The sequence below is a fragment of the Rhipicephalus sanguineus genome, chromosome 5 (genome assembly GCF_013339695.2).
Source record: "Rhipicephalus sanguineus isolate Rsan-2018 chromosome 5, BIME_Rsan_1.4, whole genome shotgun sequence".
Classification (NCBI taxonomy): Eukaryota; Metazoa; Arthropoda; class Arachnida; order Ixodida; family Ixodidae; genus Rhipicephalus; species Rhipicephalus sanguineus.
This window is the reverse complement of record NC_051180.1, coordinates 90396996-90685353: the sequence shown is the minus strand read 5'-3', so window position 1 is coordinate 90685353 and position 288358 is coordinate 90396996.

Sequence of the window (288358 nt, the reverse complement as noted above, 5' to 3'; positions counted from 1 at the left end):
GACGGCAAAATCCGGCCGAGACTGTCCATATAATGCTATCGCAATAAAACGGTTGTTAGTCAGCGCGTGTGTCGTACGTTCCTTTTCTTCGTGGGTGTCTTGCGCGTTCGCGCAGTAATTTTAGCCTCAGGATTCTAATCACGTTTTGACATATATACTGTGATTCTCGTTCAGCCGTCCCGTTTCTTCTCACCTGTGGCATAAGTCTACAAGAACCAAAGCGTTCCCACTAGCTCGCGCCCCCACGATTCACGGGATGCTCTTCTTTTTCCCTGGCGGACTGGCTACGAGTGGCGTGGTGCTACATCCCCAAAATGGAAAACTAGCGTGGGTTGCCAGCAATACGACGCAAACGCAGCGCGGGCAACGATGCAGCATGGCCGGCGTCTCGCATAACTTTAATGGGGCCGTAGGGGCCGCAGGTTCGATACCCCGGTCGAGAGCTTCGGATTTTTTTTTCTCCTGAATTATTTTTATTTGTGGCTTTTATGCATATATACATACATATACGTATTCGGGACATGACGGCGACGGTAAAATCCGCCGAGAGTGTCCATATAATCGCTATCGCAATAATATTCAAGTAGGAGGTATGCCAACGTCTTGCACACTACTATCCGTTCTTCGCAAAACATCTGGTGCATAGACCCGTTCAGAAATCGTCATTTTTTCGTAGGCTGTCTAGCAGAGTTTTGTAGATGTAGGCGCCGGCAATTCCAGGAGCTTTATTTCGCACCCATTGCATACTACTGATGTAAGAATAAGCAAAACCTAATGCACTGTCTTGGTTTGCATTAAAAGCGTTCTTATATCAACAGCAGTTCCCCTGGCGCAGCATCTGCTTCATAGCAAACCTTCCTTGTGAGTTCCATTACGAAATAAAAAAATAAAAAGGAAAAAGTGGCCGCACTTTCATTTCTACAATTAATGTAGTCTAGAAACACGAGAAAAGAAGGATAAACATCGCTACGTCTACGTAATATTACATACTTCATATTAGTTCTTATTTTACAAGCTTTGTTGACGCAGCGAGCCCTCACGACGTTTGCTGGGGTAAATCTCTACTTCTTTTAGAAGGCACTTCAATGCTTCATTCGCAATAAACCGTATCAACATCCGCGCATGCATTGTCAGAATATTCCGAATCAAAGCGAACGGTTGTGAAAGCTTAAAGGTAGTGTAAGCGTCTGCATTTATCTTCTACTGCTTTCCCTAGTTTCGAAGGTTATTCTGACGGTTAAAATCTCGAACATCTAGTATGACTATCGTTTTTTTATTCGAAAAATTTCCCAACGGCATACACCATTAGATAGATAAACGGAGGCAGGTTTCAGCGATGTACATCAAACGTACTGTACGGTAGGGCCCATAGAGCCATGGATCATAGTCCGATGATCTCGTTGGATGAAAGCCCTCATCCTCATTACGCTATTTTGAGATGTTGTTAGGTGCCTTTAAAAAGCTTCTACAAGCATTTCATTCGTATGTACAAGAGGCCTTTTGTGTGCATAATAAAAATTTCTTATTGAAGCAGACACCTTACACTTCATTACATAAACGCACTGCCTGAATTTACGGGTGTTATCAGTGATCAGTAGCCTAGTATCGACGTAAAAGCAGTTGCTGCTTAATATACAAGGCACAGATTGAGTTAGCAAGTCAAAACACAGCAAAAGACCACTACCATTGTCGTTTACATTGCTGTCTTGCTGCGTTACAACTTTGAAGGAACAAGCATGTCTTTCCACGCACATTTATATTGCGTTCACGCTCTGTACAGACTTGTTCTTATGTGATCTGTCTACGTCGCTCAGAAGGTTGCATGCTCACTATAGAATAAGGAAAGCAAGCACGCTATATTCGTACGTCTTGCTTTGTACCTGCTTCCTTGGCCACGTCAAACATTCGGCAAGGAAGTTGACCCTGTTTTTAGCTCAGATTGTTTTCGAAGAACATGAATAAAAAAGAACTGCTACTCACGGTAAGCAGCCTAAAGCGAGCAAAACTGAAAATGCGCAGCTCCTCGCCAAACTTATTTCCCATTGAAACGAAAACGAAAACAGCCAAGACATAATAGACCATATTAAATACTATACCATTTGATAAAGCCACTCAATTCTTGGCCAATCCCCCACAGTGGGTGTGAGCCACAGTTGAAGGGGAACAAGAACAATAATAAAAAAAGGGACGCGATAGCTCAGGGAAAACGAAGACCTAACTCAACCAAATTCATCAAAGAAGCTTCGCGAAACTTTCGCTCTCCATAAAACCGAGGCTTCCCAAGCATCCCAGCGTATGGTGAACAGTCACGGCGAAGACTTCCTTAAGCGGGATCCTGATTTAATGAAAAGAAAACGCGCCTTTTGTCTGGCTTTTCCTTTACCTCGCGTCTCCCGATACCACTCTCTATGTGTAGGTGCGTAACAGGTGACTGAAGGAAGGCCGAGAGGATGGCGCCTTCTGGTGGCGAAGCGATAAGGAGTCATTCGAGTATAGGCGTGAGGCGACAAAAAAGAAAAGCACTTTAAACCCCCCCCACACACACAAAGAAAATGGAAATAAAAATAATATAATTATTGGCCGAGCTGTTAGCGGGCTGACGATAGTGTGAAAGCGCCCGGAGCCACGCGGAAAAACAACAGAATCGACGCGAAGCGCCGAGTGGCTTGCACGTATAGCGAGGAATTTGCATCTCAGCCTGGTCTCGTCTTTGACCCCCTCCGCTCTCCCTCCTATAGGCATATCCCTCCACTATACCGGGCCCGATACCTTAGTCCCCCAGTTTTTTGCTCTTTTGCAGATGTTCCTTTCAGCTTGGTCCTTGTCTTCTTTTTAGGGTTCTTTGTTTACTTTCAATTTCGCTTCTCACCTGTCACGTGCCTGTGTGCGTGCCTAATCTTCGCGAGAGCATGTATCATTCATCACAAAAGCACAGGAGGCTTTTGCGATCGCATCTCAGGCACCAACCAAAAGACGCACGTGCTAATGATGCACCAATCGCTTAGGCGTTAGACGTATAGTGCGCCCAGACATACCTCAAACGTGTTCTTTTTCCTCCGTGCAGTAGTGCCTCCTTCATCTATATTTCATATGCACTATAACACTCTATTTTATTTGTTTCAGTAATCTTACCGATAATCATAGTTGCAATACATGGCCGGCTCACCACTTTTAAGTATGAAGGAGAATTACTCGAGACAATCTATGATAAACTATTTGCGAGGGGATCGATTCAGAATAAAATTGGAGACGTGTAATTATTCTTTCTTTACCGAACAAGGAAAGCAGAGGTAACGAAGCAGAAGTAACGAAGTCGCAGGCTTCTAGTGGTAACGGAAATTGCTATACTTTGAAGAGACATAAATATGAACAGGTGTAGCGGGGCATGGAGCACAACTAATGCTAATTCAGTTGATTCCGTCTTATTCACGGTGATTCGGGTGGTAGTCATCAGCAGCAAAGACGAAAAAAATGAACGCTTAGAAGGATCCCGAGTTGTAATTGGACTAGCTCTATAATTTATTCCTCTAACATCTGTCGAAATCAAAATGCATTTCACCCGTTGGACACACGCATTCATTGCTAGTCATAGTAATTTATCCTATAGCCACTCGCCCCCTTCGTGCTCCGGATCTATTATATATAGTTTGTACTTTGGCATAGCTGGCAGTTAAGGAAGTTCAAGGACGATTTAAGTTGTCGCCGCACTTGCATGGACATGCTTGAATTCGACCAGTGTTATAATTTCAGCTCATTTGTCTGTCACCACGAAGGGTTTCAGTGAGGCGCAGCTGGCCGTGTCTGTCGTAATCGTCGTCTGAGATTACGTTCTTGCTGCGCAAGATGCGCAAGCCTGAACGCCTTCGTGGTGGTAAGCTTTGAATATATAAAAATATACAAAACTTTTTGCTCTGCTTCAAGCCTACTCCCTACGACTCAAATCTGTCGCAATGCAAATCGTATGTCCAAGTCATTTACGGAGAGCCATAACCATGTTTATGTGCCGGGACGAAATGCCGGCACTTGTTAGGCAGCATGTTTTCCGACCATTCTCGTTGAGAGACGCAGAGTTTCAAAGCAGTCCGAGCCTCCACTTTTGAGATAAGCAGATTCTCCCGGCAATGGCGGCAAGTTAGACGGGTTGGTAAAGTTGTGAAACATGCTACATTTAGCGCCGTCACACTGTTGCGGTAGAGACGGTTTCGCAGCAGTTATGCACGTGTAATAGTGGAAAAAAGTAATACGCGGCGACTTCTAGTACTTGTGTCTCAATGCCAAAGCGCCAAAGCATACGATCGATCGCGGGGGGGGTCTTGCACGGTTCAGCTGCTGAAAACTACAACTTCTGGGCCTACTTCAGAATTATTTTAATGGCGGGTCTTCATGACACATTTTCGTCTATTAGACAATCTGTTCCATGAATACCTGATTAACACCCGAGTTTTATTATGGTCAAATAAATATCCCTTTTACGTAGTATGTAGCAAGAAATTAGGCAAAAATAAAATACCTACTTCAGTAATTATGAGTATATACACAAGCATGAGCATACACTAATAACAATGGCCATCGATACCACGGTTGTCAGTGGAACAATAAACACCCCAAACGAAAAGCCATGCAAATCCAGCTTGTATATCAATAAAACTTTTCTTTTTTATCAGTAATAAACACACATCATTTGCTGTTCTTTTCGTTCTATTTTTGCTATTATTAGCCTTTTCTTCCCGTATCGAAAAGTTTTTTGTTCCCAGCAATATTATTGAGAAGTGATAACCTGATGGTGGTGATGATGTTGGCGCAGGCGGGGTTAGCTTCATAGGCACGAATTTGTTCGGCAATTAATGCTCATTCTGAAATATCTACATATAGTCCACGTTATCGTATTAATATTACCTCAGAGCATGTAGCGAGGGACTTGTAACTTTTATTAGGGGCGAACCTCCTTAAAGCGGCACCCGTTCGTCCCCGTCGTAGTGCGTAACCAGTCTTAACGCTAGTACCAGATCTTGACCTCCAAGGTGGTGCCGGTGGGAGATTTCTCCTGTGCGTTGTTGAACAATAAAAAATTCGCAGCGTGCGCGTTAACTAAAAGCCGAATTCTTCTGTCTCATTCCCCATTAGCAGCCATTAGCATGTTCCAGTAGGAAAGCGTTAGTAGAAGTAGAAGTGTAAGTGTTAGCTAAAAGCCGACTTCTTGTGTCTCTCATTCCCATTAGCAGCCATTGTTTACCTCCAAGGTAGTGCCTGGTGAGATTTCTCCTGTGCGTGATTAAACAATAAAAATATTGTCCAAAACGCCGTTCATTGATGAAATAAACCAACGAAAGACGCCAGATGTTTTCTAAAAGCAAAACGAAAAGACGCCAGATGTTTCTAAAGCAAAACGAAAAGACGCCATCTGATTAACGAAATACGCCAGATGTTTTCTAAAGCAATGGTTTTCTAAACAATGAAAATTCACAGCGTACATGTAAAATTAAAGTGAGCTGCAAGTCGTCATAACTCTCATCGAACCTTTAGTATAAACTCGCCCGATCTCACGTCGGTGATGATGTACTGGGCAGAATTCACGGAACATTCACGGTTTACCGATGAACCTCAGCAGCCTTCGCCCACTCATCATTATACACTCCGTGGATATGCTGTGATTTTTTTTAAATATGCTGCTTATAATTCACAAGGTTCCAGCAATGTATGAGCTCCGTAATAATTGCGCTGATTCTTCGTATAAATTTTCTGCTATTTCATGCTGCAGTCAAGAAATCCATATATGAGATGCTTTGCAGTGAATAAACACGTCTGACCTAACTTCGAACTGTAGATACACTGTACCATGTTTAGTGCATGTGACTGAAACAGAATCATAGAATTTGTTGTTCTGTCTCTTAATGCTTCTTTCGTTCACCCATGCCCCTCTCCGTGTCTAGGGTAGCGAGTTATATGCCAAGTATGCTGTCCTCACCGCCTTTCTTTCCCTACCGAATGTCTGTATCTCCCTTGGTATGAAAATGTAATCGCTTGCAGTGTACAAGTGTGCGTTTAAATCTGCAAGCCTGCATACTGTACTGATACTCCAAGCATCGTAAAGCTCAGCATCGATCGAGAAATGTCACAGGAAAGCGCACAGAGACGCCGCAGCTGCCGTCACTATGTATCCCTTGATACACCCATCAAATGTGAATCCACAACCCATCAAAGATTCGTGTCCTAACTTAATGAAGTGGGTCTTTCGTGTCAGGGTCGTTGCACGCTGCAGAAACTGCTAGACAAACAGCCATCGTGGACTGCTCTTCATGAACACACACGCATTATTAATTCTTGCGGTACTCCGGACTGTGTTAACAACGTCTGGCCAATGGCTTGCACAGGTTACGATGGGAATGCACGCGTGCACTAATGCAGGAAGGTTAAACACGAGCACCAGACACCGCGCACCGCTCGCTACATAAACGTGTCAAGCGTAATCCAAGATCCTAATCGACAACCTGTCTGCTCGCCGTGTGCATGGAGAATCGCATAATGCAGACTATCCTTTTTTTTGGATTCAACGCCCCATTCGTTGCTCGTGAAGTATTATTTGCCTGTGGCGCCATCAATAAATGACTCGTCAAGAATGGTCATCGATGTAGTTACAACATTAGGGTGTATTCAAAGAGGGTAGTACATTACTTTCAGTCCATCTATAAGGTTACTGAAATGTCACGACATCAATGTTCTCGAAGTCTGGTCTAAGTTCAGTTTGAGCAATAGCAACGGTCTGACATCTTTTCCGCTATTCAATGAGGCCTGATAAAATATATGAAACAGGGTGCGTCGCATAGGTCACCTCTTTGCAGTGGTTCACTACAAAGCTTTACAAAGTGTCTAGGCTTAGCTCTGCGTGGCGTAAAAGTTCGATACACATAAGGCAAAGCAAAAAAGAAAAACCTTCCTGTCAACTTTAGGAATTTCCCCAATTGATTTCCCCTCAATGTATTAGGTGATGAGTGGCGGCTCGTGCTCCTTCCAAAAACACATTTGCCTTCGTTGTAAAACAAGGCGAAAGAACTCAGCTTGTGAGTTTTGCTCGCCAAAGCAGAACTCAATTTTGCGAGATCAGCTCAATTGTTTTGCTTCACCTAACACTTAATGACGATCTCTTCTAATGTGATAAATGTGAGTGTTTGTTATGTGATGTCTTAAATCACTAGTTACACTCTGCAAATTAGTGCATTCAATCTTGACATATGCTTTTTCTCAACTCACCGAAATGGCTTAAAGATCGAAGCGCTGGTTTACGGCAACTCAGTAGGCACCACACAACGACCAGCCATATAGCTACCCCTAATATGGAATTGTTTTACTTCTACTGGCGTGGTTTCTGTACTGTGCCAAGAAAATTTGATTACACTTGTTTTCTATCATTGCGCAATGTTAGATTTGCTTTGCAACCGACAATAAAATAGCAACTGATAACCCGTTTATTCCAGTTTCAAAAACTGGATTTAATATTAAATTCTACATTCATCGAGGGCTTATAGCAATACACCGCAATTCATAAAACAAAACTAAGGCCATTTTGCTTACCAGATTCATGGAAGCTAACAAGAAAATAAAGTGGCCTGAGATTTTCGATGGCGCTAGCATGGTTCGAAAGCCGTTAAAGCCATAAAATCAACGTTGTAGCCGTCGAAAGCTTTACAGCCGGCAGTAAAATACACTCGTCAGCACAGGGCGTACAGCCCGGCATGCTATATCACGGACGCCAGACAGCGCTTTACAATGGCTTTACGCGTGGAGACATTAAAAAAAATACAGAGAAAACACACACTGCAAGACAAAATAAACACGAGATGAAGAACTCGTTTACAGCTTTATGCTTGTGTTAAAGTACAAGGATATAAAAGCCGTTACAGTAGGTATACATGAACACCAAACACGCTTTGTCTCAGTTCCATGAACAGCTGTGGCGATTCGAGCGCTCGTTGTGCGATGTGTTCCTGTCTGTTATCACCAACATTTTTTCTTGTGATCTTGTGGTACCGTCTAACGTATTGGAAGGCATCCTTTTCTACAACCACCTCTTCCACGCTATCCCGTGCTCAAAAGGAGACGGAGAAATGGACACTGGATTTATGTCGAATCAGCGCCAACTGAACGGAGCTGCACTTTGTGTCTTCATACAGAAGTCACCAATGAGGTTTACCAACCCCGTCCCGCAGCCTGTAAATAACATCTGCACATCTCGGTCGTATTGTGTAATGATAGACTTGGCTAAAAAGCAAATGTTTCGGAGTACAGGCAGTGTGCTGCCATTAGACTGGGCGCACAGAATGTAACATTTTACAAGTGCAATGAAAGAAAATGTTCTCTGCGTGTTTTCATTCCTGGTTATTCGCTGCTTATTTATGGCCAACAGTTCCTCCTAATAGGCGGTGAGAAACCAATAATTCTCTACCTAATTATTTCTGAAAAACCGCAGTGCGTCTCATATACTGCTGCATGCATGATATAAAATATAGCTATTCAGATGCGTTAATATTTCAAGAATAACGCCTTTACCACGTATCCGCGGAATGCGAGAAAGGGTCATTATTTCGCACATTAAAACAAATTATTTTAGCTGGATAGCCATGTATTTGTCTTTTTTTTTCACAGCCACTATAAAGAAAAGCCTGTAACATGTAGTGTCGTATGCACAATAAACTGAGTTATAGATTTTAACATTCAATTTAATCCCAGATTTAGCCTGGAGTACAGTTCTTGGTGTATTCAAAGAACAGTGTTCAATTCTTGATAGAAAAAAAAGTCATTTACATGTGAAATATTTAGTAAACTGAACAGTTTTCTGTTCTAATGTAATGCTTTTAAGAGGTAATAGGTTTTCATTTTTGAATGAGCTTGCTTTTCATGGAATCAAATGAAAAGAAAGGGCATTTGTAATTTTCTGAAATTTTGACTCTATTTTGCCCATTGCAGGGTAATAAGGACTACTACATACATTGAGTGCACGATCAAAACAGTGTTCGGTGCAATATGATTGCGTAATTACGATGAACTTACGGGCTAAAAGAAAGGGGATATAATCTACCTGTCAGAACTTTGGTATAGTTAGTGTGATTCTTCAAGAAAATTTAGCCTCAGACATAATTATTGACTGGTATTTGTTCTGTTCTGTTCTAACTGGCTTGCTGTAGGAGCTGTTGAGGTTCACATCACCTCTACTACTCCATTTCGATAAGTTCTGCAACGCAATAAAAAAGGCTTGTGGCTGATTAGTTCTGCTCCCATATTCATTTCTGTCGGTTACATTCTACAAAGCAACCGCTCGGGATTCATATTGACCTAGTTGGTCTTCAAAGTGTCACTGCAAAAGAGCTTACTTCCTCACGTTAAAATATTGCGGCTGAAGCAAGTACAAGATGGAGAAAAGTCACTTTGTAACATTTTGCGTTCCAAACAAACACCAACACGACAAAGAAGAGCGTCTTCGTGGTGTGTAGCCCAATGCTAACAGGTACACAAGAAGAAATAAACAACGACACAAGGCAGTATGTATGTTCCTGTTTTCCTTGCACAACTCGCTCCGAAGCTCATGTGCCGACAAGTTAAAATTGAAAGATCTTTTAAACAAAATCAATTATATCTTTAATTTACACAGTCTGACCCACTTTCATCAAACAAACATTTAAAACAAATAACAATTCGTGAACGCACTATCGTATTAAGGAAATGAAACAAACCTGCTTACAGACCTGTATTCGAACGGAGGAGCTAAGTAATTCGGAGAAATAATTCTGGGACAGGCATAAATAAGGGTATCAAGTTCACTGAAAAAACGCTGCAAAGTGTCCGAAAGGCTTTGGTGGCCACAGGAGGTTCTGCATGTTGAAACCTGCAGGAGATCGGTACTTCTGTCTTAAAGACTGGTACATTGAAATGTACATTGCACTACTTATTTAGTGCGGCAACATGTTTAAATACTCTCTTCTTATACGAATGAACACTTACCTAACGGGATGAAGCCCATAACATTTAGCAGTACTATGGTTTCAAAAAATTAGCTGAGGCTTAACAATTGTAAAACTGGTTTTCACGAGCGAAAGGTATGCTTGGTTTGGTTATGGAAATACTAGGCACACCATGTTTTATTAAATTTAAGCTCGATTGCAAATCTCATGGTGTATCACTTTGTGTTACTTGAATGCTGGCGAAGACAGTCTTATGGTCCGTGAAGTAGTTACTCATGGTGGTAACTTCTTTATAAAGTGCTGATCTGGCTCCCTTTGCTCCAGTGTTTCAGTACGAAACTTTCTATTTGCTCTATATTATGCAGCCTGAAGTGGAGCTATATCTACTGGATGATTGTATTCAGCCAGTCGCCTGCGCAGAAGGGCAGGCGCAGACGGCGCAGCCGACGCGACATTTAAGGCGAGACTAAGCGACCAAGCGCCGGCGAAGCAGCCATTAAACCTTCGCCTAGTGACATTGTATCGCAGTGGGGAGGCCCCGAGCTAGCGTAGCTTCGACGCCTCTCCGCAGTGGATCACTTGGCGTGAAGTAACTTGAGCTCCGGCAGCTCAAGGTCATTGTGACGCGATAAGTGACCTTGCGAGACATGGGGTAGTAGGACATTCCCAATAATAATACAACAATACTAGTGGTAGATGAGGCAAGAGGTAAAGAAAAGTAGATTAGGAGAGCATTAGAAGAGTACAGTTGATGAAGTAAAACAATATGACTAGAACGGAAGTAAGATTATGTTTTTGTGATTAGGCAATTTTTCAATAGCGAACGCAAAGATAGAGTTCGTTACAGTCGCCCGCTATTTTCGTCACTTAATGGGGTCCCGCAAGAGGATGGTGTACGAGGCATGCACACTGGTGACAAACGCTAACAGAAAGCTTTGCCTACACTATTCTAAAACTGACTCGTGTTCATGAGTTATTCATCCAAAAGCCATTCCTGCAGACCCAAATCTCATTCTGAAACACAAAACCAGCCACCATTAGTGAAACAACCGCGGCTTCTTGAGGCAAACACTTCGAGCCGTCTTTTCTTGCAAAGGAAATACGACATCCTCTGGGGTAGCTTCTTCGCTTTGGTAGCGAGAGTCCTTTCTTTAACCATTTGTTTATTTCTCTTTTTTTTTTTTGCTCATAAACATCTTGTGGGTAAGATGGCGCTTCTGTTATTAACCATTTTCTCCTCGGCCGGCTAAACACTGGATACATGGAAGTAGAAAAAAAAAGAAAAAAAGACTCGTGAATCACCGAGGATGTAAAACGATGTGCGCTAGGATTGCAATAAATTGAACCATCAATAACTGGACCATCAATAAGCGAAATATTTGCTTGGAGTGATAGGGAAAAGAAACTAAAAGTTGTCGCTCCTCGGACCTCCGGCTGGTCGCTGGGTGGGCTTTGCGGCTTCGCCATGTTTTGTTATATTGTAACGGATGACCATTTCTTGACATCACCCACTACGTTTAGTTGGCTCTTAGAGGTTATATACAGTTTGTATCGGCCTTTTGTACCACCACTAATACAACCACTGTTCCTGAGTGCCCTCTACAAAGCAAGTTCTGAAGAAATAACGAAAAGGTGCATTTGTGCAGTGAATTCTGGCTAGATCACGTTTGGAATGTCAGAAATTTATTTATGTCAGAAATTTATGTCAGAAATTATTCGTATTTAAGCTTCACTACTGTCTTTGTTTTTATGCCGGCTCACAGTAGAAAAATTTATGGGTTTTTTCCATCACTTGAGATTACAAACAAATAGCAGGCGGACGATAAATTTGAATTGTGTAGCCTCGAGCGGAGGAATGGTCCAAATGACAGGTTAATTACAAAAACAACGACGAGTCTGTGGCAATCATTTTTTGTAGCTAGGAAACCCCTTGCAGGAATGCAACGTAAAATTTAAGTAATATTTAGATACGCGCTGTAACACCCGACGTGGCAGAACAGGTGGCGGTTGCGCTGGCGATACAGAATTCAAAAAGACCGCATATCTACACTGAGCCGTCACGGATGTCGCCTCAGAAATGTTTGCGCGAGACCCGGCGACGCTTCTGAAAAGCTAGTCGAAAACTACCCTGTGCATCACATTACGTGGTTCCCCGCTCACATGGGTGACGATGTCCTGCCGGTCCGTGCCAACCCCATTGAGGTTGCTCACCGCCGCGCGCGAGATTTCACGCCCCACTACGGCGGTGGGGCTTCATTGGATTCGGAAATCGGGCACAGCGACCCCTTATTAACCTTCCATGAGATCGTCTCTCACTGCAGAGACGAACGCCGGCGCTTCCCGCCTCCGCGCCCAGAACTGTGTAGATCTCAAGCGATCACGGTTAGGAAGCTTAAGACGAGTTTTTATTCCTCGCGAGGTCTCCATAGCAGGATTAACGCAGAAATTGATCCACAGTGTCCGAATTGTGTGGAGGAGTTTAACACTTTTTAAAATATGCACTGGCACTGTCCAGCTTTACGAGATACGTCACTCACCAGCGAACAGGACTGGTGGGTAACTATTCAAGATTACTAAATTTTGAGGTGCTCATCAGGATACACAAATCTTGATCTACGCGATTTCGTGCACATTTGCGTCCTGTTCCCATGAAGGTATACGCTGAAAGGTGTAAGACAGTCTCTGCGGCTCCACAAAACGCATCAGCCTTTTATTCCGAAATTGTCGAAGCAGTAATCTGGAAATGTTTGAAGATGAAGCCGTTGGTAAAAGCTGATAACGGGTAATGGTGCCTGGGGCACTTCATAGCGAAGACAGCTGGCGAATGCGAGCTGACGCTTACGAATTACATGTTTTCGCGAATGCAGCCGCTGATCTTTATTGGTTGTGGATACCCCATGCGGTTTCGAAAAAAGAAAAAAAAAGAAAAAGATGCTTCGTCATCGGCTCATGGCTTATTTGATTTTCTTTTTTGGACCCTTCCCTTAACGCCTGTAAAAAAAGCAAAGCAGTTTTCCAGAAGGTCTCAAAGTGAATAAAGGTTAAAGAAAAAAATGTCATAATTATACTGTGTCAAACAGAGCTCTAGAAAGCCCATAAGAGTTTCTCAGAATGAATATTGCCCCCGAGCGTTCTTTGGAGCTGCGTGCTGTACTCCTAATCAGGTCCTGATTAAATTCTGCCTATATCCAGGAAACCAGACAAAAAATGTCAGGTTTCCTGGCTATATCTAGCACTTTAAGCGGGACCTGGTTAAGAGTGTCGTGTCGGGTGAGTTAACAATTTACCATTTTAGACATGCTACGATAAACAAACTGCGCTGAGTTATTGCATTGGTGAAGCTTACAGGATGTCGAGCACTTCACCTAACCTTTCTTGCCCAAAAGGCCTCAGTCTGACATGATGGCATCATGTCCGACACGAGGCCTTTTAGGGGCGAAGCTCCTTAGGGCGTGGGTCCTTCCCTTCTCTGTAGTAGTAGTAGTAGTAGTAGTATGTAGCCACCTCGCCCGATCGGCAACGGCGCGAGGACCCTGCCGTACGAGAGTTAAATCACACTAAAAAAAGACATACTTCGCGGGCGATATACTCTAGTGAGCTTTAAACTTTTCGTCTTAATGTACATGATAAAGAAATTAGTTCTATGAAAAACGCAAAGCACACCTTGAGCAAGATGTTTGGTTTTGGGACGCTAAATGGGACCATGAGGCGATGCGAAGCCGGAGCACTTGCACGATCGCGTTCTATTGGCTTTCGTTGGGCAGGCTACCGACTTCGCGTCGTGGAACGCGAAGAGGACTGCTACGCGCGTCATGTCTTCCCTCTAGCCTTGCCGTTAATTCTCACAGGGCGAGCGGGGAACGCGGTCGCTCTTGGCGCACTTTCTCTTTCGCTTGGAGTCGCGCTCGCTTTCGGTGCGCTTTCTCTTAGGCTCGGGAGCGGACGCTTTCCTTGCATTTCACCGATCAAAAAGCGGTGATAATGAAGGGGCCACGTAAACCAACAGTACAATAAAACTTTGATGTTCAATATATACACAGTGTTTCACACTCTTTATATGATGTACTGGGCGAATTTCACGGAAGAGTTTCACGGTTTACCGACGATTCCCTCCGGAGTTTCGCCCCACTCATCATCATTCACCCCGTGGATATGGTGTGATTTTTTTTCTATGAGTTATAAAACATTGATGCATACAGCCAAGCGTAGACAATGAAAACTAGAATTTGGTGGTGTTTCTAGAAAAGCTCTTAAAAGCATAAATACGTCAAGGTTTCATCACATGGAACGACGTTTCATTGCCCCAAGAAAGCGCGATACGGGAAGAAAATAGTATACAAAAAGTTTGAAGAAATGTAACCATTTACTTGGCACATGTCATGCCCCATATAGAGCCGTGGAAATAAAATCTCGTCACGATTCCTTCATCTCCGCGGCGGACAGCTGTCTGTAAAAGTGGTGAAATCGACTGGACTTTGAGTGGGCAAGACGGCAGCAGAACCGACGGGATGCTAAACCGCGTCTTGCTTTTCATGCAGTTTCTTTGCTGTTCGCCCTTGACTTTCATCGATGGAATATCGCCTCAAGGATTCCTACCGAACCAAAGCGCTGACCATGTGCTGTACTCAACGCCTCTACCTATGTCCGCGCGTGATGGCCTGCGCCTGGACTGCCCTGTCGCGCCTGCGTGCGACAGCTTTGGCATGTACGTTTGCAGCCCCGTCATCGCGCCACATGCTTCCTGGTCATACGCGACGTCATCGGCTGCACCATTCAGCGGCCGGCGCTGTACTGTGACGTGCTCTGCAAAAAGCGTAAATACTCGTCAGTGGGCAAGACGGCAGCAGAACCGACGGGATGCTAAACCGCGTCTTGCTTTTCATGCAGTTTCTTTGCTGTTCGCCCTTGACTTTCATCGATGGAATATCGCCTCAAGGATTCCTACCGAACCAAAGCGCTGACCATGTGCTGTACTCAACGCCTCTACCTATGTCCGCGCGTGATGGCCTGCGCCTGGACTGCCCTGTCGCGCCTGCGTGCGACAGCTTTGGCATGTACGTTTGCAGCCCCGTCATCGCGCCACATGCTTCTTGGTCATACGCGACGTCATCGGCTGCACCATTCAGCGGCCGGCGCTGTACTGTGACGTGCTCTGCAAAAAGCGTAAATACCGTGGATCCGGCTTCTCTCGTCAGTGGGCAAGACGGCAGCAGAACCGACGGGATGCTAAACCGCGTCTTGCTTTTCATGCAGGTATCGTACTGCGATTATGCCCATTGCTTTAGATCAGATGATCGCTGTTTGCTGCTGCTCTCTTGCCCACAGAGCTTTCTATCTTCTATTGCAAGTGCATTTTATTGCGTAAGCAGGCTTTTACTTAGCGGTGACATAGAGGCAAATCCTGGTCCCCCTAAATTAACGAAAAATGTGACTCGTAGCAGTGCATTGTGTAATACGTCAGCCGAGTCCGATAACAGCCCAAGCAATATTTCTGAAATGCTGAGCGAACTGTTGGCTGGACAGAGACAAATTGTTCGAGATATTGCCGATATCAAGTCCTTTCAGCAAACTGTCAATAAGCGTTTCGATGCCTTGGAATCACGTGTAAGCGCTCTTGAAAAAACCGCCGCCGATCCTGTTGTTTCATCCGGTCAATTCTGCTCTGACATAAGCTCCTTATCTAGGGCTGTTTCGGACTTGGCAAAAAAGAATGATGACCTTGAAAACCGTTCCAGGCGTAACAACATAATTATACATGGAATTGATGAATCAGACAGTGATAACACTGACACACTTTTGGCAAAGGTCAACCAAATTTTCACAGAAAAACTTGAAGTTCCTTGCCCGCCTGTTGAGCGCTGTCACAGAATTGGCACCAGACGAGAAGGTCGATTACGCCCAGTTATATTGCGAATACTGAACTTCAGCAACAAAAATGAAATAATGAAAACTGTTTCAAAACTAAAGGGAACACAGTTTTACATCACTGAAGACTTTTCAGTTAAAGTGCGTGCCACTCGTAAAAAACTTTGGGCAGCGACCTCTTCGTTTCGTGACCGAGGTTCTAAGGTAAAATTGCGTTACGACCATGCTTTCATAGACGGTGTTCGCTTCAGCTGGGATGACGCATCAAGCTCCCTCGTGAACGAATCGGGTCTGTCTATAAACACTTCGGTGAACCATTCCAACGTCCTTCCAAGATTGTCAGACACCCTCCCAGCTACATCGACTTCAGCATGACAAGTGCATGACTCGTGTAATACCACTTTCCTACTCCTCAATGCAAGAAGTTTAATCAACAAATTCCCGCAGTTCCTTTCTCTTGTAACAACTTACACACCTCATTTTATTGGTGTCACTGAGACTTGGCTTCACGATGAAATATTTGACTCTGAATTCACACCACCCGGTTATGTAGCTGTACGAACAGACCGTAAAACTGGCAAGGGTGGTGGAGTCGCCCTTTTTCTAAAATCAGATCTAAAGTTTTCTCTTATCTCTCCCCCAGCCGAGCTCGAATCCGTTTGGTGTAAACTGTACATAGGCAATAAACCTATTATCCTCTCGGTTTTTTATCATCCACCTGGCTCATCACCTGATAACTTTTCTCTTCTTGCTGATTACATCAACATGCACAACTTCCATGCATGTAGTCTAGTTCTAATGGGCGACTTTAACACGCCTGGTATTCACTGGCCCTCCCTTTCATATCATGGTTCTTCAGGTAACGATCTGGTTAATTTTTCGCTGTTTTTCGGGCTTACGCAAGTAGTTGATGGGGCTACAAGACAGAATGCATGCCTAGACCTGGTTTTCTTTAGTGCAGACCTTGTTGATGAGCTGAAAGAATGCGAAATAGTTGATGGGATTTCCGATCACAAGGCAGTGTTCATATCTTTCAAACGCCCAGTCTTCAAGCCACACAATACCATTCAAACTTTCTTCGACTTCAATCGCTCTGACGATTCATCCATTCTTGAAGCTTTATCTGAAAGCTATGAACCATTCGTTATGCTTAGTAGGGACAGTGATGTGAATGCATTAGTTCGAGAGTTTGAGAACATTGTACATCTATGCATTCATCGCTTTGTTCCCATTAAAAACAAAAAAAGAAATCGCGCCATTCCTTGGATGACCAGAGAGATATTGCAGCTATCTCGCCGTGTTAGGCGCCTCAGGCGCTCTAAATGCAATGACGACCCCATTGCCAATGCCAGATTCACATCCGCCAAGGAGGAACTTCAGCAGAAAACAATGCTCGCCAGGGACTTCTTCTATGGTGTCGAGGTATCGGCGCTGCTCAGAAATAACCCACGAAAGTTTTGGCGTTCGGTCATGCCTATTACTGAGTCTGCATCTTCATTTACTATCAAAGGTGAAAGTATAAATGATCCCATGCGCATATCTAACGCATTCAACGAATACTTTCATTCTGTCTACGCGTCTGATTGTCAAGCGCATCCGGTTTTTGATAATGATTCAGATCATTCCATTCAAGACATTACAATTAGTGCTAGCGGTGTTCTTAATTTGATTTTAAAACTAGACACCAAAAAAGCTAGTGGCTCAGATGATGTTCCGAACTCTTTTTTACTGCGTTATTCTCAATGGACCTCTCGTTACCTTGTTATTATATTTAAGAAATCTTTAGAAACTAGTACCGTTCCTTCATCTTGGAAGCTTGCAAGAGTAATACCTTTGTATAAATCAGGTAGCAAGTCCGACATAACTAATTATAGACCCATTTCTTTAACTCCCTATTCATGCAAAATGCTAGAGCATATAATCTACAAGCACATAATGGATTTTCTCGAGTCAAACCATATATTAACTAATGCACAGCATGGCTTCAGAAGTGGTTTCAGCACCGTCACGCAATTGACCGAATTCACCCACGACATTGCGTATCATTTAGACCAGGGCAATCAAATCGATGCACTTTTTATCGACTTCTCCAAAGCCTTTGATACGGTACTACATCCTCATCTTCTGCATAAATTGCACATCATCCTAAAAAATTCACGTTTAGTCGATTGGATTGCTAGCTTCCTTCATAATCGCTCTCAGTACGTCGACTTCAGTTCCACAAGGTCATCAGTTCTAGAGGTAGCTTCTGGGGTTCCACAAGGGTCCGTCCTGGGCCCTTTATTATTTTTAATTTATATAAATGACCTTCCAGAACATGTATCCTCGAACATTCGCCTTTACGCCGATGATTGTGCTTTATATGACGTGATTGTTTCCACAGCTGACCAAAGGCGTCTGAGCGATTCCTTTAACTCGTTTTGTGTTTGGTGTGAGAAATGGAAAATGAACATTAATTTCAAAAAGACCGTTGTTTTGTCCTTCACAAAAAAAGTAATGCCGGTTATTGCAACATACTCTTTCAATGGTTCCCCTTTAATCAGAGTTATGCAGTACAAGTATCTTGGTGTCACATTTACTCATGATCTCTCATGGTCTACTCACATTGCCCTAACATGTTCTAAAGCCCTAAAAAATTAGGATATTTACGTCGAACAATGCAGAATGCCCCAAAAGATATTAAACTTTTAATGTATAAATCTCTTGTTCGCCCTATCATCGATTATGCCTCCACGGTCTGGTCACCTTATCGACAATGCGACATAATCAGACTGGAAGCGGTTCAAAAGAAAGCTGCGCGTTTCATTTTTCGCAGGTACGACCGCTATTTCTCACCCTCATCAGCCCTACATGAGCTAAAGCTAGAACCTCTTTCGGTACGTCGTGATGTGGAATCATTAAAATTTTTGCGCAACATAATCAATAATTCATATCGCATTTCAAACACAGCTTTTTTGTCCTTTGCCAAGCCTTCCTCTACGCGTAACTTCCATAAACTTAATCTTTCTACCTTATTTGCGCGCACTGACACATTTAAGTATAGTTTCTTTCCCCGCACTATAGAATTATGGAATTCCATACCTGGCCACATTCGCTCACTCCCCCTGAATGATTATGTTTCTATTCTTGTTGAAAGTCATTATGTATAACAAAAGTGTAATTCCTTAATTGTTGCAAATTGTTCTTGTTGTTACTTTTCGTGTATCTTTTGTTTGCTGCGACCTTTTCTGCACTGTATAATCCCACTCCTGCAATAGCCCTTTCACAGGGCTGCAGTATGTAAAAATAAAAAATAAAAAAATAAATAAAAAGAGAGTCTCTTTGGCGATGCCCTGCCCAACTGCATTTCTACGTGGACGCCTGAGACGACTTTAGGTACTTGTTTGCACAATAAAATAATTGGTCGAGGTTATCACTCATTCACAGAAAAAATTCATCATGTAAAAATTGATCGTTCATATCGCCACTTGTGTTATTTCGGTGTATTCCAATTTCACCCGGAAAAACTATTTGCAACGCTCGGCACAGACCGCGCCGCAATGTTGAAGATGTTTCGCGATTGTTTAAGATCATTCCGTGAAGATTGTGCGCAGGCCGGGAATAGTCTAATGTATTCGAGAGCTTACGCCGCCACCAGCGATAATGATGGTATATTCGATAGCACAGGCATGAAACCCGACGCGATTCACCGCTTGTGAGATTACTGACGGCCGACGCTCTGTTCGCCGCTAACATTGTAAGCGTGTATCGCGTGTAGTTTGACTTTACGTTTACTAGGCACAGGTTCGCCCAAATAAAGCGCTTAGTCTTGGACAAGCCGACTGCTACCTTCGTCCACGTCACGACCCCGTGACAATACACAAGTTCATAGGCAGTCATTATATACAAGTTGAACGTCCTGGGAAATCAAAAGGTCACACTTGCCTGAAAGCCAAGATAACTTTAGTGATCGAAAGATTTAAAAAAGGGGGAGCGAGGTCCTCCAGATCATTTTAACTTAACAAGCGTGTGATTTATCTGCAATGGCCAGACGTACCCTTGCAGCCCACTCACCTGAAAAAGGTAAAAAAACAACAGGTTGGTGATGAACAACAAGAAACATAAAATAGGAGGTGAGGGAAATAACAAGTTATTGCGTAGATTGTAGAAACCTTGCAGCAAGCTTTACACTGCAGCATAAAAGCGTAAGTGAGGTCGCTATAAATGTTGCTGTTTAGAGAAGGTGATCTGTACCGCATTGAAATTTTTTCAGGTGAATTGATATAGTACTACTTCATATATTATCAAACATCGTAGCAGAACACTTTATTTTGCCAAACCTCAGTCCTCATGCTACGGTTCTATTCAGTAAATACAAAACTTCGCAACGTAGTTCATGAACCCTCACTTCAAATCTTTTGAAAAGTCCAAGCAATTCAAAAAATTTTCAAAGCTGTACACACTTCTTCGCAAGTTCAAATATTCATAGTTAACAAACTGGTTGCATAGAGGAAGCGCCAAGATTCGGAATAAATACTATTTATTCCCTTTGGGCATGCAGTAAAAAAAAAAAAAAGACGTTAGCATTCGTCCGCAGGCTGCCACCTTATATTATCTGAAGTGAACTATTTTTGGCAAAAAATGATTGACTAGACACAGAAAGAAAGAAAGAAAGAAAGAAAGAAAGAAAGAAAGAAAGAAAGAAAGAAAGAAAGAAAGAAAGAAAGAAAGAAAGAAAGAAAGAAAGAAAGAAAGAAAGAAAGAGAGAGAGAGACGGCTTTCTGACCATCTGTTTCCGCTATGAATTTCGTTTTCGTAGAATCTGAACGAAGTTTTTCTTGTGAATGAAAGTACGTGTTCGGTAAAGCGATCACGTCTGACAGGCCGCTGAAGCTTTGAAGGCCCCGATATGAAATATTCAGGCCACACCACACCCGCCGCTCTCTCGCTGTCCTTGTGAGAATATGGTCATACGCGACGCAGTGTTGCTGTTTGTGAGGCCGGTAGCAGACGTGGTTTTTGTACGATCTGATTTTTTTAAGTATGCGCATGTGCTTAAAGTTGACGGAATTGGGTTATACGTATTACCTAGCTGGACGCCTTTATACAGACGTCGTAATAAAATAGCCCTTTTGACGTCGCTCTGCAGGGCTCAGCCAGTCCGCCAACACATTCGCTTCACATGAGGAAAGCGGCAATTTCCTTTCTCGGTGGCCTAACGTTGTGAAATGCTGCAGACGATCTTTTTTTAAGACAAAAGTAGGGTTGGACACTCTGTAAATATGTGCTCTCAAAACGTCCCTGCAGTCCATGTGACTGCAACCAGCTCTGATGATTTTATTTTAAATCTGGCCAGCTCAATGTTCTTGGTATTTCGCATGCTTTTCAAGCCTTTGAAGTTATCGTGATCTCCACTATAAGAGAAAATACGTTTTCTTTGCGTCAATAAGCCTTCAGGCACTTCCGGCACGGCCAAGGCATGCCGGAGGCCATCGATGCTGCTGCGTAAAAAGGAGCGCATAATAGATAAAAAATTGCACCATTTCCCGCTAACGGGGACCATGAGGCAATGCGAAGCCGGAGCACTTGCACGATCGCGTTCCGTTGGCGTTCGTTGGGCATGCTACCGACCTCGCGTCGTGGAACGCGAAGAGGGACGCTACGCGCGTCTTGTCTTCTCTCTAGCCTGGCCGTTAATTCTCACAGGGCGAGCGGGGAACGCGGTCGACAGGCGCGCGAGACAGCGGCAGCGTAGGAGAGGAGAGAGAGGGGGAGGGGACGCGCATGCCCTGGTGCTCATCCAATGCCACCTAGAAAAAAAATTCAGGCCTGCTCACTGCCGCCGTGACGTCACGCGTCTTGACCGAGCGAGCGAACGCGCGGGAGACGTGAAGCCATTGCCACTATCGTCTCCTATGAAATCATAAAGCGTTCGCGGCTACTTTTACATGCGTAACAGCTTTATTTTGCCTTTTGCGTCGGGATTGGCGCTGGCTTAAGGAATGTGTTACGCTTTAGAGTCCTTGGTGATTGGTCTGTAAGCGACTTATTATTCCATTTAAAAATAAGAAAATATTGTGCGCTTTCGAAAATGTGACCGATTTATTAATGCGAAGGTTGATGGCCCCGAAAAGTGACGAAATAAATAAGGCAAGTTTGATTCATACTTCATTCTACACACACACACACGCACACACGTCACACTGTCCATAAGATGCGCAGGAACTGTTCCTATTTATTTGGTAAACTGAGAAAAATTGTCCGCACCGCGTCCAGAGGTCCAGAGTCAGCCGAGTAGCCCCCATGGGAGCTACTACTGTCCTGCCGGTTCTTGGATCGGTGAACTTGGTAGTCGTCCTTAAGTGCTCTGGCTTGAAATCGAGCTCACACACCTGAAAACCATTTAAGAAAGCGGTTTATCACAGGGTTTCCGCTCCACTGTGATCCTTATTTGCTCAGTTACAAAACAACAAAATCTATCAGGCGTCTACAGGCATCCCAATTCGGCTGACTTGCAACAGTACACATTTCAAAGAAACCAATTAGGCGAAGGTGCTGGCGAGACTGGCGCATAATTATAATGCCGCAAAAAGTGGTCGGAGCACCGGTCAGAAATACTATGTATACAAAACAGATGCACGACGCCACGCACCGCCACTGCTTAGCGTTTCTCAGTCAAAAGAAGCCCGCGGTGTTACGCGCAAATAGCGAAATGTTTACCGACCCAGAAAAAAAACGCCTGTTCCACGCGCGTTTATTGCTCAGACTTTATGAGTTCGGGGTGCGAGCAGCGGAACGCAAAACGCATCTCTCGCACCGCTTGTGAAGTCGCTTGATTGGAGCATGAAGGTGCGTCTACTTCGTTTCGCCCTCGTTTAGCAGCCAAACTCACCGCGTCTCGGCAAGACGCTCTCGTCAAAAACGGGAAATTTATGCACTCTGTAGAGACGCTAAATCATCGCAGGGGTTTGCGTCTGCGACGCTCAGCTAAATGTGCCTTATGTAAAGGCTTACGCTAACAAGTCAGAAGTGCACACGGCATTATTTTATCGAAAAAACTGAACGTGTTAGAAGTGGTGCCTTTAAAACACCTGAAAAGCAAGTAGCATAGACTACACATACCTTTGAATCACGGAGAGAGTGCATATCGATGTAATCCCGATGAACGGCACGCTCTCATTTCTCTTTTTGGTCGCCTTGGGAGAATGAAACCACTGGAACCTTCGGTACATCGCCACTTGGGCCCACAGCACTGCTCCATTGGGAGAGCTTGCAGGTGTACAACATTCCGTGAACAAAGCACATCACATCACCACGCAGCACTTCACAAACGCAGACCACGATCTTCAAGCAGACGCCAAAAGAAACACCAGTATACCAAGGCAGGCTTCGTCAGGCTTAGCAATCCTGCTCTCTCGAACGGCGTGAGCATGCATGCGCACGTCTACTCAGCAGGAGACGAGGGTCAAAAATGACTGACGTCAGAGGCCATGCCCGGAGTAGTGAGCAGGCCTGAAAATATTCTAGAGGGCGCTGGCTCATCGCGGCGTTGCGCAGGAGAGAATTTCGGCATGTCTAGCCTGCGTTTCAGAGTAAGATCGGAGAGGGGAGAGGGAAAGGGGAAATGAGGTGGGAGAGGAGGAGTGGAGAGGGGAAGTGGATAGGTGTAGTGGAGATCGGGAACGGGGAGATGGGAAGTGGAGAGGAGTGGAGAGGAGGTGTAAGGGTGGTCACGCCGCACACCACCACCACCACCACCGGATTGAACTCCGCTATAAGATGCTTCACATCTAAAAACACTGGGCAGTAAGAATCAAGAGCGGAAACAGTAATCACCAGGCTCCTCATGATTGTGAGTGCACACAAGCTCCGGTGATCAGTAAAAAGAATACCGAAAGAATGCTTATAGTAACACAGAACAAAAATATCACAATATTCGCAATCTACTGAATGCAGAAACACAACTTTACTTCTTCAACACATATTTTCACATTTCAAAAAAAATTGGCAGAGGATTAGATACTGCCTAATGCGAATTCTGAGCGTAGCTTCGTGCTGGGGCAACGCCAACTGTCTTCGATGGCTTTCCGCAGTCGTATCAACGTAACATTCATTACGTATTGCCACAGAAACGGTCAGCGCTTGAGTGCTACGCGTTCGCTCTATCGGTTACGCCGACGCCAACGGCGACGCCGCTGAACGCAGGAACGAGTGCCTAAGAGCTGCGCTCTAAAACGCCACGCCTGCGCTCAACGCGCAGCACACTCCCTCAAAAAGCTCTTTCTAAACTTTCTTGGGGCGGCTAATACAAGTACACATTCAAGGTATCGACTACGCCATAAAGCATAATTTTTGTGAAGTAGGACAGCAATCATTACGCCATTATTCGTCTTCATGCGGATAACCGATGTACCCGCTACACATCTGTAAGGTATTATGTGAACTTTGTTGATGTCGCATGTGGCTGATGATGATGAAGAATTATGACTGAGCACTTTGCAGTGGGTGCGAAGCATTAAACCACACACTGGTTGCGCAGTTAGGATTGTGTGATGCCTGCTTGTTATTTTACTCTTCTTCCATGTCATATTACATAGGTTAACGTGATTCCTTGACCGACATGGTGCCTGTATAGGGTCTCTTTGTAAATTAGTTTCAAGCACCAGAGTGACTCTGTGGTACAATGCTCGACTGCCACGCAGAGGGCCCGGTTCGAATCCCATTCGATTCTGGGTATTTTTTTCTCAGTTTGTCTTTTCATCTCTACCGGTTAGGCCGCCAACGGCGACGGCGACGCCGCTCAAAGCAGGAACGTGTGCTTAACAGCTGCGCTCTAATATTTCTTCGGACGTCATTGTCATCACATCACAGGGAAGTCGATTCCATCGCTTAATAGGACCCCGAAATAATTTACCCAGATAGGTGTAACATTTACTTCCAGTCCAGTGCTGATGGGTGGCGTAACCCCGCCTATTTCAAGAAATGCATATTTCATCTATACAAGGCGTAAGCAAATAGCCAAAGAAGTATTGTAAATCGCCCAAAAACATTATTGTTTTCATCCTTCCAAAAGAGATGCGTTGATTTCGTTCCCAAGGAGATTTTTATTAAAAATTACTGCGTAAAAGTGCACTCAAATATTGTGAGAACACTAATATAACTGTCTGCTGGGCGAAGCAGCGCTACCACTGAGACTTCTGCCAATGCAGAAAACATCAACAAAAAAAACACAACTCCCGCTAAAGGGGACAATGAGGCGATGCGAAGCAGCGTTTCGGCATGTCGAGCCCGCGTTTCAGAGCGGAGAGAGGGAAAGTGGAGAGGAGGAGTGGCGAGGAATATTGGAGAGGCAGGGGAGAGTTGGAAAGGGGAAAAGAAGAGTGGAGGGAGGCAAAGAGTGAGGAGGCGTGGAGAGGGGAAATGTGGAGAGGAGGTGTGGGGAGAGGCTAGCGCATGCGCAGTAAAGGTGGTCACGCCGCACACCACCACCACCACCACCGGATTGAACTCCGCCAAAAGATGCTTCGCATCTAAAAAACATAGTAATGTAGCCAACCAGCAGATAGGTGTGAAAAAGGTTGGGCTACCGGCAGTCAAGTCTACGCCAGAACAGCGTCCCTTGGGGTACAGAATACGAACGCAGTACAATAAGTGAATCGAGTTTAAACGCAGCAGGCCAGAGCAATTAAGAGGAACCAGGTCCGTGTTCCTACACGGATCGTCTTTTTAATGGACGAAAGCTATCGTCGCAACCACCAACACGTCTTTTAGGACTATTTTTAGTCCGTCCGGAGCAGGCTCAAGGAAAATTAGTTATGGGAAATTAGGCAGACGTTCCATTCTGTTGCAGTGTTTGAGCATATGAGTCCTAATTTGTCTCCCAAAACGTGTCAAAATATTTGAAGTGCAACGTTTGAACCTACCCAAAGTTACATGTCGAACTGCACCAAACGTGACCAGTCCATGCATACCAGGCATATGTGTCAAGCTGTTAATAATCGTGCAAAAGAAAATCATTTTCAAGCGTAAAAACAGGTGAAAAGGCAATCCACAATCTCAGTGAATTAAATTAGAATTCTCGGTGAGTTTTAAAAGGTCCCTATACAATTTACAGACTAAAAAGTCTAAGTCAAGAAAGCGGCACGAAAGACGTCAAAGGTTGAAGAATAAAAAAGTGCATATGTAGCACCGCAATTAAATACGTCCGCATTCGTGGCAACAATATCAACAGTTTAGGCAAGAAATTTTCAGGGACCGGCATTCTCGAAGTGCTGCTCTTTCAATGGCGCACTAAGAACAGGCGTGTTTCCACATCGTGTCAGTTCATAACACCGCCCACTTTTCCTTTTGCTCTGCCAACACTGCTGTGCATACCATTTCTTTTAGGCCCATTCTTGGTAGCCTTTCGGTGTCTCGAAGTGTTGCGATACGTGCTAAGGTATATATCGCCCAAAGTTCAAGCTCACCCTGTCCCTGTAAGCTCAATAGGTCAATCTGCCTTAGTACATTTCCGTGTATTTCCTGTGGGCGGACCTTAAATCAACACGCATGTTCTGCCACAGGAAGCACGAGCGCTCAGTGCCGACACTGAGCCCTTGAAAGGTCGCACACTTGGCGCTTGAAAACCCAGACGTCCGGTGTGGGGATAGAAAGAAGCTATGAGTTTCACGAAACCCAGGTGTATCGTTTGCGCTAACAAACACTGGTGCGCAATTCGAAGTAGCAGCTCGAAAGATATTCTTTGTATCACAGACAGCAACTCATGATGAGTTGCCGTCTCCGATACAGTGGTGGCGGTCGCGGCCGTGGCAGAGGTTGCAGTGGTGGAAGTTGTTGCTACCATAAGGAAACATCTTCTTCAGCTTCGTTATGATGAAGCCACAGTTTTTATTGATTTGCTTAAGGGAGCTAGTTTCTTTTTTTAACGCGATCGCGTTAAAGAGCTCGCTTCGCAGAAATTCCGGCGTCGGTGTCGGCGTCAGTGGCGTAGCCAGAACTTATTCCAAGGGATGGGGTCCGACTCTCGTTTACGTATGTGTGTGGGTGTGCATGTATATACTGCACATGCAACATGTAAATATTTCGTGTGGGGCTGGGGGTAGGTTCAATCCCCCCCCCTTTCTGGCGATGCCAATGAACCTCACATTTGCAGATGCTTGAAAGCTCATTTTGAGAAGGAAATATTTTCGCAATTATTTCTGGAATAATCCTTTGAATTCCAATATTCCATGTAAGGTAAGAGCCCTAGGCTCTTTGCTTAGCACCAGTAATAAATAAGATAACTGTAGTCGATGCAGTCTTTATTTGTGCAGGTCGTACTCCGAGATTAGGAGACGGAAACCAATACATCAACCTCGTTCTATCTTAGGGGAAATACATAAGGTGAGAGGAGGCTGAAAATTAACCTGAAAGGCAGCCACTCGCTCTCGTTTAGAGGTATTTGCTATGGGTGAATCATTACTCTGGTAACGAAAATTTTTCAAACGTGCAACGCATGCAGGCGTAGCTATCGAATATCTCTCAGTCATGCTGCAGGTTACGCAGTGGTGTATTGGGGTCTTTTTTTTGCATACTGTACGGGCACGTTATTAAAGCATATTAGAAAACGTTCAGCACTTGAGACTTTCGCATCCTAAGCACTTCGTTATCGCTTGTGAGTGATTTGTGGACTGCAGGCTGGGAAAGTAAATGTCACGTTGAAAATCAGTAGCGAGAGCTTACGCTTGTGGGAATCCTGTCTTCGAGACATACCATCCCGATATATGACCATCGAAACTACTGACGAAACTTCACTAAATAGGATGTCAGTATAAGCTGCTTGTTACCTGCGGAGGAAAATGAAGGTGTTTCATGGTAATAATAGCATCTTTACTCTGCAGTATGTTGCAGGCTTTACAATTATCGTGTGCAAAAACAGTGCGAGGATGACAAAGCCAAAGAATGGGTAGCAGTGCATGTCAGTCTCAACACGATATCCAGGTCTTCTTCTGTGCCCGTATGTGCGCTACTACAATAAAGATTATATGTTTTAGGGGCGAAGCTCCTTAAGCTGTGGGTCTGTCCTTCCTCCGTGACCGGTTTGTAACCACTCGTCAACGTCATCTTCTTCTACTGCATACCAGAACGCGCGCTTCTCACGAGCTAGCATGCAGTTCTGGTATGCAGTAGCAGAAGAAGACGACGCTGACGAGTGATTCTTGTGCGTCTTCGCCTGTGTGGCATTCTTTCTTCTTTACTGCGCTCGTTCTGGTATGCAGTCGAAGAAGAAGACGACGTTGACGAGTGACACTCTCGTGCGTGTTCGCCTGTGTGGTGTTCTTTCATCTTTACTACGTCGTGGGTCTGTCCTTCCTCTGTGACCGGTTCGTAACCACCTAGTTGTATGACTCACTCAGCAGGTGGCGCTAGTGTAAGTGACGTCATAATGACATCACTCGCACGTGACTGACGCAATAAAAGGAAATCGCTCTTGACGCGCTTCCTCTTTCGCAGCGAGTCACCGGATGGAGCAGGTAGCTGTAGACAGTAGACGAACAAAATAAAAGAACAAAATAAAAGTTGATTTGTATATACGCACACAGTCTCACGTCTTTCTTAATGATGTAATAGGCGAACTTTCATGGGAGGGTTACGGTTTTACCAATGATCTCCCCCTCTCGAGCTTCGCCCACTTATCATCATTCATTCCGTGGATATTGCGTGATTTTTTGATCGACAATGTACACAAGTATGAACCTGGTCAGCCGTTCAAGATAGCTGGCCCTTGGGCAAGTGGTTCAACTTTGGCCGAGTGGCTGAATTGAGTGACGTGCCGACAAACAGAAAGACAGAGCAAAATTTCTCCATTTAAGTATCCCAAGAAAGACTATCGTCTTTAAAATAGCTCTGCAACACGCGCCTGCGTCACCTGGCTGTAACACCGCGCTCCCCGCTCACGAGCTCGCCCCGAGAAAAATCGCGGCCGGGCTACCGAGGCGGCACGACGCGCTTTGCGTTTCCCTCTAGTCTGGCCCACCTACTTGGTCCGGCCGTTCAATCACATTTTAACATGCCGCGGGATGGCGACCAAGTTCTGCGTTTAATATGCGACGCTCTTCTGGCTATCACACCTCGTTCTCTGATTACGCTTTCACCGTCAACTGCTACAGCTGCCACAAGGGTTTGTTTAATCATTTAACGTGGACGTTAGTCGTCGGGATGGAGATGTACCACCAATCATCTAAGTGGGTGCATCCACGTTAAACGGTGCTATAGCTGCCAGACATCAATATACATTGTACAAACTATCTTATATCAATGTACAGTAAACATTCAGTTACTTCTGTAATGGCACGCTTTACGTTCGTGTTATGTCGATTCCTATGACGGATGGATCAAAAATCTTTTTTTCAACTGCCCTCTGTTACAACGCTTCATTTTTAATAAATAAATAAATAAATAAATAAATATATATATATATATATATATATATATATATATATTATATATATATATATATATATATATATATATATATATATATATATATATATATATATATATATATAATATCAACAACCGGAAAGGCCCAGTTTGCTCGGCTGCCATGGTGGCACCACCGGTTGGAGACATTGGGTATACATGCATATACTGGTATATACGTATTTATGCTGAAAGCGAGGTGAAAAGATATGCGGTTTAACGTTAGGACTCCAACACGAGAGCCTTGTTCGCAATGAAGCGACATTGTGAACAAGGCTGCCGTGTTTTGTCCTTCTTTTCTCCACGAGAGGAGATTTCGCCAGACCCTCAAGGATAACTCCTTTTTATGGAGTGACGCCGTGAATATCATGGCTGATTATATTAGTGTTAACGTTATGAATGAAGCCAATTTTAATACTTTCGTCGGGAAAATGGGGCTTTTATTCTGTAATTAGCTGAGCATTTACGAGAAAAAATCACAGCATATCGCGTGGTGAATGATGATGGGTGGGGCAAAGGGAACTCGCGCTGTAGCGCGGCGATGGCATTGGCGCGAGCATGGTCCCTCTTGATGAAAGATATTGTGACTACATTGTTTGAGAACCACAATCTGTTGCACACACCGTAACTATGGCCGAAACTGTTATCAAGGAAGTCCCGCTGGAAGCGCGCGTCGGCGCCTTTGGGCAGAGCCCGCCTGGTGCGTTTTGCAGCCACTTCACGTGCTCGCACAGCCTCGGGCTCTGCCTGCCGGCGCGCGCTTTCTCGCCACTTCACGGTCGTTCACATTTTGAAGATCCGATTCGCGCCGCAGCCGTGCAGCTTCGTCCTCGCGGGCTCGAACGGCGGAATCTTCGCGCCGCAGCCGTGCAGCTTGTCGAGTAGCTTCGGCCTCGCCAGCTCGAACTGCGGGGTCTTCGCGCCGCAGCCGCGCAGCTTGTCGAGCAGCTTCGGCCTCGAGGGCTCGAACGGCAGGGTCTTCTCGCCGCAGCCCTGCAGCTTGTCGAGCAGCTTCGGTCTCGCGGGCTCGAACGGCGAGGTCTTCTCGGCGCAGCCGTGCAGCTTGTCGAGCAGCTTCGGCTTCGCGGGCTCGAACGGCGGAATCTGCTTCGCGGCGTCGACGTGCCGCTTCGGCCTCGCGGGCTCTCACCTCAGGATTCTGTCTGCGAGCGCGCGCCGCCGCCGCCACCTTCCGTGCCCTCCGTTCCGCAGCCTTGTCTTCCATCTGGCGACTCCGAGCTAAAGAGAAAGCGTGACAAGACGGAGCCTCATGGCGCGTTACTTCTGAAATGTTGTCTTCGGGTGTCGTTGAAAACACGAGACGTAGTAAAGAAGAAAGAACGCCACACAGGCGAACACGCACGAGTGTGTCACTCGTCAACGTCGTCTTCTTCTTCTACTGCATACCAGAACGCGCGCAGTAAAGAAGAAAGAATGCCACACAGGCGAACACGCACGAGAGTCTCACTCGTCAACGTCGTCTTCTTCTTCTACTGCATACCAGAACGCGCGCTTCTCACGAGCTAGAGGTGGCTACTACAACGCTACAAACAAACGGAGGATGGACAGACCCACGGCATAAGGAGCTTCGCCCCTAAAAAGCAAAACAACTTCGTCTACGAGCGAACTACCACACCGTGCTTCTCAGCCTATGAACGCAAGGAAACGCGAACAGTGATCGTTGTTGCGAGCGTCAATGCTAACTACGCTGTGCAAAAAAGACACACTCAGGAGTGTTTCTAAGACTCATTGGGCGAAAACCTTAGATAGTTCATAAAACGTAGGAAATGACCGTCGGGGTCGGCGGTGTTATACGAGTGATGAAAAATATCATCGTTATGGGATGACGTTATCCTGCAACGTCATCATGACGTCGCAGGTCTCCAAAATTACACTATTTTATGAAAAAAATTCATAGTGTCAGTATCGTAATGGCATTAATACTATTCTCCATTATGACACACAGGAATCAACAGCTACGTGGTCGCTAGGCTTCAGAGCCTGAGTGCATCGCTCACTGGTGAAGTAATTCGCGTGTTGTTATAAATATATTGAGCAAAGGTCACACTATTTAGTTTAGTCTAATGGAATCAGTTGGCTTGGCTTATCGCTATCTTCCGTGTCGCCTTAAGCCTTCCTGCCCATGACAGGTCAGAAAAACAGCATATGTAGGTTGTTATAATGTAACCGTAAAATCTACGAAACATTGACAAAACTCTTGAAGACAGCACGTGGAGGAATGTCTTCTCTGTAGCAGTACCACGTGGCCGTTTTTGAAGGTAATCTCTTTATTTATTTTTATCTGTTTACTTACAAAACTGCAGCCGCATAATCATGAATGTTCTTTGCGTGAAGTAATCAAACAACGGACTTTGAAATCTCTTTCAATCGAAAGTGAATAACCTTAAAAAAAATCAGGAAGGATTTGGATATTTTGATGGCAATGTTCAGCTATCAGAAAGTGCTCACACTGGAACGACCTTTATCTCAACGGCGCTTGTCGATGTCCTCAGGGCACTCTCGAATAACAGCCACGCGGAGTACCGGAAGTAAGAAGGCCTGCAGGAAAAGGAAAAAAAAACACGGGCACACGTCCGAACGCCAAACTGCCGCTGGGCCTTCATCAAAGTTGGAAAAGTAACACACCTTCCTCAGACACTATGATTGCATCTTCTTTCGGCACTGCTTTCGAGATCTTTGTTTTTCCTTTCCGACGCGACGTTTCGTTGAAATGGTTTTATTTCCGTTCGCGTTTGAGGTACGTTTCCTATCTTGCGCCAGAAAAACCGCAATTACTAACGAGGGTCGAAGAAGCTAGCGACACTCAGACGGCAAAATGAAAAGAGCATGCATTAAAATGTTTTAAATATAGCCAGACATTTACGGCAAATTGACCTGATACTAAAAAGAGGTATTCTTCAAGTATTCAGAAACATGCTAGCTTTGCCGTTAAAAGTAATTGCGAAAGTACCTCCGGCCTCGATGGAGGTAACGATGAAGCTGTCCTTGGTAATTCTAAAGTGAACTTCTTTTCTTACTTCGACTTATTCGTATCAATCGAAAATCACTGTAAAATTGCATTCGCTAAATTCCTGAAACACACAGCGAAGGCGTTGGTCTCAGAACTTACGTATATATAGCTGACTGTCTTCTATCTTAAATTTTGCAAAAGCAACTTTCGTGTTTTCCTATGTTCTCTTACAAGGCAGCTGTGCCTGCTCAGAGTAGTTTCAAACAATGTTTCCTTTCTTTTTTTTTGTACTATTAGCAGAGAAAATTAAAAATGGCGCGATTTCCAGACGCGCATGGCGCTCTAATGAGGCCGGAAAACACCGTGTGAAAAGCTCCAGAAATATTCTTGATGTTTTTTGGACAAAACCCGCGCTCGAATTTAATTCAGACTGACTGCATGGGTCGCCGCGATCTTCGAATTTCTTAAGGATTTCGCGTGCCTCGATCGCCAGCCTAAGCCAAAACCAAATTGCGGCTTCTTGTACGTCAATATTTAATTAATCCTTCAGTTCTTAACTATGGAGCTTAACTCCCAAGTGTTATATTTAAACACAACTTACGCTGATTGTTCTCTCTGATTGTACATCGAAGCCCAAGCAATCGCATTCGCCGCTGAATGATTCGGCTCGTCAGAACTACTAAGAGTGCGCTGAGAAAGAGCGCCAAGTGCCCAGAGACGTATGCCTCTTGCTCTCGTGAAAATTCTCTCAATGCAAGTGGAATAATTATAAACATCGAAACAAATTAGATGAACGCTTTCCTTTCACGTGTAGGATGACTTTAATTTGAAATATTCAAATTCCCATCTTCCATCATTATTTCTAAGGGAACTCCGGAGTGCTTCAAAGGGAGGAGAACGTACGATGCAGCGACAATGACCACAGAAAAATAACGGGTTCGTTACGCAGGAGGCAACGCAAGGTACACGTGAAATAATAGAAACAGTGTCCAGCTCCTCTGAATAATAAGGTGTAATGTGAGAGCTGCGTTTTGCCAAATTCGCATTTACTGTGTGTCAGAAGATAAGGACGATCAAGCTACGGTGCCTTTGTCGCTGATATCCGGGTCCAATTCAACATGCCGTAAAGTTTACCATCGCATCCTGAAACAAACGAAAAAGAAGAATTGTAAAGCTTCCGGAGACCTATCGTGAAAACCCTCTCGGTGCTCTCGCCCATTAAGCTCACCCCTGGCTACCAATGAAGCACAAATTAAGCAAAATCTTGTAAAGCCCAGCATTCCCGCACTGTTTTCGGTTCGCCGTCAAATAGGGCACGCAATTTCTAAGGACGAGATTCGCAGTGTGTCTATTTCACATTACTGTCTTCTCTTCGATCATACCATCCACACAGAACACCTCGTTCTCCATGCGCACACATAATGGATGGTTCTTGCTCGTATAACGTTTCGTTTGTTTGTTACCTTAGCCCACCTAATACTCATGTTTCTGAACACGTTCATCAAGTCATCTATAATCCTCTTTGTTTTTTAGTATTTCCCTATCACAGAAAAAAATCACAGCATATCCACGGAGTGAATGATGTTGAGTGGGCGAAGCTGCGGAGGTTCATCGGTAAACCGTGGATCTTCCGTGAATTCTGCCCAGTACATCATCACCGACGTGAGATCGGGCGCGTTTATACTGAAGGTTCGATGAGAGTTATGACTACTTGCAGCTCACTTTAATTTTACATGTACGCTGTGAATTTTCATTGTTTAGAAAACCACTGCTTTAGAAAACATCTGGCGTCTTTCGTTAAGCAGCTGGCGTCTTTTCGTTTTGCTTTAGAAACATCTGGCGTCTTTTCGTTTTGCTTTTAGAAAACATCTGGCGTCTTTCGTTGGTTTATTTCATCAATCAACGGCATTTCGAACAAAATTTTTATTGTTTAATCACGCACAGGAGAAATCTCACCAGGCACTACCTTGGAGGTAAACAATGGCTGCTAATGGGAATGAGAGACAGAAGAAGTCGGTTTTTAGCTAACACTTACACTTCTACTTCTACTAACGTTTCTTACTGGAACATGCCAATGGCTGCTAATGGGGAATGAGAGACAGAAGAATTCGGCTTTTAGTTAACGCGCACGCTGCGATTTTTTTATTGTTCAACAACGCACTGGAAAAATCTCCCACCGGCACCACCTTGGAGTTCAAGATCTGGTACTAGCGTTAAGACTGGTTACGCACTACGACGGGGACGAACGGGTGCCGTTTTAAGGAGCTTCGCCCCTAAATTCCTCGAACGGAAGGTGTTGCTGGCGACAAGATCACTTGTCGAAACATTGGCTCCAGTGCCGCTCCTTGTTCAAAGATTTTCCATCTCTTCAAGCGTCCGTCTTCTCCTGCACTTCTCAATTCCCTGTCATGGATAAATGGAGAGAGCCAAAATTTATGGCCAAATTATGACACATCAAGGCTTAGTTTGCCACGTAGTGAACCATATTACTGCATGAGCTCACTTTGCTAGGGCTGTGGACTGGTCGGCTGTGCAATCACAGATTGTGTAAATCGTTTCAGTGCAAGTACATCTTCATTGGTTTAATATTATATCGGTACTTCCACATTGACAAACTTCGCCGGGATTGATTGATTGATTGATTGATTGATTGATTGATTGATTGATTGATTGATTGATTGATTGATTGATTGATTGATTGATTGATTGATTGATTGATTGGTCGATCTAATATTTTAAATGGCCCCGTATAGAATGACGTACGGAAGTGACATCTATCATTATACAGTTACATGGCGCTTTGGAAAAGAAGAATCGCAACGTTTTCAACTTTCGATCTGTGTCAAAGCGCTATGCGAATTTCAACGAAAATCGATGCGAAAGCATTTTCTTCGGTTTTGTTTTTCGTACAGCGCCGCGCCATCATTAGGTAACATCATTCCTCTATAGATGAAAAGAAAGAAAAAGGCAATTGGCATAATTATTTTTTTCTTTAAGAGTGCCGTCAGCTGGCCGGTTTCTCAGGTCAAAACAGAGAAGCATGCGGAAGATCCACTGCACTCAGAAGTGTTCTAATATTCTAGAAAACACACACGACCGAAATTGCTGCGTTTTAAAGGCTGTTCTATTGCCTTATATCTTTTTCTGGCTGTATTCAGAATTTCCCAAGATTTGGCTGGAAGTTGTAGGAGAGTGTTCTGAACTTTCTAAGTGGCATGCTCGTGTCGCCGATTGAATCTCGCATTTGTATGCGTGATTTCTTTCTAAGTTCTCACTGGGTTGCCCTGTCAGCAAGAGTAAAATTTGTTTCCTCATGATGATATCGTGGTTTTGGGACGTTAAACCCCAGATATTATTATTATTATTATTATTATTATTATTATTATTATTATTATTATTATTATTATTATTATTATTATTATTATTATTATTATTATTATTGGCGATCACCTTAAACTCCTACTGAGCGATGGCCATTAACAAAAGGGAACCAGAGAAAGGCAGGGAAGTACAAAAAGAAAGCTTTGCATGAGATATGACACAAAACAATTAGGCGCAGGAAGAAAGACATAAACCGAGAACAAACGGTGACAACATGGAATACGAAGTGTGTAATGAACCGTCACTAGGATCTTTTATATTTATTTATATTTCCCTAAAAGCTCATACTATTGAGCGAGCAGGGAGGATGGTGACCCTCACTCAGTGGCACGCGCGCCTTCTACTAGTTTTCTGCTGTTCTTGTTGTTTCTGCAATGACCTTGAGAATCCTTGATGGTATAGTTCTTTAGTAGATTAGGTTGAGGAGACGCAGGAGGAGATATGACGGTAAGAGAGACAAGAGCAAATATTTGTGGAGAGAAGTGAAAGGTCCTGTCAAGCCCACGCGCCATGAGCTCCATGTCTCTCTTTCTCATCCTTTTCGGTTTGTTCTTTTTTTATAAAGTTCTTCAGAGATATCCTAAAGAAGATAATTCTTCATGGCCCTTCCCAACTACTTTTTTTTGTCTGCTGTCGTGCCACTTTGCGCTTCTTTCACTTTTATTTATTGACCTTGTGCGCACGTGTGCACGCCTGACCATTGTGTCCAGAGACCGGGGGAAAACGTACCATCGGCTTGGACAATAAAGGGGGAAGCCAGATAAAACCCACGTCTCTTGTTCCAAACAAACTTTCTCGGGCATTCCCGAAATACGAGCAGGAAATTATCTGCTTTGTCTGAGAGAATGTGCGGGAAAAACACTCCATAAGGAAGGGAACAGAGAGTTGATAACTAGAACATAAACAGATACCAGCGAGATGAACAATGGAATCTGAACAGTGCTTTGCCGTTCTGCAATAACGCAAATTCCTGCTCAAACTACGAAAGTGTTTGTGAAACTTTTCTGGCATGGGGTCCCCTTGCTTATCGACGCCCACTTTCGCTTTTTTAACCTGCTGAACCTCTGCGCAAGACCTTTCATGAAATTGAGGGATGTCTTAAAATGTATGGGCAGTGCTTAAAACTTTGTAAGAATGTGAAGGCGAAATCATAGTTAAACCTTATGTTGATGTTGTGTTGAACTCTCTGCTGTTTCGGCAGCAGGCTCTCTCTCCAAAAATTCTGTATTCGCAGAACGCCTGCGACACAATAGGGTCTCACGCTGCTCTCGCCGGGTGGCTACCGCAGCTTGATCCACAGCCACTTCCTCCCGACGGCAGTTACGACGAGCGACGTTTCGAGCTGCTGTAGCCCCTTCTGCCTACACGTACTTTCTAGGGCTTCCCTGCTCGCGACAAAGGCCTATCACATGACATCTTCGCTTTATTTATTTATTTTTAGGTGAATTCTGCAAAGGTGAAATGGACTCATGTGATAATTTCTGTACCTCACAATACTTGAAACATAGAGATCTAAGCCTTCTGACGTAATGAATAAATGTGGCCACTACTTAACTGTGCGGTGTTTTACGAATGTGGGATGATATTTTTCTTAAACAAAAAATAAATTAAAGAATTTCTTAAGGAATAAGTAAAGAAAACATTCCATAGTTCCACCTTTGCGTGTTTCATTGATACAGACATTACTTACTGATATTTAAATCCTCAGAACCGGCAGTCAAGATATGCTTGAAGGTTTTCTTCCGAAAGATTCGGGAGGCGGGAAAAAAGGAGAGGCTGCGGCTTGGCAAAAAGTCCTGCCCCTTATGATCACAAGATGTGGCAGTGCAAAGTTCCCGCGTGGTTTTGAGAACAATACCGGAATACATAAAACAAAAACAGGATTACATGCTTCGCAAGACAGGGCCATCATAAAGACCAGAAATAAGGTGGCCTGCGTTGAAGCAAGTTTAATAGCGAGGTTTTCTTCATCCGCACACCCCCACTTCCTTTTTTTTTTAATTTCAGCTGCGGCGCTTTCTAGAGAATACCTAGAAAAACGTTTTTTTTTTACAGCGGTATTTTCTTATTGACAGAGGTGAGTAGACTTCAAGTTATATATTTGATTTCGCATTAGTGCAAAAGAGCACTATAAAATATGAGCACCACAGCTCAGCAATATGGCATCCATTTCGAGGACAGTGCGACTGAAACTTCACAAGTACGCTCTCAAAGAGAAGCGCCTGGCTAAGCGTTATCTTTGTTTGCGCGCTACTGACACATCTACCATAGCGCTTTCATCGTCCATTGCCCTTTAGTTCTCTATGCTTACTTCTTCCTCGATACGACTCACAAGAACCACACATGTTTTACCTAAGACTGGATGCTCCTGTTTGTTTTGTGTCCGCTCCACTTCGTGTCTGCCCGGGCAATTGGTGAATGTCACACCGAGGAAGGAGTCGCGTGTATAGAACCAGCTGGAAGAGTTGTGAGGAGCACGCCCGGGAACAGCTGGCCTACGAAAAGGAAGTGAATGAAAGGAGTGTCGACCCATCCTCAGTCAAAGACTTTACGGGAAAGGTGTCGCTACTCTGGAGGACGACACCTTTCCTATAGCGTGCCACTCTTGAGGCGAGCGGCAGTCATACGTGCCGTTGTGTCTGCGATGACGACAGGCTTAAGGACGACAAGCGGGCTAATCGTAGAAACAGAGAAAGGAAATTCCCATTCAGGAAGCGACCTGGCCTTCAGCCAGGTCCATTCAGAGAGCGAGCGGCAATGTTCTCGTTGGTCGTATCTGCTCCAGAGGGTAGAATGCGGATGGACGCGAAGGATAGTTTTCGCAGGCTGAATGTAGCGCATCCAATGAAGGTGATCCATGGCGTAAAATAATCAGTATCTTTAACGTTGTATTTAGCAACAGCTAACAATGCAACATAGTAGATGCTAAGCAATTACATAGCAACGTTTCAAATTAAATCACCATTATCTGAAGATATTTCCCTTTGAAAGAATCAGACGAAACAGTAGGTATAGATTAAACGCACTAAAACAAAAAAGTTTACGCTACTTTGGTAGTTTCTAACAAATTCACAGACTTCTGGGTGTGACATACCTTAAAATTTACCTTTGACGTTCTTCGCTTACTTTCCAGCACTAAATGGCGGGTGGCACGTTATCGCAAGCAAGTGTTGGACCGGCATAGGTCACTTCAGTGATGTTCGAAGCTTCAAGGCAAACACATGACAGAAATGAGCAATGAAACAAGCGCTGTCCGCAAGCTCAATGTTATTTTCGTAAGTAAGCGTTATATTCGCATGCAGCTTGATTCGTTCTCCCTTTCATTTTTTAAAGTATTTTGCTGGTAGAACGATGCCACCGTTATTTGACTTCCCGTGTAAAGCTTGTATAAAAGGAAGAAGTTGGTGACGCAGGTGGTCTCATGACAGCAATCTCCACACTTAAACTGTCCTGGACTGAAGAATTCCAAGATTTATTAAGAGAATCTGCTAAACTTAAGTGAGAAATACTGCGTTGGAGAGGTTTTACATGTGCATTTAAACCTGGAAGTGTTAATAAGTGCCGCTCGTAGCAATGACGCTGAGTGGGGCACACTCTTATTAGTCTTCATTCTTGTTTTAAACCTGGGAGAGTTAGTCAGAGGCGCTGACAGCACAGCACGCCGTTCCCTCTGTACGGGGTAGCATACCGGTTATGCCAAACTGGTTAACATCCCTGTCTTTCCTCTCTCCCATTTTCCTTTCCTTCCTGACAGCACTCCAAGGTTTAAATGTGCATAGATATCCGATAAAGTGTCCGGGAGGGCAACCGCCGCCGTAGCCTAATTGGCAGAGCATCGGACGCGTTATTCGAAGGTTGCAGGGTCGGTCTCTGTCGGCGACAAGTTGTCTCTACGTACACTTTAATTTCTTCACATTTATAACAAAATTACTAGAAATGACGTCCCCTATACTTTCCTTGGCTTCCTCTGTTGGTTGTCATTGACGTTGAGCCTAACGAAGGAAACGAACCCTTAAATTGTGCTTTCTTTGTTTTTCATAGCTCAGAGTAAGTTGCGGACCGTGATATACTTTTCCTGTCAAGCACTACAATGCTACGCTCTATTTTTGTCTCCATAGGTCGAGGACCATCAGTCCCTCCACTTCCGTGTTGTGCAAGGTTAAAAAAAATCCCTTGTGCATTCGCGCTTCATCATCAAGTTATCCTTTTTGCTTCCATCAAAAAGCACCATGGGTGTCTCGCAACAGCCACAGCGCGCTCGAGACAGCAGGCCCATTATGGTGCATCTAATGACTAGTCGACGTAATGGAATGGGCGCCGATGTCTGCGAGAAGCAACCACTATTCCAAGCACTGATGTTATTGGACTATTATTTGCTAATTTGGCCACTCACCCGGTTCCCTCGTATTAGTTGACTAATGACACAGCGAGTATCAGTGACATGTGTACACTATAGAAAACTAGTTAAAACCAGATCGCGGTACCTATGCTCATATTTTATTGTGTGGCTTCTCTACACTGCAAGTACGTCGTAAAATGACATGATAAGCCAGAAAACCAGTTGAACCAAAATTGGACACAGCACATTCTAGAGGACACACATTCAAGACGCAGATCAAGATATACTTTCAAGGTACAAGTACGAATCTTGAAGTTAACAGGAATTTTTATGTTCCGAAGTGCCCAGTGCATGCAAGGCACACAAGTATAGGCCGGCAAACTCACTCATGCGTCGACTCACTTAAACTCCATCAGACTCAGATCGGGCCGTGAGTCTGAGTCTGAGTGAGTCCAGGTGAGTTTTATTTTGGTGAGTCTGAGTCCGAGTGAGTCCGGTTGATGAAAATTTTAATGAGTCTCAGTCCGAGTGAGGAAAATATTGGTGAGTCTGAGCCCGTGTGAGCCCGAAGTGCAAAACGTATTTCTTGAGTGAGTCTGAGTGAGGTCCACCTTCTTCAGCATTACTGTCAGCCTTATTATCCACTCATCTTCAGCATTACTGTCAGCCTTATATCGGCTTACGTTTATATTCAAGTCTATTCACATATATCTCAACGCACTAGCGTTCATGCGCTACCTCATTATTCATTGATCAGGGGCGTGAGCTGGGGGAAGCGGGGAAGGAGTGCGATGACCTCCCCCCGACAACACTTTCATGGTAACTTCTTGATAAAAATATAACGTGTGAGCCGCGTATTTCATGACGATGTCCTTACTGGATTAAAACCACTGATAACTCGTATTTGAAATTAGAAGATCAAAAGGCGTATCGTATGGCACCGATTATGAGCGATATTGGCGCCATAGAGCATGGACACCATCATCGAAAAAGGTAATTTGACTCTAATGGACTCATGAATCGACTCAATGAGGCTCACTCAGACTCCGGTTAAGCCGTCAGTCTGAGTCTGAGCGAGTCCGGCTGAGTAATATGTTGGTGAGTTGTGTCCGAGTGAGTTCGATTGAGGAAATTTTTTATGAGTCTGAGTCCGAGTGAGCCCAGAGCAAAATATACTTCTTGAGTGAGTCTGAGTGAGCTCCAACTTTTTTGCCGACCTATGTACACAAGAATCATAATCGTTCTTAGTCGTTAGAAGAAAGATAAAATCTTTGTTTCTTAATTCTGTACAAGTTTCCATCAACCATCTTATGTTTTCGAAGTTGTTTCTAGCGCTCCTTGTTTTCCGAAATATTTGCCCTAACGCGGCTGCAGACACAACTATAAACCAAACTTTCTCTTTCATTACATGAACTATGTATTACTTCGTATTTCTTCGAACAAAAAGTCAAAGTGACTTACTATAAGATAAGCTTTAAAAAAAGCTTAATACCAGCATTATTAAAAAAAATTATCTAATCTTCCTGCTTAGTGATTACCACTGTGCATCTTTTTTTTATGTTAATCATTGAGCAACGCTCTACGCCGTTCAAAAGCTTGATTTGCCGGGCTTATTCTCGGCAATGTTCCGGCATAGAATAAAAAATTTCAGTGCGATGCAAATCCCTGATTCCGCATTAATTCCTTATTCACCGTGTCGTGAGCGCGTACATTTTATCGACTGTCGTTTTTGGTGCACGCGTACATTACCTGGAGCGATTTTTATATAGCTACACGTCGGCATAAGCTGATATTCCGTTCGCGTAAGAATGTGGAAATGTCTCTATAATGAATAAATAATTCCTAACACGACGTAGCGCTCGTATTGCTTGCGGCAAACAAATTTTACAGGCTGCAGTAGCTGTTTTGTTTTTAATCGACGAGGCACGGCTTATGAAGTCACTAATTCCCAAATGAGGGATGAAAATTAATAATATTCGCTCTTAGCGTGCTTACGATGCTTGAATTAAATTTATATCGAACGTGTAATCAACTGGGCCATTTGGTATGAATCCATGCATCGTCTTGTTTTTCGTGCTGCTTGCTTCCATGAAATTTATGTCGTTGACACAGTGTCGCCGAAAGCATAGGTATAGTCAGCCTTTCAGTATTCATTTCATCTGTTTGACACTCGACGGCAAGCATTTCGTATTCTTTCACTATGTTCTCACGGTTCCTAAAAAATTAAATGTGGAAAAATATGCAGCTGTGAAGGTTAGAGTTCTCTCAGCAGTATTTATTTATTCGTGTTTTCTTTCTTTAGAACAGGCCTTGCATTCTGCTGTCCGCGCGCAATAATGCAAGCCAGAATTGTGCAATGGAAACAAACGCACGTGTGAAAACGGGTACATCGAAAGCCTCTCGCATTATCAAACACATTATGAAACACTTCTGATTTGAGAACCTCTGTTTAAAGCTTCAACGTATATAGCGTTTGAAAGTAGATTGTGGAGTTTTTCCCCACGCTGTGAGTAAGTCGTCATATAGCATTTTTTTTATTTTCCGCACGTTTTCCACAATATTTTCATTTTTCAGGTGCATGGAATTTAGGTTCTGTAGCATTGAAAAGACCTACGGAATAATTGAAAATCTACTTATTTTTAATGAAGTTATACGCTTTTATATGATTCTGTAACGGAACGTGTCTGTCTGGTGAAGATATATTGTCACTCGAAAGAACAGTTTCTGTTAAGTGACGAACGAGAAAGGTGGAATCACGTCGTGGTAGGTTTGATGGAATACGTAATTGAAGATCAGGTTCCAAAGTATGAAGGCGCGAACTGGTAAACGTCATTGAATTCCACAGTTCCGACGTCACATGACGTGCTAACACACGAAGTCGTGTTGCTGCGTCAGATCTTGATAGAGGGATGGCGACAGTGCTGATGCCATCGTGGGCGCATCGGGCAGCTACGTCCGCTTGATCCTTGCCCTGAATGCGACTTGTTAAGCACTGGAATATCACATTGTGTCTTTTTCCTATGCCTTCGCGGTAAACGTGCCTGATTTCTGCAACAAGCTGCTCATGTGAGCAGTGACGTAAAGCGAAAAGTAAACATTGCATGGCGGCTTTGAAATCAGAGACGATACCCAAGAATTAGGTGGATCTTTTGTGACAGACTGAACCATAAGCACACCAAACTATAAGGAGGAGGAGGAGGAGGAAATTCATCTTTTCAGAAGCATTTTAATATGGTAATGAAATGCCATTTGGTTGCGTGTCCACTTGCGGTGAGGTGCCCAAAAGTTATTCTATTCTGGGGGCTGCCAGGGTCCTTTGCATGTCCCAAATATGCACATCGGGCTTCCAACTGAGCAGCCAGGCTCCAACATTTAACGGATAGCGATTTGCAAGCCCTGAGGATTTCTACTGTGGTGCGCGTGAGGGCAACCCCATAACACGTGGCAAAGGTCTGCCCATGCCGCTCGGTAGACTTAACAATAGCTTGAGCATATGTCCGAGTATACGCTGGGAAACTCGCTGCATACAGAAAAAAGGATCAGTGTCTACCAGGCATTTTATAACGATGACATTATGAGCACTCCCAGTGGCATTTCAGCGGGCTCACTTTGGTGGTACACGGCATGAAACCGGAAGGAAACCAGTGACATTAGTTAAAGTCCAGTGAAACATCAGGTTAAGCTGACTTGACAACGTTGAGGATTGAGTGAGCTGGTACGCGTACTGATAAAAAGCGCAATAATTCAAAGAAAAGTGTTCCACTCGCATGCTCCTTGAAGGTCCGGCCTAGAGAAGAGGTGACACGACAAAGTATCTTAGAGAAACAGCGCCTTGACCAAAGATCTATGACACTGCCTCAAGAAAAGCTAAATAAGCAACAAGCGTGGGATTGGCGTCGTGTACAGACTAACACATATCTTCATATATACAAACTACATATAACATATCCAGAGAGATACATGGACGTATTTCCTTGGTGCGAAGACACTCTAGCGCGAGAGCATACGACATACATCTGACTGGAGATGCCAGTCTCAGTCGACACTGGCATAGGTCGGCACAAACAATGGAGCTCACTCAGACTCACTCAAGAAATATATTTTGCTCTGAGGGCCCACTCGGACACAGACTCGCTAAATTTTCTCCTCAACCGGACTCACTCGGATTCAAATTCGCCAACGTATTATTCAGCCGGGCTCACTCAGACTCATGGCTGGCTTGACCTGAGTCTGACTGAGTAGACTCATGAGTTTTGTGAGCGCAAATTTAGCTCATGGCGTCAATGCTCTCTGACACAAAATATCTCACATAATCGGTGCTTTATGATACGCCTTTTCATATTGTACCTACAAAATATGAGTTATCTGTAGTTGCAATTCAGTAAACGAATTTTGCAATCTTTTATCAAGAACTCCCCGTGAGAGAGTTTGTGGGAGGGGGCAAACGCACTCCCCGCCCCCCCCCCCATCATCTCACGCCTCTGATCAATAAGTGTTCACGCGGCGCACGTACGCTAGTGCGTTGAGTAATGTGAGAGCAGACTTGAGTATGAACATGAGCCGATCTAATATTGAAGATGAGTAGATAGGACCATATGTCGGCAATAAAATGGAGAGTCCACTCAGGCTCACTCAAGAAATATATTTTTAACTTGGGGCCCACTCGCACTCAGACTCATCGATATTTTCCTGATATGGACTCACTGGGATTCAGACTCACTAAAATTTTCCTAAACCGGACTCACTCGGACTCAGTCACCAAATTAGTACTCACCCTGACTCACTCAGACTTAGATTCACAACCCGATTTGAGTCTGAGTGAGTCGAAAATTGAGTGAGTATGCCGGCCTGTCTTGGCAATATGCAACAAATACGAACGTGGTCGTTGGAGGCGCGACTGGCCGATCTGTACCTGGGAAGCCAGCTGGCGAACCTGGTAAGGCCCGGCGAGCAGCTGTGTCTGTGTCAGTACACCCGCCCGTGGCAATACACCTACTGCTTTGTTTCCTAAAGTTTTATTCTGTCTTTCTTTCTCTCCATTTGTGCGCGTGTGCAAATGAGGGCCTTCCACGCTAACTCCATGGATGTCGCAGACCAGCGGACAGTCCATCAAGACGTTGATTCGAGCTTCATATTTGCTATCTCGCTTCTATGTTTTTTAATTCCCTCCTCCCTTCTCTGTGGAACAAAGCAGTGTTCGTTTATGGGCTGCGGAGAATAGAACCTCTTTTCTTTTTCCAATAATAAACAGTAACCACTCCTCCCACCCCCGCACAAGCACACGCAATTGCATGTGAACGCGCGTGTGCGTGCGCGCATGTGTCTGTGCGTGTGCGCGTCTTCTCTTGAGTTGAGTAAATCATTTGAATTAGCCATCAGCAAGTCAGCTTCACGTTTACTGCTAAGGACAGTACATAGACACAGTGGGCTTACAGTAGGCATACGCATAATTCTTACGCTCGTAGAAGGTAGAACGCTGCCCTTGTTACGAAACCCACATTGTTATCTCCAGCCGTTAACGTGGCGTGCACTGCAGCTTGTGTTTCTTGTAGCCAGAATAACACCACCTTTCTTGTGGCAGTACGTTTTTTGATGGTCTTGAGGCCCACGCGCGGGCAGCGCAGCGCCGACAGTGAGACAATGGTGGCGGTGGTGAGAATCAGACAACCTCTTTGTCCGCCCTAGTCCACTTCGCCGTTTTAGTGCTCCACCCTCCTTAATAAAGCTACGCGAACAAGCCCAAACTACCATCAGCTATGCGAATCGCTTGTCATTACATGCATATTTGAATGAATCCTGACTAAATTACAGAGGCGAAATCATAAAATTAGTAGAGTGAACAATTAGGCTTTCGCATACCGGTCCACCACATCACCAAAGTGGCATTTGTTTCCTAATTTCCTAAACAAAGCGTAAACAGGGAGTTCTGCCCTAGTGACAACGCACATCGTCCATTTTACATTGTACGCCCAATAGGAAGTTACGGGAGCGCAGTATAACATTTTACGTTGTTACGGATAACTTCACCCTTGCTTCCTAAATAAAACCAGTAATAGTCACGTGTATATGTAATCCAACTTGGATGGAAAATATTTGAACGGGGCAAATCGAATCGTTCTTCTTTTCAGTATTATTACTACCGAATTTTGTCCATTCAAAATTTTTTACAACCGCTACTAGGTGGGCGCTCAAGATGGCTAGATGCAGTGATACGCTAGTGAGGTCGTCCACAAACATTCAACAACCGTATGAGCATCTGTTACGACACATTAGGACAACAGACTGGAAATGGCGAACCATGTCTACGGTATCAACTTTCTCGGGCATTTGAAAGGTGTCGAAATGAACTCAGTTTTTTAATTTTTGTTGCAATGTAACAAACCGCCAGATTCGTGCTCTAATATCGCCAACTCGCGCACGTGGACTAGTAGGCATGAAGCCATGCCCGTAACTTCAACGCGACGTCATTGCGCCGATGAGCGTAGGAATCAGCGCACGTCCTGTCAACACTGGCGACGGTGCAGCTATTGACGCACGGAGAGGATTTGCTGGTTTTCGTCGGTTTTCTTGAAAGACACGCTCCTAAGCCGGCGGGTACTCAATCATGGAGCCTTATCCCTCGCGGCTTTCAGACGTCCTTCCTACATTTCTTTCATTACTGCTCCTTCCTATCCTCCCCATACCTTCACCCCTCGAATCCCTCGTCTACCTCCGTGATTGCATTAGCCTATACATGGAAGCAGCGACGTACTGCCAACAAAACTGAGTGGTTGGAGACAGCCGGGGAGAGTGAGTTGTAGTGGGGCTGAAAATGGCATTTCGGTATCCCGCCTCAATCATCATCCACGTGGTTATTCTAGCCTACCACCGTGGTCGTCACAGGCTTGTTTGATCTCCATCGAAACTCTGCAGCTTAAGCACTCCTTCAAGGACATAGCATAGAAGGTATCTACTTCTGCTGCCTCGCCGTTCTCTTGTGTCTCTGGTTCGCACTGAAAAGCACAAAGACGTCTCGATATTACCACTCGAGAAGTCGAGGCTGAAACAACACAGGCCGCAGTGCAGGAAGAATATCCTGTCAGAAGCAGTACCCGCATAATAGTCTGTTCATTACGATGACGTGATGACAGCTACCTTGGGTGAGCACGTTTGCTAAGAGAGAGCGAAAAGCAAGGAAACGCTGGGAGCTTCACCAGACGCACGCCCAGTTTCCCATTAGGAGTATTCATTAGGGCAGTCATCGATATCTGTACATTAGGGAAGTCATCGATATCTGTACTTAGGGAAATGCGCTGCACTGATAGCGATTGATCTTGCCGATGGTAGAGATTGCCGATATTCCCTTCGTTTACAAAACTGCCATATTAATTGATATAACTACAGCTCGACGGATTCGCATTTGGCGAGGAAATAACATGGGGAAAAACTTGCAGGGTCCCTCATGCAATCGCCCGAGACGACTGGAAGGCGAAAGCCATCTTCTTTTTCCTCTCAATTCATGTATTCGTCCTGCCCCGCCACCCTCCGAAAGCTTCCTGTACTTAACGTGGTTTTCCACTGCCTCCAGGACCGGAGGCACCTCACCTGGTTTTGCACTGCATCCGTGTTTAGCCCACCGTTCAACAAGATCTCATGTAAAGACGTCATGATGATGTCACAATGACGTCACAAATTTTGACGACCTGTGATGTCGTGATGACATCATAAGGTGAAGCTTCACGCGATGATAATTTTTTGCATCACTCGTGTTGATGCCGCCGACGCGGGACGCCGGTCAGTTTTCGCGTTTGATGAGGCGTCTAAGGATTTCCCTTTAAAAAATGAACACTCGCCAAGAAGCATCAATGAAATCACCTAAAAACGACACTTCGAAACCCTTACACGTTCATTTTTAACACGAAAGTGTTTTATGCCGAGGTCCACCAAGATTTTCATGACGTGCTTCCGTCACGGAAATACGTCAGCAAAATGAACGCCATGAAATGGCAAAAAAAAGTTCCATTAGGAGGAGTCGAACCCATGACCTCTCGGTCGGTGGGCGTTTAGCCCGCTGAGCTACCGCCAAACTATTTCTTTCTTTATTGAGAGCTACCGCCAAACACATAACGGAGGCTGCATGAACGCGCATTTTACCTTTCACACTTTCCTCTCACAGAGCTCTGGCGTGGATGGATGCTGTGAGCGTCCCCTTTAAAACGGGGTGGTTCCATGTCTGCCACCAGGCTCGAAAAACAAAACAAAAAACGCGCCGTTGCTGCGACCGTCCCATTCGGCGCGTGTCGAATAGAAATGTAATTTCGTTTATCACACCGCGAGGTTATATGACTTTAGCCCACGCCTCGCTCATAGCATCCATCCATATAAAAAAAATTGGCCGCGTATCTGCCTGCTTCGCTGCAAATGTCGTCTAAAGACGATAGAAGAGGCGCTGCGTGAGATATGGACGCCATCTGGCAATACGTCGGGAAACATGAGTGTTGTGTTGCGGGCTGGTAGTCCCGGCGCAGCAGCAGGCGAAGACCGACGGTGACCAACGCGACCAGCGGGGACGCCAGCCACCCGAACACGCGGTTTGGCGCGAAGCGCTGAAGCAGAAGAAACGTTCGCACTCAACGAGTACTCTCCACACACTCTTTTATTTACACGTCGCCTGGGTAAAACAGGAATACCAGAGCGGCGCCCCATGGCATTCGTACAGTGCAATACAGAACCGAAACCGAAACACAACAATGAGCTCGTGCAGAGGGCATGGAGGAAGGCAAGTTTCAGCGCAGTCGCATTTTCAGCGCAGCTTAAGAAACTAGGGTCTTTATAATCACGTATGTTTGCATTTTCTATTAAAGGAACATGCCACCTAATACTGACCTAGTGATGTTGCGCCTCAGATATGTGTATTGTTTGCTTTCTGATCGACAATGTACACAAGTATGAACCTACACACCAGTTCAAGATGGCTGGCCCTTGGGCAAGTGGTTCAACTTTGGCCGAGTGGCTGAATCGAGTGACGTGCCGACAAACAGAAAGACAGCCAGAAAGACAGACCAAGATTTCTCCGTTTAAGTATCCCAAGAAAGACTATCGTGTTTAAAAATAGCTCTCCGACGCTCACCTGGCTGTCGCATCGCGTTCCCCGCTCGCCCTGTGAGAATTAACTGCCAGGCTAGAGGGAAGACACAACGCGTGCAGCATTTCTCTTCGCGTTTCACGACGCTTTGGAGGAGTGCATATCGAGTATCAGTGGTTATTATGTGCTTGTTGATGCCATATTTGCGCGGGATTCACCATATGCGTTGTCCACGTATATGTTAAAAACTTCCGCAACCGCAAGGGTTAAATCATGATCATGCGCGTTAGTCGTCGGTACGGAGATGTGCCACTAGGCGTCAACGTGAGTGCGCCCACAGGAGGCGGTGCTACATCTGCCAAACAACAATAAACATTATACAAGCTCTGATATACCAATGCTCAAAAGCAATCAGCTACTTCTGGGACGACACGTTTCATTTTCGTGTTTCTTTTTGTATTAAAAAGCAAACTCTGCTGCTCTGGTTAAATACCAGTAGTATAACAGAGCGCGCGTGCTTAAATTTCTGGCATATTGCCACGTGTTCTGTTTATCGCATGTTGCATCTTCTGGATATTGTTGTGCCAGAGCGCCTGACGGAACGGGGAAGCGAATAAACACGTGCACTTCGTTGGAAGTCGCTGGCGTCGCGGTGAGCGTCTGCCCTGCGACCTAGAAAAGAGCATTAACACTTGGGACCAAGGATAGCAATGCACCAGAGCATCAACACTTGGGACCAAGGATAGCAATGCACCAGAGCATCAACACCTGGGACCAAGGATAGCAATGCACCAGAGCATCAACACTTGGGACCAAGGATAGCAATGCACCAGAGCATCAACACTTGGGACCAAGGATAGCAATGCACCAGAGCATAAACACCTGCACGGCAGACCGGATAGCAATGCATCGGGAGAGGACACGTCACAATGGACTGGGATCTTATTTAAGACCGGCCTGGTCCGTTGTTAAAGAGACGCCCCAGCCGACTTGGTCGAGCTGGCAGGCTCTGTACTGCGATATCTTGCTATGACCTGCTATACCTGCTATAAACGTTGTTAAGTTTTGTAAACGTTTTGCCTCCTTGATCTGCTCATAAGTGATAGTCCGATCTCCGGCATCATCGGCTCGCCAGCCTCCCGGCTTTCCTCGACACGAAAACCCCCATTCTTAACAGTGGTGGCAGCGGTGGTATACAAAGACGCCGTATCTCGAGCTGCGCACCCGAGGGCCTATATCCTACTTCATAACAATATGCAGATATTCTAAAAATACTTATGCAGGTAGCAAGTTTTCCACGCACACATGTCCTGGGAATGACGTTTAAATTATCACTAACTATCAGGAAAAACACACATCACAATTGGGCCGGCCCTTCGCTAGATAATAGTTTCGCGGCTCGCGTTCACGAAACTCACGCCCTTATTTTAAAAGAAAGCTTAGAAATTGTCACTAAATAAATTTATCTGCAATAAATATTTTAATCTCATCGCAATATTAATTTGGGCATATACAATGCATTCGTGTGGTACCAAATTACAATGAAAAAATACGTAAACAGAGGGTGGGTGCTCGAGCCGACGTTTCGACAAGTGGACTTGTCTTCTTCAAGGCTGGAACTGATTTCCTTAGCTATCGTCTGTATATGCTTCGTGCCCTCTGCGCCAGAAGGGAGAAGGCACGAAGCATATACAGACGAACGAGGGCTAGCAGCTAACTCTTTTTGCTCCGATCTCACTTAACTCTACAAAACGCTGGTGTATGGCAATACGGCCGCTCCCAGGAGAGAAGCGGTTTGTGGTCAGTTTGTCGTATCAGTGGTCCGAGTGTGAAGCAGTGAGATCACAGCGCTCACAGCGCGTAGAAGGTATACGAGCCGTTCGCTGGGGGATGTCTGCCGAAATATCGCGCGTGCCAGCGCTCTCGACCGCGCCCTTATAGTCGAAGTTCACAGTTGCTTCTCGCGTTACTCAGTCCGTCTCCCCAAACATCCCTTCCTGCTCCTTCGCCCAGCAAATGACGGGCGGGGCGTTTCCTTCTGCTTGAGGCGCAATCGACGGCAGGCCTCGCACGCAGGTTGATGTTATTCCATGTGACGGAGATGGCCAGCTTGTTTCATCTCTGCTTTAGCCACGTTCCTTGCCAACGCTCGCGAGCTTTTACTCGCGGGTAGAAGATACAATGCGCGGAGCGATGTTATCGATTTTTAGTTTATACGGAACATGACGGCGACGGTGAAAACCTGTCCTGAGTGTCCATACAATTGCTAACGCAATAAAAAATATACAAAAACCGTCGAAGCGGGCTCGCCTTTTTTCTGGGAAGCTGCATCGTCTCCGCTGTAAAGAGTGCGTCCGTTGGAAGAATCATATAATCCGGCGCGTTTTCCATTGGTTTCGTTCTCGCCTTCAATACCCTTGTTACAGGGGACATCTCCTCGCCACTTATTTCTTCATAAAGCACGCGTACAATGTCAGTACTAAGCGTTGAACCTACCATGATTTCGCGCTTGTCAGCTGCAGTCTGTTATCTCTGCATGCGCGGTCGCAAATGCACAAAATGTAGCGAAATAAGGTAATCGCGCACGATAGTCGTGCGAGAGAAGCAAGAGCGAGTGGGCGGCTGTATAACAAAGCAGTATGAGAGACAATTCATAACTTTTATTTCTCGCATATGGACCAGTCGAGAGTATGTACCCTGATGATGTCACGTGAATCACTGTTCTGGCATCACGAAGTGCACCAAAAGACAAGAAACGCCAAGAGAGAATAACGCGCTCGTTGTTTTTGTTTTGTGTTGTATTTTCAGAGGCTGTTAGGGGCACTTTATAAAAGCAGGGCGTGCAAACACGGACAAAGGAGAGTAGCCAAGACACGAGAAACCCCGCTAACAACTGCAAAACCACACAGTGGCGGAACCGAAGGTAGACACAAATATTTATCTGCGCATTCCCACGTAAGAGGCCATACCTATCAATCAAGTTGGAGTAGTGGTCTACGTGAGAGATAGCTGTTCACTCTATCGCCTTTTCTCTTATGTCCGTGTTTCCACGTCATGTCTTCTTAATATGAATACCTACCAACTAGCTCAGCTATATTCTAAGTTTGCCATTCTCTACTTCTGTATTTATTTATCGATTTACTCGAGTATACGAATGAAAGGAAAAAGTGTACTAACGCACCGAGATATATATATTACTTATCTATTTCATTTATTTATGCACAGTGTACTAGGTCCCATACTCCAAGAATATGCTATCCAGCGAGTTGGGTCGCCGCCCTTTAAGGCTGGAGGACGCGGCAGCGTTAAGGTTAGGCATTACTCGTGATATATTGTAGCAAAACAGCCATTTGGGCTAGTTGGTAACGGTTCATATCTTAAAGCAAAACGCCAGGCCTGCGCTGAAACCGCAGCACAGTCACAGCGAAAGCTGGAAGAGCGGCGTTTCAAGAGCCCGTTGTAAGCTCTCTTGGGGCTACAATACAAGTACACTAGAAAGGTACCCACTACGCCATAAATCAAATTTTCGTGAAGTTGGGAAGCGCCTACTAAGCCATTATTCGTCATTCTGCGGAGAAGCGAGGCACCAGCTACACGTCTGTAAGGGATTATGTGCACTTTTGTTGACGCGACGACTGATGACGATGAAGAATTACGGCTCAGCCCTTTGTAATGGGTTGGAAGCTTTAAACGGCCCACCAGTTATGTAATTTGCACTGGGTGACGCCCGGTCGCTATTTCCCTCTGCCGTCATGCTGTATAACATACGCTGACGTGGGAGAGAGACGGGGGAGGGGTGCGAAGAACTTTACTGAGACCCCGAGGAAATGGATCATGCGCTTATGGGCTTCCTTGGCAACCAATACAAGTGCACTTGCGAGGAACCCACTACGCTATAAGTCATTGTAATTTTTGAGAAGTAGGGCAGCAGGCACTGTGCCATTTTTCGTCATTCTACGGAGAGCCGTGCTATCTGCTAAACGCATGCAAGGCATTATGCGCACTTTGTTGATGCTGTGCCTGATGACGACGAAGAATTATGGCAGAGACCTTTGTAATGGGTTGGAAGCAATCAACAACCTACTCGTTGCGCAATTCGCATTGTGTGACGCCTGGTTATAGAATTCGCGTTGCGCGACGCTTGGTGCTTATTCTACTCTTCTACCACGCTATATTGCATATGCTAATGTGGTTCGTTCCCGACACGAAGCCTGTATAGGACCTTTTTGCAAAGCAGTTTCAACCACCGGCATGGCTCAGAGGTTGAATACTGGGCTCACACGCAGAGGGCCCAGGTTCGAACCTCGTTCCATCCTGGAATTTTTTCTTATTTCGTTTTTTTTCTTATTTCGAGCGATACTGGTTACGGACACCGGCGGCGGCGGCGGCGGCGGCGGCGGCGGCAGCGGCAGCGGCAGCGGCGGCGGCGGCGGCGGCGGCGGCGGCGGACAACTACGGCGCCAAAAACGGCCGGTGAAATGATCTCATAACAGCTTTCGCTGTAAAATGCGCACTGCGGGAACAAGGACATAGGAAGGGAGGAACCGACGTCGGTTCCTCCGTTCTTATGTCCTTGTTCCCGCAGTGCGCCTTTTTGCTTTAAGATATTACTAGTGATATTTCTGGAGAAGAAAAAGATACAACTTCTAGGGAGCTATTCTCGATGCGTTCATCCAAAGGAGATGTCCACAGTCCATTTCGGCAGAGCGCATTCAGTGATTCGAAAAAGCGGCGAGCCGTGATGTCACCTCGCTCCTGACCCGTCGCCGCACCGAACCCGCCAGCACATTCCTAGCGTAAGAAGCGAGTGGGCGAAATGCACAGAAACAGGAACTTTTCACATCTGAATTTGCCTATGAATGTGTCCCAGATGTTTGAGAACGATGCAGGGAATGCATACCGACCTTACAGCTGCGTTAGACGAGCGGTCGCATTAAAACTAAATCAGTGGCTAACACGATTAAAAGACATGTGCACCGAAAATCGGATCTCTGAGGACTGCGTTCGTTGCATTGAAACGCATTCTGTCCCTATCATTTGTGTCGAGAGTGTTTGAAAGCTTCGTGATGTCATGATGGCGCTGCAGAACAATAACCGGAAACAGGGGGCGCGCTTCTCGCCGAGCTTCCACTATTCAGCGGCCACTGAAGTGGACATTTCATTACATGGACACATCGAGAAGAGCTTCTCCGGCGAAGTGCTGTATCTTATTTACAGATTCCCCATTCGAATTAAAGGAAAAGACTAGCGGCGGCGCGCCGCAATTATTGCGCGGCGGCGGCGGCGGCGGCGGCGGCGGCGGCGGCGGCGGCGGCGTGATCTTTTTTGGGACTTCGGCGGCGGCGCGAGCGGCGTGACCAAAAAATTGGGGGACCCTTAAGCTTCACCTTTAAGAGTTGAACGCAATAGCGAAATCCGGCCCCTGGTGCGCACTTCAACCACCAAGTGCATACTTATTAATGTGTATTGTTACACTCACACGCACACAGACACACACGCGCGCGCGCGAGAATGATACATACAGGTTTTTCATCGAAAGCAAGAGTCGCGTGGCCTCCAAGATAGACGCCGCGCGCTTGCCATCTCGGAGGCCATGAAGAGTCTCACAATGCCTCGCAGATGGCAGCACATTATCTAGCGTTTGCTGTTTGCTTGATCAACGCCTCCTCTGGAAAGGTGGCATTGGCTTGATATGTTTTCCGCTAGATGGACATAGTTGTCCATTTCCTTTCTCGATTTTTCGCTCACAACCAACGGTCCCGACACCGACGTCGGAATTTCTGCGACACGAGCTCTCTAACGCTATCGCGTTAAAACAGGCGGCGGCGGCGGCGCGGCGCGGCGGCGCACACCTCTACTTTCGCGGCTATTTAATCGAGACGCTCGCGCGTCGTCTGCTAGCCCGATAAAAGAGAACGCATGCCAGTGATGCGCGGAAAATTGTTTTGTCACCGTTACGTTCACTTGACTGAGAGTCGGTTTTTGACTGTCGGAAAGTCGATCTTCGAAAGCAGCATTTGCCAAGAGCTAATAGTGAATGCCTGGGCGCTTAAAGTTCCCCGATGCGTGCTACCGTCTACTGGTGTAGTACATTACATGGAAGCCTGGAGTTCATGCGCTAAATAGCATGCAATGTCACTAGACTGCTTGCAGGGATATACGTGACTGCCCGTTCCCTTCGTAAAGCTTTTGAGAATTACGTTTGTTGCCACCGGGAGAAAGCAACAGCTGGTGCCAGAAAAAGAAGAAATATGCCAAGTGATTCTACCATTTCAGAGCTTAAACCAGTTAAATCGTGGTGATGCGAGAAACAAACACAAACAGCTACATATGCCGCGCGCCTCCTGCAACACTGACCGATGTGTGTGAACAGACGCTGTCGTTCAAGGATAAAGTCGCAGTGCCGACTCTCAACTTGAGCCAATGTGAAAGGCGTGAAAAATGGCGCGGCCTGTTGTCAGTTGCTTGAGCTCGTCTTTGCCTTTCTCGACGGATTGTTGTAGCCTCACTATCTGGCTCTTCAGCTCTCTTTCTTTTCTCTTCCATTTCGCCCTTTCGGTAGTGAGCAAAGTAGAGGCCGAATGGCTGTCGACCTGGACGCTTTTGTCGCATGGAGCAGCATGCTCAGCCTCGTGCACTCATTTATTGTGACACTGTACATAATGATTGTCGGTTGTTTCGCCGGTAGCGCACGTGGTGTCCATGGGCTCCGATTCTTCATCTTCGGGACCTAATGTCAGCGCTGCATGCACATGGCGGCGATCGCGAGGCAGCGTTGCTGCTGGTACTACATGCATTCGTTGACTGTTCGGACACAGCACGGTCACGTTTAGGGATACTTGCGATGCTTGGTTCAGTTGTTGCCTTGGGCTGCAAACGTGAATGGCAGTCTGCAAAGAGTGACGCTATTGCATCCTTCTTAAGCCGCCGCTTCTTATATTCTATGGAATCTTCGGGTCGTAAACGACGGGTGCATATTCTAGTGTAATTTGAAGGTGTATTAGGAGACCAATTATCCCACCTAATTACCTCAAGCCACCTCTCCTGAACACCAGCGACAGCCGGAATTTGATGGAACGACAGCCGCATAGAGCATTAAGGCAAGAGCCTTATAGATGCCTCATCAAACGCGAAAATTGACCGTCGGCGGCGTCAACGCGAGTAATGCAAAAAATAATTACGTGATGACATCATATGACGTCACAGATCATAAAATTTTGTGGCATCATCGTGACGTCACACAAGGTGACGTCGTCATATTAAACCTTCGCTTGGTCAAAATAGGCCGATCACGGAGGCAGTGCATTCCTCCGCTGATGTGCAGAAAGCTTGCACTGCCTCCGAGCCTTGACGCTGTAAGAAAACCACGTTAGACGCAGAAATATCGCGTAGGGAGGCAGGGAATGTTCAATACATTGACTGGAAGAAAAAGAAGATGGCTTTCGCCTTTCAGTCGTCTTGGACGAATGCATAAGGGGCCCTGTGAGATCTTTTTCTTTATGAATAAAGGGAAATAAAAAGACAATCGTAATTTCTTTCAGTTCAGTTTGCAGAGTGGAACACAACAGCATGACATACTAAGACATTGGGGTGTTTGCAATAGCCTGAAATAGAAAATAAAACGCGAATACTATCAAACTCGAGTGCAAGTATCGAACCGGCAGCACGGCCTGACAGATTGCCTGCTGAATACGTACAGCGAGGATGGAAAGACACGCGAACATGCGGCATCTGTATTCTTTGCTGTATCGCATATATTTTCAAGTGGTTATAGCCTGGATGATTGATGAAAAGAGACGTCATCCATGACACAATAAAAGACCATCTAGCATCTTTTTATTGCCACCACGGTTAGAGCGTGATGAAAACAGCGCGCCGCATATGTTCGCGTTTCTTTCCATCCCCCTGTACCTATGAAAGCCTGCAAGAAGCACAAATGCAGTTAAACTGGGATTCAAACACGAATTCGTGAACTTCGTGATACGCGCGGCCGTTCAGTGCCAGCTTCCCGTAGTGTACTTGCACAGCGCCACCACGGGGCAGCGGCGAGCGGACGCGGAGCGCGCGCATGACGACCCGAGGAGAGCGTTCGCCCAGGCACTGAAAAATGGAGGAGGCGCTGGCCTTTGTTAATTACTGGTATTTGAACAACATCTGTGGCAAACACATGGGCGTGGACGACTTCATTTTTAGTGGACCAGTGGTAGTGGGGCTTGCCGAATCTCTGTGGCACGTGCGCGCCAGGAATTTTCGCACACACGGGACGGACGAATTTTCCATTCAGAGCTTCGATGTAAAACTTACAAGGAGAGATAACGTGTCCTTTTTCCACCACATTTCTCACTTGCCGGAGTTGCTGTTGATTGGTTTCCCCTTCCTTCCTCTATCTTGCAAGATGCAATAACAATCCGCTTCATGTATATTCATATATAGCCTCGAACGCATTTCTCGTCACATAAACTAACCTACGAGACGGAATCCGCCATATTTACGAAATAGCAGAGCATATTTCAATTCTACGGGGAGCCATATTATATTGCGAGCGGCACATTACTCGCATTAGCAGCGAGATCAAGTTTCTCAACCGCAACAAATTATGCATATCACGAGCAAACGCACCTAGAACTTACATTCACTCCTAAGTTGAACGGCGTTGTGCTAGACGCGAGCATTTGTAATTGCGTGTTCTTTGCTTGTTCTTTTGTAAAGGGCGATGGTCCGCGAAGGTTCTAGGTGCAGTCTCCATTGGCGCCAACTGCACATTATACTTTCATTCATAGTCGGGGCAGCGCTTTCAGTTACCAACCAAATACGCCCAAAAGAGGGCACGGTATCCGCCTAGTGCCATGAGAATGCCTCAGAGCTGAAATTTAGGCAAAATAACTTGCTTCATCGGTAGAGTGACACTACGAAATTAAAGAACTGCCAATATTTGTGAATGTATATGTGCGTGTGTAATATGTTGAATAGATTGTCTTTTGTTTGTTTTTTCTCAGGTCCTCTTTGTCCGGCACAAAAAGGTTACATCAATAATTTCCGGTGTACAGTACCTAAAGCCCGTAGCCATTATCTGTACGTCTTAGAACTTAGTGTCTAGAACGATCGGTGAGAAGAAAGCTGATCTTGAATATTCATTCGCACACTTTTAAGAGATCTTCTCGAAGCAACGCGTCGAGATTTTGCTACACTTGATGGAAAGTGAACGCCCAGTAGATTGCACAAGAGGACTAATAAGTTATTAGGATAGGTTTGAGTCAGCCTGGGGCACACCAAATGGATAGTTCTAGAAAACTAAGGAAAGCAGTTGAGATGTCGCCGAGAAGCTGATACATTTCCCAATGTCAATGTCTAGGTATTCGTCGTAGTAGTCGTATAACCCCAGAATAAATCGGCTAGAGACCTTCATCCGAAAAATCATAAATGAAGTTGAGACTCAAGGAACGTTCCAAGGCGCAAATTACTTTGCCTTGTTACGGACTGTGTTGTACAGATCATGTTGACTTGCAACGCTCGCTACGACACGAGGACCAAGTAGGACCCGTGCCAACGTGTCTTTTTGGAACAAAAGCAATACTTCAACAGATTAAAACAGCGATCGCGGAAGTTTAGTCGTCCAGTGTGCTTGATAGATCTGTGTCAACATTTCACATTTCGTAAGCCTTATATTACGTATATGGCGTGCTTAGGCAGCCTATAGCCCTGGCAAACATTATAATGGCACATTGTTTCCCTGCCTCTGAAGAAAATTTCTGAGCACTGAAATCGAAGTAGTTTATCAGAGCTACCGCGCTAGATAGGAAATGGGACATCTGATACCCGTGTTAGATGGTCACTATTGATCGCTACCTGGCCTTATAAGGATTGAATTTCTTTATTGTGATTGCTTAATTTACGCACGCTGCAGAAGGCAACCAACCACCGTTGAGAAATTTGGTCCCGATCGAGCTTAATCGTGATTAGCAGTACACCGTGTGGCACTGATGTAATTGAATATGGTCCGGCAAAACAAACAGACAACCGTCATCTCCAACCTAGGACGCCGGAAGCAAACGCATGTACTATAAACAAGAAGCAAAAGGCAAAGGAGTTTTTGATGCATCATCGTATATAGTATACACCGTCAGAGTGCACTTGTGAGCGTCCTTTGCCAGCGCAAATGCGTCATGCGTCGGCATGTAGAGTCCTGTAAGTGAACATGCTTTTATGGAACCGCAGAATGCGAATGCCAGTCCATATGTTTGCGAACGGCGGCTTTCAGAGATGCTTAGCTTTCTTGCTGCACCTCTACATGCACGCGTCGCGCGATTCTTTCGACATACGGGCTGTCAGTACTTCATCTATGTATACATAGCCGAATATACGATCAGACAACCTAGATGTCAGAAAATTGAATCCATTCGCGCTTGCATATATTTGTAGTGCTCTCTCAAGGTAATTCACTCATTGAGCTACAGAGACATGGATGTCGTCCGCCATTTATTCTCCCTGTGCCAAACACGCCTTCCTCATCCTTTTATCCCTGGTCTTGCTCTCTTCTTCACTTTTTGCACCTCCTGGTGTAATATTTAAAAATGTTGCAGATTGAGGCGCATTCTGTCTGTCTGGAGAGCCCCTGGTACCAAATGGTCTTGAAGATGCCACGTCACGAAGCGGTTTTGATAACTTGAAAGGACCCGTGAACTTATCATTGGGTCGCCCTATTCTTTTCTTAGTACGTAGTCTCCGCGTTGTATATCTGGTATGTTGCTGCTGCGTCTGCTGTCGAAGTTCCTCTTCATTCTCTTTTTGTAGGCCTCTTGCTGTTTCGCAGTTTTCTTTCTTTCGGAAAGGACTACACTTTCAAGAAGGCCAAGTTCGCGGTCTGCTGGAAGCACTGGTAAAGTCCCTGAAGCGGCAAAAAGAGTACGGCATCCCAGGCCACTTGTGCACGACAGTTTGTGGTGTCTTACAGCGGCTTCGAGGCAGCACTTCCAACCACCTGCAAAGTTCGGATACATGTACTGCTTTACGTCTCGTTTAGCACGCTCAGCAAGGCCACTCGCAGCTGGATGGTAAAAGGAGCAAAACTTCATTGTCATACCGTGACCGTTCGCCGATTCTGAAAGATTGTGCTTCGAAAGGCAGGGCCATTGTCACACATCAATGTCTTCGTATTTCGGAAACATTCTGCTTTTAGTAGACTGATGACGTTGTTGGCGTCTTCCTTTCCAGCTCTGGCTGTAAACATCCTCGTGCATTCATCGATAGCGAGCAGGAAAGCTTGCGTCTTACTCACCCCTTCGCCTTTCTTTTTGAGCTCTGCGAAGTCCAATTGAATAACGTCGAATGGGACATTGGAGTGCTTTGTTGTTATCATTATGTCCGTGGGCTGGTTGAACTTGACTTTGTTCGTTTGGCAATCGCGACATGTGCCAATGTATTCTTTGATGCCATTTTTCATACTTGGCCACGTAAATCTTTACAGCAGTTTGCCGTGAGCACCAAAAACCGTCATACCCGCCTGATTGTAGGCTGTTGTGGTAAACCTGCAGGATTTTGGCAATCATTGTTGATGGGATATGATATTTTTATTGATGAATTTCATTTCTTCGGTACCTTCCCAGAGCTTTGCATGATTAATTTATTGAGGGCTGTCAACTGCGGTTGGTATCAGAAGCCTGGACACTGCATCCGCATGAGTGAGTAGAGAACCTGGACGATGTGACACGACAAAATCAAACTGTTGCAGATAATTTACCCACCTAGCTATGCGGCCTCTTGGCTGTGTCATACCGAGAAGGCTGTGTGGTGAGGCTCGGTGGTATCGCTCCAACTTTAACACTATCACATACAAGAAGCATCACACTGTCCCACGAAGCGAGCCTCCTCTCTCCCCCCTTCCCCGCCCTTTATGCCAAAGAAAGTCTCTCCGAAAGCTCGCGTTCGCACCGGTGAAACGACCTGCAGCGTTGTCGACGTCGTCTCAGCGTCTCGGGCGCTTTCTTTCTCGCTGCTGTCAACGTCTCTCCTCGTAAGTTCGTTATTCCTCGCCACAAACACGTAGCCAGTTGCGTGCTCACCCCTCCCTCGCTCCTTGCACTCAGATTTAATTTTGTCGACGCGACTTGTCTTTACACACCATGTCGACGCACCCAGTTTTGGTCACAAACTAGAGCATAACATTTTCGCTGTGAGACAAACCGGCGCCTCTTCTAAATAACGGAGTCGTTCAACAAACTAATTACATCGGTAGTGTTAAATGTGTCACTTTCAATGTCTTGCTGATCATATGTATTTAGAGTTGCTGGTGATGTGTGGCTAAGCGTATGTGTCGCGTTAATAGTGCGTTATAGTGGAGTTTTCTACGGGGGTCTAACGATGGAAGTAAATGAATTGACTATGTGCAAGATTTATGTGGTCTGAAATAACTGGAACACATTTCGCTGAGAATGGTTTACTTTATTTTTCAACTGCTATTTATATTGATTCAGACCCTATGATACATCGTGCCTATCCTGTATTTCTCGCGCCAAGGCAGTCGCTCCAAGAGCGACAGGAGAACAATAGCATTCTAACTGCCTAACAAAGCTCATGGAACTCTGCGAGCAGCAAGGCGCTTCTTTCGTGCACCGCACTCATACTCCGTGGGCGCAGAAACAGATCCATGATTACCAACGCACTGTTTTATGTTTTTTTTATAATCTCTCGTCTTTTCCGGCTCCATTGTAGTTCTGCCCATAATTTTGGCCTGTGCTTCTAGGAAAGAAGAGCACGAAATGCGCGTCTCTATTAGGACTTAAGTGCTTCCCCCACAAGCACCACCACTGACTTCCAAGATCTTAAAAGAAAGGCCGGCTGCCTTCGAGTTCATTTATGGTTTCTGCAGTGCTGGATATGTACTTGACGCATGCGCGGACAGTTCACACGTTGCAGCAGTATCCTGTTGTTTATTGCGTCCCCCGATATTGCCGGCTTCACTGTGCTTCGTTCCATTACCCGGCATCGTGAGTGCAGCAGTAGTGTAGGAAAGTTACCGAATGGAATTAGTTTGCACTCTCCCTGCGCGATAGCACCATAAGCAGGGCACCGCTGGCGCAACTTCGCCACGTTGCAATGATCTCCCGCAGCTTCCATGAAGGCGCACCACTGACTTTCCCATATAATGCGGGAGCTGCATTCTCGGATGTGGAGGATATATCATGGGAACTGTTGCCGAGACTAAGCAGTTTTCCTATTTACTTCTCAGAAGTTCAGTGTCATTCAGTCTTGCCGTATGTTACTGACATTCATATTGACTAATATCTGGGAAGAATAACTGGTACCGCGTTCTTTCAACGAAATACAGCCCACTAAACAAAGACGCTCTGTTTAGTATTGCACGAAAACGAACTTAAACTGGTCAGCTCAGCGGAAGTCCACAAGATGGAGGAATGCTTACGAAATATAAAACTTCACATCCGCGCGATCGTGTAAAGCAAGAAATTTCCTTTGGGTCTGTTACAAATCACAGATGAAGGAGCTGTCGCCATCGTTTTATGTGTACTTTCACCAAACCTGAATATTATTAAGTATGCAATAAGTTCTCGTTTTATAAAGGACACATACGGTACGTGTAACTGGGCACAGACCCTTCAAATCTCCGAGATATAAAAAAGAGCTTGCTCTACTCGGTCGCTGAAAGCTCTTTCCTTCAACGTTGGGAACAGAGTTCTCAGTAGCGGAGAGCTGAGTACGTGCAGAAGGCCCCAACATGAATCGGTAACATAATTCCTTTGTTGTTGTTTTTTTTTTGCATTTTCATTCTTCTTTAATTGGAGGTAATCTCACTGCGTTTGTTACTTGCCTCTTTCTCATAGGTTTGGCGTACGCCCCCTTTTTTTCGACACAATGATTCCTTCGCTTTTATATCTTCGTTAAATGTTCAGCGAAGCCGACAAAAATATGTCCAGTGAGAGACGTCAAAATGTCTGGCGCTCATGTGGCAATGTCAACGGCTGATGTCCATCATCTCTAACAACATTTCTTGGTAGAGCACTGAGGTATCCAAGAACCCAATGAAGCATCATGAACAACAAAAATAAGAAAGAAAGAAAGAAAGAAAGAAAGAAAGAAAGAAAGAAAGAAAGAAAGAAAGAAAGAAAGAAAGAAAGAAAGAAAGAAAGAAAGAAAGAAAGAAGGAAAGAAAGAAAGAAAGAAAGAAAGAAAGAAAGAAAGAAAGAAAGAAAGAAAGAAGGAAAGAAAGAAGAAAAGCGAAACGTTATTTTGTCTAGGTTTTCGCGTAAACGAAAACACTCGATTCCTTGTTAGCTCCGTCTCAACAAATGGTGTCACCGACAGCCGCCCGTACGCCCTCTTAGTGTCGACTAGGCTTCAAGGTGTGTTTTTCGCTCGTGCTGAAGTGCGCCGCAGACATTTAAACCTTAAGGACCACTAGCGTAAAGTCCTCGATAGCAGAACTCGCACTTGTAGAACACATATGCCGCCTCTGTCTCCACGCCATCATTCGGGCTCACTTCGCTGTACCATTAATGCACGTGCCGCTTGAGTAAAAAACTACAGTGGCCAGGTTGTTACTTACACCAGCATCGTTATTGCGTTGTTGTGCAGCGCCTGAGGGACGACTGCGTGCTTAAAGCAACTCATCTATTTTCTCCCTGAAGAACCATCCGTATTACTGTCAGGCTGAAATAAACGCACACCCAAGATCGCAGAGTAAGTTCCAGAGTTGTAGCGAGGAGAACGTACAGAAAGAAAAGATAGAAGAAAAAGGATCTTACACGGTCCCTGCTGTGAGGAGAGTGTCTCATATATACAGTTTGAAAATTGTTTTGAAAGGTTTTACATGCCATGTGGCTTATTTTTTTCTCGTGAACAATAATCGTCACAAGTGTAGTGCGCGCTGCCGTCTTTGAAAAATCTGAGCTCATAGCACAACCATCCTAAAGGCAGCGCCACTTTCTTAAGCGTATGACACACGAAGCGTCAGGCTTGCTGAGCTAGATAGTATATTTAACGCAAATAATTAACGTGAATGAAAAAATATTATCTCGTGAAAGAATGACTTCTAAGTGACCTTGTTTGTTTTTATTTTTTAACGAAGTTTTGCTCCCAATATTACTAGCCCTATCAGTATACGACGTCAAAAATGTGGCAAGGTATTTATAGGCACTGCTTTCCATAGTGAAAAAGAAAACATCATAAAATGAATTGAACATGTTTAAAAGCGCACGTACTGAAAACAAAAGCGATGCACTACGACTACGGTACCGCATTGCAACCGGCGGAAACATATTGAGTTGCATGCATGAAATAAATCGCTCTAATGATCAGCTTTTCCCGTTATAGTTTAATGACTCTAATTATCTAAAGGGCCATCAATTCCTTTGGATACGTCAAAATCACGGTAGGTGAGATCGTCACAGTAGTTAACTCTATGCCGCGCAAGCCCTTAAATGTATGTGGTGAGGCATCTTTGTTTAAACAAATCAATAGTCATAGATATTTTGTGGCAACACTATTAAATCGTGCCTTTAACAGGCAAGTCATACCTGTCTGTATGACCTGCTTTGCAAGCTAACATGCTTCCGCTTCGCCCCGTTAAGCCTTCATTATCTGGTGAGAATGCAGCTTCAGTAATTGGCTTGTGCTGCAAAAACGTATATAATAGTACTATTCGCATTCCGGCATGGAAAAAGCATCCAAGTAAACAAGATCAACAATGTGAGTGCTGGCGGAAAATTCCGGAACAATGCTGCCGATTGTGCACAAGGGCTACACTACACTGGCTAAGACTCCAATAAATTGGTTGTGCAAGTAGTTGTTTGAATTACAAATGCTATAAGCAAGCATGCACACTTTGGCAAAGGCATTCGGCGCCCAGTGTTGATGCGCGGCTCAAATTTTTGCCATCATTGAGCCACCGAACCTTCCATGATGAATAGCTTCTAAGCAGCGGCGACCTCCATACAATATTAATATCGAGGGCAGAAGGTCTCTCGGCGTCGTTTCATGCAATAATTAACCGTATAAGCATGCCCACGACAATTTATCCTGACATGCCCGTTTTCTTTTGCTGCTCTTAGCAATAATTTCGAGTAACGGCTTCCTTCATTCAGGAGCGTTCGTTTGTTGGACAGCATGCCCTCTTTTTGTTTTCCTTTGCCAGATTAACGATAACGCAGTGTGCCTAATGGATTGCGCTGTCCCCGATTGAACTCCTAATGATCTACCGCTGATCACGCCGCAGTATTCATTCCAACCGTCGAGTAAAACTGAACATTGCACAAATTGCCAGGGTTGGTCGTGACATTATGAGCAGAATGATTAAAACTCTGGCGAACGGCGACAGCAACGTCCGATCGCTTCCACGTGGGTGATTATCACGCACTCAAGTGTCCCTTGAATTGTTGAATGAGCACGACTGTACCGAGATAGAGGTCAGAGTAAAAAAAAAGCAGTTAGCAAACACACACGAGCATGCTCCCCAGAGTACGCTGAGACATACTTCAAAACTTGACTCACTGTTGCTACATATGAAGTTGTCAATATTAACTCTGAGGAGACTGAAGAGAGGCAAAACTTTGAAGTACAACACATTGCATTTAAAGAGAGATACAGGTTGCTAGTCATAATTCTAACATTGAATAGTCTAGGGTGCAATAAGAACGACGTGTACTTGAAATACGTGAATATGCATTAGTTCAAAGGAACCCACGGTGGAGAATAACCCGAAAATGTGTTGACTGCTATCGTATTGTCAGAAACAAGTTTTGCAGAATACAACCATATTCAAATATATATAAATTCGCAATCGCTGCATTTTCTACTTGAAATACGTGAATATGCATTAGTTCAAAGGAACCCACGGTGGAGAATAACCCGAAAATGTGTTGACTGCTATCGTATTGTCAGAAACAAGTTTTGCAGAATACAACCATATTCAAATATATATAAATTCGCAATCGCTGCATTTTCTACTTGAAATACGTGAATATGCATTAGTTCAAAGGAACCCACGGTGGAGAATAACCCGAAAATGTGTTGACTGCTATCGTATTGTCAGAAACAAGTTTTGCAGAATACAACCATATTCAAATATATATAAATTCGCAATCGCTGCATTTTCTACTTGAAATACGTGAATATGCACTAGTTCAAAGGAACCCACGGTGGAGAATAACCCGAAAATGTGTTGACTGCTATCGTATTGTCAGAAACAAGTTTTGCAGAATACAACCATATTCAAATATATATAAATTCGCAATCGCTGCATTTTCTACTTGAAATACGTGAATATGCATTAGTTCAAAGGAACCCACGGTGGAGAATAACCCGAAAATGTGTTGACTGCTATCGTATTGTCAGAAACAAGTTTTGCAGAATACAACCATATTCAAATATATATAAATTCGCAATCGCTGCATTTTCTACTTGAAATACGTGAATATGCATTAGTTCAAAGGAACGCACGGTGGAGAATAACCCGAAAATATGTTGACTGCTATCGTATTGTCAGAAACAAGTTTTGCAGAATACAACCATATTCAAATATATATAAATTCGCAATCGCTGCATTTTCTACTTGAAATACGTGAATATGCATTAGTTCAAAGGAACCCACGGTGGAGAATAACCCGAAAATGTGTTGACTGCTATCGTATTGTCAGAAACAAGTTTTGCAGAATACAACCATATTCAAATATATATAAATTCGCAATCGCTGCATTTTCTACTTGAAATACGTGAATATGCATTAGTTCAAAGGAACCCACGGTGGAGAATAACCCGAAAATGTGTTGACTGCTATCGTATTCTCAGAAACAAGCTTTGCAGAATACAACCACATTCAAATATATATAAATTCGCAATCACTGCATTTTCTAGCCCGCTTGAAAAAATGAATAAAGAAACGTGAGCGGAAATGCAGGAACTGTGAAACAGCCTCTGCCTACCAAGGTTAGGGTGGAAGTCGAAACAGACACGGCCTAGTGTGAAGGAATTCAATAACACTTCTTAGTCACTCGCAGCTGCTACGACAGTCGACCGCAATACTGGACTTTCTCTGGCGCCTATTCATAGGGCGTCGTAAAATGAGAACGTACTTAGCCTAGGCGAGCCGTAAGGCGGCCGACTGTTCTCCGAAACCCCTGAGCTCGCTGCTCGGCTCAGTCGCAGAGCAGTGTTATGCCAGCGCTCCCAACCCAAATTTCATTGCTTCGGCGATGTATTCAAGCTGGTAGAACGCCTGACGCCAGTGGCAACAACATTGATAGACGGCCTGATGCAACCAGCGTCAACACCAGTCCAAGGAAGTGCCTGATGCAACAGGCGCCAACCAAGGCGGGAGTCTCATGCAACCCACGGCAACTCCCGCGGTGCGCCTGACGTAACCGACGGCAATTCCTCACGCAACGTGCGGCAAGCCCTCTCATCCTCGGATCCGATTAAGGCAGCGATCAACGGCGGTTCCTGGTTGGAGTCTTCGATCTACTGGCTGATGCAAGGAATCCCAGGCCTATAAAAGTACCAAGCTGCGCTAAGAGACGGTGAGAGCGAACGAAGAAATCCCGGGTCGTCGTCGAACCTCACTGCTAGCCCAATAAACTGTCGGCCCCAGTGGCGATTATGTAACGCCTCTGTTTATGTGTATATAAATTTTGCCTTACCTCACCGTCGCCTTGTCCGCTTCGTCTATTAGCTCTGCGCAGATGCAGCCGCAAGCTGAGACACCCGATACCCAACAGCAGCCTCAGCTAAATTCGACTCCATGGTGCCGCGGTGATTCGCGGTGTTCGCAGCCGTATAACGTCGCAGTGCTAACAAATAAGCCCGTTTACGACCGCGATATGTTCACCCGAGCGCTTAGGACTGGCTGGTACACTCCACTGATACCAGTATTATTATTATCGTTGTCTTAGTGCTGATTGTTCTATACCTGGTCCTGTTCGGTGATAGATGACTCGTTTTAATATTCTTCACTCTAAAGAAACAAACCAGATTACCCATTGGGGTTAAGATCCCTGTTTTTGTTCCTTCTGTTGTTTACCTCTATGCCCCTCTATCTTTTCGCTTTCGACACTGGGCGATTCGCTAATAACGGGAACAGTGCACACATACGTAACTACTACGTCAGTAAGAAAACAAGCACCCTGTGTTATGCGTATTCATAGTGTAGGCATATAGAGAGCTGGAGCAGTGGCAAAAAAGCAACCGGTGTAAAATCATGGGCACCTAATAATTATAAATATCGTTACAGTATTAAGAACGATAACAATAATAAAGATGTGCTGCTACATGGGTGAAAAGGCTAAATAGAAAAAGTGTTAGCTTACGCATCGTGGCTAGCATTTCATGGTATACAATAACGCCATATAAAAGGAGCAACAACCAAAGTTGCTTTATGAAACCGGCGTAAAATATATGTTTGGAACGTCGTACGTGCGCTGGTTCAAAGATCTTATATAGAGCTTTTATATATAGACCTTAAAAACCTTATATAGGGCTCTTGTACCTGCAATAATTGTGGACTATGCTGCAAATGTAAGCTTTATTTCTTCATTAGGTTTCGTTGCTATGCTACTGAACTAGAAGACTAAAACTTCTCGCAGACCCGATAATATCCCCAACATATTTCTTCGTCGCTTTGCAGAGTATATTGGAAAATGCTTAGTCATTATTTTTCGCGTCTCTGTTAACAGCTGAATTGCCAGAGGACTGGAAGTCAGCCCAAGTTGTCAATATATTGAAGAAAGCCGACCGACTATTATTACAAAATTATCGGCCGATCTCCTTGACATCATCATGCTCTAAACTTACCGAACACATAATAGCTCACAAATTAGATCAATTCTTAGAAGAACAGTCAGTTTTAACATATGATCAACATGAATTTCGAAAAGGATTTTCTACTAAAACACAACTGGTTGCTATCGTTCACACCTTAGCAGCCTGTTTTGATGCTAACAGCCAAACTGATGTAATATCCTTTGACTGCAATAAAGCATTTGATACATTTCCACACGATAAACTAATTATAAAGCTCCGGTTAAGTGGCCTACCATAATTATTTATCTTATAGATTTCAGCTTTACACAGCCGCAACCAATAAGTTCAGGTGGAAGACCTACACTCTGGCTGCCCCCCAGTGACTTTTGGCGTTCCGCAGCGGAGCGTACTCGGCCCCCTACTGTTTTTGGTCTACATAAATGACATTGTCCATGTGGTTAGCACCCCGTTACAAATTCGTCTATTTGCTGACGATTGTGTTTTGTTTAGATAAGTAACCTGCATTAGTGACCAATGTGACCTTAATAATAACTTAGGCAATGTGTTAAAATGGTGTGAACAATGGGGAATGCTTCTTAAAAATAAATGTGTGTATGTCCCCATAACGTGCAAAAAAGTCCCCCAAGACTACACATACAATTTAGCTGAAGCACCTTTACCGAAAGTATCCTCCTACAAATATTTAGGTCTAACATCAACGAGTGACTTATCCTGAAATTTGCCCATAAATAACATCTGCTCTGCCGCTTTCCGGAAATTATGCCTTATCTCCCTAAAACCCAAGACTGCCCCGCCTAGTGGTAACCTGGTCTATTTTTCTTAATCAGGCCAAAACGTGAGTATGCTTTCATAGTTTGGGATCCCCACAAAAATTAACATTAAAAACCTGGAAAGAATGAAATAAAAAGCAGTACGATCTATTTCTAGTAAATTTAGGTCTAGTGACTCCCCCCATTGCATTACTAAGTGCAAACGGTATTGAATTACTTCAAATTCGAAAGAAAAAAAGTCGACTAGAGTTTCTTTCAGATATAGTCAACCAAGCCAGCATTAGACACTGTAGCATGCGTAACCCCCCCCCCCCCTTGTGAAGCAGAGCTACACGGCACCACTACCCTCATTCTCTAACGCCAATTTTCGCAAGGACTGACACTTTTCGGTACTCTTCTTTTTTTTTCTACAAACAAAAGCTGCTTGGAATAATCTAACTGAAGCACTTCCCCAACGCCCATGACCTGTATACCATTTTATTTATGTAAATACTGTGGTTCCTTTACGACTTCGATAGAGTTGTATGATGACCACGTTGTTAAATTGTTCTTTTTTATCGTAACCCTCCCCCTTATGACCAAAGAAATGGTTCGAAAAACATGTTTCAACCTCGTTTCATGCTGTTATTTTGTGTGTATATAGAAAGAAAAGTGGACGAAAAGATAGCTTGCCGCGGGCAGGGACCGAACCTGCGACCTTCGAATAACGCGTCCGATGCTCTACCAACTGAGCTACCGCGGCGGCCATCCCCCCGCTTTTCTCCTTCACAATTACCTTACATTTATTACTAAAAACATCCCCTATACTTTCCTTGTCATTATTGTCTGTTAGTTCTCATTAATATTGTGTATAACAAAGAAAACAAGCCCTTGAAATTAACACTTCTTTCCTTCATTCATAGCGAGGGTCTCGTTCTGGCAGACTTGATGCTTTCAGGTAGTATGCGAGGGATTATTGGTCAGCTGCCAGCTCGTAATAAGTTCACGTGCTACGTGACGCCAACAGGCAGAAAAAGAGTGTTCCACACTCGCCGTCATGGCTACTGGCGGCGCTGACTGACGCTCTCACGTTTAAATGCACACATATACCCTATAAAGTGGACGGGGGGATGGCCGCCGCGGTAGCTCAGTTGGTAGAGCATCGGACGCGTTATTCGAAGGTCGCAGGTTCGGTCCCTGCCCGCGGCAAGCTATCTTTCCGTCCACTTTTCTTTCTTCACAATTACCTTACATTTATTACTAAAAACATCCCCTATACTTTCCTTGGCATTATTGTCTGTTAGTTCTCATTAATATTGTGTATAACAAAGAAAACGAGCCCTTGAAATTAAAACTTCTTTCCTTCGATTTCTTCATGAACTATACGTTCTGTGGTCTGCCGAGGCGTATCCGCAAGTAAAATGAAACAATCGCTTACCAATGCGGCGTAGAAGAAACTAAAAGAGTCGTAGAGTCGTGTCGCAACAATCCTTTGCATAAAGAGCCGTACAAAAATCATACTCAAACCGCATATATCACGTGCGAAAGATACTTCAAAAACGGGTGAAAGAGAAGACCGCAAGTCTAAATGATTGCTGCGTCTCGCAACTAGTTAACTGCTCAAACAGCATTTTTCAAACGTTAAGGCCATCATCGAATTTTTCCTCGCCATTTCTTTTTTCTCTATTGTTTGCGATGCGCAGCTCGGCGTGACCAGGCACATCGAGCCCTGCTAACTTTCATGAAAAAGAGATAAAAAAAAGATTTGGCCTCGCGCTTGTAGACAGTTTTTCATCTGACCACTTATTTGTGGCCCCGTCTGCGTTATTTGTTTTTCCTCTCCTCTTTTCGTTCCCTTTTATTTCCTCCTATCTTCCTTTCATGGATGTTTCCACGTTCCCGAAGGAGCAGGCAGGCGTTGTGCTCCTTTAGGTGGCTGTTGTCAGCGTGTTCCCTGCCTATCACCTCTCAGTCTTCGTGTTTTTTTGTGTATCCAAATCAAATAATATTATTATTAATAATAGTTCAGAAGGAATCGTAAGCTTGAGGGCTCGGTTTCTACTCCAGGCCTCGGTGGCCGCAATTCGATAATTGCGAAATGCAAAAGAACACCCGTGCGCCTTGATTTAGGTGCACGTTAAGGAACCTCAGGAGTAGTTCAAGTAGGTTAAACGTTTTGCACGACCGCTGGCTTTCTCTCCAGTAGATCGTTGTGAACTGATTCACTGCTGATGTATTAGGTGCCATAGAGAGAGAAGCAAGGAAAGACATGCAGGTTTACCAGACACGCGTCAGGTTTGCTACCCTGTTTTGGGAGAAACCGGTAATTGGGCGAAATGAACGCTAAAATAAAAGAGTAATAATAATAATAACAATAATAAAATCTGGGTTTAATGTCCCAAAACCACGGTATGATTATGAGAGACGCCGAGGTGCACGCCTCCGGGAATTTTGACCACCTGGGTTTCTTTAACCTGCACATATATCCAAGTACATGGGTCTCAAACATTTTCGCCTCCATCGAAAATGCTGCCACAGCGGTCAGGATCTAAAATAAAAGCGATCGATAGACAGAATCACAACCACACTTTGGGGAGCCCAGTCAGCCTACAGGCGGTCAGCGAGATCTGTTGATTTTAGGTATTTCAGTAGCGCTTTAGTTACCTTCTGTGCCCTCACAGCCTTGTTTTGGCCTAGAATCTTGTTTACAGAAAATGGTCTCGCCTCCAGTTGGTCCAAAAGCATCCGGAGCGGGCATCGCTGGGCGTGCTAGCGAAGCTGCACAGGACGTGTTGAATTGTCTCTTCGGCTCCGCAGGAGTCGCCTGTAGAGGTGCCCGCCACACCGACGCGAAACGAGTACGCCTTTGGGAATACAACACCCAAGAAAAGGCGGCGTAAGCGCGTCGCATCGGAGCGGGAAATTCGCGATGGTAGCTGTAGCTTGAGCGAAGGATCAAGTTTATGCAGATGACACCTTTGGAAGCTAGTAAACGACTAAAACGGGCGTGTAAGGTTCCGAGCCAGCAAATAAAGGTGTCTTGGCGGAGCAGTCCTCGACAGAGGGATCGGAACCACTCCAGTTCCTTCATGGAATGAGCGGGCTGTATCGTCAGCTGACTCCCAGTAATGCCGGTATGTCTTGGTAGCCACTGATATATAATGTCATGTCCTATTGCTCGAGCTTGATGGTGACAGTTTCTTATTTCATGCTCCAATTGCTCGTGAGTGCTCTTACGCACGGCAAACTGCAAACGCTGAAGTGCTGCCTTCGAGTCGCAGAATATCGCCCAATTGCGCTCTCGTACGATGTACTGTAGAGCGGCTCTCATAGCAGCAAACTCTGCTGCCGTAGATGTCACTTCAGGTGACAATTTAAATTTCATTGTCACTGCTGCAGCCGGAATTACAGCTGCACCTGATAAGCTGGTGGACGAGACCGACCCATCAGTACAGAAACCACGATATGATTATGAGGCACGCCAAAGTGGAGGACTCCGGATTAATTTCGACCACCTTGGGTGTTATTCTGTGTAATCTAAATGGACTGTCTGTTTCATCGTGCAGTGTTTGAATAGAGATCTAAGTCGGGGGTTCACTATTGGTGCCGGCCCGCTCGTAGCCCTTTAGAGCGCGCTGAAATGGACAGCACCCTTTCCACTTTGTTTCCGACAACGGGCGCTTGGAATTGCCCCGCCTCGAGTTTGAGGCTATTTGCCACTCGCTGTCTTATTCCCGCTCATATTGCACGAGATAGTAGGCTGTTGCTTTTTGGCTCATCGTGAATGGCAATTTCTTGCGTATTCCTTTCATCATTCCATCTCTTTTTCTGCGCTCCAGTTCTGCAGGACATCTGTAGTTCTATCACTGCGGGTGATAATATTATGTGTCACCACCAACCACGCCACGCCTCTGACGTAGCTCACATCCCGTTAATTTAGCCAAGTGGAGAACGCTTTACATTTCGACCGACCCAGACGCCGTGGCAGCCACCTCGAATAATGTACAGGGACGATGGTACGGCTGTTGGCCGCCTTCATGTCTTGCTACATACCAACTTGGATGTACTGAGAACTTCGTCTACTTACTTGTGACCAACACCCTTTCTCGAAGTATAATCATACTCGTTGCTTGGTCTGTAGAGCTTAATGGCACTCGGAACATTACGTGCGGCCTGATGAGCTGCTCAGCCTAATATGTCGTCCCAATATCGTTTACGTATGTTATAAATAGTAGAGGGCGCAGTACAGGGCCTTGGGGCACACCTTATTTGATTATAGTTTTTTGTCAGATTGAGCATCCTGGAGAGAAATGTACTGTAGTCGATTGTGCAAATAACTACGGATCAGACTTTGTGCTTTACCTCTAAAGCCGTATGCTTCAAGTTTACGGAATAAAATTTCGTGTTTGATGGAGTCGAATGCTTTTTGGAAATCTAAATTTATACCAACTGTAAATAACCTGTTTTGAATATTTTGGATGATTTTATCTTTTATTCGTACAAGTGCCTTTTCTGTAGACTTTCCCTTTTGAAATGCGAACTGTTGCTCTACAATAACATTTTTCGCTGATAAAAACTTATGAAATCGCGTGCACAGCACTTTCTCTGCAACTTTAGAAAATATTGATAGTACAGATATTGGTCTATAATTACCCAACTCATTACAGGTAGCCGAGAGAAAACAACAATAGATGAGTACGCCAAAAGTTGGTTAAGAAGTAATAATCGGTGGGCAAGCGCCGTTATAAAGGAAGAAGATACAGAAACAGAGAGACCATCGAAAGCGTGCTTAACGCTGCTGAGGCAAGAAGCTGGGGTGACTACGACTTTCGATAACCACGACCGTGGACTTTCGATTGGCTCCCCTCAAGCTTCATCTTAAGTGAGCTGAGGCTACCTCTGCAGGTCGTGTTACGAAGGGAGGGGTGAGGTACTCTGTCCAAATATGGCTCGGCACCACTGGGAAGGGAATAGCGGAATGAAAGAATAGAGGAAATGGAGTGCGGTCATCCGCACTTCTGCGAACTGCACCGTCCCAGCGACGAAGGCCACGTCGGCCTCGTATGTTGCTAAGGGTCCGCCGAGGACGGGCCACGAGAGGGGATTCAGAAGGGGCGCAACCGGCGGTATGGTCATACATCAGCGGGATACCCGGCCCCGGGACTGATCGCTGAAGCGTCTCTTTCACCTCACGTGCGGTGCGCGGTCAGAAAATGAAAGGAAAAACGGCAAGTCGTCAGAAATATATATAAAATGAGTAAAGGAAAAATGAAAAAAAAAAGACATTGCCAAGGAAATTGCCTGCTCGGGTTATTTCGACAGGGCTTACACTTCCTGCGTACGACTCGCGCGCCCTTCGTTTTCGGCAGGTGCCCTGCTGTTCATCGCCTGACAATATCCACTGCCTCGAAACGAAGCGTGAATGCGGAGGAAGGATGATAAGGAAAAGAAAAAAATAGCAAAGAATAAGCAACTTCCCAGTGAAATGAGAGAAAAGGAAAGAAAAAAATGCATATCTCTTTTCTCCGCAAGCGCTGACCGGCTCCGGGTTCAGCCGAAGAGTGATTTGTCGCTGTGACGGCGATGTGTATGCAAGAGGATTTCCCAGGTTGCATTACGTGAGAGGTGATAACGGTTCCAGTATATGGCTACACCGGCGGCCGTGACGAAAGGCAGTATACACTATTACCGCCCGTCGGATAGCTATGCTTGAGTAATCGAAGAATACCAGTTGAAAGGAAAAAGGCTGCTCTGTAAACGTAGTGCCCTAGAGATAAATTGCCACTCATTTCCTTTAGAACGAGGTGAAATGAGGTCCCGAATTGAGCAGCTCGCCTGGCGTTCCTGACACTAGCCCATCATTCTTCACGAACCATGTATTTGTACAGTGCGTAATGAAAGAGGACAGATGATAGGACACAACACAGGCGCTGCCTTCACGCTGCCGCGCCTGTGTTGTCTCCTCTCATCTGTCCTTGTTCGTTTCGCGCTGTACGAATATGTCAACGCTAAATCGTTAACTAGCCCAAGCTACCGTTCTATCAATTTACCAACCCTTTTCTCCGAATGCACCTGAAGTATCCGTCTATTTGCTGTCTCAATAAAAGTCATTGAAACGCTAGAAGCATCGGATACTGCAACAGGCGCGTAGTGCAATCTTTGCGTGAAGGTTCGATACGACAATCACGTCCAATGCACATATGCCGCGATGATCCCAGAAACCCTATAGAGCATTCGAGAAACGCGGGTAACGAGTACGCGAAAAGGTGTCATCCCCTTGCTCATCACTCGTAGAATGTCTCTTAACGGTTAACCAGGATGGCTTCGTCGTCCTCAATGTTTCGAGAGAGCGCACGGAGCGTGGAATCTTTTTTTCAAGAGCACGTGCACCACAGGACCCCGAATGTCGTATGGATGATATTGCCGCGAGTCTTATATTTCATGAGTTGAAGCTTCAACTCATGAAATATAAGACTCGCGGCAATATAGTCATGAAGCGACCGAACCGACATAGCTGATATCCAGAAGGATATCAGCCGCTCGACAACCGAGCTGAGCTTGGGCTAGTGGCGTGGCTGGAAATTACGGGTTTAAATTCTTGGTGGAACCTGACAAAACACTGTTGAAATTAGGAGGGGCCCCGTTCGCATCGGGCCCCGTTCGCATTGCCTTCGCATTCGCTTGCCATATTTCACTGCTCGGCGGTCACCTCAGCCGTGCCGCGAGAAAAATTGGCCGCGTATCTGCGTGCTTCGTTGCAAATGTCGTCTAAAGACGATAGAAGAGGCGCTGCGTGAGATATGGACGCCATCTGGCAATACGTCGGGAAACACGAGTGCTGTGTTGCGGGCTGGTACTCCCGGCGCAGCGGCAGGCGAAGACCGGCGGTGACCAACGCGACCGGTGGGGACGCCGGCCAGCCCGAACACGCTGTTTGGCGCGATGCGCCGAAGTAGAAGAAACGTCCGCACTCAACGAGTACTCTCCACACACTCTTTTATTTACACGTCGCCTGGGTAAAACAGCAATGCCAGAGCGGCGCCCCCTGTCATTCGTACAATGCAATACTGAACCGAAACCGAAACACAACATGAGCTTGTGCAGAGGGCACGGAGGAAGACAAGTTTCAGCGCAGTCGCATTTTCAGCGCAGCTTAAGAAACTAGGGTTGTAACATTGTAGGGCGAGTAGGGCCAGAAGGACCGTCACGACGAAAACCTGCCTCCTCAGTCGTATTCGCCTGGAACGTTGGTGTGGCTTCGCGTTCCCTCCTCCACTCCTGGCCTTTCCACAAAGCTACTGCCTAAGTACGAAGGCCCCTACCGCGTCCTACGTCAAGCATCCCCAGTTAACTATATGATTGAGCCTGTTCAATCATCTACGGGCCGCCGTCGTCGCGGCCGCGAGACTGTTCACGTCGATCGACTGAAGCCGCATTATGACCCACCAGCTGTACCTGTTCCTTAGGTCGCCAGGATGGCTCCTTTTCCGCGGGGGAGTGATTTGTAACATGGTACGGCGCAGACAAGAGCGCCTGCGAAAGAAGACGAAGACGGTGGCTGTTGGCGCTCGCGCTTGCTCGGCTTGGAGCGCTGATCGCTTCAGCTGTGGCAATCTTTTAATAAACGCGTTACTGTCTCAACGTTAAACGCATACCATCAAGGTCTTTAAAATTGCGTATATATGTATTTTCTGTTAAAGGAACACACCGCCTAATGCTTACCTAGTGATGTTGCGCCTCAGATATGCGTAATGTTTGCTTTTTGATCAACAATGTACACAAGTATGAACCTAGTCAGCCGTTCACGATGGCTGGCCCTTGGGCAAGTGGTTCAACTTCGGCCGAGTGGTTGAATCGAGGGACGTGCCGACAAACAGAAAGACAGACATAAGTGTGCGCATGCTAGTTCTTAGTAGCATGCATTAGGGACACACTGCGAACTTCAACATTTCTGTTTAAACGTTTTATGTGTATTGTGTTTCGTCATTTGTGTATGTTAATATTCTTGTTGTACGGACACTGTTTCTAAATGTTCGTAACGTCCTACGATAAAATAAACTTTTTCTAAACAGAAAGACAGACAGAAGGACAGACAGAAAGACAGACCAAAATTTCTGCGTTTAAGTTCCCCAAGAAAGACTATCGTCTTTAAAAGAGCACATGTGTGCATTGTAAATTCTCCTAGGGTGCCCACTGCATGTAAGTTTCGAAGTGCCCACTAAGCCATAATTCACCGCCTTGCAAAGTAGCGAAGCAACCACTACACGTCTGGGAGGCAATAAACGCACCTACATCGCTGCACACTCTGTTCACATTGTTGCTGACGATGAATATGAATTATGGCGGAGCCCCTTTGTACTCGGGGAAGGGAGGGGGACCTTTCAACCACCCATTCGTCTCACAGTTATGATGCTGTGACGCCTGATGTGGTTGTGCTCTGCTGTCACGCAATATTACATATGATAACGTGACTCCTCGTCCGACATGGCGCCTCTACAAGCTTTTTTTCGCGATATCGTTCCAAGTAATGGCGTGGCTCTGTGGTAGAATGCTTGATTGCCAAGCAGAATGGCTGGGATTGGTTGCAAGATCCGGTAGCTCAGCAAAGGTTTTTTCTAACAGCGCAGCTATTTCACTCGGCCGTAATAGCTTTGGTGTGTACAAAAAACTACCATCATCATGAACGGCTATGTGCCGCAAAAATCGAGCCACTCCCACTACTCACCGCTGGAACACTAAAAGTGAAGAAGGCAACAGGAGGGCAGAAAAATCCAATTAAGATTTCTGGGCAGACGTAAGCAGTAATTGAGAAAAGCTTTAATAAACCGTTGGCATTGACCCAGTGATAAACACCGTCGCCGCACCTTTCAGCTTCGCGGAAGCGTCTGTACGAAGCGCTACAGCGGTAGGTACACTGCGAGACTACTAGACAACGTGAAAGGCAACGGCGGCTGCAAGAACACCCCGAAACGATGGAAGCCCTACGCCAATGACGACGTGCCCGTAGAACTATGGGAGGTGTGAACACTCTGTTTCAGCGCGAGTTTCTTTCTCTGGAGTTTGGACATCTGTGTCGTGCCTGTGACTGTCTCTGGATTAACTGGAACCTCTCTGCCCTGAGAAACAACCTAAAACAACCTAGCATCGCCTAGCTAAAGCCTAGCAACAACCTACAAAAAACCACATTAGGCATCAGAATTGTCTAACTTCGCTGTTTCAAGCCTTGTGCGAATTAGGGCAAGCTTCGCCATTTTTTATTACGGTGGGACTTTGCGTGGACACATCGCACGACACCAATTTCAGAGGTGTGACACATACGCTGTCGCGTAAAAATAAGCATATGACGCGAGGGCTGCGACAATTTCAGCAATATGTGTGCATTTTGAGACCGCTACGCTTAGTTAGTCCCAGAGGTTGCGTCCTGCTGATTGTCTGGTGTTACGCAGTGATGGATGAGACCACTTATGCGAAGATGCCGTGGATGCGCACGGCACAATCGGATACCGCACTTTCCAGTGTCGTGTAGTACAATGATCTGTATTTTTATTTTTTGATGGAGCACAGCAAACGCTTTCTTCGAATAATGAAATATGGCGGCCTGTCTGTACACAGACAGCCATTATGTTTCTTTTTCTTGTCTACGTGACCAATATGCTTGTGGCCAGGCCCGTAGCCAGAGGGGGGCGGGGGGCCTGCCCCCCTTCCCGAATTTTTGATGACACATGGTGTTTTATTGAAATTAAATAATGAAAATAGGCGTTTTTCTCAAATAGTCAAGGCTTTCACCAAGTGGTCCCGCCTCGAAAAAATTCCTGGCTAAAGGCCTGATCGTGGCTCCTTATGCAAAAAAAGAACAGAACTTCGTTGTTGCTCCTTCTATCGCTGCCTGAACGAGCTGGAAAAGATTGATGGTTTTACCAGAAAAGTGTTGTATGAGCCTGCGTTTTACAAGAAACTAAAGGACATTGCGTCCTTGCTGGGAACACTTCGGTGCCAGATCGTCGTCGTTGCTAGGCGTCGGAATATTACGATCTGCGTCTACGTCGAATTTAATAACGCGCCATTTATTCCGTTCGAGCACTGCATTGGAGAGAAGCCGTTGGCACGAAATCTATGTCATAACTCGTCTGCGAAAAGACGGGGCAATGTTCTCCCCGTCGAATACTATACGCGTCTTGGTCGACGACCCTCTCACTTTCCGAGCGATTTACTATTCTGCCGGGCGACAAGATATAACTGGGTCACCATTATTTGTGTTGTTCACGAGCCCCGCTGGTGGTTTACGATACCCGCTATGAGGATGTGCTCGCTTTGTCTAGGCTGCATATGCGTCGCGCACATGCAGCAGATATTCGCAGCTCCTCGTTGTCGTCGTTAAGGCGCTGTACGAGAGCTTTGACAGCGATGAAAAAAACGAACAATTGGTTTCAAGAGGAAAATTTCAAAACGTCGTGTAGAGAAAACGCGTTAAGGAAATAACTGCGAACCCTTTTTGCCCAGTAAGGAGTAGCCTATCATGCACATTCCATAATAATAACTTAATATAACTAGTGTACCTGCCAGAATTAAACAGCCAGATTCGCCGGTTTATTGAAAATATGCTTTTGTTCCCTTTACGTAGCCGTAATAACGAGGCGTCATTACCACAGAGTTCACTCAAAGTGAATAGAAATTCCATAGTAAGCGTTCGGAAGTAGTAGGATTCTGTTAGAGAAATGTCACAATTTTACATGACTGCTGGAGAATAGAAACACAGGCATACGTTTCAGTCGTTGTGAGTTGTTGTGCTGCCTAACAACTGATGTTAAGTGTGAGTGTACGGCAAGGAGTCGGTTAAGGAGGAAGGAAACACTGCTCCATTTTCACAGACTCGACCCCTCCCCCCCCCCCCGCTGTCAAGAGAGAGAGAGCTCGAAATGCCTCTCGCGGCCTTCTTCACCCCCTCGTCATCACCCCTTACCACCTCATCAAAGAATGGTCATCCATAAAAAGAAGAAAAGCTTGAAGCACTCATCAGGTGTTTTATCGCTATGGCTTAAAGGGGTCATGAACCACCCCTCGGGATTCGCCTTGAAGAAACGTATGCTGCATAACAGACACCGCTGCAGAAGCTGCTGTCCATAGCAGACACTGTATGAGCAGCTCGGAGAACTCTTGCAGTCGTGCGTGGCGAGGAGAGTTTAGAAGCTGAGCGTGAAGTTGCTATTTTCTCTGGGCGCCCTCTTTTCATACAAATGCCTGCGTTCACTCTCTTGGGAGCCACAGGCGCCTGTTTTTTGGCGTCACGAAGCATATGGCATGCTTTGGCCGACAACTGATACAAATCAAGAGCGGCGTTTGGATTAGATGCGCTTCTCACCACGGGGTGCCGCGCCACGTGCCAGTGCCGCGCTCCATAGTCGACTAACGTTACACAGTAGCCCCATAGCGCGCACAGGAATCACAACGGGAGCGAAGCGATCATGCTTGATCACGCGTGCTCAAGGTCATGGCATACGCTGACTTGACTTCTTTCTCTCGTCTCATTCCTTCCTGTGTAGCTTCCAGAGTGCTCGTCGGGATGAAAAAACAAAGATAGCGCTTAGAGCCTGCGACAAATCCCTGTATCTTCAATATCTCTTGACGCATTCGAGAAATATTTGCAGCCATCAACTCCTGAGGTAGTAGCTACGATAATAAGTCATCTGATGATAACTTGGAAACGCGGTTCACCAGCCCTTCAAGTCCTGCCTCAGTGAGCCTAGCGCGGCAGTTCTAAGAAACTACCGCCATAAAAGCCATCTGCTTCTGTGTTTTTCTTTTCTTCAACTAGCAAACCAATATTGCGGTTGTTTATGATCTTCTGGGACCACAGGCGGCAGTTTCTGACTTACTGACATTTGCCGCGTCCAATAACGTCGCCTAAGCTCCCCGCCCTCGATAGATCTCCAAAAAAGTCGCCATACCGTCGAGGGTGACGATCGAACTCCCTCAGCGCTACAAGGGCCACTCATCGAAGTCACTCTTTTTCGAACACTTATTGAACCTCTACTAGCCACGACTTCTAATCCACCAGGGAGTACGCGTAGCCGGGTGAAAATTGGACGAAAAGTGGAACAAAATTATGGTCGCGACGGAGGGAAGATTCGGAAAACCGGGCGTTGTTTACTTTGCTGCATTGACGGCCGCTATATTGATCGAGTTGGATGCGAGCTGACGGCATCCTCGGCAGGCGGGTTTACCTTTGTGTTAGCTCCGGTTCCGTACGTTAAGCCAGCGAGCAGTGCCTAGTGCTAGTGCGTGGTCGTACTACGCTGAGCCGCACTTGCCTGAGGCCCACGCGTGCGGAGATTTCCCCTGGCATTCGCGACCAGGCCCAGTGGTCATCGCCAGAGTGCCCAGCTTAGCCGCGAGGGACCTTTTCCCGAGCGGTGTGTCAAAGCTCGCTATTTGCAGCTGCACCGCACTTGCGGTTCCCCTTTTGGTGTACCTTCCGCGCGCGGAAGCCCTTTGTTCCCCGTGTCCCAGGAGCGGATGCTGTGCTTTGTGTTGGGGTGCCGCCAAAGGCAAATAAAATATTTGTTGTTAAATCGGACACTGTATTTTGCCGCGCGGCGCTCCACGCCTTTGAAAGCTGAGCGCGCGCGGAGCGGTACGCTACACTTGAGCGGGCGACCGCGGACCCCACCCTGTGGCTCGTTAAACCTGAACCCGCGGGGGTCTTCGACTCCTGAACCCGCGATGGTCTTCGACTCCGAAGCCTGTGGTAGCCTATAATAGAGAATAGCAGTGATTACAAGCGCGACCACACCGAGAAAAGTCAGAGTTTACACCTTACCTCGAATCCATTGGACGATGGGTCTTTCCCAGAAGAAAAGGTTACAGAGCAAAGGTTTCACAGAAACAAAGGGAGTCTGGCTTCAAAAGTGATCATCCCAGCGAGCCATAGAAGCCACGTTACCTAACATGACAGTGACATATTTGAGTACTTGACTGAAGTTGGGCTGCACATTCAATAGAACTCGTGTTCTCTCTCTCTCTCTCTCTCTCTCTCTCTCTCTCTCTCTCTCTCTCTCTCTCTCCGCATTCCTTTATTCTCTTCCCAGCGGCAGGGTGACGTAGAGTACTTCGCAGGCGTGGAACAATAACTGATTGTATCGGCCTCTCTAATAAGCGATCATGTTCCATTAGATTCGTATATGGCCATGACTTGAGGCTTATGCATTTTTTTCGATAAGGTTAGTGTACTTTAGTTTTGGCCCCTTATCGAAATGCCCGATCAGGCATATCTTGTTTGTTCTGTAACAAAGCATTATGACGAACTTGCGATTGCTAACACTGCTTCAATAACACTTCGAGGAAGGCGTACTCGCGTCGCTCTTCGAGCCATGACAAATACTGTCGCAGATGCTCTCACAGAACGTATGCAGCCGTGGACAAATAAATGTAACCCAAGAAAATAAGCACAGCAGCCGCTTTTCAATAAGGATTGTCATTGGTGCCTGTATGTTATTGCGCCTCTCTCCACGTTTACTGCAGCCTCACAATAATACGTCGCAGGCCAATAATTGGCCGCGTATCTGCGTGCTTCGCTGCAAATGTCGTCTATAGACGATAGAAGAGGCGCTGCGTGAGATATGGACGCCATCTGGCAATACGTCGGGAAACACGAGTGCTGTGTTGCGGGCTGATACTCCCGGCGCAGCGGCAGGCGAAGACCGGCGGTGACCAACGCGACCGGTGGGGACGCCGGCCAGCCCGAACACGCTGTTTGGCGCGATGCGCCGAAGGAGAAGAAACGTCCGCACTCAACGAGTACTCTCCACACACTCTTTTATTTACACGTCGCCTGGGTAAAACAGCAATGCCAGAGCGGCGCCCCCTGTCATTCGTACAATGCAATACTGAACCGAAACCGAAACACAACATGAGCTTGTGCAGAGGGCACGGAGGAAGACGTTTCAGCGCAGTCGCATTTTCAGAGCAGCTTAAGAAACTAGGGTTGTAACATTGTAGGGCGAGTAGGGCCAGAAGGACCGTCACGACGAAAACCTGCCTCCTCAGTCGTATTCGCCTGGAACGTTGGTGTGGCTTCGCGTTCCCTCCTCCACTCCTGGCCTTTCCACAAAGCTACTGCCTAAGTACGAAGGCCCCTACCGCGTCCTACGTCAAGCATCCCCAGTTAACTATATGATTAAGCCTGTTCAATCATCTACGGGCCGCCGTCGTCGCGGCCGCGAGACTGTTCACGTCGATCGACTGAAGCCGCATTATGACCCACCAGCTGTACCTGTTCCTTAGGTCGCCAGGATGGCTCCTTTTCCGCGGGGGAGTGATTTGTAACATGGTACGGCGCATACAAGAACGCCTGCGAAAGAAGAAGACGAAGACGGTGGCTGTTGGCGCTCGCGCTTGCTCGGCTTGGAGCGCTGATCGCTTCAGCTGTGGCAATCTTTTAATAAACGCGTTACTGTCTCAACGTTAAACGCATACCATCAAGGTCTTTAAAATTGCGTATCTATGTATTTTCTGTTAAAGGAACACACCGCCTAATGCTTACCTAGTGATGTTGCGCCTCAGATATGCGTAATGTTTGCTTTTTGATCAACAATGTACACAAGTATGAACCTAGTCAGCCGTTCACGATGGCTGGCCCTTGGGCAAGTGGTTCAACTTTGGCCGAGTGGTTGAATCGAGGGACGTGCCGACAAACAGAAAGACAGACCAAAATTTCTGCGTTTAAGTTCCCCAAGAAAGACTATCGTCTTTAAAATGCGCAAGTAAAAACGTTGAGCCAGTTCCCGCCTCGTGAGAATGGTGAGAAATGGTGCGGCCGAAAGCCACGGGGGACGATAGGCGTCGTGGCTGTGGCGAACGGGACGATGGGCGACGTGTTTGCGGCGAACGAGATTGGTGTCCACGTGGCGAAGGCGAGCGGCTGTTCCAAGTGTTCCTAGCGGCATTGTCAGCGGTGTTGGACTCGGGAGCGGGTGAAAAATAGTGGGCATTACTGTCAAAACGGGTCATATTGGTCGTTGCACGAGGTGCCGAGGACCATGTGCTGCGGCAGTAGCGGGCAATATGTCCAGCGCGGTGGCAGGTGAAACATATTGGGCGGTCATCTGCAGTTCGCCACTCAGCCGGGTTGCGAGAGCGTGGAGAGAATCGTCGGTTTGAGGTGGACGTGGGGCAAAGGCGTTCGCTGACTCTGGGCGTGGCGACAGAACACACAGAATGCACTCCGATATTTTCCAGCTCCTGACGAACGATGGCTTGAACGAGAGGAACGGTAACAGGGGTGGCATCGGTGCTGCGCGAATAGAATGCTGAGGGCGCCATCGCTTCCAGTTCACGACGAACAATTCGTGTCAGGTCTTCCGGCGGCGAAGGATGTTGCGGTGTTGACTGCTCTTCACACGTCGACGTGGCAGCGGTGTTTGGAAGTCTGGCGAACGGTTGCAGAATGCGGCGGCTTTTTGCTTGCTCGAACTGACGACACTCTTTGATGATTGCATCCACGGTGGAACAGCCCTTGCACATCAGGAGGTTGAATGCATCGTCGGCGATCCCCTTCAGCACATGCCCGACCTTTTCACTTTCCGTCATGTCACTGTCGGCCTTTCGGCAGAGAGCGAACACGTCCTGAATATAGGAGAGGTACGATTCCGTGGAAGATTGGGCACGGCAGGCCAGTTCCTTTTTGGCGGCGATCTTACGGCCGGCGGGTTTGCCAAATACCTCTCGCAACTTTTCTTTGCATTGGTCCCAGCTAGTGAGTTCTTCTTCGTTGTTTTCGTACCACACCTTCGCAGTGCCCCTCAAGTAAAATAACACATTGGCCAGCTGAAGTGTGGGATCCCATCTGTTCGGTACACTCACGCGTTCAAACATGGCCAACCAGTCTTCAACGTCGACGCCATCGGTCCCACAGAACGTACCGGGATCCTTAGGTGGTACAAAAACAAGTGGTGGTGATGGCGACGTTGATGGAGACAGCGACGTTGATGCAGGAGGCTCAACGTTAGCCATGGTTGGGAGGGCGATGCGACGTCCGCTGCGGAGCTCCGTTGCCTGCTGCCGTACCCAGCACCTCCACCAATATGATACGGGGTTGTATGAGTATATAAAATATGTATTTACAGAGAGGAATTAGTAAAAGAGTCAAGATGGCTGACCGCCACACTCGCGCGCCAGTCAGGCTCTTCAGCCCCTCGTCTTCCTTCACTTCCTCTCCGTAACAATATCATTAGCTAAGACGGCTGACCAACGTTAAAATGCACTTACAAAAGATACGTTTTGGGAATGCGGTCCCCGGTACGTTTGTTTTTCTATTTCTTTTCGTTGTCAGAAGATGTGTATATTATGTAAGCTTGCGTTTAGTGATGCTAATTTATCAAATGTTCGATGGTGATCACGTTGGTTGACAGTCATAATAAGTTTGATGCAGCGCGGCTGAACTCGGACCGAGAACAAGCTAATATAGACGTTCTTCTCGGCTGAAAAAAAAGAAAAAGAAAGGCCGGCAGGTTATGCGTCTTTATTTCTTGTTAATCAAAATGAACCGACAGCCAAAATACCCTAGGGTTGATGCTATGCACTAGCGCTTGCCCTGCCCTCTGTTAGTTTTCTTCGCGCCATGGTTTCTGCAGAGTGATCAACTGCCAACACGCCCAAACTTCCTTCCTTTCGATGCTGGAAGGGCAAGCAACTAGAAAACCATCGGGCTGGCCATTTATTTCTAGCTGTCAAAATTACAATTTATTTTCTCATTCACGCCTCCTCTCCGCTGCTTAGTTCTTTTAAGGCCTGCCTCCTATTCCAATGTTTACTCCGATTTCAATTGTGTGAGCTCTTCAACGGCTCACGAAACTGGCCATCTCGTTTCAGGCAGCTGTTCACTCTCATTATCACCGGCCGGCCAGACATATACACACACGTTCCTTCTTTCGTATTGGTGGGAAACTGCGCGAAAGACGAAGGACCAGGCAGAGAAGGACACAAACAACAGCGCTGACTTACAACAAAATTTTATTCGTCAAACCACGCATTATATACCTGCGCAGTTGAAAACGAAAAGAAGAAACAAAACATGACCTCAAGAGAAGAAAAAATTGGCCGCGTATCTGCGTGCTTCGCTGCAAATGTCGTCTAAAGACGATAGAAGAGGCGCTGCGTTAGAGTCACTGGAAAATCAGAGTACCGCAAAGGTAGGCTGCACGCCGGCAACATTGGGTGGCGGCGGCCATGTCCCTTCCAGACCGTCCGGCGCGTTGCTAGCGTGTGTTGAGAAGTGACCGACCTTTTAGCCTCAGTGCCGTGTTACGCTCGGCAGAACGGCATTATGTGTGTGTGTTTCTTCAAGAGGATATTAGAAGTGATTTCGAGTCATCGACAGGTATGGATCGACTGCGCAGTTAGCAGTGCAACTAATGAAACGTACGGCGAATGTTGCCATGTGCTCGCGAACTCTCTTCATGGCTTCATCGGTCTCTCTTCGTGTCACGCCCGGGCGTGTTCGCTAGGTCCGGATCTGTAAACATAGTTGCATTAGCGCAGTGACATCGTGCAAGATGCCATTTACTTCGACATTTGGTGAATCTTGACTGTTTGCGCTAGCTTAGCAGTCGGTGTTCAGGTTCACTGCACTCGAGAACGTTATCGAACGACATCGAGAACATTCAACATTGCGTCCTTCGACTGATCGCTGATGCATAGCTTGCTTGCGCACCGTGCTTGTTGTTCAACTGTTGATATGTGTAATAGAAATTGTGTGTGTACGGTAATTGGATGTTCGCGATGTCTTGATTCGGAACGCCAGCAGCCGAACGCACGGGCAAATCGGCGTGCGGTAGGTAACGTGCATCTTATCTTGCGGAATGTAGAAAAGAGGCCATCAAAAATTATTGACATCACTACTTAATCGTTTCATTTCCTATTTCCTGTCTCCCTAATATTCCCCAATGAATTTGCAAATATTTTTCTCTGTTCCGACAAACAGTTCTTTTTTTGGCGTTGTCAGCGCGTAAACAGCTGGGGTTCGGTTTCTGCACTGCTGCAACTTTTTTTTCATAATGCACTCTTATTAAAACTTGCTCGGCACGGTGCTTTATGTTCTTTTGATCAGAGATAGCACATCCCGTAATTTTTAAAGCGCATGCTACTGCAACACAGTATGTATATAGACCTAGGGCTCGCATAAAATCGACTTCCTCAATGCGTGAGATCTGCATTGTTTTTTTGCTGTGACCAGGGGCGTAGCCAGAAATTTTTTTCCGGGGGGGGGTTCAGCCATACTTTATGTATGTTCGTGCGTGCGTTTGAATGTGCGCGTGTATATATACGCAAGCAAAACTGAAAAATTTCGGGGGGAGGGGGTTTGAACCCCCCCAACCCCCCCCCCCTGGCTACGCCCCTGGCTGTGACCATTTCTCACCAACTATACAGCATTTTAAGGGTACGCTCGGTGCAATGCACCATTAGCAGCATTTTTTTTTGCAACAAATGTAAAAATGCGCTTGATAACATTGCCTTATACCAAGTTTATCAACAGAGTTCCACGCTTCTGTTTTGTGCAATGCCAAAGATCATGCCACAATTGCCTTCAAGGTATACCAGTAAACAGTTATTATTTTAATAAATATTCGATATCGCTCTCGTGCATGGCACGCTTATAACTCGGATAGCATGCGTAATCTGTTCAACAGATCGAGATATAAACAGCCGAGCAAATAGAAAGGTATATAGTTTTCAATATCGCTGACCATAGCAAACCGAAAAGGTGAAGTATCCTGTCGCATAAGATCTTTTCCAGCAAAGTTAGTGTAGTTCACTGCATTAAGGAGTGTTATTCGAGGGGGGCGAATTCGTTCAGGCCAACGATGCAGCCACGTAGAACGGCGCTCTTTGACATTATTTTTTTCCCACACGGCAAACGAGATTCCCGGAGTAGCTCACCAGTAACGTTCGATTGATGGTGAGCTACTCTCTTCTCGCATCTGCATGCAGTGGCGTAGCCAGGGGGTGACACACTGGGCCCGTGCCCCCCCCCCCCTTGAAAAAAAATGTCTGTCTGCATGACGCGTTTAAAAAAGCGACGAAGTACTTCTGGGACCGCGGTACTGCTAAATGTCCGGCCACGCTCTGCATTGAACGCGCCTGCACCCAAAGCGCTCGGAAGGGATATGGCGGCGAGAGGTCACGTGATGCGAGTAAGCCAATCGCGTCGGCGGCGGCGCGCGGAAAACAGATGCGATACTCTGAAATTTTTCCAGTGACTCTACGCTGCGTGAGATATGGACGCCATCTGGCAATACGTCGGGAAACACGAGTGCTGTGTTGCGGGCTGGTACTCCCGGCGCAGCGGCAGGCGAAGACTGGCGGTGACCAACGCGACCGGTGGGGAAGCCGGCCAGCCCGAACACGCTGTTTGGCGCGATACGCCGAAGGAGAAGAAACGCCCGCACTCAACGAGTACTCTCCACACACTCTTTTAAAAATTTACACGTCGCCTGGGTAAAACAGCAATGCCAGAGCGGCGCCCCCTGTCATTCGTACAATGCAATACTGAACCGAAACCGAAACACAACATGAGCTTGTGCAGAGGGCACGGAGGAAGACGTTTCAGCGCAGTCGCATTTTCAGAGCAGCTTAAGAAACTAGGGTTGTAACATTGTAGGGCGAGTAGGGCCAGAAGGACCGTCACGACGAAAACCTGCCTCCTCAGTCGTATTCGCCTGGAACGTTGGTGTGGCTTCGCGTTCCCTCCTCCACTCCTGGCCTTTCCACAAAGCTACTGCCTAAGTACGAAGGCCCCTACCGCGTCCTACGTCAAGCATCCCCAGTTAACTATATGATTAAGCCTGTTCAATCATCTACGGGCCGCCGTCGTCGCGGCCGCGAGACTGTTCACGTCGATCGACTGAAGCCGCATTATGACCCACCAGCTGTACCTGTTCCTTAGGTCGCCAGGATGGCTCCTTTTCCGCGGGGGAGTGATTTGTAACATGGTACGGCGCATACAAGAACGCCTGCGAAAGAAGAAGACGAAGACGGTGGCTGTTGGCGCTCGCGCTTGCTCGGCTTGGAGCGCTGATCGCTTCAGCTGTGGCAATATTTTAATAAACGCGTTACTGTCTCAACGTTAAACGCATACCATCAAGGTCTTTAAAATTGCGTATCTATGTATTTTCTGTTAAAGGAACACACCGCCTAATGCTTACCTAGTGATGTTGCGCCTCAGATATGCGTAATGTTTGCTTTTTGATCAACAATGTACACAAGTATGAACCTAGTCAGCCGTTCACGATGGCTGGCCCTTGGGCAAGTGGTTCAACTTTGGCCGAGTGGTTGAATCGAGGGACGTGCCGACAAACAGAAAGACAGACCAAAATTTCTGCGTTTAAGTTCCCCAAGAAAGACTATCGTCTTTAAAATGCGCAAGTAAAAACGTTGAGCCAGTTTCCGCCTCGTGAGAATGGTGAGAAATGGTGCGGCCGAAAGCCACGGGGGACGATAGGCGTCGTGGCTGTGGCGAACGGGACGATGGGCGACGTGTTTGCGGCGAACGAGATTGGTGTCCACGTGGCGAAGGCGAGCGGCTGTTCCAAGTGTTCCTAGCGGCATTGTCAGCGGTGTTGGACTCGGGAGCGGGTGAAAAATAGTGGGCATTACTGTCAAAACGGGTCATATTGGTCGTTGCACGAGGTGCCGAGGACCATGTGCTGCGGCAGTAGCGGGCAATATGTCCAGCGCGGTGGCAGGTGAAACATATTGGGCGGTCATCTGCAGTTCGCCACTCAGCCGGGTTGCGAGAGCGTGGAGAGAATCGTCGGTTTGAGGAGGACGTGGGGCAAAGGCGTTCGCTGACTCTGGGCGTGGCGACAGAACACACAGAATGCACTCCGATATTTTCCAGCTCCTGACGAACGATGGCTTGAACGAGAGGAACGGTAACAGGGGTGGCATCGGTGCTGCGCGAATAGAATGCTGAGGGCGCCATCGCTTCCAGTTCACGACGAACAATTCGTGTCAGGTCTTCCGGCGGCGAAGGATGTTGCGGTGTTGACTGCTCTTCACACGTCGACGTGGCAGCGGTGTTTGGAAGTCTGGCGAACGGTTGCAGAATGCGGCGGCTTTTTGCTTGCTCGAACTGACGACACTCTTTGATGATTGCATCCACGGTGGAACAGCCCTTGCACATCAGGAGGTTGAATGCATCGTCGGCGATCCCCTTCAGCACATGCCCGACCTTTTCACTTTCCGTCATGTCACTGTCGGCCTTTCGGCAGAGAGCGAACACGTCCTGAATATAGGAGAGGTACGATTCCGTGGAAGATTGGGCACGGCAGGCCAGTTCCTTTTTGGCGGCGATCTTACGGCCGGCGGGTTTGCCAAATACCTCTCGCAACTTTTCTTTGCATTGGTCCCAGCTAGTGAGTTCTTCTTCGTTGTTTTCGTACCACACCTTCGCAGTGCCCCTCAAGTAAAATAACACATTGGCCAGCTGAAGTGTGGGATCCCATCTGTTCGGTACACTCACGCGTTCAAACATGGCCAACCAGTCTTCAACGTCGACGCCATCGGTCCCACAGAACGTACCGGGATCCTTAGGTGGTACAAAAACAAGTGGTGGTGATGGCGACGTTGATGGAGACAGCGACGTTGATGCAGGAGGCTCAACGTTAGCCATGGTTGGGAGGGCGATGCGACGTCCGCTGCGGAGCTCCGTTGCCTGCTGCCGTACCCAGCACCTCCACCAATATGATACGGGGTTGTATGAGTATATAAAATATGTATTTACAGAGAGGAATTAGTAAAAGAGTCAAGATGGCTGACCGCCACACTCGCGCGCCAGTCAGGCTCTTCAGCCCCTCGTCTTCCTTCACTTCCTCTCCGTAACAATATCATTAGCTAAGACGGCTGACCAACGTTAAAATGCACTTACAAAAGATACGTTTTGGGAATGCGGTCCCCGGTACGTTTGTTTTTCTATTTCTTTTCGTTGTCAGAAGATGTGTATATTATGTAAGCTTGCGTTTAGTGATGCTAATTTATCAAATGTTCGATGGTGATCACGTTGGTTGACAGTCATAATAAGTTTGATGCAGCGCGGCTGAACTCGGACCGAGAACAAGCTAATATAGACGTTCTTCTCGGCTGAAAAAAAAGAAAAAGAAAGGCCGGCAGGTTATGCGTCTTTATTTCTTGTTAATCAAAATGAACCGACAGCCAAAATACCCTAGGGTTGATGCTATGCACTAGCGCTTGCCCTGCCCTCTGTTAGTTTTCTTCGCGCCATGGTTTCTGCAGAGTGATCAACTGCCAACACGCCCAAACTTCCTTCCTTTCGATGCTGGAAGGGCAAGCAACTAGAAAACCATCGGGCTGGCCATTTATTTCTAGCTGTCAAAATTACAATTTATTTTCTCATTCACGCCTCCTCTCCGCTGCTTAGTTCTTTTAAGGCCTGCCTCCTATTCCAATGTTTACTCCGATTTCAATTGTGTGAGCTCTTCAACGGCTCACGAAACTGGCCATCTCGTTTCAGGCAGCTGTTCACTCTCATTATCACCGGCCGGCCAGACATATACACACACGTTCCTTCTTTCGTATTGGTGGGAAACTGCGCGAAAGACGAAGGACCAGGCAGAGAAGGACACAAACAACAGCGCTGACTTACAACAAAATTTTATTCGTCAAACCACGCATTATATACCTGCGCAGTTGAAAACGAAAAGAAGAAACAAAACATGACCTCAAGAGAAGAAAAAATTGGCCGCGTATCTGCGTGCTTCGCTGCAAATGTCGTCTAAAGACGATAGAAGAGGCGCTGCGTTAGAGTCACTGGAAAATCAGAGTACCGCAAAGGTAGGCTGCACGCCGGCAACATTGGGTGGCGGCGGCCATGTCCCTTCCAGACCGTCCGGCGCGTTGCTAGCGTGTGTTGAGAAGTGACCGACCTTTTAGCCTCAGTGCCGTGTTACGCTCGGCAGAACGGCATTATGTGTGTGTGTTTCTTCAAGAGGATATTAGAAGTGATTTCGAGTCATCGACAGGTATGGATCGACTGCGCAGTTAGCAGTGCAACTAATGAAACGTACGGCGAATGTTGCCATGTGCTCGCGAACTCTCTTCATGGCTTCATCGGTCTCTCTTCGTGTCACGCCCGGGCGTGTTCGCTAGGTCCGGATCTGTAAACATAGTTGCATTAGCGCAGTGACATCGTGCAAGATGCCATTTACTTCGACATTTGGTGAATCTTGACTGTTTGCGCTAGCTTAGCAGTCGGTGTTCAGGTTCACTGCACTCGAGAACGTTATCGAACGACATCGAGAACATTCAACATTGCGTCCTTCGACTGATCGCTGATGCATAGCTTGCTTGCGCACCGTGCTTGTTGTTCAACTGTTGATATGTGTAATAGAAATTGTGTGTGTACGGTAATTGGATGTTCGCGATGTCTTGATTCGGAACGCCAGCAGCCGAACGCACGGGCAAATCGGCGTGCGGTAGGTAACGTGCATCTTATCTTGCGGAATGTAGAAAAGAGGCCATCAAAAATTATTGACATCACTACTTAATCGTTTCATTTCCTATTTCCTGTCTCCCTAATATTCCCCAATGAATTTGCAAATATTTTTCTCTGTTCCGACAAACAGTTCTTTTTTGGCGTTGTCAGCGCGTAAACAGCTGGGGTTCGGTTTCTGCACTGCTGCAACTTTTTTTTCATAATGCACTCTTATTAAAACTTGCTCGGCACGGTGCTTTATGTTCTTTTGATCAGAGATAGCACATCCCGTAATTTTTAAAGCGCATGCTACTGCAACACAGTATGTATATAGACCTAGGGCTCGCATAAAATCGACTTCCTCAATGCGTGAGATCTGCATTGTTTTTTTGCTGTGACCAGGGGCGTAGCCAGAAATTTTTTTCCGGGGGGGGGGTTCAGCCATACTTTATGTATGTTCGTGCGTGCGTTTGAATGTGCGCGTGTATATATACGCAAGCAAAACTGAAAAATTTCGGGGGGAGGGGGTTTGAACCCCCCAACCCCCCCCCCCCCTGGCTACGCCCCTGGCTGTGACCATTTCTCACCAACTATACAGTATTTTAAGGGTACGCTCGGTGCAATGCACCATTAGCAGCATTTTTTTTTTTGCAACAAATGTAAAAATGCGCTTGATAACATTGCCTTATACCAAGTTTATCAACAGAGTTCCACGCTTCTGTTTTGTGCAATGCCAAAGATCATGCCACAATTGCCTTCAAGGTATACCAGTAAACAGTTATTATTTTAATAAATATTCGATATCGCTCTCGTGCATGGCACGCTTATAACTCGGATAGCATGCGTAATCTGTTCAACAGATCGAGATATAAACAGCCGAGCAAATAGAAAGGTATATAGTTTTCAATATCGCTGACCATAGCAAACCGAAAAGGTGAAGTATCCTGTCGCATAAGATCTTTTCCAGCAAAGTTAGTGTAGTTCACTGCATTAAGGAGTGTTATTCGAGGGGGGCGAATTCGTTCAGGCCAACGATGCAGCCACGTAGAACGGCGCTCTTTGACATTATTTTTTTCCCACACGGCAAACGAGATTCCCGGAGTAGCTCACCAGTAACGTTCGATTGATGGTGAGCTACTCTCTTCTCGCATCTGCATGCAGTGGCGTAGCCAGGGGGTGACACACTGGGCCCGTGCCCCCCCCCCTTGAAAAAAAATGTCTGTCTGCATGACGCGTTTAAAAAAGCGACGAAGTACTTCTGGGACCGCGGTACTGCTAAATGTCCGGCCACGCTCTGCATTGAACGCGCCTGCACCCAAAGCGCTCGGAAGGGATATGGCGGCGAGAGGTCACGTGATGCGAGTAAGCCAATCGCGTCGGCGACTCTGAAATTTTTCCAGTGACTCTACGCTGCGTGAGATATGGACGCCATCTGGCAATACGTCGGGAAACACGAGTGCTGTGTTGCGGGCTGGTACTCCCGGCGCAGCGGCAGGCGAAGACTGGCGGTGACCAACGCGACCGGTGGGGAAGCCGGCCAGCCCGAACACGCTGTTTGGCGCGATACGCCGAAGGAGAAGAAACGCCCGCACTCAACGAGTACTCTCCACACACTCTTTTAAAAATTTACACGTCGCCTGGGTAAAACAGCAATGCCAGAGCGGCGCCCCCTGTCATTCGTACAATGCAATACTGAACCGAAACCGAAACACAACATGAGCTTGTGCAGAGGGCACGGAGGAAGACAAGTTTCAGCGCAGTCGCATTTTCAGCGCAGCTTAAGAAACTAGGGTTGTAACATTGTAGGGCGAGTAGGGCCAGAAGGACCGTCACGACGAAAACCTGCCTCCTCAGTCGTATTCGCCTGGAACGTTGGTGTGGCTTCGCGTTCCCTCCTCCACTCCTGGCCTTTCCACAAAGCTACTGCCTAAGTACGAAGGCCCCTACCGCGTCCTACGTCAAGCATCCCCAGTTAACTATATGATTGAGCCTGTTCAATCATCTACGGGCCGCCGTCGTCGCGGCCGCGAGACTGTTCACGTCGATCGACTGAAGCCGCATTATGACCCACCAGCTGTACCTGTTCCTTAGGTCGCCAGGATGGCTCCTTTTCCGCGGGGGAGTGATTTGTAACATGGTACAGCGCAGACAAGAGCGCCTGCGAAAGAAGAAGACGAAGACGGTGGCTGTTGGCGCTCGCGCTTGCTCGGCTTGGAGCGCTGATCGCTTCAGCTGTGGCAATATTTTAATAAACGCGTTACTGTCTCAACGTTAAACGCATACCATCAAGGTCTTTAAAATTGCGTATCTATGTATTTTCTGTTAAAGGAACACACCGCCTAATGCTTACCTAGTGATGTTGCGCCTCAGATATGCGTAATGTTTGCTTTTTGATCAACAATGTACACAAGTATGAACCTAGTCAGCCGTTCACGATGGCTGGCCCTTGGGCAAGTGGTTCAACTTTGGCCGAGTGGTTGAATCGAGGGACGTGCCGACAAACAGAAAGACAGACCCTTCTCCCCTATTCCCTATTGTGTCAATTGTGAGCTATGTTCGTTTGTTGTTATGTTGATCAGACTTCTGCTGTTCGCCCTATGTGAAAGTGTTAGTTTTTGTGATGTACAATTGTGAAAATGTGAATGTGTCCCTTCAACACTGATATGTCACGCAGGATGTATACTCTGTACATAGTGTAAATAAATTTTTTCTAAACAGAAAGACAGACAGAAAGGCAGACCAAATTTTCTGCGTTTAAGTTCCCCAAGAAAGACTATCGTCTTTAAAAATTTACACCATCTCCCGCTAAAGGGGACCATGAGGCGATGCGAAGCCGGAGCACTTGCACGATCGCGTTCCGTTGGCGTTCGTTCGGCATGCTACCGACCTCGTGTCGTGGAACGCGAAGAGGGACGCTACGCGCGTCGTGTCTTCCATCTAGCCTGGCCGTTAATTCTCACAGGGTGAGCGGGGAACGCGGTCGACAGGCGGGCGAGAGGGGGGCAGCGTAGGAGAGGAGAGAGAAAGGGAGGGGACGCGCGTGCGCTCGAGCTCATCGCGGCGTTGTGCAGGAGAGAATTTCGGCATGTCTAACCCGCGTTTCAGAGGAAGAATGGAAAGGGGGTGGGAGAGGCCATGAGTGGCGCGGCGCTACTACCGCAAATAGGGTGCCTTGATGCGCGTTCTGTTGCGCGTTTTGTCACACATCGAGGCACCCTAACCGCAAAATGGAAAACTAGCGTGGGGCGATACGACGCAAACGCAGCACGGGTAACGGTGTAGCATGGCCCGCGTTTCGCATCGTTTTAATTTCGCCACATGTGGCGTCCCGTGCTTTTGTATTCTGCCGTTAGTACCTTGGGGAACGAATCAGTTATCGCGTAATTGTTCAAGGCAGCGTGCTGCGTAGTCAGGGGTCGCACGTTCGAATCCCCGGTCGCGCGCTTCGGAATTTTTTTCTTCTGACTTATTTATATTTGTGGGTTTTATTTATATCTACATACATAGACATATACGGGACATGACAGCGACGGCAAAAATCCGCCGAGAGTGTCCGTCTAATTGTTATCGCAATAAAAACGTCCATCACAGAGGCAAAAAAAAAAAGGAACGATCTTCCAGAGCAGAAATATTGCGCGAAATAAATTTGTGGAGAATGTTTTGCCGATAGTTTGTTACCAAGCAACTTTTATCAATCTGCGAAAATGTCACATGACAGACAACATATTCTTCCCAGTGTAGTGCAGTAGCTTTCGTTAATGAGGTTTAGTTGTGAAGTCGTATTGTGAAGTCTTGTGGGAATTACTGCAACGTCTGTCGTCAACGCGCGTCCAGCTGATGGGGCCCTACCTATCCCACTATCTAACGAAGAACGACCGATCGATCGAACTAACGAAAGAACGAACGTTTTACAGCGAAAGCTGTTATGAGATCATTTCACCGGCCGTTTTTGGTGCCGTAGTTGTCCGCCGCCGCCGCCGCCGGTGTCCGTAACCAGTATCGCTCGAAATAAAAAAATCACAGCATATCCACGGGGTGAATGATGATGAGTGGGGCGAAGCTACGGAGGGAATCTGTAAACCGTGAAACTCTTCCGTGAAATGCGCCCAGTACATAATATAAAGAGTGTGAAACATCGTGTATATATTAAACATCAAACTTCTATTGTACTGTTGGTTTACGTGGTCCCTTCATTATCACTTGTGATCGGTGAAATGCAAGGAAGAAGTCCGCTCCCGAGCGAAAGAGCGCCAAGAGCGACCGCATTCCCCGCTCGCCCTGTGCGAATTAAAGGCAAGGCTAGAGGGAAGACAGGACGCGCGTTCCACGACGCGAGGTCGGTAGCATGCCCAACGAAAGCCAACGGAACGCGATCCTGCAAGTGCTCCGGCTTCGCATCGCCTCATGGTCCCATTTAGCGTCCCAAAACCAAACATATTGCTCAAGGTGTGCCTTGCGTTTTTCGTAGAAATAATTTCTTCATCATGTACATTAAGACGAAAAGTTGAAAGCTCACTAGAGTGTATCGCCCGCAAAGTATGTCTTTTAGTGTGATTTAACTCTCGTACGGCAGGGTCCTCGCGCCGTTGCCGGTCCACCTCGCCCGTTGACGATCGGGCGAGGTGGACTACTACTACTACTACACTTTAAGAAAAACATCTGGCGTTCTTTCGTTCTGCTTTTACAAAACATCTGGCGTCTTTCGTTGGTTTATTTCATCAATCAACGGCGTTTTGAACAAAATTTTTATTGTTTAATCACGCACAGGAGAAATCTCACCAGGCACTACCTTGGAGGTAAACAATGGCTGCTAATGGCAATGAGAGACAGAAGAAGTCGGCTTTTAGCTAACACTTACACTTCTACTAACGTTTCCTACTGGAACATGCCAATGGCTGCTAATGGGGAATGAGAGACAGAAGAATTCGGCTTTTAGTTAACGCGCACGCTGCGAATTTTTTTTTGTTCAACAACGCACAGGAGAAATCTCCCACCGGCACCACCTTGGAGGTCAAAGCGTAAGACTTGTTACTCACTACTACGAGCACGACGACTACGAGGGACGAACGGGTGCCGCCTTAAGGAGCTTCGCCCCTAAAAAAATCACAGCATATCCACGGAGTGAATGGTGATGAGTGGGCGAAGCTGCGGAGGTTCATCGGTAAACCGTGAATCTTCCGTGAATTCTGCCCAGTACATCATCACCGACGTGAGATCGGGCGCGTTTATACTAAAGGTTCGATGAGTTATGACGACTTGCAGCGCACTTTAATTTTACATGTACGCTGTGAATTTTCATTGTTTAGAAAACCATTGCTTAGAAAACATCTCGCGTCTTTCGTTAAGCAGCTGGCGTCTTTTCGTTTTGCTTTAGAAACATCTGGCGTTCTTTCGTTTTGCTTTTACAAAACACCTGGCGTCTTTTGTTGGTTTATTTCATCAATCAACGGCGTCTTGAACAAAATTTTTATTGTTTAATCAAGCACAGGAGAAATCTCACCAGGCACTACCTTGGAGGTATAAGCAATGGCTGCTAATGGGAATGAGAGACAGAAGTCGGCTTTTAGCTAACGCTGCGAATTTTTCATTGTTCAACAACGCACAGGAAAAATCTCCCACCGGCACCACCTTGCAGGTCAAAGCGTAAGACTGGTTACATACTATACGCTACGAGGGACGAACGGGTGCCGCTATAAAGAGCTTCGCCCCTAAAACGAAATAAGAAAAAAATTACACCATCTCCCGCTAAAGGGGACCATGAGGCGATGCGAAGCCGGAGCACTTGCACGATCGCGTTCCGTTGGCGTTCGTTGGGCATGCTACCGACCTCGCGTCGTGGAACGCGAAGAGAGACGCTACGCGCGTTATATCTTCAATCTAGCCTGGCCGTTCATTCTCACAGGGCGAGCGGGGAACGCGGTCGACAGGCGGGCGAGATAGAAGGGGAGGGGACGCGCATGCGCTCGAGCTCATCGCGGCGTTGCGCAGGAGAGAATTTCGGCATGTCTAGCCCGCGTTTCAGAGGAAGGGTGGAAAAGGGGAGGGGAGAGGGAAAGTGGAGAGGGTAGTGGAGAGGAGGTGTGTGGAGAGGGTATGCGCATGCGCAGTAAGGGTGGTCACGCCGCACACTACCAATGCCACCTAGAAAAAAATTTCAGGCCTGCTCACTGCCGCCGTGACGTCACACGTCTTGACCGAGCGAGCGAACGCGCGGGAGATAGTGAAGCCATTGCCACTATCGTCTCCTATGAAATGATAAAGGATCGCGGCTAGTTGTACATGCGTAACAGCTTTATTTTGCCTTTTGCGTCGGGATCGGCGCTGCCTTAAGGAATGTTAGTTAGTTAGTTATATTGGGTTTAATGGCGCAAGAGCAACTCAGGCCAAGCTGCGCCAAACACAAGGTGTTCTATTATAACCAGTATCTCTAAAGTTTATCTAAAAAGCCGCTTGCTTTCAATGTGTTACGCTTTAGAGTCTTTGGGGATTGGTCTGTAAGCGACTTATTATTCCACTTAAAAATAAGAAAAGATTGTGCGCTATCGAAAATGTGACCGATTTATAAATGCGAAGGCTGATGGCCCCGAAAAGTGACGAAATAAATAAGGCAAGTTTGATTCATACTTCATTCTTTATTTACACACACACACGCACACACGTCACACTGTCCATAAGATGCGCAGAAACTGTTTCTGTTTATTTGGTAAACGAGAAAAATAGTCGGCACTGCGTCCAGAGGTCCAGAGTCAGCCGAGTAGCCCCCATAGGAGCTACTACTGTCCTGCCGGTTCTTGGATCGGTGTACTGTGGGAATCGAGCGCGCCCTCCCCTTTGGCGCCTCGTTCCCCGGCTGGCGCGTGTGTTGGCCTCGCGCGGCTCGAGCGCCGGGGACCGCCGTTAATCGGCGGTATGGCGAGACCACTGCGGCAGCGCCAGGCCTCTTTGTCTGGTGCGAGCCGTGCGTCGGCTTCCCGGCGCACGGGCGCGCGTCCGGCCGTGCCTGGACATGCTCACATGCCCACGCCACCAAGCTAGCTTACGTCACTGCGCAACGCCGTTCCTCATTGGCCGCCGGTGACAACCCCTTTCCCCCTTGAGCTCGCTTCTGTCTGGCGCGGGCTTGCCGGCGGGAGATGCTCCGAGGCTAGCATGAGAGGTTGACGCGCTGCTCTAGCAGGCGGCTTCTCGTTCGTGTGCTCGACTGCTGCCCTTTGTGTGATAGTCGTAGCACCGCTGGCAAGCGTACTCGATCGGTCTTGCGGAGTTCCCTTTACGGCCTGCAAGCCCGTGACTGTCGTACTGTGCTGCATCTTGGGTTAATAAACCCGTGTTGTTTGTTGACCTCCTGCCTCGAGTGCCTTTTCTGCGCCGTGCCGGAGAATCGACGAACCCGGCCGTAACGTCTTTGTTCGCTGCGGCAGTGGAGAACGTCGCGTCCCTTCACGGTCGCCTCGTAGGGTAAGCTTTGCGCTAAACCTATCTCCACAGTACTTGGTAGTCGTCCTTAAGTGTTCTGGCTTGAAATCGAGCTCACACACCTGAAAACCATTTAAGAAAGTGGTTTATCACAGGCTTTCCGCTCCACTGTGATACTTATTTGCTCAGTTACAAAACAACAAAATCTATGAGGTGTCTACAGGCATCCCAATTCAGCTGACTTGCAGCAGTACACATTTCAAGGAAACAAATTAGGCGAAGGTGCTTGCGAGACTGGCGCATAATTCTAATACCGCAAAAAGTAGTCGGAGCACCGGTCAGAAATACTATGTATACAAAACAGATCTCCACATAACTGGCGCCCAACTTGGTTTCGGCATGGCATCAGAGCAGTCCCCCTCGAGGCGCTCGTTCCTGCTCGATCCCGTGGCGACGGACTTATCTCGTTCGATGCGGACGACGCCGGCAGCACGAGGTAAGCTCGCCTTAGCGGCCCTCGGCTCTCGGCCACCGGGAGAGATCCCGTCTTTGGGGCCTCCTTTGGTGATGGCCGCTCGAATGTGGACTACAGTCCTAGCCTAGCCAGTTTTGGGTTTTCTCAGCTGGTCGAGACACACGCGGAGCACGTGCTTTCGGGCCCCTCCAATGCGTCGTCTCTGCTCGCTGGCCTTCCTTTGTTAGCAGCGCAGCTGAGTGACCAAACCGCCGCACCGGAGCGTCCCTTCCTAGACCACATGGTGCTGGCGTTCACACGCTCGCTGGCTAATCGTTGTCACGAGCGTAAAGGGTTGACAGTGTCGTCCACGAGCCTGCTCGCATAGGCAACACCGTCGCCGCGTTTTCCGACGATCATGTTCCTCATGCGCGCCTGGGCGACGTTTTCGGCAAATGTGAGTAACCGCGCTCCGTCGTCGATTCGTTTGCCCGTCGTGTGAGGTATCGTGCATCCGTCGGTGCGAAAACCCTTCTCTGTGCCGTTTATGGGCCCCTTTGGGTCTGGCGTGCATGGCGGAGAACAGGCGTGCGACCCTCGAACGGCGGCGCCTGCCTCGGAGCCGCTGTACACAACTGCGGCACGGCTCCAGGCAAAACATTGCCTTCCATCTCGCGAGCAGAACCGCTGTTTCGTGCGGCGCTTCGCGGTTGGTTGTGCGCTGGGAGAATCGCGCGCGCCGACAGCGCTTTGTGCATCTCCCTGGTCTTTCGCTGCCCGTGATTCTCGGTCGCGTCTTTCTCGCGCGCACGGGTATCGTGAATGACTTCCCAAGCGGTGGCTACAGGGTCGTCCCTTTCGGCGCCCTACAACCATTTGCAACCCTCGTAGTGGCTACCGCTGCCTTTAAGCACGGCACGTCACACGAGATTTCGCTCGCCGGAAGCTTGTCTGCTATGTCAATGGAGTGCCATTGGTGGAGGAAACGAACCCCATGGCGCTCGTCTGGCTTAAGCGCTTGCGCGAGCCCTCGGGCCGCCTCGCGCGCTGGGCGTTGACTTTGCAGCGGTACTACTTCGTTGTGCGCTACCGGAAAGGGAGTTTAAACGTCGTGGCTCACGCCTTGTCGCGTGCCCCCGTTTCGGTGTGACACTTGTGTCCGCCTCTCCCGAGAGCAATCGCACCGAGTAGACTCCGGGCCTCTGGCTTCAATGGGTCGAAAGGAGCGAACCCCGACGGCGAATTGACTCTTGAGTCGATCGCCTCGGGTGAGCACGTCACTTAACCCGGTATCCTATTAAGCAGAGAAGAGATACCAAAGGCACAGCAGTGTGATCCGTTTTGGGCTCCAAGAGCCGTGCTCCCAAAAAGCGGGCGCGTATTGACAGTCTGGTATTGCTGTCGGCGCCGTGTGCCGTTTACGCAGTCTGGTATTGCTGCGGGCACGTTGGATTTGCATCTGTCTGTCGCCGGCGGAGTTCTCCTGCGCTCCACATCCCACCGGAAGAAGCTCCCAAGGAGTATTTCAAGGTGGGGGTACCCCGCAGTCTTAGGAAAGCCACCCTCGGCTATTTCCACGACTCGCGGTTGGCCGGACATGCGAGTGGCCGTAAGACTTTCTAAAAGTTGTGCCGCTCTGCTACCCGGCCAGGCATTAAACGTGACGCTCTTCACTCCACGTGTGGCAATGCGTGAAGTCTCGTGCGGTCAAGCCCCCTGGGCTCATGCAGCCGCCCCTCAAAATTTTTACGTTGCCCGCAGCAGCGACTTGGGAGAGGGGGAGGCGGTCACACAACCGCAGCAAAACCGTGAGAAGGCTGGCCCCAAGTCACGCCACCGGTACAACCTGCGGAAACGCACTTGAGCAACCTTTCTCCCACTGACAGGTAGCTGGACTTTATTCCATACCTTGACAGCGAATGGAGAATAAGCGCTAAGGTGCGGTGGCACACGTCTGGAAGTGGTAGAAGGCCCTCTTGGCCGAAAATACCCTCTGACGTGTTGTGCAAGCCTTTACCTGGCAAGCGCCCCCTTTGTTGGGCAGCACTGTCAGGCAGGCACCCTTTTTGGCAAGCCGGCTATGCCGGGGACATTTCTGTCCACTCCTGCATCGCCCTGTCGTCTCCCTGCAGCCACCACCACCCTGCCTTACCCACCTGGCAGCCTCGGCAGCCGCCTTCGGCGGCTGGTCCGCCCACTCAAGCTTTGGCCCAGGCCCGAGCGTGGTCGCTCCGGCTTCCGTTCCTGGCTGCCTGCTGTTCCTGCCTGCCATTCCTGTGAGGCCCCCGTCCCAGCGACTTTCGGCGGTTGGCTGCCGCACGCAACTGGCAGCCACGCCTCGTACGTTCCCGGCTGCCAACTTCTCCAGTCCGGTGAGCTTCAAGCGGGCTGGCTGCCCGCCCTTGTGCAGTCTTGCCCCCGTTCCTCCTGGGCTGTGGACCTTCTATCCGGCGGTGGGCTCTCCCCGGTGGTGGAACTTGTGGTGAAACTTTCGGTGGAACTTTTGCGTGGCCATGGCCGACCTATGGACTTGTGCCTTTGGGAAGACGACACCCCCCTGTTGGACTTCGCCCAGTTTGCCAGCCCCCTTGCGGCTGAGCTGACCTTGCCACTTGGCCTCGGACAGCCTCTTTCACAGGCTGGCCTCGGTCTTTAGGAGGGGGGAATGTGGGAATCGAGCGCGCCCTCCCCTTTGGCGCCTCGTTCCCCGGCTGGCGCGTGTGTTGGCCTCGCGCGGCTCGAGCGCCGGGGACCGCCGTTAATCGGCGGTATGGCGAGACCACTGCGGCAGCGCCAGGCCTCTTTGTCTGGTGCGAGCCGTGCGTCGGCTTCCCGGCGCGCGGGCGCGCGTCCGGCCGTGCCTGGACATGCTCACATGCCCACGCCACCAAGCTAGCTTACGTCACTGCGCAACGCCGTTCCTCATTAGCCGCCGGTGACAACCCCCTTCCCCCTTGAGCTCGCTTCTGTCTGGCGCGGGCTTGCCGGCGGGAGATGCTCCGAGGCTAGCATGAGAGGTTGACGCGCTGCTCTAGCAGGCGGCTTCTCGTTCGTGTGCTCGACTGCTGCCCTTTGTGTGATAGTCGTAGCACCGCTGGCAAGCGTACTCGATCGGTCTTGCGGAGTTCCCTTTACGGCCTGCAAGCCCGTGACTGTCGTACTGTGCTGCATCTTGGGTTAATAAACCCGTGTTGTTTGTTGACCTCCTGCCTCGAGTGCCTTTTCTGCGCCGTGCCGGAGAATCGACGAACCCGGCCGTAGCGTCTTTGTTCGCTGCGGCAGTGGAGAACGTCGCGTCCCTTCACGGTCGCCTCGTAGGGTAAGCTTTGCGCTAAACCTATCTCCACAGTACTTGGTAGTCGTCCTTAAGTGTTCTGGCTTGAAATCGAGCTCACACACCTGAAAACCATTTAAGAAAGTGGTTTATCACAGGCTTTCCGCTCCACTGTGATACTTATTTGCTCAGTTACAAAACAACAAAATCTATGAGGTGTCTACAGGCATCCCAATTCAGCTGACTTGCAGCAGTACACATTTCAAGGAAACAAATTAGGCGAAAGTGCTTGCGAGACTGGCGCATAATTCTAATACCGCAAAAAGTAGTCGGAGCACCGGTCAGAAATACTATGTATACAAAACAGATGCACGAAGCCACGCACCGCCACTGCTTAGCGTTTCTCAGTCAAAAGAAGCCCGCGGTGCTACCCGCAAATAGCGAAATGTTTACCGGCCCTGAAGGAAAAAAACCCCTGTTCTGAGAATATACTGCCGCGCGCGTTTATCGCTCAATTTTTATGAGTTCGGGGTGCGAGCAGCGGAACGCAAAACGCATCTCTCGCACCGCTTGTGAAGTCGCTTGATTGGAGCATGAAGGTGCGTCTACTTTGTTTCGCCGTCGTTTAGCAGCCAAGCTCACCGCGTCTCGGCAAGACGCGCTCGTCAAAAACAGGAATCTATGCACTCTCAAGAGATGCTACATCGTCGCGGGGGTGAGCGTCTGCGACGCTCAGCTAAATGTGCCTTATGTAAAGGCTTACGCTAACAAGTCAGAAGTGCCACGGCCGCTGAAGTGCACACGGCATAATTTTATCGAAATAACTGAACGTGTTAGAGGTGATGCCTTTAAAACATCTGAAAAGCAAGTAGCGTAGACTACACATACCTTTGAATCACGGAGAGAATGCATATCGATGTCATCCCGATGAACGGCACGCTCTCATTTCTCTTTTTGGTCGCCTTGGGAGAATGAAACCACTGGAACCTTCGGTACATCGCCAATATCGGCGACACTTGGGCCCACAGCACTGCTCCATTGGGAGAGCTTGCAGGTGTACAACATTCCGTGAACGAAGCACATCACATCACCACGCAGCACTTCACAAACGCAGACCACGGTCTTCAAGCAGACGCCAGAAGAAGCACCAGTATACCTCGGCAGGCTTCGTCAGGCTTAGCGATCCTGCTCTCTCAAACGGCGTGAGCATGCATGCGCACGTCTACTCAGCAGGAGACGAGGGTCAAAAATGACTGACGTCAGAGGCCATGCCCGGAGTAGTGAGCAGGCCTGAAAATATTCTAGAGGGCGCTGACACTACCACCACCGAATTGAGCTCCGCCTTAAGATACTTCGCATCTAAAAATTCCAGGATGGAACGAGGTTCGAACCTGGGCCCTCTGAGTGGGAGCCCAGTATTCAACCTCTGAGCCACGCCGGTGCTTGAAACTGCTTTGCAAAAAGGTCCTATACAGGCTTCATGTCGGGAAGGAACCACATTAGCATATGCAATATAGCGTGGTAGAACAGTAAAATAAAACCAAGCGTCGCACAACGCGAATTCTGTAACCAGGCGTCAAACAACGTGAATTGCGCAACGAGTAGGTTGTTGAATGCTTCCAACCTATTACGAAGGTATCTGCCATAATTCTTCATCGTCATCATGCACAGCATCAACAAAGTGCGCATAATGCCTTACATGCGTTTAGCAGGTACGAACGCTCTCCGTAGAATGACGAAAAATGGCACAGTGCCTGCTGCCCTACTTCTCAAAAATTACAATGATTTATAGCGTAGTGGGTTCCTCGCAAGTGCACTTGTATTGGTTGCCAAGGAAGCCCATAAGCGCATGATCCACTTCCTCGGGGTCTCAGTAAAATTACAATGATTATAGCGTAGTGGGTTCCTTGCAAGTGCACTTGTATTGGTTGCCAAGGAAGCCCATAAGCGCATGATCCATTTCCTCGGGGTCTCAGTAAATTTCTTCGCCCCCTCCCCCGTCTCTCTCCCACGTCAACGTATGTTATACAGCATGACGGGAGAGGGAAATAGCGACCGGGCGTCACCCAATGCAAATTACATAACTGATGGGCCGTTTAAAGATTCCAACCCATTACAAGGGGCTGAGCCATAATTCTTCATCGTCATCAGTCGTCGCGTCAACAAAGTGCACATAATGCCTTACAGCCGTGTAGCTGGCGCCTCGCTTCTCCGCAGAATGACGAATAATGGCTTAGTAGGTGCTTTCCAACTTCACAAAAATTGTGATTTATGGCGTAGTGGGTACCTTTCTAGTGTACTTGTATTGTAGCCCCAAGAGAGCTTAACGGCCTCTAGAAACGCCGCTCTTCCAGCTTTCGCTGTGTCTGTGCCGCGGTTTCAGCGCAGGCCTGGCGTTTTTTAAAGACGATAGTCTTTCTTGGGGAACTTAAACGCAGGAATTTTGGTCTGTCTTTCTGTCTGTCTGTCTTTCTGTTTGTCGGCACGTCCCTCGATTCAGCCACTCGGCCAAAGTTGAACCACTTGCCCAAAGGCCAGCCGTCTTGAACTGGTACGGCTGTTCATACTTGTGAACGTTGTCGATCAAAAAGTAAATATCATGCATATCTGAGGTGCAACATCACTAGGTAAGTATTAGGTGACGTGTTCCTTTAATAGAAAATGCATACATACGTAATTTTAAGGACCCTAGTTTCTTAAGCTGCGCTGAAAATGCATAAGAATGGAATCTTGAGCGAGTTGGTATGCGTTCATCTTTGTTGAAACAGCGCTCACTAGACGACGACGAACTAAAAGAAGGCACAGGACAGGCGCTGCCTGTCCTGTTTATGTCCTGTGCCTTCTTTTATTTCGTCGTCGTCTAGTGAGCGCTGTTTCAACAAAGCTGAAAATGCGACTGCGCTGAAATTTGCCTTCCTCCGTGCCCTTCGCACGAGCTCATTGTTGTGTTTCGGTTTCGGTTCTGTATTGCACTGTACGAATGCCATGGGTTGGTGTTGAAAAACTTTAGTTTTGAGAAGGCCAAGAAGGTGAAAAAAAATATTTAAAAAATGAAAAAGCAGCGTTGTGGGCGGCCTTCAGGCTGCCGGTTGTGGGCGCCGCTCTGGCGTTCCTGTTTTACCCAGGCGACGTGTAAATAAAAGAGTGTGTGGAGAGTACTCGTTGAGTGCGGACGTTTCTCTGCTTCAGCGCTTCGCGCCAAACCGCGTTTTCGGGCTGGCTGGCGTCCCCGCCGGTCGCGTTGGTCACCGCCGGTCTTCGCCTGCTGCTGCGCCGGGACTACCAGCACGCAACACAGCACTCATGTTTCCCGACGTATTGCCAGATGGCGTCCATATCTCACACAGCGCCTCTTCTATCGTCTTTACACGACATTTGCAGCGAAGCACGCAGATACGCGGCCAATTTTTTTTGTCGAGTGCTTCATTACCATTTATTTTTTTAAGAAACGGACTATTTGAGCACTAATGTGATTCTGCTGAGCGGCCATCTATTGAAGCTTCAGCTCCTTCTCATGAACAACTACGGATCACGACAGTTGTGTGCTCGTCGAACCACAAAAGTACAAGACGAGCCGAGATACCAAAGGATGCGCTTGACTCGCCGCAGGCTAATTTAAATTAAAAGGGGCAACATGATACTTCTAGGAAATTATAATTGAAACAAAATCAGCATTGCAATATAACTAGGCTCAAGTACCCTACATACAGGCACGTAGGCAAGCCCCGCCCCCCCCCCCCCCCGCCCCGAAATTTGTCCAGCCTTCTATATCCCGGGCAACACTTTTTTCTTGCCATGGAAAGAGGGTCTTTCGAACAATTAGGCCTTGGGCCCTCCCCGAAAGAAAATCCCGGCTACGTACCTGCCTACATACACACCTTGCCTTGCCTTTTCTGCGTGGGATAGATAGAAAGTGCCTCCTCATTTGTGGGCATAGAATGCTTGGTTTGTAAGTTAATGAAAGGCGCTGTGATACACCTCTCGGGTTAATATTGCAATAGCCACATTCACTTCTACATCATTGGGGTTGCTCCCTGGTCACCACATTCTTTCCGGGATGGATTTCATTACAGTCTCTCCTGCTATGTGTTGCTTGAAACTTTTAAACAGACTTGAAGAAAATAAGCAAACGTGATTTCCCGCGCTTGAAATTCAAAACTGCCGTGTCGGCAGCAGCAGGAGCGACCGCAGCTGCCAACATAAATTAATTTTGAGAGCATCCCGTTTCGAGAGGATGGGAACCGGAAATAAAGTTTAATAACACAACATTGGGAAGGCGATCGAGGACAAGGAGGACATGGCCTCCGGCCCAGAGCGCTCATTATTGCAGCCGGACGGACCTTCCGCGGCCTTGGGGAATTGGGTTTTCCCAAGGCCACAAAACGCCGGTGGGAAAGGCTACGGCTGATGGAAAGTGAGTGCACCATAAAGCAAGAAAAGCAAGAGGGAGAGAGAATTATATTCTATTTTCGTATCTAGATCTGCTTCAATTCCGTGCAGCTTCCTAGCGACGTAGATGATCCAGCGCGACTACTCTACCGGAGGGTTAACGAATAAAGCCAGGTTTCTGCGATGTGAGATCGGCGCCAGTTCAGTGCAGGCAGCCTTATTAAATTTCAAGCGAAGTTTCTTAGCCAAGTCAGTGGGATCGTGCGATAAAATATCGGACTTCCGAAGCAAAAGCATTGTACGGCGAATGCACGGGCAAAGTTATAGGGTATCTAGCTTTATCCGAAAGGGAAGAACCTGGGTTTCAACTGCGGCGTCAGTGCACGGTATTAGATACGCCGTGGGGCCAGAACCGCCCGGACGCCACTAATTCCAAATATGTTGATACAGAACTTTGAAGCGATGTGTGCGAGGATCTTCAGGGCTTCGGCGAAAAGGGGTGCATTTTGAGATTTGCGACTGCAGTTGTTTGAAGAAATCGTTTGTCCTTCTTTGACTTAGTCTTCGATTTATTTTTTTTATTATTTTGAGACATCACGTGCAAAATAGGCCTTACGGGACTTTTTCGGCAACAGCTCGCCACGAAGGCGGTGCGGTTGAGTGATACTCAGCAAGATGAATTTGATCGTGGGAGTTTATTTCGCACTTTTTATATTTCCAGAGAGAGCTAGTGCTTACGTTGTACGATTTCTTTATATTTCGTACCTTTGGGTAGTCCCCTGTGCTTCGCAGTGCTTTTTGTGATAAAGACTGAAACACTGTAGCACTATTATACCTACGTTTATGATCGTCAAAATTATGCCAATATATTGTACGTAGCGCTACATTCGAGCGTGATACGCGCGGATATCTCTAAACTTGTACTTGAATTCAGTTTATCGTCTTACATCAATTAATAATGCCTTCAGTATTTTTGCTGTGATCGTAAATTTGAAATAAGTTTACAGTTTCCGGTGAAATTAAGCCCATTAGTTGAGGTTCATGTTGATTGTTCTCTTACCCTGCGGCGTGTAAAATCTCAACGACCCCGGTGTGACTGTGGCTTCGGGACAATATATTACGTGTAGACACCATGCCATGTTGTTATACAACTCCTTCATCATTAAACTCCGAAAAGATTATTGAAATTGAGCTACTGGTATCAAAGCTCTGAGCCGGCAGAGCTTAATGAAACAGTGAAAAGAAATTTTGGCAGCAACATTGGTCATTGAAATAAGTATAGTGTAATTCAAGTAATGTAGTAAACTACTCACGAAAGACTGAGTATGCGACATTCCTCTTTCGCCATCGTGTTTTCGTATAATACTCCTTCCATCAGGGAGCTTTTCTTCTCCCGTAAGCTGCTCAAGTGTACTTTTCTTTAGTCTGTAGCGTCTCCTTCCTATGATCATTTATTCCCCCAAACCCCCTTTCCCAGCACAGGGTAGCCAGCCGGTCTAGAAACTTTCCGTCTATTCAGTGAATTTGGTGAATCGAAAGTGCTCCTGCTATTGGAATGTGTACTTCTGCGCACACTCCTACAACATGCCGAGCGACAGCACCCCTTAACCTCATTCACGGTGCAGTCTCGCGATTTGCATTGACTCCATGAATTCCAGTTTACCAACACATGCTTAGGTGAACCCTTAGCAGAAAACTTTGATCATAGTAACCACGTTGTTTCTACACAAGAGGTCGTTCCTTCTCTTTTGATCATAGTGTGGCGTATATATCACACAACAGTTCAATCAATTATTTCTTTTGTTTGACAGCGGCAGATGTTCAGTCAAAAGGTACATTCGATATTACGCAAGATCAATGCTTAGGTCAACGCAATCATCAATTCAAGGTCAATGCTTAGCATTCCGCCCTCATGAACATGCGACGTAGGGACTTCAGTTGGTGAGGGAACTGGCTAAAATGGTGATTTAGGGCATCCTACTAATATAAATTAAGAAAACGCGTGAAGCTCATTCCGCAGTCATTCTCAAGCACAAAATGCGACGAGTGCGTGTAATGTTAGGCAGGTTAACTGTGAAGCACAGTGATTACAATTTTTAAGTGTTCGTATGTTATATTGGCGCAAAAATATTCTGCATGTCTTAAAGAAAAGTAAATAACAATCACTGTGGCCACCAATTCACCTAAATATTGCAACTACTGCCGTTAGGAAAGGAACTGCAGATAATAAACCTGCGCATGGCTGCATGCGCGCACTCCGGAACTATGAAACAATCGAGAATGAAGTAATATAATTGGTTGTTAACGTCTCTTTTACACACAGTGCATGTTCATGATGAAGCACTAACAAGTCCAAGTGGAAATCCAATTGAAAACTAATTTGCATCGCCACAAATTACATGCATGAAAATGTGCAGGCAACATCAAGTACCGTACATGGAGTTAATAATTTTAAGATGTCCCGTGCATGTTATACCAGGGTAAATATAGCTGCACTGGCGTACGAAAAATGGCACATGAGCGAAAATTACACATATTTATACAAATAAGACTGAATATAAAAAATCGGCACTTTTTTTCTGCCATCATTAAATATCTCCCGCTGATTATGAAGACCATTTCTTGTCGCATTTCGTGCCATTTCATCGGGTTTTGAGAGAGGTGCTTGCCGAATACTGTTCAGGTAGGTGCAAGCCACCTGACTGCGTTGTTAGTTGTTCGCAGGTGCAGGGCTGTGCAACGAATTCATATTCTTCGGTGGATCAGTTACACTCGAAAGCAAATGCTTGGACAAGTACACTGTTCTCGGATGCAAAAGCAAGAAATACCCCGTTATGATGCAACGAAAAAAACATTATTGATCCAAACATTCGGATCGGAGGGATCTGCAGTAAAAAAAAAAGAAAAAAAAGGAGATTAATAATGAGACAATACAAACAATTCCCAAATAAATTGTAGCCCATTATCAGTGTTTGCTGATTTAGAGATCCCGGTATCGGTGTGCTACAATTAGGAAAGGTCAAGAGCTTCTCGTGAAAGCTTGTGTCTACAACTGACGGCCAACCATGTGAAATAGAGAGAAGAAAAAAGCGCTAAAAAGCGCCCAAGTAGCCTACAAACAAAGAGAGGCAAATGCAGGTTATTTGCTTAGGGTTCACATGGGAGCTAATACCATCGGGTGAATGTAAGCCAACCTACAATAGAGAGTGTTGATACCGTAGCACTGTGGTAGGCTTGCTTAATTTATAAACACTGAATATGAACTTTATATAGCCAGTGTAAGCAACAACGCAAATTTTGGTGATGGGTTCCTTGACCACGTGTTGGGTACAAACGACGTTCTTTCAATTCCTTTTTTTTTCTATTCTAACGGTCCTACGGAACATTTGAGCGAGAACAACACACAGTAAAACATATGTTTCCGTAAATTTGAACTCTATTTGACGTAAGGTGGACAACAAGATCATTGTTTTATCTCGTTACGAAATTATGAAGATAATAATCTATTCCTGGTGTAACAAAAGTCATTGAGCGCCCGGGGTATGGAGCTCAATCTTAGTTTCACCTGTATTGCTCGGTCGCTACTTTTATAAGCGGAGAATATAATAGGTACTCAAGAAAAATCAGTGGAAATGAAGCACGACCTCACAATTTATATAAATTTTATATTTTTACACTTTAACCTTGGTAATGTTATCAATACACCAACGTTATGTCCGCCCCTTTCTCACTGAATAAAATTGTTTTGCAATTACACAATTCGTAAAATTCGTGCATGTGAGCATGGACGGGACGTGGACTGCGTAGATGCTATCGTGGGTCCGGAAGTGCCCTAACAGACGCCATCACAAGTATTTCATTCCTAGCGGAAATCGACTATATTGGGATGCATGGACCTGGGCTGGCCAAGTAATGCGTAGGACAGACATTAAGTGGACAGTGAGAGCAACAGAATGATTCATAAGGGAAGGAAAACGCAGTCAAGGAAGGCAGAAATTTAGATGGAGCGACGAAATTAGGAAGTTCGCTATGCTAAACTAGAATTAGCTCGCACAGGATAGGTAAACTGGAGATCATTGGGACAGGCTCGTCCGGCGGCGGACTCCTTTCTTAAGAACGCAATCGATGGACTGCTGACACATGCACTACAAGCTCTATCTACCCATTCAGCTTTTGCAATTAAGTGTTTTACTTCGCACCCACTCCTACTAAAGATGGCGGTGTCTTGAAAGCGTGGAATAAATTTGCATTTCTTGTAATGCAGAGGTAGGAATCCGTCCGGCTGTGTAGAAGCTGAATGGATAGATAGAGCTGGTAGTGCATGTGTCAGTATTCCATCGACAGCGCTCTCAAAAAAGGGGTTGCAATACCTGCGCATGCAGTGAAGGGTTATATGAATTAATTTTGTTGTTCCTTGTCTGATATGTTGCTCATGCATGATTAGCGGCTCAAAAAAATGCTGGTGAACCACTGTTCGTGCTCCTCCACGTGTTAGTTGCAGCTTTGTGAAAAAAAGGGTGTATAAGCACCACGTGGGGCCCGATAATAAAACATTACTTGGAAGTGTAGCGCTGCGTGTGTTTGTGTCTTTGTTGCCTTCTTGTGTCCCGTTTCTACGCGCTACCATTCTTATCCAAGTATGCCGCACCAACAAGCCCGCCTTGACACTTTAATAGACAGCAGTAGTTTTTATCACAACGGAGGTCCGGAATAGGAAAATGCTCAAAATAGTTCGCTCAAAACGGTGCAAATAATTCCTTGAACATCTGAGCTATCAGCTGGGCGCGTGCTCTGATCCTCCGATCACGGCAGTTCTTGGAGCTTTCGTATAGGGAGCTACAAGGAAAGGCACCGAAGAAAGAATCACCACAACGGGTTATCAAAGCAGTGAGACGCTGGTTGTGTTCAACAGAGTAATAATGCACCCTATCATAAAAAACGCCAGGCGTGCGCTGAAAGCGCAGCACAGTCACAGCGAAAGCTGGAAGAGCGGCGTTTCTAGAGCCCGTTAAGCTCTCTTGAGGCTACAATACAAGTACACTAGAAAGGTACCCGCTACGCCATAAATCACAATTTTTGTGAAGTTGGGAAGCACCTACTAAGCCATTATTAGTCATTCTGCGGAGAAGCGAGGCACCAGCTACACGTCTGTAAGGCATTAGGTGCACTTTGTTGACGCAACGACTGATGACGATGAATTATGGCTCAGCCCTTTGTAATGGGTCGGAATCTTTAAACGGCCCACCAGTTATGTAATTTGCATTGGGTGACGTCCGGTTGCTATTTCCCTCTCCCGTCATGCTGTATAACATACGTTGACGTGGGAGTGAGACGGGGGGGGGGCGAAGAACTTTGCTAAGACCCCGAGGAAATGGATCGCGCGCTTATGGGCTTCCTTGGCAACCAATACAAGTGCACTTGCGAGGAACCCACTACGCTATCAATCATTGTAATTTTTGAGAAGTAGGGCAGCAGGCACTGTGCCATTTTTCGTCATTCTACGGAGAGCGTTGGTACCTGCTAAACCCATGTAAGGCATCATGCGCACTTTGTTGATGCTGTGCCTGATGACGATGAAGAATTATGGCAGAGTCCTTTGTAATGGGTTGGAAGCATTCAACAACCCACTCGTTGCGCAATTCGCATTGTGTGACGCCTGGTTACAGAATTCGCGTTGTGCGACGCTTGGTGCTTATTTTACTCTTCTACTACGCTATATTGCATATGCTAATGTGGTTCCTTCTCGGCATGAAGCCTGTATAGGACCTTTTTGCAAAGCAGTATCAAGCACCGGCATGGCTCAGAGGTTGAATACTGGGCTCCCACGCAGAGGACCCAGGTTCGAACCTCGTTCCATCCTGGAATTTTTTTCTTATTTCGTTTCTTTTTTTCTTATTTCGAGCGATACTGGTTACGGACACCGGCGGCGGCGGCGGCGGCGGCGGCGGACAACTACGGCGCCAAAAACGGCCGGTGAAATGATCTCATAACAGCTTTCGCTGTAAAAAAATGAGTGTTCTTTCCGTTCGGAACAATTTAGGCGGTGATATACGAGCGCCTAAGACCTTGCGTCAAGCACGTAGCAAGTCTTTTTTTTCTTGTTTATTTTCGAAAACTGAGCGGCCATGGAGTTATGTCATCCCGGCAAGAACGACGTGTCGTCGCTTTTGGAGTATGGCTGGTGCATCCTAAATGAGCTGAATCGAAGGTCCGCGCGCTGATGTCATACATCACCTGGGGCTGCTCCGGCAGCTAATTCTGCCACCTAGGGACGCGTGTGAGAGTGCTGGTCGGCGGGAAACAGGTACTTGTACGTCAGGAGAATGTGACCACATGTTTTATGTCACCAATGTCGCCTGGGAGCATTCATGTCACCGATGGTTAAGGTAATCTTAATTTATATCCCATGTACAATGATAGGGCGCTAGGAAACAGTGCTGTAAAAAAAGCTAAATCGCATGTAGTGCGTCGATAATAAAGAGAAACGAACAACGTCGTACAAAAAGAAACTGCGCTGAAGATGAGCACTAAAAATGTTCAGTGAAATCATAGGTGTTGTCATTCCAAAACATGGTTGATTCCTCCGTCATAGGAATCGATATAACACGAAAGTAAGACGTGTCTCTACAGAAGTAGTTGAATGTTTACAGTACATTGATATAAGAGAGCTTGCACAATGTTTATTGGAGTTTGGCAGCTATATAGCACCGTTTAACGGTGATGCACCCACATTGACGCTTGGTGACACCTTCGTCTTGACGACTAACGTCAATGATCAATGATACAAGAAATATTTGTGGTAGCTGTAGTAGTTAACGGCGAGAGTGTACTCAGAGACGGCGGTGGACAAGCAGAAGAGCGTCGCTGACTAGATGCAGAATTTGGGCATGCGGCATCCCGCCGCTTGTTAAGGACTTTTTGAACACCAAGGCGGGAGAAGAGGGAAACGCAACGCACGCCGTGTCTACCCTCTAGCCCTGCACCGATTTTTCTCGGGGCGAGCTTTAGCTGAGAACGCACTGTTACAGCCAGGCGACGCAGGCGCGCGTCACAGAGCCAAAGAACCTTCTTGCCCAGAGCTATCTTTATGGATGGATGCTATGAGCGAGGCCGAGGCTTGGGCTAAGGTCGCCACCTCGCGGCGGGGTAAGGCGTTGACAAAATTGCTCTTCTTCTTTTGGAAATGCGCCGAATGGACGCACGCGTAGCAACGACGCTTTGCAGGAGCAAACCACGGAGGTCAGGGTCATAATGCATTACTTCACCACCCCATCGAGCAAGAGCGCTGTGTGAGGGAAGTGTGAGACATAAAAGGCGCGTTTGTAAAGTCTCCAGAGTGTGTGACCGTGGCACAGTGGGTAGCGGGCCCGGCATCTGTTGTCGCGGACCGAGAGGTCGTGGGCTGGACTCCCGTTGATGCAACTTTTTTAAAGACGATAGTCTTTCTTGGGGAACTTAAACGTAGAAATTTTGGCCTGTCCTTCTGTCTGTCTTTCTGTTTGTCGGCACGTCCCTCGATTCAGCCACTCGGCCAAAGTTGAACCACTTGCCCAAGGCCAGCCATCGTGAACGGCTGAATAGGTTCATACTTGTGTACATTGTTGATCAAAAAGCAAACATTACGCATATCTGAGGCGCAACATCACTAGGTAAGTATCAGGCGGTGTGTTCCTTTAACATAAAATACATAGATACGCAATTTTAAAGACCTTGATGGTATGCGTTTAACTTCAGACAGTAACGCGTTTATTAAAAGATTGCCACAGCTGAAGCGGTCAGCGGTCCAAGCCGAGCAAGCGCGAGCGCCAACAACAACCGTCTTCGTCGTCTTCTTTCGCAGGCGTTCTTGTCTGCGCCCTACCATGTTACAAATCACTCCCCCGCGGAAAAGGAGCCATCCTGGCCTCCTGGCGACCTAAGGAACAGGTACAACTGGTGGGTCATAATGCGGCTTCAGTCGATCGACGTGAACAGTCTCGCGGCCGCGACGACGGCGGTCCGTAGATGATTGAACAGGCTCAATCATATAGTTAACTGGGGATGCTTGACGTAGGACGCGGTAGGGGCCTTCGTACTTAGGCAGTAGCTTTGTGGAAAGGCCAGGAGCGGAGGAGGGAACGCGAAGCCACACCAACGTTACAGGCGAATACGACTGAGGAGGCAGGTTTTCGTCGTGACGGTCCTTCTGGCCCTACTCGCCCTACAATGTTACAACCCTAGTTTCTTAAGGTGCGCTGAAAATGCGACTGCGCTCAAACTTGTCTTCCTCCGTGCCCTCTGCACAAGCTCATGTTGTGTTTCGGTTTCGGTTCAGTATTGCATTGTACGAATGACAGGGGGCGCCGCTCTGCCATTCCTGTTTTACCCAGGCGACGCGTAAGTAAGAGAGTTTGTGGAGAGTACTCGTTGAGTGCGGACGTTTCTTCTCCTTCGGCGCATCGCGCCAAACAGCGTGTTCGGGCTGGCCGGCGTCCCCACCGGTCGCGTTGGTCACCGCCGGTCTTCGCCTGCCGCTGCGCCGGGACTACCAGCCCGCAACACAGCACTCGTGTTTCCCGACGTATTGCCAGATGGCGTACATATCTCACGCAGCGCCTCTTCTATCGTCTTTAGACGACATTTGCAGCGAAGCACGCAGATACGCGGCCAATTTTTTTCTTTGTCATCTGATCGTGTGCATTTTTTGACGTCTTTTCCGTGATGGAAATACGTCACTGAAGTCTTGGTGGACCCCGGCATAAAACACTTTCGTGTTAAAATTGACTTTTGGATTATAAAAAAACCCATAAAGCGTAGTTATTTAGTAAATTTATGCCACCTGGCGTTGTTTGACATGCATCCAAAGTATGGTGGAGGAGTGCTCTTACAATATGCCCGTCCGAACATAATATGCAGCCATTGGGTACAGAACAACAACAGAAGCCACGAATATCCAGTACGGTGGCAACCTTTATTAAGATGTTTTAATTTCTTGTTGCTTCAGGAGAGCTCAAAGTACAAGGAAAATATGTGATGTAGCTACCTCGTGAACAGTGATATAGAATACAGCATGATGGCAAGCGCGTCAGATTCTGAACACTCCAGTGACCGTAGAACTGCCGTGCCGTATTCATTGTCTCTGATATTCAAGTTGTCGAATAATCTGCCGCGATCCGGTAGCATTCCGGTTAGCGCAGATGGCGGAGAGACCACCATGGAAAGGATTTGGTCCCAGATTTGAATCCCGGACATGGACGATGTTCTCCTCTACCAGGAACCCGTCTGTAAAATCCGTGTTTATTTTCCTTCTAGCTACTTGATACACGCAGTCCCATCTGTCGGTATTGGCAGCGGCGCTGGTGCGGCCGGCTTCTCCGCAGTGGTAGCAGAGTGGGCGCTAGTCGGAGGCACGCCAAACGTCGACCTTCCTCGGGGTATAGCGCTATCCGACAGGTGGGCGGTACGGCGTCAATTGAGAGTTTTAGTTGGGCGTCCGCAACAGCTCAGCGGACGCAGGCTGCCAGCCATTCGCAATGGCAGGTTGTGTCCACAGAGCTGTTGCAGATGCTCAACTAAAACTGTCTAATGTCTGGCGGTAGAACTGCGGCGGAACTGCGGCGTCTTCACGTGGGCACTGAGGAGGAGCGTTGCGACGCGCTGCAGCAGCGTAGCTCATCACCTGCGGCTGCGGCTCTGCTAGCTGAGGAACGCCGAAAGATTGCTGGATCTACTGGCGCACGCCGTCGGCAATGGAATCCACTTGTGGCTGCAATGGAGGCAGAAGTTTTCGCAGCCCCTCCTGCACCAGCACTCTGATCGCCGGTCGGCGGAGCAGAGCCCTTGGATTTCGTCGAAGTGGGGCGTCAAACGACGATTGTATTGCCGGTTTCGCATGTCCAGCGTCTTCTCAATAGTCGTCGCTTAAGAAACAAAATTTTGGATGCTGGTTGGTGGGTTCCACATCAGTCCCGCGAAGAGCTCCTGCTTAACTCCTCGCATGAGGAGGTTAACTTTCTTCTCTTCGGACATGGTAGGGTCTGCGTGTCGGAACAATCTTGTCATGTCTTCCGTAAAAGGCGCCACGTTTTCATTTGGCAGCTGCAAGCGGGTTTCGAGCTGAGCTTCGGCCCTCTCCATGCGGACGACGCTTGTGAACGTGGCGAGAAACCTGATGGAAAAATGTCCCACGTTGTCAGACTTCGCTTTTGGTTCTCGAACCAGGTCCGAGCGGCGTCTTCCAAAGCGAAATAGACATGCCGTAGCTTGTCTTCGTTGCCCCAGTGGCTGAAAGTGGCCACTCGGTCATACGCTTCCAGCCAGCTTTCCGGGTCTTCGACTGATGCTCCGCGTAATTTTGACGGCTGTCTGGGCTGCTGGAGCATGATTGGTGTAGGCGGCACAGCGGTTGTCATCGTCCCGGCGGTCGAAGTCGCAGTCTTGGACTGCCTGGTGTTTTCGGTTAGGAGCCCGTACTCCGGCGCTAGTGCCTTCTGCCTGCGGCTGTTTCCACGATCCGGGTGGTCTTTAGCGTCGTTTTCTTCGTGATTTGGGCTGGGCTCACGGCCTGATGGGGACGTCCGGAACATGAACGAAGCAGCACCTCCACCTGATGTCACGGGGTCGTGACGTGGACGAAGGCAGCAGTCGGCTTGTTCAAGGCTAAACTTCATATTGGAGGCAAAGCTATGCACGGTAAACGAGAAGTCACATTACAAGCGATGCACGCTTACACTGATAGCAGCGAACAGAGCCTCCGCCGTCGATAATCTCATCTGCAGTAAGGCGCGTCGGCATTTATGCATTAGACATCGAACACTCCAGCCTTATCGCTGGTGGCGGCGTTCGTTCCAGAATAGACTCAATTGTTCGAGTTTCCGCGGTCAAGCCTAACAGAACATCCTATATTAATTTAGAACGTTCTCAGACTTTCTGACGCAGTTGAGCAAGGCAGTAGTAACACGTGTAAGGGGACGGTAACATAAAACATACAAAGGAGCGCGTGTGGCAACATCAGTGTACTTGGCCACAAAATATTCAATGTTTACATACAGTGCATCTGTGCATTGCGGCAAGAGGCTTATTTCGGTTATAGTCAGTAAATAACCTAAAAGGCGCTTTTAGCCATGCAGTAAACGACGCTATGGTTTGGTTTTTTTATTACTTTCGCCATACGACCCATTCGTTATTCATGTCAGTGGTAGTTGGCCTCAGCTTCTTTTTTGTTTCTACCCATTTGGAAGCTCCATTCCAGGGCGCGAATGCCATTCCACAGTAAGAACACGCCAACGCTGCATCCACATACCATGAAAGAGAAAAAAGAAAAGCTCCGCCGCGCTAACACACACATTTTGTCTTCTAAATATAAGTAACTCGAAAATGTCACAAACCAGCACAATATTCAGCTTCCTGGATACTGGATGTGACAACTAGAAACATTCTGGGAATCGCTGCCTCGACCATGAAATGCACTTCAGTGGCGGTCACCATGCATTAAAGTCTGGCCATGCCACACGTCTACAGCTGCATTTGTTTCTTCTTTGGCCTCGTGCACAAAGCCGAGATTACTTGGTGGTGTTGAAGGCAGCGGCGCACTGAATTGGGCTTTTTGCTGCTCCTAAGAGCCATTTTCGTTGGGCAGCGCCTTTCACTGTATCCTAAATGTAGGTCGCTTCGCCTGAATGCTTGATTCCAAAAGCTGCCCATAGAAAGTCGGAGAGAGGCGCCGAGTGGCAGCTTAAACAGCCTGAAAAAGTTGAATTTGTGAGTCTGGCGTCATGTCTCCGCACGAATGAGAGAAGTGTGCGGCTCCATGCTTAAAAAAACGGGTGTGCTCTACTTTAAACTTTCTATGTGTGAGCATATGGCCAGAGCAAGTCTCTTTCGCGTTTCAACCAAAGCTGAGATTTCACAGTCAAAACGTCCGCCTGCTGCTTTATTCATAGATTTATACACTACGGCTATTTTCATTCCTAATACCGACCTCGCACTCTTTGCAAGGAAGGCACGAACCCTGAAGTGCCACAGCAACTCTAAACATATTTCTCTTTTCATTACGACGTCTTGAGGATTTCTCATTAGGTTTAAAAGAAAAGATATGCTATTTCATAAACCTTCCGCCAAATATAGCCCCAAAATGGTGGCCGCGCATGCTGGTGCCCGGGTGAGCTGAGAAAAAGCCTCCTGAAACATCATCACTGCCCTTTGTATTCAGTATGACACCTTGCACATTCTACAAATGTCGTAATCTCGTCTAGGTTAGCACGCACTGTAGGACTTCCTCACTGGATTCAGAGTCAGGAGAGTACATAGCGCTCCAAGTCGTCAAACATGTTTCCGCATCCTAGAGTGAAAATACTGTGAGCGTCTATGTGTACTGTTAGATGAGCCGCTCTTTCTCGGTAAGGAGGCAACGGTCTTGTCCCTTCTTGTCGGTCGCTGAGAGACGTGTGAAGCTTAATAGTCCTTCGGCCTGCCTGGTCTCGCTAGACTGATGCGTCGTCAAATACACAGACTGCGCATGATCATGCTTCATCCGCGTGTTGTGCTTCAGCGTGCATTCTGCATACGTATACCCGTCTATTTGTCCCACCTTCGCCCGCGATAAGTATGGGTATACGTATGTCTACTCTGGGTTCTAGAAAAATATAAATGTTCATAGGATCTGTTACGCCATAATTTCCCTCGGCCGTCTGTTGTTCAATTGTCAAAACTGCAATTTGATTTATGTTCTCAAAATCTAGCCTACTGACCTTTCTTTTTTACCTTTAGAATAAGAGTTTTGAAGTCCACTAAGGTTCCTTCTACTAAATGAACATCGTTTCTTTGTAGCTCGCTATTTAATTATTTTCTGTAGTTATCTATTGCGCTCAAATTTGTTAAAGCGAGATTTTACACTAGGGTTGTTTGGTTGCTTTGCCTCTATGAATATTTCGGTGTCATTATGCTGGACAGCTAAAAAATTAGGTGAGTTTGAATGGTAACTTGTCAAATAAACAAAGAAAAGCTTATTCGAGATTGATAGCATTCCTTTGCTAATAAAAGTTCAGGAAATCATCACGGAAATTGCACTCATTCATATAAAAATATCATCAATTATTGGTCATACATCTCCATAACGAAGCCCTGACTGGAAGAGGCTCCAAAAGACTAGTCGCTACGTGTAGAAAAGTTCAACCCACTAGTGTGAAGCGCGGTTTCTACAATTGAGTTTTCCCTATTATTCCATCTGCTTCTGTAGTTTCCTCCATATTGCTTTCTGTTCTATTTAAACAGCCTGCAATATTGCACGTAAGTAGGAGAACGATCATCTTTGGCGCTGTACCGTAGACTGCCAGAGCTGTAGTTAAATACCCAGACACGAAGATGTAAAATTGCTGTTAAACTACAGCGTAGGCTGGGTAAGAGTGACTTTTCTATGTGTGCCTTAGTGTGTTGTTGTATGCATAAAAAAAGTCACACTTTGCCCCAAGGCCCATTCACTGAATGTGATAGCAACAAATTAGAATGTTACACGAAGTAAGTCTAGCAGCGAACTCCTTTAGGATCCCATCCGGCGTAACTCTACAAAACGCTGGCATGAGGGAATACGGCTGCTCCAGGGAGCGAAGAGGGTTTCTTGCTGTCTGTCGCTTCAACGTGAAGTAAGCGGCGCGAGCACAGCGCCTACAGAAGCATGAGCCATCTACTACTCTCAGCCGATCGACGCAGCACCCCTAGTGCCATCCCTTCACGGTCCTTCGCAGGACGAAGCCCGACGGTGCGTTTCATCTCTGCTTGAGTCGCGCTCGTATACAGCCTTCGCAAGCTTTCCCTCGCATATAGAACATACGATGCGTAGCGCGATGTTACCAAATTGAACTTTATACAGAACATGACGGCGACGACGATGACCAAAGTGCGCCTCGAGTGTCTATATAATTGCTATCGCAATAAGATTGTTGTAGTAACCCATGTCAGCATTACGGAAGAGGTGCAGGTTCTGAGCAGCGAAGTCCCCAATGAATTGGCAGCATTGTTGTGCGAAAGCCTAAACAAGTTCGTCACAGTCGCCGCAAGCTTGAACGTCTGCTTGAAGAATTTTCGTTTGCGCAGCAGTTGTTATGACATGAGCAGGCAGACTACACAACGCCGCCAATAATACGCCGTCGCAGGTTTTTTTTTTGCACTACAACTTTCTTATCTTGTGATTTACGGAAGCCAGATCCTGTTTGCTTGAATATTTGAGGGCCTTTATTAACACGCTCTCTCCATGCGACGCTTTTCGTTCAAACAGGCTTATCAAGTTTATGCAGGCAACAGAGGAAAATGGTTCAATTGGTTGGCTTGTATTTCTCAGTTCCAAACGTACAGTTGCGTCGTGGCAGCCTAAATCAATCATACGTTACAGTTCCCACTTTTGCTCGTTTTGATCTTTGACCGACATGATGCTGATACAAAGGCTGGCGCAAGTAGCCAACTGATCAAACCCGCATACATAAGAACTACTCAGACAAGACGGCGTAAGTTGCCTATAGGCCTCGTGCGCTGCTGTTTCGGATGGGTGGATGGATGCGATGAGCGTCCCCTTTATAACGGGGCGGTGACATGTCTGCCACCATGCTCGAAGAAAAAAGAAAAAAAACTTCCTTGTTTCATGCTGGCCTGATATCTTATCTACATTGATTAAATGTATGTTATTATACCAAAAAAATATAAATTCACGGTCTATCTCTCTGCCTCTTAAGGCAGAATGACCTTATTTTTTTCCCCATTATTTATTTTTGTTTCCTTAGTTCCCCCGCAGCATGTACATTGTTCTTCTTCGTTACTGAATCTCGCTTTATAACTACGCGTTCTAAGGCAGCCCGACCTTGCTTCAAACAGTAAAGCGCTTACCCTTGAATTATCATAAAACCTTTTCCTCCTTATTTCATTTTTTCCCTTTCGGTAGTTACTCAGAGCTGGCTTCTTTTCCATCGCTGTCATCCAATAAGTCCTCTCCGCCTCTCTGACCTTCCGCTTAATGCTTCTTGTTGCCATATAGCCCGCACTGCTAGCCGTATATTTACTGGTGAGCCTCCTAGTTATTTTTCTCCACTGCGTGTCAACGCTTTTTCTATACAAATACCTGAAAACCTTCTCTGCCCATCTACTCTTCATTTTCCTCAGCCTCTTCGAATCTCATTTTGCTCTGAGCTTCCCTCACTTCAAAGCCTGTCCATCCTATATCTCCCTTTACAGCTTCATTTGTCGTCTTCCCGTGAGCGCCCAACGCGAGGCGGCCCACCGTCCTTTGATTTACATCCATTCCTGATTGTACCTCTGACTTCATGCACACCACTGAGTTCCCAAATGTAAGCCCCGGGACCATCACACCCTTCCACAGCCCTCGAAGCACCTCGTACCTATTGCATCCCCATAAAGCTCTCTGCTTCATAATTGCAGCCTTCCTCTTTCCCTTTGCTACTGATGCTTTCTCTTGTACCTCCATATATCTATCCCCCTCATTTACCCATACTCCGAGGTACTTGTACTCGCTTACCCTGGGTATTATTTGGCCCTGTATGAAGACCGCATGGTCTTCGTGATCATTGAATACCATCAATCCACATTTTGTTGCCCTAAATCCTAGTCCTAGGGCCTCACATTCCCTTCCGCATATATCTGCCAGTCGCTGTATATCATCTTGACTGTCCGCAAATAAGACAATATCATCAGCATAAAATAGACCTGGAAGCTTCTGCTCAACCATCGTGCCGACCTGTTTGTGTGACAAATTAAATCCAATGTTGCTACCTTCTAGCGCTTTTTCCATCCTCACCATGTACAGCATGAATAACAGCGGGGACAAAGGACATCCCTGTCTCAGCCCCTTGCTAATTTCAACGCTGTCCTTGCTACTTATTCCTTCCCATTCTATACAAACTGTATTTTCTCGGTATATTTCCCTCAATAGCTGTATACAGTCGTCCCCTTGCCCACATCTTTCAATATATCCCACAAAATTTCCTGATTAACGTTGTCATACGCCCCGGTGATATCTAGATAAGCTACGTATAAGGGCCTGTTTTCTATTTTCGATATTTCTATACACTGGGTAAGAACAAACAGATTATCGTTTAACCGCCTGTCGATTCGAAATCCATTCTGAAGTTCTCCCAAAATATCATTTTGTTCTACCCACGCTTCTATTTTTGTAGCGTTAGCTACACTTGCCTAGCCAGAGCAAGTTTCGCGGGGGTCATCATGAGCCATGCTGCGCATGCGCGCGCGACTCGCCCCTGCTGCTCTGCGCATTCGAGAGGGGTGACGTCGTAGCCATGGCGCGCGCAGCTATTAGATGCGAAGTATCTTAAGGCGGAGCTCAATCCGGTGGTGGTGTGCGGCATGACCGCCCTTACTGCGCATGCGCATACCCTCTCCACACACCTCCTCTCCACTCCCCCTCACCATTCCTCCCTGTAATCCACCCTTTCACATTTCCCCTCTCCACTCACCCTATCCCCTTCCCCTCTCCACTCAGCCTATCCCCTTCCCCTCTCCCGTTCCCCTCACCACTTCTCCTCTCCCCATCCCCCTTTCCCCTCTTCCTCTGAAACGCGGGCTAGACATGCCGAAATTCTCTCCTACGCAACGCCGCGATGAGCTCGAGCGCATGCGCGTCCCCTCCCCTTCTCTCTCCTCTCCTACGCTGCCCCCTCTCGCCCGCCTGTAGACCGCGTTCCCCGCTGGCCCTGTGAGAATTAACGGCCAGGCTAGATGGAAGATACGACGCGCGTAGCGTCGCTCTTCGCGTTCCACGACGCGAGCTCGGTAGCATGCCCAACGAACGCCAACGGATCGCCATCGTGCAAGTGCTCTGGCTTCGCATGTACTCATGGTCCCCTTTAGCGGGAGATGGTGTATTCGCCTTCGCTGTGCAGTCGCCGTCTGACAGTGCACTGGTGCCGCTTGATAGCGCCTCTGACTGGCGTTTGCAGGTGGGTAACGCCATGGAGAAGGGGAGCGCAAATGCTGCTCAACGGCGCAGAAGAGCCGAGAAGCTTATGTCGTCGGATCCCGAAGTAGTTGCCTGGCAATTAGCGCTTCAGCGTAAGAAGAATGAACAGAGGAACGCTAAACGTGCTGCGGAAAGCTAAACGTGCTGCGGAAATCTGGAAAGCTCAGAATAATCAGCTGAACCTTTGCTAACGCTACGTATATCCTGGCATAGCCGAGCTAAGCCACTGCAAATTTTTAATTTTGCTGCCTGCATCGCCAACCTGTATAGCACAGATGTAATGGTTAGCGGTCTATATGAGCGAATGTTATCCTTTTCTCCCCTGCCTTTATAGATTAAGTTCATTCTACTTTTTCGCCATCTGTCTGGTATTTCCCTCTCCTGTAAGCACTTTTATACGGCTTTCAGCAGTGCTTCTTTAGTGTTATGTCCGAGTTCGTTAATGAGGCTGACGGGAACGCCATCTAAGCCCGGAGTAGTGCGCTTAGGAATTTTTCCTTCGGCCTTCTTCCAGTTGAAATTCTCTAGTACGACATCTTCGTCAGTTGCACTCCTTTGCGTACTTTTACTCACCGGGGGAATCCCCTGGGTGACCTTTTTAAACGAATCGGCTGTTATCTTTCGGATGTAACCTAGCGCTTCGTACCCTTCCAATGGATTTGCTCCTTCATCTACCAAACGTTGTTGCATTGTGACAGACTTCCTACCTAGCGCTTTTAGGTGGCTCCAAGATATCCTAGGCGCGGCCTCCTTCTTTTCGCGAATCTCTGTCATCCAGCGTTCACTTTCACCTTTAATTTTTGCCTCGACTAATTTCTGCACAATAGATTTTTGCTCTAAATATATTTCCCATATTTGGTTGACTTCGTCAGGTGGTCGCTTCTCCTTTTTTGCCTGTCTGTGCTCCCGTGATGCCTCACGTCGCTTCTCGATCGCCTCCCGGATTTCTTTGTTCCACCAACTTTTTGGCTTCCTCTTTCCTTTCCAACAAATAGTTTTCTTCTCTTTTTCCATTTCTTTCGTGATTACATGTAGCAGCTCACTATACTTCCAGTCTTTGCCTGGTAGTTGGTCTACTTTTTCCTCGACTCTTGCGGCTACATTTGTAATTTGTTTGTCATTTAGATACAAGCTGCCAAACTTTGATTCTACGTTCTTATTTTCAGTTTTATATCCCCTTTGTAATATTATGCGTTTATGATCACTACCCAAGCTGTTAATGCCTTCCTCGTCTATTCTCATCTCTCTAAGTTTGTCATATATTCCTTCTGTCATGAGACAATAATCAATGCTCGATTGCCTGTTTCCGACTTCCCACGTGATCTGCCCTTCACACTTAGGCCCCACGTTAACTATCTCAAGACTATGTTGCTCGCATTGGTGTCTTGCGCATTGGTAACTTGCCATTGGTGTCTGAATATCCGTCAAGGTCATGAATGTGAGCGTTCATGTCCCCTAGAAGAATTATTTCGGCATCATGACCAAATTCTTTAATATCGGTTCTTATGCATTTCACTATCTCCAGATTCTTTTCTCTGCAGTTATTCCCCGTCCACAAGTAAGCTACACCTAGCCACGTTTTCCTTCCACCTACTGTGCCCGAAACCCAGAGGTGCTCTGAACACGTCTGTTTCACTCTATCCCATTTTGTTCTGCTATGAATTAGCATTCCAACACCCCCACCTCTCCTTTCTGATGGGATCCTGTTACATCCTTCCCAAATATAATTGTCAATGTGTGGTGGCTCTTCCAAGTCTCTAAGGTGTGTTTCTGTAACCGCATAAACACCTATCTGTTCCTTGTTTAACTGTCCCTCAATTTCTAACCATTTTGCCTTTTTTTCTGCCACCGTGCATGTTAATGTAACTAATTGCAACACGCGCCTTCTCCCTTCTTTTACCTTTTCTCTGGTTTTTCGCTATACTGCCTGTCAAAGAGTCCCCCTGGTTGTTTTCCTCAAATCGGACATGCAGCGCCACTGCGGCAGCTGCTGGCAAAATATCCCTGTTCCCTCCGCACAGCCGCGCTTGGCCGCAGCAGGTTGGCAATGTCCCCTAGCAGCGCAAGCGTGTGTATGCGGCGAAGAAAGTCCATTTCTATCTGCTCTTGCGAGTTTGCACGTCATAACAGCTACAAGAACACGGCCGGGAAACTGCCGAAGATGCAATTTCATCATTTTCCATGGAAATCGTACGAGGCTGATCGGCGAAAACGTTGGAACGCAGCGGTTCGGCATGTCCGATAAGCAAACGCGTCCTTTCTTCGCACGGTTTCTTTCACTTTCTATCCAAATCATTGGCGTAATCAGGGGGATTCAAACTCCGTCCCAACCCCTCCAATCTTTTTTTTAAATTTGCCGGTGTTATATGTGCACACGTACAAACGCATGGCAGAACATACATAAAGCATGGTTGAACCCCCGCCAAAAAACAAATTCCGGCTACGCTGCTGCTGCAGGCGATATTGACACATAGTTGGCTCCCTTATTTCTTTTATTATTTTTAGCCCGAATGGACATTTGTGGCAACAATTGCGACGCAAAACAGTCCACTTTGTCGGCTGTCCACGACTGTCGAGGTGAGGGGCCTCAGGATCGGCTTTATGATCGGAAGACCTAGATGAAAAACACAGTTGCACAGGTTCCAAAATATAATTTAGCAATGTCTTCGACGTACCAGCAGCGCTAGAAAACTAAAATACGGGCACTTCATGCGGTTTCTATCTTTTCATCGTTGCTAATATGTCGTTTCACCAGCTTTCTGCTAAAGCGAGCCGGTCAGAGGACGAGGGGCGCGCGAGGCTGCCGATAAAAAGTATTTTCCATCGTGTGCCAAGAAAAAAAGTTTACTACTAAATGCACGTCGTATTCCACGCTGTTTTCTCGTGCGATGCATTTTGCGAATATTTCCGGTGGACCGACGGCACTGTGCAATTCTTATCTCACGCAGTTAACGCGATTAGCGGCATTCCTCTGTAGCGGGAAAATTAAGCAAGCGGGGCTTGTTTTGCATTGCCATTACCACGCATCGACGTTCACCGCAAACAACTTCGAGCTACGTGCCGGGAAGGAAACAGGGACAAAATGCGCTAAGTGGCCGCATTGGCACTGCGCCCGGGAGAGCGGTGGCGCCATCAAGTGAGCGCACGAGGCCTTTACCAATGTGATTTTTCTTTGCTTTATTGCTGCCTTTTAGAATTTTGCTGGGTTTTAGAATTTTTCTGTGTATACGTCAATAGCGTAGATACAGCGATTCGATGGTCGGTAATAGTGCCTGCGGTCTTTCGTCACATCAGCTATAGGAATCTGCCGGAACCGCTATCAGTTCTCACTTGATGCTGCCTGGCAAATATTCGCGCGAAGGTATCCCCGCTGCGGCGACAAATCGCTCTTCGGCTAAATGTGCTATCGGCGGCCACTTGCAGAAAAAAGACAAGCGCATTTTTTTTTCTCCCCGGGAGACGAAGCGATTTGCATGCCCACCGACAACTTCCATGCTTGCTTGCTTGCTCCTAGGTACAACTTGCTCATTCTTTGCATTTCTTAACTCTTCTTTACCATTATTACTCGGCAGTCCCGTTTCGCTTCGAGGCCGTGAATTTTGTCAGGTGATGAGGAAGAGTGCAGCTGCCGGAAACGAAGGGAGTGCGAGTCGTACGCAGGCAACGTAAGCTCTGTCGAAAGGGCATGCGGTTCTGTCTCGCGCGAAGGCAATTTCCTCGGCAACGCTTTTTAAAGACGATAGTCTTTCTTGGGGAACTTATACCCTTGTCACACGGGTCGTCTAACCACAGTTAAGTACGACGGCCGTTAAGTCTAACGGCTGTTGTACCTTGTCACACGACAACCCTAACCGCAGTTAATCCGCTAACGGCCGTTTTCGTAAACGGAGGTAGGCAACCCCTGTTAGCACCTTAAACTGACAACATGGCTGCCTCCATGTCGGACGCGAGCAACTCGGCTCCCAGCGAAATATCAAGCGAAAAGCGTGTCAACTGGACCGTTGCGACGATGGAGGCGTTGATACGCATTTGGGAAGATATATTACCGGCTTTGAGGTACCAGTTTCTCCGTGCTGCAAAAATATCGTGTGCATTTCACGAGATTGATACACAGCAGCGTTCGTTCATTGAACAGGGCTTCACGCTATTTGATAGACGCGCATCAAAACACGCTGCTGACGCGTCCATAATCGAGCGTGAAGCCCTGTACAAGGCGGTGTAATAGCGGTGTTGCACGAACGCAGCCATGTATGAACTAAAGAACGCTTAGAAGCGCTGCAAACGTGTGACAGCGCCTCTGTCTGGTTTACGGTAACTGTGGTTACGTCCGTTAACTGCAGTTTGGGATAACAGCGGTTAAGCTTACCCGTGTGACAAGGGTATTAAACGCAGAAATTTTGGTCTGTCCTTCTGTCTGTCTTTCTGTTTGTCGGCACGTCCCTCGATTCAGCCACTCGGCCAAAGTTGAACCACTTGCACAAGGGCCAGCCATCCTGAACGGCTCACTAGGTTCATGCTTGTGTACATGGTTGATCAAAAAGCAAACATTATGCATATCTGAGGCACAACATCACTAGGCAAGTATTAGGTGGTGTGTTCCTTTAATAGAAAATACATAGATACGTAATTTTAGAGACCCTAGTTTCTTAAGCTGCGCTGAAAATGCGACTGCGCCGAAACTTGGCTTCCTCCGTGTCTGCGCGAGCTCATTGTTGTGTTTCGGTTTTTACTTCGTCGTCGTCTAGTGAGCGCTGTTTCAACAAAGCTGAAAATGCGACTGCGCTGGAATTTGCCTTCCTCCGTGCCCTTCGCACGAGCTCATTGTTGTGTTTCGGTTTCGGTTCTGTTGTACTGTACGAATGCCATGGGTTGGCGTTGAAAAACTTTAGTTTTGAGAAGGCCAAGAAGGTGAAAAAAAATATTTAAAAAATGAAAAAGCAGCGTTGTGGGCGGCCTTCAGGCTGCCGGTTGTGGGCGCCGCTCTGGCGTTCCTTTTTTACTCAGGCGACGTGTAAATAAAAGAGTGTGTGGAGAGTACTCGTTGATTGCGGACGTTTCTCTGCTTCAGCGCTTCGCGCCAAACCGCGTTTTCGGGCTGGCTGGCGTCCCCGCCGGTCGCGTTGGTCACCGCCGGTCTTCGCCTGCTGCTGCGCCGGGACTACCAGCACGCAACACATCACTCATGTTTCCCGACGTATTGCCAGATGGCGTCCATATCTCACACAGCGCCTCTTCTATCGTCTTTACACGACATTTGCAGCGAAGCACGCAGATACGCGGCCAATTTTTTTTTTCAGTTCTCCTTTACTCCTTCTGTATCTACTTCTGGCACCTTGTGGTTTCTCCTCTTATTTTACAGCGAAAGCTGTTATGAGATCATTTCAACGGCCGTTTTTGGTGGCGTAGTTGTCCGCCGCCGCCGCCGCCGCCGCCGCTGCCGCCGCCGCCGCCACTGCCGGTGTCCGTAACCACTATCGCTCGAAATAAGAAAAAAAACGAAATAAGAAAAAATTTCCAGGATGGAACGGGGTTCGCACCTGGGCCCTCTGCGTGGGAGCCCAGTGTTGTACCTCAGAGCCATGCCGGTGCTTGGAACTGCCTTGCAAAACGACGCGATACAGGCTTCATGTCCAGAAGGAACCACATTAACATCTGTAATTTAGTGTGGTAGAAGAGTGAAATAACAACCACGCATCACACAACGCGAATTCTGTAACCAGGCGTCACACAATGCGAATTGCGCAACGAGTGGGCTGTTGGATGCTTCCAACCCATTACAAGGGGCTCTGCAATAATTCTTCATCGTCATCAGGCACAACACCAACAAAGTGCGCATAATGCGTTACATGTTTTTAGCGGGTGACCACGGCTCTCCGTTGAATGACGAAAAATGGCATAGTGGCTGCTTCCCTACTTCACAGAAATTATGATGTTTTATAGCGTAGTGGGTTCCTCGCAAGGGCACTTGCATTGGTTTCCAAGGAAGCCCATGAGCCCATCATCCATTTCCTCAGGGTCTCAATTAAGTTCTTCCCCCCTCTCTCTGTCTCTCTTTCTCACGTCAGTGTATGTTATATTGCATGGTGGGAGAGTTAAATAGCGACCTGGCGTCACACAATGCGAATTACGTAACTGGTGAGCCGTTTAAAGCTTCCAACCCATTACAAAGGCCTGAGCCACAATTCTTCATCGTCATCAGTCGTCACGTAAACAAAGTGCACATAATGCCTTACATATGTGTAGCTGGAACCTCGCTTCTGCGCACAATGACGAATAATGGCGTTGTAGGTGCTTCCCAATTTCACAAATATTGTGATTTATGGCGTAGTGGGTACCTTGCTAGTGTACTAGTATTAGTAGCCCCAGAGAGCTTACAACGGCCTTAGAAATGGCGCTCTTCCAGCTTTCGCTGTGACTGTGCTGCGCTTTCCGCGCAGGCCTGGCATTTCCTGACCCCGCACCGCACGTGAGCTCAAAGAGACCCTTCAGCGATCAGTCCCGTGCCAGGTACCCCGCAGATGTATGGGAATACTGCCGGTGTAGCCTATTCTGAACCCCCTCCTGTGTACCGCCTACGGTCCACCGTTGCCACCAGACGTAGCCGACCTGTCATTCGTCGCTTGGACTTCGTAGTTGGCAAAAGCGCGGAAGACCACTCCATTTCCTCTATTCTTTCATTCCACTACTCCCTTCCCAGTGACGCCGAGCCACATTTCGACACAGTACCCCACCGCTCCCTTCTTAACACGACCTGCAGGGGTAGCCTCGGCTCGCTTAAGGTAAAGGTCGAGGGGAACAAATTGAAAGGCCTGAAAGTGCAATACGAAAGTGGTGGTCGTCCCTCCTTCTTTGCTCAGCAGCGTTAAACACGCTTGTGCTTTTCTCTTTCTCTCTCTTTCTTTGATTATAAGGGCGCTTGCCCGCCGATTATTACTTCTTATCCAGCCCTTCGTGTGCTCATCTATACTTCTAGAAGCTCGGATACCTGAAGAACTCGTTCGTCTCTGTGACCTCGCCTGCTGTCAGTAGGAATCTCGCGATGCTTTTTTATGGTTCCGTGCGTAGGATAGAGACATGAAGGATAGAGAGCGCACTCAAGTTTTTTTCGCTAGCAGTGAATAATAATATCAGCAAAACTTGTTTATAAAGAAGACATATAGACCTGATCTGGTTCTATGCTCTAGCTTGACCACTACACAAAGAGAGAGAGATGATAAAACGAGAGAAAGGCAGGGAGGTTAACCAGAATTGTAGCATCCGGTTTGCTACCCTACACTAAGGGGAGGGGGGAAGGGAAAAAAAGATGGAAAGGACAGCGGAGAGAAGAGCAGGAGATGGAGAAAGGGGGAGGGGGGGACGAAAATGGGTCGCTGGCACACGTCTCGTCTTGGCGTCAGTCAAGTATGCGATCAATAGAAGAAGATATTGCTCTTTTGCGCGAAACGAGAGAGCTTGATGTTTTCTATGAGACCCTCACACTGGATTAATGGTATGGGCAACCACTCCTCGTTATTTTACCGTGCTCTGTCAAGATTAGGCTGGTGTTTGTTGGCTCGTCCTTTTTTTATTTTTGTGCTATGCAACTGCGTTCTCGAGAACTGTGCTCGTACCTGAAGTGTATTGCGAACCCAGGTTAAGGGCCGTATGAGTGCTATGTGGGTTTAACGCGAAAAGGCGCCTGTGATTTCCATTAATTCAATTTATTTATTGTTTTCCACCAAATGTATATTTTTATTGAGAGTGGCAGCCTTCCAATGCCAAGGTATTTTGCTCATCAGTTGAAAGTTATTAAGGACTACACCTGAACGAGCCTTCTCGACAAGTGTCAAAAAGGAGCGTTTGTACTTTATTCTTATGGCTGCACAACTGGTTCACTGCAGCAAACGCGTTCTCCACATTTTTTACATGTACCTCCCTGTATTCAGTCACACCATTTTTGGAAAAAGACATCTCTCCAGGATTGACTCTAGGGCCAATAAACGTTTTTTTTCTTCTTATCCAGGATTTTCGTAGAACCTTTCTTCTAACCTTTTCAGTACATATGACTTGCGTTAGACATATATAGAGTTTTATCTCTCTGCACAGTTTAATTAAAGCAATGCCCCCAAGACCTTACAGAACGCTGGCGAGCGCACTTTCCCGTAGTGGAGTACGCTGCCTCTGATCGAGAATGAATCTTCAGTCAAGCTGTCTGTGCACGTGGATTTGACTGCACAGGATAAGTTGCATGCATGCTATCGGTACGTCACAGCGTACTAGGCTGACACCGAAGTTTGATGCGATGAGTGTTGCGTCATCTATGTCGGCCTCGGCTGCAGTCGACATCGGTACCATATCCGTTATCGCAGTGATGTGTCGCGACGAGAGCTCCGAAAGCGCATGCTTCGTCTTGGCGAATTGTGTGGCACAGCGAATTGGTCACGACAGGCATTTTAACAGCTACGCTCATACGCAGCAGACAAGACTCATCGCTAAAAGGCCGGCATTGCTGCATGGGCCGTTTGCTGGAGGGCTTCGCGTGCTTGACGCGCTGTAATCTACTCCCGATATCGAGGCATGTGTTGTGTGCTTCAAAATTAGCTGTTAAGGGGGTAGTAGTGTGTGCGTATAGTCGATGAACGGGGACTATCCGGTTCCGTCAGAAAATCTACCGCAAAGGGACGGTATCTGCAGAAGCATGCTTTAAAGCGCCACGGTCTGGTGTTATTCCCGTGGGCTACGTTTCCTGCCTCCGTGTCGCTATTTTTATGGTAATTTTTTTTTGGAGCTTAGTGTTCGTCGCGCCGATTGGGTAGTTTTCAGTGTACCAGCAAGCTGCCGACATTATGCTGTGGTCCTTAAGGTGATCACGTTCCCGTACTGAAAAGATCAGTACCAGCTTTGCACATGGGTGAGTGCAACTCAGCGTCACAATTGTGGTGCAATGACCTCTTGAACGGTGAGAATTCTGCTACAATGCTTCTTATCTCGCCTTATGAAGGATCTTCTCTTACTAGCCCCGCCACGGTGGTCTAGTGGTTATGGCGCTCGACTGCTGACCCGAAGGTCGCGGGATCGAATCCCGGCCGCGGCGGCTGCATTTTCGATGGAGGCGAAAATGTTTGAGGCCCGTGTACTTAGATTTAGGTGCACGTTAAAGAACCCCAGGTGGTCAAAATTTCCGGAGCCCTCCACTACGGCGTCTCTCATAATCATATCGTGGTTTTGGGACGTTAAACCCCAGATATTATTATTATCTTCTCTTACTAGTAAACCGGTAAATGCTAAACTCTCATTCCTGTATTCTGTACTGCGTACCGTGGAACTGTACTTGAATTGATGTGCTCACTTAGGTACTCTGATGGATATTCCGTGCCACGCCGACATGCTCAGCCTAGACGTTCTAAACATGCCCTGCCAGAATTAGATGGGCACTGTTGTGTTATGCATTCACGGACGGAATTTTGCGAAGTGCCAGAGTGCCGTTCCAAAGCTGCGCCTGGGACACTGAGCGGCGCAGTGCACACGGCTTGACTGGCCATACAATAATTGCTTGCATAAATACGTTGTAATTGCAATTAATTGCTATAGAGTACGCGATAAGTTACTTTAACACTTCCACTCACCTTAAGTCAAGTCTCCAGTACCTGGGCATTTTCCATTGGCCATGATGATGCGACGCGTCGATGCGTAAACTTAGCCTGAATTTGTGTCTTGCTTGAGCAAGACGCGGCAAGAATTCATGCACTACAGCGTTCTTAAACGCACTTGTCGACGTAGGGCTGAAGTGGCTGGCTGCGGACTAGGCCAGCGCTAGAAGATGCTACCCCGCAATAGCTACCAGCTGTTATTCTATTCGTTTGTATACCGCAGTTACATAGCGTGCGGCATTACCGTGCTTACTGTTGCGGCGTTGGCCTGTGGGGATGTGCGTTTATTTAGTTTTTAGGGAGATAAAGGTCAAATCGGATGACAGACACCTGCAAACAAAGATTGTTCGGAGTACTAATGTTTATGCGTGCCTATTTTTAAAAACATCATGCACGCAAAGCCCTTCACCACGTGTAACTAAAGCGAGATTGTAAATGGGGTTTATTCCACGTGCCTTTAGATAAGATTATATAACTTGCCGGTGAGACAAGCACATGCTGCTAGTGCGATGACCTCTCCTGCTACCTATTTTCACAGCAGGCACATATGCTTTCTGCGACTGATTAACCTGGCTGCGTAACTGCCCGACTCAATTTGTTATAAAACTGTCTGGATCAAGATTACACTTGGTCAGTCACGTCCATCGCTAATATTGATATCAGCAGCTCATCAGGCGGCACAACGTTGCTGTTGCCTCTAAGCTCTATGGAGGGTTGAAAGAGTATGATTAGACTTCGACAAAGGGCGTTGGTTGCAAGTAATAGGCGAAGTTCCCAAGTTGGTGTGTAGCAAGACGTGACGATGGCCGACGTAGCAGTGCCGTCGTCTCTACTGTATTCCAGGCGAAAGCCGAAGAAAAACGGTGGCTGCTGTGGGCTCCAGGCCGGACGAAATTTAAGGTGCTATACGCGTGGCTCGTGCCACGCCACGTGAGTAACGTGTTACGCGCGGTGTAATGGCGACACGCGATATCATGATCCACGATGATGATGCTACAGATACTCTCCAAAAAGGTAGCGCAGAATACGATATACGAATGATGCAGGAAGATTCAACAAATTGTCAATTTCAATGCGAAACGATAGCCACGTACACGTGCACTTTGGCGTTCTTAGTATGAGGGATCAGTCCCTTGGCGTATTCTTCTCGTGATTCTGACAGGAATAGCCTACAAAGAAAGCCATGCAGACTTCTGTGAAAAAAAAAAAAGGCTTCCAAGGTGACGCAAGAAGCTCACGGGGTCCCTTATGCATCTGCCTTAGTCGACTAGAAGGCGATAGCCATCATCTTCTTTTTCTTCTAAGTCGATCTGTTGAACCTCCCGCACCCCCTACCGAAACTTTTCTGCAACTAACGTGCTTTCGAAATGCCTCTAACATCGGAGGCATTGTAAGCTTTCTGCACTTCTCCTGGAGTCAGCCCATCTTTACCAAGCAGTGACGTCATGATGACGTCACAAAATTTGTCGATCTGTGGCGTCATGATGACGTAATAACATAATATTTCTTTTTTTTTTGCATCACTCGTGTTGACGCAGCCAACGTGGGATGCCGGTCAGTTTTCGCGTTTGATGAGGCATCTGCGGCTTTCGCCTTAATATTTATCCTGGTTCGAATGTTATCTCGGGACCAAAGCCTCTCCGGCTTTTTCGAAATACCAGCGGTGATGGGCTCTTCGCAGGAAGGATTTAGGTTTTCCCATTTGACCTGAGCGCTTGTCTCCACTAACTAAAAGGTTAATTCAATTTCTTCAATTACTGTCACAATTGATGTCTCTAGCCATGTTAATGTGTCTGCCGCTACAAAGAAGGTAATTATGGAGGTTGTTACCAAATATTCTCGTTGCATTATTTTTTATGATATTCGGACACATTTCTTGAAATACCCAGTATTTCGACAGATTCCCTCATTCATACACATTTTTTTTATTGCGACGCGGACTTACGCTTATGACGGAATGCTTGGTGTGTATATGTGTATTATGTGTGCTGTAAGGAAATGATAATATATTCCGACAGCAATATCTTACACTGCTTATAAAAGCGCTAGTCTTTGTTCAAACGGCGGACAACAAATGGCTCTAAAAATTTATGGATTACAGCTAAATAAAGTTAGGTTACGGAGAAATGGCAATTATGGAAGTGATTAAATATGTCACTATACTCATTTTATACTCAAGAACCTGCATTATCTTTTTTTGTTTTTCACATGCAAAGCTCACGCATGCCGCAAGCAAGGTTAAGTCACAATTTATGAATTTATTGACACTTTCCTCTCGGCATTCTTTCAGAATCCAGAATTATTATTAGGATATGAAATATTTATTATTTTCCAATATTTCGCTTAGATGAAAAGATTTTGTACGGCAGCTGGCTTCCTCTCCCGTGATTCTCTGTGACCTATCGTAAATAACAGAGAAAAAATAAAGGGCAAGGAAAAATGAGATGGTGACCTTAAGGTTTCCAAAAAGATTCTTGCGTAGTAAAGTAAGTGCGAGACGAAGCAATCATTTAAACTTGCCGCCTTCCCGTTCACCCGTTTTTCAAGTAGCTTTCACACTTCACATATGCGCTTTAACCATAAATTTTGTACGGCCCTTTATGCAAAGGAATGTTGCAACACCGCTCTGCGGCGGTTTTACATTCTTCTACGCCGCATTGACAAAGGATTGTTTCATTTCACTTGCAAATAGGCATCGGCTGACTACAGACGACGAAGTTCATAAATAAGCCGAGGCGCATAAGACGGGTGGTCAGCGCAGGAACCGTCGCTATAGACGCTCCCACAAAGAGAATGTATCTACGTCTTCTCATCACAATGCTGTCTGTGGCAGCACTCCCCCCACCACCCCCATCTTCCTTTTTTTTTCGCTCATAGCAGGCTTGATCTTTTTCTTCTTACTCTACAAGAGTGGAAATAATTCACGCGTATGCTTCCGAGCGTCTGCACCAGGAAGAAAGCTTCCGATGACTGGACACTATGCTAACCAGTCGGATCCTCAGCCTTAGTACAGCAGTATACACACATGCGGCCTTTCAGAAGCTCCCTGTCTGCGAACTTTCGCGCCATCACAGCTACCCGGGTTCCTCAAAAGCAGAGATGTCATGTGCCAACCATCGTGGAAAGCTTGGTTTTGCAGCACTTTGTACCTGTGGACCTGAAGAAATCACTTCTCCATTTCCGTGTCGAAACGGTTACGATAGAGAGAGAGCAAGAAAAACGAACGAACAAAACCAAGGAGCTTAACCCGAATGAAAAATTGGTATGTTAGTTTAGAGTGAAGAAAGTGTGACGGTCATTCGAAGAACAATATAGACAGAGAGCACAACCACATAAAGCTGTTCACCATAACTGAACAGGACCAGGCATAAAACAATGAACACTGAAATAACGATAGCACAAATACTGATACTAGTGGAATGAGCCAGCCGGTTCCAATGACTGGTTAACACATCACGGTCGTAAACGGACTTCTTTGTTAACAGCGCGATGTTTGGCGGCTGCGACAACGACGAATCACCGCGGCACCATGGTGTCGGATTTTGCTGAGGGTGCACCGCGCCTGAGCCGAGCAGCGAGTTCATGGGTTTCGGAGAACATCCGGGCGCCTTTACGGCTCGCCTTGGCTAAGTACGTTCCGATTTTACGACGCCTTACGAATGGATTTTATGGGAACCCCGGTGTTGCGGTCGACTGTTCCAGCAGCTGCGAGTGACAAGCAAGCGTTATCTGATTCCTTCGCAACAAGGCGTCTGTGTTTTGACTTCCACCATAAACTGGGCAGTCGTAGATTGTTTCAGTGTTCTTCCATTTCTGCACTCTGTTATTACTTTGGCATTTTTTTCTCAAGCAGGCAAGAATATGCAGTGCAGATTGCCTTCTTTTTCAATGCAGATTGCAGATGCAGATTGACTTCTTTTTCAATCTGTTTGTATTCTGTGTAATTTGTTTCTCACATAAATATCAAATTCGAACACATGTTTCGCGTCCTTCTCTTTCGTGGATTCCTCTTTATACTGGTGCGCATTCAAAAATTCCAGCCAGACATGTTTATTATTGCACTGAAGTCTTTATTAGTGTTGCTCATTAGGGTTGCTGACCGGGCGAGTTGGTCATCCATGAACGCAGCGTGTAATAACGCTGTACATAAAAGAAAAGGACACGACACAGACATAGAGATAGGTTGGCGCCTACCTTTCTCTACGTCGGTGTGGTGTTCCTTTGTTTTATGTACCGCGCTAATACACGCTACATTTAGTGTTGCCTTTAGGGCGAGGGCGCGTTCTATCTCGCATTCTATCCTGCCACCTAGGCGACGCATCCATTGTGTATAAGCAAAAGGTTACATCGCACATATCAGATAGTTATGTGCCTTAGAATATATCATAACTATAGTTTTTCAAAGTGAACCTCCTGCACACCGAGCTTGGCTGTTCATGAGGTAAACATTAAGAATTTGCTGCTACTGTCGGTATTTTGTCAACAAGATCTCCTGTTCACCCGTCACGCGTCAGCTGACCGTACCTTACACTTTTAGTTATACTAATTTGACAATACTATTTCATCCTTTTTCATTACCGAGTGCGCTTCCCTTTTCATTTTCATCATAATGTCAACTACAATATCAGCTGCCTCTGTGCGATTTTAATTTCACGCTGCTGTGCTTTCCTATTGTACTGCATGATATACGCTTCGTCAGTTTTCAGCATAGCTGATGAGAATGGTTGCGGTGTCAATATTTCAGCAGATGCACACACTCAAACACTTTGCCCTTTGCAGTGCCATAATATATCCCTATAAATATTATTCTTATTACTGTTAATTTTGGTTTTGCCACGCTCAACAGTTTTGCCTTTCTTCAGTATCTTCGAAGTCCATATTTAAGGAACAGTGCGTGACACATGTGTTAGTCAAGTTTCGAAGTGTGCCTCACCATACTCCGGAGAAAATTTTCGTGCGTGTTCACTAACTGCCTTTCTTTTAGTCTGACCCTTAGACCTAGCTGTCTCGGTGCAGTCGTGCTCATTCAACGATTCAACAAAGGATACTTGAATGCGTGATAATGACCCATGCGGGAGCGAACTGGCGTTGCTGCCGCCGTTTTCCAGAGTTCTAATCATTGTGCTTACATTGTAGCGACCTTCCCTGGTAATTTGCTCAATCGTTAGTTTTATTCCACAGTTGGAATGAATACTGCAGTCTCATCAGTGGTAGATCATTAAAGATCCTGCCGGGGGACACCGGAATCCATTAGGCGCACTGCGTTATTATTAATCTGGGAAAGAGAGAGAGAAAAAAAACAAAGGTCGTGATGTCCAACACACGAGCGCGGCTGAATAAAGGAAGCTGTTGCTCGAAATAATGAATTGCCAAGAACAGAAAAGGAAAGTGAGTATCGTCGAATAAATTGTCATTTACATTCTAATATGGGTAATTATTGCCCCAAACGACGCCCGTAGATATTCTGCGTTCATTACTATAATTTTTATTAGATGGAGGACGCTGTTGCTTAGAACCTAGTTATTATAAAAGCTTCGGCGACAGAATCATAGCATACTTTTGAGTCTTGCTTCAAAACTGGGCATCGAATTCCTCAGCCGAAAGTGTTCATGTTTGCTTGTAAGCAGCTGTAAATGTAACAGCTTTTTCGGTAGCCGAAATCTGCTGTACTTGACTGCGTGTCAAATAGTGTGGCATAGCCCTAACTGCACAATCTTAAGCATTCTTCCGCAGTTTTATGTCAGCACACAGCTTGTCGTTCTTGTTCTCTTCGGTGTTTTTTCCATACCTCGTCGCAAATTGTATCAATATTTACATTCTTTCCTCCTAAGACAAATACAGAAGTGATATTATTGCTAGTTGGGAGGCTGAACGGGGAAAGTGGAAACGTGTTAGCTTGCAGAATAGGTTAGACGGACAGGTATGACATGTCGGAAAAAACGTACGGTGGCAAAGTGTTCACAATAAAACACGAGACATCTGGATAGAAAAGTTTATCTAAACAAGGCTCCCTTATCAAATTAATTAATGGTGCTTGCGCGACATGATAACTACTGTGATGACCTCATCTGCCTTCATTTTAACATATTCAAAGGAATGGATAATCATTTGTTTAATTAGAGATATTAATCGATAATCGAAAAAGAATTCATAATTAAAATAATTAATTACATGCACTGCAACTTATTCTATTGGGACTGGTTGTAATCCAGCACCAGTGGTAGTGTACCGCTTTTGTTAGTTTTCAGTACGGAAGTTTCTAAAAATGCTCGGTTTCCCTTGTTTCTGGTGTCTTCCTTTTCGCGGCGGAAAACTCAGCTTACAAACTATTTGCAGCATTTTTTTGTCCGTCGCTCACTGGCAGTGGTACTAGGAAAATCAAGTTCGCGCCTTTTATGTTCTATCTTTTCCCAAAACAGCATTTTTAATTCACCTCGCTTGAGTTAAACATGTGTTAGCACCGCAATATCCTGCTTCGTGCCTTACGTGTTTGCCACCGGTAATGAAAACCAGCAGATAATGAAGCCAAGGAGTGTATAGGGGACGTTAACTGTACTGTTTTATGTGTATTGTAGTAATTGTGACAAAAAAATTGTGGGGAACGTAAAGTGGACGAAAAGACTCGCCGCCGGCCGGGACCGAGCTTGCAACCTTCGAATTCCGCGCCCGGTGCTCTTATCAATTGAACCACGGCGCGGGTCGTCCCCTCGTCCACCTTGTTCGGTATTTATGTGCATGCAAAACCCTGGGAGTGTTAGTCAGCGCCGCTAGCTGTCATGACAGCAAGTGTGGAACACTGTTTTTGCCAGCTGGCGCCCATAGCAAGTGATCTTTTGATCACTTGCTACCTGAAGGCATCAAGTCTGCCGCAACGAGGCGCTCACTATGAATGAATGAAGGAACAGAATTTTTAGGGCTCGTTTCTTTGTTTGACACGATGTCTTTGTTTGACGCAACAAATACACTTAAAAGAGTACAATTAACGTCCCCTATACTTTTCTTGTCTTCAGTACCTCCTGGTTTTCATTAACGTTTTCATTAGCGTCCTGCTATCGAGGACTTTACCTAAACTGGTTGGTAAAGTTTAGTCGCTTGTGGCACTCTTGAGCGCCAGCGACAAACACTTCTTAAAGGCGTGTCGAGTCATTAGTCGTTGTACAGGATTCTGTTGGTGACACTATCTGTGGAGGCGGAGCTAACAAGGAATAGAGTCTTCTCGTTCACGCAAAAATGAAACACAAGAACGTCTTTGTTTCTTTTTTCTTTCTCTCCTTCTTTCTTTCTTTCTCTTATACAAGATGGTTTATTCGCTTCTTGGATTCCTCACAGGTCAATGAAGAAGCAATGTCACCAATGGCGAGCATCGGCCGCTCGCATTGTCACACAAGCTCGAACCTTTTGCGGTCGTGTGAAAATGCACGCGGCAACAACTGGATGAACCGACTATCTATTTTAAAGGCGAAGCTGTTTGGAAAATAATTCATTTTGAGTACATCGCAGAAAACTATCATCATCTTAATGGGTATGTGCCACTGTGCGGCTACCTTAGAACGCGCAGAGAGAGAGAGGAGGAGGAAAGAGAGAAACATAGAGACGGAAGGAAAGATATAGAGAAAGAGAAAAAGTCTTCACGAGGCGGGATTCGAACCCGCGTACCCCTGATCCTTAATAATAATAGTTGTTGGGTTGTAACGTCCCAAAACCACGATATAATGAGGGACGCCGTAGTGGAGGGCTCCGGAAATTTCGACCACCTGGGGTTCTTTAACGAGCACCTAAATCTAAGTACGAAGGCCTCAAGCATTTTCGCCTCCACCGAAAACGCGGCCGCCGCGGCCGGGATTCGATCCCGCGACCTTCGGGTCAGCAGTCGAGCACCATAAACACTAGACCACCGTGCCGGGTTACCCTCGATCCGAAGGCGAGTGTCCTAACTACTCAGCTTTCCAGGCACGCTAGCAGAGCATAGCATAACCTTGTATAGTATAGGGAGTGGGAAAGTGAAGTGAGCGTGAGGTGGAGAGATGTGATGGGAAGGAGGGGGAAGGGAGGAGGGGAGAGAGTAAAGCGTAGCAGAGAAAGAATGAGAAAGAGAGAAATATAGATAAAGAAATGCACAAATAAAGAGGAAGAGTGTCACAGAGAACATTAACGAAAGAGAGAGAAAGAAGTAGAGCGAGAAAAAGGAAATAAAGAGGAAGCAAGCATCACGTCGTCTAGCGGCCGGATACCGCACCACCTCACCAAGCCGCGCATGCGCAGTAGCTAAGCCACGCGCCCCAACGAGACATCAGGACGGAGGCACATCTGATGCACCTGTTGGAATCATCGCGAAGCTAATCGGTCTTTTTTTTTTTGCAGGGGATAAATAAAATTCTGTGGAAGGATACTCGCGATGCACGCAAATTATGCAGATCGAACACACATAATTGTATCTATGCAAAGCGATACGGTGTTCGGGAAGCGGTGAATTGCTGTGTAATTCATGCCGGCGCATTCAGTATTCTTCGACGTCGAACACCGGTAATATTTGTCCATGCGCAGCGCATATGCGCCGACTTTATCGAAATTAAACGTTTCTGTTTATGGAGAGATTAACATCTGTCGCGAGCCAAGTCGACATGTAAGTAGCAGTTCCTTTATGTGTATACTATGTTCAGAAGATTTCTGCTATATTTTTTGTTTCAAAATGCAAAACACGGTCCACACTCTCACAACTTCATTTTTTAATACGGACAGATATTCATTCATTCATTCATTCATTCATTCATTCATTCATTCATTCATTCATTCATTCATTCAGAGTACACGTACATTTCCAAGTGCTTATTACTATAACATTCGCTGAGAAAAACCTACGTACAATACACAGGAAGGTAATTGCGTGGTATATACTGTCATTAAGGAAGTGGTAGCCAATTCCAATAGCTTCAGTCACAAATTTTAACAGTGTATTTTTACAGCCTCCAAATTTAGGTTAAAACGGATCTAAAAGGTCTTAGTAAAATCTAAAGTTCACATTCCGTCAGGCTAGACTTCATGTTTACAAAAATAATTAGTTGCTGATATTGATTTCGTTTAGATGGTGCATTACACATTGAAATGAACTAAAATATTCGTTGACATTGATGCACCGCTTATGATCGGGTTCGAGGCATTCTGATGAAGGAAAAGACACTAACTGCAGCAAAACAGTGTAACAAGTCAACTTCTTGGCAAACCCTGTAGTGAATTTGTCAAAAACCAGGACCACTTCGCATTATTTTCTCCGCACTGAAGTGTTTATTATTGTTTTTGGTTTAACAGATTATTACACCTGCGCACAAACCATTGTTCAAGATATCTATGTAGTGTTCACTGATCGCAAATTTCCAAGGAAAAGTAAGGTCTCCGTATTAAAACACCGTCGATAGAACGACTAGGAAAACAATAAAAATCATTTAACATGACAGGCTATATCGCACTGAGAGATTTACATGCTTTACAGATGCCTATAAGGCAAGATTAGATGGGCAGTTTATATGTCGGTATATCTGGTGTGATTGTGGAGCTCTGAATAAAAGGGCATAAAAACCGCTAATATGGTGGAAGTTGGAAAAATAAAAGCACATGGTCACTTACGCATATGCCTAAGGCGACTCGATACGCGTCTTCACTTTCTTCTCAATCAACTGTATTTATCACCCCCCACCCGTTCACAAAAGTTTTTCTGGGTCCAACATACTTTTGCACTGCCTCCTGGATCGGAGGCATTTGATGCTTTCGGTACCTCACGTGGTTTTCCAGTGCCTCCGGGATTGGTCCATGCTATGAGCAAACGACAATGTCACGTATGGCGTCACCATATGACGTCATGTTATGGACGTCGTAGTGACGTCATAACTTCACAAATTTTGGCGACGTGTTCCGTCATGATGACGTCATATGGTAATATCACCACGTGGCGATGACGTTTTGCAGCACCCGTGTTGACGCCACCGACAGTGACTTTCCGCGTTGGGCGAGGCATCTTATAGGGCTTTCGCTTTATCAAACCTATCGATTCATTTGGTAAGCATGGCGCAAAACGCATTTCCAGCGCGGTCCTGCGACCGTGACAGCTAACTAGCACGCCAGCAGATCGCAGGACGAAGCCGAATCAATCGGTATACTCAGAGCACGGGGACACGCAGCAAGGCAATTCAGGGCAGCTCGAGTTCTCGAGGTGGAGCAAGCTTTACGAGATGGAAAATAATTCACGTTCTCTCTGCTGTAGCACTACGTTGCAAAGAAAATCCAAAACGACCGCTGTTTCATATGCTTGCCACATGGGCAGCGGAGCATCATCCCCGAAAGCGTAGTCCCCGAAAAGGCTTTGTTTCTAGATTCGATCCTCGGACCATGACGAATTCTCCTTCAGCACGAACCCATAACATTGTAACTGGTGATTTCTAGCTGTGTGTAATCCAGCGGATGCCGATTTCTCTTTCGCTAAGTTTCCTCCATCTTATCGGCTTCCGCTGAGCTGATCTGTTATAGCTACCTTTTCAGGGATAACAAAGAGCGAGTGTTAGTTTAGTGCACTGTTACTTGCTAATGTAACAGGGTGCCAGTTATTCTTCGCCGATATTAATCAATATGAATGCCAATAACATAAGCCAAGGCTAAATGAAACCGAACTTCTGAGAAGCCAATAAGAAACCCTCATTATCTCAGTAACAGTTACATAATATATCCTCCACATCCTGCACAGCTCCTGCATTAGATGGGAAACCCAGTAGCGTGCCTCTCTGGAAGCTGCGGAAAATCATTCCAAGTTGGCGGCCTTGCGTGAGCGGTTCTGTGTTTATGGTTCTATCGCGCAGGATAGTGCCAAACTTATTTCATCCGGGGACTCTCCCACACTATTTTCGCTTTCGAGATGCTGGGCAATATAACGAAGCGAACCCGGCATTCTCGGGGGACGTAATAAACAAAAGAATACTGCGGCAACGTGCGAACTGTCCGCGCGCGCGTCAAATACATATCCAGCACTGCAGAAACCATAAATGAGCTCGAAGGCAGCCGTCCTTCTTTTTTTACGTCCATGCAAGTGCAATGGTGGTGGTTGTGGGGGAGGCACTTGAGTCCCAATGGAGACGCGCATTTCATGGTTTTCTTTAATGGAAGTACATACCAAAGTTATAGCGAGATTTGTAACGGAGCCGGAAATCATACTAGATATGATAAAACATCAAGAAAAGATCGCAACTGAGCCGTAAGTTTGCATCTCTCTTTCAGATTATTGTGTGTGAGTGCGCTGGCGATGCGTCTGTTCGTTGCACCCGATTATACGCACCAAGCGCCTGGCAGTTCGTACAGAATACAGAAACTCTGTTTGGCTGTTAGGATACTGGGCGTCTTCTTATCTTGCACCTGGAGCGGCTGCGTTGACGAGATAAATCCAGTATTCGGAAGATGCATTATAGGGTCTGAATCATTATATGTCGTAGCTGAAAAATTGAGCGCATAACCATGAGACAGAAGTAATGGAATTACTTCCGATCATAGCAAATCAGAGATTAATTCGGGTCGCAACGTGCAGTTTTTAAATATTTGCTTTGATTGGCTATAAATAAGACAGGTTGTTGGCATGGGCTCCGATCAAGGGCTCCGACCAAGGACCATGGAAAGCCTTGAACTGTGCTGTCCTGAAACAGGATTGACAAAGCACCATTTCCCTAAAGAAAATGTTTTCGGCATTTCATATCAGCATCAATCCGTATGCGAAAAGTGCTTGTATATGTGTCATGCGTTATGAAGATGCGCGCGGACCCATCATCCTAGAGTAACTGTCGCACAAACTGAATATACGCGCCAGTGGTTTCAATCTTTTGACATGCAAGTCATGTGACCGTGTAATCGGGCATGTAGATCATGCACCGGCAGCTCCTATGTCAAAAGAAACGTACTACGCGTGCACGTAGGGCCAAAAGAGAGGTAAGCTCCCCTGAAAGCCACCGTACGCAAACATATCGTCCGCTATTCACGTGCTCCGCTCCTATGTTGACTTACGAAGCTCCACGTGCCGACATGACGAATCCGCGCTGGCATAGGATGCTGAGAAATGCAGTCTGAAACGCATATTTTAGGTGACGATGCATAAAAAAACACATCTTCTCGGTTGTTACTTGTCTATACCATATACAGGTTTTCTTCCGCCGTCCTAGTTTTGGAATGGTGGTTTTCCGTTTGTTTTGCTTGCCCATATTCAACTGATACCAGTGTCACACGGTTCGCAGCTGATCACGATTAAGCCCGATTGGAATCCAAATGTTAAACATCAATTGGCTTCCTTCTGCAGTTTGAGTAAAGGAGCCAATCGTTATCAAGAAACCGGATCTGGATCATCCGAGATAGCGATCAATAGTGGTCATGTGATACGGGTATTTCTATATTATCTTGAGCGGCGGCTTTGAAAAATAATTTCGCTTTTACTGCTCAAGAAAGTCCTTCAGAAACATAGAAATGAAAGACCATTAAAATTATATTTGGTCTATCGATAGGCTGAGTAGTCGTGCCAGATACGTAATAGGGAATGGTCCTCCGGCATATGCAGTCTGCACGCGTTAATAAGCTGAATGTACCACTATGGACACAGATCGGTGAATGGGCAGTGAAACGGCTGTTAAAAGGACTGGTTGTGTGTTATTGCTTGAGGTAAATGCGTTCTTAAAAAGCGGAAATAAAACTTTCTTTCAGCCGTAGGACAACGGGCTAGCTTGGTTCTTTCTGGTGCGTCAATCTAACAAGGTGTTCGTTGACATTTCGCTGCATGTTTCATTCGATTTTGATAACTGGCTCGAATGACGGGTCTACATTCATAATTTCCTCTTTTAATTTTTAGACCTAATAGGGAAGGTACACCCTCAACATGGGTGAAGGCAAAACCAACGACCGTGATAATATCGCATGGCCAACTGCGTGCTTGCTGTTCCAGGCAAAGTAATTTGCACCTGAGAACATTTATTTAGTAACTTTCGAATGAAGTTGTATGACCCGCATCTTCTGAAGTTATTTGAATACTACGACGAATATCTAGACAATGACTTTGGGAAATATCAATTTCCTGGCAGCATTTGAAGTGCTTCCCTTAGTTTACCAGAACCATTCATTTGATGTGCCCCAGGCTGCCTCAACCGTATACTAAGAACTTCGTAGCCCTGTTCTGCAGCCTACTGCGCATTCACTTTTCAGCAAGTGCAACGGAGACCGGACGTATTACTTTGAGAAGATCCCTGAAATGTGTGCAAATGAATATTCTAGGACAGCTTTCTTCCCACAGATCCTTCTAGACACCAAGTGCTAAGATGTACAGATAATGTCGATGGGTTATAAGTACTATACACCGGAATTTTTTAAATGTCACCTGTATGCCCAGAACAAAGACACCCCCCCCCATTCCCACCCCTCCGCGAGGACAGAAAGAAATAAACGATCTGAGAAAAAAAAAACAAGAGTTACATCTATATTGAAACAAGTTTTCTTGCTTAAATTCAAGCCGTGAGCTAGGCTCATGGCCGTAGGCGGATAACGTGCCCTGAGTTTAGCCTGTTTGGTTGGTAAGTGAAAGCGCTATCCCGATTATGAATGCAGGAATGCAGTTGGCGCCAGCAGTGACTGCATCTAAAATCTTTGCGGACTTTACCGTTTGCGAAAGAAAAGCAGAGAACAGAATTACTAATACTCGTGCCAGGCACTAAGGCGCTCAGTTAGAGTGCCGACAAGTTCTGTCTACATTCGCTCGTACTGTGCATGATTTGTTAAGGGGTGAGAAACTTAATCTCGCTGGTACTGCTAATAATGCACCACTCCGAACTTAATCCGGCTTCACGAGGAGTTGGAAAGTGCTCTTGTAATTCTTAAACACATAGGGTTCCGCCACGCTGGTTAGTTCACGTGATGAGGAATGTGTTCGCGGCTATATTTGAATGTACTACATGAAGCTGACTGTTATTGGTGCTTAAAAGAATGGGAAAAGACGTGGAAAATGAAATCAATAGCGGCTCGCGAACATAAATAAAAATGGTGAAGAAACGTCATCGTTGTTCACTTATGGGTTATTAACCCATGACCGCTACATAGTTAGGCGCAGTTGATGCTTCTAGTTTGGGGCAGCCAATGTCAATCTAGTTCTTTATTAAAGTTCAATTTAGCATGTTTCCTTTACGTGTTTCCAAGTACAAGATGAACAATGAACGTCGTGGCGATCCCATCATGGTAATTCAGCAGGCATCATTAGTGCAGTTATGAGGGAGGGAGAGAGAAAAATAGATGAAAAGGAAGAGGCAGGGAGGTTAACCTGCGGCGAGTGCCCAGTTTGCTACCCCGCACAGGGGCGGGGAAATAGGGCTCGGAAAGAGGACAGTGAGAGAGCGAGATAAAATAAAAACGAAACAAAAAAATACAGCATATGCACGGGTGAATGATGAAGAGCTTGGGCGAAGCTCCTGAAGCAATCATGGTTACACCGTGAAATGCTCCGTGGTTTCGCCCAGCAGTAATCAAAGCGATACGCAGCTTTGATTATGTTTTCCTTTTCCTTTTTTCTTCTTTTAAATGCGAAGCATTTCTTAGCGAACTTCTGCGACTTTGAGCGTATCTATCTATCTATCTATCTATCTATCTATCTATCTATCTATCTATCTATCTATCTATCTATCTATCTATCTATCTATCTATCTATCTATCTATCTAGCCGCCTACGACTTTGTGCTCTCCTGGCCGTTTCGTTAATCGGATGTATACCAAAATTGGTGTGTCATAACATGGCCTTATTACAAACATAAATGACAGGTCATATCATGGAAATCATGACACGCATGTCATGAACAGCATGATTTACATTCCACGACCTTAGGCTCTTGCGGCCGTTCCGTTAATTTCATATACACCAAAATTGGTACAGCGTGACAAGAATTCATGACGAACATAATGACAGGTCCTAACATGTAAACCATGACGCGCATGTCATGTGCAGCATGATTTAATGACATAGTCTCTGGGCGGCGCGGTCGTTCAAATGAAGGGATATATACGAAAATTGGTATGACGAGACATTTCTGTATGACGAACATAACTGACACGTGGTAACAAGAAAATCATGACATGCAAGTCATGTACAACCTGATTTACATGCCACGCTCATGGTGCGCTAGCGGCCGTTTCAGTAGATTTATATACACCAAAATTGGTATTGCGCGAAGTGACTGTATGAAGAACATGAATAACAGTTGGTAAGATGAAAACCATGACATGCATGTCATGTATGTCATGATTTACATGCCACGCTCATGATGCATTCGCGGCCGCTTCGCTAGCTTGATGTACACCAAAATTGGTATTGCGCGCAGCGACTGTATGATGAACGTAAATGAGACGTGGTAACATGAAAATCATGACATGCATGACATGTACGACATGATTTACATGTCATGCTCAGGGCGCACTCGTGGCCGTTTCGCTTGCTTGATATACACCAAAATTGGTATTGCGCGACGCGACTGCATGACGAACGTAAATGAGGGGCGATAACATGGAAATCATGACATGCAGGTTATGTACGACATGATTTGCAAGCCACACTCATGATACATTGGCGGCCGTTTTCCTAGCTTCATATATACCAAAATTGGTATTGCGCGACACGACTGTATGACGAACATGAATAACAGGTGGTAACATGAAAACCGTGACATGATGTCATGTATGTCATGATTTACATGCCGCGCTCATGGTGCATTCGCGGCCGTTTCGCTTGCTTGATATACACCAAAATTGGTATTGCGCGAAACGACTGTATGACGAACGCAATTGAAAGGTGTTAACATGAAAATCATGACATGCATGTCATGTATGGCATGATTTACATGCTATACTCGTGGTGCGCTCGCGGCCATTTCGCTCGTTTGATATACACCAAAATTGGTATTGCGCGATGTGACTGTATGACGAACATAAATGAGAGGTCTTAACATGCGAATCTGTTATGCATGTCATGTACGGTATGATTGAAATTCCACTGTCATGGTGCGCTTCCGGCCGTTTTCTTAACTGGATATATACCAAAATTGGTATGGCACGACACGAGTACTTGATGAGCATAAACGACAAGTAATGCATTGTATATACCAGAATATGCGTTTCATTGGCATGGTGTATACTAGATTGTGCATGCATGCGTGCATGGCAAACATGCGATATATGGTGGAATAGATGCCATGGCATGAATGATTTCATTTGGCTCAAAGACAAACAAGGCGATGTATGCAGCTCTTTGCTGGCTGCTTCGCATTACATCGATTCCCACAGTGCGTGGGATCTGCCGAAATTTTTTTATTTTATTTTTATTTCCTATTTATTTTTTTATTTTAATTTTTTATTTTTATATGTTTGATTATTTATTATTTTTTAATGTTTTATTTATTTTTATTTCTTTATTTTTATTTTTTATTTTTTTATTTTTTTATCTCTATGGGACAGCGCCGTCTAGTATGTCGTCACCCAACTGCAGTTTGCATGCATCTCTATGGGACAGCGCCATCTATTGAATGATACGGGAGACGCGACGGCGGGGGCACGCCGGATGGAGGGACGACCGACCAGGTGATCGTATAAGGAGCTCCGCTCCTAAAAATGCACACATGCACACACATGCAGGACGTCCTATCAGAGCCGTTCTGGATAGACCGGTTGAACGCAGAAAGAGCATTAGCGCCTGCACACCCTTCTTCTGTGACGTTAAGACCTGTCGGTGGCACAGGATTCCTTCTTCCGAAAGAGTTCGGTCGTCCAATTTATCAAGCGCGTTGCAAAGCGGCTGTCTCTGCGAACAGTACTATTAATACCGCTCTCCAGAACTGACGCTGCACAGGAGTTCCGCGTGCTTGCTCGCCAACGCACCACGTCGCAGTGGAACGAGCCACACTTCCAGCACGCACGACTACATGCCCTAGACCCAACTCTCAGCCTTCTAATTCCTCCAGGACTTCGCCGGGGTGACGCTACCCTTCTGTGCAGATTATGGTTAGGTGTCGCATTTACCTATGCATACGCGTTCCGCATAGGAATGGCCGACACCGCAGGTTGCGAAAGTGATAAAGCAATTCAGCATATTCTGTGCGACTGTCCACAGTTATGAGGGAAGTTTCCGTACTGACACTGGAACCAACGCTAAGACGTTGACTCACAGAATAGATCACCTCAATGAAGGTGAGCATGGTTATGATAATTATTGAAGAAGATCTGCGACCAACTGTGCAAAATGATCAACATATCATGGGCTGTCAGAGACCTCAGAAACGCAAATTTCTCATCAATAAACGTAAATCAGAACAACAGATTACTCTTTAATGATGAAAAAAGTTCGGAATTTGTAACGCTATTGTGGTGCCGCTGCGAAAAAATGCTACTTCTTGCACCTTCTTAACAAGGTACCATATAGTTCTAATGAAATGCCAGTTACCTGGGTGCTTTTGAATGTAGTGCTGTAGACTATACAGTATATAGACTATAGACTAAGACAGTGCTATAGAAAGTTAGGTCATTAATTATGCTAAGCGAACGAAAGGAAGCTTAAGCAGCAGGTAGATATACCAAACACGCCAGAACACACGCATCCTCATCCTCTTGAAGTACATCGATTTAGATTTTGCGGAACTTCAGAGGATGAGGTAAGGTAAAAGAGAGATAATAAGCCTTCTTACTCGGCACTGACTAACGCACGAGGCTGACCGCGGCAAAGACGTGAAAAAAAGATCCCGACGGTGTCAGTGCCCTTCTTCAAGACGAATGCTTCAAGAGCGCAAGAACGATAGCGTCTGACGATGGTCATACCTTCCAAAGAACAAAGTTAGCTAAGTGTGCGACTCACAGTCGTAGGATGGCGGCAAATGTTTGCTCACCGTATACCACCCTTCAGTAAACAGCCTTGTTGTATCTGTAACATGCGAAGCACCAAACACCACATAAAAACATCAGGAGCCCTTCGCCTATCGTGAAAATGGGGGCAAGGGAAGCTTGGCGTGTGCTTGCCTGACGCTCTACTTCTCTTTCTTTCTTTCTTTCTTTCTTTCTTTCTTTCTTTCTTTCTTTCTTTCTTTCTTTCTTTCTTTCTTTCTTTCTTTCTTTCTTTCTTTCTTTCTTTGTCTTTAATTCTTTCTTTCTTTCTTTTTCTCTTTCTTTCTTTCCTTCTTTCTTTCTTTTTTCTCATTGTGCAATTCCCCCTCCTAACTGTTTACTTCGTCCGTGCCGGGAAGTGCTACAGGCAGCAACAGGAAGTGCTACAGGAAGTTGCTACAGGCAGAAACGGCGATCATGCGTTCGTATCCAGGCAGGAATGAAATGTGGCAACTTTATATGACGAGTCACCGCGATAAAAGATCCGATTTTCATATCAGAAACAGCTGATTGCTGACAAGCCCACGGTCGAGAAAGCATAAATTATTGGAAAACGACGCATACAAAATACGCCTGTGAGCGGCGCACCTTCGATGGCCGCATTTCCTTGCGCTCGCGACCGCCGCGTCATAGCCTTGTAAATGTAAACTTGCCACTTTTAATTGCCAGATTTTTTTTTATTTTACACCATGCGTTTAAGTTAATCTGCAGATTCTGACATGACAAAGTTGCGTACTCTCAATTTCATCACTTAGGCACTGATAGTCAACGAAGGATACTAATTACGGTCTATATTACGCCTCACGCTCGCTTTCTGCGAGCCTCTTACCTTTCCCAACTACGCCGCTTACGTAATTCAAATCCAAACGTCCTCGTTTATTTATTTAAGTATATTTTGTGCCTTGTGTAGTTAATGCAAGAGTTTGGAATAAATGCGAATTCGCAGCGAAGCATATCAAAGGAGCGCAATTGTTGCTAGAGAATTGCTGAAATGAAACTCGTCACTTCGATCTGTGTGTGTGTGTGTGTGTGTGTGTGTGTGTGTGTGTGTGTGTGGTGTGTGTGTGTGTGTGTGTGTGTGTGTGTGTACACGTGCAGCAGAGAACTAGATCACCATGCAGATTGTGCGCGATTAAGCGCACAATCTGTATGAAGCGTTTAGCCACTTTAAATGAGCAGAGTGCATTCCAAGCGTTCATCTGGACATCGCCACACAAAAACAGCAACGCATGATGTACATTATCGCTTTACTGCCATCCTCGTATCCCGGCACGGCTTAGGCAAATGAGAATTGCTGTTCATTGAGCGTATTGTTGAAGAAGCAGTCGTTACGCCATATGAGGAGCTTACGTACGCTCAGACAACTTGAAGTTTACATAAGCTCCTGATGATGCGAGGCTTAAAGAAGTACCGGCCGTATTCGTAAACGGAGCTTCCTCTGTTCCACGCTATCACCCAATATCTGTTGCAGCGCTTCATAAAGTTCTGTGTCATACCGTAACGATATACGAGAACTCCCGTTTTTTTTTATTGCGTGATATATTTCGCAATGAAACACTAGCAGAAACCTAATAATCTTAAAATCTGCGTATTCTTGTTGTTGGTAGAAACGGACGTAATGTGTTGAATCATCATAAATATCGATCCCGCATTTAAGTTGAATTCTTTGCAGGCGGTGTGAGATACGACATCGTACAATATGATGGGCTGGTGTTTGAAACTTTGTTTAACGATCGTTGAGTATGTAATGTTAATTGAGCATGCCTAAAAAACGTATAGAGCAGATCTGGACAGCGTGCGCACTCTGTAGAATCAATATATTCCACGATCTTTCGTGGATTTGATTCTGCTAATACTAGATCAAATGTGCATACCTGTATGTATGCCCAAGAGCAGAGCAACACAAACATCTAGAGCTTGAAATACTGGTGTCAGTAGACCTCCAAAAGTAGATAAGGGCGAATAGCGACGCGATCGCAACTATATCTGTCCCGCGTACTTAAGAAATATGTTCGCTACAATCAATTTCTCTGGCGCGTTTGGTCATTGACAGTGCTTGTGTTTTATCAAACGTTTGATGGGTGTATCATTTTTTCACTCCACGTTGCGGCCTTATTACGTAACGTCCCTTGGCGTAAATTAATTCGCTCTATACGCAATCACTGTACGATTGCCTCACTCAACGCTATCTTACCATATGTATTTGAAACGCCGTTTGAGGTTCCTTGAGCTATGAAGCAAGCGTGTGTCGTATAATGATCCTGCCCGTATGCAATACAACTTGTGGTTACATAAACGGCCTTGAATACGCAGTTCAGTGGAAGCATGTCAAGGTGAGCCAGCATAATTTTTCAGTTCCAACAGCGTGTGAGTTACCGACACCAGAAAGGAGACAGGAACTATTTTTCTCTTGTAGTCGTTAGCTTGTAGTAGTCAAATTGTAGCTCGTTGTAGTCGTTAGCTTGTAATGTGTAGTCGTTAGGTTGTAGCGTTTGGTCGTTTGGCTGCATCTTGTAGTAGTCGTTAGCTTGTAGCTCGAAATCGTAAGTTTGCAAGTCGTTCGCTTTGCTTCTGTATTTTATATTAGCACGACGAAAACGAGGACGAGAATAGCAAAGACAGACTACAGCGCTGACTAGCAACTAAAATTTATTCCGAAAAGAAGCAGAACAAATAGCATCTGCAAAACCTGATAAACAACCATCGCGCATGCTCAATGTGACAAACAAACAACAAAAGCCTACGTGGCTGATGAGACGTGAACGTGACGCAAGCTATCCGTAAGGTATGATACTTCTGCATGTGATAGTGCTAACGAAGCTGACTGATGCAATTATCACCTTCCAGTGACATGTAAAATGCCTCCATAATCTGCCGTGAGCGCTGATCTCCCGTGAGCGCGTGAGCACTGTAGTCTGTCTTTTCTATTCTCGTCCTCGTTTTCGTCGCGCTAATATTCGTTCTAGATGGAAGTACACCAACTCGCCCAATTGACAGTTCTGATGTTCGCTTTGCTATTCGTCTAAAAAACTCTTCCTTCGGGGCAGTAATACATAGTTCGCACAATTTAGACACAGGCCCATTCCTTGTAAAACTTCTTTTTCGCATTCTCACTTCTGTTAGATTACCTATTATATTCTTAAACGCTGATTTTGGTTTACGTTTCGTTTACGGGGCGGTTATACATGAACAAAAAAAGTCAGTTTCGCCGCAAGGGCGAAGCAATGAATGCGATAGCAAGAAACTAATGCTATACGAAGTGAGGCTCGCCAATGGATACTCTCAGTTTGAACAGCGCTGCTATTGCAAAGGCGGCCGATGCAGCGAAGGAAACTAGCGTGCTTCAAGTGTCGAGCTGTGACACTTGATAGTTCGCGCTCATCTTCTGTTTGTTCGTTTAGCGGCGTCTCTTGAGCTCGAGTGACTTTCGTACGCTCCGTAACATGAGCGCGGACATCACGGTGAAAGCTCGAAACATCCCTCTTCCCCTCACCACGAGAAAACCGCGCGAGCAGACAGCGGAAGGGCGAGGTTCTCCCTGCGCAAATATAAGAAGAAGCGAGCGAGCTCGCCGGCGACTTTTAAATGCTCCCGTCGCGCCCCTCGCGCCATCTCGCTGGTGATGAAGAAACGCTTATAAGCGCCTGCCATCTCTGAGTCCTGCCAGCGATAAAGGGTGTGTATATAACGCTCGCCGTTAGCTAGCTGAAGGATCTGCGCTTTCTGGCGTAGTGGCTAGCGCCACGCGCTGCGGAACGAGAGGTCGCTGGTTCGATTCCGCGCTTCGGAAACATTTTCCTGAATTATTTTTCTTTGAGACTTTGATATATATATAAATACTTATACATATACGGTGCATGACGGCGGCGACGGCGACGGCAAAATCCAGCCGAGACTGTCCATATAATTGATAAAAAAGAAAAAAAAGCTCCCATACCTATACTGTAAACGTATTACAGAAGACCGAAGTGGTCACCGTGAGTGAACTTCAGTGCATAAATATGTGATAATATGAGTTGACTTCTGAAGGTGTCCTGCTGAGCATTCGAATTTATTGGAATTTACGAATCACTTGCATAGGCCGTGAAAAAATAATTTCCTCATTTTCCGCGTAATTCCACCTGGCACAAGTACCGTGATATGCGTGTTCATGGCCATCTCAGTTAAGCGAGCTAACCTCTGTTGCTATAAACATTGCGGCATGTATAACTCGACATAGGTCTGGCGTATTCCTGAAAAACTTCACATGACTAAGTAGAATACACACCAAAAGAAATATTGACAGGTCCAATCGAAGATTATTCAACTATCAGTTCGGGTATTTCCGACGTTGTTTAGACATTTCGAATGTGCATTTCTCGTCAGTCATACAAAAACAAGAACACAGTATTATTTACTTTACTAGTACATATTGATTTCGGTAAAATATAATGCAGCGCAATTTGTTTATGCTAGCTACTATTTGAATGGTAGCGTAAGTTAGGAGAGTTGGACGGGTTTTTCGACAGTTTGTCTACACTGGAGAGTTTCGCTATATTATCTCGGAATGCAGATTACGCAATTGCTGGTTTCGAGCCCTATACAGTAAAGAAGTACAGATGATCCGCGGTTTCCTCCTGTTTCTCTCGTAGCAAGAGTACGTACAGCTGGCGTGGCAAGAGTATATTGAACAGCCCACAGTATACGTTAATTATGCAAGCAAGAGCAACGTCGGCGATGGCACGCCATGGTATATATACGGTAAGAACGTGCTCAACCTGAATGGCGGCTCGCGTAAATTGGGCCTACCTGTTGCGTGCGCCTACCTCTGTGCCCGTGCCGTCGCTAGACTCCGGTGACGAATGACCGGGCCGCCGTGACGCCGTCATTAGACAGCGTTTCCGACCGCGACTACTCCATTACTCACACTGGATAGCACGCTGCGCCTTACTAATGCGTCCAAAAGAAGTAAGCCGACAAGCCCATGATGTACGACGCAGTCTTTCTTTTACTTATTCTATTTCTTTCTTAACGCCCGTCCCGCGTCGTAACAATGTCGATCCCTGAAGGGAAACAAGGACGTAGCACCGACTCTGACTCTTTTTTAACATTACCGCGAATCTTGGTGAAGTAGCATCCCCGCGAGACGCGCGTGCGCACAAGTAGAAAAATCAGCCTTGAAAGGTCTTTTGCGTGGAAGCTCCTTCTAACAACGACAGCCCAGTTCCATTCAACTGAGTATATAACGTTCCGAGCCAGCAGTACGGCAGGTATGTGAATACTAGAATCGCATGTTGAGTTAGTTGAGCTAACCTTTAAACGGGCATTGTTGGCTTTCTAAAGTTTTCATTTTACGCAGTGTGTAGTACTGCTATAGCTGAATTGTGAAGTGGTGTTCTTATTTCGTATTTTTTGTATACTATGTTCTATGAAATTTAAGTTTGAAATTTAAGGAAGGATATTCCAGCCTATTAGTGCTGGCAACCAATGCATATAACGTAATTTCTAGCCTTATGTTGCCACGACGATGGCAGATGATGACAAACTTTTTCTCCACAACCAAAATGCACCTGATAAATTCTGATGTCACGTATTTCGTATAGCTGAACGCAGTATTTTGGCTTGTACTCACTTTTGACGTAACAGGCACGCCCACGTGAATACCTTCTGAAGTCTTACCTCCTGAAGATTATATGACGCTTCCAGTTTCACGACACTTATAGCCGCTAGCTAACGCACTCACAAATAGGATCCATTGAAGTTCAGTATAATCTCTCTAATTGTGAGTAATTAATTAGTGCCGACAGTTTATCGTAACCCTTCTAATTTCTCTTGCTTTCTTTACAAAATTTTAGCCGCTTTAGCAAAGTACAACAGTCACATCTTTTATGAAAAACGTCATAGAAATACAAACGTGCTTCCTCGTTTCAGAAAAACATACTCCATATGACATGTTGGCTTCTACATATTTCTAGGCACAGACGCAAGAATAGAATGACTTCAGGTTCTTACCCATCGTATATCAACCAAGCTGCTATAGCTTCAAATTTCCACGCACACGCAACAAGAAACGCTCTAATGTACACGTAAAGGCTACAGAATGTGTCATGAAGAACGTGCATATGTGACAGTTGGACACCTAGGCAATAAGCAAATAGTGACTTGCCCGTAGATCCGCCGTGACCGCAATGATTCAACAAAGGCAGAAAAACCCAGAGGCACAAAGAGAAATTCAGCCTCAAGCCTTCTCTGGATCATAATACTCTCAACAATCCTCCACTCTACCTTAAAATAAAGAATGAAAGAAAGAATGAATAAAAGAGAAGGCAGAGAATGAAAGAAAAGAGAGAGAGGGAAGATGGAGGAAAAAAGATAGAAGGAGAGAATGGAGGAAGGATTGTACGAATGAATTAAGGAAAGAAAGAAGTAAAAAATTACGCCATCTGCCGCTAAAGGGCACCACGAAGCGATGCGAAGCCGGAGCACTTGCACGATCGCTTTTCGTTGGCGTTCGTTGGGCATGCTACCGACCTCGGCCTCGTCGCAAAGGCACCCGCCAGAAACCCTCTCCTCAAAACCCGCTTCGGGAGCCGGCAAGCATCAGCAACCGGGAGGAATGCTGTACACAGCAGGACAGAAATTGGCCGCCTATCTGCGTGCTTGTTGCCGAAATGTCGCCGAAAGACGATAGATTACCCTGCGTGAGATATGGGCGCCATCTGGCAATACGTCGGGAAACATGAGGTTGTGCACACGGGCTCCGAAATGGCGGGCGCGTGGCGGGTTTCGCACCCGCAATCTCGGAGGCCATGTTGTGCAGAGGACACGGAGCAGGTTCTTTCCTTTCTCCGTGGTAGAGGGCGTACGTCTGCGTGCATATCGCATTTTCAGCGCAGGCGCATTGTCTGCGCAGCTTAAGAAAGTAGGGTCTTTGGAATTACGTATCTATGTATTTTCTATTAAAGGAACACACCACCTAATATTTACCTAGTGATGTTGCGCCTCAGATATGCGTAATGTTTGTTTTTTGATCGACAATGTACACAAGTATGAACCTAGTCAGCAGTACAAGAAGGCTGGCCCTTCGGCAAGTGGTTCAACTTTGGCCGGGTGGCTGCATCGGGTGACAGACAGGCAAACCAAAATTTCTGCATTTAGGTTCCCCAAGAAAGACTATCGTCTTTAGAACCCGTTCGCACCTCCACAGCAGGAGAGTGAGGCAAGCAGCCGCGCCTCAGACGGGCCCCTCCCCCCCCCCCCCCACCTGGAAGCACACCTCGCCGCCCTCCTGCTCCCCCGCCGACACTCCTGCGGGCAGCAGCCCAGAGGAAACCCGCTTGGCTGGTTCGCCTCCTGCGCATGCGTAGTGTGAGTGCGGACTAGTCCACTGCAGGACATACCCCCGAGCAAGAGATGCTTCGCTTCTAAAACATAAAGAAAACTTGGTGGACGCTTGAGCTTTGCCTTCAAGAGTAGAACGCGATAGCGTAATCGGGCCCCGTGCGCATCGCATTCTAAATTCCTAGCCTGCCTTCAGTTCTCAGTGGATACCTCAACCGTGCCACAGCAAAACGAACTTCTATGCACATAACAATGGCCGTTGCGAACTATCCTAGAACGCCTACTGGAAGTAGTGCGAACTGCGTAATACACCATCATTTTTCCTTTTGCGACGACACGTCCGTAACGCTAAACCTGCCCAGCTGCTCACTTTGTTGATGCTTTTACTGCTGCTGGTTAAATATGTCTCAGCGCTCTGTAATGGATGGGCCCTTAAAAGGCCCACTCGTTGTGCAATACGTATGTTTTGACGCATGGCTCGCTTCTGCGCTTCGGCCACGCAATATTACAAGAGTTAAGGAGACTCCTCCCACTACATGACATTGATATAGCGTGTTTTTCCGAAGCTGTTTCAAGCAATGGTATAGTCCTGTACTAGAACACCTACTTGCCACGCAGAAGGCGTGGGTTCAATTCTCACGTGAACTGAAAATTATTATTATTTATTTTATTTGCATCTTTTTCGAACTTTCGCTCCCGGATAACGCAGATGTTTTGCTCAAAATGGACAACGCCGATACCGGAATTTCTGCAAAACGAGCTCTTTACGCTATCGCTTTAATACATCCTTCTCGTTCCGCTTGTTCCTTCCTTCCTTCCTTCCTTCCTTCCTTCCTTCCTCCCTTCCTTCCTTCCTTCCTTCCTTTCTTTCTTTCTTTCTTTCTTTCTTTCTTTCTTTCTTTCTTCCTTAAAGAAAGGCAGGCTTGTCAGTCTTTTTTTTAGACGACAGCGAGAATGACATCTGGAAGCCCAAACATGAAGAGAAACGACTTGACAGGCGCATAATATTACCAGAAAGTCTCAGTAATAGAAAATAAGTGCTGTTCGTGGTCATAATAACCAAACGAAACCCAATCATTCTCGCCGACTCAAGCAAGAACAAAAATAGGCCTCACAAAGGCATGCGCTGAGCAACCATCGTACTATACGGCCTCCGATGTGCGAGCCCCAGTCGTCGCCCGACGGTAACTGCGTACGTGCGCGCCCTGTATATCCCCATTACTGCCGACGACGACAGTGCAGTGGAAGTAGTCTCCGATGTACTAAACCTTGATGGCAGCACCTGCGATGGGCAATGTTTGCTCGACGTAGGTACTGGTTTCTTCTGCATGGTTCCTCAGGAAGGTGTATTACAAAAAGGACGTAAAACATGGCAATATTTACATCGAAGTCCGAAGCTGTACCTATTTTTTTTTCTTATAAAGAAAAAGGGAGCGGCAGATGCAATTTTCCGAGGAAAAGTAGAACATGGCGTCGCCCTTGCGTCGTTTCTAGTCAGCGCAGTCGATGCAATTGTCGCGTGAGGCGAACCGGAATAGAGTGCAGCTGCGATAGTGCTACTTAGAATTAGTAAAGGAAACACCGGGGGTGATGGGGATATGCGGAGGAATGGCGCCAACCAGTGCTCGTGGAAGGCACGCGGTGAAGGAGTAGGCCATGAAGAATGCGCATTAATTTCATTAGGAGGAGGATGATTTCATACTCCTTCGCGCTCTGGTAAAAAGAAAATATAAATGTGGACTAGGGGGGATTATTGCCGGAGCATTGCATTTGTTGACGCAAGCGTACATTTTAGCATTTTGATGTTACCCTGCAGCATGGAACATTTATGACGAGAGAAAACAATTTCCCTCCTGCCTAAGGCAATCGTGAGGTTGCTGCTCAACAAGGTAGTCCGGCTCGGCTGCTCTCTAGCTAAAAACACTCACAGCGGCAAAATACTTTACTAAAAAAACAGTGTTGTTGCACTTCAAGTGTCATTTGTTGCATTAGCAGGTGAAAAAATTGTGGTCACTTATAATTACAGCGTTTTGACGTATGTCTCGCCTGCAGAATATTTTGACAAAAATCGTAGCAGAGAAAATGTCGCTGGGGTCATTGTTTCGACAAGAGGGCGCTCTTTGTTCTGACAAGACAAGTCGCCCCGACGAAACTTTGGGTGCAGCGACATTCTCTGTTTTATGATTTTTCATCGCTCCAAGCCTTCAGATTCGCCTGTGCTTCTGTTTTATGTAGAAAAACTGCGATATAAAAAATACTATAACGATGCCTTTGCATAGTAGTACCCCACCAATACAGTGCACAATATGCATAGTGTCTCAAATTAATATTGCTAAGGGATTATATATATATATATATATATATATATATATATATATATATATATATATATATATATATATATATATATATTGTAAGGAAGACAGCGCCGCTGGGGCGCGAACGCGCGCTCGGCTACAGGAAGACGAAGCACAAGAAGTCAGAATAAGAACAGCCGGCCCACGAACGGGCGTTGTCTCTTGTTTCTCTGTTTCTTCTTCACAATGGCGCAGTCTACGAACTATCAACCGTAAGTGCGCCCTCGTGGCTCATCGGCGCTGCGGACCTTCCCTCCAAGGAGCGATTATGCAGCTCGTCTCGCTACTACTGCCGGAAGCACCTGTGCCACCATTCAAGGCCGGCGTCCAGGCCTCCTCAGTGGCTCAAGGGCAGGCTTTCCCCGGCGCCGCCACGACAGTACACGGCCTACCGTTGCCTGGGAATGCCACCCACGCTTCCCGCAGCGACAACGGCTTACTCGGTGCTCCATCGGCACCCGAGCCGCTTAGGGGTGCTGTCCAAGCTCCCTCGGACAAGGGTCCCTCCTCTGTGAGTACACCGATTGTGTCCAACTCCTCGGACGTCACCACTGGCTCCTCGCGCGGCTTGCCCGAGAGCGCCGCCGAGCTTTCCGCCACCATCGCGCGACTCCGAGTCACGGTGAACGCCTTGGCAGCGTCAATCTCCGTGCTGTGTCCTGCCGCCTTGCCAGCACTGCACTCACTCAATGCCGCGTTGGCCACCGCCGCCTCGCAAGACCATGAAGAGAGCTCACCCGAGAGCCGCAGAAAGCTCCTGAATGCCCTCACGGAGCTCTCATACCAACTAGGCTGCTTGGCGTCGTCATGCACCGGAGTTTCTGCTGCCGTATCACCATCACCGGCTGCCTGCGAACTACCGGAGTTCCGCGGCTTCCAAGACGACGCCAGCAATTGGGTGGCCACCGTCAACGCTCTTGGAGCTCGCGAGGCGTGGACGGACCAACAGAAATGGTGCGTGGCCATTGACCACCTTCGTGATGCTGCCAAAGCATGGCACAACTACGAAGGCGTGAAACAACAATCCTGGCATCAGTGGTGTGCAAGATTTACTACTGTTTTTCGACCACTTTCTCATGCCTGTGATTCCCTCCCTGCCGACTCAATTTATACCACGGATGGGAGAGGTGAGGCACACCACCTCGACGTGACACCTCGACCCTTCACCACCCTGCTCCTCTCGGTGAACGAGATCATGAAGGGTACGGTACAGCTGTGCCCTTTACCAACGTTCCCTCTCTTGGACATCGAGCTCACGTGGAGCACCAGCTCGATGGTCCATCGGAGCCCTCCAGCCCCACGACAGAAAGCTGCTCGGGTTGCCCTACAACTGACGTCAGACGCACGTGCTGCACTGCGCCGGAACCCGGCGCCATAAAGGCCGAGACCACCCCTCATCCAGCGCAGTTGGAGGAACCGGCCCCAGATTCGCCTTCGCTGGGGCACATGCAGATACCAGCTCCTCTCGTGCTTGCCACACCTACAGTAAAGGCGCCAGAAGAGCCCAAGCCATCCATCACTGTGCTCGCTGACGAAGGTCATGAGGCGCATAACCTCGGCGCTGAAGGTGCCCGCAGCAGCCACTCCAACGAAAGCTTCGCTGATTGTCCCGCGGCAGACACGACCGGCCGCGAGCTGTGTTCTCCGCCACAGATGGGAGAAGCTACGTGGCTACTCTCCACACCAAACAAGACCGCCCACAAGCCACAGCAGTTGGCGATGCCGCCTCCATGCTCGCCAGTGCTTGAGCACATGGAGCAGCCAGTTATTCTCGTACCTGAGATGCCCCTCACTCAGACAAGGAAACCAAAAAGTGGGGGGCATATGCAGCTGTCCTCTATGTGGAGCCTGAAAAGAATAAACGCCCGTTACTCGGCAGCGTGGTATGCTCCACCTAGATCGTGCGTTGGGTGAGCGTCGATGAGATTTGGTCCGTCAGCTGCAAAGCTGCAGAGACGCGCGCAACGACAGAACTGCGGTGACAACACATCAGTGCAGTCATATGCCGTTCATCGTAAACCTCCTAGAGTGCGTCAAGAAACGCGACGAGAGAAGCGACGGTGGCAGCTACGACCTTCCCTCAATAGCCAGTGCCGACCGCCAGAAACATGTGCACTACAACACACCCAGTCGCAGCTGAACCAATATCTGCAAAGACCGCCAAGGAGCAGTCAATTTCGCCCACCAGAGACGCTTCGGCAGCTCGTCATGCTACGTCGCAGTCGTGGCCGAGTGTAAGGAAGACAGCGCCACTGGGGCGCGAACGCGCGCTCGGCTACAGGAAGACGAAGCAGAAGAAGTGAGAATAAGAACAGCCGGCCCACGAACGGGCGTTGTCTCTTGTTTCTCTGTTTCTTCTTCACAATATATATATATATATATATATATATATATATATATATATATATATATATATATATATATATATATATATAAATAACCCTATTTTTAAGCTCTCATGTTACGCTGATAAGGCGTCTTTTATTATTTTTTTAAAGACGAGAGCCCTACGTATCTCGTTGCGCAGAGACCTTGAACACGGCCACGACGGGCCAATGAAATCTGCATATCCCCACGTCACGTTCTCCTAGCGAGCGGCTTGTGGGGAGGAGAGGGCTCGTTTTGGCATCACGATTGGAAGTCACAGTTAGGAGGAATTTGTGGCGTCATAATATAAAAGCATCGCTTGGTCATACACGGCTGTATGCGTGGGAAACATGTGCGCATAAGCGCATATGCTTTATGGTAAGAAGAAAGCCAAGCAGCATGAACTTCGAACATACGTAAACCAAGTGTCCAATGAAGATTTGTGTGCTGCTAAGCTGATTTATGATGAGGCTTAAAGGAACCACTGTAAATATGAAAAACGAAAAAACAAAAGCCCAACTGAGGACTGAATGTATCAATCTGCATGTAGGAATAGTGTGACGTGGTAACTCGAAGCAGTACGGTGAGAATTCAAGACACACGGTAAATAACAGCGACAGGCCTCCATCTTATAAAATAAACATGAATAAATATCGGAATTATCTTAACTTCAAAATACCGGATTTTTTTTTACCATGTTTAACATTAACCAGGCTCAGTGCAGTGCATTGTCATGAGTGCAGGTATCGTAAAGTTGTTTTCTGAATGCGTACATATAATATTATCGTCACAGCTACAAAAGCATGCTCACACAAACGCATGTATAATCACTACCGTGCACATTATCGTAGTGAACAGGCAGCTGTATTGCTTATCTGTTCTGAAAAGAGATTCCGCGCTGCAGCCGGCGTTTCTTCCACCTCGTCTTCAGAAGTGGCAGTACTCAGACGCGCCTCGATTCTTTTTAGTGCAAATCAGAGATACGAGAGAACGGAGAGTCAGCAAAAATTATTTTCTATACTGTGTCTTTGAAGGAGAGCCTAAGCTCCAATAGCTTCGATGGAGATCAAACAAGACAATGACGGCCAGGGCGCTAGGCCGTAATTACCGGGTGGATGTTGATTGAGCCGGGAGACTCAACAGGCCTTCTTCAGTCCCCACTGTACTGCTCACTCTCCCCGGTTGCCTCCAACCACTCAATTTCGGTGGCCGAATGACGCTGCTTGCAAGTATTGGCTAATGCAAACCCGAAGGTAGAGGAGGGATTCGAGATGTGAAGGAGGGGGGAGGAGCTGAAGGAGAAGTAATAAATAATGAATCAGTAATGGGAAAAAAAGAAACAAAGGCAGCAGGTTTGTAGGCCGCGAGGAAAAAGGGGGCATGATGGAGTACGCGTAGGCTTAGAGCGTGGCTTGCCAGCAAAGCGACGAATACTCGCAAATCCTCTCCGCGGTTCATTAGCCGGCAGTGTTGACAGGACATTCGCTGATTCCTGCACGCGTGGACTCAGTGACGGTGCGTGGAGGTGAAGTACACGACACTGTGTCCTTCGTTCCAAGACGTGTGCGTAGAAGCGTAGGCGCATTAGAGCAAGAGTCTTGAGATTCTTACACTGCAATGAAAACAAGGACTGCGGTTCATTTACAGCTTGCAGATTCCTGAGAATGTTCAGCACACGACTGGTTACCGCTTTCCACTGTGTTGTCTTATTAATTCTGTGTTCCGTAACAGGTGCGCATACGGGTGTTGTTTGTGGACTGTCTCTTTACCATCTTGCTTATTTAGCCAAGTTGAACGCACACAAGTAACTGCTATAAAATACTGCATTGTTCACAAGTACAAGTCACAAGTAATGTAATGGTACTAAGAATTTCAAAAATGTTCCACATGAGTTTTTGCTTCTGTGAAGAAACGTTTCTTTACTTAGTCTATTTTTATCTTGACAGCAGGTAACTTACTCGTAACACCACGTTATATCTCATTTTTGCAAAAGCTTCTCCGTTCTTGTTTTTCTTTTTTTGCATTTCTTTTGGGGGGGGGGGGGGTTGTGACTCGCAAACACACAGCACAAAGGAGGGGCGAACATAGGACGTGAACATAGAACATTCCATTCCTCTTAAAAGGGCATTGCCGTGAGTGAGTCTACTTTTATTTATAAGTTCGTGACGCTAATTAATAAGTAAGGGAAGAGGAGTAGCTGGAGCCATATATGGCACCAACTTCTCCTTAAACACATTTAATAGAAAAAAAGAAGGGCGAACGCTTTCCTCATCTTCCCCATAATCACCTGAGGGGCGCAAAGTCTGCTGCTTACTTTTACTCAGGCGAACCTGTCCCGTCATTGTTTAAAGAGCAGAGTTATGAACACGCAAGTTTTAGAGAATAATGGTGGTGGAAGACCCATGATATTGCAATGCAACAACTGTTTATGTCCAATAATTACTTTAAAGTGCACAGCGCGTTAAAGGGGTCATGAAGCACCCCTTGGGCTTGTTGAAAAAACACATCCTGCGGAAAGCTGACGCGGCTATGAACTGCTCTGCCAAATACTACAGTCGTGCGCGCCGCGTAAAGGCCACAAGCGGAGCGCGAAGTTGCCGTTTCCCCAGGCGCCCTCTTTTCAAACAGAGGCCGGTTCTCACTCTCGTCGGTGGGCGGGGCGTCTGGCAGTTTACGTCGCAAGAGACATAGCATGCTTATTGGCCGATAGCCGACGTAAATCGAGAGCGGCGTTTGGATCAGATGCGCTTCTTGCCGCGGGGTGCCGCCACTTGCCGGCGCCGCACTCCTCAGTACACGGTAGCCGCACTCGCGCGAGCGAATCACAGCGGGAGAGCGATCGCGTTTCATGACGCGCGCTGACGTAACTTCTTTCCCCCATGCCATCCCTCCCTGTCTAGCTTCCACTGCGCTCGTCGGCACGAGAAAAGAGAGAAAGCGCTCGGAGCGTGCGCCAAACCCCCGTAACTCCGCTGATTCTTGACGGATTCGAGAAATTTTTGCGGCAATCGATTCGGGAGGCAGTAAACTCCGATACTGAGGTCATTACATCATTACTTGGAAAAGTGGTTCATGACCCCTTTAAAGATGCGCTGTTGGTGACAAACCATTACGGAGCTCCGTATAATGACATTCTTCGCCACCTGATGTGTAGCTTCTAGACATTAATCTTCACAACAAAATGTGTCGCTCGAGCAGAAACTGTGAACTTTGTTCATAAGGGTGCGGTCGCGATCGCTGGCTTGTACCCTATCTCGGCAGGCATCAGTACACGGCTCGTATGCTTTTCTAGGCACTGTACTTTCAACGCGAAGAAACTGCGCGAAGACCGATTGTTTTTCAGGAGCGGCCATATTCTCTTGCAGCACGGTCTTGTAGAGTTACACTAGATCTGATCCAGAAGTGTCGGCTGCCAGCCTTACTTCGTATAACATTACCATTTGCTGCTATCGCATTACTTGCTTCGCTCTGGCGGTGAAACTTATTGTTTTGTCTTTGTACTGGGTTCGACTTCATTCTATTAAAGTGACCGTTCACAACACAGGGGGAGGCTATTGGGCGCTGGAGGTGACGCAGCACATTGCCGCAATCACCTGTCTCGCGCGTATGGTGACTCTTCCGAAACGCTCATTATGCTTGTCGGTAGAAGCGAAAAAAAATTAATACATAAATCTTGAAGATGAAATGCCAATGTACCAGCAATTTCTTTCTCATACGGAAGCAGAGAAAGATGGTGATAGTTTTTTGCGATCACATCACAAGGAACGTTTTGCTAAACAGCTTCGCGGTTAAAAATAGATACGGTCTGTGCTGCATTAGGGGAGAGACCTGAGGTGTCAAGTCGTTTGTTGACATGGTGACAATCACCTACTCGCCTTGTGCGGCAAATACGTGCGCTAGCGGCTTTCTGCCTGTAAGACCATCCGTTTGGCCTCGGCATATACGGCGTTGTAAGAAAAAAAAACAGCATGTCAGTATCGCTTGCTTTTCGCGAGATGACATGAATGACGGGACGAAGAATTGTTAAGCAGGAGTCAAGTATTTGAGAACAACTGTTCGAGGCAATATATACTTCCGGAGGCTCAGTTTCCGTTATTGCTAACGTAAATCTTTGCTCAATACATACTTACGAAAATACTAAAAAAAAAATCTCACAACTGGCAGGAAAGTGCTGTCAAATCCTGGTGGAAAGGAAAAGGCCGTGAGTTATAGTGACATATTCGTAAGCATTCTTCTCGCTATTTGAGTAGTACTGTACTTTTAAATTGCATTTAAAAATCACCAAATACCGCATGTCACGCAGCCAAGTGGAAGAGCCTTTCGTTTACTGCATGTAGTCGTTCCATTTGCTGTACGTAGTGTGCTGCTTTTGTACGCACCATAATTAGTGATCAATGCTCATCAGTTCAACTTCAAACTTTGTCGGCTAATTGCTTAGCCCCTGCAACGTGTTGTTAGCCATTACTAAATGCAACGTTGATGTTACTAATCACTTTCAGATTTATGTATCGCCTTTATCGCATACGCTACATTCAGTTTAGCAACCTCACCTTCGAGTTCATCCGCATTCTACCCTCTGGACCAGATACGACCAGTGAAAACGCTGCCGCCCGCTCCCTTAATGGGCATGGCTGATGGGCCAGGTCGCTTTCTCTATGGACCTTTCCTTTCCCTGCAAGATTAGCTCTCTTGTACTTATACCTTGTATTTAAGCGCTGACTCAATGCCGAGCACTACTGCGGGTAGCCCCAACCGTGGCGGGCTATAGGATAGGTGTCGTCCAGCACAGTACCGACACCTTTCTCCCAATGTGATCGACTGATGACGTGTCAACACTCCTTTCATTCACTTCTTCACAGGCCAACTGTGCCCTGGCATGTTTCTCAGAACCCTACCAGCTGGCGCTATACAAGTGACTGCTTCCTCGGAGTGACGTTCAAAAAGGGGCAGGGCAACCACAGGGTGAGTGGACACGAAAGAAAGAGCGCACACAGTCACCAGTAAACCGTGTGGTTGTTGTGTATCGGACTGTGGAAGAAGTAGGCATAAAGAACAAAACAAAGATGGACGACGCAAGTGTGATATGAAACTTCTCGGTGAAGCGCAAACAAAGATAAAGATTCGCCAGGCAATTTCTTGAAAAGTGCACTGGTGAACTTGCCGTCGCAGTGTCCTCGAAAGGAATCCCAGTGACGGAGCTGTGGCATTCATCTTTTCTATTTGTGTTGTGAACTGCAGGGGCATTCAAAATATGAGTTGAAATCTACTTAGCTTAATATAAGCAAATCCCAATGTAAAACAGGAAATAACGATGTTCTAAAGGTTCTCTCTAGAGCGCTGCAACTGCAATAAAAAATCAAAACAATGGGGTCACGACGAAGACAGTCTGCCTCTTAAGCGTGCGTAAGCGTATGCTACGTGGTTTTTCTTTATACCTCATTTATGATATTTTCCACTGGCAGGTTCTTGCTTCTGAAGTTTGAGGCACTTCAGTAACATTACTCCTGTGTATAGTGAATACGTTCAGATTTTCGCAGCTATTAATTTTGACCTTGTGTAGCAAAGCATGCCATCCTTTCTTTATTTTATGTATTTCTGTATTTTCCTCAAAAGAATGCGGTAGTTCCGCGCCTTCATATTTTGTGATCAAAGAGGGCAGGGGTTTTTTTTTTTAAACTGCAGCTGACGCTCTTCTTGCCCGTCTCCCCCAAATTTTTGGAAGCAAGGACAACCTTCAATCGTATTTTGACTGCTGGTTCTGGGGACTTAAATATCTGTAAGTGATGTTGACGTAACTCATGCGTGCCATGATTGGGCTATCAAAACTTTTTTTTTTACTCTTGTTACGCGGAAGGTGCTTACGTTCTTACAAACTGTTTCTCGGTCATTCGATAAATGGAAGCGAAATCCACATGACGAGGATGCAGGAGAGAAGAGCGTCCCGCTTTGGTAAAACATTGCTAAGTTAAACGGTGACCGCCTTTATACCACGTCACTGAATTTTATCAAAAGGGTCGTGCGCATGGGTTCGGTGGGCTGAAAGCGCGAAAATGAGCATGACTAAGGGAGCGGCCTCATGACAGAAAAGTTTTGAAAAGTACTCTTGTAGTTTCTACAGGAATTCACGTTATTGCGAATTGACAATGCACTGTTCAGATTCCGTTGTTGTTCTGGCTTCTGGCGCTTTTATGTTCTCGTTGCCAGCCGTAAGTTTATATCTCGTCTTTGGGGGTGCTTTTCTCGGACATTCTCGGACAAAACGGGCCATTGCCTACTTGCATTTCGGGAATGCGCGATGAAGTTTGTTTGGAACGAGAGGCACGGGTTCTATCTGGCTTCTCTCTGTATTGTCCAACCCGATGCTCCGTTTTCCCATGGTCTCTGGACAATGGCCAGATGTGCACACGTGTGCACTATTGGATAAATATAAGAGGAAAAAGTGTAAAGTCGCATAGCAACAGACAAAACGGTAGTTCGAAAATGCCTTGAATTATGTTCTAGAGGGCGTCTCTGACACCTAGTGGTTGAAAACGAAAAGAGAAAGGAAATATGGAGGAATAAGAGAGGCATGGAGCTCGGTGCACGTGGCCTTGAAGGTTCTTTCTTTCTTCCCTCCACATATTTCTGCAGTTTGCACAATATGTGCGCGAGTTTAAGCCTTCCTGCCCTTTCCTCCTTCTCACTCCCCTTTTTTCACTAAAGAACAATACCATCAAACTTTCTCAAGTTCAATGAATGCGCGAAAAAAACAGCAAAAAACTAGTAGAAGGCGCACGTGCCATTGCGTGAGGGTCAATTTCAACACCCTCCCTACTTACTCAATAGCACGAGATTTTAAGGAAATATAAAAGAAAGGGCTCTATTGTGATTACGATTCATTTCACACTTAGTGTTTGATGTTGACTCCGTTGTTCTTGTGTTCTGCCTTTCTCCCTGCGCCTAATTCTTTTCTGTCATCTCATGCAAACGTCTTTTATGTTGTGCAGCACTACCGCTTTCGGTTTCAATTCTGTTAGCAGCGTGGATACATGAAAATATAGTCACCAGGCAAAGCCGATTACATTGATTGCACTCTCAATAGTATATAGAAGTTTTCGCTGCCAAATATTTCTGTTATTTCTTCATTTTGCTCGCAATTGTCCTTTTAGGCATCGCACAGTTGCCGAAACAAGGGAAAACGAAAAACGAGTATCCCATACGAGCAAGATTTTTTCGTTCATAAAATTTGGCAAGCGCAAGCAAAATGACCATCTTTTGCATGGTTATAGTCTTTGTACGACACTCCTCACTCCTTGCTCCTTGCGACTACTTCTTGCTGGACCTTGACTACTCGATTTCTGTACGTTCGACAGGGCAAAAAAGAAAAAGAAAGATTGCCCAAATACAAAATGAAGAGGTAGGGAAAAAATATATGCCATACTTAAACAACAAAGAAAATAACGTGGCGATAGAGATTTCGCAAGCGATAATCCACTTTGCAAGAGAAAATTCACACGCACACATTTCTGTGCAAGTTCTGCAAACAGTATACTGACTAACACATCACTTTGTATATAGCTGTACATGGATGCTCATCACATGCTCTTATCTACTCCAGCGTCCACTTTTGGGAAGATGTTGGTATTTCTTGAAGATGCTTTTCAGGCCGCGGTCCAAGAAACTGTTGTAATTTGAGAAGATGCAAGCCCAAACTTGCTAGTTTTCTTTATCTTTGTTCTTTCACTTTCGTACTTTACGCATTTCAGAATAATGCGACCAGTGTTCAAATTTTCATGACCACAGCATCACTCAGTTAAGTTGGATCGGTATATCATGTGCAGAAATCTATTTGTGTATGATACTCGCAGTCTAAGCCAGGGAATAAACGTCTCAATGTGTCATGCGAGATCTGCTGCAATTGAGGATTCTCTTTGTGCATCACTTTCATATAACAGTATCTGCTTGGGTTTGCTACTAAACAGCCACCGGGTACATACCCAAAATACAGGATGTCATCTTGAAAAAGTCTACTGAATATTGCCAGAAAAAAATATACGACAATTGAGCAGCCTTTTATGTACCAAATAGCGCACAAAGAGTACAGGAATTCAAATTTTAAAGTAACATTTTCAAGCCAAAGTCGAAACATAATAAGCTAAAAAATGAAAGAAAAACAATATGTCTAAGAAGGTAAATTAAATTTTTTTGTTCATTTTGTGCTGTTGAGATATGCAGTGTCTTTCAGAAAGAAAGAGGAAAAGTTAAGGGGAAGACAAGGAGGTTAAACAGAGGAAGCCTCCGGTTTGCTACCCAGTACTTGGGAAGGGGGAAAATATTTGGAAGGCAAAGGTGAACTAATTAGCTCGAATCAAGTTTGAACAGAAATAAACAGGATCCTCCCAACCCCCTTCGTTTTCGTTCGTGCAGAATCATTAGAAAACTGTTTCTCACTTTTCATACAGTTATTTTCTTCCTCATTAGAGCATCTTCCGGTTCATATTTCATATTCCAGGCCAGGTTTAATTTTCGCTTGAATAGTACAAAAGGAAAAAAGATAAATGTTGTTCAAAATTATCGTGAGCCAGCAAAGGTGCTTTCGTAGAAATCAAAGCAATACGCGAACATTGCTTTTACAAAATTGAAGATAGAATGCAAATTGCTCCGTAAGTTTTCAGGCCTATACGCGGTAGAGGCACGTTGCCGGAAGCTAGCTAATGTGATTGCACAGACATTTTCAACTGGCTCAAAGAAGTCTGCGTAATAATTGTGCATATTTCACCAGCTACAACTGCTTCACCACATTGGTCTACCTCCAGCTTGGCCGAAGGCGCTCCGGCAGTTACATTTCATGGTAAACTTTGCGTGTGTCTGCTTGCGTATAGAATAACTGCTTTTAAGACAGAATTTTTTGTTTAAATTTCTTTTTGAAGGTTTCTCGCTCCGTCGTTCCTCGTTAGTAATTACGGATATTGTGGCGCAGGATAAGAAAAGTGTTTACAAATATAACACATATAAAACCACAGCAAAGAAACATTCTGTCGAAAAGTAAAAACACAGAGCTGGAAAGCAATGTAAAAAGAAAATCCAATCATGGTGTCTAGTGAGGACGTGTTACTTTCCCAGCTTTGATGAAGGCCCTGCGGTACTTTGAAGTTCGAACTTCAGACCGAGTTCTTTTTCCTTTTCCTGCAGGCGTTCTTACTTCCGGCATTCCGCGTTCTTGTTAAGCGTGAGTTGTACCCTGAAGAATTTGACAAGCGCAGTTGAGATAACCGTATTTCCGGTTCGAGCACCTTTAGGCAGGTGGTTGTTCTCTTTAAAGTACCCAAAGCGATTTTTTCATTACGTTATTCGCTTTCTAATGAAACAGATTTCAGTCGGTTGTTTGATTGCTTCACGCAAGAAACATACGGTTGTAGGATCATGCGATTGTAGTTTGGTAAGAAAAGGGATAAAAACAAAAAGAAAACAAATTTTAACTTGAAAATGTCCACATGGGATCACCACGTAGAAGATATTCCTGCGCGCCCTCTCTCGGAGAGTTATGTCAATGTTTCGTAGATTTGGCGGTTTCATTATAACAACTCATAAATGCTATTTTCTGTCGTGTGATAAATTTCTAGGCTTAATTAGGTGCTCCAGAAGATAGCAATAAGCCGACTTACACCTTTAAGACTCATATAAATACTACCCCCTTTACTGGGTAGATCGTAGAAAATCGAGCGAATGACTGCATCAGTGGGTCACGCATTCATGCGCTGTAGTGTAGGGATCGCACAGCAGTCGATTTGTTTCTGTGTGATAGTTGAGCCTGTTACTAAGACCGCTTTCAAAACTGACATGATAAATAGTTCTGAGCGAGCATCATAAGCTTGCCTGAATGCACTGTTTTGTTGTTGATGGGACGTCTGCATGTGGCTGTTACCTTGTCCTCTTTTTTTTTATAAAGCCGGCTGCCATTACTAGCTGTGGTCTTGAAAATTTTGATGGTCTGTTCTACCGTTAGGTGTTAGTGATGTCTTCTGCGCATGCATTTATATATATGTATTTCACATACCTGAAAGAATTCGCAGGTTCACACCTGAAAGAATTTAGATTCGAGTGTCAGCCGCGTCGTTCGGCTTCTTTCGCCCCGGCTTTGTCAGCACTTGTCTTTGTTTGACTTTTTAATGATAACAGCATCTCTTGAAAGTGCTCTCGCACTCGAAATTTTTTCATTGGTGCCGTAAGCTACGCAGTCGACATCTTGCTCATCCCACAGATCCAGCTCTCTTACGCATTTCTCTGTACAATGCACAAATATAATAGCAGAAAGTTAGAGCAGATCGCGTACGTGGGCCTCGGCTCGTGGATTAAATACAAAAACAAAGATGGGTGCGACCCATTGCGTGAACTCGCGAGCACACGACTGAGAAAGCACGTTGTTGACAGTTTGGGTGGTGGTTTTCATGGAGGCGCTAGTTGCAAAGAACGCAGACATTTTAACCAGCGCAAAACAACACTCACACAAGGAAGTGACACGTAGACCGAACGGACGCTACACATCAACTGAAACTGACGAAACCAATGACAGTGCACGTACATGCGAAGAAACCTACAAAGAAGTCAGTTTCGCCGCAAAGGCGAAGCAATGAATGCGATAGCGACAAATTGGAATGTTATACAAAGTAAGGCTAGCAGCTAACTCCATTAGAATACAATCCGGCGTAACTCTACAAAACGTTGGCATAAAGAGTTATGGCCGTTCTAAGGAGGGAAGTGGTTTTAGTGCGGTCTGTTTTCGTGCACACAATAGGCCGCACTTTTGTTTCTTTCTTTTTCATCCAATGGCCGTGCCAGTGCTCACAATGCAGTCCGAAACCTCGGGAATTCGATCAACGACTTCAATCAAGTCTTGCGATATTTAAGCTTGAAATGTCTAGCACACCCCTCCTTCCAAATCCGTCATCCTCTATTGTCCCCATGTCCTTGAAGCCGCCCACCTCCTTTCTTTTATACCAACCTGCGTGGTGTCTTCGCAATGACGCCTTCTCGATGATACACTCTTGAAAACGATTTCTCAACTGTATAGTCCACTCGACAGCTCTGAGTGCACCGCCGCCACTTAACTAAAGCGTATGGTCCGATGCTTGTGCCGCGCGGCGACCGCGAGGCGTCAATGTTTTATTGGGGATTATATGTTTGAAGGATTCAATTCCTGGGACCGGTGGGGGAATATGCAAAGAATATGTAGATAAAAGCAAGTGACTCACGGTCCTGGCTTATGCAGGCTGAAGCTAGCGGCTGCTTCTTGAATAGATTTTAATTATTAAAAAGTCTAATCTAACGGCTCCTTGGGTGATTCGACTGCAAATAATAAAAAAAAACCTGAAAGCCCCTTATGCCTTCGCTTAAGACGAGTGCAAGGTGAAAGCCATGTTCTTTTTCTTCTCTGTCGATGTACTACTTCTCCCCAACCCCCTTTCGAAAGCTTTCTGCCCTTAACGTGGTTTTGCGCCGCCTCCAAGATCCAAGGCGTTTCAAGTTTTCTGCACCTTACCTGTTTTGACTTGCTTCTCTGTTCGGCGCACATTTGACCAAGCAGCGATTTTATGTGATTACGCTGAGTGACGTCACAATGATTTCATAATGACTTCACAAAATTCAGGGATCAGTGGTGACATGATGACGTCATATGGTGACGTCATCAGGTGATCATGATTTTTGGCATCACTCATGTTGATGCCGACGGCGCGGGACGCTGACGCCGCCGACGACGATGGTCAATTTTAGCGTTTGATGTGGCATAAAGGACTTTCACCTTAAAAAAAAAACGTTTTTGTGGTGTAAAAGTTTCCCTTATAGGTGTATGTGCGAGAAAGGTAGTTTGCTACGGCGTCTGTATAAATGCGTCTATCTGGGTATTAAGTATAACCGAATTCTGTCAACCTAAAGGAGATGCGCATACTTTAAAATTCAAATCGCAGAAAAGCGCGTTTACTACGGGCGCCATACAACACTGCCAGCGAAAGTGTAGTGCGTCATGTGTGGCCTGAATACTTCATATCGGAGCTTTCAAAGCTTCAACGCCCTGTCAAACGTGATCATTTTGCCGAACACGTAGTTACCTAAGCGAGAAAGTGTCTGTTCAGATTCTACGAAAAAAGACTTCATAGAGGAAGCAGATGGTGAAGAACTTGTATTTATTCATTTATTTATTTATTTATTTATTTATTTATTTATTTATTTATTTATTTATTTATTTATTTATTTATTTATTTATTTATTTATTTAAGAATATTTAAGTACCTTGGAGCCGATGATACGATGTATCAGTCTGTAGATGAACGCGTCCGTCTGGTGATACCTTGTTTTTTTACTGCATGCCCGAAGAACGTAAGTACTATTCATTCAGAATCGAAACACTTTCTTTATACGATCAACCTGCTCACAACAGTTATTTGAACTTGCCACGAAGGGTATGCTGCGTTTAACAAATTTAACTTTTCTGAACTTGGGATTTTTCGGAAGATTTTGAAAATATTATTCAGAGACCATATTGTGACGTTCTGCACTTACTGAATACTATAGCGTAGCTTGAGACACATGTGTGACAAATTGGATTTTCTGTTAGGCTATTCAGTAATACATCAAATTGTTCTATATCTTTTTATCTGAAGAAATTGAAATGAGTAATAGAATAACTTGAACGAATACCATCATTTATACCAGCACGTAAGGTGCAGTTTTATTTTATGCGCCTTCGAATTCGCCTAAAACCGTAGCCCTGGTTTCACCTTTTCATACTATGCACGCACATCCAGTACATCATCCATGAAAACAGATTTACACCTTCGACCTCTTTGATCACAAAGAAGCTGTGTCGCTTTATTCATTTTCATAAAATTTAGCAGGATCCACATTTAGAGCATGGCCATGTTTCGAAGCAAGACTACGTATAGAATAGATTTGAACATCAACACGAAGTACACGTTAACAAGGTGTCTGCTACATCTGGTTGGTACATCGTACTTAACAAGGCAAAGCTCTATTTAGCGCGCATAGTGCTTGAAGAAAATAGAGTGCAAGATAGGGCAGTGCGTTCTGTCCTACCTTGTCGTCTCTTTTCTTTAAGCATTCTGAACACATAAAAATGTTTCTCCCTGTCAAGTAAATGCACATTTCTTTCTAATATTACAGAATTCTTTTAAAATTTTCTTATACCTAGTACCTCGAATGCCTGGAACTACCTCCCCACCTCTATTGCCCAACTGAGCGATGTACTTGCGTTTAAAGCTGCAGCTGAATGTTTTGTGTGCTCTTACCAGCCATATTATAATTTTTTTATTGATGCCTTCGGGCCTTAAAGGTACTAGAATAACTAAATGAAACCTGTAAATGAAAAAGCGGGATACTAATACAGGAAAATATTTACTATACTAAATACCTCATTAGGAACACGCTTCAAGATACCAAAAATATGCTGCAGCCTATTTGTTTGAAAATGTGGGCTTAAATGAAGTGTTCGAAGTACATAATACAGCGTATTGTAATACGACACCAGTTGTTACAGGGCTTCCTTTCGTGTCGCTGTCATAAAAAAAAGTAAAATGAACTGACAAATACACGGCTATCCAGCTAAAAATATGGTATTGATGTGCTTATTACGCTTTCTCGCATTCCGTGACTCCACTGTAGACGCTTTATTCTTGAAATATCAAAGCCTCTAAAGAATATATTTCCTAGCACAGATATAGCAGGTTTTTGAGCGCTAAGTGGTTACAAAATTATGAGCTGCCAGAAAGAAGCAACGAATAACGTGAGAACAGAAACACGGAGGATCTTTTTGTTAATATGCTCGTAAAATATCCGATTCTCTGCGCGCAGTTTCCTGGCGCTACACTTTGCGGTACTTCACAAATTTTACCCTTTCGCGAAGTCCACCATTACGCAACACGACCGAGACGTGCAGCCGTTATTTACAGGCTCTGGAGCGGAGTGGGCTAATCTCATTTGTGACTTCAGGACGAAGATACAAAGTGCAGCTCTGTTTAGCTGACGATGCTTCAACGTAACTCCAGCCTCAGTTTCTCCGTCTCCTTTTCAGCGCGGCATAGCGTGGGGGAGGGTGATTGTAGCAAAGGGTGCCCTCCAGTACGTTGGAAGATATCACAAGAAACTTAAAAAGAAAATGTTGGCGATAACGGCCAAGAATACATCGCGTAACGAGTGCCGGAATCGCTACAGCTGTTCGCAGAACGACACAAGGTGTGTCTGGTGTTTATGTAGAGCTCTTTTCCTAGCGTAGTTCATGTAATAGGGTTTATATCTTTGCACTTCCACACAAGCAGGCGAGAGCTGTAAGTGGGTCTTTCCTCTTGTGTTTGTTGTGTGTTGCCGTGTGTGTTTTCTCAGTATTTCTCTGTCGGACGTCCGTGATGTAACATTCCGGCCTGTACGCACTGTGCTGACGACTGTATTTTACTGCCGGCTGTAAAGGTTTCGACGGCTACGGCATTGATTTTATGGCTTTAACGGCTTTCGAACCATGCTGGCACTATTGAGATGCCGTTTCAGTTTGTTCTTCGCTTCGATGAACCACGGCAGTGATAGCGATCATCAGTGTTTGTTATGAATTGGCGTTCAAAGAATTTTGAAAAATTCAGCCTTTGAAGATACAGTAATCAGTATAATGTGGCCAGATTAGTGTGGGTTTCAAGCAAACCTACCGTTTGGTGATAATTACCTAGTAACCGTAAAACGGCGCTTTGATTGTCAAGACATTTCGCTGAGATCATAAAAAGCATATTCCCACATTTATTGCTGTAAATGACAGAGAATATTTAGTGTTTGATCATATTACATAATATGCACCTATATTTATCACATTTACAAGAGGTCAACATTAGATGTTAGGTAAGCGAAATACTTAGCTGATTTTTTAAATATTGAGTTCTGTACTGGCGAGCCAAACTCACAGGCTGAGTTTTCTTCTTGCTGTACAAATGAGTGTCAATGTATTTGCGAGCGGAGCACGAGCAGCCACTCATCGCATGATATGCTTAGTGTACAAAGATGACACGTAGGTTTATTATTTTTTTTCTAGATGCGGTTTTTAAACATTTGTGTATCAAACTTTTACGTCAGGAACAACTGAACCTAAACACTTTGTAATGCTTTGCAGTGCACCCCTGCAAATAGGTAACCTTTGTAAAGTATCCTGTTCGTGAATTCTACCGGGCCGCATTTATTAACGAGAAAGGATCAGCTCATTTTTTCTACTCGTAAGGCGCTTAGTTCCATACTTCGAGAGCTTTGATTTTGTCACATTCTGTAACCTTATAGACACCATAACGTTTTCGTTACACCAATGACCACTCAAGGTGAGTGATTTATTAATTCCGCCACAGGCCAGTAGTATTTTAGAAGCACCGTATGGAGCGTTTAATATAAGAAAAAAAGTATTTTAAAAGCAACGAATGTAGCGTTGAGTGTAAGAAAAAAAAAAGATAGTGTGCATCATGGCATACTCCATGACACGGCGGGTAGCCAGGTTATCGATTGGGATATCGGATTACGTTTGACATGTTTACACAGCGAGCGGCGAGCGCTGTCTTTGTTCGTGTTTCACTTTGCTGCATTAGTGCACGCATAGATTCCCATCTACAGAACGTTGTTGACGCGGTCCGGAGCATCCCAGGCATTAACAATCTGTGTGTGTCTATTCCTGACGGGCAGGCCACGATGAATATTTCTCTAACAGTTTTCCCAGCGCGCAACAACTATGACACGAAAGTCCCACGTCGCTGAGCTAGCGCACAAATATTTGATAGGTTGTTCGTTCACCTTTGATGGGTGTATCGAGCGATACATAGTGACGGCAGCGGCGACGCCTCTGTGCGCTTACCAGTGGTTTTTCCCTATGCTGAGCTTATCGATTTTTGGAGTATAAGTATAGTGGGCAGGCTTTCATATTTCAAGGTTCACTAGTTCACGAGAAGCGATTACCTTTTCATACCAAGAGAGATACAGCAGTGAAGTATGGGCAAGAGAGACTATGAGGAAGCCAGACCTGGTATATAACTTGCTTGCTTATACCAGAGGAGGCTCCTGGGGTAAAGAAGTAAAATGAAGGAGCGAATAACGCCATGAGTTTATATGAGTCATGCGCACTAAAAAGATGCAGCGTATCTACGGTCCGGCAGTTAAGTGTATCGTGTTTATACACTGCACAAGAGCTGGTATATGGTTTTCTGGGCTTAAATACGAAAAAAATTGGAGGACGCTTGAGCTTCGCCTTCAAGAATAGAACGCGATAGCGTAATCGGGCCCCGTGCGCATCGCCTTCTCAATAGCTAGCCTGCCTTCGGTTCTCGGTGCATGCCTCACCCGTACCGTAAGGAAACGAACGACTGTGCGCGTAGCATTGGCCGTTTCAAACTATCCTAGAATGCCTACTGCAAGTACAGTTGTTAAGTGCCCACTACGCCACAAGTCCTCCTTTTGCGAATCAGCGAAGGGCCCACTACGCGTCAGTAATACAACACGCGAACCTACGCAGCTAATCACTTTGCTGATGCTTTTGCAGCTGATGATGATTAAATATGTGTGAGCGCTGTGTAATGGGTGGGCCTTTATAACACCCACTCGTTGCGCAACTAACATGTTTCGAGCCGGGCGCAATTCTACGCTTCTTCCACACAATATAACATGCGTTAAGACTCCTTCCACTACATGACGTTCATATAGTGTTTTTTTTTTCGAAGCAGCTTCAAGCAACAGCGTATTGCAGGTAGAATACCTGCTTGCCGCGCGGACGGCCTGCGTTCGATTCTCACCCGGACCGAGAACTTTTATTATTTATTTTATTTGCTTCCTTCGCGATTTTTCCGTCATGAACAAGATGATGATTTATCGCTCACAATCAGCGACGCCGTCATCGACGCCGACACCGGAATTACTGCGAAACGAGATCTGAAACGATATCGCGTTAATAGCAGAAAAAGTTATGCGAGGAATGAGAGAAGCATTGAGGTTACTGATACGTGGCTACAACGCTCTGGAATATAGACGGCCAGCATACTGTTCAAATGTCAAATGTCAGTCGCTACACGTTGTAAATTAATTATACTCTTTGTGGAAGTAAACGTAAATATTTAATGATAAGTAGAAACAGCAGTGGCGTAGGCAGAAATTTGTTTCGGAAGGGGCACCCCTTAATGGGACATGGGGTCTAGGCAGATAGGGGTGGTCGAGTGTCATTTTGTGCTCTGTATCTCATGGGAGAAAAAAATTTCGGGGGGGGGGGGGGTGCACGAGCTCGGTGTCCACTGAGAAACAGTGTCCAATATATCGGAGTCTAGCAAACGAAGTTAGCTATCATTTCGCTGTGATCGCGCTTGGGATAGAAGAAAAAATCCTTGAGATGCGAAAAAAATGGAACAACGCTAATATTACCAAAAATAGTACGAAAAGACAAAGCATCTGTGTGTTGTTTTACTGACAGAGAGGAAAAATTTCACTGGGGCAGAATTTTTGAAAACACTAGTTTTTAAGCTTAGTATATGTGTGAATAGTAATTCTTCATAAACGTTCTCATTCATTTATCAGTTCAATGATTGGGCCCCGGCTTGTAACCACGTAACTGTAACGAGGCCTTTTCTAATAACAATTCAGATTGCGAAGCGCTGTGGGGATTTTTTGACCCCACAACGCTTGTATTCGGCAGATTTCTCAATTACTTTATTAATCACATGAGGACGATCCATGGTAACGTAGCCTTTCCTAAAACTAGCTTGTTCTCTAGGTTGATTAAAGTCTAGCGTGGTTCTCGCCCCGGCCATTAGATATTATCTACGCAAATATTTTGTGCAATGCTGGAAGAAGGCTGATTGATCTGTTGTTCGTCATATCTTTCAAGCCTCGCTTTTTGTGCATTAATTCGTAACATATTTATTTGAAATATTTGGCTAAACTCGGGGAGACGACTGTTTAAGATATGCGGGCTACTCGCCAAGAATTTTCTTCTCTGCCAGTACAGTAGGCTACGTCTGTATACAAAACCGGAAGCTCTACAGGGCCTGTGTTTGTAAACAGTGAAAGGCTCTATGTCTGGCCGCAGTACGTGTCGAGCACCTGACTTACTGGTGCAGCTTTCGCACGTGCGTCTCTTGTTAGCTCCTGAAATGCGATCGAGCCTTAGAGAGGCGAGAAAGTCTCCTAGGCTTTTGTGATGAATGATGCGTGCTCTCGCGAAGATTACGCACGCACGCACGCAGGCAGTGACAGGTGCGAAGCAAAAGTGAAAATCAACAAATAAACCTAAAACACAAACAGTAAACTGAAAGCTGTAAGCAACGTGTGAAAAAGAGCAAGGAATTTGGGTAAACTAAGGTATCGTACCTGGGGAGTGTGGTAATACGTATACGAGAGGGGCGTCAACGAGGGGACCAAGCTGAGATGCAAATTCTTCGTTGTATGTGCAGGTTCCTCGCCGCTTCGTCGATTCTGTTTTGCCGCTTGATTCCGGGTGCTTTCTCGCGATCATCAGCCCCTTAACAGCTCTGCTGACGGTTCTTTTATTTTCATTTTTGTCTTCTTTGTCGAAAGGGTACACAGCGTTTTTTTTTTTCTTTTTTCTGCCTTACGCTCACACTCGAACGGCTTCTTATCGCTTCGCCACCAGAAGGCGCAATCCTCCGGCTGTGTTATGCATCAGCCTTCCTTCAATCTTCTTCTAGGCACCTATACATGGAGACTGGTATCGGCAGGCGCGAAGTAAAGGACGTATTTTCTTTTCATTAAATCAGGATCCCGCGCAAGGATGCCTTCACAGAGACTGTTCATCATACGCAGCATTTTGGCCTCTTGGGAGGCCTCAGTTTTATGGAGCGCGAAAGTTCCGCGACGCTTCGTTGACGAATTTGGTTGAGTTAGGTCTTCGATTTCTCTGTGCAGCCGCTTGCCATTCTTCCATTTTTTTCTCTTGGCTGTTTTCGTTTTTTCGTTTCAATGTCAAAGAAGTTATTTTTAAGGCGCTGTGCATATACAGCGTTGCGTGTTTTAAGCTGCCTTCCCAGAGTTGCTGCTCCTTTTTATCCGTGTTCCACGAAAACATTCTCAGCGGGAAAACAGTCAACAATGTCTGCCGAACACGTGACATAGCCAAGGAAGCAGGTAAAAAACATGAAGTACCAACTTAGTATGTTTGTTTTGCTTATTCTATAATGAACATGCAAACTTCTGAACTACATAGAAAGCACCATGTAAAAACAAGTCTGTACAAAGCCCGAACGCACCATGAACATGCGTAAGAAGGCATGTTTGTTTCTTCAGAGCTTTAATATGGAAAATAAGCAACATGAACAACAATGGCATTGTTATTTCGTTGTGTAACTTTTCTGACTGCAATATGCGCCTTGTATATTAAGCAGCAACGGCTTTTCAGTTACCATTGGCTCCTGCTGTCTTTAAATTTAGGCAGTACGCTGCTATAATGAAGTCAACAGCGCATGCTCCGAAAACCTGCTGTTTTTGTGCACATAAAAAGCCTCGTATACAGCTAGACGTATAAAATGCTTGCATAAGGTTCTTAAGGGTACCTTAACTAGTGTAAATAGGATAGTGAAGTGAAACTAAATCAGCAAACTGAGCTTGTGCTATGACAACATTGCCATTGTAACTGTCAGAAGAGGATTCGAAACTCAAAAAAGTGCTAATAGAAAAGTAAAGATGCTTACACTACCAGCATGTTTTCACGACTGCTGTTCGCTTTGACGTCGCAGATTCTGACAGCGTCTGCGCGGGTTTAGTTAAGTGTTTGCCGCTGATCAAAGGTTAGACTGCTTTGCCAAAGAAGCAGAGATCTTAACTTAGAAAACTTCGTGAACGCTCACTGCGTCAACAAAACCTGTATAAGAGGAAATAACCTGAACTCTGTGATGTTACGTTGGCGTAGCAGTGTTTATCCTTCTTTTATTATGTATCTGCACGACATTTAAGCGACAAAGGAAAGCTTGGCCCCTTCTCACTGAACAATTTTATGGCGCTAGCACCTAGTGGCATTATTTTTTTTTAAGAAGCACACTGGAATTCGCCCCCAGCCAAACGGAAGTTGAGCGTTGATTCGAATGTAACGAAACCCCGATAAAATATAAAAAATGGAAAGCTAATAAGAAAAGCTTGTAGTGCTTCAGTTTAAGAGTTGTATAGAACACATGTGATGTTGGAGCATAAATTTTGTTTAGATAAGGGCCATTTAACTGTCAAGATAGTTAATGAAAATTAAATGAATGAGCTTACTGAAAGAGCAGAATATTTCCTTGTTGGTCTGTGTCATCAACATGGCACATACTCACTCTTTCACTCTAACGTCTAGACAAGGGAACCGAAAGTTCATTAAACGCTGGGGACTACTGCCATAAATGAAACTTAAATGGAACATTAAGGTCGCCAGAAGCCTCAAATACACAAACACGAAACGGAGGAAGAGATTAAGGAGGTATGCAACAATATACGAACCAACTGAAAGTTTCGATAGACATTCAAAAGGATCATTCGGCGTGTGTGAGAAAGAACATGAAAAAGTATGCCTTTAACTTTTGTTTCATACCTCTCATGTGGCAGGTTGTCGTGCGTAGGCCCAGAAGGCTTTATTCCTCAACACTCTGCTACACGTGCTCAACAACTGTCAATTCCACTATTCTAATCTTTCGTTTTTTCTCTCTGCGTTGCCGTGAGTTCAAGTCTATCTCAAATTTATCAGATCTGCAAATAACTTGGATAAGTGAGGCCAGATAAGGGACTCAAGCTTTTTATATAACATGTGAAGGTAACTTGCGGATCAGGCGTGTCGTCGTAGGCCTAGGTGCAGGATAATAAAAGTTAACTGCATAAAAACAACTGATTGTAATTTTATTTTCCACACATTTTATATTGAACGCATACTGAAGAGAGAGTGAAGAGGCTGTCTGGGCGGTTCATGAGCGCAGTGTTTGTATAATGGTTATGCACATTAGTTTGTTTTTTTTAATAAACATTCAGTGGTGTAGTCAGTACATGTGCGCTACCTCGCTCCTTCGCATTGTCTATCATTCAAAGCGCCATGGTAAAGATCGGCTTTTTTTGTTTTTTTTTTGTGATTCGTGTATCACGTAAGTTTCCACGCTCATCACTTTCCCGAAGTTTCTTTTCACTATTTTCGCACAATGGAGCCGCTACTTCTTCCCTTTTGTAATTAAAATTGTGAATGTGGCTGGGAAATAGGGGCTGCAGAGCGAACAAAACGGCAACGTGAACATCGTGATCACGGGAGCCAAATCCCAGCAAGGAATATTGCGCAATAAATTCTCTTTTCGTGACGCCGGAAACAGACGTTCGAGAAGGGAAGCGCACAAAGCCGGCAGCGTCCAGTGCACGCAAACCTGCAATGGCGAAAAGTAGCAACAGCGCACGGGAAGACCATCGGAGAACGCGGAAATTGGATCGCGTGCCGACGCCAGCAGCAGCGGTGAAGTGCGACTAACGGAGATCGGAAATAATAGCGTTTCGGTCGCTCCTTCGGAGAAGGGCAGGCATTGTGGCGCGCACGGGCGATCTCCTTCCTGGAGATGGTTTACTCCGCAGAGAGACACGTCTCTGTGCTGTGATTTAGGCTTGCGTCCTTGTCACCGTTGACCTTTGTAACCGTTATTGTCGCACGGAGGTCCACTTTAGTACGGTGCAGCACGGCATCAAGATGAAGATGACTAGGAAGCGGCGTGACTTTTTGCTACAGGGGCGCGACGTAGCGTGGCCTTCGTTTCTTTCGAGAGACACTCGCTCTCGTGGAGTTTCCTTTTGGCCTATACAACATTTCATATAGACAGCGTACACAAGGTCTGAAAATATTTTTGCACAATGCCATTAGCCTGTGGCAAAGTGTTAATAAATTTCAAACATTTCGTATATTATACATTCTGAATATATATTTCCGCAGTCTCAGTTGTTCGGAGGAACGAGACACTGTATGTTGCTTAAGAGAGGCGGCAGAGGATAATGTAGATATTGTCGCATGTGTGCGGTGGTTTAGGTATACTAAAACCTCTCTAAGTACATGTGCGCTTACATTTTGATAGAAGCGTAATCCTAGTGATCCGTGTACTCTGCGATGTCAGCGCACGTTAACAAGCCCCGGGTGGTCTACATTATCCGGATCTATTCATACGACGTCTCTCATAGCCGCTTTGGAACCTGAAACCCCATAAAGCAGACTTTTCCGTTTCGTCATTACGCACAGAGTTCTGTTGTGTCATTCTCTACATTTACATTTTTATTGGTTTTTATGTATATGTCAATGCCTACGTAAAAAACGTGTGCCAAGTGAGCGTGTGCACACCTAAGTGGGTTCACATTTATACATGACTTTTGTCTATACGCCTGACATAACATCACCAATGGTGAGCAGCGTTATTGCATATTATTAATACAATATTACCAATATATTTCCACAGGATGTACTCTACTACACCAAAGCTCATAAATGCTTATTGGTGGAGGGCAGGAAAATCGCTTCAGACCAAGCGGTACTAAAGGACTGCTTAGTGTTGCACAACAAAAGTGTGCAAAATTTATACAGCGTGACAAAGTGCAGGAATCGACGGGTTCGAAGGATACAGTGACGCCGTTTTCCCCATTACCCTAATGAAATCCATGACCGGCTGTTCCCAATATACACAGGCTAGCAAGATGCTGCAAAAAGCGTGACCCATTCGGCATTCTGATGCTATGCTGGTGCTTCAGCCTTTCTTTTTTTTTTGTGCCCGCAGGGGTCCCACATTTTAGATAATTGGTATTCCGCTTGTCTGTGCTGGCATTCGTGATCTCTTCCGCTACCTCTGTAATATTAGGCGGCTGCCTATACACTATGATGCTGTTGCAAAGCACTGTGGCTTGTCGCTCGTGCCATTAAACTATGAGTAAAAAAAATCAAGGATCAGAAATCGGTTCTATACATAGCCTGAATTGACGTCACCATGGCCGACATCCTGGGGTACCATCTGGTAGAGACACTGCGTGAACTTTTGCTCGAACGCGCGGAGCAAGAAACGGTGACGCCTCGCCACTAGATAAGCGCCGGTGCCTCCGAGCGTCTTTGATACACAAACCCTCGCGTTCCTTTGTGTTCCCCCTTGGCGCGGCTGGCGAACAAAAGAAAATGGGAAGAGCACTAAAGAATGCGGGCACCGAACGACTGGGTGTCCTCCTGTAGACTGACACTTTCAAATGAGATATATAAGTAACGGTGGCCGTCATCTTGGGGTACCAGCGCAGAGAAAATGTGTGTGAAGTCACGTGCAAGCTATGTATATACAGTGCAACATCACGTGTTTAAAATTCAGGAACATTCAGAAAAAAACGCCAGGCCTGCGCTGAAACCGCAGCACAGTCACAGCGAAAGCTGGAAGAGCGGCGTTTCTAGAGCCCATTAAGCTCTCTTGGGGCTACAATACAAATACACTAGAAAGGTACCCACTACGCCATATATCACAATTTTTGTGAAGTTGGGAATCACCTACTAAGTCATCATTCGTCATTCTGCCGAGAAGCGAGGCACCAGCTACACGTCTGTAAGGCATTATGTGCACTTTGTTGAAGCGACGACTGATGACGATGAAGAATTATGGCTCAGCCATTTGTAATGGGTTGGAATCTTTAAACGGCCCACCAGTTATGTAATTTGCATTGGGTGACGCCCGGTCGCTATTTCCCTCTCCCGTCATGCTGTATAACATACGTTGACGTGGGAGAGAGACGGGGGGGGGGGGCGAAGAACTTTACTGAGACCCCGCGGAAATGGATCATGCGCTTATGGGCTTCCTTGGCAACCAATACAGGTGCACTTGCGAGCAACCCACTACGCTATAAATCATTGTAATTTTACTGAGACCCCGATTGCACGAGATCTATCCTGAAATACAGCCAACTAATGCATGTTCATTATGCGCAGATATCGCTAATCTCGAACATATGCTCTGGCGGTGCCCCGCGTTACACGGCGGCGAAGTCATCACACCGTCAAAATGGGAAGAAGCTATTACAAGCTCCGGACTCGAAGCACAACTATGGGCAGTCCAACGGGCCCGCGACGCAGCAGAGAGACTTGGTCTTTCTGTTCCGACGTGGGAGCGGCCCGCAACGTGCTAGGGCGCGTTCCGAGGGACCGAAATAAAGTTTATTCATCCATCCATCCCGATGAAATGGATCATGCGCTTATGGGCTTCCTTGGCAACAAATACAAGTGCACTTGCGGGGAACCCACTACGCTATAAATCATTGTAATTTTTGAGAAGTAGGGCAGCAGGCACTGTGCCATTTTTCGTCATTTTACGGAGAGCGTTGGTACCTGCTAAACGCATGTAAGGCATTATGCGCTTTGTTGATGCTGTGCCTGATGATGATGAAGCATTATGGCGGAGCTTTTTGTAATGGGTTGGAAGCATTCAACAACCTACTCGCTGCGCAATTCGCATTGTGTGACGCCTGGTTACAGAATTCGCGTTGTGCGACGCTTGGTGCTTATTTTACTCTTCTACCACGCTATATTGCATATGCTAATGTGGTTCCTTCCCGACATGAAGCCTGTATAGGACCTTTTTGCAAAGCGGTTTCAAGCACCGGCATAGCTCAGAGGTTGAATACTGGGATCCCACGCAGAGGGCCCAGGTTCGAACCTCGTTCCATCCTGGAATTATTTTCTTATTTCGTTTTTTTGTTCTTATTTCGAGCGATACTGGTTACGGACACCGGCGGCGGCGGACAACTACGGTGCCAAAAACGGCCGGTGAAATGATCTCATAACAGGTTTTGCTGTAAAAAAGAGTCGAGCGAAAGGGGTGTTCAAATGTATCAACGAAAGCGTATTCCCTGAAGCATGTTGCAGCATTTAGAGCGAAAGCTGTTATGAGGTCACAACAGCAGCAGATTTTGGTGGCGTAGTTGTGCGCCGCCGCCGGCGCCCATAACCGCTTTCGCGCGAAAAAGAAAAAAAATATCCAGGATCGAATGGGACTTGAACCCGGGCCCTCTGCGTGGCACTCGAGTATCTTACCACAGAGCCACGTCGGTGATGGAAACTCCTTCGCAAAAAGAACCTATAGAGGGGTCCTGCCTGGCAAGGAATCACGTTAATATATGTAATATAGTGTTGAACGTAGAAGAGTAAAATAACAACCAAGCGTCACACAATGTGACCTACGTAACTAGTGGGTAGTTTAAAGTGTACAACCCATTACAAAGTGCTTGCCATAACTCTGCCACATCATCAACGAAGCGTGCATAATGCCTTACGGATGTGTATATAAAGCTGGTACCTCGCTTCTCAGCAGAGTGACGAAAAATTGCACAGTGGGCGCTTCCCAACTTCGCAAAAAATATGACTGTTTATGGCGTAGTGGGCACCATGCAAGTATTCTTGAAGTAGTTGCCCCAAGAGAGTTTACAACGGGCTTTAGAAAGGCCGAACTTCGCCACGCCACGGTGGTTTAGTGGTTATGGCGCTCGACTGCTGGCCCGAAGGTTCCGGGATCGAATCCCGGCCACGGCGGCTGCATTTTCGGTGGAGTGGAAATTGTTTGAGGCCCATGTACTTAGATTTAGGTGCACGTTAAAGAACCCGAGGTGGTCGAAATTTCCGGAGCCCTCCAATACGGCGTCTCTAATAATCATATCGTGGTTTTGGGACGTTAAACCCCAGATATTATTATTAAAGGCCGCACTTCCAGCTTTCGCTGGGACATGCAGTTATGCGTTTTCCACGCAGGGCTGGTGTTTTTTCGAAAACATATTTCGAGTTTATTTTGATTGGTTCGTTTTTTAGCATTTGCGTTTCTAGCAAGATATACTTTAGTTTCTTGCTATTTTTTTTTTATATCAGAACAGTAAGCACTCGACAAGATTAAACGGTGTCACTAGAAAGGTTAGCTTTGATCGCAATGTCGAGGGCTGCGCTTGTATGAATATGTGATGACATTTCCTAGGTCATCGACACCTTTTCGTTAACTATTCACTACCAGTAATGTATTAGCAGCTCTCGCCACGTTCATCAGAGTCTTTTGTTGCTGATTTTACAACAGAAGGTTAAGAGAACTGGCTGCTGGGTTAGTTGGTGCAGAATTATCATTATGAAACGCCTCCACGGAATCAGATGATGACACAGAAAACGATCGAACACAGGCGTCGATTCTCAATACAAGTATTATTCGCATGTGCAGGGCATAAATATACATCCGCGCCTGCCTGCACAAAACAAAAATTAAATCCAACAATTCATTCGCTTCTTCAAACACAGCATTTATTTGTGCTTCAGCGCTGCGGATGAGAAGCTGATGTATGAATAATTTATGTCTTGTGTAGCCGTGTGCGGATATATAGCACCTGCTCATGTGAATAATACTTCAAGTGAGAGTCGTCGTTTCTGTTCGTGTGTTTGCTGTGTTCTAATCTTATTCCGTGGCATCGTTTCATAATAATTGATGCACTCGAGCCACCTGCATTCCGCATAGGAAGGCGCAGCAAAAGAAGATGACGTATGCTCATATAAGGAAGCTGAGGCAGCGTGTTTGCAGCATCACCGTAACAAGTCATGCAAGATGTCTTGGAGTCACTTTTTTACTAGGCAAACACACAGCGCCGTCCTAGCCCGGTGCCAATGACCTCGGACGTCTTGAGCTTAGCTGTTGCGAAAACGCCGCTCATCACGGTTGCAGAACGTACATTACACAACATCGCCGTTAGATGATGCAGTTGAATGCATGCCGGGCTCGAAATTGCCCACTAAGAAGCACTTAGGCGTTACCGCGCTTCTATGAACTGCCTGCCTGCTTCAGCCATCTCGAAAAGGGGGCTCGGAACCCAAGTCAAATGAACCGCTCACCGCTTGCGACGCCTCCGCGTTCAGCTTGCGATTTACTGCGACATGGGCGATTAGAGGCCACCGTAGTCTCTGGCGATCGCTCCCTCTCTCTCTCTTGTACTGATGTGCGCACACACAACGATACCTGTATTGAGCTAGTTAGCGATATTTATATTTCGTCTCTTTCTTTCTTTCTTTCTTTCTTTCTTTCTTTCTTTCTTTCTTTCTTTCTTTCTTTCTTTCTTTCTTTCTTTCTTTCTTTCTTTCTTTCTTTCTTTCTTTCTTTCTTTTTATGGGTGCTGAAGATATACAAGGTACTTGCCTTGCCAAAGGTGGGGCTTATACTATTCTGGACAACATGGGTCACGCATGGAATGAAGCACTTGCACACATACACGACATACGCAGGAAGTAAATGCAAGCGCACACGGTAACATCCATACATAGTACGTGGTTTAGGTCGATGTCCCGAAAGAAGAGTGATTTATTTCTCTGCATCGCGAGCACTGCACCGAAACGAATTGTAGTGAGAGGGTTGGTGGTGTGTTGGTATGAGATCTTTGGTTTGGCGTCCAAGTGGTTCTTTTTTGGGCGCGTTCTTGTATTTATCTGCGCTTCAACAAAGTTGGAGCCCTAGGAGCTTTTACTAGCGCTGTGGTATAGTCGGGCGGGTTTTAAACCTGCCTTTATAATTTATGCAAGCAGGAATGGGTTCAGGAGAGCGAAAGGTGGAACATTTTGAGTCGTGCCCGCGCTGACTCGATTTGCTCTCTTTAGATTATTACCTCAAAGTGGCACCCACCGCTTATGTTTCGATGATAGCACGATGGTCTCTGACTTGCGCATCTAGAATTTGTAGGGGAGATTTCATACTCAACATCAGCCTTACGGCACACATCTAATAAACATGTACACACAGAGTATTATCGATTAAGGGCAAGTGTATAGCGCAATAAAAAAAGTTGCCTCGCCATCTTCAAAGCTAATCTGATGATTTCGCTCAAAAGGCCACCTTACTGCGACATCTGCGTTTCTTGTCTGTTGATATCCGCCAATAATTTATTAGATAATAGCTGTCAACTACTCCTTTATGAACGGTTGTCTAATTTTGAACTATGGTGCTAAGCATCTGGGGGTTAATTATAGAATTGTAGAGAATTCTGAAAGATTTTCTCTAGAAGTTTTCATCAGAATGCTGATTGTGGGCTTAGTAAATTTTTCGGTGAAAATGAAAACTCGTTAAATTTAAATTGCGCCAGAACGCATCTCAAGAAGAACGCGAATGTTACAGTAATTACCATTGTAGCAATGTAGGCACACGTCGTAAATTAACAACCTATACCCGCCGTATATGAGGTGTGTATGCGGCAGCATTCCTGTCTCCCGCGTCCAATCGTGATGACCTTTGTAGGCATCTCCTTTGAAACAGCCTGGTGAGAACTCGTATCATAGTTGATCTAACTGTGTTTTATTACATCACTGGTACCTGGCACCCTGGCTATCTCCTCTCGGCATTGATTTGCTTTCTTAATTCAAGCCTCTATTTCTAAACTGCATCGTCACCTTGAATTCGCTTTGAATTCCAGGTACTCTTAAGCATGAACGCCTTTTAGGCGTGTTTCTGTGTTGATGTTCTGGTATCGTATTACGATGTACTGAATTGTTCCTGGACTTCTGTTGCGGCGGACATATTCCTGATCCTGAACATTTGCTCGACCATGTTCTTGCCCTGAGGCAGTAAGCTTGATTCACAAATAGCAATGTACTACTTTCTGTGCTATCATAAAAATTTATCTTGCCGGTTTGTTTTACAGCGAAAGCTGTTATGAGATCATTTCACCGGCCGTTTTTGGTGCCGTAGTTGTCCGCCGCCGCCGCCGCCGGTGTCCGTAACCAGTATCGCTCGAAATAAGAAAAAAAAGTAAATAAGAAAAAAATTCCAGGATGGAACGAGGTTCGAACCCGGGCCCTCTGCGTGGGAGCCCAGTATTCAACCTCTGAGCCATGCCGGTGCTTGAAACTGCTTTGCAAAAAGGTCCTATACAGGCTTCATGTCGGGAACGAACCACATTAGCATATGCAATAGAGCGTGGTAAAAGAGTAGAATAAGCACCAAGCGTCGCACAACGCGAATTCTGTAACCAGGCGTCACACAATGCGAATTGCGCAACGAGTAGGTTGTTGAATGCTTCCAGCCCATTACAAAGAGCTCTGCCATAATTCTTCATCGTCATCACGCACAGCATCAACAAAGTGCGCATAATGCCTTACATGCGTTTTGCAGGTACCACGGCTGTCTGTAGAATGACGAAAAATGGCACAGTGCCTACTGCCCTACTTCTCAAAAATTACAATGATTTATAGCGTAGTGGGTTCCTCGCAAGTGCACTTCTGTTGGTTGCCAAGGAAGCCTATAAGGCTCCCATGATCCATTTCCTCAGGGTCTCAATAAAGTCAATTCTCTCTCTCTCTCGCTCTACGTTTCTCCGGTTAACGTATGTTATAAAGCGTGGTGGGACAGTTAAATAACGACCGGGCGTCACACAATATGCATTACGTAACTAGTGGGTCGTTTAAAGCTTCCAACCCATTACAAAGGGCGCAACCATAATTATTCATCGTCATCAACCGCCGCATCAACAAACTGCACATAATCGCTTACATATGGTACCTCGCTTCTCCGCAGAACAACGAATAATGTCGTGCTGGGTGCTTCCCAACCTCCCAAAAATTACGCTTCGTGGCGTAGTGGGTACGTCGCTAATGTACCTGTATTAGTAGCCACAGGAGATTGGCAGTTGATGCACCCACCCTTTTATCGTTTGGAGCCAGTCAGTTGGGTGCGGGCCGCAGTGTTATTCTGTCAACGCTACATAAATTCATTCAGGCAACCGGAAGGATACGCTGCTAGTGGTACCGCCAGTTACATCCAATTCTTTGACCCCCTTCTTTATTTTTGCTAATTTGTTTATATATTATGGTTTATCGAAAGCTTCTGCCCCTTTCACTCTTTTTTTAAGGAATGCTATTAGAGTTCTTATCTAATTTCTCTCTTTTTTTTATTTTTTAGCAAGCGTTGTGTAAACCATTTACATTATAAAGTACAGTGTGGCCAATCCCCCTTGTGGGTATGAGCCAAGATCTAGGCGACAAGACAAGACAAGAGTTTATAACGGGCTCTAGAAATGCCGCTCTTCCAGCTTTCGCTGTGACTGTGCTGCGCTTTCCGCGCAGGCCTGGCGTTTTTTGGCGCCGTAGTTGTCCGCCGCCGCCGCTGCCGCCGCCGCCGCCGGTGTCCGTAACCAGTATCGCTCGAAATAAGAAAAAAAACTAAATAAGAAAATAATTCCAGGATGGAACGAGGTTCGAACCTGGGCCCTCTGCGTGGGAGCCCAGTATTCAACCTCTGAGCCATGCCGGTGCTTGAAACTTCTTTGCAAAAAGGTCCTATACAGGCTTCATGTCGGGAAGGAACCACATTAGCATATGCAATATAGCGTGGTAGAAGAGTAAAATAAGCGCCAAGCGTCGCACAACGCGAATTCTGTAACCAGGAGTCACACAATGCGAATTGCGCAACGAGTAGGTTGTTGAATGCTTCCAACCCACAACGAAGGGCTCTGCCATAGTTCTTCATCCTCATCAGGCACAGCATAAACAAAGTGCGCATGATGCCTTACATGCGTTTAGCAGGTACCAACGCTCTCCGTAGAATGACGAAAAATGGCACAGTGCCTGCTGCCCTAATTCTCAAAAATTACAATGATTTATAGCGTAGTGGGTTCCTCACAAGTGCACTTGTATTTGTTGCCAAGGAAGCCCATAAGCGTATGATCCACTTCCTCGGGGTCTCAGTAAAATTACAATGATTTATAGCGTAGTGGGTTCCTCCCAAGTGCACTTGTATTGGTTGCCAAGGAAGCCCATAAGCGCATGATGCATTTCCTCGGGGTCGCAGAAAAGTTCTTCGCCCCCCCCCCCCCCCCCGTCTCTCTCCCACGTCAACGTATGTTATACAGCATGACGGGAGAGGGAAATAGCGACCGGGCGTCACCCAATGCAAATTACTTAACTGGTGGGCCGTTTAAATATTCCAACCCATTACAAAGGGCTGAGCCATAATTCTTCATAGTCATCCGCCGTCGCGTCAACAAAGTGCACATAATGCCTTACAGACGTGTAGCTGGTGCCTCGCTTCTCCGTAGAATGACGAATAATGGCTTAGTAGGTGCTTCCCAACTTCAAAAAAATTGTGATTTATGGCGTAGTGGGTACCTTTCTAGTGTATTTGTATTGTAGCCCCAAGAGAGCTTAACGGGCTCTAGAAACGCCGCTCTTCCAGCTCTCGCTGTGACTGTGCTGCGGTTTCAGCGCAGGCCTGGCGTTTTTTTCGCCATCCCATTTGTACATCTTCACGGTCATTTATACGCATCGTTTCCAGCCATTTAACCGTCTCCATTTCTCTGATATTGTTTTTTAGTTCTATATATGCTTTTATGGATGCGAACTTTATTGAGCACTTCTGTATTCTCTCGACAAGCCGCGCTATCCACTGACGCCGCCACGACGCTTTTGCATGAAACCGCTATGATGGATTATATATTCGCACTACATTGAATAAATATCACGATGGCTTGATTTCACCCAGCAGTAGAAAAATCGGAAAGATTTCTTTTTTTTTGTCAACGATAGGGCACGTACGTATTGCTGGACATCATATATTCCAACAAGACCGCGACCTTTTACATTATCCTTAAAAGAAAGCTGTAGCTTGAGGCAATCTTCAAATTTTCGTCGCATTTGGAAGAGACCTTTATAGAATATCAACCCCGTAAACCAAATAATTTTATTAACAGTTTCCTATTTTTCACAAAAAAAAATGGCCGAGCTTACTAAGTTTTCAGGTAAAATTAAAGCGGGCAATTTCCTAATTGGCAATCCTGCACTAAAACGCAGATCGTCGCGATGTAAGTTGTACTGGTTGAACTGTATAAATCGCATTAAATTGATATCTGATCTTATAGTTTACGTAATTTTTGCACAATGCTTCACAGGGTTTCAAATGCTTTACGCACGAACTCTGTACTTCAAAGTGACTTATGCTGCAGCATGCTCAGTATTTTACCTCCTTATATTATTTAACGCAGTTTACGGAATTACGATATCATTTCTTATCAGTTACTAAATTTAAGTTAATACCTGACAGGAAATGACGACCTGTGTCAGTCCGCAGTCGTTGAATTTTAACCTTTTCGTTTGAATGTAGCAGGCGTAAGGAGCTTCGCTGCACCGAATACCGAACCAATGATGGCGTATGTCATATGTTCGTTGTTCCTTTCAGTAAGGCGCGTTGACAATCATGCTCCATGTGTGATTTTTTTGTGTGCCTCCTCTGTGTCCTTGTAACTTGCGCTGTGTCCAGTTTGAGCCTTTGTTCCCGTATATTTGGGCAGAAGATCTGTAATACTGAAGGGAATCTGTACTACTGCAAAACGTCTTGAAAAGTGGTGTGGGCGCCAGGGATTTTGCATTGATTACGAGTTGTACGATTACTGCCGTAGCTCAAAACGTCTTAGAAAGGGCAAATGAACACTACGGAGTGCGCACGCGCCACCACGTCGGGCACAGCGCAATTCCGCCACTGTTACACGAAGTCCGACCAGCATTCCTCAAGCTTGACGGAAGTCCTGATAACATTGCGAGTTCACCAAGCGTGAGCTCTAACGTGGCAGTCATCGTTCGTCTCGGATTGCTTGGCTGGCGCAGCGCGTTGTAACAGGATTCGGCGAGACCTTCGTTGTGTCCCGCGCAACGCGATCTCGGGCTCGCGGATCATCATTTGTTCGCTTCGAGGAGCCCGCTGCGCCGTTTTATTCTGTTGCATTGGCTCCCAGGAAATGAACGCCCAATGAGGGAAGGTAGGGCGTTTTATGCATGGCTCGGCTCCGTATTAGTGTATCGCGCTGACAGCCGCGTTTCTTTGGTGCACGCTGAAGGATGCGCCATTGGCGGAGGTGGCTGACGCATCTCGATGGCATGCCACGAGTATATCCGCAGTCTGTCTCTTTGTTCTTGCGGTTTCGTTGCCAATTAAGTGACTCAGGTAAGAAATGAAGGAAACAGAAATTAAAGGAACAGCCGTGAGGCTAACCAGATCCGCATAATCGGTATGCTAACCTACACAAGGGATAAGGATGGGGTGTTTGAATGTTAAAGAGGTAAAACTCTGGAGGCCACCCGAATCCTTGACTTATGTGCCTGGTAATGGCACTCGCCCTATTTAGGTGCATGTTAAAGAATCCCAGGTGGTCGAGATTTCCGGAGCCCTCCACTGCGGCGTCTTTCATAATCATACCGTGCTTTTGGGGCGCCAAACTCCAACAATTATTATTATCCACTTGAAATTATTATTCGTACACTTCAAAAAGTCAAGCCGTTGACTTCTTTCAGACTTCCCCTGATTTTATAGTATGTGACCTAATATGATTGGGTCGTTTGCGTGTTACGTTTCATGGCGCGAAATGAGCAAGCCAAGCCGGGCAGTGGAAAATGCAGAACAGCGTTAGAAATAAGGTGTCATATTCACAAGAACACCATCGTGCTCTCAGTAGAAAACGTAAACTTCTTGCATGGAGTCGGTGCGACCCTAAATCTAGGTGTTAATTTGCACAATCGTCCAAAGGAGTCTAAAAACCAAGCACCTCAGTGAGTCGCAATGCCTTCATCTCACTTCTTCGTCCTGCAACGTGCTGTATATTGCGATGCTGGAAAAGACACGGAGCTCGTGACACATTGGTGTTTCTGGTAGCCATATAGGAGAGCAGCATGACGGACACTTCCCGCGACTATTCCAGCCGAATCGAATTTGGAAACAAGGCACCCCAATATGGAATGTGGCCCTTTTTTCTGTCGCTTCGCTATGCTGTTTCTCTGTCAATGTCAAAATACTTTCCAAAAAAAGACTTCTTTCGTTGTTTCTAATATTCAGGTCCACGTTTTAGCTGTCAAGAGAGAGATATATAACCTTATTTTGTGAAATTCTATTTTTCCCTGAAACGTGACGTTCAGGCGGTCTCTGACGGCCACTTTTTCACCTCTCTCTATTGCCCAGAGTTGGGTCTCCATGTTGGCGTTGCGGAGTAACTCGTCTTCTCAGGCGTCGCGTGAGGGAGCCGTCAAGATATCTTCGGATGGGGTGTTGTGCTTACAGTCCAAGCTGTCAAGAAATGTTGCTGCCTGATGCGGTATATTTGTACGCTTCTTTAGAAGTCTGATTTCGTTCTACCCCTTTATATTTTTTATCCCTCCAAGGCGGTGCTGCACCAGCTGTCTCCGTTAACGCTTTTCATCCATCTGACTACACACGTGTCATGGCGCAGCGACGCACTGTCTGCAGGATTCTTATACAATAGGAAACCATTTTGATATAGTTTTGTTTGAATCCCAATTACATTAAAAGATAGTGCTTTTCTTGCCTGAGTGCACGAGTTTTAATGCTGCATTTTTTTCTTGCCTAGAAGAACATTGTCACAATAAAGGTCTCTTCAAGCATGGAATAACACCTTTCTAGTATACCTTCCAGTTCATTCTAATACCTCCGGATATAAAGAGGGCGTATCGAATAAGTGGAGCCAATAAAAGTGGCTAATGTCACAAACTGTAGCTTAATCATTGTCACATTATTATTATTATTATTATTATTATTATTATTATTATTATTATTATTATTATTATTATTATTATTATTATTATTATTATTATTATTATTATTATTATTATTATTATTATTATTATTATTATTATTAAATGCATACACAAGGACGCAGAGGAAAGGCGTAGAGAGCAGGCTGTCAACTGCCACCTAGAGGAGCACAGCGCCTGCCTACTCTTTCGGGAGGAAGGAAGAGACAGAGGAAAGGAAAATAGCAGGACAGAAAGAGGGACAACGATAGCATAGTAAAGAAAAATTGACGAACATTTGGACAAGAATTGGCCGCGTATCTGCGTGCTTCGCTGGAAATGTCGTGGAAAGACGATAGTCTTCAGCCGGCCGCACTACATGAGTCCTGGTCCTATCCGCGGCCACCCATGATGCCGTTCTCCCAGCGTTGTCTGGGCATGTCTTGTAGAGTGGGTTAGAGAATGGGCCAATTGAGCAACTGAAGATAGTCGTGGAGTCTCTTGACGCTTCGGTGTGTGCCATTTCACCCCCGTAGGAGTAGTGTGTGTCGTTTGACCCCCGTAGGCGAACGGGCGTTGGAGCCGGCAGCTGCGGCGCTCCGGCGGGTGAGGGAGACAGTGACGTACGCGCGCACCTGCGAGGGACGCGTGCGAGGGGTGCGTGACGTCAACGCCCAGCTGCGGCGTGACCTACTTGGCACCGCTCCCACACCTGCGCCGAGGGAAGCGCGTTGCCTCGCGTTTGTGCGGACGGACGGACAGCGTTACACAGGCTAGTCAAAGAGCTGCCACGCATCTAATAACAAAGACATTTCGCTAGCCGCCATCTACCCGAGAACTCTCAAGAACACCTTCCACACGTGCACAGGGGTTCGCGACACGTGCGTGCGTTCTCGATCATAACGGACAAGTATAAGCACTACACATCAGCTTACCGCGTTTTGTTGTTAGTTCCCATGTTGCTGTTGGCGTCGTTACGCAACTGTAAACAACTGGCTATATAACACATATGCGACTCTTCAACATATATATGTACGTATGCCATTTGCACATATCTTTAGGGTTATTTCGTAACGTTTCGCTCAATATAAAAAATTGCGCCAGTCACCTTCGCGCCGCATGCTTCGCATAGCATCGATTCCCACGGTACAGGGTATCTGCCGATCTTTTTATCCGTAAAATTTTACAGGAAAATATCGAGAGTGAAAGGAAGGAGGAGAAGGTGTAAACCAGAGATACATAGTTCCCTACATAAAGAAATAGAGGAAGAGGATGAGCATTGGACACCGACTAACCGGCGGATAGATGTATTGAGCTTTTGCTACTCAAAAGGAGCTCTTCAGAGTGTCGAATCTTCTTTATGTCAGAGCAGGTACGTACTTGTACATCCAATGTTCTACGGCTATATCCTTTGCGTTGTCCCGTATGGCCTGCTTGCGCGCACTTTACGTATTGTGGAAAGTGTCTGAGAGCTGAAAGTGTCGACGCAATACTATTGCGTGCAGTGGCTGTTTGGTGCATATATCGCGTACTTGACAATGTCTCTGCAGTTATTTGTACTCTAGCATTGTCACGTGCCATCTATAACGTCGTTTCTCCTTACTTATCCTTTCTGCTTACCACACGCAAAGCATCTTCGCCTTGCTTAACCTCCTTCCTCGTTGTTTTTCCTGGTAAATTGTTTTCCGCACAGGTAAATTATAATCATCTGGCGCAGATGAATAATCGACAATACAATTTCACTGGCTGCTCATAAGGACATTGCCCCGCCACGGTGGTCTAGTGGTTATGGCGCTTGACTGCTGACCCGAAGGCCGCGGGAGCGAATCCTTGGCGCGGCGGCTGCATTTTCGACGGAGGCGAAAATGTTTGAGGCCCGTGTATTTAGATTTAGGTGCACGTTAAAGAACCCCATGGAGGTTGTCGAAATTTTCGGAGCCCTCCACTACGGCGTCCCTCATAATCATATTGTGGTTTTGGGACGTTAAACGCCAGATATTATTATTATCGTAAGGACATTGCAGTAATCTGCTCCTCACACTCGTCGCTCGTCCGGATCTTCTAGGCTTCTAACACGCATCTTTTGGATAGTTGTTGGTGCAATATTTCATATACGCACAACCTGCGTAAACCACAACAGAGCAAAGAACGACACGGGCGCATCGTCCCGTCTTGTTCTTTGATGTCCGTCGGTTTGGTTGCGCGATATGTGCTTGCAGTTTCAACCCTTTTGATACCGTAGTCATCTGCAGTGGCTAAGGGGCCAATGACAATCCTTTATTTCAGTTTCACTTTATTTTCAACATCAAGTTACAACGTTCAGTGATGTTGTAGGCAGTGGACAAAAATCCTCCAAAATGGGCTTGAAAGCGATTTGATTGTGGTTGCTCTTACAACTTCAGTAGCCTAACTTTCGTGGCGAGGAGTCCCAGCAGTGCGGAAGTTCGTAACGACGTTCCCATGTTGCAATAGAACCACCGAATCTAGTTAGCAACCTACCGTAGCTTCGACGGTTCTTATGTAAGCACCATGCTTCCTCTATCACTGTTTTAGAATCTCGCAAGAGCTCTCACATGCGTCTCTTCTTGTGCGTAACCACGCAATCAGAGACCGGTGAATTTCTTTCCTGGCCTGCATGGAATGCTTGTCTCGCTTGTCCCTCGTGTCATACAAGATTATTGGCTGTACTATTGCGCCGCAACAACAAAAAATAATTACATTCTACTTATGGAGCGACCACCTTCAAAACTATGTTGTAATTGATTATTTCTTTGGTGGTCTCGATAGCCAAATTCTAATTGCAGTGACCGAGAATAGTTGCTTACCAGTTACACATAAATTTTATCATCCCTTATAATGATTACGAGTTCACATGAACAATAATGGTCTTGGCGCAAAAAGATGTAGCCAATCCGCGAAGATTGTGTTCTGAAGTCCGCCTGCGGAAGACGTACGCAGTTCATCATAAAAACGTCGTTGTCTACTCGCTGCTTGCTGTACGTACGTTTGTTGAAGCACAGGTTAGCATCTCTGGGATTATGATTAAAGGAAAACAATCCACCTCCACTTGCATTCCCCTTGTTGAAACGCATAAAAAAGATACACTGTCGCAGTACCGCATGCACACACACAAAATACAGTCAACTAATAAAGAGACAGACTTGTCCAAATATCTCGAACCACTGTTTGTCGACCACGTATTGCAGAACAAACAGCGTTACTGGTTTGTGAACGCCATTGCAAAACATTTCACTCTCTAGCGCAGACACAGCGCCTACCTTCACGTCAACCTCCACGGTGACAAACGCGCATTATTCATCGAGAGCAGTGACCCCAATAAATTTTTCAGGCTGGTTTGTGCAGCCGTAACAATACTTTGCGAATTGTTCCTATAAGCTGGTTTTGATCCCCGTTCATTTCACTAAGGCTGTCTATATCGTAGAATTTATTTATGAGTCGGGGATTCTTTTGTCTGATTCCTGTTGCACAGAGTGTGCTTTTGAACAGATGCGGGCACCGTGAATAGATTATGCAATAACGAGTGAAAGATGGTTCGAGGGCAAAAATTATATCCGTAACATTGATATTTTGCAGGTCAGTGACATTGATGTGGTACGATATTGAGAATGGAATAGCTGCTGAAAATGCCAATGAGACTTTACTGAATACCAAATTTTCAATGTCGCTTCTCCTTGTTACTGAATCGTCAAGAAAACAATGAAAGTGAAGAAAACGCACACCTTTTTACAAAAGGTTTGCCAATAGACTGTCCACGAAGGACTCAAATTCAAATGGATGTCTCAGGCTTTCGCATACATCGTTCATTGATTTCATGAAGTTGCCATGCTGCATGACTATACAGTGGGGGCTTGCGCAAAAAAAAAAGCGCACACACTAGCATGCGTGCATGTGTGCAAGAAAAGGTAGCAGAGGCAGAGCAGGGAATGAAAAGAGTTTTCTTATGTCATCGTTCTTCCTCTCCATGTTCTTGCTCTCTAATGGTCATTGCTACGGCAAAGGACTCTGCCTTGGCAATTGACAAAGTGCATAGAGAGGCACTCGTGACCGTCTTCAAATCCCAGTCAACTGCTGTTGCTAAGCATTTCGCCCAGTTATGTCTGGCCGCGTCCACGTACATGACGTTTGTCTTCGGTGTTAATTGTTTCTTAAGCCACTTGAATCGTTCTTCCCTTATTCTTGTGCTTTCCTCTCTCGTCATATTTTTCGGTAAAGGCGCAACCGAAATCACGCGGCGGATGGTTTCTGGCACGCATATCAGTTACTCGTCTAAGTGCTGGGGGTAGTGGTATGCCTAGCCGTGTCAGGATCCCTCTGCCAGTTGAAAATTGTGTGCTGCAATTCTTCTGAAGATATTGAATTGACAGACAGAATCATAAGATGCCCATTTGCTCATTTCCAAGTCGTATTATCAATTTCTGTTCTGTTACTAGCGTTATCGTTTTTAACAAGTGGTTAGTACGTGATGTAAGAGCACTGTGCTAGAACTTTCTACGTTACCTACGACATTTAACAGCACTTATGCGAAAAATTAAGCTGTGAGTGAACTTTAGTTTCACTAAAAATGCGCATCATTCAGAACTGCTTAAATTTAGGTGAAAAAGCTGACTATTCATTATTCGTTTCAGTACAGTAAGATTCTTACAAATGATGCACAAATTTCAAGCCTCAGTAGCTCTGCAACAAAAGCAGGCATCAAAACTTTGCCACCTCCATCGGTGAACTTCTTTAAAGCGTTCAAGAATAACACTTCGCTTTCACGGCTTCTGCAAGAAGTCCTGTACTCGGAAATTACAAGTATTTTTCAAAATTCCAGTTTACGTGCGCTAGATGGGATCTGGAAAAAAATGCACGAAAGTAACGAGAAAGAAGCATCGCTACTAGCTGCTAGACTAGATGGAGAATAATCAACATATTAACAATGTCTATGCAACAATATTTGCCCAGCACACATTGCAGAGAAACGGCCGTCCTGGCATTTCCAAATACTTCATTGTTTCCCGTAGTTGTGGAAAAAAAAGGAAAATAGCAACATGTTCTTTAAACAATGCTCTGCGTCTCTTTCTACGGAAGGTTCAGATCTTTCATATTGCATCAAATACAAAGGCAAGTATTCGGGAGCTTTTTCTTTCCTACCTTTTTTTTTGCCGGGAATGAAGGCACAGAAAGGGCAGTGTTAAGGTTTGTGTCCAACACAAAACAGATTCTGAGGAATAGTTTAGCTTCAATTCTAAAGAGAGAGCGAAGCAGATGGTTACCCTTGTAGTCCTGGCTTTTGCTTTTTTGCTAACCTTTGCCGATTTTCTCTTTCTTTCTTCCTCTGCTACTTTCTTCTTCTCTCTTTTCTCTGTTTTTTCTACGTCTTTTTTCTCTGTTTATTTCTATTTATTTATTTCTCTTTCTCTCTCTCCAGTTATTTATCTTTCCTGCTCTTTCTATCTTTCTTCCTGTTCCATCCCTTTCTCTCTCTCTCTCTCTCTCTCTCTCTATTTCGCGCTTGCTTCCTCCTTCTTTCTATCATTTTCCCTCTCTATCTCTCACTTTATTTCTTTCGCTCTTCTTTTTCTCTTTCTGCGTTTCTTTCTCTATATTTCTCTCTTTCTTATTCTTTCTATTATATGCTTTATTCATTCTCTCCCGTCCTCCTTTCCCTCCACCTCACCATCACAACTCTCCCCCTCACGCTCACTTCCCTTTAACACCCCCTTGCTACACTATAAAAATTCGGCAGATCCCACGTACCGTGGCAGTCGATGTTATGCGAAGCATGCGGCGGGTAGGTGACTGGCGTAACTTTTTTAGTGAGTGACACGTTACAAAATGATACTAAAGATTTGTATAAATTTTATACGCACACATATATATACTGAAGAGCCGCATATGTGCTATATAACCAGTTGTTTACGGTTGGGTAACGCTGCCAATGGCAACGTGGGTATTACCAACACCAGAAGCATTAAGATGATATGTAGTGCTTACATATCATCTATACGTGTATACGTGTCCCGAGAACACACGCACGTTTCACGAACCCGTGTGCATGTGTGCAGGAAGTTCTTTCAGTCCTTGAACAAGGGCATCATCACCGTGATCAGTGAGCACCAGCAGCTGGTCATGACTTGTTATAGGATCCGGTCGTGATCGTGATGACGAGGAGTCCATGTGTAGTGAAGTATGTGGTATAGTAGAGCTGTTGGAATTCGTGGATTCCTCGATCATTTTGTCGACAAATTGCCGGTCGACAGAGCCAGCGACATGTCGGAACCTGAAGCCACCCTTCGCGTTGGTGAGGTATAGGCCGTCGTGGCTGGTAGGCCTGGATAGTGCTACGTAGACCAACATCAGTGGATGGTGTTTGTCGTATTCGTAGACTACCTGGGCGCATATGGCCTAAGTAGCCTAGTCTACAAAGCGGCTGCCAATCAATCTGGCATCATCCTCGGTCAGCATGAGGCCACAGCCCAGCCTCGTAAGAAATGAAGAGGACACCGCGTCGTTCTGGTGGACGAAGTGCACTTTACGGTGCGGTGATGTGGATATCATATGTAACTTTCGTTCATGTATTCCTCTGGGGTCGAGGAATGCTTTAATATATCTTGCTCAATCATAGGAATACAAATGTAATCTTTATTAGACTGCTATAAAAGCGGAGCCAGCACTGTAACTACAGACGTTAATCTGATATGACGCGTGCATCGTAGGAGTACACATCGTAGGAGAATCATGTAGTGTTTATTGCGTTCTTGTAAAATTAGATAGCCAGCACCACAACCACAATTGACGTTGCACCGATATTACGCCTGCGTAGACTGTTTTTCCAAACCAGTTTATAGACCTGGCGTGGCTCAGTGGTAGAATATCTGATTGTCACGCAGAATGCTTGGGTTCGATTCCGGCTGGGATCCTTATTTTCATTCTTTCCATTCGTTGAGTCAACGCTGCCGATGTTGGTTTTCCTTAACGATCTAGCATTTAAGTTACCAATGTCTGTCCTCGCTGTTCCTGGGTAGATATAAACTGTCAATCACCTGTGGCGCATACCCGTGCCCCGCGGCCCGTGGTAAACGGGTATGTGCCACACGTGTCTAGTGGAAAGGGTTTGATGACGTACGCGACAGGATTTTAATGTTATTCATGTCCTGAACCGGCAATCATATTCGTCAAATACTCTTACCCTCCCATGCAAATTTTTGTCTACACCAAGTTAAGGGGGCGATCATAAGAGCACCCAGACGTAGGCGGCTAGATAGATAGATAGATAGATAGAAACGCTCAAAGTGCCAGAGGTTCGCTAAGAAATGCTTCGCATTTAATACAAGGCAAGCTACACTATAATATACGAGGCAATGCTATGCCCCGCTAGCGTTCCTGGATACAGGTTATCACTGTAGTATAGAGTTTCGGCAATGCAACTGGTAGTCTGGTAAACTGGTTAAAGTGCTTGGGTTTTTGGCACGGAGTGTGGTAATCTAGACCAGAATTTTTCGCCAATATTAAGTGGGGGACGACACCTGCCAAATATCTAGGTGTACCGCTCGAATACTACAAAGACAATGATAACTATTGGCAAGAACAGGCAAGAGCAATTCAGTTGAAAGCGAATAGGTCGAAGGGTAATCACCTATCAATATCCTCAAGAGCTACGGTTCGCAATTTATTCTTCGCGTCGAAACTGTTGTACATGATGCAGGTATTGCATTGTTCACGGGAAAATATACAGAAATTTCATCGTATCTTCGCAGTTTTCGTGTGGGCCTCTAGTTGGGAACGATGTAGTCGAACCAATCTGTTCAGACGAGTAAAGAAAGGAGGTCTGGGACTGCCACATCTTTTCATTCGGCAAATCATAAACAGGTTCTTCTTTTTCCTTAATGTGAGTGACCGTTTCCTGCGCACGGTGTGCCAACTGAGGCTGATGAGGGCTCTACCTGGATACAGTGAAACCTCGGTGATACGATCACAGCTCATACGAATTTTGGAGTGATACGAATTTTTCGTTGGTCCCGGCCAAGGCCCACTGTCCTGCAATGTAATGGAGTACGGTTGTTGCGAACCGATTTTCATCCAGCGACCTTTGATACGAACGTACGCTACCGTCCAGGTACGAAGAGGTGCTGTCCACGGTGTTGCGGAAGACGTGCCAAGCACGTGCGAGCGCGGGAACGCAAGCGTAGGCATGCGCGCCGCACCGCCAAATCGTCAGAAACATGGTGTAAGAAAAACACTTTTCTTATGGTCAAAATAAACCTTCAGACACACGTCACGGCCTCCGAGATTGTGTGCGCGAATCCTTGAGGCTCTTATGTGCCTCCGTGTGCCTTCGCGTTTAGATTACAGAGGACATTAGAGCCATTCTTTCTTCTCTAACGCGTCGACGTGGGCTGCGGCCCTGAAAAACAATAATTCAAAATGTTCGCCAGCTTTCTTTTGTTTCATGCTAAGTTTCCATGCTTTCTGGTTATACGAATTTCGGATGATACGAATATTTTTGGTGGTCCCACGAGATTCGTATCACCGAGGTTTCACTGTATGTGGTTGGTACAGATCACATGAGTGGCGCAGTCTGCGGGTATCTCAAGGAGGTGATTCTAAGTGTTCGCTTTTTGTCTGTTAGATTTTCTAATGAGTATCTGTTCTCAGTGACACGTAAAAAGCTGTACAAAGATGTGTGTGATGCAATTTACCCGTCCCTCTGTACAGGACCATGCACAGCAGAGGCCAAAGGCAGGACGTGCTAAAAAGAGTTAAAAGGATGCAAGTGGCGCCTTCTACGAAATCCTTCTTGTTTAAGCTTCACACAGGTACATTGCATGTCAAGGTATTTCTTGAGGAGCGTGGTTTTTTCCTACATTCGGGCTCAGACCGCCTTATCTGTAATAAGCCAGAAACTATTGACCATGTTTTCTTACATTGCTGGGAGGGCGTGTACTTTTGGGATGTACTGCAAAGGACAATCAAGAAGAAATTCCCGTTAGATTCATATGGTATCAGGTTTCTCCCAATAGATAATGAGGATGGATTGCCGTTAGACTTAATGATGTTAACTGGCCTCCACTGTCTATGGCGGGCCCGTATGGCGGGATTTCACCGCGATCCAGATGCATGGCCCGCAGGAATGTACTTTCGAGAGTGCATGTCGAAATTAGTGGAATTGCAGAAAACGCAGGAATTTGCACCTGAGTGGCTATCGAGGGTGGAACCCCTGACAGTGCTCAAGGAATTTTAAAATTGATGTCTGTCCAGTAGGACGGACACCATTTGTTGTTATTTATTCTATGTGCTTGTGATGTAATTCGTATCTGGAAACGGGCAATAAAGCACAAAAAATAGCAAAGCGGTAGGACGCTCGCCTTTGGATCGCGTGTTCAAATACCGCCCCGTGAAGAACCTTCTTTTTCGGCAAGAAGTTCTCTCTTTCTCTTTCTTTATATCTTTCCATCTCTCTGTTTGTTCTTCTCTTCCTTACTTTCTGTTTTCTTTATCTCTCTCTCTACTCGTTCTCTCACCAATCAGGGTTATTACAGGCCACGTCGTAGCGGTGAGAAGTGGGAAGTGCCCAAAATCTGTTGCACGTACCTGTTCATGATTAGGATAGTTTGCTCGTAGGTCCTACGCAAAAATTACGGCAAGATGGAAGAGCTACGCTGTTCAAAAGAGAAAATAGGATGCCTGGACTTTGACAACATTTCCTTGTTCGTGGTCATGCTTGTCAAGTCGCAGAAATCTAGTAATATCTTGGTTAGTTGCAGGCACATTTACTAATTACAAGCTACCCAGATGATCATAAGCAAAAGTATTTAGACGATCGAAAATACAAGCAAGTGATCGCGGCAAGCGTTCGTATGTCATGACTTGCATAGTGCGTATATTGGTGTAGCTAAGGCATCAACCACCTCAGCATAACGGCACAGCATGAGGGCCGCGAAGTTCATTTGCCTCCATGATAGTGACGCAAATTGACGGTGAAGCTTGGCTCGCCGTGCCCTCTCCATAGTGTGGTGCGCTTTCCCGAAATGCTGCCTGTCAAACACCTTCGGTAGCACGCAAGACTGCGACGCGTCCGCAAACAGAGACAAGGAATTCAGTAGCTATGACGAATAAACACACATGCCTGTGTTGTTCCTTAATTTATTTTCCATATCGTTTCCCTTATTCACCATTGAATATGATTGCGCATAAAAGTCCCTAGCTCGCCTTCTAAATGTAGTACGATTTTTTTCCGTTTTATGAAGACCGCGAACTACCTCTTAGAAATATATGCGTAGTCCTGTTGTGATTGCGTCAGTACGACTTACAATCATTCTACTTTTTTTTAACAACAGCATATGGCAGTCAAAGAAATGTAACCAGAAATTTTTAGAGAAACGTAAGGACCGCGCGACAAACCACGGAATATTTGACAGCCTTAAGGCTGGTTTCACTGGTTGATGTTGCCATCGTCGTTAATGTTATTGTCGTTGCTGCTATTCTGTTCGATCTACAGTGTGCTCTTCGTAGGGTAAAGGACCGATTCTTAGTGGTTACAAAGAGTTAGGTAGGGCCAATAACCGCATTTGGTTGTTTGTGTTTAGACAAAATGTGAAACGGTGATCAAAGCATTCAACTGAAGAATGTTTTTCGATAAAAAAATTGCGTGTAGCTCTACATCTCACGAACCAAACAACCTGCCTTTGCGAGCCATCTAAGCCGTTGGCTACTAGTCAGAGAAAGACAAACAGTAAACGGATGCCAGCATTTACGGAAATTAATTCACCACGATAGCGAATGAATGCCGTCTGAGTTTCAGTAAACACAGTGGTCGGCTGATCCCCAGCTTGCATTTCGTATTTTATTTTTATTTTTGATATTTTGTTTTCTTGACTCCAAATCGGGGCGCATTGATGATATTAAAGTTTGGTTATATATTACACCTGCGTCTGCGGAATAATGGTTTACAAACAATAGTACTTAGAGGCGCGCAGAACGCGCCTCTAGAAGATTTGTTGAACGTACAGTCGCCGTAATATATCGTGATCGTAATAATGAGAGGTTGAATCGCCAGTATCCGTCAATAAACTCTTCTGGCCTATGACCTTAGGTAGCACAGCGTAAGAGCTAGCGCTCGTAGCCCTTATGAATCATATATTGTGTACATGGTGAAGGAATCTGGAAATTTGGCATGAATATTGCGATAAAATTTTATAGCTGCGGGTCTCCCAAATGGTTCGGGTTGTTTCTATAAGGACATTCGATTGTTAGCAAATGCGCTATTGTGACACATCCTTCTAGAAACTAATTATTTCGTTGCTGACACTGAAAACCCGCGGAGGCCTTACACAGTGAGAAGATGCATTTTACAATGCTGCACACTTATCATAGGAAGACCCTTTGGGTTCTCCTAATATGGAGCTCTATGTGCATTGAGTTTCAGTGCCAATATCACCAGGCATCTGCATACACTCATCCGGGTGGGTAATTATGGGAGAGATGATGCGTTGTGATGTCCCGTCGGTTCGGGTTTGGCTACTGGTATCGACTTAGTGGGACACCATTACCCTAATCAGACGTCGTTGTCTGCCGAAGCCATTAGAGCTACCAACCTTTCCTGACCAGATGTAAGTATCAAGGCGACTACATCTTTCTCATTGTATGCGACTGTTCGCCAATGTTATGTTATCCAGGCAAAGCATGTCGCCTAAAATATTCTGCATTACAGTTCACTTATTTGACGCCTGCATTCTGTAAAACATGTTCGCTGTGTTGAGAAGCATGGATGCTAGAGCCTCACGCGATTTGGAATTGAGATATACAAAATCCCATGTTTGATATAACACAAGCCATGCCCAAGGGACAATTAATTCTGTTCATTGTGCGCCCAGAATGAGCCTTATTAAACTGCACTAAAGCTTTGCAGTCCGCCATTTAGGCTCATTTTTTATATGTGTTAGCTTGTGTGAAGACAGACAGGGCAACGTACCGTAATATTTCTCTTGGACATTGTATATGAGACGGGCTGACACGATGTTTCCTAATACAAATCTGAAGTAGACAAGTTCGGAATGTACGAGCTAATGGGCAAGTTGGTATTGCATTACGTGAAGTGTAACGATAGCGGGTCGAGGGAGACGACAGGAAAAACTAAGTTATGGCGTGTCGTTTTAACTGTGTATTCCTCTTTTTAATCCAAGAAATTAGAGAGGGAAATAGCGAAAGCGACCGCAGGGAGAAGATGTCAACCTGAGGTACATGTTTTCCTAGCTAAAAAAAAACAAAAAACGCCAGGACTGCGCGGAGTGCGCAGCAATGTCACAGCGAAAGCTGGAAGAGTGGCCATCCTAGAGTCCGTTCTGAACTCCTTGGAAATTAATACAAGTACACGTGCAAGGTATCCGCTACGCCACAAATCATAATTTTTGTGAAGTAGAGAAGCACCCACTATGTCATTATTCGCCATTCTGCGGATAAGCAAGGCACGCGCTACACATCTGTAAGGAATTATGTGCACTTTTTTGATGCTCCATGTGGTTGATGACGATAAAGAATTATGATTGACTACTCTGTAGTGCGTGGGAAGCTTCAAACCAGTCACTCGTTGCGTTGTTAGCATAGAGTGACGCGTGATTGTTATTTTACTCTTCTGCCACGCTATGTTACACATGGTAACGCGATTCCTTGCCCGTCATGGCCGCTTTATAGGGACTTTTTGCAAAGGCGGTTCATGCACTGGCGTGCTCTGTGGTAGAATACTCGATTGCCACGCAGCGGACACGGGTGCAAATCCCATCTGACCCTGGGTATTTGTTATTTTTATTATTTTCTTTCTTATTTCGTGCGATAGTGGTTACGGACAGCGGCGGCGGCCGCTGCGGACAACTACCCTACTGCCGTTATGACCTGATAACAGCTTTCGCTGTAAAAGAGGAAGAGGGTGACCCTTGTACACCGACTAACCAGCGGAGAGATAGATTGAGCTTTAGCGACTCAAAGGAGCTCTTTAGAGTGTCGAATCTTCTTTATGTTAGAGCAGGTGCATACGTGTACATCTAAAGCTCTGCGCCTATATCCTCTGCGTTGTCTCGTATGGTCCACTTGTGCTACACTTCACGCATTGCAGAGAGTGCCTGAGAGCTGCTTGAGTGAACGCAATACTATTGCGTGTTGTGGCTGTTCGATGCACATGACGCGTACTTGACAATGTCTCTATAGCTATTTTTACCGTAGCATTGTAACGTGCCATCTGTAACGTCGTTTCTCTGTACTTATCCTTTCTTCTTACCATATGCAAAGCAGCTTCGCTTTACTTAACCTCATTCGTTATTGTTTTTCCTAGTGAATCGTTTCCCACATACGTAAACTATAATCACATAGAGCAGGTTGAAGAATTGGCAATACAATTTCACTGGAGGCCCATAAGCACATTGCAATAGTCTGCTCCTCGCGCTCGTCGCTCGCCAGAGATGCTCTAGGCTTCTTACATGCATCTTTTGGATAGTTCTTCGGGCAATATTGAATATACACACGGCCTGCGTAAACCGCGACGGAGCAAAGAACAATACGGGCGCATCGTCCTGTCTTGTTCTTTGATGTCCGTCTGTCTGGTTGCGCGATATGTGCTTACAGCTTGAGCCCTTTTGATCCCGTCCTAATACGCAATGGCCAACGGCTCAATAACAATCCTTGATTTGATTGTGATTGCTCTTACAACTTCAGTAGGCGAGCATTCGCGGCGACTTAAGGAAATGCTATCTACCTCCATTTGCATTCCCCTTGTTGAAAAGCATAAAGAAGATGCACTGTCGCGGTGCCGCACGCGCACACACGAAATGCAGTGAACTAATAAAGAGAAAGACTTGTACAAATATATCAAACCAATGTTTGTCGGCCACACATTGCATAACAAATAGCGTTACGGGTTTGTGAATACCATTGCAAAATACTTCGCTCTCTAGAACGCAGACATAGAGCCGACCGTCTCGTCTACCTCCACGGTGACACACGGGCATTATTTATCCAGACCAGTTACACGAATAAAACATTAAGGCTGGTTTTCGCGGCGGTTACACTACTTTGCGAAATGTTCCCATAAGCTCCCTTTCATCCCCGTTCATTTCACCAAGGTCATCTATATCGTAGTGTTTGTTTATGAATAAGGGATACTTTTGTCTGATGACTGTTGCACACAGCGTACGTTTGAAGATATGCGGGCACCTTGAATAGAATATTTAATAAAGCGTAAGAGATGGTCGGAGGGTAAAAATTATATCCCTAACATTTATCTTTTGAAGGCCAATCAGACTGCTGCGTCCTCAACCTAAGAATGGAATGGTTGATGAAAAAAACAGTGTGGTGTTATTCAATAACAAATTTGCAATGTCGCTTTCTCCTTTTTTTGTTTCTTCTTCGTCAGGAAAACAATGGTAGTGAAGAAAATACAAACCTTTCGTTAGCAAATACAGTGCCCGCGAAAGACCGAAATGCAACTGGACATCTCAGGCTTTCGCATACTTCTTTCATTGCTTTCCTGAAGTTGTCATGCTGCATGCCTCCACACTGGTGGTGTGCGCAAGAAATGGCACACACAAGCATGCGCGCGTTTGTGCAAGAAAAGGTAGAGGAGGCGGAGCAGGGAATAAAAGAGTTTTCTTATACCATCATTAAAAATTATGTCCTGCAATTGTTCTGAAGAGAATAAATTGATAGACAAAATCAGAAGGTGCCCATTTGCGCATACCCAAATCGTATTATCAACTTCTGTTTTGTGTCTAGTGTTGTCAATTCTAACAAGTGGTTAGTATGTGATGTAGCAGCACTGTGCTAGAACATTCTAAATTCCCTACCACCTTTAACTACACTTATGCGTAAATTTTGGCTGTGAATGAACTTTTAGCTTCATTAAATGTACGTGCCTTGCAGAAATGCTTAAATTTAGATGAAAAACCCGACTTCTCTATTATCGTTTCATTACTGTAAGATTCCTACAAATGATGCAAGACTTTCAAGCCTGATTAGGTCTGCATCAAAAACAGGCATCAAAACTTTGCCAATTGTATCCCTTAACTTCTTTAAGGCGTTTAAGTTTAAAGCGTTCAAGTTTGCTTTCACGACTTCTACAAGAAGTCTTTTACTAAAAAATTACAAGTATTTTTTTTTTAAATTCCATTTTACGTGCCCTGGATGTGACGGGAAAGCATGCACGAAAGTAACGAGAAAGAAGTATTGCTACTAGCTGCTATACTAGATGAAGCATAGCCAACATATGAACAATGCTTCTGGAGCAATATTTGCCCAATACACATTGCCACGAAACCACCGTCTGATATTTCGAAATATTTCGTTGTTTCTAACATAGCTATGCAAAAAAAGGAAAACAGCAACATTTTCTTTAAACAATCCTTTGTATTTTGTTCTACGGAAGGTTTAGACATTTCACATTGCATCATCTATAAAGTCAAGTATTCAGGAGCTTTTCCTTCCCTACCATTTTTTTGCCGGGAATGAAGGTACAGAAAGGGCAGTCTTAAGGCTTGTGTCAAAGGCGAGACATTCTCTGAGGAATGGTTGACTGCTCGCATAAGATGAGCTAAGGGTTCGTGTGTTGCATCTATCTTCATTCGTACCAAAGGCAACTGGTGCGACGACCCCCACATGCGAAGGCAAACATTTTGTTGCGCGTTAAAACGCAAAGTTCACGTCAGACTTTTTTACCGCCTCCTAGCATCCGAATAATAGATTAAGGTAGCTACGAAACCTCTAAAGCTTGCTTGCAAGATGTTTGCGTCACGCCGACGCACGAACGTTCGGATTCACTACGGCGACTATAAGATGCTGTATTGCGAAGAAAAATGTTTCTGGCTCTTGACCTTTTGACGCAGATCCTTATTGTTAGCATGTACCGTAAGGCTGTTGTGATAAATGACAAAGTCGAGTTGAGGTCAAGTCAAAGTGCACGCTATATCGTCTTGTGTAGTGAATGAAGTCGTGCAATAAACAGGGACCGCAGTGGCGCCCTACTTGAACGTTTGAACATTTAACTTCAGAAAAAGCGGACTGCGAAATATTTAGATTCTGTAAGCAGCTGTACGGGCGTAAAAAAGTGGCTTTAGAAGTTGCCATATGTTGAATGGGATAACACGGCAACTGTGCTCGAAATACGGGTTTTGCTTCCAGTTTCTTTGATTCGAGACTGTTGACTATTTCACAACTCGTGTACAAATTCCCACTAAAATTTCCGAGCCATAACATGTCAGTTTTTAACCGTAAATTACATATGCTTCTTTCGTTATATTGCCACGCCCACTTCTTGTCTTGTTTTGATGTATTCGGGTTTGACCGGCAGGGACGGTTATCAACGCTCGACGCTGTCCGCGAAGCATTGTTCGAGAAGCTTCACGTCTATAGTAGATCGTTCTGTTAAGATTGCGCCCCGCACGCGAATGTTCCAGCTTTGTCTAGAGATAACGCCGCCACCAGCGATATTGCTGGAAAGTTCGATACCGCCTGTATAAAAGCCGACGCGATTGACCGCTTGTCAGTTGATCGACGGACGACGCCCTGTTCGCCGCTATCATTGTACAGCGTGTATTGCTGTAGCTCTAGTTCTCATTTTCCGGCCACAAGTTCGGCCAAATAAACAGTTTCATCCTGCAGACGCCGACTGCTGTCTTCGTCGACGTCACGACCACGTGACATCTGGTGGAGGTGCTGCTTCTTCCATGAGGTGCGGTTGCTGTACGACGAAATACCGAAGATCCTCCGCCGCCGACGACAACGCCGCAACGACATCTAAAGAACACGCCGCAAGCCGAACGAAGCCCTGACGTCGAAACTTCACGGCCCGAAGAAGACCTGACGACACAACGACGAAGCAGCGGGACAAACCGACGTAGCCGTGATCCGACGCCGCGACCAAATCGAAACGGTAGGCGACGAACGAGTGACCTCGACGTTCTCATCGACGGCCACAACGTCACCGCTCTCGTCGATACTAGAGCCGACTATTCTGTCATCAGTGGACCGTTCGCGACGAAGCTGAAGAAAGTCAAGACCGCCTAGGAAGGCCCCGAAATCCGCACAGCGGGAGGTCACCTAGTAACGCCGGCAGGAATCTGCACAGCGAGGGTCTCCATCAACAACCGGATTTATCCCGCAAGCTTCGTAGTCCTTCAGCATTGCTCCCGAGATGTCATCCTTGGTATGGACTTCTTATGCCTTCATGGTGCAGTCATCGACCTCAGATCAAAGTCGATAACACTATCTACTGAAAAAGCATTACCGCGGTACACGCCGCCAGGGAAGCATGCCTTGAATGTGCTGGAAGACCAAGTCACCATTCCCCCTCGCTCCAGCGTCATCATTTCCGTCGGCTCTCAGAAAGTAACAGACCTGGAAGGCGTCATTGAAGGCGACCAGCACCAGTTGATTAGCCGCGAGATTTGCGTCGCAAGAGGAATAGCAGAGTTGCGGGGAGGCAAAGCAACAATGATGCTCACAAATTTTAGCAACGAGTATAAGCACGTAAACAAAGGCACGACAGTCGCCTACATCGAAGAAATCACGGCTACGTCGATGGCTTTCGCCATCGCCGATTCTTCCGAGCCAACACCGACGAACCAAGCTTCTCAACCAGTTTTCGACGTTAATCCTAGCCTTCCGAAGCATAAACAAGAACAGCTCAAAACCCTGCTCTTGAAATACAGGGACTGCTTTTCGTCATCGTCAAGAATCCGCCAGACCCCAGTCGCAAAACATCGCATCATAACAGAGGAAAATGCCAGGCCACTCCGGCAGAGCCCGTACAGAGTTTCAACGCGAGAACGCGAATCCATAAAGAAACAAGTCGACGAAATGCTACGCGACGACATCATCCAGCCGTCGAAGAGTCCATGGGCGTCACCCGTGGTGTTAGTGAAGAAGAAAGACGGAACCCTACGCTTCTGCGTCGATTATCGCCGCCTGAACAAAATCACGAAGAAGGACGTCTACCCTCTTCCACAGATAGACGACACCCTGGATCGACTCTACAACGCGAGGTACTTTTCGTCGATGGACCTCAAGACCGGCTATTGGCAAATCGAAGTCGACGAGAGAGACCGAGAGAAGACTGCCTTTATAACACCAGACGGCCTCTTCGAGTTCAAGGTTATGCCCTTTGGTCTTTGCTCGGCACCTGCGACGTTCCAGCGCGTTATGGACACCGTGCTGGCTGGATTGAAGTGGCAGACTTGCCTTGTGTACTTGGACGACGTCATTGTGTTTGCCTCAAGCTTCGACGAACACCTCCGGCGCCTTGACACTGTACTACAAGCAATCAAGACTTCTGGCCTCACCTTGAAGCCTGAAAAGTGCCGCTTCGCATACGAGGAGCTGCTGTTTTTGGGTCACGTGATCAAAAGGGTGGTGTTCGCCCAGACCCGCGGAAAACAGCTGCCATCGCTGCCTTCCCGCCCCCCACCGACACGAAAGCCGTGCGCCGTTTTCTCGGCTTGTGCGCCTACTACAGGCGCTTTGTCAAGGAATTTTCACGAATCGCCGAACCGCTAACTCACCTCACGAATACCGACGTGCCATTCAAGTGGGAAACGGCGCAAATCGAAGCATTTGAAGAACTGAAACGACGCCTTCAGATGCCTCCGATACTAGCACATTTCGACGAATACGCCGATACGGAAATCCACACCGACGCAAGCAGCGTAGGACTCGGCGCCGTCCTTGTGCAGAAGACTGACGGGCAGGAAAGGGTCATCAGTTATGCTAGCCGGTCGCTATCAAAGGCAGAAACGAACTATTCCACAACAGAAAAGGAGTGCCTAGCGATCATCTGGGCTGCATCCAAGTTTCGCCCCTACCTCTACGGCAGGCCCTTCAAAGTTGTGAGCGACCACCACGCATTGTGTTGGCTAGCTAACTTGAAGGACCCTTCAGGTCGCCTCGCACGGTGGAGCCTACGACTTCAAGAATTCGACATTACCGTCGTTTACAAGTCCGGAAGGAAACACTCCGACGCTGACTGCCTGTCTCGCGCCCCCGTCGACCCACCGCCGCAGGACGACAAGGAGGACGACTCCTTCTTGGGAATCATAAGTGCCGACGACTTCGCCGAACGACAGCGAACGGATCCAGAACTCAGGGGCCTTGTGGAATACCTCGAGGGCAGGACCACCGTTGTTCCGAAGGTATTCACGCGGGGACTGGCGTCATTTTTCTTGCTTAACGGTGTTCTCCTAAAGAAGAACTTCTCACCGCTTCGAGCCGATTGCCTTCTCGTGGTACCCTCGACATTGCGGCCAGAGGTCCTCCAGGCTCTGCACGACGACCCGACGGCTGGACACCTGGGTGTTTCTCGCACGCTAGCAAGAATACAGGAGAAGTACTATTGGCCGCGCCTTTCCGCCGACGTCACTCGTTACGTGAAGACCTGCCGGGACTGTCAGCGACGCAAGACACCGCCCACTAGGCCAGCCGGACTTCTGCAGCCTATCGAGCCACCTCGACGGCCGTTCCAGCAAATCGGGATGGACCTACTGGGGCCGTTCCCGACGTCCAATACCGGAAACAAATGGATCGTCGTAGCTACAGACTACCTCACCCGCTACGCCGAGACGAGGGCCCTGCCTAGAGGCAGTGCCGCCGAGGTAGCGAAGTTCTTCGTTGAGAACATTGTCCTGCGTCATGGCGCCCCAGACGTTCTCATCACCGACAGAGGTACGGCGTTTACTGCTGACCTAACTCAGGCAATACTGAGATACAGCCAAACAAGCCACCGCCGGACCACAGCGTACCACCCACAGACAAATGGCCTGACCGAGCGGCTAAACAAGACCATCGCCGACATGTTGGCCATGTATGTCGACGTCGAACACAAGACGTGGGATGCCATCCTTCCGTATGTGACCTTCGCATACAACACGGCCGTCCAAGAAACGACGCAGATGACGCCGTACAAGTTGGTCTACGGAAGGAGCCCGGTGACGACGCTCGACGCCATGCTACCCAACGTCACCGACGAAGAAAACCTCGATGCCGCCGCTTACTTACAACGTGCCGAAGAAGCTCGACAGCTCGCCCGCCTGCGCATCAAGACCCAGCAGCACACCGACAGCCGTCGCTACAATCTTCGACGACGCTTCGCGGAATACCAGCCCGGCGACCGTGTTTGGGTCTGGACGCCGATACGCCGACGTGGGCTTAGCGAAAAACTCCTTCGGCGATACTTCGGGCCATACAAGGTTCTTCGACGCCTCGGCGCTCTTGACTACGAGGTGATCCCGGACGGCATTACGAACTCCCAGCGACGCCGCGCACGACCTGAAGTCGTCCATGTCGTGCGCCTTAAGCCGTTTTTTGCGCGTTAGCGAACCTGGGGACTCTATTTTTCTTCCTTTGTTGTTGTAATTTATTTTTGTATGCACTTGTTTTTTTTCTCTCTTCTATGTTCTTTCACAAGCATCGGGACGATGCTTTTTCAGAGGGGGGCAATGCCACGCCCACTTCTTGTCTTGTTTTGATGTATTCGGGTTTGACCGGCAGGGACGGTTATCAACGCTCGACGCTGTCCGCGAAGCATTGTTCGAGAAGCTTCACGTCTATAGTAGATCGTTCTGTTAAGATTGCGCCCCGCACGCGAATGTTCCAGCTTTGTCTAGAGATAACGCCGCCACCAGCGATATTGCTGGAAAGTTCGATACCGCCTGTATAAAAGCCGACGCGATTGACCGCTTGTCAGTTGATCGACGGACGACGCCCTGTTCGCCGCTATCATTGTACAGCGTGTATTGCTGTAGCTCTAGTTCTCATTTTCCGGCCACAAGTTCGGCCAAATAAACAGTTTCATCCTGCACACGCCGACTGCTGCCTTCGTCGACGTCACGACCACGTGACAATATCGTACATTGGCTAAACCTAGAAGCAATACGCATGAATAGCTGAGTAATTACCCCTTTTCACACGTCAGAAGCTGGCGCAGCGGAATTTTTCTGCGGAATGGACTTGATATTCTCTTTTCTTGTGTGTGGGGAGGTCCATCGAAAATGCCTTAACAGGCGAAAAACAAAAGTTACAGTACAGCGAAATTGACTTGCAGACGTCCGTTTGTATTTTAGTGACCTTGGGCATAATCAAGGTCTGTGTCCATGGTCGGAGAAAACTGTTCTATTTGTAGGCATGTTGGGGGCGAAGAAGGTAAGCATTTCAGAAAAACGCAGGAATTACAGAAAAAAAATCTAAGGGATCCCAGTATTCTTGAAGATTCCATTTTCCCAGTATTCTTGAAGTATGCTTGGTATTTCCATCCCAGTATTCTTGAAGATTCCATCTTCAAGATGCCGCCTTAGCTGGGTGTTTTAAATCCGCTCAGTGCGCTCTTCTGTTGAATCCACCGTAAAACTCTGAAAAGATGCAATACACCTGCTATCCTGACGATAAACTATCATAGATTCGGGAAACGTTACGACACCAAACCACACATGTTCTCTATAACATTTTATCCAGGCTAGGTCTATGCACGAAGGCACTTCTAAGCACCGTTATAAACCTAGTTTCAAGGTCTTTCCTGATTGTTCTTCGTAAGCACCACGAGATCCGTCATGATGGCGCCTGTTTATCGCATGTTCTGAGGATTTACGCTTCCCCTGCCTTTGCGGTTGCCTACGAGAACACGCTGACAGTCTATATACAGTCCTATCAGCATCGCCTTTGGTGTGAGGAAGATCTGCTGAGTTGAGTAGGTTGAAGTGCTGGTAATGGGGAAGTATCTCGCATCTTCCGCCGCTGTCGTCGATTCCGTCGGCGTCGAAACAGAAGCGGTTACACGAACGAATGACACTCCATCTCTAGATGTGCTTGAGACGTACAGTTTTGCTTTTTTCAGTCTCCTAACTCGTCTTCGCTTCTCTGACCCGGTTGTGTACGCAAAGAGGAAAGACGCAAAAAAAAGAAATAAAGAAACAGGATACGCGTGGCCATGGAGAGGAACTGCTGCAGAGCAAACGGGTCTTTTTTTTTTTAAGTGCAGGTCTCGCTTCAGTGCACGCCGGGTAGGTGCTTGCATGATGGATGAAGTGCAGATCCACATTTCCTGACGCAGATTTGCGACGGAGGTCCCGATGCCGAAGATTACAAGTTTTTACGTGGTCTTGTTGCATTTGTATGTTGGAGTACGAGACAACGGTTTTATCCAAGACCAAGTTGAAGTATCGGATTTATTTTTCTTTACGGCTTGGTTCCGAGGATCTGAAGCATGTCATAAATAATAAATTACTTTGGATATTACGTCCTACAAGTGCGAGCGCTGGAAGACGAAGCATAGAGCGTTTGAGCCGTTGTTAACTCTCTTACTTACTACGATGTTAGCAATAATTCACCTCAATAAAAGTGTCACGGCGAAAACGCTGTTTTCCGAGTTTTTCCCGAAAGCGCAGTAAACAAACGGCGTATACTACTGTTCGCAGAACGTTTTCTATTGTGATGTACCAAGAATGATATGCTGGTGTGTCTGCTCCTGCCATGTTCACACGCGGCGTCTTTTCCCGGTGTATTTAGGGAACTTGAACTCGTTCATAAGATCATTACGCAATTTTCTTAATTTTAAATAGCGTGTCAAGTAATGTGCTACGCACCAGCTGAGTTTGTATCGTGGATCACTCACCAGCTAGAGAGCACACGTAACTTTTATCTTGCTTCTCTAACTTCCATTTGACGTGCTCTGTCAGACAGAAACAGAGATATACTTAACCTTTATTGTACGACCAGGCGCAAGTTAGAAACAAATTTCGAACGTACACTTTAATTAAAATGCAAAGCCCGCAGAATGATTCTCTAGATGATGCTAGATGCAGCTAGATGATGCTCGGTTTTGGCCTTTCTTCTGTTCTGTTTAATTACCTCGGCTACTCCATTTCTATAACTTCTGAAGGTAAAAAGAAGTGGTTACCTAAAATAAAAAGTCAGGGCTTAAAGAAAAAAAAACATCTAGCAAACTCATACAACATAAAAAAATAACATGGTAATGTACAGTTCGCTTGCAGGAGCTCACATTGCAATAAAGCATCCACACGTACACATTTCTGGTTCTACCCACTGTGTTATGTTTAGTTTTCCAAGTCGTTAGAATATGCCTCTCAATAACCTAGTCGAAGTGTATGTGTTATTAAGCTTGCGCAATCCTGTTTGCTCATCTGCATGGAAGATATTTGAGTTAAAGACCTGGAAATATATTTATGTAGTACACTCACTAAGGCAATCAAGCCACATGGAGTAAACACTGTCGCAATCGTGTAACGATATTTTAGTATCAAAATTTATTCATCCTGCTTCGCCCGGCTTGGACATTATGTAGCAATCAATGTGTAAATGATGTTGGGTGCCATGAGCATTCAATATTGAATGTAGTGCACTCTTTTGGTTTCAAGTAAGTGAAGCTTGCAAGCACAGAAGAAACTACTCTGCAGAACTTTTCAAATCCTGAGTTTCGTATAACTTCAGAAAAATAGCCTTTGGACAAGAGCTAAAAAGAAACGCTTTATTGTCACGTATCTGATCTAGAAAAGCAACATAGAGAGCCACGCACTGAGGCATTAGAAAAATATTTGAAATACGCCGTTTTTAGAAGAAGCTAGTCGGCCCCTAATTAAGGAACTTCCCTTATGAAACAAGTGCGCTCGGAAATTATTTCTTTATAAAGGTCATTCATCAAGAAACAATTATTTGTGCTAATTTGCTTGATTAAATGCCTCATATCTAGGACATTTACGAAAATTTATTGAGTAATATTTATGTCCATGAAAAATACGATTAAAATGATTATTCTCAACCTCTAGATTACATAGTGATATCGGATTGTTTTCCACACGTCTGTGTTACTCATCTGGGAAAATGACATCTCACGTATAAGCGCTGCTGGATAAGCACACTCTAAGAACGAAAGCTGTAAACGCCACTCTATCAGCAGAGCAGCTGTCTGTGACATAAAACATGTCTAAAAAAGACATTGCGGCAAGTTTGCACTAAGTCGCGCAAAGCTTGGCACAGCGAAGCACGGGCCCGTCGCCGCTCGCTGCGCAGCCCATTCTCTGATTCTCTATATTTCTCTATAGGGCTGGGCGGCCTTCTTTGTTTCTAGTTTTCTTTCTTTCTTTCTTTCTTTCTTTCTTTCTTTCTTTCTTTCTTTCTTTCTTTCTTTCTTTCTTTCTTTCTTTCTTTCTTTCTTTCTCTCTTTTGTTTTCTCTCGTCTCTCTGTTTTTTATCTCTTTTTCGTCTCTGTTTATTTCTTTGTTTCTATCTCTCTTTCTTCTTGTTTCTGTATATTTTTCTGTGTATTCCCTCTAAGTCCCTGGTGAGCTGCTGGGAATACAAAGAGAAATAAATAGAAACAAAAAAAAGAGAGATAGAAACTAAGAAATTGCAGAACTTACAAAAAGATGGACGATTGGGCGAGTTGGTGAGTCATGATCTACGTATGTATACTGCGTGGTAGTAAACACGGACGACAAGAAGATACAAGGACAAGAGCAGACTATCAACTTTTTTGCAGGTTTTTGTGTTTTCTTTTTCTGTTTCAGTCATATATAGATGGTTTGTGAAAAATAAACCTTCAGATGATAGTCTGCGCTTGTCCTTGCATCTTCTTGTCGTCCTTGTTTACTACCGCGCAGTATACATACGTAGATTACAAAAAGAAGTGAGGATATGCTCGCATATCATGAAATCGTAGCACACTACAGGCTGAATCGGCAAGTATACCCAAGTGCGGACAGATCGCTCAGTAAGAAAGACGAGGTTATGTGGCGAAAGTTGCAGACAGGGGTTTTTCCAAACCCCGTACTTTACAGCAAGTGGCACCCAGACGTTTTCCAGTCCCAGTGCAAATTTTGTGATGAGGCAGCGAATTTGGTTCACATGGTGTGGACATGTCCCAGTCAGAACGATGGTTCCCACACACTAGAATCCTGGGGTCCCTGCTCCGCAGCCCAGACTCCAAAGTCCAGCGGGGCCTCATCAGTCAAGCCCTTGCTGCTGCCGTGTCTCAAGGGATTCCGGCCGACGGCTAGGGGCGACGCGCAGTGCCTGACGTCATTGACTGATTTTGTAAAATAAAGTTTTTTCTCTCTCTCTTTGTATTCCTGTTTCTCTTCATTTCCTATCTTTGTCTCACTCTCTCTCTATTTATCGCTTGCTTCCTTTTTCTTTCTATCTTTTGTGCATCTCGACGCGACCAGGCCCATCGAGCTTGGCTGACTTTTACGGACCAAACGGATGTGGCTCACCGTTTATAGACGTTTTTCTTTGTGTGTGTGTGCGTGCGTGCGTGCGTGTGTGTGTGTGTGTGTGCGTGCGTGCGTGCGTGTGTGTGTGTGTGTGTGTGTGTGTGTGTGTGTGTGTGTGTGTGTGTGTGTGTGTGTGTGTGTGTGTGTGTGTGTGTGTGTGTGTGTTTGTGTTTGCCTATTTTTGTCCAAGTATTCGGCAACTTTTTTCTTTACTTTCCTATCTTCTCGCCTATCTTCTCTCCTTCTTTCCTCTTCCCTCCTCTCGAAAGAGTAGGCAGGCGTTGTGCTCCTCTGGGTGGCAGTTGCCAGGTTGCTCTCTCCCTCTTTTGCCCGTGTCCTTGTGTGTCTATGTATGCAAATCAAATAAATAAATAAATAAAATAAATAAGCAGGACAGAACCCAGTAGGCTGCCCTGCGTTGCGGAGAGAAGAAAGGGGGATATTAATAATGACCGAAGGCTAGCACAGCTAGTTTGCACTGTAGTCGAAGGCGCAATAAAATTCCCAGTGTTGTGTCGCAGACCCTTTATCACTAAACTTGCTTTCACGACATTTGTCTTCAATACGGGGGCCTTTTAGAGCGGCGGTTTTACATAAAATCAGGGCGAAAGGTATTTCACGAAAATGCTATTACGCGTAGCAAGTTCAGTGCAATGCGGAGTGCATCTCTTCATGTTCCAAAGAGGGTCAGTAATATAGAAATTAGGCTGTATAGCTCACCTTTTTGGTGTGCTTTCATAGGTAAGGGAAAGTGCAACAAGACGTATTGGCAAGTGAGCGAGTTAGTGAAACATAGAGAGAGGGAGAGACATATATATAGGGATTACATATAGACTCATCTTGCACGGAGTCTCCTCAAATGCATTCAAAATAAGGTTTTCGTCGCCAGTAAGAACTGTTGTGGCTCTTTCTGCATTTGGTCTGCGAGCGCTGCCCTTAATCTGTGAAACATAGAAGGTGCTCGGTGCTCTGTTTTGCATTACAGGAAATTTATTTGGTATCATCGCTATTTTCTCCCAAGACAAAATACTAGTGATGCAGAACTATCGATGGTACTATCGATAATATCAATAGCTGAGTCATTATCGAACTATCGATAGCGCTATTGACAGTAAATTTGATAGTACTATCGATGTTATAAATCCAACCACGCGAACTCATTACAGCATAAACTTAGCCCCCCAGTGCATGATATGCGGTGTAGCAGGAGTGGTATAGGCTGAAGGGCAAGAAAGTTGGGATGCTTGTGTTCCTCCAACAGAATGCTTGGCTAACGCATGATAATTAACTTGTACTGTTCAGCTTTAGCGGAAAGGAAGTCGTTACATGTGGCGGAACTGCGTGGCTTCTAATTCATATTGCATTTCGCGATTTTAAACTTAAGATGTCAGGAACTAAGTTTGTTGATTGTTAGGTGTAACTGGTTACTTTTGAATGTGAATTTATTTATGAGCATAATCCAGCATTTCCACAGAGGAAATAATTTATTTCTTACGCCAAAAATTGTTCATAATTAAGCGAACTGATTACTGCTTATAGTAGATCATCGCATATGTACTGGCAATATTGCCGGCCAACAACAGCCTAAGTATTCATAGCACTATCGAGAATATTATTGGTAGTGATACCACCAATGATACTGTTGATTTCACTATTCATAATACGATGGATAATTTATCCATAGTAGTGTTATCGATAGTTTCGGAAAAACTATCGATGCTATTCAATAGCCAATTTACCGATTGTTTTGCATCACTACAAAATACGCGTCGACGGATACAATTCCCTAGTGTACGTACCATATGCAACATTCTAAGGAATAGGCAGCTCACATGGCCGCAATGTATATGTTAAATGAAGGGCGTCCTTGGTAAAGTTAATGATCTAACGTAATGGACATGTGCAACTCACTGCCGTTTGCTGTAATGTCTAACCGGGAAATGGCTGCTGACTTAACATAGCGGCTGTCTTGGCACCCCTCTCTATAACTACAAAAATTCAAACCTACAAAACTTCAAAGCCCTATCTTAGGCATCCTTCGCCTAATAGCGTAACGTATATTAAGCGCCTATGGCGAAACTGTGCCAACGCTGATACGGAATCTGTGCCTACGCTGATGCGTTCTGCTCGTTAATTATGCGCGAAAATGGCACACTGATAAACTATACTTGGCTGCACAATTCACGCATAAAATCGAAGCCCAATACGAGCTTTGTGTCTTCTTTTTTTTTTTTTTACTTACTCAGCAGCAGTTTTGCATTCTCAAGGCAATACCAGTTTCCAGCAGAGCTGGATGAATTGTTTCTCAAGAAAGTTTTTCCCGCTTTCTTTGAGGTCTTAATGTTTTTGCAGGCGAGCATTGCATTCACACATTTTATCATATTATTCTGGACTCAAGGCTCTCTAAAGTTATTGAAATACAGACCTATGCTCAAGGTAGTTTGTCTGTCGTGTCAGTCGCAGCTGCTGACATTCATATTGTTCCTGCTCGGTATACGCGGAAGAGAATGTTCGGGAAAATAAACTTTGTAAAAAGTTTCTCATGAAGCGTTACCCTGAAGCAATGATTGTGTCGTGCTATACCACAACTTTGGCAATGTTGGTCTAACATAGGCAAAATATGAAGAAGAAAAACAGTGTTGGGAGAACGTGGGTGAACAGCCGCAGCATACTGAAACATTAAACGAACGCTAAAAGACCTGGACCTCTGGCTTCAAATTCGCAGCATGAGAGCAGCTGCACAGCCCTAAAGGCGCCATGTGCGTTGCCTTCGTTCTTCCTCCTTCTCAGCGCCAGGACATCAAAAGCTAATCCCTGTGCGTAGGCGTCGTGGCACGCTTTGTAGCCTTACTTTTTTTTTATCCCTTACCTTAAAGCACTGGGCAAACAACTTTCAGCATAGCCCGCAGCTCGACACACATTTTTTTTTACTACGCTGCCTGTGTTCTTGCGCAAGCTCCATCGTAACGAAAACTCGCGACAACTTGTCGCTTTTCTGCCATCTTCAAACAGTGCCTGATGACTGTTGTGCAGCTATTCGGCAAAACAACTTCGGATCATGCGGTGCAATCCAAAAGTAGCGAGAAATTCTGGCCATTTTTTTTTACTTTTAATACCCTTCAATATATTTTCGATATGTGAAATATTTTATACAACGAATTCTCTATATATGGGAGACTTTTGTAATGCCCTTCAGATTCGATACAAACGGGTTCGACTGTATTAGCGGCCATGAATAAATGCACCTGTTATAGAATCAGAGGCGAGAATGGCGTCTTTTAAGGACGCCGTTTAGAGCAGATTTTTTCAACACTAGAGGCTATTAAATTACCTTGACTGGGATACAGATCAGCACGGTTAAAGCTTTGTCTCCCTTAAGGGCAGTTCTTCTACTCTTTTTTATATTAACCTGGCTATCTGAGCTAGCATTGCAGAACAGGGTAGTTCCACTTGCGAAAACGAATACGGTTCAGACTGTGCTGCACTACAAAATCCGACGATTAAACTTGTTCAGAATAGTGCACTGCGAAAACCACGACACATTTTCTACTTCGAGCTGTAACGACTTCATTTACAATTCGCATAAATTATGCGCTATATTCTCACTTCATGTGAACAATTCGCATAACTTATGCGCTATATTCTCACTTCATGTGATCGCCAGCAGTAGACATGTTACCCATAACATACGGATAACGTGCCCACTATTGAAAGAACGTAGGCAAAGATGGTAGACCATATGTGTGTATACGTTTCCCACTCTTATGTTGCGTCTTGATTCTCGTAGAGTTCGACACATCGTAGCCCTGTCGGCTTTGAGATGGAGCGAGACAAATTGCGCGAAAGGCGGGAATTTTTACCGGAAGAAAATAATCCAGTATATTTTTTACCTTTCCTTGGTGAAGTGGTAATGGCAGGAAAAACGACAGAAATGAAAAGCGCACGCACAGAGCTACTGTTATTCAGTGAGCTCGAACATTATAACAGGCAGATACGGACACAATGAGCTGTGACGTCACAGAATTTCTTTATCTTTTCATAATTGTTCAATGTTGCCGCCATCAATCTCACAGAAATAATTTACGCAAGGCAAATATTTGAATGTTGGTCCCTTATTACAAATAATGAGCCGGAAAACAGAACGGATGCGCCCCGGTTTCATCTTTCTTTCTACCTGTACGTCTTCGCGTCTCACGTCCTGCTCACAGTGAAAACATTCCCAACCACTCACTCAATCGTGCCCGCGTGCAGAGGTAATCAAACGTACGCTGCTAAGCTGGTAGAAATGCCATGATAATAGATTTTATGTACTTATGTCACAATCTTGTGTATATAGTGTTTAGTAATAATAATCCTGAATCTACAACGGCGGTAACAACGGCGTCTCGTACACCGCGAGTTGTAATTGTAGGACGGCGGAAGGCAACACCTGCAAGACGACTCGCTTCTGACGTTATCTATTCTAATGCTAATAGCGCCGCTTATCCAACAAACTGGGGTTTTCGATCATATTTCGCCACTTCTGGTTAGACGCCCTTGTCTACTTTCGCCATTCCCATTGGCCGACTTCATCACAAAGTCACAAGTACGCACGCCTGAAGAGGAATGAATCAAGGGCTCGTTATTATTATTGCGATAGCAATTATATGCACACTCTCGCCTGATTTTTGCCGTCGCTGTTGCCGTGGCGATGCCCCAGATATGTATATGTATGCATATATAAATAAAACCAACTAAGAAAAATAAATCAGAAGAAAAAATGTTTGAAGTGCGGCCCCCGGATTCGAACCTGCGACCCCTCGCTCCGCAGCACGCTGCTTTAAACAACTCGGTCCCGTGCCACCGGTTGTGCGGAGTAATAACGGTGAGCTATTTATATACACCATTTCACGCTGGCGGTATGAAGACCTCGTAGGTGCTTCCGCGTGTGCAGTATCACCCGCGAGTTTGCCTGCAGGGTGCGCTTTAAAGCAATGATAGATTTTGCTGCTGTTTGAAAATTGCCCTTGAGACGCGCACTAAAATGTGGCCCATTTCTGTACCCCGACGCGATGTGGAACACCGGATAAACAATGCGTGGAACGCCACCGCGCGCGGAAGGAGACGCTGAGGGGCCACTCCACGTCTCCCTCATGTCCCGGATATATATATATATATATATATATATATATATATATATATATATATATATATATATATATATATCCGGGACATGACGGAGACGGCAAGAATCTGCCGAGAGGTTCCATATAATTGCTATCGCAATAATATAAATACCGGGGAAAATAAGGACATTCTGCCGTAAGGTCAGAGAACTAGGCTCTAAATTTATGTTTTTTTTCTGCGATGGATTTATTCGAAGTAGATAAGGCATTAGGCGAACATAAAAAAGTGATTTTTTTGTCGAGCCTGGTGGCACATATGTCACAACCCCGTTATAAAGGGAACGCTCAGAGCATCCATCCATCCGCTGTTTTCTCATATTGCACAGGCGTGAAAATGACTTTGTATTTTTTAGGGGCGAAGCTCCTTAAAGCGGCACCCGTTCGTCCCCGTCGTATTGCGTAACCAGTCTTAAAGCTAGTACCAGATCTTGACCTCCAAGGTGGTGCCGGTGGGAGATTTCTCCTGTGCGTTGTTGAACAATAAAAAGTTCGCAGCGTGCGCGTTAACTAAAAGCCGACTTCTTCTGCCTCTCATTCCCATTAGCAGCCATTGTTTACCTCCAAGGTAGTGCCTGGTGAGATTTCTCCTGTGCGTGATTAAACAATAAAAATTTTGTTCAAAACGCCGTTGATTGATGAAATAAACCAACGCAAGACGCCAGATGTTTTCTAAAAGCAAAACGAAAAGACGCCAGATGTTTCTAAAGCAAAACGAAAAGACGCCAGCTGCTTAACGAAAGACGCCAGATGTTGTCTAATGCAATGCTTTTCTAAACAATGAAAATTCACAGCGTACATGTAAAATTAAAGTGAGCTGCAAGTCGTCATAACTCTCATCGAACCTTTAGTATAAACGCGCCCGATTTCACGTAGGTGATGATGTACTGGGCAGAATTCACGGAAGATTCACGGTTTACCGATGAACCTCCGCAGCTTCGCCCACTCATCATCATTCACTCCGTGGATATGCTGTGGGGTGTGTTCAGATAAGAACGTCGGTGCATGTCCGTCGACCCCCTGTAATTCCGCCGAAAAAAATGTATTTCGTTGTCCGCGTCCCCATGACCGCAAAACCACTTTTAGTCTCGCGAAAAAAAATTTCACCTTCCTTAATAAAATTTAGAAGTCTCCACTGAGCCGCAACCGCCTTTTTCGAATTTCGCGGAAATGGGATTTCGATGAGATGCCACAAAAAAACTATTGCAGCTGTAGGTCTGACAAATTTTCTCTACATACTACGGATAGTTTGAGTTGACGAAACATTATTACTTTGCAGTTTTGATGCTGTTCTTTTAAGAAAAATATTCGCAAAATTGGCACAATGTTCAACAATGCTCAAATTTAAGATTTTTTTTCTCCGCGCGTATAAGGACCAGACTTCCCAAAATTTTTGAGAACATTGCCATATGTTAGCTTAACAAATGTGCTGAACGAAATCGCTGAGAGTGACTTGAAACGTTAACCAGAAATGTTCAACGAAGCACAAGTCTCTAAAAATGCAATATTTCGAAGGTCATTTAAAAAAAAAACACCATCTTCGATTTTCTTTAAACTCTTCATAACTAAAGCCAAGCACGTGTTCTAACTTAATCTGTAAAAACATGTTGCATTATTTTTGTGAGGTAGGAGTTATGAAGCACGAAAAGTGGCCAAATTGACGTAAACTGAGTAAGCACAACATTGAGCGAGCATGGAGCAATAATTTCCAGTATCATTATCTTTAGGTCGTGAATGTGTTTTGTGGATTGACGGATTGACAGAAAAAAAGAGGAACAGTTGGTTCTGAAGAGCAAATTATTACTACATTTTACGCAAATCACAAAAACTTCTACATGGGTCCCATCCACTGAGCATGCCGCGATGCTGAGTCACACGCTTCGCGGAAATCGCTTTCAAAAATCTATCGCGCATGCGAGCCTGCGTACGGATCACAAAGGAGGTGGCTGGAGAGGATCCACGGCTGGATGTTTATCGCTTCCCATGGCACGTCGGTAATGTGATAACACAGACGGTGCGTGGCGGCACAAGCGGCGCTCGCGCGCTCCCTAACAAAAAAGAAAAAAGAAAGAAAAAGAAAGCCTTCAGGGAAATGAGAACAAAGAAGTGGCAGTGCATCCGTCCAGTGCATGGCATTCAGTCGTGGCACATGTGGCAGTGGACGCGCGTCAGCCAAGAGCGCAACGAATTGCTTGTTGCAAGAACAGCCGAATGTCCAAAGAAGAAAGTGCCGGATTAGGCGCTGCTTTTCAGCGCATGAAACAAGAATAACTCCACAGCTGAGATTCTTCAGCTAAAAATGATTCTCTACAAAATGAAAAACGTTCATTACGAAATCAGGTTAATTTTATTGAGTGACAACCATGCCTTGTGTAAAGAAGCAGGAAGCATCGTTCCGAAGAACGCAGTGATACAGGCGTAACAAAGAATACATGACACTGAACGTCACCAACAATAATGCACATGCTAAGTGTTTTTAAAAAGTGTTGTGAATTCTTGTGGGTGGTACTCGCATGACCGCGGCTTTCCACGACGGTCACCCTGGGTGCCCCTAACACTTAGTGCAACGCGCCCCCCTTGCCGCATGTAATCAAGATCACAAGGTTGCTTCACCAGGAGCAAAAAACACAACTGCTTCAGGGACGTGAGTGACTGTCTAACTTGTATGACTATGACTTGTCACTCTGACGCCCTGCGTATACATCAGAGGTAAATAAACTGTTCCTTCCGAGAGCACGACTCGACTACATTTCTAGAAATCTTGCGGTTAGTTCTTACGTATGGACCAAAACATCGACGCGTGCACGCACGCACATGAACAAATATGCACTTTAAGGCAACTCATTGGTTTTCTCTGTCAAGCTCTTGTCCCTCGAGCACAACAGAACACATTGAGGACCTAAAAATAATGTTAACCGAAACAATTGCTCCATGCTCGCTTATCTTGTGGTTACTCTGTTTACGTCAATTTGGCCACTTTTAGTGCTTCATAACTCCTACCTCGCAAAAATAATGCAGCATGTTTTTACAGATTAAGTTAGAACACCTGCTTGGCTTTAGTTATGAAGAGTTTATGTGTTTTACGTTCTTTCTTTTTTGTTAAGGAGCGCGCGAGCGCGGTCGGGCTCCAGAAGCGCCGCTTGTGCCGCACGCACCATCTGTGTTATCACATTACCGACGTGCCATGGGAAGCGATAAACATCCAGCCGTGGATCCTCTCCAGCCACCTTCTTTGTGATCCGTACGCAGGCTCGCATGCGCGAAAGATTATTGAAAGCGATTCCTGCGAAGCGTGTGACTCAGCATCGCGGCATGCTCAGTGGCTGGGACCCATGTAGAAGTTTTTGTGATTTGCGTAAAATGTAGTAATACTTTGCTCTTCAGAACCAACTGTTCCTCTTTTTTTCTGTCAATCCGTCAATCCACAAAACACATTCACGACCTAAAAATAATGATAATGGAAATTATTGCTCCATGCTCGCTCAATGTTGTGCTTACTCAGTTTACGTCAATTTGGCCACTTTTCGTGCTTCATAACTCCTACCTCACAAAAATAATGCAACATGTTTTTACAGATTAAGTTAGAACACGTGCTTGGCTTTAGTTATGAAGAGTTTAAAGAAAATCGAAGATGGTGTTTTTTTTTAAATGACCTTCGAAATATTGCATTTTAAGAGACTTGTCCTCAGTTGAACATTTCTGGTTAACATTTCAAGTCACTCTCAGCGATTTCGTTCAGCACATTTGTTAAGCTAACATATGGCAATCTTCGCAAAAATTTTCGGAAGTCTGGCCCTTATACGCGGGGAGAAAAAAAATCTTAAATTTGAGCATTATTGAACATTGTGCCGATTTCGGGAATATTTTTCTTAAAAGAACAGCATCAAAACTGCAAAGTAATAATGTTTCGTCAATTTAAACTATCCGTAGTATGTAGAGAAAATTTGTCAGACCTACAGCTGCAATAGTTTTTTTGTGGCATCTCATCGAAATCCCATTTCCGCGAAATTCGAAAAAGGCGGTTGCGGCTCAGTGGAGACTTCTAAATTTTTTTAAGGAAGGTGAAATTTTTTTTCGCGAGACTAAAAGTTGTTTTGTGGTCTTCGGGACGCGGACAACGAAATATATTTTTTTCGGCGAAATTACAGGGGGTCGACGGACATGCACCGACGTTCTTATCTGAACACACCCTGTGATTATTTACTAGTCCGCCACCCTCATATGTAGTTCTGGGCCATATACCCACTACTCCCTCACTTCCATTATTCATTCATTCATTCATTCATTCCTTCATTCATTCATTCATTCACTGCAATGGCTTGATTCTTTGAAGTTGACCCTTTGCTGGTTGAGGAATTCATAGCGGACCTAAACGTCACCATTCGAGTACATGTTCTTTCTATTACTTTCGTTTGCTTAAAGGATAAAATGCAAAGCAAATGTCCTTTCTGTAGTACTCTTTATTGTGTAAAATACCAGTAACGTTATTCGGATACGCAGCCGAACTATTCAATGCAACCGGGTTCAGCGTGGAGGCTATTCAGGATGGCTCAAGCTGGATGCATCCATGCTCAATTGGCTCCATCGACTGTCCCCGCCACGTCTGGCGCGCTTTCTTCATTGGTGATCCCGCTATTGTCAGAAAGCGGAACATAAATTACGTCCTTGTCGTCAGTTCAAAAATCGAACTTCCGGAAAGTGAACGTGCGAATATCTAACCAGGGGGATGAAACTTCGCGGCTCTTCTGTCCAGTGACCGCAGCGATCCTGCTGTTTGGAGACTGTACTACCTACGAGCATAAATGAACGTTGTTGTTCCATTTTATATTTATTACCAGGTTACTTATTAAATCCGGCGTTTTTAACATGCAAGTGAACCTAAAGGTTGCAGTTCGAGATTGCGAAAATACGAGCGCCACCCGGAGTGGAAAACGGGAACTGCGCCGTCCTATCTCTCGCCGCGAAAAAGGGGCGTTTCTTATCGGCCGCCCATCTATGCTACGGCCTACGGTGTCTCAAAGGCCGCTTTTTACACCGTAAAGTTTGTTTCAGCAAAACTGGCGAAACCCTTGAAAGCTTCAGCGAAACAGACGCATGAATGGATTCGCGCCGTCATCACATATTGTACTGTGCTGAGTGGTGTCGAAATTCTTCACGCCATACCGGCATAAAATTCATTCGGATCCCGGCAGACGAAAGGTACGATCTGCGTGTTGCTCATTTTGTTTTTCTACGCTTGTACGGCATATCAGGAGGCGACTTTTGTATGCGACTAAGAACGTAAAATATTTAAGTTGTGTTTTTACTGTATGAATTGTTGTGTTTACTGTACGTTTAGGCAATAAAACATTCAAACAAACTCTGCTCTTTATTCTTGTATAATTTATCTGTACACGTAAACAAAAACAAAGTCTTACTTAGAATAAGCGGTGCAAAAATAGGTGGATGGGCAAAACTTCATCAATCAGAACGCAGCTATGGGCACCGTGCATACGTTAGGAGCCGCCACAGTCGCGCGCTGCCTCCAGCGCCAAAGCGGCCATGACAGCAGATTTGGCGGGATAAGGCAGCAGACGACGCAAGCGGCGGCAAATCACTGCGCCGTTCTTTGGTGCTTCGCTTGAGGCGTTTTCTTTCCCGTTTGCTTCCAAAAGACATCAAATTGTTAGCAGCTGTCAGAGAATGTAGCGTTAGGGCGTGTGCTTCTTTTCGCAGCAATTATTTATTGAGTTCAGCATTCCTGCGAACAGCGCAACTCACAAAAAACGAACTGCCCGCGAAAATACCTCGCGCCGTCACAACGGGAGCGTGGAGCGAGCAGGGGTGCAATCGCGGAGCGATGTTTTATGCTATAATATCCTTATCGTCCACCACTGGCGTCTGACTGATCGCGTTGATAACGCGGACGGACCGTCGCTCTCGTCACTGGCCAAGCGCGAAAAGCACAAAAAGTATAGTCATCGTAAAAGGCATCGTTCCTCGATTTCACCCCATTGCGAGTGCGTGGCAGCATCCCGCCAAATCTGCGCTTCTTGCCGCTAGGGACACCTTCGTTCTGGCGCCGGAGTTACGTCTGCACAGAGCCTATTGCCGTTTTGATCATGGGGTGGGTTGCGCAACAAGAAGAAGGTCGCGCGCTCGCTATCTGGATACCTTCCACTCGCTCAGTTTGGCTTGCTGGTGCATCCCAATTGAATTTCACGCTGAATCGCCCCCCCCCCCCCCCCGGCTACTCGGATCCTCAGTACTCATCAAGATGGCGTCCCCCAGTGCGTGCCTGCAATGCGCCGCCATGTTTTAGTACCGCCCCCAAACACCAGGTATATATATATATATATTGTTAAGCTGTTTATTGGACAGCACTCGGCGACAATGAGCTATGGCGACAGTCAAAAAGCCAAAACACGCGCTCCGAGCGCGAGCGGCGTTACGGTGGCTAGAGTAGCGGCGTTTAGAAGAGGACGACCCACTAGGAGCCGCTGGAGAGCGCAACCGTTAAACAGTACCAATTGCTTCGCCACAATTACCCCGGGTACGAAAAGGGGAGCCGTCCGGCGACCTAACAGCTCGTCACTATGAGTGGGTCATAGTAGGCCTTGAGGCGCTCCACGTTGACTATGTCGCGCCCTCGACGGCGCATGTCCGAAGCTGGTTCGACGGGCTCGATCAGGTAGTTGACCGGGGATGTTCGCTCGACGACCCGGTAGGGGCCTTCGTATTTTGGCAGTAGTTTTGACGAGAGACCAGTTGCAGTGGTAGGGACCGAGAGCCATACGAGCGCTCCGGGTAGGAACGTGGACTCAGAAGTGGTGGTGCCACCGCGAAGGCTCTTCTGCCGCTCTTGTTCGTGCGTTGTAAAGGACTTTGCAAGCTCGCGACACTCTTCAGCAAGCCTGGCTGTGTCAGAAATTGGCGCACAATCAGATGGATCCGGCTTGTAGGGTAGTATCGTGTCAATAGTGTGCGACGGGTGCCTTCCGTACAACAGGAAGAAGGGTGAAAAACCAGTAGTGCTTTTAGGGGCGGTATTATAGGCGTAGGTGACGAAGGGCAGAATGGCATCCCAATTTGTGTGATCGGCGGCGATTGCTGAGCGGCGTCTTGAGGCATGGTAGGCGGCAGAGTACGGGAACGAAGCTCCAGGGGCATCGAATGGGATCAGAGCACTCTTCACCAATTTGTTAAGCTGTTTATTGGACAGCACTCGGCGACAATGAGCTATGGCGACAGTCAAAAAGCCAAAACACGGGCTCCGAGCGCGAGCGGCGTTTAGAAGAGGACGACCCACTAGGAGCCGCTGGAGAGCGCAACCGTTAAACAGTACCTATTGCTTCGCCACAGTATATATATATATATATATATATATATATATGTCACGTGGTTTATTCACGTGACACGTGAATAACGTGAAGGAACGACGAGGACCGTCAGAAGGCGAAAATCCAAGTAAGCACAAGCTCGGTTCGCGTGGCTACCACTAAGCCCTATTATGCTTGCTTTCTTGGCTGCTTCGTCGTCGTCGTCTCGTATTGTTCAGCACATTTGCCCTCGGTGAATAGCGTAGCCATCCTTGTGACCTAAGGCGTTGTCTGTATCGCGGGGTCATAATAGGACTTGAGGGGACTCACGTGGACAATATCCCTACCACGACGACGTAAAACTTGGGACGGTGTCAAAGGCTGAACCTCATTATTGACTGGAGAAGTACGAGCGAAAATGTAGTAGGGCCCGCGATATCGGGCCAGTAATTTGGACGGAAGGAAAGGAGTGTTCGGTGGAATCCAAAGCCAAACCAGGGCACCTGTCGTGAACGTAGGGAGAGGTCGGTCGGTGTCGTGCCTTACCTTCTGACGGCCTTGGTCCTCGGTTGCCAGCGAACGGGCCAATTGTCGGCAATCTTCGGCTTACGTGGCAACATCAGAAATTGCAGTGTATTCAGACGAGTCAGGCGTGCAGGGAAGCATATGACCAGAGTGCATGGTAGTTCGCGTCCGTACAGAGAAAGAAAGGCGAAAAAGCCGCCAGATCCCACGCATTGTGGGAATCGATGTAATGCGAACCAGCCAGCAAAGAGCTGCATACATCGTCGTGCCTGTCATTGAGGAAAATGCGTGCCACTCACGTTATGTATGTTCGTTACACAGTAACGTCGCGCAATACCAATTTCCGGGTATATCAAGCTAGCGAAACCGCTGCCAGAGCGCCATGAGCGCGGCACGTAAGTCATGCTGTACATGACATGCTTGTCATGATTTTCATGTTAAGTCGTGTTATTTATATTCGTCACACAGTCACGTCGCGCAATACCAATATCGGGGTAGATCAAGCTAGCGAAACGGCCACCAGCGCACCAAAGCGTGGCGCGTAAGTCATGCTGCACATGACATGTATACCATGATTTTCACGTTAACTCGTGTTATTTATGTCCGTCACACAGTCACATCGCTCAATACCAATTACGGGGTAGATCAAGCTAGCGAAACGGCCGCCAGCGCACCATGAGCGTGGCAAGTAAGCCATGCTGTGCGTGACATGCGTGTCATGGTTTTCATGTTAACTCATGCTATTTATGTTCGTCATGCAGTCATGTCACAAGATACCGATTTTGGTATATATCAAGCTAGCGAAACGGCCGCCAGCGCACCATGAGCGTGGAACGTAGGTCATGCTATACATGACATGCGTGTCATGACTTTCATGTTAACTCGTTATTTATGTTCGTTACAGAGTAACGTCGCGCAGTACCAATGTTGGTATATGTCAAGCTAGCGAAACGACCGCGAGCGCACCGTGAGCGTGGCATGTGTATCATGCTGTACATGACATGCGTGTCATGATTTGCACGTTAGGACCTGTCAGTTATGTTCGTCATACACTCTTGTCAAGCCGTATCAATTTTGGTATATATCAAGTTAACAAAACGGCCGTAAGAGCACCAAGACTGGGGCATGTATGTCATGTGGTTCATGACATGCCTGTCATGATTTGCATGTTATGACTCGTCATTCATATTCGTCATACAGTCATGTTATGCCATACCAATTGTGGTGTACATTCGGTTAACGAAACGAGCAGGAGAGCACAAAGTCGTAGGCGGCTAGACAGACAGACAGACAGACAGACAGACAGACAGACAGACAGACAGACAGACAGACAGACAGACAGACAGACAGACAGACAGACAGATAGATAGATAGATAGATAGATAGATAGATAGATAGATAGATAGATAGATAGATAGATAGATAGATAGATAGATAGATAGATAGATAGATAGATAGATAGATAGATAGATAGATAGATAGATAGATAGATATGCTCCGAAGTCGCAGAAGTTCGCTAAGAAATGCTTCGCATTTAAAAACCAGTGGTCGCGTGCGTAGCGGTGTTGTACGCGTACGTGACAAATGGAAGGACGGTCTGGTCTAATGCGGTGTACATTGTCATCATATCGCCGAGAGTGCGAATAAATCGTTCAGTAAGGTCATTCGTTTGCGGGTGATCTGCGGTCGTCATGCGATGAACGATGTTGCACTGAGCGAGCAAGGCTTGAATAGCGTCATACAGGAAAACACGCCCTCCGTCGCTCAAAAGTTCACGGGGAGCACCATGGCGAAGGACAAAGTTGTGTAAGATGAAAAACGCAACTTTACTTGCGGTTACTGTGGGCACGGCTGCAGTTTCCTCGTAACGTGTGAGGTGGTCTACGCCGACGTTCAATTATCCACCTACTTCCAGAAGAAGTCGAGGGAAACGGTCGGTATAAGTCGATACCGACTTAAGCAAATGGACGCACCGGACAAGGCAGAGGCTGAGGTGTACCGGCTGGGGGTTCAGGTGGAGCTTTACGGCGCTGACAAGCAGTACAAGCATGCACGCACTTGCACACAAATGTATACATGCCGCGCGAGTAGTATCACTGACGCAGGCGGTTGAGGTCTTGAGAGCGCCGGCGTGAGCACTTTGCGGGTCATTGTGGAAAGCGGTACAGATTTCCGTGCGCATGTGGCATGGTATCACTAGCAGCCAGCTCCGACCGTCAGACGCGTAATTCCGCCGATAGAAGAGGTCGTCTCAGATGATGAAATGCGTGGCTTGACGACGGATAATTCTTGAGGCTGGATAAGCTAATAGGTCTGTCATAAAGTCGAGGAGATCGGAAATCCACGCACCCTTGCGTTGCTTCGACGACATCTCTGCGAAGTCAGTTGGCGTCTAACAGCTGAAGAAGCTGACGATGAAGCTGTGTCAGGTGGTAGTGGCGAGCGTGAATATATATATATATATATATATATATATATATATATATATTATATATATATATATATATATATATATATATATATATATATATTATAAAGTTCCAACAGGAGAAAGGAACGTTTGCTGCTTAATAGACACAGTTTTCAGCCATTGCAGACCTCATCTTCCTCTTCTCTTCTCCGTCAGTTCTTCAACAGCAGGATCCCTACATCCTCCCGGGCTTTTATTCTCATCCCTCCGTGGATGGTACAGCAGTGTATTCCCAACCGACGCCTCTTCAAATTTGCTTCGTGGTCCTTGATAATATATAGTCTTGATAATTCCTTGTTGCCTCGCTGTTCTCACGACCGGGTAAGGACCTAGAAATGGGCACTTTGAGTCCAGACCCTTTCGAACCAGTACCATGTCTCCAGGTTCAATTTTGGGCATGGCTGACTGGTGACGTTTGTCAAAGTTCGTCTTCATTGTTTTCCTATATTTCTCTTTCTGTTGCACATCCAAAGGCTTTTCCTTCAGCGTGATTTTCTCAAATATACACAGTTCTTTGTCCGCAGGAAGCCAAGGTGGTTTCTTGAAAACGGCGAAATAGGGGCTACATCCTAAGGCAGCAGTGTGCGACCTGTTATGATGGTTGACAGCAGCTTCCAACGCGCACTTCCACCCACCTTTGAAGTTGGGGTACAGGGCTATGAACATCTTCACATCTCGAATAATTCTCTCAGCTAGAGAGTTCGCTTCCGAGTGATATTGTGCAGGAAAACGCAGCTCGATACCTCTTGCGGTAGCCCACTGCTGAAGTTTCTCGCTTCGGAACGCCGGTCCGTTGTCTGCAACAATAACGTTGACGTTGCAGAACATGTCCCTCTCTAGAAAAGAGATGACGCAGTTCGCATCCTTCCAGCTTTGGCATCCACAAACCGCGTGCATTCGTCCACTGCGACTAGAAAAGCTTGGGTCTTCTTGACACCCTCACCCTTCTTTTTCAGTTCTGCAAAATCAAGGTGCAGTATTTCAAATGGTGTGTCAGAATACTGTGGAGTTACCATTTTGTTTCCACGTGGCTTAAACTTTGCTTTGCAATTTTGATAGTTGTGGCATGCCTTTGCATATTTAGCCACGTCGTCCTTCATGTCCTTCCAAGTAAATCTTTGGGTTAATTTTCTGTATGTTCTTTTGAACCCATCGTGACCTCCAGACTCAGGGCTGTCATGGTATAGTCGCAGTATTGTAGGTACTGCCGTTTCGGGCACAAGTACCTTGCCATCTTCTATCTTGATGTCTTCGGAGCCTTCCCACAACTTGATTAGGTTGACTTCTTCAAGATTATTGTCCCTGGGTACATGGAGTCTTGATAGAGCGTCTGCGTCCTGGTGCTTTTGTCCTGGGCGATGGGCCACTTCAAACTTGTACTGCTGAATCTCACTGACCCATCTGGCAAGCCGGCCTTTTGGTTGTGTCAATTGCAATATATAGGTCAATGCTTGGTTATCTGTGTATAGTATAAGGTTTCTTCCCTCAAGATCGCTCCTAAAATATTTGAGTGCCATAACAACTGCTAAGGCTTCTTTTTCTGTGGTAGAATAATTTACTTGAGCCTTCGTAAAGGTATAGGAGAAATATCCAATCACTTGTAGCATTTGTGCGACGGGCTTATTGGTGTCTCTTTGATAAAGGACGGCTCCAGTACCATAACGAGAGGCATCTGTGCACAACTCAAACGGCAAGTTAAAATCCGGCAGCGTAAGTACAGGATCTACGGAAATAATTTCGACGAGTTCGTTGTAGCAACGCTCGCAATCTTCCGACCACACGAATGGGGTATCCTTTTGCGTAAGGGCTATCAAGCACTTAGTCTTTGTGGCATAATCATTTATAAACCCCCGGAAGTGTCCGGCAAGGCCCGAGAAGACGCGAAGAGAGTGCAAATCGAATGGCTTGACGAGTGTTTTTATCCGCTGAATCTCTCTTCCTTGGTGCTTTTAGTCTTTTCCTCAAAGGACCTGCCTGAGAACACAACCGTCCGACAAAAAAATTCGCTCTTCTTAACGTTTATTTTATGTTGTGCTTTACTTAGTGCTCCTAGAACCATTGACAGGTGGGCAATGTGGTCTTCTCTTGATCTTGAATAGACCAGTATATCGTCAACATACACGTTGCAAAATTTTCCAAGAAAATCTTTGAGCACCATGTTCATCATTTTCTGGAACCATGCGCCAGAATTTTTCCAACCAAATGGAAGCCGGTTGTAATCGTAGACGTCGAAAGGCGGGACAAAAGCGGTGAACATCTTGGTTTCTTCTTTCAGTGGTACTTGCCAGTCACCCTTACATATATCAATCCTGGAGAACCACTTGCATCCTCCCGTCTCGTCAATTATTTTGTCGATTCGGGTCATGGGGAACGGGAACAAGTCAGTTTGCTTGTTAACAAGTCTATATTCCGTGCACAATCAATAAGACCCGTCTTTTGGCACAATGGTAATCGGTGAAGCAAATGTACAGGTTGTTGGTCTGATAATACCGGAATCTAACATTCCTTGGAGCTCTTGCTTAAGCCATGCTTTCTTTTCGTGGCTTAGTCCATATGGTTTCTTTCGCACGACACTTTTATCTCGAAGCTCGAAGGGTGCTTCAATTACTGTAGTTGCTGGTGGATAGTTCCCAACACACAAAAGCTCAGGAAATGTTGACACTTCTTCCGAGCACGTGACTTTCCTGTCTTGAGATGTATGTACGAGGTTAGAATGCTCGATGGTGATGGAGTCATTCCAAAGAATATTCATTTTAAATAGCTTCATGTCAGGCCTTGACAAAAGGAAATCAAACTCAACTCCTGTAATGACAAGGCTTTTCACCATATGCTCTTGACCTCTGAAATGCACTTTTACGTCCGTCCATTTTGCTAGCTCTCGGCATGTTCTGTCGTAACTTTGGACTCTAACAACTCTTCCTGTGAAAATGAGATTTTTGTCCACTCGCTGCTCGTTGATGAAGCTCACTGATGCTCCAGTGTCCACGATCGCTGACACCTTGCAATTATTTACAGTCATGGGTACGGACAAAATGTTTGATTTCATAACAAACACCATCTCCTGCAAAATCGGGGTTTCCTTGCTAGTAAGTTTCCATGTCATGCTGTTGGCTGGTTCACATTCGCCTGGTATGCAAGATGCCACGCTAGTAGTGTAGTTGCCGTATTCGTCATGTGGCCTCGATTTATGTGTCGCCTCATGTATTGGAGTCACATTGGACCAGGTCTCACATGAGACGTATTTTAACCAGTGAAGAAGCTCATCTGAGGTTGACGGTGACATATTGTGTACTTGTCTCCGGCACCCTTTTGTCATTCTGTGTATAACTAGTGGCACGATGCATGAATCGGGGAGCGTGTGATCCGCTAGTTGCAGTAAGTGCCTCTTCTCAAACACTAGTCCAGCAAATTGCTATCTCCCTGCTTGTAAGAGATAGCTTGATCCCATAAATGAACTGGGTTCATTTGGAAGGCTTGCAAAAAATTCTCTTTCTATGTTTCCCACGAATCTTCAAGGTGGTGCACGACACGTAGGTCATACCACTTCTTAGCGTTCCCAGACAGGTATGATCGCATGTTTGTTATACGATCTGAGTCATTTACCCAGCTATTCTGTTTGCAGGCAGACTGATAAAATTCCAGCCACACATCCGCACCAGCAGTACTACCATCGAACACATCTGGCTTCACTATATTTTGACCTAGTGCCTTAGCTGTTATTGTCTTCAAAATTGCTTCTTGTTGCTCCATATAGTGGCGCTGTAGATCAGTTAGCTGGTCTAATGCTTTTGCTATGGCTCTCATCGACGACGATTGCCTCGCATCTGCATCTCTTTCCGTGGTGCTCACAATGCTTAGTCCCTTCCATAATTCAAACTCTTCCGCTTTCACGTCGCTTGTTACAGTACCTCTTTCGGTGACGTCGCTCATCGGTGCGTATGCTGTGCTAGTGATGGTATCCGTCATTTCAGTTGTGGTCAGATGCTGCAATGCCTCAACAAAGTCCTCACCGTCCAGCGCATAGCCCGTGATGATGTGGCGACCGTCCCGTCTAGCGAGGTAGAATTATCCCCATCAGGTTACTGCCGACGACTGCGCCAAATATAAAGTTCCAACAGGAGAAAGGAACGTTTACTGTTTAATAGACACAGTTTTCAGCCATTTCAGACCTCATCTTCGTCTTCTCTTCTCCGTCGGTTCTTCAGCCGCAGGATCCCTATATATATATATATATATATATATATATATATATATATATATATATATATATATATATATAATATATATATAGATATATAGATAGATAGATAGATAGATAGATATTGTAGCGAGGCGTTGGAAGTCTGTAATGGGTCGCCCTCTCGAGCGCTTTCTAGTGGGCCGTCCCCTTCGGCTCTTCTCTGACAGCACGCTCCTCGCGCTCAAAGTCCGCGCTCTGTCTTGACTGTCGCCGTTGTGCTTCGTCGACTAGTGCCGTCAATAAACGCCTTTATAATTAGGTGGAGTGCTGCGCCGTGCAACCAGCTTCGGTCCCCATTCGATGCCCCTGGTGCTTCGATCCCGTACCGTGCCCTCTACCATGCCTCAAGACGCCGCCCAGCAAACGCTTCCCCCTGTACCGACACCATGCCCCGGTGCCCCCCGCATCCGCGACCCTCCTGTATTCACCGGCGCGGATGGCACTGACGTGGAGGACTGGCTAGCGATATACGAGCGCGTGAGCGTACCAAACAAATGAGATGAGGCAGGAAAACTGAGCAACCTGGTTTTCTACCTCGCGGGTGTGGATAGCCTGTGCTACAACCACGCAACCGATTTCCTCACGTGGTCTGATTTCAAGATCGCCATCATCAACGTGTTTGGCGGACCTACCGTTCGTAAACTGCAAGCCGAACAGCGTTTACCTGAACGAGCTCAGCAGTCCGGTTAGTCGTTCACGAGCTACATAGAAGACGTCCTTGACTTGTGCAAGAAGGCTGACGTAACCATGTCTGAGTCTGACAAGATCCGCCACGTTATGAAAGGCATCGACGACGATGCCTTCACCATTATGCTCACCAAGAACCCTCGTACCGGGACAGAGATGATCACGCTCTGCCAAAGCTACGAGGAGCTGTGCCGGCAGCGGTTGCTGACCCGTCGACCTCCATCACGCGACGCCGATCTCGCTGGCTTGTCGGCCATTTCTGATCACTCGGCCTTGCTAGCCGAGATCAAGTCATTTGTGCGCGAGGAAATTGCCCGCCAGTTTTCGCTACTGGCCTTCCCTCAGTCGCAGCATGTTGAACAGCCCTCGACCACACTGCTGCCTCCCTTACGCCGTGCTATTCAACAGGAAATCGCGGAAGTCATGCCGGAATACCACCAGCCACCTCCGGCACTTGTACCACTCAGTTACGCGCAAGTTGTAGCCAGGCAACCCCCAGCGATCCCTGTGTCTGCCCCACATACTTACGCCGAAGTCGTCGCCAGACCACAGGCCTTCGAGGCGAATGTGCCGGCTGCGTACACCGACGTCATTCCTAGGCCACGACTGCAGCCCACCATGCAGTCCTATCAGCCACCGCCCCGTCCACCGCGTCTTGGGCCATGAATGGGACCTACCCCGGCGAACCGATGGCGCACTGCCGACAACCACCCCATCTGCTTTGCGTGCGGTTGCGCCGGTCACGTCGCCCCTATTGCAATCGCGTGCAGCCGCCTCCAGTCGCCTCAACCATGCCAAGCCAGTCTAGCCGCCCGTATTACCACTCACTGCCGCCTATGTCACCACTGTCTCGCCCAGCGCCCTCTACCCGCCGTTCACCGTCACCACGACGCCGCTCACTGTCCCCGATGCGGCCACGTCTGGTCCCACGCGACCAGGAAAACTAGTCATCGCAGTCCACGAGGCAAGGGCTGAGACGCTGTCGAACTGCGAAAGCCCTCAGCGAAGCCCATCGAACGTGATAGACGTGTTTGTAGACGGTGTTCGTGCATCTGCCCTTATCGACACTGGAGCCGCCGTATCCGTTGTGGACGCAAAGCTTAGCCGAATACTGCGAAAAGTGACGACGCCACTTTGCGGGCGCTCCCTCCGTACAGCCAGCGCCCAACGTATTCACCCTACAGCGGTGTGCACAGCCCACGTCATGATTAAGGACGCTATGTACGCCGTCCAATTGATCATAATTCCTGCTTGCTCTCACGACGTCATCCTCGGATGGGATTTGCTCTCCCACCACGGCGCCGTCATTCATTGCGCACCAGCCGAAATAGAGCTGTCACCATTCTCTAATTAGGACAGTCCATCGGCTGCGAGCAAGATACTCGTCAAAGACGACATCAAAGGGCCTGCAAACTCGTGAACGGCGGTGTCAGTCTACTGCGCCAGTCTATCCGACACCGTTGCACTCCTTTCGCCATATGACCGTGTTTGCACGAGGAAAGGCTTGCTGATGCATTTCGCGACCGTTCAAGTCACTCAGGGCAGCACCTCTATTTTCGTAATCAACCCCTCCCCGTACAGTGTTACGTTGGTGCGAGGGGAATGTCTCGGCAGCGTGGAACCCCTCGAAGACGCACAAGTTATGGACGAACCTGATGACACGCACGGCCGCAGTTCCAGTACGCTCAGTGCTGTTTCGACGTTTGGTTCATCACCCGCTGACGTGTCGTGTTTGGTTCCTCCATAGCTGACAACCTTACGCAGGTCCAGCGTTCCCACCTTCTGGACCTGTTGGATGAATTTCGCTCTTCTTTCATGTCGCTCAAATTTCTCTCGGCCGCACGTCAGCCGTTACGCACGGCATCGACACTGGCGCCCACCTGCCACTGCGGCACGTCCATATCGCGTATCTCCCACAGAACGGCGTGTGATCACCGAGCAAGTCGACGACATGCTTCGACGCGATGTTATTCGATCCTCTAATAGCCCCTGGGCGTGTCCTGTCGTTCTTGTTGCGAAGAAGGACGGTTCCGTGCGGTTCTGTGTGGACTACAGACGACTCCACAAGATCACTCGTAAGGACATGTATCCACTAACGCGAATAGACGACGCGATTGACAGGCTGCAAGGCGCCGAATTTTTCATCTCTCGATTTGCGCTCAAGGTACTGGCAAGTACCTATGGCTGATGACGCTCGACCGAAGACCGCCTTTGTCACGCCCGACGGCCTGTACGAATTCAACGTCATGCCGTTTGGGCTATGTAATGCGCCCGCAACCTTTGAGCGCATGATGGATACCGTTATGCGCAACCTGAAATGGCACACGTGCTTGTGCTACCTCGACGACGTCGTTGTTTTTGCTCCGGACTTCTCCACCCATCTTCAACGCCTATCCCATGTTTTGACGCGTTTGAGCGACGCCGGTCTGCAACTGAATCTAAAGAAGTGCCGATTTGCAGCACGGCAGCTGACAATCCTCGGCTACGTCGTGTCCAAGGACGGAATTCTCCCCGATCCGGCCAAACTTCGAGCCGTGACCGAGTTTCCCAAACCTACGTCCGTCAAAGAACTGTGCAGTTTCGTAGGACAGTGTTCCTACTTTCGGCGCTTTATTCGAAATTTCGCGACTATGATATCGCCACTGACGAAGCTCCTCGGAAGTAACGGGCCCCTCCATTCATGGTCGTCAGAGTGCGACGACGCTTTCGAAAAGCTCCGTCGTTTGTTGACGTCGCCTCCCATACTACGCCACTACGACCCTACGGTTCCTACAGAGGTACGCACAGACGCCAGCGGTGTTGGCCTTAGCACTGTCCTTGCGCAGCGCAAACCAGGATTCCCTGAATATGTCGTGGCATATGCAAGTCGTACGCTTACTAAAGCCGAGACCAATTACCCCGTCACCTAAAAGGAATGCCTGGCGATCATCTGGGCCCTTACGAAATTCCGACCTTATTTGTATGGTCGCCCATTTTATGTCATCACCGACCATCAGGCACTATGCTGGTTGTCGTCATCGAAGGATCCCCAAAGCGCCCGCTGGGCACTTCGCCAAAGGACTACGATATCCGCGTGCTGTACCGCAACGGACGCCAGCATGCTGACGCCGACGCACTCTCGCACTCCCCCTTGCCTGACGACAATACCCATTGCTCAGTGTCTCACAATACCGTTTCTTCTATCGACATTCACACCATCGCTACTGAACAGCGCAAGGATCACTGGATTGCCTCATTGATAGACTTGCTGACTGATCCATCGGCAACACCATCCACTCGCGCGTTGCGTCGTCAAGCCCACCATTTCGCCGTTCGTGACGACCTCCTCCACCGACGCAATTACGGCGACGGCCGCCAGTGGCTACTCGTAATACCCCGCAGTCTGCGTTCTGACATATGCGAGTCGTTCCACTCTGATCCGCAGTGTGCACACTCTGGGGTATCGAAAACCTACCACCGCATTCGCCAATGGTACTTTTGGCGAGGGATGTACCGCTACGTGCAGCAGTTCGTTCGCTCCTGCATCGATTGTCATCGCCGCAAAACTTCAACGCACCTGTCGCCGGCAGGTCTGCAACCTCTACCTTGCCTTGACCGGCCGTTTGGGCGCGTTGGCATAGACTTGTATGGACCACTTCCTCTAACGTCTGCTGGTAACCGCTGGGCCATCGTCACTGTTGACCACCTTACGCGATACGCCGAAACTGCCGCCCTCCCAGCGGCTACAGCGCGCGATGTTGCCTCCTTCCTGCTGCACCGATTCATGCTGCGCCACGGTCCACCCCAGGAGCAGCTCAGTGATCGAGGTCGTGTCTTCTTGTCAGAAGTCGTCGAAGCCATTCTCAAAGAGTGCAACGTTGTTCACCGGAGAGAGAGAGAAAACTTTTATTTGTGGAGGCCTCAAGGATTATCCTCGTTGAGTGGAGCCAAACTACTGCTGACCACCCGCAGACGAATGGCCTCACTGAACGCTTTGACCGCACGCTCGGCGATATGCTCTCGTACGTCGCCGCCGATCACACCAAATGGGATGCCATTCTGCCTTTCGTCACCTACGCCTATAATACAGCCCCTCAGAGCACTACTGGTTTCTCACCTTTTTTCTTATTGTACGGCATGCACCCGTCGCACACAATCGACACAATCCTTCCATACAAGCCGGATCCGTCTGAGCGTGCGCCTATTTCTGCCACAGCCAGACTTGCTGAGGAGTGTCGGGAGCTTGCCAAGACATTTATTACGCATGACCAAGAGCGGCAGAAGAGCATTCGCGGTCACACCACCACTTCTGCGCCCACGTTCCTCCCTGGAGCGCTCGTATGGCTCTCGGTCCCTGCCACTGCAACTGGCCTCTCTTCCAAACTGCTGCCCAAGTACGACGGCCCCTACCGTGTCGTCGAACGCACATCCCCGGTCAACTACCTGATCGAACCCATTCAATCATCTTCGGACATGCGCCGTCGAGGACGCGACATTGTCAACGTGGAGCGCCTGAAGCCCTACCATGACCCGCTCCTAGTGACAAGCAGTTAGGTCGCCAGGCGGCTCCCTTTTCGTACCGGGGTTAGGGTAGCGAAGCGTTGGAATTCTGTAATGGGTCGCCCTCTCGAGCGCTTTCTAGTGGACCGTCCCCTTTGGCTGTTCTCTGACAGCACGCTCCTCGCGTTCAGAGTCCGCGCTCTCTCTTGACTGTCGCCGTTGTGCTTCGTCGACTAGTGCCGTCAATAAACGTCTTTATAAAATAGTATCGTGGCTCTTACTTGAAGCGAATCGCGCAAGATAGAATGAACATGCCTAAGTCGTATACTGCAAGAGGTAAAATTCATGTTGTCGCTTTTCGTGAAACTGTTTCACCGTATGTACACTAAGTGAACCGCTTAGCAGCAGATCCTGTATTTTTATCTCTGCCACTGTAGTACGTAATGGCCCTGCTGCAGTAGCCAATAGCTAATAAGCCGCGGGACCCTGCTAACACGGTTACGTTACCATTAAGAGAGAGAGAGAGAAAGCTCTTTATTGAAAAACAGAGAATTCTGCCGGCGTACCTAAAGGCGCCTACATGCTACTCTGTATAGGAGAGGGGAGTGAGGACAGAAAGACCCTAGGAGGAGGAGGGCAGAAAAGGAGAAGGAAAAAAAAAAGAAGATAATATTATCGTGGTATGTTCATGTCACAACGTAATGATGCTGATGTAAGTTAAATTACAGTTTATCAATTCGGTCAATGTCCTCGAAGAATCGGAACAGAAATTTTAAAATTTTACCATTAAGATAATTTCTTCAAACATACAGTGTCAACGGCGGGTCAGGTTTGGCGCGACATTGACCGACTGAGCTGTATGCCTGGAATTATGAGGCAATCTGCTATTCCCAGAAATTTTCTTTGTCATACCAGCGCAAATATAGTCAAGTAAACTTCGTCGATGGAATAGAACTACATGATTGAAGAAAAAAAATATATCGGCCCAGCACTCTCTCCCACTCTGCAGACAATATTTTATGGCAACACAGCCACCAATGTGTACATCGATTGAGGCCTACCCTATACAAAACATTTTTTTTACTGATAACATATAGACCAATATAACGAGAAGACATACGGAGAAAATGTTTCCAGTGGAGTTCGCTCGCCAATCCTGGCTGCGCGATGTAATGCACGAGCAGTGTGGTGAAAAAGAGGGAGAGCGCTTGACTTCGATGGCGTCAACATTACTGCAGACTCGAGAAACTGTCCACATTGCAGCGAAGATTTCACTCGCCGCCTGTGCACTCGCGGCGGCACCACCGTTGCGGATGATCCTCAGGTTAGTACGATTTCAGAACTTTCGCGTCACTACTGCGACTGTCTGTAAATCGATTAACTGAAAGGGTTTATTCGGTCAAGTCAATGAAATAAAATATGGACATCGGTGACAATTAATTACTTTGCGAGACGCTTTTCATCGAATAATTGATTATTCCTTCATCGATATTGACATCCCTTTCTTAGCGAAAGGGTAACTTTCTGTAACACAGGTTATATACGAAAATGACAGTTGCAATTATTTCTTTTCCTACTTTAGTAAAGCACAAAGTTTCAGCGCTCACAAAACGCAACGTGAGCAGTTCTTATACTTACTGCAGCACCAACACAAACCTGGAGGCTCAAGCGCCGGGCGAGGCATCACATCCGAACACGAACCTAGGATAACCCAGGATTTCTTAGGATAACGCGGTAGCATTAATCTATCTATCTATCTATCCATCCATCCATCCATCCATCCATCCATCCATCCATCCATCCATCCATCCATCCATCCATCCATCCATCCATCCATCCATCCATCCATCCATCCATCCATCCATCCATCCATCCATCCATCCATCCATCCATCCATCCATCCATCCATCCATCCATCCATCCATCCATCCATCCATCCATCCATCCATCCATCCATCCATCCATCCATCCATCCATCCATCCATCCATCTATCTATCTATCTATCTATCTATCTATCTATCTATCTATCTATCTATCTATCTATCCACCTACGTCTGATCGAGCGCTCTTGCGGTCGTCTCCTTAACTTGGTATGCGCCAAAGTTGGCGCGGGAGGACTATATTTTTATGTACAACGCGCTTCGTAGGTTTTGAAATGAATAAGGTGCATCACCTGCCGCATACGTCATGAAACCTTCTCCAGCAACCAAGTGTGGCACATACCCGCATAACACAGCCCATAGTATACGGGTATCAGCCACAGGTGATTTACAGTATATATGAACCCAGGAACAGCGACAATTGACTAGGAAAATCTTAACGCGAAAACGTTGAGGACCTCGTGTCGCAGATAATCCGGTGCCGGCGTTCATGGAGTTGTCGATGAGCGAGAAATCCTGATTGAAGGAAAGAATAAAGATCACTGTTGGAGCCAGGCATTTTGCATGGCAGTCAGTGTATTCTACCACATAGCCACGCAAGTTGTTCAATGTTCTTGGGAAAGAGACCATAAACAAACGACATGACGGGGCACCGTTAACTGTCGTTACATTGTTGGCTATCGGCTTTGGATAACGCTGTAACAAACATTGACTGACCAAGAATTGCTTGAATACGTAGACGGACCGTACGTATTATATGCAAATTATCGGACCGTAGCATGCGCTTCGTTGTGTTAAAACTTGCATCTCTTAAACGCGAGTGCCGACGTTACGTCAAACAATAAGTTACCATTTACACGTCGGTATAGTTGTCACGCCTTACTAGCCCATAATTTCCGCACAACTGCTCACTTTTCACGAAGACGTCCATCCACCTCGTACGCTTGGCTACAAGCGAAAAACCTGGCATAGGATGCTACTCACTGACTGCTTCGCATAAAGTCGATTCCACTATGCGTAGGATCTGTCGGAATGTGTGTGTGTTTGTGAGTGAGTGTGTGTGTGTGCGTGTGTGCGTGCGTGCGTATGTGTGAGTGAGTGAGTGAGTGAGTGAGTGAGTGAGTGAGTGAGTGAGAGTGAGTGAGTGAGTGAGTGAGTGAGTGAGTGAGTGAGTGAGTGAGTGAGTGAGTGAGTGAGTGAGTGAGTGAGTGAGTGAGTGAGTGAGTGAGTGAGTGAGTGAGTGAGTGAGTGAGTGAGTGAGTGAGTGAGTGAGTGAGTGAGTGAGTGAGTGAGTGAGTGAGTGAGTGAGGCGATCATCCGCAATGGCAGACACCCGGGCCTCTTCAGTTACTTTTTCTCTTGTCCTCTGCCCGCATTGCGTCTGTGTATGTGTTTTTATTTTCTTTCAAATTGCTGTTTCTCATGTTCAGAGAAATCTTCCTTGAAGCTAGATGATGGACGTGCTTGGAAAACTGTAACGGCGGTGTCGTTGCCTCTGTTTTCTTTTCCGATGACGTCACCTGAACTGTCACCTTGTCTTCCCTGCAGGAAAACATTCTGCAAGATTATTTAGGTGATTAAGGTTTTGGTGATTTGTTTTCTCTCGGGCAAAATACTTTTTTTCATAGCCTTAACCTTCGTTTGTTGCCTGAACGTTCCAAGAAATTTCTTACTGTACGACGTCACACTTCCATACTGAAGACCGTTTAGATAATCTTGAAGCGCTGCACACTTGGTGAGGGTGACGTGCACAACCGCCCTGCTGTCGTGTTTGCTATGACAGCAAAACAGGAAACAGCTTGAGCAGCAATTAAATGAACGACCATTTTTGTTTTATATTTCCTTTTTATTTTCTATACTCACATTAACTATGTGAACTTTGCTGACGCCAGAAAAAGATGCTCGAATTTAGCGTAAAATAAAGGGAAACGAAGCACTGCCTGTCCCACCCAAATCCGAGCTGACGGTAGCATTCCGCAGTGATAACGGTAATGCAGCGTCCATGGCACAGAAATTTACCGGGGCTTCACCCATTGTAGTGATAACACTGCCCGCTTATAGGTGACAATCTCGCCCGAGCTGACGCTGCTCCACCCTAAAATTCTAGCAGGTTAAACATTTGCGACGTCCATCTGACATAACTACGGGGCCTGGTGCTTTTTAGACCTGGAATCAATATTAAAGGCCGCTTCAATCACTGCTAATTGTGTTTTGATTTGTTTGCAAATGCGCTGTCTTTCCGGAAGTATTATTAAGGAGAATGCCTTCAGTGCCTCGTTGAGCGGACCGGTGAGTGGAGACACGGCAGGCGAATGAAGCGGTACAAAAACCGACGTGGCCTAAGTCACTGATGATGCCTTGTTGTGACGTGACCATGAGATGTCCCAGATAGCGGAAATATGTGACATTAAGACGTCATGCTGGAACCACAGGATGTAATTATCGCATAGCATCATCGCGTGGCATCATCGCTTGGTCAAAGTGAGGTACAGAAAGCTTCTGTGAAGGGGAGGGAAACATTGAAGTCGACTGCGAGCGCGAAGTTAATTAAATGTGTGTCTGTCACTCTGGGGTCCGTTATGGCTTACAGTAAGTCCGGTACCCGATTATATAACTTGCATTACCAAGGGTGCAGCAGGCTTTCGCCTTCAAGTGTCACAGAGTGTAATATGCTGCCGAATTTTAAATTGCTGTTCTGAATTCTTGGTCCTGGTATTTATATATGTGACTTGCTTTGACGTTGAGGAACCAAGTATTCAAATCGGCAGAGATTGAATTATTTACAGGGCGAGCTTGTGCCTTGAAAAAAGAACACTCAAAGGGCTAGCAGGTAGCACTCGCAGATTAATGATAGGGGCGAGCACGGTCGTCGGTCATCGATAACCAGATCGTCGGGGAAACACTTTGTCGCCTTTGTCGCTGGTGCTCGATTTAATTCTAAATTTAACTCCATCACACGCATCATCTGAAAGGAAAATTCGCAATAAAATAAAGCCCTCTATTAGTGATATGCGGAGCTTGCAGCGCCTGCAGCCTGCTCAGTGCTGGGCAGTACGTCGGGTACCTCGCAGCACCTCTCTTATATATTCTTTGCGTATCTTGTATCTGTATCGCGATACGTCTCGCAAGACGTGTATCAGTATCTTTATTTCCGATGCTTGAAATACTGTATCGTGTATCTTAAGATAAAAGGTACTGCGATCGCAACACCACCATGTGAAACAATAAACCCTGGTTGAATTACGCTTCTCAAGCTGATACTGCTGCCACTAAGCCACCCGAAAAGAACTAAATGCACTAACTTATGCTTTTATCTATCCGCCAGAGGCTTCCAACTAGGGCAGGAGATTAGGTCGGCGCGCCCCTATTGGGGGAGTGGCCTCTGTTGAGAGGCCGTGCTGCGGCTGCTTGGGAATATAACATTAAAAATATGTACATCTTTGAGGAAACCGAGGAGCGAATCATTTAAAAACAGGTTCGCTGCCTATGAACATTGAGGGATGGAGTGGGATATGCTGGCGGTATGATGGAAAATGCTTTTCTCGGATGGCATTAAAATGGGTGCATTGAAGGAGGATCTGTAGCACAGTGAGTGGCGCGTCGCATTTCTCACACATGGGTGGGTCACCGCCGGATAAAAGGTGTGCGTGTTTACTGTGTGTGTGTCCTATTCTGATTCTACAAAGTGTGACTTCTGTATAGCGTGACTTTCGTACCTGTGACCAGGCGCCAAGACGCGGCTTGATAACATGCAATTTATTTTTGCTTTCTCTATCCCACAAGTGCTAACAGTGTGCCCTTAACGATTTCTTTAGAACGGCCTTAAGGTCGAATGCAGGGATTACAACAGATGTATTGGCAGCGCTTTGGTGGACGGATGCAGCTAGTTTGTCTGCCGTAACATTGCCTTCTATCTCACGGTGTCCTGGGACCCAACACACTAGAACATGCTGTTCGAGTGTGTAAACGGTACATAGCAGTGAACACAGAGAGACGATGACAGAATGTTTGTGTTTCTTGAGGGTTTTCAATGCCTTTACGACGCTTAATGAATCTGTGTATATCACTGTATTTCGTAATTGTAATTGCTTAATGTGTTTATCGGCAGCATATATATCGAATATGCTTCTGCGGTGAAAATACATGTATTAGGGTGCAGAACGCCGGCATTGGAGAATGAGGGGCCGACCGCCGCATTAGACACACCAGCGTGAGATTTTGAAGCATCTGTAAAGTATTCAGGGCAGGAAAAAATTGGGGGACCCTTAAGCTTCGCCTTTAAGAGTTGAACGCAATAGCGAAATCCGGCCCCTAGTGCGCACTTCAACCACTAAGTGCATACTTATTAATGTGTATTGTTAGACACACATGCACACAGACACACACACGCGCGCGCGCGCGCGAATGGTACAGGTTTTTGATCTAAAGCAAGGGTCGCATGGCCTCCGCCGCGCCGCGCCATCTCGGAGGCCATGAAGAGTCTCACAATGCCTCATAGATAGCAGCACATTATCTAGCGTTTGCTGTTTGCTTGTTGATATATTTTCCGCTAGATGGACATAGTTGTCCATTTTTTAGAGCTCTTTGAAAGTTCGTGCGTGTTTTTAGCGGCGATGGCTGCACTATCCCGGCCTTTTTCGACATAGTTTGATGGCCTCCCAAATGCGCCTACAGATCGCCGAATGGGCTCGTTTCCGTCGTGACACTTGTCGAACAAAATGCGTTAAGGAGACTCCTTCCACTACATGGCATTTATGTAGTGTTCTTTTCCGAAGCAGCTGCAAGTAACATCATGCCTTTGTGGTAGGACACCTGCTTGCCACGCGAACGGCCTGGGTTCGATTCTCAATGGGACCAAAATTTTTATTCTTTATTTTATTTGCTTCTTTCTCGATTTTTCGCTCACGGTCGATTTTTCGCTCACAACCAATGGTGCCGACGCCGACGGCGGAATTTCTGCGACACGAACTCTCTAACGCTATCGCGTTAATATTTGTGCTGTAATTCACGACCTCTACAAAGGATAGGTCACAGTCGATAGTCTGCCACTGCCACGGTGGAAGCTTCATTGCAGGAGGCATCACGTTGTGTTCAAGAAGTGGAACACCCATTTCCTCTGCCAAGCCTCACACACGAAGTGAGTGGGCTCTCGCACCGAAGGACTGTTGTGAAAAAGGGCAGACGTGGACAATTCATTTATTGTGGCGTGTGAGGGGTGTTCCTTGTTTGCGTTCACTTTGAGAAAATATACAAGTGATAAGTAGGATCTCTGTACATGAAGCGACCACTCATTCGATTCGACGTAGAGGCTTTCTACGGGGCTAGTGCGAAAGGCAACGTGTCTTTTGTACCACTTTATTGTTACATTTAAGTGCCTGCGTCATTTCTGCTAGCTGTTTGCGTATTTATATTCCACTTGCATTTACTGTTATGTTAAGTCGATGTTGAGTTCAACTATTCAGTTTAATACATTGTAAAATAGCGAAATTGAGCTCGCATTATGATAATGAAAATTATTAGGAGCCATCTTTAAGATGTTATGGAGGGGATTGAAGAAATTTTCTTATAACAAATGCTTCGATTGTCCGATGATGGTCTCAAAGAGCCTTTTTAGGCTATGTTACTTACATACGGAATTTATTACTGCCGTAGCTAAACAGGTAATTTGATACTCCATGCCTAATTGACATAGCTATAAGAGCTGCCGCCTGTATTGTGTTTCCATACTTCACTGTGATTGTTTGATACGGAACAGTCTTTATATTTTACTTAGATACATTTGCTTTCTTTTTTCACCCCCAAAATGTTTTTATTGTTACTCTCGGAATAGTCGATGTGTTCACAAAAAAAATGTCGCTACCAGCATTGTTGCCGCTCTGCACATGTTCGGTGATCCGGTATTGCGTAAACGATAATATTCTACACGTTTACGGGCAACGTAAAACTCGACACCAGAATTTGCGCCATCCTGCGGAGATTTCTTGTTTCTTGTTTAGGTCCTTGTAAGCAACCTGCTAGCTGGTCGGCAAGCAGAGCAGCGACTCCATTCAATTACAAAAACGACAAACAAATACTGCTGAATATGTGACTTTATGGACTGCTGACAGCGCATGTGTCTAAAGAGTTCTCGTGTTAACCAGCAAAACCAAGCCTAATCGGAATTAAACTAGTATAATTTGAGTAAGAAATACACAACATATGAAATACTAAAACGCGTTTCATTTAAATCAAACAAAGTTTGTCGCAGTTGAGAAATTCTCAAACAAACATTTTTGTGCATAGGCACTTGCTGCTACATTATATATATATATATATATATATATATATATATATATATATATATATATATATATATATATATATATATATATATATATATATATAATAAGAAATTTACAAATGTATCGAAGTATCTTACGATACAATTGTAAAGTATCGTATCGCTTAAATTTATTCTGCTAACTAGCAGAATAAATTTAAGCGATACGATACTTTACCATTGTATCTTAAGATACTTCGATACATTTGTAAATTTCTTATTCCAGACATATATAATGTAGCAGCATCTGCCTATGCACTAAAATGTTTGCTGCCTATGCACTCAAATATCTTGTAGTTGTATCTCAAATATTTCTTCCCTGAGCATCTCGCATCGCACCGCGATACAATTTCGAAGTGTTATTGCCCCGCCCTGATCGTGCTCAGGCCTACTGATTTCCAGCGGTGATCATAACATTTATTATGATCCTTAAACATTTATTATGATCCATTTCCTTAAATATTTGGCATGCTTTCTTTCCTTTCTTTATAAGGTAACGCAGTCATATTTTGTATCATTATTTTACCACCAAGAACATCATTTACTGCAATAATAAAATAGCAAGCGCACACAAAGTCGGAAGTAATTATTCGAGAAAGGAGACACGGGCAGGTGTCCCTTACTTCGCACTGTTATTAGTTATATTTTTATTGCGTCTTTACTATCCCTAGTTCATATCACACGCAATCATTACGAGCTCTGTACATCTGGCATGGCTTGTGCGGCGAAAAGGGACTAAATCCAGGTACGCAGGTCGTTTATATGTCTAACTAATAATAATATCGTTAAGTAGGTACCGCACAATGAAATAGATAAGTAAGCTATCAACTGTCCTCTGAACGGAACACTGAACCTGCTGACATAACGCGGTTGCGCATTCGTTACAGCGTTGCGCTAGTAAATTCGAGGTTGTGGTGGCCGCATTACGTCGCGGACGAATTGCAAAACATCGTGTATTTAAATTTAGGTGGTCGTTAGAGAGCGCCCGAAAATCAAGGTTTAACCTGAATGCTCCACTACGGCGCCGCGTGCCTAATGGCCATGTCGGGGTTTTTGCGCTTAAAACTTCCTAATTTATTATCATCATTTTAGTCTACAAAGGCTTTGCTATGAGACTTACGTTTCATGATTCGCGAATACGTATTCTGTCCGAATGAGCACGTCCGCGCGAAATGCATTTGATGTTTTTGTGGTTGTTTAACTACGATTTAAATAGTTTCTTCCGTGAGCCCCTCAGAACTGCCTCTTTGCCAACGACGCGGCACCGCAAACACTTTGCCAAACTACAGAACACAAACACCACGGGAACCTTTACAGACGCAGTTCATAATCTTTTAAGCATAAACATGAGCTGCTTATAGAAGTCTCGGGAGAGAGATAAGAAAATTAGGCAGATCACACGCGTTGTGGGAATTGGTTTCATGCGAAGCAGTCAGCGAGTACTCTATGCTGTATTGTATCGCTTTGAGTCAAGCGTTACGAGATGGATCGATTCTCGATCGAGTAGCTGTGTGCACATCGTGGGCTTACCAGGGACGTCGACAACACTGGCGTTTAAGTGGTAACCTATGGTGCGACGAAACGTTAGCCCTCACGTTAGAGTACATACGTAACTTTCGTTAATGTATTTCTCCCGGGTAGAGCAATGCTTCAATATAGCTTGCTGAATCATAGGAATACGGGTGTAATGTTTATTAGACTGTTATAAAAGCGGAGCCAGCACTGGAACCACAGACGTCAATCTGATCTGACGGCTGTATCGTAGAAGTGCATATGCAGTGTTTATTGCTTTCTTGTAAAATTAGATAGCCAGCACCATAACCACTATTGACGTTGCACCGATATTACGCCTGCATAGGCTGTTTTTCCAAACCAGTTTATAGACCTGGCGTTGCTCTGTGGTAGAATACCTGATTGTCACGCAGAATGCTTGGGTTCGATTCCTGCTGGGATCCTAATTTTCATTCTTTCCATTCGTAGGGTCAACGCTGCCGATGTCGGTCTTTCTTAGCGCTCTCGCATTTAAGTTACGAATGTCTGTTCTCACCGTGCCTGGGTAGATATACACTGTTAATCACCTGTGGCGCATACCCATACCCTGTGGCCCGTGGTAAACGGGTATGTGCCACACGTATCTAGAGAAAAGTGTTCGATGTACGCGACAGGATTTTCAAGTTATTCATGTCATGACCCGACAGTCATATTTGTCGAACCCTCTTACCCTCCCATGCCAATTTTGGTCTAGACCAAGTTAAGGAGGCGGTCGCGACAGCACCAAGACGTAGGCGGCTAGATAGATAGATAGATAGATAGATAGATAGATAGATAGATAGATAGATAGATAGATAGATACGCTCAAAGTGCCAAAGGTTCGCTAAGAAATGCTTCGCATTTAAAAGCTCATAGGATTGCGAGCAAACGTGAACGGTGACCACGACAGAAACGAAGAGGTATGCTCGACCAGACATGCGAAGAGGTCCGTTGAATGCACGAAAAGCGCCGTGTACAGGATCTCACTCTCCTGCGGTGCTCATTACGTTGGATAGACGGGAAGGTGCGTCAACGAGAGGCTGCGGGACCACCGCTACAACTGCGGCCTCCTACAAGCTCCAGGGCATCTGGCGACGCACTGCAGCAGGTTCCCGTGTAGTCATCCGTTTGATGAAACTGAAATTGTGCACAGGTCGAACAAGCAGACGAAAAGAGAGGTCGTCGAAGCCTTCACTATAAAAAAAAATGGCACCAGAGGACGCGTGTGTAAGCGCGCCGTCCATAGCGCTCAGCCAAACGCAAATTGAGCTGATAAACGAGGACAGGTGGCGTCGGTGGCTTGAGTAGTTCTGCGCACGCGTGTGATCCCTGTCAGGCCCCTAGCCAGGGGGGGGGGGGGCTAATGCCCCCCCCCCCGAAATTTTGGTGAAGGAGGTGTTTTTACGAAAAATAAATAATGAAAATAGGTGTTTTTCACAAATAGTCAACGTTTTCAGCAAGTGGACCCCCCCCCCCCAAAAAAAAAAAAAGTTCCTGGCTACGGGCCTGGTTACTGTATATATTTCATGTCCATCTACATATTAAACAGTTAGGTTGCGCTGATGTGTTTTGTACGTCTTTCATCGCTGTATTCAGACCTTTTTTGTAAAGTTTGCGAAAGATACGTTGATCATGCACAGGTGGTGGCACGCTAGAATTAGCCATGGGGAGGCCGAGGAATGTTCGCACTGCCGTGGAAGAAGCCCCTTACAGAGTATTGCGGTGTGTTGCCAACCGAGATTCTCAGTATTGAGGACGAGCGGATCCGGCATGGTTAGCCCAAGCAAGGGCGGCGAAGCGACGGCGGCGAGCCGAAGACCCCGAGTACGTACAACGAGAGAATACTAGACAAGGGGAAGGCAACAGGGGCTGCGAGAAGACCCCGAGGCGATGGAAGCCCTAGGCGAACGATGACGTGCCCGTAGATCTATGGGAGGTCCGAACGCTCGGTCTCAGCGCGAGTTTCTGGCTCTGCAGTTTGGACAACCGTGTCGTGTCTGTGACTGTCTGTGGTTTCACTCGAACCTCTGCACTGAGAAGCAACCTAGAAACAACCTAGCATCACCTAGATAAAGCCTAGTAGCAACCTAGAAGCAATCTAGAAACAACTTAGGATCACCTAGCTAAAGCCTAGCAATAACCTAGAAGCAACTAGACAAGACTTCAGAATCGTCGAGCTTGGCTGATTCGAGCCTTGCGCAACTTATTGCAAGATTCACAATCTTTTTCTGTCTTTTTCACTCGTTTTATTTCTTCCTTTCTCTCCATATATATTTATTTATCACTCTTTCTTCCCTCTATCTCTCTTTGCGTCTCTCTCACTTTTTCGCGCTTCCTCTTTCTGTCTATATCTTTCTCTCTTTATTTCTTTGAATATTTTTCTTTCTATACTTCTTTCCTTTCTTTCTCTCTATTTCTTTCTTTCTATGCTTTGCTTTAATATCTCCCCGCCTCTTTTCCTTCACCCTCGCACCTCTACTCCTCACGCTCACTTCCCTTTCTCACCCCTTTGCTATACTGTCCAAGGCTATGTTCTGCTCTGCTAGCGTGCCTGGATAGCCGAGTTGTTACGATCCTCGCCTTCGGATAGTGAGTACGCGGGTTTGAATCCCGCCTCGTTAACAATTTTTTTTTCACGAAGGATTTTTTTCTTTCTTTCTCTCTCTCTCTCTCATTCTTTCTCCATCTTTGTGCTCTCGTTATCTCGCCCATCCGAGTAATCGCATCCCAGCCCGTACAATTTGGAGCAGCGGGAGAGCGCTTGCCGGGCACACGAAACAGAAGATGAAGAACAGGGCGAACAGAGCGCGCGCCGACCGAGTTATTGCGTTGAAGGCGCTACAAAGGTAGGTGCCATTCATGATGATGATAGTTTATGCGAACTCGTAACGGCATAACGAAAAGCATCACAGCTCTGCTCTAAAAATAGAAAGGAACATTCCGGTAACACAACACATCTCTCGAGAGCGCCTAGAAACTCGGGATAATATAAGCAGCAACTAAATGACGCGTCCAACAGGCCGCAGTTAGGTAGCATTCAATCGATCAAGTTATTTCAGTAACGCGGTATCTAAGTTAAACACTCACAAGGACGTGGTATATGTTGGTAGGCTTTTATGGTTGATCAGTGTAATGTCGCAGTACTCCGTACCCCAACTATGTCTCCTACACCGCATCATGCTATGCTTCACACTCTATCCCTCTCTCTTTCTCCTTCTCACTTTGTTACAATGTGTCTCTGTGAGGTATAAAGCGCGAAAAAATAAAGTAATGCGAGCGTATTCCTCGCTTATCGTTCCCACCGTCTCATCTCCGATGGAAAGAACGGGATGGAGGAGTGATAACTTAACCATTATTTAAAACCATGGACTTGGCTTTGCAACGGCGCTTCGTATCGGCGGGCAAGACGGCGCTGCAGTTGGACATGGTGTTTTCTGTTCTGAAACCTCATTTTTTTTCAGACGGCTTACTTGTTCCCGCTGATATCCACAAACCACCCATTCCAATAGCTGTCCTCTGCTCTTAGAGGTGTCGGATGTCGCTGCGATAAAGCTATATGTGCTGCAAGATACGTAATATTCTCTCCGGCAACATCGGCACTTCTTTGTACATTATATTATATGGCTCACACTTGCGCCGATATTCGTGTTGCATCTCGAACCAACGGGTGTGTCGCATGATGCACGAGGATGGCTTATACTGTAATGACGCAGTTTTACTGCCGTTACATATAGGTACATTGAAATGGCGAAAGTATTATTTTATGGATGTTGTTAGCGCGACACGGTACATGGTTTTTTAAACCTAACTGAGTCCCTTCCTTGCTCAGTTACAGTTGTGGGTTGCGTGTACATATACTGTCCTCCTTGTCTTTTTACTTTCCTTTTTTACATGATAAAAGAAGCACGGTAGTTTAACTACAATTTGTGCGCAGTTCGCAGGAACACTTTACATCGAAAAATGTCTCTTGAACGTTGATTCTCACTTAGTCAGCATGATCTGGCGTCGTACAGCAGGGTGCCGCCTTTCGTTCAAGAGCCCTGAAGCTTTATAGTGCTCCTCTAGGCTGTCTTTCAACCGCTGCGTCTGCGTCACGTTTTTTACACCGCTTGCAACTATACCGAACGCCGAATATTACCCATATAGTCAACTCTCTGTACCCTCAGAACTTTTTTAGGCTCTAATGTTTTTTCTGTTTTAGGCTTACTTGGAAGATTGTCTTTCACTTTATCGCACCTCTACAAGATGTCCCTTTGTTTTTGTTGTTGTTTCCACACGTGCGTTCCCATCATACTTCTGATCGCAACATCAACCATTTGCCGTAAAATGTTAAGTCAATGACTTCCATTCAGTTTATTATGATCACGTTTATTGCGTGACGCCAGAAGCACGCGCAGAAAGGGCGTCTTCGTGAATGGCTTGGCGTAGCTTGTGCTTACGATGGTATGGAGCAGACGGTATTGCCGAAGGGCAGCTGTATCTTCAGCGAACAACAAACTACGAACTGCTAGCTTTCTCTTATCTTTTGGCCCTCCACTAATTTGTATAGGTATTGCAAATAATGAAGACATGAATTACCGTATCCCGAATACTGAAATTTATTTCGGCCGCTCACCGGAGGTGGCACGTTGAAATCAATATAAGAGACTATCACATGGTGAGCATGCAGCGATCCTTTGGGTAATTAAATCCATCACAGCCTAGATTGTAATCGTAATTATCGCGCCTTTCTTCGAATGTAAAAAAAATCTGTTGGGGCTATAAGATTTTCTGTCCTCCTCGTATACTCTTTAACAATGCCCCTTTCAGCCCGGGCAAAAAGAAAGAAAGGACTTAAACTCCCAATTCTTCGCCTTTTCAGAGTGCCTCAGACGAAATTTAGTACATACTGCAGACCCTTAGGTCCAAGCAGGTGGGCAGTTTCATTACGACATGGTTGACATAGAAGTGACATAACAATTTGTTTAGGGTTGTTGTGGGATACAGTCATAGTAAATACAAGGTGACATGGAAGAACTATTTCATAAATCATGCGAATAACGGCGTACTGAAGAAAAGAAGGGATAACACATGGCAATACTACATAATATTTGGAATTACAGAAGGAATAAACACAATAATAAATACATAAACACAATAATAAATAGAAAACAACAATTCAAACATTTTCGCTATTGAGGGCAAAAATTGAAAAAAGCACTGCAATCAAAATATGTGGAAACTGAAATGGTGAGACAATGAAATTTTCGTGTGGAAGGAACGGTGAATGTGAAGGAGGAATTAATACTAAGGGGATGCCTGAGTTATTTCGTTCCAATCTGTGACCGTGCGTGGAAAATACGAGTATTTATAAGCGTCTGTCCTGCAGAAATAAGGTGTCAATGATTTGGCGTGATGATACCTTGTGGGTCTGGTTGATAGGGGTGTCAGATACGGAGATGGGTCAATGGCAAGTTTGCGGTTGAGAAGAAGGGAAAGCAGGTCCATTCTAATCTGCTTTCGGCGCGCGCTAAGAAGGGGAATGTTGTTGCTTTTCATTATTTCAGATGGAGAATCAACTCGTGAGTACTTATCGAAAATGAACCGGACTGCTTTCCTTTGTATTCGTTCGAGAGACTTGATGTTTTTTTGAGTGTATGGGTCCCATACTGCACTGGCATATTCTAATTTTGGTCTTATTAAAGAATAATAGGACAATAATTTAACATTACTTGGGGCGTCGCGAAGTTTATGTTTTAGAAAGCAGAGCTTCCTGAACGCAGATGAGCAAATGATATTGACATGTGTATTCCAGGATAATGTAGTTGTTATTGTAACACCCAAGTATTTATAATTGTCGACTTGCCTAAGTGGCAAAGAACCAAGTGTGTAAGTAAAAGGCAGGGGTGTTTTTTTACGCGTAATAGGGAGGAGTACGGTTTTATCGGCGTTGAGCACCATTCCCCATCTTTCACACCACTGAAATACATTATTTAAATTGTTATTTAACTCAACTTGGTCGTCGGGGCAAAAGATTTCTTTGAATAATACGCAGTCGTCAGCAAATAATCGGATTCGAACACCACGGGTTACTACGTCAACTATATCATTAATATAAACCAAGAAAAGCAGGGGGCCTAACACACTGCCCTGGGGCACCCCTGAAGTAACTGGCAAACTTTCGGAAAGTTGACCTCCAATGTCAGTATATTGCTTCCTGTTCGTAAGGTACGCAGAAATCCATCTGATGAAGTGTTCAGGGATGCCAAGGATTCTAAGCTTCATAATTAGTTTATCATGCGGAACTTTGTCAAAAGCTTTGCTAAAATCAAGAAATATTACGTCTACTTGGCTGTTAGAATCAAGAGATGAAGCGAACGAATGAACTACCGTTATTAGTTGGGTAATCGTTGAATACCCTTTCCGAAAGCCATGTTGATGTTCTGTTAGCGCAGCGTTATTTTCCAGAATTTCACGCACACAATTAGCTATAATATGTTCTACAAGCTTGCAGCATTGGGATGTTAGTGAAATTGGACGATAATTTTGTATAAGTGACCTGTCACCTTTCTTGAACACAGGGACTACCCTGGCAGTCTTCCAGTCGTTTGGCAATTCTGCAGTCATGAGTGAGACACGGAACAAAATGACAAGAAATTTGGCAAGAAGCTCGGCATATCGCTTGAGAAATATGTTAGGGATTTCATCGGGACCACAAGAACTCTTTGTTTTCAAGTTGAGTAGCATATTGAATACACCAGCATATGATACAAAACTCGCATCTAATATTTGGGGCAATATGCCGTCACATGCGCATTCAGTTTCACCGGAGAATACACTCTGGAAATATTCGTTAAAGTGTTGAGCTATATCACCCCGATCTGTCACTGGCCTCCCGTCAACTGATATTTGGGTAACTGGTTTCTTAGTTTCTTTTATGTACTGCCAAAACTTATCAGGATCGGTTTTAATGAAGTTAGGAAGCGATATCTTAAAATAATAATCTTTTGCTGCGTGAAGTGCACGCGCAAGGTCGTCTTGCATCTGCCTTATGTTATTGTTCAGCGCATGCTTCTTTTTAAATCTCTTTATCTTACGTTTTAGTTGAATGATGTTGCGATTCATCCAAGGCGTATGCTTTTTAACTTTCTTTAGTCTGTTGGGGACAAAATTATCTAGGCAATAGTGGCACATATCCTTAAACTTCTTCCAAAGAAATTGAGCATGGTTGCCATCGAAATCAACCAGACAGTTTTGCATGTAATCAATAATGCCTGCGTCATTAGCACGAGAAAAATCTTTAAAGGAATGCGTAGAGACATGCTTATACTTTTGTAGTGGTTGAAGTGGTATCGATATGTTTACGAGATGGTGATCAGAGAGCCCTGGTTCCACTTCGACAGTGTAATCAGAAAAATCACGACTGATGAAAGCCAAATCTAACACCGAGCTAGATGTATTTTGTACACGAGTTGGTTCATGGACTACCTGCATTAAATTATACCTTAACATTATGTCGAACATAATGTCAACATGTTTAGTATATGAACTATTAGCCGCAAGGCCTTGCCAATCTACTCCCGGCAGGTTAAAATCACCGAGAAGAACAATTTTCTTATTCTCGTGTATTGACATTTCATTATGAAGCGTCTCTAGCACATCCGTTGTGGCATCCGGAGGTCTATAAAATGCGTACAACATAAAACTCTGACCCCAACAAGAGATTTTCACACGCAGGCTTTCAACGCCGACTACGTCGTCCAATAAAACCGCCGGGACACCATGTTTGACTAAGATCGCCACACCGCCGCCTCTAGCTTGCCGATCTTTACGGAATACTGTATAAGATGTGGGAAAAATGTCGTTATCGCATATCTCCTCATTCAGCCAGGTTTCTGTTAAAACAGTTACATGAGGATCATACTGTAGCAGCAAGATTTCTAAGGACTCGGTTTTGTTTTTGACACTGCGGGCGTTTACATTCAATATTCTGACTCGTTTACGAGCATCACAGGCATCGTGTCAGTCGCGAGATAATGTCGAGGTATTATCCCGCTGTCCTTCGACGTGCGTGGACTGTACGGTTTTTACAGCTTCAACACGTTTGTTCAGTGTATCATCCCAAAAAAAGTACTGTTTATCAATTCTTAGTCTGTCGTGAATAAGCGACACCTTCTTCCCGAGTTGCTTTTCATTCTTCGCACTTTCCCAGAGTAGTTTTCGTTTTCTTAATGTTGAGGCGGAATAGTCATTCTGGACGAATATTGTGCTGCCTTTTAACTTTTTTATATTGGCGAAGACTGACTTTGTTTCGTTGAAGTCTTGGAGGTAAATTATCACTGGTCGCTTGCCTTTGCGATGCCCAAGTCGATGAATGCGGCCAATGGAATTACATTTCACGCCAAGTTTATCTTCAAAAACGTCTTTTACTACTTTATCTTTTAGTGAACTTTCTGTTTCATCGGATGATTCGGGTATTCCGTGAACTATCAAATTAGATCGTCTACTTCGGTCCTCCAGATCTGTGAGCTTTTTTGCTTGAAAACTTATTATATGCTCTACGGACTGTAGTGCTGCCTGCACTTTATAAGCTTGATCTGAAGGAACGGAGGGTTCAGAGCTATGTTCATAGACTTTATCGTGCAGCCTTTCTATCATCTTTTTCATGTCTGCAATTTCTACTTTTAATTCACTTAAGCCACATTGCAAGGCCTTCTGGCCCTCAAGCAGCACTTCAAAAAGTTCTTTTTGTGTAGGTCCAGGGTTTAGTTCCACATCGCCACACAACAACAACTTGAGCATAAACACACAGTCATAGGCAATGCTATAGCACCGTTTGGGGCACGGCAGGACCACAAGGCCAGGACAGTCACTTCGATATGTACAGTATTGACAACTAACCTGCAGAACGAAAAACAGTTTCCTGCTTAGCGTCATGGCATTGCCGGGTCCGCCGTGCCCAATGAAGCTGAAGTTGTGAGGCGTCTGTTTTATATCCTCGGCTGTCGATGACGTCACGCCGCGTTGGTCGATAGGTGTCGCCAGAAGTTCCGCGCCATCATAAGAAGACGCTAGTTGAATTGATGACGAGACCAAATTCAAGGGCTGGTAAGCATCGTTGGCGTGACACGCCTCGTGGCGCACCTCACTAGTCGTTGGTAAACCGGCGGCGATTCCCAGCAAGCCCTGCAGAACGAAAAACAGTTTCCTGCTTAGCGTCATGGCATTGCCGGGTCCGCCGTGCCCAATGAAGCTGAAGTTGTGAGGCGTCTGTTTTATATCCTCGGCTGTCGATGACGTCACGCCGCGTTGGTCGATAGGTGTCGCCAGAAGTTCCGCGCCATCATAAGAAGACGCTAGTTGAATTGATGACGAGACCAAATTCAAGGGCTGGTAAGCATCGTTGGCGTGACACGCCTCGTGGCGCACCTCACTAGTCGTTGGTAAACCGGCGGCGATTCCCAGCAAGCCCTGCAGAACGAAAAACAGTTTCCTGCTTAGCGTCATGGCATTGCCGGGTCCGCCGTGCCCATATGTGATTTACGTTCGCAGGGCTTTTCGCTATGAAACATTCGCCACACTGCGCTGGGCACGGGGGTGAGGTAATCGGCGACTGGGCCTGCGTAAGGCTGCGTTAATATCCGCGTTATATATTTATTTTTTAGATGCGAAGTATCTTAAGGCGGAGCTCAATCCGGTGGTGGTGGTGTGCGGCGTGACCACCCTTACTGCGCGTGCGCATACCCTCTCCACTCACCCTCTCCCCTTCCCCTCTCTCCTCTCCCCTTCCCCTCTCTCCTCTCCTCTCCCCCTCTCCACTTTCCATCTCCCTCTCCCATACCTCTCTCCCCTCCCCCTTTCCACTCTTCCTCTGAAACGCGGGCTAGACATGCCGAAATTCTCTCCTGCGCAACGCCGCGATGAGCTCAAGCGCATGCGCGTCCCCTCCCCTTCTCCCTCCTCTCCTACGCTGCCCCCCTCTCGCCCGCCTGTCGACCGCGTTCCCCACTCGCCCTGTGAGAATTAACGGCCAGGCTAGATGGAAGATACGACGTGCGTAGCGTCCCTCTTCGCGTTCCACGACGCGAGGTCGGTATCATGTCCAACGAACGCCAACGGAACGCGATCGTGCAAGTGCTCCGGCTTCGCATCGCCTCATGGTCCCCTTTAGCGGGAGATGGTGTAATATTTTTTCTCCACAGAGGGTGTTTATTCAAAGGCCTGAAGGTCGCACGACTATAATAAGCGCTTGTGAAGAAGGGCGCCCCATGTGTATTCAGTGTGCATCCCTTGAAAGAGTTTCTATCTTGCGAACTTGCTGACACAGATTCCTTCGTTAGACGTATCGCGGAGTGCACGCCCTCTATGACTCTATTCTCAAAAAGACACAAAAAAAGAAAGAAATGTTGAATTGCGTGGCGCGGTTTTGGTGCCACGCTTCATAAATCTGATCCTGAAGCTTTGGCGAGACGGGCTCGTTTCTCTTATTGTGAAAAGGCCGGAGTCAAAGGAGTGTCGAGGAAAAATGCCCAACCTCAACTTATATAGGTGAAAGCGCTGCTCGTAAGGGGCAGCATACAGAGATTTGTTGCAACACCAGGGGACGACTTCTTTTTGTGTGGCGCCTCTATCTTTGGCGCATCTATATGGCTAAACCGCACGCCGTCTTTGTTGTCGTTTTTTTTTTCGTTTCTTTTAACTTGACGCATCACGTTTCTTTTAGACTGTCACGCAGCCACTCCTACGTGACAGTCAAAGATATTAGAAGCTCTTCTTTACGTCAATTGAAGAGAATAACTAAATCAGCCAATCTTCAACCGGGCACCGCAGAAAGAGATGATATATTCGAAAGTGTTTGACGATAGTTTGCGATTAGTCATCGTACCTGTGAATATACGTTAGTGCGCTTTCATCGCTTGGTATACATGTCAAATAAGCATCTTCTGCATTTTTTTTCTTTTGCTCCTCTGTATTATTTCTTTGCCCTTTTGAAGGCAATCATTAGTTGCATGTCAGCGCTGGTGTTTGCTCCATTGTTCGCTAGACTTGTTCATGAAATTGCTGACGTCCTTGCACTTTCAGCATACGGCTTTGGGATTGCGGGTAGGCTAAGTTAAGTTATTATGTGCTACAAAGATCTCACTTCCCTCTTGTACCCCAATGCATGAGGTTACTGTCCCAAACGCCTACTGATGGTGCAGAAGGCAACGGTTCCTTAAACAGCAAAATAGTATCGTGTTTGAGTCGAAAATTACTTCGACACAACTGGGAGAGCATAACACACAAGAGTGGCCGTGGCAGAGCCATATGCCGCTCTTCAAGTGACGCTGATCCACGCTCTCAACTGTGGCTACAGATATGCGTCTTTTCCTGTACTCAATTGACCCTCCTCCGTAACAGCACCATATTCTTAGACAGATAAGCCAATGAACACAGAACATAAGCTGACTAGCAAAAAGCACCAAGCTTGCACGATACACGCGATAACAGTCACAGTGAAAGGTGGACGAGTGGCCTTTCTAGACACCGTGTAAGTTTTATAAGGCGACAACTGCAAGTACAATTGCGAGGCACCCGCTACACCATAATAATCATCGTTTCTCAAAGTAGGGGAGTACCCACTATACCATATTTCTTCATTTTCCGAAGGAGTGAGGTACCCACTACGCGTCTGTGAGGTAATATGCGCACCTACGTAGCTGTATACGCCTTGTGCACCGCCTATAGAGGCGCCACTGATAGCCACCTAGCGGGCGCCGCCGACACTACGTGCGGGAAGCCGAGCAGACGGCAGCGCTTTGCACAGCTTTGCTGTGAGGAGATGAATGAAGTTCGCGGCTGCTATTTCCCCTTCGTGCGGGTGCCAGACAACTAATTCTGTACTGGCAGCTGCAGGAAAGGCGCGGGCCTCTACGAAAGGGGACTTGTGCACGATGTTTGTCACGAACGAGCGCTTAACTAAGCGCACGTCGCCGATTTCGAACGACGGCATGAAAGCCTGGCGCCGACGGTTCGTGCGCGACAGAGCGCGCGCATCGAAAAAACAAGTATAAAAAGCGCCGGGAGCGCGCCCGGGCGTCTCTTACCCTCTCCGCAGAAGACGCCACCGACACAGCCAACGAACGCGAAAGATCGGGATATTCGAGAAGCAAAGCCGAGCCAGCGGCGCCGTCTGATTCCGCAGACGAATCGGTGAGAGGATCTCGCCCTTTCCCTAGCTTTCGCTGTGCTACGCACAGACGAATCATACGCACCTTCCCGAACCCAGGCACCCAGGCGCGAGCCGATACAGGCAATGCAAGCGCAGCAAGAGCGCGGGGGCAGAGTCAGTCGGTGAGGAGTTAGTCGGCGAAGAAGTTATGTCGTTCTAGTGATAGCATCGTTCGCTCGACCGCAGAAGACGTGTTGTTTGATGATCTAGTGCTGTGAGTTAAGTATCGAGAGATGACAGTGACAAGTTTTGAAGAGGGTCGCCGAGAAGCCATGTGATGATCGACTGCGGAGGAGAACGAACGTCCGCGTGGAGTGAATCGTCATGCCGGTGAATATCAAAGGTGCGTCGCGCAGACCAGCGTAACAAGATCCAGCTATGAGGTGCAGATCGTGGTGAACATCCGCTTTGTTTTGTTTACAAAGGTGACGTCTCAATCACTTCTTGTTCTTTCTGAAGTCAACCATTGCTGCATTTCTGTTTCTGTAAATAATAAATATAGAACTTAGCTTGTAATAGCGCGGTACATGTACCGCGCTAGTACAAGCTACCTTCATGGATGACCAACTCGCCCGAACTACAACACTTCTGAAATATAGAACGTTTGAGCGAAGTGCCCTGCACGGCGGTCGAACCGAACCAACGCATGCTCAGGCTGATAACTTTGGTCGTCTACCAGTGTCAACATGATCGAGTGCATCCAGCGAGCACCGATACGACAGAACGAAAGCATTAGAACAAGAAGCGACGTGTTAACTCGCACAATGACGAAGCGGCTCGTCTTTGCGAACGAACAGCGGCGATCCATTGCTTCTGTCGCTCTTGCTCAGGAGGCCTTGCGGTAAGTGACTAAAAGCGTGTTCCGGGCACGTTTTTGTAGGTGTTTGAGCACTCCACTCCACAGCAATTGTTATTCGACATCCCTTGAAGTTTTGGCCACCACACATACGACGAACGTTGCTTATTTCACTACGGAAACGTGAACAACGCGGAAACACACGTACAACGGTGTAGGAAACCACGGCGGCCGTCTGCTTGCTTTCCCGAGAGCAATGATTGAGTTCGCCGCCTGTGGCGCTTCTGTCGGCGCGCACTAGGCGTATATTTCGGTGACGCTGTGGCTGATGATGATGATGAAGAATTATGGCTGACACCTCTGTAATGGATGGGAAGCATTAAACGGCCCACTCGTTACGCTGTTCACAATGTGTGACACCCGGTGTTTTAGTCTGTCACGCTATATTACATCTGTTAACGTGATTCCTCGCTCGATTTCGCGCCTGTGTAGGTGCTTTTTGTGGAGAAGTTTCAAGCACCAGCGTGGTTCCGTGTTGGAATACTCGACTGCCACGCAGAGTGTCCTGGTTGAAGTCCGTCTCGATGCTGGATGTTTTAGGGGCGAAGCACTTTAGGGTCCCAGCTTGTCCGTTGTGTGATGTCCGTGCTCACGACACAGCGCCGTGTAAAATCCCCTAAAAAAGGTTTAACAATCGACTAATATCAATCATAATTGTGACAGAACTATATAAAACATCTAGAGGCGCAAACCCTTTTTACCAGTCGGCGATTTAAATGTAGACATTATGGGCCTTAGGATCAAGCTTTGTCGTCAACTCATGTCGCTTTATGTCACTCAATTTACATTATATGGGGCAACGCTCGGGTAACATATGTGAGACACAAAAAAAGGTTGAAAAGTACACTAATATCAATCGTAATCGTGACAGAACAACATAAAACTCCTACAAGAACAAATCCTTTATACTAGTCGGCGACTACAACGTAGACATTATGGACCTTAGGACCTAGCCTCGCCCACTCGTCATCATTCACTTCGTGGAGATGCGTTCCATTTTTTTTCCTAATGAAAAAAACACCGGCGGCTGAGGCGGCGCCAAGGAGTTTTAAACCTCCTTGGGCGGCGCACAACTACCCCTCGAATATTAGCTGTCGTCTTGAGCTTATAAAAGCTTACGCTCTAAAAACAACTCACTCGTATCCACAAAATTCTCTTTCCCCGCAACGCCCACGCGTTCACTCTTCGACAAAGCGTGCAGGAGTGTCCTGCGGCAAAGAATTGAACGCGCAAACAACGCCCAAGCTAAACGCGACACACCACCATTCATTGGAGCTTTGAGTAAACCCCCCTATATCCACGCAACTGGAGATATCATGAACTCTTACCTTATTATTATGGGATGTGAATCGGCCCAGTTTATTTATGGTCGTCTAGAAGAGCCAGTAAACACGAAAGAAAGACGTATAGTGCTTTTATGTCTCGTCTTATGTGCTACTCGCTTCCTTATGCGCTATTCTTGACGATGTTATAATGAATCAAATGACAGCCGGAAACGGCGTCTAGCAAAGTCGCGCGCTCTCTCAAATCATCAAACAAAAAAGAATGTTCACATGCTGTGATTTTCCTGTGAACAAATATGTGTTCGCCAAAAATATGTGGAAGGCAAACAGAAAAGTAAATTTTCTCTTAAAGAGCGCGTTGTTCGTCAGTTGCTTGTGATTGCGTAACATGTATCATTTAGCTTGCTCATTAAAAAAAAGTTTTACTGTTGAAGATAGACCGTTACGAACTTACCCGATTTAAAATCCTGTTTATTCATCTCATGAAACGTGACGTGTTGTACTGTTCCTGACGTAAATAGCATAACTAGCGTTGTCAAGCATTTTCAGTAAACGACTTTCAGAGCGCGAAGCGACATCTGTACATTGAAAAAAAAAATAATAAAAAAAGGCATCGTGCCAGCAAGCTTACTTCGGTCGTTACAGCGATACTGCTACGTTGGTTCAAGAAAAAAAATCTGGAAGTTTTTTTTTTTTTTTTTCAATTTTGTTACACCGATAAAGCTGTACGTTTTCATAACCGCCACATTGGTGGCGTGCGTACTGCGGCTCGCAAGTAAGAAGCTTATCTGGTTAACATACTAAAGCGTGAAAAAAAAAGGATAATGGGGTCTTTGCAACGCGAAACGCTCTTGTTAATAAAAGCGAGAAGTGTCAGCGTACATTTTTGTATGCGTTGAGATCATATCTCGTATTGCCGGGACCATAAAAGACGGAGTTCTGCCTCTTCCCAAACTCCATATTTTTTACGGTCTCGGCTGTTCGGTGCGGAGCGGCACATGTCTCCCTACGGAGGCGCCCTAGTTTCCTCGGTGGATGTGCTGCTGTCCCAGAAACCACATTGTGGAAGAAAACGAGAATTCCGGCGCCTAACGCGCTGCATGACGCAGTCACAAGAGGCCCAGCTGTTGTTGTTCTGCGAGAGTTATTTTGTGTTCCGACCTAACCAGCTATGAATTACAGACCAAATGTCGAGCCATGGTGATCATGTGAGACGGAGAAGTACATATAACTGGGACAAATATGCTTGAACGTATGACTTACGCTCTGTTTGCATGGATGAAAGACATAGTTGATCTAGGAAGAAACATCAGTGCTGGCAGGAAAATATTAAAGATTATTGCAAACGCAGAATTACGTAATCGCCTAAATCGTTGTACAACGATTGCTAACGACACAAAATGGCTAAAAGAGGAGCTTTTCTATTGGAAGTTCATCACAGTCTAAGGGAACAGCTACAGTTCGTCAATATTTTCCAGAAGATTTTTGATGAGCTCACAACAATGGGAAGTGCAACGAATTGGATGGTCAATTACGATGGTCGCGTCTGATCAATCACGACCAAACTTCTCAGGCTGTATATTGAGAAAAAAGTTATTAAGAGAAATAATAACGAAGATGAGAAGATATTTACAAACGAACAGCGCTAAAAAGTGTGTCACTGTAGATTAATTTCTTTCATATAGAGGCCGAGATCTAGAAAAAATTGTTGTTTAGTTAGTAATTACAAATCAGTTAGTTAGTTAGTTAGTTGGTTAGTTAGTTAGTTAGTTAGTTAGTTAGTTAGTTAGTTAGTTAGTTAGTTAGTTAGTTAGTTAGTTAGTTAGTTAGTTAGTTAGTTAGTTAGTTAGTTAGTTAGTTAGTTAGTTAGTTAGTTAGTTAGTTAGTTAGTTAGTTAGTTAGTTAGTTAGTTAGTTTTTGAAAACTTGTACTCTAATGCACGAATAGAGCATGACATATCCACTTGCAGCGCCTTGCATTCACTGTATCGGAGAAAAACGCGTAGCGTAATTGTGATTTCATAAAGTTTCATAATGTTCGTAAAGTTTCATGAAGTACTCTTTGTTTGACGGTTGACGGTATTGCACAGCTGACCAACGAGCGCTCCTTAAAAGTTTCACTACAGCAGTTGTATACTTTCTTATGATTACCTAATTTATTTGTTTGTTTGTGTCTCCCGTCAGGAGAAGAAGCAGTGCTGCATGCTCGTTGCCAAGGAAGAAATCTGGGGTCAGTGTTTCCAATTTGGTCGACGGAGCGTGTCAGCTGCGGTCAGTGAGCACGTAAAGAAAAACGTAAATCTAAAGGCTAGCACAGAACCTGCCAGGTCAGCACCCCTGAAATAAAGGGCACGGATACGTCCGCATCGTAATTTGCAAAAACGAAAGGGGAAATAAAAAGAAGTCTGTAAAACATAAGGCTGCCTTCCTTTAAGTATGTGCCCGAAATGCCGAACCCCGGAACCATCGTTCTTCTTTCGTACTCTATATATTATCTCTTTCTTAATGTTCTTCTTTCGTACTCTACATATTTTGCGTTAGATGCTAAATGGTATTAAAAAACAGGCAGCAAGCAAGGCGCCACACTTGCGGTCAGTGGAAACAAGCAAAGTGAAGTTGTTGCAGGAAAGATGCTGTCTAACACCAAACGGCAACATTTCCCGTCAGGACGCCAGGGGGCGTCAGCTTCTAAGTTCTTTGTCTCGGCGGTTTCAATATCGGCGAGAAATCACCATTTCTCTTCCTCCTCTTTGCTCCTTTTCTTTTCTCCGCTTCACTTTTAATATTTATTTTTCTTTCTTTTACGACATCTGCTATGCCCGCCTGAACTTCCCCGCTTTTCTAATCTTCTCGGCCTCAGGCAACGAAATAAAATTTCTCGTCGCCTCAAGGCCGGCGTCCCCGATAACAAGCCACTCCCTTAAGGCACTATTTGTGAGGCTCTCTTTATTCTTTGTCATTTCATCTTGCTTCTTCCAAACACTACGAGATGGTGCGATACATAGTTGCCCGAATTATTAACTTTTTGTTCTGTTTTTCATCCGTGCTTAGAAAGAAGCCTTCAGCGAATTCATAACGCTCGCTTCGAAGCTGTCTTGCGCTGTTTAGAAACAAGCAATATAGTTTTCCCAGGGCCACCACAAGGCCGCTATAGGATTAAAAATGTGCCATAAATGTTGCCGCACCAGATTCTTGAAGTCGAGGAGCACACAATGCCTACTCCGTTCCTAAGGTTTCCCTTCTTCTATCGTTTGACTCGACGCGTTCACAACAAATGTAAGCATTTCTCACATCTGTTGACTTGGAATAAGCGTTCTAGGATACACCAATTCTGCGTGAATGATCTAATGAGGGTTACCTTCTTATTTACCTTACAATAAGTAACTATTCGTCAATTTGAATTCCAAGTTCCGCTCGTTCCTCTTTATGCCTTTAGTTTTAAGGCGAAAGCCTTAGATGCCTCATAAAACACGAAAAGTGACCCTCGGCGGCGTCAGCGCGAGTCATGCAACACTCTTAAAAAAAAGGGTGTCTGTACTGACTACCTTTGGGTGGTAATCGCCTCGCTACACATATGATGACCTTTTGGGGTGTCAAACGACTCCCTTCGTTCTTCAGACCAACGACTCCCTTCTTCACAATTTGGGGTGTCAAACGACTCCCTTCGTTCTTCAGACCAACGACTCCCTTCTTCACAAGCAGAGAGTCTACGTTACTCCCAACGCAGGAGTCTACATGACTACCTTTTATTTCCCGCTAGTACCTCTAGGTAGTCAGGGTGACCCCTTTGCCATGGTAACGCTGACCCCCACTGGAGCGTTCCTTTGACTCCGTTGTCCTTAAGGACAGTGGTGTACATGACTCCCCTGGCAAGAGTCAGTGTGACCACTTCGTGGTACTCAATGAGACACTCTGCAACAAATAATGCGTTTATTTTTCTTCTTGGTCGATATTGATGAAACTTGCCGAGTTTAGGTTTACTTATGTGGCGATTTCAAATATGCAATTATCTGGAAGAAAACGCAGTTTTTACACATAAAAATTTCATGTGTCTTGATGAGCAAGCCTTTCCAAACTTGGAGTTACAAAGTAAATCGACATATCGCTATAGTTAGGGGATAAAAACTGTATGCAATAGTTTTAAAGGAGTTTACTGCGCTGTTCTGGCAAAGGAGTTTACTGCGCTGTTCTGGCATAATGTTCATGAACCCACTAGCACACATACGAACTCGCGTTTTAAACCCATTTGAGTTAAAAGTTACGTAATATTGAACTCTCGTGAGCGAATCACCAGCTAGACATACACTTACTGGTCAATGTTCAGCATACTATGACTATTGTTAAGTGGGTTTAGGACATGCATTCTGGTTACGTTGCATACAGTTCCCATTTCATATTATTGTGATATGCTTACTTTGTAACTCGTGCAGGCCTAACATGGCACATGAAATGTTTGATATACTTAACACGACATATAATAGTAGAAAAATATTTGCATTTTCAAAATCAGCGTACAAATACACATAAACTAAACAAGTTTTATAGAGATTGATCAAGAATTTCAAAAGAACTTCAAATCAGAGCGAACACCATTAGGGTTTTTATCTGACAATCGACGAAAGTTGGTGCCGCTACCTCTTGTTACTCAACAAGGCACTTCCACCGGGTTTACTCAAACAGGAACACTGTGGTGGATGCATGACAGCCGCAACAAGTTTTTGTAGCAACTTTACAGTGCTGCATTCGATTCCTCTGGGGGAAATAAAATACTACTCGAAGTTTATATAGATGAGTCTCAGAACAATTTCCGCTCGCGTAAAACAACAAAAAATGTTGATTCTAGAAGAAAGTAAGCCATGCAACACGGAAACAGAAGAGATGCGGACAGCTCAAACGCTAGCGTTTGGTTTGTCTGTGTCTTCTCTTTCACGTCTGCATGCCTTCATCCTATAAACAAACTGAAATTTCTGCGATTCGTAAAATTATTCTTTGAATCGGTTTTAAACACTTCATGCCATTTCATACATGTTCACATTGTAATGACAACCTACTGTTTTATCAGTAAGTACCTAAACTATAGGCACAACATCCTGCGAATAATGCGTAGTCCTTAGCCACGTCACCACAATTGTTAAGCATTTATATATATATATATATATATATATATATATATATATATATATATATATATATATATATATATATATATATATATATATATATATATATATATATATATATATATATATATATATATATATATCTGTGTGTGTGTGTTTGACATTTTTGAGCGCGCAAAAGAACAGGGACGAAAAACCACGCGGACACAGCGCTGACTTCCAACATATGCTTTATTTTCTACAGTGGTACATATATATATATAGACAACAAAAAGCAACGCACGCAGGTGCATTGTACAGGAAGGCTTCATGTAAAACCACAAATAAGTATGCATGATAAGCAATCAAACAACCTGATACCGGATTTTTTTCTTCTTTAAGAGATCAAGCGGTCATTCCTGACTACCACTATCGTCTAGTCACCCTGTGGGCCTTGCTTAGAAAGTCTAGTTCTTTTTGGATAGGTCAATTGAAGGTGCACTAATGCACATGTCTCCCAAACTTGCAATCTTCGCCGCTTCAATTATCTCGCGTGTTGTTTGTGCCTGGCTCCTTCCTGTCGCAGTGCACTGCGAATACATGTGATCGCACCCACACTTCCTGCAGTGGAAAGCCACATGTCCCACACCTCCAGTTCGCACGTTATTTGCGTGCTCACGCAGCCTGTCATTGGCACACCGTCCCGTCTGCCCTATGTATTTCTTGCCACAGGACAGCAGTAACTCATAAACGATGTTGTTCTCACATTTAACAAAGCTTTCTTTGTGCTTTTTTTGGCACCTGGGTTTTTCAGAACCACTGTAGGAGGCTTTGCACAGATTATAAAGCTTGTTTGGTGCTGAAAGGACGACTCTTACGTTGGCGTTGTTTCCCATCTTTTTCAGCCTATGTGAGACATCGTGAAGGTACGGTATGACGGCGCATTTCCGCTTGACAGGCTCCGTTTCTGGTGAAGCCTGCTCCTCACCCTCGCGAGCATGTTTGACAGTCTTGAGAAGACCCTCCGCCACAGATGTGACGACATACTGAGGACACCCCGCCTTTTTCAGGCAGTCAGCTTGCGCCTGGAAACTACACGAACACTTGTGAGGACATGAGCGGCGAAGCGCATTCATTAGGGTTAATTTTGCAATACCCCTTTTAACTAGCTTGGAGTGGCCCGAAGAAAACGGCAGAAGCGGCTTATTGGCCCTAGGCTCGTACGACCAGCAGACCTGGTCTCGCTCGAAGAACATTCGTAAGTCAAGAAAACGCAAGGCGTTGTTTTGCGGCATTTCATGCGTGACTGCGAGCGGTTGCAGGAAACGCGTGAACAGATCAAGTACGTTTGAAGAATCATTGCCAAATTCGCCTGGACTTGATTCTAGAAAGACAACGTAGTCGTCTACATATCTAAACACCTTCTTTACGTTTGTGCCTGTTAGCTCTGTTCCTAGTTTCTAGTAACATCCATTACATATTTTATGTGGCATACAGCGCAAAACATGCAACATGTGTAGTTCTCATGTAGTACAGGATTCTCATGTAGTCATCTGAGATACAGGACCCCAATAGGTGACACAGCTTGCGTGCATGAGCTTGGCAGTGTCGTGTTCCCAGACCATGTCAGGGTCAGGTGGCATTCTGGCGAAAAGGACAGCAGGTTGCACTGATTCGAGACCACTCACGGCCAGACCTTAAGCGTGGCTATTCCGAATTCTTGGACACGTCTTGACTACCTCGAGACACGAAGTTTCCAAGGAGGCTTCCTGGTCAAATGCAGCTGTAGAGCTTCAATGTGCAGTCTTGAAGCAACCTGAAATAGTCAAGTGCACAAAAATAAACACATGATGACAGATAGATCGATCACCTTTTAATCTGACAAGGGCAGCGCTCACACACCAGATTCCATGAAGTGTCATGGCAATGAACAAAACCAGGGATACTCATTAACTTTGCTGTACTTTGAGGGTCTGTTACTCCCTTAGCCAGCTGCAACTGTTTCCGCTGCATGACCTCCGTACAATTAGAAGGATGTTTTTTTAGAGAACGCATATTTCTTATCAAAATTGTATAATAGTCACGCTCAAGATGTTTTCGCGCACACACTCTATGTCAAGAAGGAAATAGTTTGCTGCAACTAAAATGGCAATGAAGAGATTAATTAACAAAAACTCAATAATTAACTTTTAATTCCTGACCTGGAGGTAGTTGTTTATATTAGAAAGTTGTATCGCGTGCCAATTTATGGCATACACATTTTTTTTAATCGCGAAAGTTACACGTAATTCGTGATATTCATCCTTCAATTTCAAGGACGAAATCGAAACTGATAGCGCCTGACGTGCAGGAAATGTCGCTTCTCTGTTACGTAAGCTCGGAGCTACACGTGAAAAGAAGGTGATGATAGTTTAATGAAGGTGGGCCGAAGCAGAATGTGATCAGGAAAATCTGCAAGCATTCAGAAATACACAAGTAAACAGCTTATTATTTGGGTGCGATGTGTGGTACTTATCTGTAAACATAGAAAGAAAAGGTTGATATTACTGCCATTTCGGATGCGCGCATCTCGAAAGAAACAGATGAGCACCAAACGCCACATGCAAAGGTAAGGCGATCCGCTGACGCAAGTTAGATGACTTGCCAGTTTTCACGAAAAGGTACGACCACGACGCGCCTTCATTCAAATTTCGTCACTCCCTTGTCGTGGGCAGCTCCGGTCTGACGTAACAGAAAAACCGCGTTTTCTGTGTGCCGGACACGATCGGTTTTGATTTAGCCCTTAAAATTTCACAATAAATATCTCGAGTTACGTAAAACTTTCATGATTTCTGAAAAATGGGTATACCATAAAGCGGCACGCACTACAAATTTATAATATAAACAACTGCCCTCAAGTCAATAAATAAAAATTAGTTAACGTGTTTTTGTTAATTAGTCCCGTCAACGCATTTTTTGTTGCGGCAGAATATTTCCACCTCGAACTAGAGTACTACTGGAGCGTGACTGTCATAGAGTTTTTTTATAAAAGATATGTACTGTCTGAAAAAAAATCACCCTGTATAGCATGGCAGCAGTGTTTTAATAATAATAATAATTGTTGGGGTTTGACGTCCCAAAACCACGATAAGATTATGCGAGACGCCGTAGTGGAGGGCTTCGGAAGTTTCGACCACCTGGAGTTCTTTAACGTGCACCTAAATCTAAGCACACGGGTCTAAACCATTTTCGCCTCCATCGAAAATGCGGCCGCTGCGGCCAGGATTCGATCCCGCAACCTGCGGGTCAGCAGTAGAGCACCATAACCACTAGACTAGCAGTATTTTAACGAAGACCTGTAGGTCGCGGGATCGAGTCCCGGCCTCGGCGGCTGCATTTTCGTTGGAGGCGAAAATGTTTGAGGCCCGTGTACTTAGATTTAGCTGCACGTTAAAGAACCCCAGGTAGTCGAAATTTCCAGAGCCCTCTACTACGGCGTCTCTCAATCATATCGTGGTTTTGGGATGTTAAACGCCAAATGTTATTATTAGTTTAACGAAGAAAACGGCAAAATGTGTATACAGCTACACGAAATATGGCGAATGTACGACAAGACTAGGCTTGCCTTCACTGCCTTCTTTCTGTCGCATCATTGTGAGCGTGCCCTTCTAGTGCCTGGCTTCAGAACAGCTGCACGAAGGTGCAGCTATTCTAAAGGCCTAATGTGCCATTTTTTCTTCAGATCTATATCAACAGGCAAAGGTCTCGTTTTTCCGTTTGTCTGGAAGGACAACCCACCAGCCAGCGTTGACCAGTATAGAGGGTTGGGAGCAAACTCGGGCAAACTGTGCAGCACAAACATCACCTCAAACCTCAAACAATCGAGGTGATGAGAAGCGGTCAAACAAAAAGGAACAGTGCTGAAGTGACTTATATACATATTAAAAACAACAGCTGATTATGGCATGAAATTGGGACAATTAAGGTGCATTGTAAAAGAATGTCAAATGAGGTACCCTGCAGTAAAAAGTGCTAAATATTCATTGCAGACTATGGCGAATAGAATTCAAATAGGATACAGCGAGTGTTTCGAGGTATAATGATGAAGCAATAATTGCTAGAGATTTATGAGCGAAAAGCACAATGCGATTAAGCGGTGCTACATAGTGGGAGATCACGGATTAATTTCAACTACCTGGAGTTCTTCAACGTGCACAAATCAGAGGGCATGGGAGTTTCTGTATCTCGCCCCCTTCTAAATGCAGCTGCCGGGGTCAGGAATAGAACCCGCGTCCTTGGGCTTCGCAGCGTAACGCTTCCAAGTCCATTTTAAGGGATTTTTGTCCACTGCCCACAACATCACTGTAGACTGTATCTTTGTGTTGAAAATAATAACGAACTGAACCACGGCTGGTATAACAAAGGCATCCAATATCCACGAAACACAGCGTTTGAGCAGTATGTTTACTGCCATTATTACTAGCCGGTGTTGTGTTTACTATTAGGTACTAGCACCACACCACATTAGACAAAGCAAGTATCACAGGAGGATGAGGTTATGCTCGTATGCAGTTTGTGGAAAAAAAAAAGAAACTACAACTTTGAAGTGAACTCGCATTTACCTTTGTTGCATGATATTTTTTAGCATCATAAGATCAAGTCACCACTGTTTCAATTAAATGAAACCGTGCTACAAAAGCTATTGCATCAAAGTTTTATAGCAGTTACGCACGCGCGCGCGCGCGCGCACGCACACACACACACACACACACACACACACACACACACACACACACACACACACACACACACACACACACACACACACACACACACACACACACACACACACACACACACACACACACACACACACACACAAACAAACAAACAAGCAAACACGGCGAGAAGTTCGAATATGCAGCGAATAAATACGTATTAAACGTGTTTCAACGTCTGGGTAGCAAAGGAAAGAAACACTAAATTCTAGAGTTTCAGGAGCCAAAATCATGATCTGGATATCAGGCATGTTCGGGCCGGGTGCATTAGATTGATTTTGATCAGCTGATCTTACTTACCCTTCATATATATATCGGTGCAACGTTGCTCTACGTGTCACCACACTCGACTTGCAACCGAGATTTCAACTCGCAATTTCATGTTTTTCTGGCATGTATGGAATAAGGAAACACGATATTGGCGCGCACCACTCCGTTTTACCCGCTACTGGATAGTCCAGTGCGGTTTTCGTCGTTGCCAAGCCATTGAAACACGATAGCAAAATCCGTGCAACTGGAACATCAGAAAGACAAGTGGCAAAGCTACGTGTGAAGCGAATAAAAGAGTTGTAGGCAGAAGCCGGCAGAACTCACCTGAAATCTATAACGACCGTAGGAGCGTCGTCCACAGGCTTCGTCTGTCGGTGCCACTGGGATCCGTCATGCGCTGCCATCTTGCTCAGGCAAGTTCACGACGAAACGAAGCTTACTGCAGGGACTTCTCCGTCCGGAGGCTGCTTTTCCCAAACACTGAGTGACACTGCTTCAGCCAGTCACGGCAAGCGTGAGCCGACGACACGATACTACGCCACGAATGCATAGCACGGAAGGAAAGTCACGCAAAACGATCAGCCAGACACGGCAAGAGCGAGCCGACGATACGATACTACGCCACGATTGCATAGCACGAAGAAAGTCACGCAAAACAATCACTTGCAATCACGCCTGACGACACAGATTATTCTGGCGGACTAAAGAACGACCACAACGAGACGGATCACGAACAATGCCGTCTCACGACGCCAGGCCAAAATGGCTGTCTCGCATTGATGGCTTCGGCTTTGGATTAAAGTAGCCTCCACGAACGCCTAAATGGTTTCGGTTTTGTTTTGGTGCTATAGAACACACATCCATGCATAGTTAAAGCTCTATTGAATAATATCAGGGTGGAGGAGGCGAAGCGTGCTCTGTGTGTGTCTGTAAGGGCTGTACGGTGGGAGGGGGCGCAGGTGAACGTGCATCCCCTGCTCTAGGGGCTAGGGAGAGTGCGGTGAGGCCGTGTGTGCGTGCCTAGCTGTGCTCAACGTTTGCTGAGCGATTTGGTGGCCCGCGCGGATTATCGTGAAGATATAGTTTAGCTGTGGCGGGCAGAAATGATGACCACGCGAGCTATAATTCTGGTAGTATTGTCGCTCTTTAGGAGACGCGGTAAAGCGTCGCCTTGATAACCGGTCTGCGCGGTTATCATGCCAGCTTTGCGGCACATGTTTTTACGGCCGTCGAGTTAGATGTGTTCCCGATCGCCAGTGCGTTCAACACCATGCACGTCCATTTCACTAATAAATGTATGTTTTCTGCCATACATGCTGTCGTAGGAATCTACAAACCTCGCTTGCAAACGTGCGAAGATTCGCAAATTTGTCAGCGCTGCCATTGTTAAACGTTGTCATAACTCTGAATGTTTCGCTTGGGGGCAAGATTTTTTAAGAACCCTGTTTACTTGTAGACGTTTTCGAAGCGCCGTTTCAGCAATATCGTAACTGAAGCCATAACACAATACGTGCGTAATTCCACATTTTACGAATCCATGTTATATATTCTCAACCAAAATTTTTCGGTATACCACAAGCCAAAGCAGCGAACTGTATCTTGGTCGCAGCCAGTGAAGCTTTCTTTTTAAAAAAAAACCCACCCTGTATATGCAGAACCATCACTGACTCCCTTGGAGCAAGGGAGTCATCTATTTCATTCAGGAGCGTCGACCAGAGCATTGTGACTCCCCTTAGAAAAAAAGGTGGTCATCGGCTGCCACAAAGAGAGTCAAGCAGACGTGACTCCCTTTTGACTCTCTTTTTTTTAAGAGTGAAGAAACCGTTATCACATGATAACATCACACATCACCAGAATTTGTGACGTCATCATGGAGTCACTGCTGCGTCATCCTGTGGTCCTCTGGCATGACATCGCACGATGGCGTCATCACACGATATCATCGCTTGGTCAAAGGTGTGCCGATCGCGGAGGCAGTGCAAAGTGCAAAACCAGGTGGGGTGCAATAATTTCGTAATGCCTTCGATCCTCGAGGCAGTGCAAAACCACGTTAGGTGCAGAAAGCTTTCGGAGGTGTGCGGCGTAGCATCACTACATCGACGGAGAAAAAAAATAAGAAGCTGGCTTTCGCTTTCTAGTCGTCTTAGACAAAGGCAGAAAAGACCCTATAGGTATTTATATCATTTAACTAACAACTCCTTTCGCCCTGTTCTCTCTCAATGTTCCTCCGCGGCCTGTGTTGTAATAAAAATTAATAGATAATACTTCATATGTTCCTCTTAATTACCAAGTTAGTTCTATATAGCTTCCAGAGACGTGCAATCCCAGAAGCTTTTAAGTCTTGTGAGAGAACGAGGATGTTCTTTTTTTTTTTTGCTGTTGTTCGAAAAGTGCCTAATATTGCAAATGACAAAATATGTGTGTGTAAAATGAGACGAGAAACTGTGTGCGTGCATGTGACTTTGGAGGGGAGGGGGTGAGGCGGCGCGTTTGTGCAGGCGTATGTGATGAGCAACGAAGTGAGGAAGGTTAACATAGCCATTTTGCTACACTCCAGGTACGTGGGGAAGGGGGGAGGGGAAGATGGGGTAGTAATTAAGACAGGACTTTGGAAATTCCGCTCAGAGTGACGCTGCTCAAGTTGTAATGTCGTACGGAAGGCGCCGTGCCTTCCGTCCATGCTTCAAGGCAGCACACAAGAAATGAGGTGTGCGCTTAGAAATACTACAGTCGCTGTATCCTCCTTTAGTTGATGGTGACGAGTTTTTACGGCGGAGTGGCCCAACGTTTGCTAGGGTTCACGCTCTCTTAAGATCACGTAAATGAACGGAATGCAAATTCATCTGGGCTTAGACAATCTGAAATGGGTCTGGTCTCGAAGTTTCCATTAGACACCGCCCCTACAACTGCTGGAGATCATTTGGACACAGACTCGTTTCTGTTGGGATGTCCTTTGGGATTCTACCGCTCGATGCTGAGTGGACCACGCGAAAAACGAGGTCACGCGTGAAACTACCAGATGTTCATCCCGATGGCCTCCACGTGTCTCTACCCAAGCACATGCTAATCATCCTGCTCACTCGAACAAGATGTCCAACACAACGCATGCGCGTCTAGAGATTTTACCGAACACAGCGCTGGCAGATGTTAGAAGAATCATCACATAAATATCACACTTGTCGCATGAAATGCATTCTTTCTAAAACGTAACATTGAGTAGGCCTGCGCTTTTGAAGCTAATACCATGTCTGCAACAAAGTTTTTGCAAACAAGGGCTCGCTTTACTCGGAATTCGAAATTTCTGAATTGCCGCACTTCGGGGCGGAAGTTTACAGTGTAGTTTAGAGCCTTGTTTTTTTTTTCAGAAATAAAGTTTCTCTATTTGCCGGATGTCAAGACAGCTTGCCTAGCCACGAAAACTCCATTGTACACTTCAGCGATCGCAGCAACCACAACTCCTATGACTGAGTTCCATATTGGGACTTGTGTTGCGTGATCACAAAAACCAGAATGGGTGCAGAACGCTCGTGTAAGTGACAATGCATGTAAGTTATAGATTTTAATGACATATAAGTGACTTAACTCGACCCTGTTTAAATAGTATTTACGTAATACTAATTTTGACCCCAAGCCCTAAGCTTGGGGTCAGTTATCTTCTTTATTGAGAACCCACCCACCACTTCGCGGTCGCTCTTATGACCGCCTATAAATTCTTCACAATGTCCACGTAAAATTTACTATTCCATTTCAACACAAATAAGGGCTCCCATACATTTCCGTGAATTTACATTCGATATGGACCACGCCGTCTTACGGTGGCCGTCATGCGCGCAAATGATATTGCAAACTCTCTTTCCAACATCGACAGAGCATAGTTACGGAAGTTAGAAAAATGAAACTTTACCGTAAATAACTAGCAAGAGTCAGCTTGCTCCCACGAGCGGCTCGAGCGCCAAGTTTTTGTCCGCTGCTACTTCACTTTACAAAGAACCGAATTTATGGGATAAAGAAGAATTTGGAGCGTAAGTTAAGCAGATGATCTAGATTAGTTAACGCGACAAACGGTTGCATAAACTTAGTCGTTCGCATTAGGAACTATCGTTTAACTCCACAGTGAACAAAATAACAATAACTGCGCTGCTTCGTTGTGGCGTACTCTCTTGGCGAATGCTGAAAACAACTGGTGCCTTGCTCACAAAAGGGTGTTGTTAATAAGTCGCCTGTTCAGTTTAAATGACGCATTGTGTGGAGTGCGCTATATGCAAAACAAGGATTGTCCGGAGTGCGCAGTTGCAGCGCGCAGGCTTAGGCGGGGTTTTCGTAATGACAAGGCCGGCCTTGTAACCCCAGAGTAGTGCTTTCGTCCAAAAGCTCGCAGGATCAATGAAACAAATACGTATTCGCGGAACATTAGAGGCTTCCTGCGGAAAAAGAAGTGC